Source organism: Passer montanus, unplaced genomic scaffold (assembly GCF_014805655.1).
Source record: "Passer montanus isolate IOZ18808 unplaced genomic scaffold, ASM1480565v1 scaffold80, whole genome shotgun sequence".
In the NCBI taxonomy this organism is placed as follows: Eukaryota; Metazoa; Chordata; class Aves; order Passeriformes; family Passeridae; genus Passer; species Passer montanus.
Window position 1 is genome coordinate 2965008 of NW_024373257.1, and position 253881 is coordinate 3218888.

General features: G+C 40.1%; 8 protein-coding genes and 2 long non-coding RNA genes across 28 annotated transcripts; 3 read left to right on the forward strand and 7 right to left on the reverse strand.

The window, feature by feature from the left end:
• Positions 1–6868: 6868 nt before the first annotated feature.
• Positions 6869–27825, reverse strand: CD47 (CD47 molecule). Of its 8 annotated transcripts, none has more exons than XM_039732732.1 (12): positions 27382–27817; positions 23959–24309; positions 22571–22609; positions 20317–20406; positions 18556–18657; positions 18096–18188; positions 17483–17578; positions 15940–16032; positions 14196–14227; positions 11886–11910; positions 11200–11227; positions 6869–9258 (listed from the first exon to the last, which is right to left on the reverse strand). In XM_039732732.1, the coding sequence occupies exons 1-11, from the start codon at positions 27425–27427 to the stop codon at positions 11202–11204; spliced, it is 993 nt and encodes a 330-aa protein (XP_039588666.1). In that variant the 5' UTR covers positions 27428–27817; the 3' UTR covers positions 6869–9258; positions 11200–11201. The 8 variants fall into 8 exon arrangements, with proteins under 8 accessions (XP_039588666.1, XP_039588668.1, XP_039588670.1 ...); XM_039732734.1 differs by lacking the exon at positions 11886–11910 and adding an exon at positions 12369–12375; XM_039732736.1 differs by lacking the exon at positions 11886–11910.
• Positions 27826–37616: 9791 nt separating this feature from the next.
• Positions 37617–53715, forward strand: LOC120513398. Of its 4 annotated transcripts, none has more exons than XR_005630266.1 (5): positions 37617–37736; positions 45806–46081; positions 49095–49181; positions 49580–49761; positions 51893–53715. It is a non-coding gene; the product is annotated as an uncharacterized LOC120513398 (long non-coding RNA). The 4 variants fall into 4 exon arrangements; XR_005630265.1 differs by having other exon boundaries at positions 37618–37736; positions 49085–49181; XR_005630268.1 differs by lacking the exon at positions 49580–49761 and having other exon boundaries at positions 37619–37736; positions 49085–49181.
• IFT57 (intraflagellar transport 57) lies at positions 44576–57560 on the reverse strand. Of its 3 annotated transcripts, none has more exons than XM_039732811.1 (11): positions 57343–57560; positions 55905–56067; positions 54703–54821; positions 53722–53812; positions 51754–51822; positions 51128–51250; positions 49080–49151; positions 48352–48483; positions 47389–47451; positions 45549–45615; positions 44576–45015 (listed from the first exon to the last, which is right to left on the reverse strand). In XM_039732811.1, the coding sequence occupies exons 1-11, from the start codon at positions 57519–57521 to the stop codon at positions 44837–44839; spliced, it is 1257 nt and encodes a 418-aa protein (XP_039588745.1). In that variant the 5' UTR covers positions 57522–57560; the 3' UTR covers positions 44576–44836. The 3 variants fall into 3 exon arrangements, 2 of the variants coding, with proteins under 2 accessions (XP_039588745.1, XP_039588746.1); XR_005630264.1 differs by having other exon boundaries at positions 44964–45015; positions 45549–45608; XM_039732812.1 differs by lacking the exon at positions 48352–48483.
• Positions 57561–57633: 73 nt separating this feature from the next.
• On the forward strand, positions 57634–82004 carry HHLA2 (HERV-H LTR-associating 2). 4 transcript variants are annotated; one of them, XM_039732814.1, is made up of 8 exons: positions 57634–57785; positions 61546–61639; positions 62733–63053; positions 63502–63762; positions 65544–65834; positions 67843–67937; positions 68825–69094; positions 80840–82004. In XM_039732814.1, exons 2-7 carry the CDS (start codon positions 61576–61578, stop codon positions 68849–68851), a joined length of 1059 nt encoding a protein of 352 aa, XP_039588748.1. In that variant the 5' UTR covers positions 57634–57785; positions 61546–61575; the 3' UTR covers positions 68852–69094; positions 80840–82004. The 4 variants fall into 4 exon arrangements, with proteins under 4 accessions (XP_039588748.1, XP_039588747.1, XP_039588749.1 ...); XM_039732813.1 differs by lacking the exon at positions 80840–82004 and adding an exon at positions 71478–71674 and having other exon boundaries at positions 68825–71357; XM_039732815.1 differs by lacking the exon at positions 80840–82004 and adding an exon at positions 71478–71674 and having other exon boundaries at positions 57655–57775; positions 68825–71357.
• MYH15 (myosin heavy chain 15) lies at positions 72181–120182 on the reverse strand. 2 transcript variants are annotated; one of them, XM_039732809.1, is made up of 43 exons: positions 120056–120182; positions 116477–116626; positions 115314–115417; positions 114639–114782; positions 113004–113160; positions 110309–110336; positions 109361–109454; positions 108066–108083; positions 107366–107458; positions 106026–106089; positions 105835–105933; positions 103838–103941; positions 103286–103424; positions 102578–102696; positions 101352–101501; positions 100869–101039; positions 99602–99781; positions 98197–98329; positions 96339–96406; positions 94827–94914; positions 94483–94600; positions 94130–94253; positions 93307–93443; positions 92675–92930; positions 91997–92239; positions 91218–91394; positions 90556–90701; positions 89892–89982; positions 88539–88928; positions 87429–87555; positions 86195–86313; positions 85551–85747; positions 84156–84505; positions 83470–83594; positions 82021–82136; positions 79287–79479; positions 78412–78615; positions 77276–77401; positions 76709–76879; positions 76103–76207; positions 74765–74860; positions 74113–74250; positions 72181–72327 (listed from the first exon to the last, which is right to left on the reverse strand). In XM_039732809.1, the coding sequence occupies exons 2-43, from the start codon at positions 116568–116570 to the stop codon at positions 72310–72312; spliced, it is 5814 nt and encodes a 1937-aa protein (XP_039588743.1). In that variant the 5' UTR covers positions 116571–116626; positions 120056–120182; the 3' UTR covers positions 72181–72309. The 2 variants fall into 2 exon arrangements, with proteins under 2 accessions (XP_039588743.1, XP_039588744.1); XM_039732810.1 differs by lacking the exons at positions 113004–113160; positions 114639–114782; positions 115314–115417; positions 116477–116626; positions 120056–120182 and adding an exon at positions 111872–112044.
• Positions 120183–126303: 6121 nt separating this feature from the next.
• LOC120513399 lies at positions 126304–132943 on the reverse strand. Its single transcript, XR_005630269.1, has 3 exons — positions 132784–132943; positions 126785–126864; positions 126304–126426 (listed from the first exon to the last, which is right to left on the reverse strand). It is a non-coding gene; the product is annotated as an uncharacterized LOC120513399 (long non-coding RNA).
• A 7559-nt stretch (positions 132944–140502) lies between these two features.
• Positions 140503–165776, reverse strand: CIP2A (cellular inhibitor of PP2A). The gene is made up of 20 exons (XM_039732766.1): positions 165458–165776; positions 164351–164498; positions 162601–162713; positions 160464–160558; positions 159742–159838; positions 158670–158792; positions 158376–158518; positions 157578–157653; positions 156290–156517; positions 155646–155805; positions 154660–154801; positions 153763–153862; positions 152771–152889; positions 150094–150286; positions 147803–147877; positions 147610–147720; positions 146664–146860; positions 142800–142882; positions 142165–142304; positions 140503–141049 (listed from the first exon to the last, which is right to left on the reverse strand). Exons 1-20 carry the CDS (start codon positions 165620–165622, stop codon positions 140879–140881), a joined length of 2679 nt encoding a protein of 892 aa, XP_039588700.1. The 5' UTR covers positions 165623–165776; the 3' UTR covers positions 140503–140878.
• A 2425-nt stretch (positions 165777–168201) lies between these two features.
• On the reverse strand, positions 168202–177331 carry SH2D1B (SH2 domain containing 1B). The gene is made up of 4 exons (XM_039732797.1): positions 176962–177331; positions 173822–173885; positions 171894–172062; positions 168202–168702 (listed from the first exon to the last, which is right to left on the reverse strand). The coding sequence occupies exons 1-4, from the start codon at positions 177198–177200 to the stop codon at positions 168662–168664; spliced, it is 513 nt and encodes a 170-aa protein (XP_039588731.1). The 5' UTR covers positions 177201–177331; the 3' UTR covers positions 168202–168661.
• A 53474-nt stretch (positions 177332–230805) lies between these two features.
• LOC120513407 (T-cell receptor-associated transmembrane adapter 1) lies at positions 230806–243183 on the forward strand. 3 transcript variants are annotated; one of them, XM_039732841.1, is made up of 7 exons: positions 230840–230945; positions 234089–234226; positions 236237–236347; positions 237882–237918; positions 239243–239304; positions 240632–240690; positions 241780–243183. In XM_039732841.1, the coding sequence occupies exons 3-7, from the start codon at positions 236245–236247 to the stop codon at positions 242038–242040; spliced, it is 522 nt and encodes a 173-aa protein (XP_039588775.1). In that variant the 5' UTR covers positions 230840–230945; positions 234089–234226; positions 236237–236244; the 3' UTR covers positions 242041–243183. The 3 variants fall into 3 exon arrangements, with proteins under 3 accessions (XP_039588774.1, XP_039588775.1, XP_039588776.1); XM_039732842.1 differs by lacking the exon at positions 234089–234226 and adding an exon at positions 235601–235700 and having other exon boundaries at positions 230850–230945; XM_039732840.1 differs by lacking the exon at positions 234089–234226 and having other exon boundaries at positions 230806–230945.
• Positions 243184–244173: 990 nt separating this feature from the next.
• Positions 244174–252429, reverse strand: LOC120513374 (the record flags this gene model as incomplete). The annotated part of the gene is made up of 6 exons (XM_039732751.1): positions 244174–246212; positions 248276–248363; positions 248522–248585; positions 249085–250622; positions 251511–251571; positions 252331–252429. Coding segments are annotated over 6 exons (1896 nt in total), but the record flags the coding sequence as incomplete, so codon positions are not given.
• Between the last annotated feature and the right edge of the window lie 1452 nt (positions 252430–253881).

Below are 253881 nucleotides of genomic sequence, written 5' to 3' on the forward strand. Positions count from 1 at the left end.
TTTTTTTCCTTTTTTTTTTTCTTTTTTTTTTTTTTTTTTTTTGAGTTTACCTTGTTAGTTCCAGTCCTTCCTCCAAGGCCATGTTTTCCTGGACTTAGGGTCATTTTTATCCTGGGCTCCCCTGGATGCCCTGAAACAGTCACAGCTCCAAAAACCCAGCTGCAGCCTGGAGCCTCCATTGGCACATCCCTTTTTTTTTTCCTTTTCCACCATGCAACTTGTGACTTTCTCTCTCTGTGGCTCCACAATGCACTTCAGACTCAAAAGCACTAACTGGTCCCAAAATCACAACATGCCTGGGACTCTACCACTGGAAGGGAGTACAGATTCTACATTTCTAACCTACATTTCTTGTCATAGCTGTCAAACATCCTGCATTAAGAGCAGTTATGGGTTTTTTTCTTTATTTGCCTTTACACCAAAGTGCAAGTAACCCTTTGCTTCTATTGGCACAGGCTGTGTCTCTCTGAGCAGGTTCAGTTCACTCCTGTGGTGCTGACAGAGGCCAGTCTGCTATTAAATCAAACCCAAGTGAAACCTTGCATTTGTGCTGTCTTGAGGGAGTCCAGGGTGCTTGAGCTGGCTTTTCAGAGGCTGCACCTCGCAGAATCCAGCCAGCTTGGCTGAGCTGCTCTGGGTGAGGGCTGGAAGTGATGGGACAAAATCTAAACCAGGAACCTGATCCATCAGCCACCCTTCGGAGGCTCGTGATTGTGTGCAGCAGCACCCAAGGGAAGTGGTGAAAGCGCTCTCCCCAGCCCAGCTATTTTAGGCTAGGATGCAGAGAAACCTACTAATGATTAACTCTGCAGAACCAGGAGGAAGGACTCTTTTTGCCAGGTGTTCTCTTGGACTGAGAAGCCTGAATGAGCACTGCCCTTGAACCACCCACATGACGCAGTGGCACTGCCTTCAAAGCAGTTGTCTTCCCCACGCCTTCCACCGGTCTTGTTTATTTATTTTGGGTGGCTTGATCACACACAAGTGTTAAAAGAAGATTATACTTTGGTATAATCAGACAAGGGAAGCATGATCGAGTACTATAAAGGAGAGGTCCTTGGTGCTGTGGCAAAAAGCCACTTTTTACTGCATCAGGTAGGCCATTATTATACTTTGTTAAGACTCCTCTTGTGGCAGGTGTGCGGAGCTATGAATAAGGTGAAGGATGTGGAGCTCTGCTCCTGGCCACCCTCCACGCCCCTTGTGTCACTGCACAATGACAGCACTCAGCCCTCCTCTCATCTTCAGTCCTTTGCGGGCAAAACTGGGTTTTGCTTCCTTTGGGCTCACCAAAACACCTTCAGGAATCCAGACAGTAAGAGGTGGTCGCAGAGTGTCAATGTTCTTTCCAAGACATCCAGATAGCAGATGATGCAGACCTCAAGGACTTTCAAATGTCATCAGTTTCTCTTGGGCACTGAGGGAACTTTGGCACCTAGGGATGTTCGGAGTCCAATGAGGTATGACTGTCATCTATATATGTATGGCTTTATAAGTCTTTCCCTTGACAAAGCTACTTTTTCACTGGGTTTCTTTTCAGACCTGTGAGATCACCATGTTGAGGAATGTTATGCTAAAGACATGTTTACAACAGCAAATGCATGTACATTTGCTTTACTAAAAAATAAAATTTAGCACAGATTTATAGGTACCTAGCAAAGGTACCTATAAATCCAGGAAGTATCTCCCTTTAGGAACTATTCCAGCAAAAGGTTCACAGGTCTTCAAACTTGTATGACCATCCTAGGGCAACACTTTCAGAGCTTGCAGTTTGGACACTCCTCTTTTGTCCTGTGGGTTTAGCACCTCTCCAGTTCCGTGGGATTCAAGTGAAGCACAAGCCTTGCAATGGGCCCTGCCTCACGTGCACTGTCACTCCCTGGGAGGAGGGGGACACTTTCCAAATGAAGGTATTTACACTAAGAAGCAACTCAACAAAAAACCTGGTCTCACTTCTCTTCAGGATGGCTGAAACTAACCTGAGCCGAACCAGTGATGGCACACAACAGGGATTAAGTATCAAAGAAAGACAGGTTCCCCTCACCTGCCAAAGGCATCTTGCTGGAACAATGCCAGGGAAGTTAAAGGTGTTGGAGCAGCATGAAGGCAAGGGAAGGCCTTGCCCATAGTTTGGTGAACTGTAGCAACTACAGCTGCTGCTGTGACACCCCCACAACCAGCTTGGCATGGAGAAAATACTGCTGCAGCCTCTCCCTCCTCCTCCTCCTCCCTTTTGCCAGTCCCAGGTCTTCTCCACAAAGCCTTGTGAGCTTCCAGCACTTTCTCTTTGCTGCTCCCCAGCCCTCGGCCTAGAAGTTCCTGCTATGCACTGAGCTTGTTTTGTTCAGATTTCAGAGTCCCAGGCTGTAATCTGGATTAAAAGCAGGCTCAGGGCATGAACCAGTCCCTCACCAAGTGCACATGGTAAATGGGCTGTTTTCTGTGGTGGGTAAATAAACAAGGAGCGACTTGTCCCTTTCAGCACAGGGCTTTTTTCTTGTGCTGTTTTGTTTTAGCATCTTTTCCCTCCTTGCCTTTGACATGAACTGTGCTATTAATGCACACACAGAGCATGTCAGGAGCTCACACTGTCACCAATGAAATAGATGTAGCTCCTTTAGCTGGCCTTGGGGGACAGGAACCACCTTCTCCTTTGTCACCTTCCCTGTGACTGCCAGAGTCATGACATATTTTATCCCACGTTAATTGTACTTCCTCACTGATGCTGTAACCAGCTTCATTTCCTGCCAGTAAGACATTTAAAGCTGTTTATGCTTTGGTGTTCTGGTGCACCACCACTGCAAATGCCAACAGCTACATCATGGTTCAGGATATGGTGATTTTATTCAGCAATTGCCCATTACTATTTGGTTTATATCATTCCCAGACAACTGGTATGAGGAAAAAAGGACAGCATGAAGGGCAACCTAACAGAGCTAGGCTAGTATCAAGGCATCACCTTTGTTAAATAAACAGAGCTGTAAGGGTGGTAGGGTGCCACATCTAATACCCTGCTCCAAGGCTCTGCTGAGCATCCATCCCCACTCATCCTCTTTGTGGAAGCCTCCTTGGCCCCTGCTGGAGGCAGGAGAGGAGCTGCATGTCTCCATCTCCCTGCATCCTGGGAGGAGGTGCTGCCGCTGTGGGAGCAGTGCAGCAGGCAGCCAGGGTGGAACAGGAGGAAAAGGCAGCAAGGCCCCAGTGTCCCCTACCTGCTGGGATGAGGCTGTCCAGTAGCCACAGCATGAGAGGACAGGGCAGGTAAGGGGTACTGTAAAGACAAAACAATTGCCCTCCTCCCTGTAACCACCTTTTTAACCCACATTTCTTTACTTTGTCACATTAAATAACATCACAGTAGTTTTCAGCTTGCTCACTCTATCAAAAAAACCTTCTTTTCTACATACAGACCAGGTAAGGGGGGACATTTTATGTTCCTACAGTGGTACCTGTTTATCTGTGCCAGCTAAAACCTCATAAACTTCCTAGAACAGTAAGTGCCTGGCTCCATTTTCATTCTTAACTACAGCTAGAGGGATGGTTTCTTGAAAACCTGTTTTGTAATTACAGTGCAGGATACAAAGGAATCTATTTCCATGCTGGGCTCCTCTAATTACAATTTATATAATTTTATTATGACCCTTAAATTCTCAGTGTTTCTTGATGTGGGGCACATCAAAGCTCACAAGTTCTACTTAGGCTAACTCCCACACCTGCAGAGCTCTGCAGACACAAAACAGTGCCTTTACTTCATCTTAGGTGAATTTTCTTTTTCACTGAGCTGAACTAGTACAAAATGCCTTATACCTTTTTCTTCAGTGAAACTAAGCTTGGCTATGCTCAAACTTAGATGACATGAATTGCAATGAATAGATCTTAAAGGTCCATTTTCTCCTTACTGCTGTCTCACCATTATATTTTATGAAAAATCCTTTTGCCAGGATCTTTTCTTCTGAGAAGCTGGGAAGCTTCAGCTTCTCCATGTTTTGCTGCTTTGGAATGTGATTTGGAGAATTGTTTACCCAGCATGTGAAATTGTTTTTACTTGATGACCAATGACAGCCACCTGTGTCGAGGCTGTGAGCAGTCACAAGATTTTGTTATTCATTCCTTTCTATTCCTTTCTAGCCTTCTGAAGGATCTTTTATCTCTATTCTTTTAGTATAGTTTTACTACAGCATTTTAATATAATATATATCATAATATAATAAATAAGCCTTCTGAAACATGGAGTCAAGATTCTCCTCTCTTCACTTGTCCTGGGACCCTCAAACACAACCACACTGCTGTCTGAACTTCCATTTGTCCTTGGATGAACCTTCTGGTTAACAGCACAGTGCATTTCAATTGTTGGGTTGGGTTTTTTCCCTCTTTCCCATGTATCTAGTTTATTAAAGAATACTGCTTTCTTACACAGGAAAAAAAAAACAACAAAAAAACCCAAAACAAAAACAACAAAAAAAAACCCAACTGCCCAAAATACAACCAAATGTTCTTGCTCTAAAACCAATTCCTGCAGCACTTCTGAAAGACAAAAGGAAAATTAAATGAATGCAACCAAATACAAGTACCCTCAAGCCAAATTCTGAAAAATGTTGTCTCCTTTGTTTTCCCCCAAGTCGGGTAACCATTCCAAGTTTAACGCACACCCACCTACTGTGAAGCCTTAAAAGAAAGGCAGAGAGGGTGTGGGATGAGGTAGGAAAGGAGGAAGACTAATTATTAGAGGAATTTCAAAATCTTTCACTATCTGCAGGTATATAAATTGTGAATGACAGTAAAATTCAGTACTTTAATTCAAGTTGAAGGTGTGCCAGACTTTACTCTGCACAAAGCAGTTGCTGTGCCCAGGGGACATCACTGAGGTGTGGAGGTAGAGTCTGACTTCATGTGACAACTGCACATCCCCAAGGACCTGCATGTGCTCAGCTGCTTGGTCACATGCAGGCAGCAGCACTATAGAGAATCATGGAATTATTAAGGTCAGAAAATACCTCCAAGATCATCAAGGCCAACTTTTAACTGAACAACAAAACTGTATCACTGTGTGCCACATCCAATGACTCCACCACTGCCCTGGGGAGCCTGTTCCAATGCTTGACAACCCTTTCTGTGAAGAAACAGAATTAGTCCCATAACTCTGGAGGGTCCAAAAGTACCAATTTTAGCAATGTTAGGAGAAACTGTTCACACTCTGGCAAACTTGAAGTTCCTATGCTCTTTAATACTCCCACCAAACTTGTATTCATGGCAGACTCTCTCTTCCCTTCACAGCACCCACTCCCCAGCCCAATAATTTCAAAAGCCTCCTGTCTGTAGTCTTTAAAAAAAGCAAGCAAAAGAACAGAAGAAACCAAAACTTGTTTCAACACTGCAGCTTTCCTCCCCCAGAGCAGATGATCCTTGTGTCTGTGCTATTTACATTTGTGTATTAAATTTTCTTGCCAATTCATCATTTCATTGAAAAATAGTCTGGTTCTGCCCTTTCTTGTACTTCTTGAGTACTCCTTGCCCTTTTCCCGCAGCCCAGCTGCAGAGTGAAGAGTTTGGGGTGCACCTCCCCAAACCCTTTGGGGTTTGGGGTAGGCCATGCCCTACCCTGCTACGCTTCTGCCACAGGCACAGTAGGGAAGCAACACGGAAACTAGAGGAAGTTCACTTCACACTTTTTCATCCTGAAAGCTTTGCAAGAATCCTCAAAGACACAGGAAGCAAGGAGGTACTGAAGTACAAGACAGCACTGGCTGCATCTATAACAAAGGCACAGAGCACTAGAGCACAAAAGCATTATTTTCCATAGGAAAGAAATATAAATTCTTCTGCAAAGTGGAAATGAACCAGAGGCTGCCCACTTCTACTCTTAGGCAGGTAACTCGGTAGAAACTGCTGAATTACACAGCTTTGACCAAGCACTTTCAGAAGGCTTCTGGACTGGAAGTTCAGGTTTGGGCTGGTTTTCCTAGTTGAACTGACTGGAGCAGTCTGGATCACAGGTACTGGGCATCACTGATAGTACTGTGTTGAGATATTCTCCAGTCACATACATTTAGATTAGCACAATTTCCCTCACCCTGAAGCTCAAGCATGCAGTTTTCCTGAGACCAGTATTCCTGAGCTTGCAGTTCACCCTACAGTTGGGTCCCTGCACAGAAAATTCTAAAACTGTTAAAATTCTGTTTAAATAGCTCAAATTCATGGTTCATGGCTCCTTTAGAGAGGAAAGTGTGTCTAGAGAAGTCACAGAACATTTCTGTAGAGACAGTGAAGTTCAACAGCCACAGTTAAAAGTCACCTTGAACAAACAAGGGAATTGCCAATAATTTCCACTGTTCCCATCAGCTCAGCTGCACTGAAGAGGATGTGTGAGTGGAAAGCCTACCAGGCACGACTTGCAGCTCCTCTCTCCACAGTCAAATGAACATTAAAAACAACTTCAGGAAATCCAGAACTCATCCAGCAGTGCTTCAGCAGTAACACAAGGGATCCTCTTCTCATAGAAATACCACTGCAGGGCTGCAAAGACGGATGGACAGAGGTGCTGTGCTGCTGTTTCTGAAGTTACAGTGGCAGCAGCAGCACCACCTTGTTACTCCCATTTCCTCCCACAGCGCACTTGGGCGACAACACTTGAGGGGTGATGTTGGAGAGCACAACTGAAGTTATTACAAGGCAGCCTACACACTCACTTCACCATCTGGATGACCTTTGTAATGAAAAACACACCCAAAATCATCTGCAGCAGCCTATGTAACCCTGAGAACATTCCTGTAGATCCAGTAGGTAATACATAAAGACAGAGAGAAGAGCAGCTATGACTATGAATTGATGGAAGTAGCTATAGAAGTTCAATGTGCTAGCAACAAGAAAATCTCCTGCAAAAACAACTTAAAATGACTTTATTTTTAAGTATATTAGCACAATATTTACAAAATCGTTTCATGTTTCATAAATAAAAACAGTTTCTTGGGTAAAGACTATAGATTTATAGATATTTAAAATGTCTATATATTTATATATACACACATATGTACACACACAAATGAAAACATAAGAGTTATGAACAACTTTGGTTTAAATTACTGGTGGGAAAGGGCTGGCTGGGTGTACCAATGACTTTTTGAACACTCACTTTGCAATTCCCACCTACAAGAAATCCAGCCCTTAATGCAACAGGATGGTGGGTTTCTCCCATTTCTGGGACCACAACTCTGCAGCCCATAGCCAGCCACTGAGCTCCTCAGGTTTTGACAATTCCTAGGAACAGCTCGGTCTGATCCCACAGTGACACAGAGGGGTTCTGCTGCAGTTCGCTTTACAGAAATTAACATAAAGCTATTATACATAATTGTTTTTATAAGGCAGAATACCTCAAAAGAATTCCAGTTGATTTGGTTTTTTATTCCTCTGCTGCTAAGACTTTCAACTTACCAGAGGGAATCACTAGTTATAAACAGGGAGCACTGCACAGTACTAAATTAGAAAAATTTTTATTGTAACGGAGACCCATCTCCCATCTTTAGTTAGGTATCACTGAGATTATGGAAAAACCTGCACCAAAAGATTCATCTGTAAGAGCTCAAACCTTCCATGAATACTCCCACTGGCAAAGTAGGACAGTAAAAGTGAGTCATATATGATTCTCCCATATTTTATCGCATGTGTGACCCTCTTCCCTGTGTCCAGTTCCACTGATCCCAGTGAGGGCTGGCCCATAGCTTGCTTTAAATGGCTCAGTCCTGCAGCCTTGGCAAGAGGGACGATTCTGGCAGCACCTATTGTAAAATCAGACACCTCAATTTTGCTTTGTTGAATTCTTAATGCAACTCGGGAGTTCAACGTGCAGAGACTCAAATCCCTGTGACATGCACCCACAACATGGATATGAACCTTGGTTTGTAACATTCAATTCTGAGAACTGCCAAATTACTCAGGATCTTTAAAAACATGGATTTTATTATGTGACTTTGGCAACAGCTTTCCAAAACTGCCCAAGTTTTAAATTGTTAGAAGGAGAAAACCGTGTGTGCCTTTGAAATACAGTACCTTAGTACAAACAGGAAACAGTGTCAAGATTTCTACAAAGCATACACAAAGTCCAAGAGCAGCTAACTATATTGGAACAACTCTCAAAATAGCTGTAGAACTTAGCTGTAAAACATAGAATCTCATGGAATGTGCAAGTCCTAGTAAACTGATTTTTAACCACATCATCATTAGATATATACAGAAACTGAGCTCCCTCACTCCTCATCAGCTCCTCCTACTTTTTATTTTATGTATTTGTGATGTAATGGTAGCAACACAAACGTGGGCCAGAAATTATATCGCTCTTTTCCATTCAAGAAAAGAAGGTTTTAAACTGTCAAAAATATACTAAATAGGAAACTCCTATTTTTATGAAGCATCCACGACTTTCACAAATTCACTGAGTTAAGAAAGCCTGAAATTGCTTCCAATTCCACACACTGCACAACATGAACACAACAAGAACCACATTCAGCATTAAGATTACCAGCTCCTGTGCTCTGTAATTCCAGTGCTGAATTAGGCTCCAACAGCTGAGCAGTTTCTCATCAAAGGATACAGAGGAGGCACGGAGAGCCCTCTCACTGGACAAAAATATAAGCCACCAGAGCACACATGACTACTGTCCACAGAGAGGAATACTAACATCTTGTGGAATTAGAACTTAGTTAATAATTTCAGGAGAGCTGGGAGTGAACTTTGTACTTATGCAACTTTGTGTGTAACTTTGTATTTCTTTAATAAAAATTTGCTGAATGTCAGAAAATATGTATTTGTACAATCTCTACTTCCTGCTTGTATCATACACATAAACCATACTTTGTCCATGCACACAAATAAAGAAAACAATAGTCTAAATGGTATTGCAATCTCTGGGCTCAGCAGGCCCATTATCAAAGCAGTGACTAATGATAGTTTTTAAAAATAATACCACTAAGGATTACTGCAGGGAGACTCTGTACTGGGCAAATAATGCTTTTTATATTCTCACCCTCAACCATCCCGTATACACCATAACAAAACAAAATAAAGATCACATGTGGGCAAACACACATGTTCCTTGCTACAGCTGCTGTGACTATAAAATAATGTCATTTATATCAAAAGCACTTTTGCCACACATGCAAAACAACTAGAGTCCTGAATTTCTTCTCGATGAGTAGTGCATCTTCAAGGCCACGGTGTATCAACAACGGTGTACTTTTTATATACGCATCACATAACTCTGCAGTTCTGGGAATTTAAAAAGAAAGAAAAAGAAATATTGTTTGGGAAGAACAGCAATGTTTTGTGTTGCCTATACAAGTCACAACTTAGAGATTTTTTTTTTTTCCATTTCAAAACTGAAAGCACATTTAGCATTCAAATAGTGGAAAAAGATGTTACTAATATCAAGTGACGTTTCAGCCTCTCCACAAAAGAAAGGTGGACACTGTCTTGGAGCTTTCACCTGTGAATTTGAGTAAGCTGAAGTGGCTCACAGGCTCAGCTGTCTAACCCACCCTGTCCAGATATTCTAATGCCAGTTTACTTTCACATGCTATTTGGTAAGCTGGTCAGCTTCAGCATCTGATTCATCCCTGCTTCAGTCTGTGTGTGAATTTTCCAGGGAAGGTTAACATAGAAGCAGGTAAAGCTCAACAGGTTACTGCCTCCAGCATGTGAGTCAGAGCATTTGCTTTCCATCTGTAGAACCTTCTGTCACTGGTTAGCAGCCATCTTTCAGAGCAGAAAAAACAGTCTTCTACCTCTACCCTAAAATTAAATAGGTAGTTGACAATTTCTGTGCTTTTGGAAGCTCCACCTCAGTACTAGAGGGTAGGTTTACATAACCTAAATGAAACCCAAGAAAAAAAACACGCAACTTATTTAAAACTGATCTCCAAGCAAAATTTTGCCTTGTTCTTCAGCAGGATGAGGTAACTGCAGAGAACCCATCCTGATCTCCCTTCTGGTCTGCTCTGATGCAATGGACTGGCAAATATCTACTTGTTTCCTGGTCTCAACTGTGTCAAGAATAAGCAGTGGCCAGTTCTTGCCCTGCCATCCCCTCCAGCCAGTTCAGATTTACTACCTGGTATACATTTACCAATGTGTTTATGAGACACCAATGCACTTGTCCTGTGTAATGTAGAAGTGCTTGTATTCTTACTGGTTTAAAAAATAATTATATGGGATATTTGGGTGAACCAAATGTAGCAGTCATAAGTAACACAAATCAAACAGCACATGGTATTTGTAAGGAAACCTGTTTTTAAAACTCGTACACCTTTTTCCAATTAGAGCTAACTAGTACCTCATTTATTTGCTTGTTGTCAATTCATGCCTCCTAGAAATGGCATGATATAGAAGTGTTTCAAGTGAGCTAAGAGATTTGGAGTGATTCCTCCCACGTAGCAAAATGCTGTAATTGAATGCAGGAATACTAGGCTAAGGGTCTAGTCATACCTCATGACAAACTTGCTCAGTATTCAGGAAGAAACCTAAGTAACAACAGCATCAACAAGTGCTTTTTTATCCTATTCCCATGAAAAGTACAGCTACTGAATGGCAAAGACTCAATAGCACTGTTTTCATTTTCAAAACTTATCATCTAGCCTAAAATTTAAGCTCTTCAATGAGAGCAATCTCAAAAATAATAAACTGAGTGAAATCTGATTGGGATACAATCTAACAAAACCCAGAGAATTCAAGTAACACCTAAAGAAGGGGAGAGGGAGTGAAAGCTAAACCACTTTCCTGTCAATTTCCATTGGAGATCACTCATTAAATGCAGAGCGAAAGCTTAGTTATATCAACAACAATAAAACAAAACAAACAAAAAACCCCATCCCAAACTCAAAACCACCCCACACCCAAATAGAACAACCCACCACCAAGGAAACATTCCATACATCTTAAATACTACATGAGTGAAAAGGAAACATAAGCTATTTGCCTTTCCACATTTGATCAGAAATACACTATTGCACAGTTCTCTCACTGACTCATCCTCCTCACTGTCTGAATACACATTCTTCCCCTATTCTTTCTTTTCAATTAAATACAATTTGAATAAGAACAACACCTGCCCTGAAACCTGTCCTTCAAGTTTCATTGAATCAGTACTGGGTTACTCTAAACATCAAAACCCTCAAATGCTCAGTCATTAAAACAAGCATCTGTTAGACTTACCATCATTCTAACATCACTCCTTTTGCATCTTTAAAAATCAAGAAGATGGATTAGTAAAGAGTGAAAGAGAAATAAATGCTTCACAGGTTAATATTCAGGTTAGTTCCAAAATTCAGGTTAGAACTTGCCACTACTCAGCATGCCAATTAGTGAATATAACAGCAAAAAAAAAAAAAATTAAAGTAATCCCTTCTTCACTGTAAATTTCCCTCACCTTAAGTGCTATCAGTCTCTCAACACCATGAGAGTTTCCCCAACCCAAGGAAATATGCAAATAGAGTGGTAAGGATAGAGTGGCAAAGATAGGATTTGATGTACGATGTTCATTAAGTATTTCACCCAAATAAATCTTTATGAATTAACATCAATTTTCAATACAAGTCCCTCTTCTTCCCTTAAAAGCTGGACATTTTGCAAAGCAAAGAGCATGGACATAGTATCATGAGATACTAGATTTGTCCTAAAACAGTCAAACAGTGCCTCTGGCTAGCAAGCACAGTGACATAAAACAGGGAGTCTGCAGCTGCAGGCAACATTTTATTGAGAAATCAAACTCTTACTGACTCACAGAGCCACATAAGTTGCCACACTGATCTGCCATCTTAGTGTTGTGGTAGTGGGAACTAGAACCATCTTTATCCATAATTAATCCCTTAATGAGAAGATAAACCTTGAATATCACCTACCATTTAGTGGTTCTTCTACAGCTTTCTGCAAAACATTTAAAAATATATATATGTATAAAAAGCCTTCATGTTTACTTCTGGCTGGCCACAGTTAAATTACTCTAATTGACATATACAGTAAGTAGTGATTCTACAAAAACGAAGAAAGCTTAATGTTAATCAAATTAATGACTAAAGGTCTGGAAAAAAAATTTTATCAGTCAATAGCTGCATTCTCCAAGTAGTTTTCCCTTACTGTGACGTTTACCCAGATGAAATACCCCTAGGTGGCAGCGGAAGCCATGCAGATACTACTTTTAAGCTCTAAAACCTAACTGATCATTTCTGTCATTTGATCAATGGTTAGTAACAAAGCAGCAGGACTAAAAAAGAAAAGAAAATTAGTAGCCAAGCAAATCAAGTGGAATCTCCTCAGAAAGAAATACATGACAGTTGTGCATTTAGTCTGGTAGACAATCATCAGAAACAACACATGCAACCTACAGAAATGCTAAAAAAAAAAATCAGTACTTGGTTAAGATGGCAGATTTCAAAAACACACATTTTCACCCTTCGACTCAGGAAAATCTCAACAATAATTTTTTAAGTGTGCCCCAGTGTCAAAATTATGCCCTTCACCAATATTAAGTTTTCCATAATCATTAGATGACACAGAATCAAAGTGTATTCTCAAAATACTTCACACCTATTTACTGCCTCAAAGCACAGCAATATAGGCTGAAGAGCCCTTGATGGAAACAAGCAGCATGTTAAGACACTCCAGTTTCCACCAGGTCTTTCCCCAGCCCTAAGTTCACAAAAACAAATTATATCACTTGAATTCCTCTGTATCTAGCCCTCAGCTATCTGCAGCTGCAAAGAGCATATTTGCACTAGCTGAGGTTTCCAATAACCTCTAAGTTTTAAAAACTTCTTTTGATTTCATTCCTGTCCCCAATTCAGAGAGTAACATGATGTTCATTCCTGTGTTGCTGTGGCTATTTATTTCTCAATTCCTTGCTGACATGGAAGACCCCCTTGTAAGGAGAGCAGGTCATAAAGAGAACAGAGTTCCCATCAAAGCATGCTATTTTGCATGCAGGTTTCTAGTTCAAAGTTTATTTACAACCAAAACTAAATTAAGGAAAAAAACCCCATTCTCTCTTGCCCTGTTTACTTCTATTCTACAAGTAAGCACAAGGATGTTAGATAAAGGCAAGATTTCATTTTGAATGAAGCATACCTTCAATTCAATTCTCAGCTCATTTTTATAACATCTCTTAACCTCTTTTCCTTCCATTTTTTAAAACTCTGTGCACTTATATCCCTTCCATTAAAAAAGGCTAATCCTCTGAAATACTATTCCTTACAATGAAAATGGATGAACAAAAGCAAAGGAAATAAAAAAAAAACAACCTAGAAATCTCTTGTCCTAACTGCAGTCAGCTCTCACTGTTAAAAACCATCTTCCTTCAACAGCTGGGTCTCAGGCTCTAGACTAGAGACCTGAAAATGTGTCTAAAATGATGGCTGGCATCCAGGAGGTGGGATGAGTTAGTATTTGCCAAATTCCCCTGCTGCAAGGAAGTTTTACTGGTATTCTACAGCTGTGCCTCTTTCTTTACTTCTGGAAAACACCAGAAATCAGGCAGTTCACATTCACTCAAAAGCACTGTGTAAGTCTGTGAAAATTATTTTGGAAATTATTCTGCAATTCAAAACTACCAACCAAAAGCCTTCTTAAAAAAACAAGGTATTTTTCAATTTGTTCTGTGTTACCTAAAGACAGGCACATTCTTTTCAGAAGGTCTCATCAAATTATGGGGCATTATAGGAAAATCAGAAAAAAGCTCAAGGTATGCCATCTGTATAGCCAGGAACTGAACAGAATACCAAAGCGTTCTGGTGTACAAGACCAAAGACTTAAAAGGTTTTTTCCTTTCTTACAGGCCACCTGGATGTTTTACACTCACTTTAATGAAAAAGCTTTTAAATAAGGTGAGAAAAATGGCTTTTAAATATTCAGGTGGAAGAGTGCATTGTAAAAGAATGCCAAACTACCACCACTTTTCAGAGACAGCAATGGAAACTCCACTTGGGCACAACAGTCAGAGTAGCCCTATGTCAGGGTGGCAATTACACTACTACAGACACACTCAATAGGGACAATAGAGACCACCAACTCACTCAACATTAGACATCTGTTACACAGCCAGAACTGTTGCTTGCTACCAACCTGGTCTGAATTCGAACTAGTGAAGAAAGGTTCAGTATCTCACTACAATCCCCTGAGCCATCTAGTCACCCCAAATTTATTAATTTTAAGCTTACCCCCGGACGAGGATGATCTTTCATTCTGGAACCTAAAATAATTACAAAAAAAAAGTGACCAAGCAGATGAATAACTGTCACAATCAACCAAATAACAACATAGAAACATAGAATTGTTAAGTTTGGAGAAGACTTCCCAGAAGCCCAAGGAACCAGCAAGCCCAACCCAAGCACAACCACTAACCCCTGTCCCAAAGAGGTTAAACATCACTTCCAGTGATCATGATTTCATCACGTCCTAGGCAGCCTGTTTCAATCTTTGACCACCCTTTCAGAGAAAAAAATTTTCCTAATGTGTAATCTAAACCTTCCCCAGCAAAACTTGAGGCAATTTCCTCTCATCTTGTCTCTTGTTACCTTGGAAAAGGTATTGTCTACTGATAAGGCTTGCAACAGAGTTGTAACACCCAGAATTGCAGCTTCCCCTGTCCAAAGATACTTAATTCTATGATCTGGAAATCTTAGAGCCTCTAGCACTCTTCTGTTTAGGGACCAAATAATCTTATCACACACAGCATGTGAATTGCCCCACTCGTGCACTCAGCTCTAAAGGTGAATTAGGTTACTCACTATTCATTGTGCTTATTTTGGCATGCTAGAATCTACCCCAACAGTCACATTTGACTTCTTCAGCCAGCACAACCAAACCAGAAATGCAACATTTATGCAGACCATGAGCACACAGCATTGAATACTATACAAACATACGGAAGTAAACCAAAGTCAATAAAATATAAATTTATTGTTGTTATTAAAAGGCTTGATTCACATCTGCCATATTTTTGACTCATCTTCATTTGTCTTGGATATCAAATATTAGGCATTCTGCCTTAATTTCTTCTCTACTGGAAATTCTCCCTGTCTCAGGGTCTTTTTCTGGCCATGCCCACACATGGTGTGCACACATTAACCTGGGAGACTGCATGGCTCAGTGCAGACTTGTGACTGCACTCACTTCAGCAGCTTGAGTCTGGAAGTAACATATCCTCAGTTGCACAGTTCTGTGTCCACAGAAGGTGGACAACAACGAGGTGTTTGAAGAGCCTGTGCACAGCTTGAAACCAAAGCCACTCTAATCCAAGCTGTAGAGTCCATGCAATGTTATGCTGAGGTGTGCAAGCATTCCAATCACCCAGCATTGCTGCGTTTTGCTTATTTAGCACATCTTTAAATCTCTCATCTTTTTGAGATCTGATGAACAGATCAGTTTCTGAAACGATGCCTTGCTATTCTTTTATCCTGGGTTTTAAAATTAAGCAGGAGGAAAACCAGGGTTCACAAAAATGAAAGGTGTGCATTCAAATTGCTCTTCTTTTAACCTACTTCTAACTAGTGCAAATCAGTAGGCAGATTTTTGCTTCTTTAAATCCATGTTTTGATAAGCTTTTGTCACCACCATCCCACAACCCACTCTACAGAATCCTTTACACCCTTTTGCTCTCTTCATTCTAAGATCCAGCTGGCCAACTGTGTAAATTGAGAACTTAAACACCAACATCCCTCCTACAACAGAAACATTCTTACTTAAGAAACCTGGCTGTGTTCATCTTGAAACAGTTTATGATGATAAACTGTGGATTTCTTAACTCAAGATTCCCCACATACTCTATGAAACAAAGCCAACACATACCAGACAACTTTTCAGTAATTTTTAGAACTATGTAACTGTGAAATCACACCTTGTGCTCAGATAAATTATGTCTATTTGAAAGGAAAATAATGCAGAATATTAGGTGCTACTTACCCATAATAAACACGTAAGCCAGACTAAGCAAACTTGCAATAGCCATAATAGCTAAGCCAGCAATCAGAACAGACCCATGTAATGGAGGACAGGCTGGGAAAAACACAATAAAAGAACTGTGTCAACTGACACAAAAAAAAGCACAAAATCCTATCTTCAGATATAACTGCTTAGTAAAATAAATATACCTGATAAAGACAGGCATGTTTAATTTCACTTTCAAAGCTATCCCAGAACTACTCCTGCATATTTCTTTTTTGTATACATTATTTAATGATACAGAAGCATTTACTGATTTATCCTGCTTAGCTGATACATCTTCAATCCCAACTGTTTTGGCCTGTAATTGTATTCCATGACAGAATACAATACTGTTGTTATTACAATTATCTGTCAGTTTAACCCAGGACGAGCTGTTTCTTCTGACAGTTCAGGGTCACTGAGCTGAACTCCCAGAGATACAGGTAACATTACAAGGTATGTATTGGAGAAGAACACCTTGAAAAAACTAGGCACACTTTGCATTTACAAGCATTATAAAACATCCTCAAAAAAACCCTTGTATTAATGCTTTACCAGAAATCTCTCATCAGTTTATTTTACTATTACAACTTACAGAACTTACAAATACTTCTGTAAATACTAAACAATAAGCATAAAATTCAAATCACAACTCCACTGAAAGGGCTGTCATTTCACCCAGGTTAGACAAATCTTTAGAAACCACTTCAAGGAGAAATAGGTCTTAAATCCCCCAACAAATCAATGACTAAAATGAAGAGTATCTGTACAAAACAATAAAACAGGAACATAAAGTGCCTACAAGGAACACAAATATGCATTCTCCTACTAAATACACTGCCAAGGACAACTAGTCCTAAATTGACCCTTTTCTCTGCTGCGGGGTTCTCTGGTGGCACAGGGGAAGGCAGGGAGGGAACAAAGGGAGGCCAGGGGCAGGGACAAGGGATATCACTGTGTGTGGTGGTTAGCTGCAGTTCCTTCACCATAGTGAAGTGACAGTTTTTCAGTGATGAAACAGTGTCAGCCACAACCACACTTACAACAGCCCTAGAACAAATCCAAGTTTACTGTTTCTACATTTATCTTTGTAATGTGTTTTAATGGTATTCATTGAAATATTAACGGACTCAGTTTAGCAAGGCATTTCTGATTTAATCACTTAACATGCAAAAATTATTATTGTTTAATTTCTAAATACCCTAGGCCTCAGTAAGAATAGCCTAAAGGAAGTATTACATACATCAGTTTCATGACTGCATTCTGTGAGCATCTGCTTAAAAAAAAAAATTTGCATGTTAGTGTTGCATGTTTTAATTTTGCATGTTAGTGTTGATTTTGGGTGACTATTATTGTTATTCACCAGATAAAAATATTAGCACAGTAGTCCTAAACTGCATTTACAGAAGTACTAGCTAACATTCCATGCAGTGTAAGCCATTTTCACAGTTTTAGTGTTAGAAATCAACAAACATCAGGTGTAGACAAAAGGCACACTTTCACAGAAGACTTAACTGCTTACCTGGAACACACAGTGCAAAACCAACCACAGCAATTATAAACCCAAGAAGTTTCAAACCTATCAGAGCCAATGTTGCCTGCAGTAGACTGTCAAAAACTGGAGAAAAAAGAAACAAAATTTAAAAATTTAACTACAGAGATGTAAAATACAGATAATTGCATAAAGCTAGACATCAGATTCTCCTAAATTCTAAGCTCAGCCAACCAGTGTGGTAAGAAACCTACAAGTCACTGCAAGTCAAGGCTCCTGTATGTACACACAAACATACAATTATATATATAAAAATAACATTACAAACAAACCACAATTAGAAAAAAATGGAAACCATTCTCAGAGCTAATTATTCAACCTGCTCCCTAAACCCAGGAAGGGTGAGCAGAAATCACTCAGATGTGCTACGCAAAATCTCACTGTTTAAGCAGGTAACTCCTACTTCTGTGAAGCAACTCAGCCCAACAAACACAGGCTAAACATTTTGTTTCAAGATACTATAAATGTGATGAACCCAGGATGCTATTGTAGCATCTATTTATAAAAATTAGAATATTTTGTGGATTATGGGAGTAGCTCAGTTTGCTTCAATCCATGTGTTAGTGAGTAAAGAAATACTCACCAATTCCAAACATGACGTACTGAAGAGGTACCAAAATCACAGCAGGGATTACAATTAGGCCAAGACCAGCCTGATTCTGTACAGTATATCCATCTGCAAACATTTATGTGGGAATCAGTAAAACCAAAACTGTTAACTGGATTAACACATAAAGCAACAAACATAAATCATTGGCATCACCGAATTTCCCACTGAAGGAACCAGAATTCACTCTCTAGTCCTTAATATTCACCCAAGGCAGTAGGATAGAAAATATACATAAATTTTGAGTCAGTATCTTCCTATGATCACTTGAGGGCCTGACAACTCCAATGCTGTTTCTGCTGTAGTCCGTATATTCTTTTTATTTCAAAATTAGTAGATGACAATTAATAGGTGGTACTAATCTTCATACTATAGAATTGAAGATATTCTTTTCTGCTCTTATTCCCTTAAATTGAGAGCAATTTTAATCACTTACCTTGGATAAAAAGAGCTGCACCTACACCAGCTACAACTGCAAAGATGACAAGTGCTACAATAATGCACACTTTCTTCTGAGATTCAATTTCATATTTTAATCCTTAAAGAGACAGAGAGGAAAACAATCAGACACACAGATTCTCGCACTGAAATACACAGATTTATGACTTGGACTGTTCCTAAATAAAGAAACTCAAACTCCTAAAATTTAAAACTATATCCACTCCCAAGATTTAATTTGTTTCTATTGATTGCTATGGTTAATATGGCTTACTCAGAAAAATGACACCTGGCATCAGGGTTTCAGTCAAATTCTTACTTCCTCCTTTCATGCAATTCAGCTGATATGTTATCAGAGTAACTCTGGAACATGGTACAGGTTAATTCAAATGTTATAGTAAATTTCTTACTCAGGTGAGTGTCAAGACAGGGATTTAGAAATTCCAGCTTTCATTCTCTTCTTTATGACACACTGTGAGCTCAGACACATCACATCACCTCTGTCCCCAAAGGAACTTAAATCCTAAAAGCCAATTCTGTAAACTAAAGTCCCAAAAACCCACGTCAAACAAACCAATACAACACCCGCCAACACACAAAACCAAGAAAACAAACATTTCCAAATAGTACACAGAAAAATCGTGCCAAATTTAACAACCTATTTAAAGGCATAAAGTATCATTGGTGGATTCCCAGGTTATCTAAAAGAGTAAAATATAAAGGGAAAAAATGCACCAACACAAAAAAATCCCAACAAACAATAAGTACACCCATATTTATTAAGTTCGGGATAGGACACCTCATTTCCCCAGAGAGGCCAAGACCTTTCAGTGAATTGCCCAGATGCAAAAACATCCAAGCACACTAAAATTACTGCTATAAAATGACAGTGCTCTCCATGAAATAATTTTCCTAAAAAAACTGGAAGTTCTGCTATGAATGCAGGGCAATAACAAGTCCTGAACATATCAGAGGTTCCTATACCATTATAAAATATGAAAAGTGGGAATATAGCAATACAGAGATAAAATAATTTTTAAAAGTATGTATTAGTTTTCAACCTTGGACCATGGATGGACCTTTGAAGAGTCACATAACTTCCAGAGATTCATGAAAAAGTAATAAAGGAAGTTATACATAGATGGCTGAATATGCATGTGATTATTACAAATCACTCTGAGTGCATTTACTTTCCATTTCTTATGGACTTGACTCTTAGCTGAAATGTTTCTCTTTTTTATGTTTATGTTTCAGAAGTCTACAAATTGAAAAAGGCTGAAAAACCTCAAAGACTGAGATAATAAATTGCACCATTTAAAAGACCAGGACATAAAGCACACTCTGCATTGCACAGATGTTGGACAACAATGTATAAAGAACATCTAAGGATGTCTGTCAGTGGTGAATTGATGCACCGCCTCCAAAAAAATGTAACGAATGCACAGACATCAGTGTTAACTTGTAACTAAACCACTGCTAAAAGACTAATGAAAAGATTTACATTAAGAAGATACATCCTTCTATCATATTGATTTTATGGACATATAATGAAACATTTTTGAATTATTCAATAATGTCATGGTGAATCAACTGTGAAGAGAAGCTTCACACATACCACACCTCTCTGTATTATCTGGAATGATTTCCACACATCTTTTAGATCTGAGTACCACTTTTAATTTTACATGGATGCCTTTATGCATGGAAGTGATTTCAGGACAAATCAGCAACTGCAAAGAATTAAAGAGTAAATACTTACCAATAACACTTAACTGAGCTGCACATAAAATAACAAGTAAGCACATCAATGATATGATGACAGCCCTTTCCACGAGAAGGAACCATGATCCTAGGGAATAAACAAAGAAAAACAGTAGGAAGAGAATAAAAACAGAGGCTGTTTGCTTTGTATTTATCATTCCTCTTAGACTGTGCTGTAGATTGCCCAATATTATATGTAATTCAGCATTAAGAATTGCAATAGGCTAAGAAACCTATGTCCTCTGCCTTTATATTTTTCTGTGTGACAACCTACTTTTTCAGTACATTCAGCCATCCCAGTATTTTCCAAACTGGAATTATTAACTTCCACTGGAGCAGAGAATATGCTGGTGCTAATTTTTGGCACTACAAGCCACTGAACTTGTGGAACTACAAAAATCTCTGTAAATCAGAAAAACAAAATTTAGGCTAAGCAGAGAAGATATGAAAGGTCCAATCTGATGCCTTCTCAGCCATTCTATTCTACTTTCAATGGCAGTAACTCCGGAAGAAATCCAGATGTGTGATAACGAATACAGGAGCTAGCCTAAGTGAGAAGGAAACAATTTTAAGTTCTCCCAACATCAGCCATCTAGACTTTTTTCCCCTGCATTTTGGATGCCGTAGGCTGTTCAGTCAGTCATGCTCCAAGACCCTGTGAGCCACCTTCCAACATAAAATTCTGAAAATATCTCCACTGAGCTAGAAAATGCAGTTAATTCTTGCATCTCTGCTCATATATTCATTTAGGCTCACTCAGTGGAATCCAAAGTCTCCATTTCTTACATTACACTTTCCACCACTCCTCTGCCTGCACATTTGCTTCCAAAGAAATTTCTAATCTATTAATATGCATTTGTTGCATTTTTCTGGAGCAACAGATACAACTTTTATGTATGGAGAAACATGTAATTAGGCAGCAATACCTCACAATTTTAAATGCCAATTAAATACCCTGAGGGCAGCTTCTAAGTTCACAAATTTCCCTCTTTCCCTCCCCTCCTCCCACGAGAGGTCAAAGAAGTAGATATAGTGCATACAACAGAAACACAAGGCAAACATTAAGCTAAAGGCAAGCAAATGGAGAAATTGCTTCTAACTCACCAAAACAAGGTTGATTCATTGAATTGTTTAAAGCAAGGCTTTTTGCTTCATTTACAATATTGAAAAAGCAACTAATATTGAACAGTAACTTGTAATGCACAGTGGCCACTCCCTAGACAAAATAAATTCCAGTGATGTTGTTTGATGCAGCTGAGAATAATTGAAGAAAGTAACTGCAAGCAGACTCTGAGAGCCACTTCACTTCCTCTGCAGCATTTCCAGCTGACGCTATCCAGTGCAAAGAGAAAGCAACCAAGAAGCCTGGTATCTGCTGGGGCTTCAGCATGCAACACAGAGCCATGTGTGGTCTGGTCCTGGAGTCTGAAAGAACTTCCTGTACAGAAGAGCTTGCAATACTGCAGACACATGCAACATGCAAGGAAGAGGAACTGCTGAAAGCATTTTCCTGGAAATATACTTCCCTTACTCTGGTGCTTCATAGTAATCAGCTGAACTCCTGGCATAAAGTAGTGTTTTGAGAGCCAATATAGGGCAGTCAGCTCCAAGCTAAGAAGAGAGACTTCCAGACTGAGGGAAAGAAGAGTGAAGAGAAAGGAAACAGGAAAAAGGCAAGGAAGAAAAGAAGAAACAAGAAGGACAATGAAAGAAGAGAAGAGAAAAAGCAGCAAGAAAAGAGATGGAGAGAGGAAAAAGATAAGGAAACAGAAAAACTTGACAGTCACTCTCCTGATCAGGAAAGTGTGTCTGTTCACAAAGATGAAGGCACTTGCACAGAAATCTTGCTCACACTCTTACCCACTGCCTAGGTGAATCCAGGAATTCTTTAAGAGAGATGGAGGATAGCTGGCTCTTGTATGACTATCTTGTTAAAGAATCAATTGGAGCATGCTAGTAGTGACAGCATGAATTCATTGCTCAGAAATGACCCAGTGAAGACTGGTACAAGATTTCCATTATCCACTAATCCTTTTCAAAACTCACTCACTAAACTTTCTTTGATTAGCTTATTGTCTCAAGAGTTTCTCTAGAACACTGAGGAGGAGCAAGCAACAGAAAGTCGTGCAGAAGAACTGAGAGAGAGAGAGCAAGCGACTGTGTTTTTCTTTACCCTCCAATCTAAGTTTTACATTTTCTGGCATATACTCTCAAACCTAAGGCAACCTCAAAACTATGAGTTTTTCACTAACCACATTTTTCCTCTGGTGTTTCGTCGCCGCAACTGACAACTAGAAAATGAAATTAGAAAAATTATATCAGTTTCCTGCTCTGTTGTCTTTATACCAATTTCATAATTATATAAACACAGAAAACAAAACTTGCAAATGGGACTTGATTCTCCAACATTCTCAAGCCTTGCTTCCTCCTCTGGAGAGTAACCCTGAATTGCATGAACAGTCAAAACAGCCTGAGTAAGCTGTAAGAGAAGGAAGGAAACAAACTGTATATATCTCTTCCTTGTTTTTGCAGTGTTCTAAGAAAAGAATGATATTCTAGCATCTTCCCTTTCAGTGGCTGTGCGCTTCTCAATTTCAGGATCGTGTCTGCTATGCAGGGTATATGGTAAACTCAACAACTAGACCCAGCTAAGAATTACATAAATGCCCACAGCAGGACACAAGCAACATATGTTTGAGCTTCACAAATATTTTATTGTGAAATGCAAAAACTAATAGCAAAACCAAAAAAATTCTGGAGTCCATGGGTAAGGCTCTGTGTGCTACATATATGCAACACATTCAGTGCTTCTGTGCAGCTCTCCAGAGGCAAGTCTCCTGTGCAAAAGACATAAACAGGGCACACCTACGTCCAGTGAAACTGTCACATCTGCATAGCACTGGAGAGATAACACAGGTACAGCAGAACCCATTATCCAACAGCTGAGGCGCTGGAGAACGTGGGCAGGGCCCGACAGGATAAAGTAAAATAGCTCTCTAGATGAGAAATTCATTTAGTGAATCTCATTCATTTTAACATCACTTTAAACACCATCTTTGGAACATGACATTTAATGCTAGAAAACCACAACAAGCTGCCAACTAGCAGTAGCATTTTCAACCTCGCTAGAAAACTGCCTACTTTCAGACTGAGTTTCAGAGCTCTTAAAACAGAATTTCTGTTAGTTCTACCTGTAGTTTTCCAGCAGAGTTAAAGGTTGCAAGAAGCAATTCTTCCAAGAAAAGATCTCTGCAGACAGTGTGATGGATGTATTCATTTCAGTATTATGCAGATGATCAGAAATATGTCACACAATAACATGAGACTGCTGAATCTATCAGCATCTACATAATCAAAAAGATGTGGGAAAGCATAGATTTTTCCTATATGGGACCTAAATCATGCTCAGACATTATTACAGAATGAAAAAATGTGTTCAGATCTTTCCCATGGAAGCACTCTCCTCTAACTTAAACCTAAAAAAGCCATATCAGCTTGCAAGTTAAAAGGCCTCAGTGCTGCATGCTTTGTATTTCACTTTAAAGGAACACATTGCCATGTTCATTATTTTTCTCTTTCCCTTAACATTTTGCTTGCTTTCCTGTTCCAATAGGTTCTGAAACAATAGCAGGAAACTCACCTGAGCTGTTTTTAAGTTCCATTTTTATTTCTCCTTCTCTGTTTGATTCTGTTACTTTACAGCTGTAATTTCCAACAGTTGCTTGTGCACTCTCCAGCACCAGTGAGGCCACACCCGTGATTAATTCCGGTTGGGATAAAAATTTTGCAGATGAAAATGATGGATCAATATTAAATTTCTTGTTTCCTCCATGGTAAGAAAAAAATGTAATTCCTTCCTTTTTCCAGGTAACAAACATGGTATTTTCATTGTTCTGCTTTAGATTAGTCACATAACAAGGTAAAACTACAGTTTCATTACAGTCATTTTTTTCTACAATACTTGCTCCAGAAAGTGACAACTGGGCAGAACCTATAAAGAAAAATGAAAATTGACACATTCAGAATTATTTCTTAATACTCAAAAACAAAGAAGAAATAATTACAACAAGTGAATTGGGAAAACAAAACAAACTCTCCCATGAAACCACAAAAAGAGAATCATGCTTTAAGGGATCAAGAGAAGATGGAAAAAAAGGCATTATTATAATTCTACTTACTACACAATTCTACACAAACGCAAGCCATTCTCACATTAATTTTATATATAGATACCATAACCTATCATACATTTTTAAAAAAATTTTGACTGCCATTTATTTACTTGGACGTTTCTGTTTCACAAGGGGAAATACTGACTGGTTTCTGCAAAGCATACAGATGACATGAACTGTTCTACTGATGTTCAGTTTTTTGCTGCTGATCACACAAGTATCTATAAACTGAGCTCCAGGCATCAGCTCCACCCAAGCTTCACTGACAGCTCATTAAGGACACAAGGAAGAAAGTCTCACTTCTGAGAAAAGGCAGGCAGGGCAGCTTAGTCAAGAAAGCTTTGTCACTTGTTCCCTCTTATCTCTGAAGGTGGAGCCAAATGCCCATAGGTTTAGATAATTTCTTCCAAATTCTCTCTTTTCCTTTCCAGTGAAGAAAGTGCACACACAATACCATATATTTAATAAGATTACTACTTAGTATTTGACTGCATACACAACAGAATGGAAAATGGAGAATTTGTAAAAATCACCAACCTGTACTACGAATCACCATGACTAATGCCTCTAACAATCACATTCAATGCAGGTAAGGAAAAATAAACACCTCAAAGGACAATTGTATCCACTGCTGGGTTTTCCCATCTCCCTCCCACACGGCACCTCAGCTCTAAAACAGTAGCACTGACTGGCCACTGTTTCAAGAAAGACTTCACCCCAATGACAAGATTTCATCAGAAATGAAGATTCATTCATTGGTTCTTAAGAACATCAAAAATTGTAACAGCAGTATATAAATTACATCAGGAACCAGAAAAAAATAGGTTGATTAAACTAGCTTGGCTGTAAGCCATGAAGGTTTGAATATTTTATTTTCTCTATTTGTTGGTATGAAGTCATAACAAAGTTTAATAGCTTTCTTCATAGTAACTGCTCCTCAAAGTCCCAGAACCATTAATAATTCAAAATGCTTTACTACATCCACCTGATAAAACTAAATATGGGAAAGGATATGAAATCCCCTAATACTGTAAGCACTGATACAAACTGGAATAGCTCCAGGGACTTCAGGGGAACTACTTATACTCACATGTGTAAAACCAGCTCAGAATGATGATATGTATTTAATGACTAAACTTAATTAGGGCAAGAGGAGAAAGAAAAAAAAAAGGAAAGGGGAAAAAAATAGTTATGTCACTATTTGCAGTAGCTCTTTAGAGCTTTTTTTCCCTCAACTCAAGAGTCTCAGATCACATTTAAAAAAAAACACTCCTGTTTTAAGTATCGCTTTAATATTCTAACAATATTTCCTGGATTACTACTGAATATCAAAAGCTTAAAATAAAGGGGCTCTGTATATATTATGCATGACAGCACTTCACAATGAAGGAAGTATTCTCTGGTTTACTCATTGTGTTGCATTTAACCAATAAAAGCAACAAAAGCAGAACAAAGGGAAACCATACACAAACCTCAACCTATGCCCTAATAAAAATCAAACATACACAATTAAAACCTTCAATGGTTCTTTGTGAAATAAATGTCACACCTGTTTCACACTAAATAATGGTAACAACTGTTGGAATTTTTCTTCTTTTTCAGAGCCAGCACATTTGGAGGAGGTTGTGTGGCTGCTCTCCCACTAAAGGGAGCCCCACGGCTTCCTGCAGATGGTACTTCCACTACCAACTTCCCAACAATTCTGGTGCCAAGACGAAGCCAAGAGAACCCTCTCCCACCAGTTACCAAATCGTGCAGGCAATGGATTACTGGGTGGGCTCTTCGCCTCCAACTTTCTTACGGATTATCATCTTAGAGGTGTCACATGAAGGTGGCAATTTTAGAGCCTCACACTACGCAGCGCGGGGGCTTCTGAAGAACTTGCAGTTGCGAAGCTGCCACAGAAAGGTTCTGCACATGCAGAGCAAACTCAGAACTGCCACACACGGTTGGCAAAACTGGTTAAGTGCGGTCACTGCACCTGATGGTGGGAGCCGGCCCTTCTCACCTCCTCATGGAAACCACGCTGGGGCACTTGACATTTAAGCCAGTCCACTGCTAACACCGGAACACAGACCGGGATTTCGACGTGAGGTTTAAACGCGCAAGCTTCGATCTGTTGCTCACTGACAGCACAACACTACAGCACCTGCACCTCGGTGACATTTTTTTAGCCCTGTCCCCCCACCGAGTTTCTTCTCAAGGCAGAGAAATAAGAATTTAAGACTGTGCAATGTCAGCTGCACTTCGATGGCGCACAAATCATTAAAGATCAAGAAACGCCGCCAACCCCGGACCCCGTGCAGCGGGGGAGCAGCGTGACAGTGTCGGGAAAGCACACGGGGCTGAGCTGCCCTAATGCACAGGGAGGAGAGGAGCAAGCTCCGGGCACACTCCTGCTCCTCTCCTCCGCAACTTCTGCGGGAAGCAGCCCACCGCCGGCCCCGGGGACAACGCGGGGAGCGGCGGGGGCTGGAAAACAGCGTGCGCTGTGTGCGTGTGCCCCCGCTCCTTCCCAAAGGATGGCGATCCACCACTGCGGACCCGCGGTCCCACACGCGCCGGCAGCCAGCAGGAAGAGCCGGGAATTCCGGGCAGGAGCGCCGCGAGTCGCCCCGCCGAGCGGCGGGAGGACGGGCGGCGGCCGCTCCGCCCCGCTGGCCCCAGGACCGGCCGCCGTCCGCCGCCACCCGACCTTCCCCTTCCCGCGGCTCGCGGGGCGGCTCAGCCCTTCCTTCGCACCCGCCTCACACCCCGGGCTCCCCGCCGGAGACACCGCGCGCGCGACTCGCGCCGGGACGCGCCTCGGGGCGATCGCTGCGGCCGCAGCCAGATCAGCCGGGGCGAAGAGGGGAGAGAAAGGCGGGAGTGCGGGCGCGGCGGGCACTCACCTGCGCGCAGGGCGCCGAGCAGCACGGAGGCGGCCAGCAGCCACATGGCGGAGCGGCAGCGGCGGCGGCGCGGCCCGGCGCAGCGGCTCGTCGAGCGGCGCCGCAGGGGGCGGGCGGCGGAGGGAGGGCTGAGGGGGGGGGCGCCGCAGCCGCTGATTGGCTGCTGGCGCGGGGGTGAGCGCGCGGGGCGGGCTCGCCCTCACGGCCGGCCCCGCTCCCCCCCCGCTCCCCCCAGCCCGGTTACTCCGCAGCAACCCGCGGGAGCTGGGCTGTGATAAGGCTTGTTTGGGGTGATGTTTCGTGTCTTTTAAAAGCGATTAGCAGGACGTGTATCCCACGCCCGGCTGAGCTCCGGGGGCCGCGGTGCTGTGGGTCGCGTTTCCCCGCACGCACAGCGTGGCGTTCGGGGCCGCGTAAAATGGCTGCCGGGGGAAGATGCCGGATCCAATAAAAGGGGAAGCGTTGACGGGGAGACTCCTCCACCGCTTTGTTGATTACGAAACATCTTTTATTTTTTGAAGGGCAGAACCCCCGTTGGAGTGGGCGGGGGCGGACGGAGGGAGCGCTTTCGTTTCCCCCGTCCCTTCCCCTCAGTCAGCTGACAGCGGGGGCCGAGGGCATCCTCCGTGTCGCTAAAAGCCTGTGTGGCAGACCAGCTTTCCCTGGGGTACGGTCGCTCCTGGCTGCAGTTGAAAGTTCACTATGCGCTAAGTGCAGGTGAAACACAGAGTGTTCAAAAACACTGAAGAACTTGGAAGTGAGCAGTTGTTGCACTCAATTTAAAAGCGAGGATAAATGCTCCTTTTTCATATGTTTGCAGTAATGCATACATTTGACAATTTCAGCAATGAGTTTTTGGGTTTTTTTCCAGGAGCAGCTCTTCTTAGAATTTTTAATGTAGAGTTACATTAACATTTTGAATCTATGCATATTTTGTTCTCAAACATGTGTTGGTGAGGCATTAAAAAAAGGACTGTTAAATATATTTGGGGAACACAACTTCATGTATGTTTATAGATATGTTTATGTTTACAATGTTGTTACAAGTTCCAAAGTTCAACCGAGGATGAAAGCCAGGGCAGAATCAAAAATTCTGTGAGAAACTGAATTTCCATAGGTTTTATGGCTCACGCAGATTTACTGCATTTATGGGGTTTTGCAGCATTTATATTGGCTTTATATTGGGTGGGTCTACCCCACAAACACCCCCCCTGCTTCCTGAGTCTCCATTCTCTTAAATTCTCCCCCGGCAAATTAATGGGTACCGATGCCTTGGCTGCCACGTTTGTTTCCTCCAGATATTCATAAAGCGTTCTGGATGTTCCTCCAGACATCCTCTGGCATTCAAGTTTAGTAAAAAGCCTTGAGCTGTGGGAGCCATCTGAATCGAGAAGTGATGGAGGGGGCTGGCGCAGAGCTGCTGATCCTGCTCCTGCCAGACTGACTCAGTTGATGTTCTCTGGAGGCCAGAAGAGACAAGCTGGAGCAGGGGACAGCAGGGAAGACATGTCTGCGTCAGCTGTAGCTCATATCTGTGTCTGTGCCCTGCGTGCCAGCACATTGATGGCCACGGGCACTGGCGTCCCCTTGGTGGGGAGCTGCGCAGCATTTTCTGTAAGAAAACCAGGGATGCTCTCCTGCTGCAAAGGGAGGGCTACAGCTGCAGCACGCACTTGTCCCTGTTGCTAAGGTAACACATATCACACCCACACTGGCTTAGAAGCAAAACAGCGCGCATGGGAAATTTCGGCGGGCCAGAGCCTCGCGTGGGAGAGCGCTGCTCTCTCAGGTGCTGCTGCCTCCGGTACTACTGAGCCGAGTCTCACAAATCCCTCCAAGATAACTCTTTGCATGTTGTGTTGGAGGTTGCTGTGCCATCCAGCTAGGTGTGCACCTGAAATACTTTGTCTTGTAATGCTCTGCCTTCTGCTGCCGAGAAATGTCTGCAATGCCTCTGCTTGCTGATAGTTTTGGGCAGCAGGACTGTGCAGAGCAAGGCAATTCAGATGCCCACTGAAACAAAGGTTGGGCAGCTCTGCTTTCTGTTCTGAACCAGGAATACAGAGCTGTAATACAAGAGCTGCATGCTTTTAACCACTTTCTAACATCACTCTTGTTTTGCCCAGCAGCACATGGTGTAGAAGCTCACAGAGAAACACATCTCAGCAGCTGTGAAAAGCACAGTTGCTGTTGCAATGCTGTGTTAAAGTCCAAGTGCTCCAAAAGTGAGAGGTCATATATTTTAAAAACTGTCTGAGTCTCTCATTTCAAGGCACACTTCTGCACAGAGCAACCCCTGCTGTAATACAAGAGCTGCATGCTTTTAACCACTTTCTAACATCACTCTTGTTTTGCCCAGCAGCACATGGTGTAGAAGCTCACAGAGAAACACATCTCAGCAGCTGTGAAAAGCACAGTTGCTGTTGCAATGCTGTGTTAAAGTCCAAGTGCTCCAAAAGTGAGAGGTCATATATTTTAAAAACTGTCTGAGTCTCTCATTTCAAGGCACACTTCTGGTCTTTAAATTGGACAACTTATTTTATTACCACTACTAGGCACGGATCTGCCATTTTATACTGTTTTACAGCTCTTTGGAATGCCATTGATCGATCACTGGGGTCAGCAAGCTGTGACAGGCACGAGTCACATACAAAAGCCAATGTACAGGAGGCAGTGGCTGCTGTGGCTGGCAGGAAACTGCTGAAGAGTGACATAAAAGCCTGAGTGCCTAAAGCAAAGGGTGTCAGTAGCTGTGATTTGTCAAACCGACTGTGAGGGCTGTCTCCCTTGGCAAGAAATGCAGTGGCCAGGCCTCCGTCTGTGTTCCCGGACTCAGTCACCATAGGTACCCTACCCTAACACAGAAACCACCCACACCCAGGGCTCACAAGGCAGCAACGTGATGGATAATACCTTGTTCTCCCTCAGGCTCCACAAAGGATTCACAGAGCAGCCTTTTATTCCTTTCGCTTCTGATCTGGAAACCTAAGCGTGCCGAGGTTAAATGAACTGACTAAGGTTGCATAATTAGCCAGTGGCAGAGCTGAGAATAGACACCATCTCCATTTTTTCAGGCCTAACATCTAACTCTCAGGCTCTTCTTTGGGGCATAGGCAGGCTAGCAAAACTGTATATCACAGCTGTATAGAATATGACATTTTTAGAACAGGCTCAACCCTTAGCTTACTATGGTTTTGAAAAACAAAACAAAACAAAACCAAACCCAACAAAAACACAGGAAAAAAAATTCTCTTTTTACAAGTGCTCTTGCCTGGATAAGAAGGTAAAAATGGAATTCAAGTGACATTTATAAATATTAATGGACTTGTAAGCACTAGCACATTAAATAAGTTCCCAAGGGCCAAACCCTGAATTAACTTTGAGTAATACTTGCGAAAATAAAGCAATGCTGTGAAGAAATGTTAACTTTCACACATGTTTGGTAGGGCTAAAATGCAGTCATTTGTCCTCCATTTAAAAACAAAACTGTTTTAAGGAAACAGTGCTTCTTTCATGCTCCCAACCCTCCCCTTCTTCGCTTACTCTCTTCCTACTCTTGTTCTGTATTTGAATGCATTTTTTGCAATTTCCTTGCTGTAGCTGCTGGGATTCATCAGGCAACTTAGTGACATTAGTGGGGATGTGGGAGACAAGAAATGCTGTTCACTCTTGCTCAACAGAAAGCACTTTGGGAAAGGTTCAGCTAACAGCAAGATAAGGGGCGGTGAAACTCCAGCCTGTGAAACTCTCCTGCCATGAGGGCTTTTGAAAGCAGATTTGTGTTCCAGGTCACTGAACCCCCACTGCAGGCTGCAGCTGAGACAGCCGGGTGGACAACCTGGGGGTTACCTGTCGCTGCCCTCCACTTACATAAGACCTGGAGAACTGGATCAGGTTACTGACAAGCCAAGAGGAATTACATGTCATGGTAGCTAGGCATTGAAGATGGTGATCTGCTTTCATCTTAGGCATTTTGCTCCTTCCAAGAACGTCCTGTAATGGTGAAGCAGTATGTATCATTCCAGGGAAAGGTTCAGCTAAGTTACTTGGTTCTCAAGGTTTCTAGAAACTTCGCATTTCACACCAGATTCACTCAGAGAGAGGGTTAATTCTTCTAAAATATTTAAGGAGAAATGTTCATAGCTTTGAAGTTGTTTAAAGACGTGACTTCTCATGCAGTGCAAGTCAGAGTCCCTTTTGATGTCAGAGAGAATTAGGTTCTACCTGTCCTCAAACATCTGGCTCAGTCGCCTAAATGCATTTACAAAGCTGGCCTTAGCAGCTTTCATTAGTGGCTGGCAGTCTCTGAGCACAGAGAACACACTCTCCTCCACACTATGAGTCTTTGTTAGCAGTGCACCCATTATGTTCAATTAGTCGCAGCATGGAGCATATGCTGACCATGCCTTGCACTTTGCCTGTCTGTCCTGCCTGGGGGCACCTACCAGCCCAGCCCAGCCACCACCCAGGTTCTGCAAGTACAGGCCCAGGGCACTGCAGTGCCACTGCCTGCATCAATACAATGAGATCCTGCATCACAGCCAGCAGAAAGAAAGGCTGTGCCTGCTCCTGCTCTGCACCGCAGATTTCACAGTGATGTCCCCTGTGAAATCACACCCATGGACAAGAACAGTATGTTTTGTGAGATGTCTGCAGAGACACCCACTGACTTTCCAGTGCTGCAGACAGGCTGGCTGGCTGCATTCATCCAGGATGGGCTGAAGGTCAGCTGAGGCCTCCCAGACTTCCTTGACATGGCACACTCTCAGTGTGGTCTTGTGCTTTCTCCTCTCCCTCCTCCTCCTCCTTAGCCCCAACCCAGTCTGCTGCTGTCTTTCACAAAATCCATAGAAATATAATTATCATGGAGATGTCTGCCTCTGGCAGTTTTTTCCTTTGGAAATAATTATAATTGACTCTGGCAGTTAAAAACTTATCGGTGGAGACAGATGACAGACAGTACAATCACATAAGCTTCCCTCTGAGAAAATCAAGCTAAAACCCATTTATCATCCTGGATGGAAACAAAGGTCTTCCTTTGAAGAGCCAGGCTGTGAAAACACAAAGAGAAGACTGTTATGCCCATGGATTAAATCTGTGGTAGGTAATCAAGCACAAGCAGTCCATTTGCAGCATGATGATACTGTAGTAATAATAACATCACTGCTTTCATCTGAGGAATACCTAGACAGGGACATATCATCCCCCTCAGATGCAGTAACTGAGGTCCCAAGAGGATAATTAAGCCATAAGGACCTGAAGAGTGACTGCATCACAAACATAGAAAAATGTAAGCATATTCACATAGTGTCTATAAGGACTGTTTGCATGGGGATCCACTGCTGGACATGGATCACTTATTCCTGGAGTAAGTCATTAACTACCCTCTTCCAGAAAACAGAAAAGTTTTGATTCCCAGGTATATCTCCAAAGCACAATCTCCTGGAACCACCTTTCCTGTGGCAGCTCACATGCCATCCCCAGGAGGAGTCCATGCCATCTTCACTAACCTTAGAGGAGCCCAGGCAAGGACTGTGTAGCTCTTAGAATCACAGAATGGTTTGGGTTGGAAGGGACCTTAAAGATCATCTAGTTCCAATTCCTAACACACCCCTGCCACATGCAGAGACAGCTTCCACTAGACCATGTTGCTCAAAATCCCATCCAACCTGACCTTCAACACTTCCAGAAATGGCACATCCACAGCTTCTCTCGGCAGCCTGTTCCAGTGTCTCACCACCCTCACAGCTAATAATTTCTTCCTAACATCTAATGTAAATTCCTCTTTCAGTTTAAAGCTATTCCTCCCTGTCCTGTCACTACTTGCCCTTGTCAATAGTCCCTCTCCTGCTCTCTTGCAGGTCCCTTTAGGTACCGGGAGGCTGCTCTAACAGCTCCCTGGAGCCTTCTTTTCTCTAGGCTGGACAACCCCAACACTCTCAGCCTTGTCTTCCCTCTATCTTGGTTCAGCAGCTCTCAGTCTCCAACTGGGCAGGATAATCCACTGTAAGGTGGCTACCTTACACAGTCTTATTTTTTCAGTAGTCATTTTTTGCAAATGATTTTAACATCTGGCATCTGTTTGGCCTGAATGGTTTCTAATGGCATGCAGGTTGGCATTCATTGATTTTATTCTTAATGCATCCTAATTCGGGTTAGGTGCAATTGCGGAGGCAAATGGGAGGGCTTCTTTCAGTGATAATTTAAAACAGCTAAAGAATTAATAAGAATTCCTGAGATGTTTTTAAGCAAATGAAATCTGGGTGAGGAGAATGGTTGTCTTGTGGAAGCTGCTGACTACCCAGTACATATGAACAGATGATAGCCTCAAATTCCATGAGACATGCTTGGATCTAATGGCATTTGCAGGCACACAAAGAAAAATATTGTTAGCATGCAACCAGTTGTTGTATGGGAGAGGGATGAGAACGGAATAGAGAGGAGGGAGGATGGGAGAGGTAAAGATAGAGAAATACCAGAAACAGAACTGTACAAAATGTTTTCTCTAGGTTTAGTTCTCAGGATTACAGACAGTCCACCAATAAATTCACTAATTGACATACCTCACGTGCAGCCACATTAATGTCACAACTATGTCACTTGGCCAAGTGTTTGATTTCACAGACAAACTCTTCCACCTTTGGATGAAATTGTGGATGGTTTCTACTTTTTTTTTAGTAGTCTTCTTGTCTTCCAACAGCTTTGCTTTGCTAATTTCCCCTTCTAGCTAAAAAAAGAAATTAGACTGGTGTCTTTTGGCAGCTGTGAAATGGTTGTATATTGTGTATGTTATCTTGATAAGCTTGCATGAAATGGAATTAGTTTTCTTTTGATGGATACATTCCTTTCAGCACAATGTCCCCACAAGATTAGCAAGTGTTTAATTTTTTTAGAGACTTTTTATGAGCATGTAATGTCATATATGCTACTTCTATAAAAGCATTATGAGTAGCATATGAAGCTGTTTGAACAGCTGAGACCGTCTGAAGAATGTTTCCCCAGTCACTGTGCAACCTGATGTGTGATGATGTGTAGTTAGCCACAAAGCTCCAGTCGATGGCAAGAACTCTGTGAGATGTGGGCCAAATTCAGGTGCTGTAGAATATATGAACTGGCTGTGCTGGGTCTGCCCTAAAAGCAGTTTGGCCTCATGGTCTGTAATGACAGTGCCCTGATGTGGGTGCCTGGGGACAAGGGCAAACATGCAAAAGTCCTTACTTTCTTGGGTCCTGAACGTCCAGTTTATTTTAGCTCAGACTCCCTGAGCTCCTGTTTTCTGCATGTATTAGACCCCAAAATGGAGAGAGAGAGGAGATGCAACTTGCATTGAAGACAACAGATACTAAATTGAAAAGCATTGTGGATGAATGTGATTGCTCTGACTTCTTGTAGAGTTATATGGCTGAGCCTCAGCCTACCCTGTGCTTCAGTGCAATGCTGTTATTAAGAATAAAATCAATGAATGACAAAGGAGGTGTTCCAAGACAACAGGGAAAAGGCCAAAATGAATATAGAAGGGTAATAATATTACACATGATCTTTATTATTATAATAGTGTGATATAAAGTTGCTGGCATTATTATTATAACAGTATGAGATAAAGTGGCTAGCATTCTGCCATTCTTTTCCCCAATATCTAATTTAGCCATGAAGTTCTTTCAAAATTATATTCATGAGAGTCCAGAGATAAGTGACCAGCAAGGAATCTATTCTGTCTTGAAAGTAAAAGCTTTTGCGAGGCGGAGGTAGGATCCTCCTTGACAAAACCTCTCAAGAATAAATTCAAATGTAAGAAAAATTAATTACTGGAAAAAATAGCAGAGTATTTTAGTTCTAGTTGTTATGTACCATTTGCCTGCCTGTGTGGTGAAACTTTTCTGTACTGGTAGGATCCAATAATGGCTAAGGGAGTGTCACAGCCTGGCATTGCAGGTGGCAGCTAGATCACCAGTGCAAGCTGGTTGTGAAGCTGTTTGTGCATTGCCAGCAGAAAATTCCCCAATGCCTTCCTTGCCTCTGTTTCCCATTCTTTGTCTTCTCCAGGGCTGCTGAGCTGACTACATAGGGTGGGTGGGCAGAGAGGGCTCATACCAGATTAGTTTTCAGCCTGATCTAGGAGCTGTTCAAGCTCATCACACTGTGCATTGGCAACTCATGCAGAGAAGTGATAGAAAGGTGCAGATGAGGAAACAAAATGAGCAGCTGAACACACCCACAGCAGCTTCTCATTAGCTCAGCATATCCCAGCAGGAAAGCTGGAGTCCCAGGGCCATGTTTGCTTTTCCCCACTCTAGCTGTCCAGCAGAATGCTCCTGGACTTCATCCCAACATCTGCCTGAGCGGCTCTAAAGAGCTGGGGCTGCCAAGGCTTTCAGAGCCAGTGCAGGCAGACCCCAAGGCACTGCCATCTCCACCCTGGTGATCCCTGTGGGGCCAAGAGTTTTCCCAGGCAGACTGGCCCAGGCCCAGGGCACACAGGCATATGGTTGGTCTGTGGCTCTGGGGCAGGATGCCAGGGACAGGCAGTGCTCCAGCTGAACCCTAGCTGGAACTCTGCTACTGGTTTGTACAGTATTTTGGCCTCCTCATGTGGACATTTTTCCACCTGAATTTAGTTACCCATGAGTATTTTCAACTAACTTGTCAACACAAGTCTTCAGTTTGGAGTAGGGACAAAGAAGAAACAAGAATGAAATTAATTTTCTGAGTTACAAGAAGCAACTTTAAATTTAGCTTATGACTCTCCTCAAAGAGCAGGTCTACAACAGATGCTTTTTTCAACTAAGTTTTGTTTAACTATAACTCTCTTTAAACCTGCCTGAAGTGATAATTGTGGGTTCTCCCTTTGATACTAAATTTGAACTTGCAAACAAGAATAAAAAGGGAAGTGTTCTAGCAGGAACTCCACTGGAGGTACCACTGGTCAACTGAAAAAAAATCTGTAAAACAGCTTTAGTTTTGTTTGAAATTTCCCTATTACTTGTGAAAATTATACCAAACATGCAACATTAAATAATTAAATCCTGTTTATCTACCAATTAGCAGGAGTTCAATGCAGCTCATCTCATAAAGAAAAAAAAAAAAAAAAAAAAAAAAAAAAAAGCAAGAGGGAAAACAGTGCCCTGGAAGGGGTTACTTAAACAAATTTCCTCCTCTTCTCCTCAAGGCTGTAACCAAACAATGCTTGTAGCTGTTACGGGTAGGGTCTTGCTTGTACTACTGCAAGACTTTACACAGCATTTAACTGTTTCATTGTGGCTGCAGCAATAATGCAGTATTTCCCTGCAGAACGGTGGGAACTGCTCCAGCTATTCAGAGGCCAGAACTGGAAGAGCTGCTAACAAAGGAGGTTTATGTGGAAACCAGCACTATTCCCGCACACTCAGCTCACTGGTTTCTGTCTTCCTCCTCCCCCCGCTTCCTCTTCTTCCGTTTAGAATTTCCTTTGCTTGTGTATCTGTTTCTGAAGTGACTTAGACTCTTGTCCTAACATAACCTTTTCACTCCCCCATTTTTTCTCCTCTCCTTATTTCATTTCTTCTTGTGGCTTTTGGACACCAAAGGTAGCTGACTGTGGTAAACAGGTTTGTTTGTTTGTTTATTTGTTGTGTTTGTGTATGTGCGCAGGCTGGTGGGAATGTCCTGTGACTTGTGTTAACTTACGTTAAGGCTGTAGAGAACTTCCATTCCTTATCAGTCTTACCCTCAATACTTCTTTTTTACCTCCTTGAATGAGCTGTACCTTTTTCTTATTGTGTGCTTTTCTCTCACTTTTCACTCTCATAGCAAATATGCTCATTCCAGTGCTATCTTCTTCCTTGCTGGCTTTTTTCTGCAAATCAGAAATCCCTTCTGCCCTTCTGCGTGACAGAGACATGCTCCTCCAACTACTGATGACTCTTCCCATGTTGCAGCCTCACCATTTCCTTTTTGGGGTTGTTTTTCTGCATGAGCATGTCCAACTGTTTCTTTGTGTTTCTTTTGTCTTCCAATTTGGCAATCCATGGGAATGGTCACTTCTACCATGTCCTTAACTCTGCCTTTCTTCCCTCTGCATGCTGGTAGTGTTGCAGATACCTGTAGAATCTCGTTCCATTTTCAGCTCTTTCCAAGGCAGAGGGTGTACTGTCTGCAAGTCAGGCTGGCCACTGAAAGCAAGCCCCTTCTTTTCCTGAAACAACTTTCTGTAGAAGTCCAGAGTCACTTCCTTCTGATAAAGTGATATGTATGTCTGGGAATATGATTTCTGAGTAAAAACAAGGTGTGGCTCAGTGATATAACTGCCCTGGCTGGTCACGTGCTAGGAACCATGAGCAGCAGGAAAGCTTAGACACTCTTGTTTCCTGCATGTCCTGGTAAGTATAATGCAAAACAGTCACTCAAAATAGCAATTGTCACTTGAAAAATATGACTCATTTTGACGCTTTTGGATGTTTAACTGTATACCATTTGTAGGGCTCTAATGACTCAGTGTAAAGATTTGCCTGAACAGCTTGTGAAAGGCAGGTCAGTGCTAGAATTAGTCTTGAGTCCACAGCAGCTCTTCTAGGGAGGTAGCCCTCTGTGAAAGGGGCCCCTGAGCACTGACAGCTGTATTCCAACACAGGGTGAAAAGCACCAAGAAGAGACTTTCAGTACTAACCTGACCAGCCACTGAAAACAGATGCCTTTTTGTCTGGCTTTTGTTTTGAAATGGCCAATAAGAACAGATCACCACTGGCACCATTGTCTGTAATAAATGTGTCTTCACATGCCGTAGAAGACTGTGGTGCGTTGTAAACAATCACAGCACTGAGTAAAGCATAATTGATCACACAAGTGCCACAAAGGATACATTTGCCAAAGCATGGTTTAAAGATTGGGATCTGTATAATAGAGCTGGCACACTTAAGACGCAGTGCAAAGGAGCTATCAGCATTTTCTGGGATGAAATATAGGGTGGATTGTCATGAAAAGACTTAACAACCCTTTACTGTTATTGCATTTTCTGCATCACAGTAAAGCTTTATCTGCTGTTGGTCAGAAGGACCTTCACACTGATAAACTGGTATTTTGTATTCTAAGTCTCTGAAAAATAAATGACATGCTTCATCTCAAATGCAGACTTAGTTACAGTTGAGCACTGAAAGATCTTGCTGTATGCCACGGGTCTTGCTCATTGCTATATTCTTCAAGGTTTATGTTGGGGTCACTCTGCTACAATCAGGAACACCAAATTCAGGTGTTTAGAGAGACAGTATGTTGGCACAGCATAAAAATCTGGGTGCTGCAGGAAATATTACAGCTTTCTAGAAGATACATTGTCTGGCCATATCTTTTTCCACTTCTTCTTTTCTTCCACCACTGAACAGAAAAACTTTTTCTCACAAATGAAAGCTTTGCTCCTCCTAGCCAAACCTTATGCTGGTAAAGGTCAAGTTAAACTGCTTTGAAACTCTGGGTATCAATACAACTCTTTCTGGTGCAGATAAAAAGGAAGTTTTTTTCCAGACACAGATGGTTTTGAAAAGTGCAACATAAAAATGTCTGTCCACCAGACAGAGATAAATAATCCAGCCTAAATTCTGAGGCTTCAGGCATAAAGGTATAATATATAAAAGAGAGAGGTGGTGAAGATCTGAAAAAACACAGGTGAGGTAGGAAAGCCCATCCTTACTCAGAATGTTTAGCATGACCCCCAAAATTAGTCAAGAGATCAATCCAAGAAGAATACTTGTATTTGTGAGCAGGTTCTATGTTTTACTTTCTGCTGTTTGTTTGATTCATTCTAGGCACAAAAGTTACCACTTGGCTTCTTTATCACTTCCTCCTCCCCCTGATTAAAGCAATCTCTGGGACACAGAGTTCTGGTTAGCTGCTTTTAGCAGGAGGGTAAAGGGACAAGCCCCATGGTGTTCACCTTCCCTCTGTATGTAGCTGTAGTAGCAAATTCAGTCTGTCCAGCCTTCTGCAGTCTCCTCCAGGAGACAAGCACCCTAAAGGCTGCGGTTTCTCTGACAGGAAGTGGGACCAGCTTCCTGCTTCTTATCGCCTGACACGCACACTGGATCAGTGTCAGCTGTGGCTGCTCACAGGTGGCACTCTACAGACACACCAAGTCAGCTCCACCCAGCTTAGCAGATGCTCAGATGGACTGACCACATCTGTTATGTTCAGGTCGGGTTGTCAAACTTCCAATTATTTGGAGAGAAACGTCCAAAACTTCCAATTATTTGGAGAGGAGTACACTGTGCACTTCAGAGATGAAGACTGACTAGTAGCAACAAATGGAATAAAACTAAGCAAAGGCATGTTATGTACACTTAAGCCAAGATAGTATGGAAGAGCTTTTTAAAGGAAGCTCTTTCATTCGATCCACATGAATTTGTTACCTGTTTATCAATCCTGTTCACAACCGAGAGAAAACCGAATTGGCTTTCAGTTGTTTTTCTTCTCTAACACAGTTACCTGTATTCCTTTTTTCAATAAGAGTTCTCACAAACCCAAACATATTAACAGGTATGTCCATATTCAAACAGAAGTCAACAGACTGGACTACTTATAGAAAAAACCCTCCAAACCTGCCATGCTTGACATACGTAGAGTATAATCATCTGTCCCAGGAAAAGTCTTCTCAGAACAGTATTTTTTTTACTTTGTTGTCAATATTATATAGCTGAAGATGATGAAAATCTTCAAGAATGTTTTACTTGAGTTTATAGGCACTCTACAGAAGGCTGTGGTGAAATGGCTGCTGGACAAATTACTACAAAATTAATGAATTACACTTTTAAGATCACAATTTTCATTGTTTTTACTGTTGTTAGACCACATTTGATAAACTCAGCAGAAGTTCTTCCTGCCATCTACCAGGAACTTGAGCACCTCCTGTAACAAAGGAAATTATGTTCAACAGATGCTGTCAAACCTTTTGAAACCTTCTGCACCATTTTTTGGCACTAGTTTCCAGGAAAATTTCACAAACAACCTGTCCCTTTTGGTCTGATTACTGGCTTATATTCTTTCCCAAATTGATTCTTTGAAGGGAGGCAAAATGCTCATGGACAAGCCATGCTGAAGAAGGATAGGGAGAGCGCTCTAAAACCTTACGAGAGCTCTCCAGCCAAGATACTACAAGAAACTTCTGCCCTAGAACTAGAGGAGGGATGGGAAACTTTTTGTCCAGGGGATGCCTACACTTCACGGTTTAATTCTTTGTGTTACTATTGAATAACACTAATATAATTTGAAGTATTGTCATCCTTTGAAAACCACAGAAACAGGAAAATATTTTTCAATTAACAATTGCAATTAGTGCATTATCAAGAGGAATATTATTAGAAATAATTATTCTGTTCTTCTGACCTTAAAATATTCACCTTTGTTGATTTTTACAACAGGATACATGTGTGTATCTCAGCTACTTCTGGGATGGAGTACTGAAATACAGCCAATCCTAACTACTAAGACCAGGAATGAAAAAGTACAGAGTAAAACTAGGCAGTTAGTGAAAGACTAGCATTATTGAAATCATTACTTACTCTCAACCCTGCTCATTCCAGTGTTGCGTGGGAATAATTGTGAAATGGTAGGGCTGTTACTAGGAGGCTGAAAGACAGACATTTCCAGCAACAACAAGCCCTGGAGCAATAGCTAAGTATTAGCTAATACATGAGAAAGCCCTGGTAATGGCATTTGCTCAATGAAAAAATACATCAAAATGAGGAAATGGCAGATGAAAATAACCTCTGCTATCTCCAAGCCTTCTGTGGAAAGTCCCTGCACTATTCATGCAGAAAAGCCGGTGTTCATATCCCTCTGTGTACTTTAACCTCATGGGCACTGATTAGCATTTCATGCCTTTGCCAGGTATCACCCAACCATTTCCTAAAACACGAATCCATCCATAAGCAAAGGGAGAGCAGTGAGGCTGCAGGAAGTAGGGCAGGGTTTTCACAGGCATGTTGTTCTGCTGCTGGTGCCAGCCCCAGGAGAGGTCAGCACAGCGTGTGCACAGGCCTGTGCGCATGCACACGCAGCTGCCTTGTGGGGTTACACTGCAGCATTGACATCCCCACATGGGCACGCAGCCAGCGTGGCAGCACAGCATCAACCAACTCCTTTTTCTAATTAACATTTGTCAAACTTGGAGAGAAGCCCAGGATGCAAAATTTGGATGCAAAATTCAAAGAGCACAGAAGCTGGAACTGTTCACAGACAGGCTCTTCATTTATGCTTAGTTTTTTTTATAGGTCATGTACAGATGACTTACTTGCTCTTACTGTAACTTACAATTGGCAATACTAACAATTTTTTTTATGTCACAGTGAACAGTAGAGCTGTACTCCAAAAAAAGTGGCAAAGTTTAAAGTAGGTGGACATAAAGGTTTTCCCTTTAAAGAAAAAATTTTCCCTGAAGTTCCCCCTTTGGGTGGGTGAAAAGGGGAAGGCCTTTAATGCCATCAGCAGACAGGAGTGAGAATATTTTGACCAGATCTGGGAGTTGTTTATAACAGTGGTTTCTCAAACTCGTGAAATCATCCAGCTTCCTGCACAGCACTCAGAAATGCAAGTTCAAATGATTAATATGACTCAGTGCTGAAACAATGAATTATCGGAATATGATTGAAAGCCACTTTTAAACTCTTGTGATTTCAGTGTTAAGTCACCAACTCTAGAAGGTTCTCTGTGAGAGAAATGGATTAAAAGGTTAAAAAATGTCCCTTTTTATCCTGTGCTTTTTATCAGCACAGCAATTCATGCTATCTGCTGACATAAGAAGAGAATGGGGAGTGGGGTATTATATTTATTAAAGTAAAAAGGTGATGCATGTAATCACTCTCAGGTATCCTAAATGGCCTATAAACAGCACCTCTAATAGAGTACCTAGCACTAAGACTATTTCTAGTTCCCAGCCTAGACAAAAGACAGGTAAATAACATATTGGATCATGTTATGAGGTCCAGAGGTATTTCAGTGGTCCGCTCATACCAGGGCCACATACAAGACAGAACTATTGCAGCCTTCATGGCAAGGACAAACCCCATGGCTTCTCTAAACAAAGTGAGCAAATGAAGCTTCTTCATTCTCTCTCTGCACGATTTCTGGGTCTGTCTACAGCCAGCTTCTACTCAGCTTCTAGGTAAAATCTGAAAATGCCTCCATACTGATGTTCCAGAGAACTGAAAATTTTAAGAGACTTTGGAAGAGGACAGCTGTACACAAAAGTTAACTCTTGTAAATAGTCAAGTCCTTTCCTAAATCCTCTCCCAGTTGAGGAGAGACTCTTTTTATAGAACAGCTTTATGTGCACCCTACTAACTTACGGAAATCTTTGTTTTATTGGTCTTCCATTCTGACACTGCATTAGATAATGAGCAATGCAGGGCGTAATGTGAAACAAGTGATTCAATTTTAATGTGGCTTCTGCTTCCTGCACTGATTCAGCCATGGACTAATTACACAGATCTTTGCTTCTCTAGAAGGGCCTTTCAGGCTGCTTGTGACAGGCCTCACTGCTCTTAAGGAAGATGATGTGGCCACACGCCAGATCAGTAAGGCTGCTTTCAAAGTAGGGTCAAGTGCTTTAACTGTCTCAAGGGACAAATGCCACTCTTTGCCAGATGACAATTAAAGGCCATGTATCACTGATACCAGTGATAACAGAATTGTTCAACTTAAATGACAGCAGTTTCAGACAGTATGATAAAATAATGTAGATCAATTCCAGATAATTAGCACGCTATTTTAGAATTACTTTGGCACAAAGGAGGCTTTTCTTTTGGAGATTTTTGTCACATTAGAGGATTTTTTGCCATGCTTGTCTTAACAGATTCACTTCTAATAGAATAAGAGGCTCAGTTCATAAGGAAAGGTTTTTTTTAGTTAATTATGTTTGCTGTATTAGCATGAAGGAGGAGTTTTTTTGAGGAAAGCGTTTACATAAACAACATTTATACAACACAACATTGCAATCCAAAAGCATCAGTGAGCTGCTTTGCAGGCAATGCAGAAAGGAGTTGCTCCACCTTAAGCTGAAGTAAAGCCACTGTTAAAGTAAATATGCAGTAGCAACAGCACCTAACAAAGGGAACATGAATAATAACTTTTCTAATTTCAGCTGAATGTGGGAGGATATAGGTAGGCAGCAAAAGGAGCTGGAAACCAATTTCCAGTGTGATTCATAGAGATTTTCAGCAGTGGCTTGCACAGGTAAATTGTAATAGTTGACATTTACAGATATCTTTTTGCTTATTTAAATCCAATAGGTTTAGAGCTTTTTCTTTTTTGGCAAATGAAATACTGAAGCACAACAAACTTATATGGGCTCATAGCACTGACTGTGTCAAGTCTCTTGACTTTCAGACTCAGAACTGTTTCATTGATTCTGCAAAATACTGCTCACATTTAAGTGAGAGAAATTATTTGTCAGATGAAATTAATAGCCTGCAGAAGTTCAGCAAGGATTTTAATGCCACTGCAATTGTACTGATATTGTTTATGGCTCATGAACAACCAGAACCAAAAGGATGTACCAGTACATTAATAAGGTTATTTCTTTGCTCCATACTCCTTCATTACCACTAACATCTAGAATCACTCTCTACCTACACATTTACTAAGACAAAGCAAGCTCTCTGTTGCCATTACATTCCCAACCCCTTCCTCCTACATTTTTCTTCTTGTTCTGTATTACTCAACTAGATTTGGCAACATTTTTCCTTCACAGAAATCAAAGGTGGGTGTTCTGACACAAGAACAGAAAACAAGAATAATCCAAATCTGGTCCACAGAGCTCTTCTAAATACTATAAATGAAAGCAACATTTGACCCAATGATAATATAAAGTGATTCTGAAAATGTGATGGCACATGGGAAAAAAATCAGAAAGCCAGGAGTAATTTCCGAACAAGACTATTCACCTTCTTTGGTCTTATATAGATTTTGATATTGATGCTGATGTTAGAGGAGTCTTGCAGCTGATATCAGTTATGACCTAGCTTGTTAGAAAGGGTAATGCTGTATTATTTCAGTAGCATTAATTAAACACTTTCTCTAAATGTACGTAAGTGGCAATGACAGACATTTTACCTTCCTTTCAAGTCCTTTACAAGCAATTTCCTTTCAGCACTGCAGAGTATCAAGATTAAAGGCTGTCAGCATCATTCTACAGACATTCACACTACATAACATTCTCCAAAGAAACAGAGACATCTTCACTAACAAGAATTTATTAGTTTATTTGGAAGAGATATGCAGTAAATCTTTACAGCACAAAACTAAACATGGCTCCCTCTTGAGTTTAAAGTGTGCATATTACTTCTTTAAAAAGTCCATCTTTTAACAAGTGTCTTGTTCAAAAGGAAGAGGAAAAAAAATCATCCTTCTACCGCAAAATAAACAAAACCTCTGAACTCACAAAAAAGCAAACAGTAGAAAACTGCATTTTGGGCAATCAAGTCAGGTCCAACCAATTTTAATAGGCACCTACTGTGGTTTCTGGAATCACTGTTGCATGCATATCTCTAGTCATATTGGATTTCTCTTTCAGCTTTGACTGGAGCAATGTGTGTTCCATCACACCAATCTGTATGTCCATCTGAATGGTTTCTTGCCTCAATTTTGTTAAGGCCTGTTTAATCTTCACTAGAGGAGCTGTCCAAAAAAAGATAAACAGTACAACTCTGTCAGCCACGTAACACAAAAGCATTGTTTGCTGTAATTTACTCCTTAAAATGGAAGAGTTGAAAGAACAAAAGGGTGTTGTACTCTAAAGACATGATTGTACTGATACATCATTTCTAATATGCAGAACACTTTAAAGACAGAAACAGGCAATGACAATTTTGCTGTCTTCTTGACATCTAAGAGCTTCATAAAAATGTGCATCAACATTAAGACAGCTTTTTCAATGATGCGTTTTGCTCAGCTGAAAGCCTTATCCCCATAGCTGACTTGAGGTTTGGTAGAGAACTGAAGACATCTTCAGCAGGGTGTGAGAATCTTACCTGTGAAAAGCTGTTAAAATGTTTTGTGCCTTATATTTTGTTTCTAACCCCTCTCTTGCCATGAATATGATGCTGCTGCATCATCTTGCTCCTTGTAATTGCTCTTATTCTTATTTTAATGAAGTACATATCATGAAATTGTCACCAAGGGTGTGTTGTCTGAAGCAAAAGTGTACTTACCACCATCAGTCATACTGCTTCCTTTCTCTTCTGTTTCCTGCTTTACTTTCTCTAATGTTTCTGTAATCTTAAGAGAGTTTTTCCTTAATTAAACCAGATTAATATAGAATTTTTTAAAAAGTCTCTGCTGAATAACTGCTTTTATTAAAAAAAAAATAACTAATCCATTTTACTTGTTATATAGAGGAATGATTTTTCAAACATTCAGAAATTTCTAATTTAACTAATTTAACTAATTTAATGTTGTTACATTACAGAAAAAATTACAGAAAAAGGGTAACAATGTGACCAAACACCATGGTGTTACTGAAAATCTGTGCATCCCCAATAAAAACCAACAATGTAAGTGTTTCAGTGTGACACTGGATGGAAGAACAAAGGAACCAATATCTCTACAGATCACAATTAATCAAATAACCATGCACACTGTTCTTCTGGAAGCATCAGGATTGTGGCATGTTACACTGGAAACCTAAGAAACAGCACTGCAGCATAAGAAGGTGCAGCAGTCCAGCCTGCTGGCACTGGCACAGGTATGTAAAATCCACATTTGAAGAACAAAAGTGCATTTCAGCACTGTCCAGGAACTAGTTTGCCTTTGCAGACAATGAAAAAAGCAAATACATGATTCTAAAGTATAGCCAAGATAATAATTCAGTATTCTTGTTGATAATGTGAAAATAGCCCTTCATTAAGGCTTCAATAAGCCTTTTCAGCAACAAAAAGGAATCACTGCTGCATTGTTACTGCATGCATGCAGTGGTACTGGTATTGCAGGTGGGCTGAGGTCTTGATTGCACACCTGAAAACAGATCAGTACTAACAGCTAATGTGTCTGCTTTACCTCAGACATGCACCACTGCACCAATGTAGTTTTGAAGGATGCCAGCTAGTAACATATTCACCATTACTTATCAGTCAATCAGCTCCCAAAGTCCACACTGTAAATCTGAAGTCATCACAAAATACTTTTTCAAACTTACTTCCTTGAGAGCGAACTAGAAAGCAACTCTAATTCTGCAGAATTCATACACTCAGAAATCTCTGCTGGAAAACTGACATTAAACTGCTGTATCACCTACTGCAGCTGCACTTAGTATCACTGTAGGTCCCTTCCAACTCAACTGTTCTGTCTGTTCTAAAACATCTCAAACTTGTTGTACAATTTCTAACACATTCTTGTTGTATGACCTACTTTATGCAACTGTTCCTGAGACTTCATTGTCTAATAAGTAAAGCTGGTTTCTAAAACCCAAACAGAGCCATTAAAAAATTTGTGAATTGGATAAAGAGTTGAAGTATTTGGATATCAGGTGGTAATTCTAAACAAAATGTCATGCAACACTGAACATGGTGAGGCAGTTAGGAGACAGATGTTTATTTAAATTTGTCAGAGCACTGATATAAAGGAAAAGAGAAAATCCACAACAAAAAAAAACAGATTTAGGTAATAAGATAATGTATGGAAAAAATTACTATTTAGTCAAATATTGCTTTTAAGTGCCTGGAAGATAAAAATTTCAAACTGTTAATTTTAACTAAAAATAGGAGTTAAGCTTTTCTTCTTCCAAAGAATTGATGGGCATGATTTATTAATCCCCATAATTCTAGGACACAGGTTATAAAATACAGAACATATAGCTTCATTTACAAACTGAGCTCACATTTCAGGAATTAAAAAACAATGGCAGACTGGATTTAAAACTTAGGGACTGGACTAGATCAACTCCCCCAAAGAATAATCTTAACATGAGAACAATCAGAGAGAACTGGTTTCATTAAACTGCAACAACTAAATGCCAACTCTCTGAAGACTGTTTTAAAGTAAGATGTGTTTTACCTCAGAAAGCACTCTGATCCTTTCAGTTACTCCTCCACTTCCCTCCTGGTACTTCTCTTTAGCCTGGAAAAAAACAAGTCTTGGCTGTAATGACAGAGTTGAAGAGATGCAGATAGTTCAGAGAAAACTTCAATACTTGCTCTCATATGTTTCAATTCCAGAAACTCTCCCACAAAGCCCCAGTGAGGTTTACAAATGAGGACAGGCTTGAAACATCAGCCCTTGCAATGACTATAATTCAAAAATGTAAAGCAGTAAATAGTCCAAATACACACTTGATAAGAACTATGCTTTCTAATCATTTACATGAGAAAATAAACATGAAGAAAATATGCCATAATGCAGAAAGGATTGAATACTGAAATCCAGAATAATACTTCATCAACAGAAAATTACTATCTTGAAGATACCTAAACAACAAGGCAAACAGAAGGTGCAGAGGTCAAATTCTGTCAGCATTACTGTCAGCATGGCCACAACCAGGAGGGCTTGCCAAAAGGCAGATTGTAATGCTTCCTAAATAGGGGATCAAAAAGCTTCTCAGACAGCACTCTATTAACATAAAAACTAAATGAAGCAAAGTAATCAGAGTGCTTTGTTTGCGTTAGCACCAGTACTCAAATCTAAGGGATGAATGTTGGACTGAGACTGTAGTTATTCCACTCCTGACAGATGTGTGAACTTCACAGGGAAAGCAGAACCAGCAATTTACTAGCTGCTTAAGACTGGCAACAGCTATACATAATACTCAGGCAAAACCATGTATTTTCCCCTGCAGAACAGTTGAATAAAAATTGCTAGTTTAGCTTAGGAAGAATATAATTTGACAGCCAATCAAGATTTCCCCTGCTTTATATCCAACAGCAGAATTCATAGACAGCTCACTCCATGTCGTCTTTGCCTCTACCCTCACTTAACAGCAAGTTAATACTGGGGAAGGCAACAACAAAAGATCAGCAATACCTCACTCAGCAAGGCTTGTGCTGAACGGTATTCTTGAACCAAGTGCTCCAACTGGTTGTTGATGTACTTTTCCCTGCTATTGATCTTTTCCAGTGTTCTGCTGATTTCATTATGGAGTTTATCAAGGTATCCCTAGAAAATCACATTCTGTGGGTTAACAGTATACAGACAGTATGCAAAGAGTATCAAAATGATGCTGTAGTTAAGAAAGGCTATGGGAGCCTACAGACAGAGAGAAAAATAGTACAGAAATACTGTGTTTAGCCAAGAAAAGCTATTCCTAATGTGTTCTGGTTTGCCCACCTCCAAAACACATATTTCAGCCTTTACTGCTTCATCACTCTCCCCTCTTCAATTAATTACAAGTGTCAGTCAATGTCAGTAAGTTACTCTAGCAACAGTATTTGAGAGTATTTGGGGGATTTAACAGCACCTTCAGATTGTATTATTCTATTTTGTCCTCTAGTCAGGATGCACTTACAGTAATGCATTCATTACCGGACCCTGATAGCCCTGTTAATCCTCACACAGACAACTCCTTCCCAGAAGGTATTTTGTCACCAGCACTGTCCTTAACGATCATTGCCATATAATTCCCTTTTTAATTTTACAGCAATAGCACAAATAAAATGAAGGAAAAAAAAGATCAATTTAGTTCTTAATGCATATCAAATAAAAAATAAAAATGCTGACAGATTAGTAAAATATTCTGTACATACAAGACATACCCTAGTTTCTTTCAGAGAAGAATCAATTCCATCCTTATGCTGATGTATTTGATCTACATGAATCCTCCAATCCTAAAAAAGGCATCACAAATTAAAACACAGGTAAGTACGATTTTTATCCTTCTCTGCTTACAAAACAACGGCATGTATGCAAAGCAGGTCAGTTCTCTTTTGTACTATTGCCATGTATCATCCTGACACTGCCATGTTCATAGCCAGGGGCACTGGCTCAATGTGACATAATTTATAAATCTCCCAAATGTCACATGTGACACTCTGATCCATAAACAAACACTCACATCCTCACTGACACCATAGTAGCTATGCTTTTTAGAGTCTGATCTTCATGGAGCTATTTCTGCTAGAAACCACTGTGGGCACAAATACTAAAAATATTGATTTTAGCTGCACTAGTTCAGCTTATTCTTAGACAAAATGACTGCTTTTGATGCCCAACACCTACCAATTCTGGCCTATCTGTTCTTTCCTTTCTATTTCAGTCATTACTGTTACCAGGAAAAGAATGGAAAGAAGAAGAGGCAGAAATACCAAAACTTAGTTTTGGTAACAGGATACATTTAGAAAGGGGAAAATTATTTCCAGCTTCAAGATCATAGGAAGCACACATGGACTCCAGGGTGGGGGCTGAGAAAAGGTGCTGTGAATTGGCCCTGCACACCAGGTAATGAGTTACTAGAGAAAATGTGCTTACGTTGTTTCACATGTGCAGGAGACTCATGATCTCTTGTTGGTCTGGTGATAATTGCTCACAATTTGCCAAATTTTGGAGTTTAAATAAAAACAACAGGTACACAAACCACCCCCACTTCTGTCCAGGACTTTACAATAAGTTCTAGTTTCTAGTGCCATTGATTAAACCATTAATACTCTCCTGGTACTAGGTTTACATGCACAGCTTAGGAAACAGAATATGTTTTCTGGCACAATGGAAAAAGGCCAAACATTTCTCTCCAGTTATTTCTGAAAGAAGCTAGAAGAAGAAAAATCCTCTTTTTATGTTCATTTGGACATATTCCTTCATGCAAAGAGATGGTGCATTAAGCGGGAAGCTAGTAAACCTCAGATCCTACAGTGGCTTTAATTTTTCATCCATGTCTTTATTAAGTTTTAATTCCTCACTGTGAGACTCAAGCATCATGTTCTCTGCAACAGATGGGCTTGCTGAGGATCACAGTAGAGTGGTTCAAGCCAGGCAATTCCTCACACAGAAAAATACAGTATGGTGCAAGACAGGCAAGCAGCTCAGCAGACAGTTGAAGGTTTCCCCTATTTTTGGCAAGGTTTCATTGTATTCATGTATATGTATTGTATTGCTGTATGAGTGCTGCAGATTGCTCCAACACTCCAACTACCTGGGTCACTGCAAATGAACAATTTCAATACTGCACTGATCTGTGTGTGTTACACAAGCTCCTGGGAAGAATGCTTATGGCAATGCCAGGAGTTCTAACACATGATTAATTTCACCCTGAGACAGTTACCAGGATATGGTGAGCAAAAGCAGTTGAAAAAATGATCACTTCTTCTCACTAAACATTAGGAGAGTTCAGGATGACTAGACCAGGGTAGAGACCTACTTGATTGTCATGTAAAGTTCACCATGAGAAATTCCATACTATCAGCCTTCCATGTGGTTAAAAAATGGAAGAGTTGAAAGGTAAGATCATCAGCTATCCTCCAAGAAGAAGTTTTAATAGTTGTTAAACTGAGGATATAATTTTTAGAAGTGTGAATACATTGGAAGTGTCAGAGGACTGAAAAAAATCCCCACTGAATAAATATATAGAAATAAGGTGCCTTGTAAACAGCAGAAAAAAAATATGTAATATTGAAAAAACACGACTGAAAATTATTGCTTCTAGGGTCAAAGCAAGTGACAGAGGTTCAGAGAAGGTAGCACTGGAGAGCCCATCACTCACAGGTCTTTGCATGACGGATGACAACAACTGCAAATGGAAAGTTAACAGCATTGACTGAAATCACATTTTAATCACTATATGTACACAAGCAAATCCATTCTTCCATACCTTATTGTCAGTCCTGACTGTGACTTTCAACTGTGGAAGCACACGTTCCACTTCCAGATTCCACTCTGCTGCATCTGTTGTGGACTGTAAAATCTCTTCTTGCTTTGCAGTGTCATTCATGTTCTGTGTAAAAATCCCAAAGTTTATACACAAAATATTACTGTTATGCAATGAAATCACTATAATGGCTTGCAGTGTTAATATTAGAAAAATATTTATATCCAGAATGATCTAGACAACAGATTAAACAGATTTCTTTAATGGCTTTCTTTGAGTTCATAAAGATTCTCATTATACTTAAAACTGAAGACAATTAAATTAAATTAAGAAATTATAATACATCTCAGAAATGGAGTATGTATGGGGGATTAAATTTGTTTCTCTAGAAGTCTCTGCAAAAACTTTCTTGCAAATGTTCCCAGCAGCCCTTCAGTGATATCAGTTTAGAAACTGGCTACACATTGTTCTTTCAAAATAATATTAATATATAACATCTGATTCATTTCAGATGTTTGTTTTTTTCAAGTAAAGACTATACAAGGATTTTAAGATTTAAATCCAACAGACACAAATTGCTGCTACAGATGTAAAAATCTCTGATGAGAGGACTAATGGGTAAAACTTACTGATCTGTACGTTTGTGCCTTTAAAACATTCAGGTCAATATAATTTTCTTCATTGTCTGACTCTTCTTCCTTAAGAGAAGTTTCAAAGCAAGACTTCAGTAACTATTGCACAATCTTTCTCTAAAATTTTATTTTGCAGGAGAACAAACCAAGAAGTATTAAGGTCCACATTTCTGAACAAAACAAGACATGGAGAATTTATGATATGGAGCTTATGAAGAGACATAGTACCTGGGACAAGCTGGAAGACCAAAGCTACCCCATATTTCCTTCAGAGCTCAAGAGTATTACAAAAATAAACCAACTAACCAACAAAACCCAAACCCTAAAGCCTCTGACATCAAATGGCCCATTATCATAGTTGTATGTTAATTGTATTTTTTATGTATTTCTTAAAGCTCTACCTTAAAAATAAAGCTCCATCAAAACAAAAACCAAACCACAACGAGACCTCAACACAGCTTTCAAGATATTGTTTGCACAATGTATTTGAAGTTACAGAATGATGCCACATCTTAAGTGTGCAGAGTAACACAACTGAAACTGAGGCAATTGCTTTTTTCTTGCCCATGAGACCACACACCATGTTCATGTACTCTATGAATCTGTTATAGTCTCAAAATCCCCTTCTTCTGTGAGTATGATCACCTGAGAGCTCATCACCCATAAGTAACGATGCTTTTTGTGTGCATTAACCTTCATTTCTCTATACTGTATTTCATCTGCCATTTTATCACCCAGACACTTCACCCTTATACACCTTGTCCCCCTCTTGACTCTTTTCCACCAAAGTGAAATTTTATCATCCACCTCCTTTCTACACAAATCACAAAAGCTGCAATAACACAGGTCTTAGGGTAAAATCCTTCAAGACTCACTGAAAACCTGACAGCTTATTTCTCTTTCCTCTACTTTACCCCGTTTTTAACTAACAGGGACCACTATTTTCTTCTGGCATGTCTGACCCCGAGTCCCCTGAATACTTGCGAGAAATTAAGACTATATGAAGACTATCTTTTGCTAATGGTCAATACATATTTGCGCAGCATTTGGAAGAACACACCACCAGAACAAGAAGACTGGTTATCAGAAGTGAGAAGCCAGACTGTGCAGATGTCCTTGCACACCCAGCCTCACTGCCTACTGCTGGCCACCTAATACAGGCTATCCCTGCTAGGCTTGTCTCTGTCAGCCTCATCATTTTTATTCAGAAGACTCAAAACGAAAGAACAATCAGTGAACCGCATCATTAAGATTTAATTGCTGAAAATACTGCTAAATTCAATTATGGATACAGCTAATATCAATATACTGGCAGCAACAATGGACTGGGAAAAAAATTACATTGGCATGTAATTAATCCCTGTAGAACTACTAGGGGCTCTAAAAAGTGAGTATCCTTCTGGTATAAACTGCCTGGTAATGCAATACCTAGTAAAGGAATAACACCTCAGTGTTTTATTAACACACATACATTCCAAAGAGTTAAAAGAACACATTAGTTATGAAAATCATGGCCTAGGACAATACCTGAGAACAAACCCAGAGATTCTTTGAAGGATTTAAACTGTGCTTTAGTTAACTGTTTCATCCCCACTTCCCAATTTAAGAAGCTTAGACCTTAACAAGATAGAGAAAAGAGCAGACAGCTGTTTTCCTATTTTAACCCTTTAGTTTAACATCGAGAGTAGATTTATCAGTAGAAAAGAAACAATTCTGAATTTCTGTGTTTTTAATGCATAGTTAGATTCCACTGCACATAAGAACATACACTCTGTCTTGAAGAGTTAATCTTATCTGAAAAGCAACAAAAAACCCTAGAGAGAATCTGACAATGCAGGAATAGAGCTGCAGGAAAAAAACTTAAACAGCTAATTGAAAAGGCTTCTTAAACAAAGCCAAACAAAATGAACAGTGAATAAATATTTCCTCATAGTTGACCAATACTAATATACCAAATAAACCTACTGCAACATCCTCTTCCCATTTACTAAGTGTTAATTCTGCATCATCTTCTGTTATTTCTTCTTCTTCTGGCTCTTCTGCTGGGTATGCTGGCCTGAAATTAATTCAAAGAAGAGCAGAGCTTTTAAACACAATAAATTGTAAATACCTCTGCAAACAAAGCATTTCATGAGAAAAATGGATGATATAGAACACACCTAGACAGTGATTAATTTTCACAACTGAAATAAATATATACTCTGCCTTGAAAGTCTTGTTCATCTTGGACTGTCTTAAAAGTAAAGGCAGGACAGTACATTTGCACTACAAAGTCATCTAGGAAGTAAATTTTGGGGTTTTTCTCTATTGGTCTAAGCTCTTAAAATTCAAGTGCAAGTCACCATAGGCTTATTTGCAGCCTGCAGTGGAATTTGTGTACTAAAGAGAAGTAATAGTAAAATATTTCCTAGGTAGAAATTATTTTCCTATGTCCATTTCAAAACCCACTGGAAGAAAATAATAAAATAAAGAACACTTTTAAAGACATTTTCATATACTTGAGATTATCTGTCGTGTAATTTGTCCTAAGATTTCCTTCAGATTAAATAAAATTACTCTAGTCTACTTGTAACATGATCATATTGGGCACAACCCAAGAAATGATTGACAGAACCTAAAAGGGCATTACATGTTTCAACTTAAATATCAGATTAACAAGGAGTTATGTGTAGGGAAATAACAACACCCAAAAAAAGTCATCAGTTAAATCTTAATTAGCAAAGTCTATAACGGTTCAAACTCAGCCTTGCTGACAACAGGCCAGTTGTGTGAAATTGCATTAGGAATTAATTGGTCACCCTGCTTCAAGCCTAGTTAACTTTTCCATCTCATGAAATGTCAAGTAAAATGTTTTTAGTCATTCCTCTGTTTTATCTTACCACTACAACTTACATCTGTCTGCTGGAAATCAAAGCATAAGGGAGGATGCTTAGAAGTGTACTGTACCTTTTCCAGCTAAACCCAGTGTGTTTCAAGGCTTCTTCAGCTAAACAATCAAGAACATAGCACACCTGCTCACCGCAGCCTGTCTTTAATTTTGAGGGAGGAAAATCCACAGGCCTTCCCTAAAATAAAGAGACAGGCTGTTTACTAATGGCCTAACAACCCAAATTTCCTCAAAGGAAGGTAAGTTTTGTACACTAAAACCAAAGTGTCCCTTGTATATGAGATTTTATTAATGACAATTTACATTCTTCTCTGATGCAGCTCCAGTGAGGCAAGAGAAGGAAAAGCAAACAAAGCCAAGGAACAGAGGCAGTGTAGAAATCTTTAAGCATATGGTAAGAGCATACTCCCAGGTAGCAGAAGAGGCAGAAGCCACAAGGGATCTGGATGGTCAAGCACACAAGTGACAAGGCAAAGTAAGAACAGCTACAGAGAAACTCAAGTATTGAGACTTAACTACCAACTTTTCAACAGTGTCCTGTCTGCTCTAGATTTGACTTCTAAAATATTTCAATTTATTGCTGTCATGCAGAATAAACATAGTGGTTTGATACAGTTTAATTCCTTCAGAAAACAGTGTCCTTAACATCATTCATAGCTCCACCAGAGTATAATCTTCCTTAAGATCATACTTCTTGTCAGTTGTTATAGTCTCCTGACCTTTGGAGTTTGGCTTTTAATCTTTCTTTTTCTTTTTTTTTTTAATTAAAAAAATCTCAGTAGTTCCTGGCAGTTTGTGCAACCTTTTACTCCTTAAAAGAAAAAAAAAAAGAAGAAAACACAAACACTATTCTAAACCACTTCCTACACTACAAATTAAATCACTGACTTTGGTCAGAGCAGGATCACAGACCGTGTAAACCTTCCAGATGAAATCTCTGAAAATCATGCTACTATAAATGAGCAGCATATGTGGCACTACAAAAGGTAAGCCCAGTTTAAGCCATTTTACAGACTGCAGAACAAAACTAACTGGAATCATTTATAAGACCATTTTTGTAGTGCTAAAAAAACAGCAAGTAGGTACAGCCTATGTAAACTTCCAATTAACTAAGTAACATAGTACAAACTTACAGCTAGGAAAAGTCTGTCCCGTCCTTGGGACCAGACCCAGCAGGAGGACAGGGTGTGACTGCTGTTATTTCTGAGGGGAATGCAGGCGTTTGCAACACGCTCGGCAAGGGAGCCCGTGTGACACTCACAAAGGCCCGCAGCTCCGAGAGAACGTTGGAGATCACGGCGTTGGGGTCATCGCACTCCTGCGGCTGCTCGAAGGGACGTCCCGCTCTGCCGATCAGCCACGCGGCGAGCGTGCAGAACATGAAGAACTGCTCACCCGGATTGGTGGGCAGCGCAAAGTAGTGCCTGGTTGAAAAGGGGGCAAATGGTACGCACTGTGAGCTTCTGGAGCTCTTATAGGTGAGCACAGGCTACAGAGCGGTTTCTTTACCCAGCAACCCATCTGAACAAAAATCAGGATGCCTAGTTTCACACATAACCACAGCAGAGTAAGTTTTCTACACCCAGCTTGCTTATTTCCACCTTGAGTAAGTTATTAGTCAACACCAGACTTGGCTGCCAAGTTCCCCAAATCACCTGTCCTTCACACTTTCCTCAAGAAATGCAGGAGGATGGTATTCCTGCGTCTGCAAATTCAGCTCAGATCAGGAGCATGTTTTGAACTCATCCTTCCACCTGTCCTTACCTACTGTTCTTTGGAGAGCAATGAAAACTGGATCTGAGTTGGATCACACCAAATTCAAATATGTAGTCCTAACAAGAACTCAGTCCACAAAACCAGACCACTCCCCCAAACTATAAATTACATGCACACTGGACACTGGGAACTCCTGGAAATGCTTCCCTTTACCAACACAGCTACTCACTAAGATACACAAAGGTCTGCCGTCCTGCTCCAAACATTCCAATGGTTCAACAGCAGGCTAGAACTGATTTACAGACATTTTGCTCATACTTGAGCCTCCTTCTCAGAAAGGGGGTAACTTGGACCCCCTTACCAAACTGTTGCTTATAAGAAGCTTAATTCTGTGACACCCTGCAGTCACAGAGCCTGGCTGAAAGTGATGGATGGGTTTGAAAGTTATTTGGGCATTTGGATATTGGGGGCTCTGTTTCCCAGGCTTCCTGTCTCCAGCATAATTTAAAAGGCATAAAAAAAACATTACAAATGAAACAAGTATGTACTGAATACAAAACCCCAGCCTTACCAAAAACGAGTCCAAGACCCTCTTTGTAAAGGTAAAAAATATACACACGCCATAAACAGCTATCCCGAATTCAAGATATTTAGAGTTACTTTGAACATCTTGGAATTTAGACAGAGCTATTTTCTGCGGAAGAGGCAGAATTTAGGCAGAATTACTTTCTGCACAGGTACCCGGGCATGCAGCTACCCAGTACTTGCTGGGGGCAGGGAAGGTCAAGGGACCATTTACTTATCGCATCTCAGCCTTTCGCGGGGCCTCGCGTTCTGAAAGCTTCCAGCTTACACGGGAAGCTTTGCTACTGGATGGTTTTCCCAGGCATCCGGCCGCGCAGGCCCTTCCCTAGGCTAGGACAGCCCGGAGGGATTCCCTCCGGCCGCCCTCGGGCCGCGGAGGAGGCGCGGGTCACAAGCACCTGGACAGAGGCCGCATGTTGTGGCGCCGCAGCGCCTCCTCTTCGTAGCTCAGCAGTTTCAGCTTGTCCAGCAGGTCCTCCATGAGCACGAACATGTGGAAAGCCGCGCCGGGGCCGCGCTCCGCCGGCGCCTCCTCGCCGCGCTCGCCGCGCCGGCCCGGAGCGCCCTCCTCCGCCATCTTGACCCGTTACCACAGCGACGGAGGCGGGCGGGCCCCAGCGCCGCCGAGCGCTCGGGGCGGTGCCCACGAGGCCGCAGAGCCAACCCGCGCCGAGCGGAGTTTTCACCTTTCAGCGCGTGAGGGGAGCCGCTCAACTTCCAAGTTTTCCTCCGTTCCCGAAGACGGACGTCGGAGCGCCTCGCTGGCGGCAGGTGCGGAGCGGGCGGCGGCGGTAGGCTCACGGGCTGAGGTGCGGCGCTCTGCAGCCGGAGGTGCGGAAAAGTGAGTGCGGGCAGCCAGGAGCTGTGGCACTAGCCGCGGGTGCCGGCTGGACGTGCCCTGGAGCGGGGTGGGGAAGGCAGCGGGTGGGAAAGCTCAGGTGGGAAAGCTCGGGAATGCGCTTGGCGCTGGTGAAGCGCCTCGAGTGCTGTGTCCAGCTCAGGACACCTCACTGCCGGGCAGACTTGGAGGTGCTGGAGCGTGCCCAGAGAAGGGAGACGGAGCTGGTGAAGGGTGTGAAGGGCAGTTCCCATGAGGAGCCGCTCAGGTAAGACCATACCAGTCTTTACAACTTCCTTTAAGGAAGTTGTAGCCAGGTGGGGATCGGCCTGTTCTCCCACTTAACTAGTAACAGGACAAGAGGTACTAGTCCTGTACCCTCAAGGTGTGTCAGGGCACGTTTAGATTGGATATTGGGAGGAATTTCCCCACTGAAGGGGTTTTCAAGCATTGCAATGAGCTGCCCAGGTACGTCACCATCCCTGAAAATGTTCAAGAAACGACGGGACGTCTCAATGCCATGATCTAGTTGAGAAGTTCATCAGTCAGAGGTTGGACTCGATGGTCTCAGAGGTCTTTTCCAACTGAAATGTCTCTGTGAATACAAGATACACCTCACCTGTCTACTCCCAGCACCAGGCAGAGCTTTTGAGGGGACACACCCCTTCTTGCCAATTCTTCCTTCATTTTGGTTGGGTTTTTTTGTAAGCCCTCTTCCCGAAAATACTTCAGTCGTTTCGTTCTGCTGGGAACCAGATGGCACAGACAAGTCTTGAATTGTCCAGAGAGATTAAGTCACTGTTAAAATATTTTCCAAAAATAAACCAGATGGCACAGACAAGTCTTGAATTGTTCAGAGAGATTAAGTCACTGTTAAAATATTTCTCGAAAATAATTACCTAACCCTGCAGGCAACCCTAGGCCTGTTGTTTCAGGTGCCCAGCTTTTTGAGAAGAGTGTCATGAGTACTTTTACTTCACGTTCTTTCTCTCCTGAGCCCTCAGGGCTGTGACCTCTGTCCCGGTGCCAGATTCCTGCACTCTGCCCCTTTAGAGAATTGTGGCAGTCGCGTTAGGAGTGGCATCGTGACTGCTGTAAGCCTCCTACTGCTCACTCATTTCCTCTCACAGCTTGCAGGAACTTTGGGTTTGCCAGGCAAAAGAAAGGGTTAAAATTTTTTTCTTTGTCACTAACTTGTGTGTTAGCTTACTACTGAGCCATGTGGGTGGATCAGAGTGCAGCTGGAGAGAAGCAAACATCAACAGCAAGAGAGACTGTGGAAAATTTTCTTCCATTTATCAACAAGTATGAAGTATGGAGTTAACATTTAAGTTGTAAGGGTCTCATTGTGGGGAGGCAGAGAATGGTTTCTCTGTTTTACTGTGGGAAATCCTCTGAAGACTCAGTGAGGGAATGCTAGAAAGCTGGTAGCCTTGTGGCAGGAGATTTTAGCAGTATGTGGTTGACGTGTCTTTTTGAGAATTTTACATGTTTGTTTTTCTTGTTTGCTTGTTGGTAAAAATTAAAATCTTACGGTATTTCCCAGTCCTGGTAAGTGTGTGCACGTTTGAAATGTGTTGTTGCCAAGTTGCATTGAAAAGAAATAAATCAGAATCCTTTGTACTAAGAAATAAATAAAATTTGTTTGAAAGGAGGATATTTCAATATGTGTATCTGCTCTCAAAGAGGTCACAAAGTGCACTGAGCAGCAACCACTCCCGAGGGCTGTTTACTGCAGGAGTGCTCTGGTCAGATTTCAGCTTGACTGCAGAGCTCAAAAAGGAGGAAATATTTGGATACTTTGGTCACTGATAAACAGAAGAAAGAGAAAGCATGTGTTCTTTTCCTGTAGTGGCCAAGGAAATGCATCATTCCCCCTACCATTATTTGAGCCGTTCAGTGTCTTTGGAGATGCCTTTTAGCACCTTGCCTTGCTTCTCAGAAACCCTGTCTGAGCTGCTTTCCAGTTGAACCTGTGGTGATTCTGTGTGAAATAATTCTCCTGAAAACTAGACCATCAGTAACCAACGTGACTACAGTGAACTTAATTCTACTTGTGCACCTTATTTCATATGGATGTTTCACTACAAAGCCTTAGGGCATGACTTCTTGGTAGTGCCACTGTGACAAACAGGTGGTGTTTGTTTGTTGCATGTTTGTTCAGTACTTTGCAGTGTGGATCTAATTATCAGCATACACACACCTTATTCCTGTAAGACCCCAGAACTTGCTGAAAAGACTGGCCAGAATCTACACTCCTCAGATTTTTCTACAGACCAGCATACATTTTTCTCTAATGGGAAGACCCAAAGCTATGGTTTGTGCTGAACATGAAAATTTTCAGTTACGTAGTTGTAGCTGTTGTATTTTGGAGCAGGGTTATGGGGCACAGCTAGAAGGTGGGAGGCAGTGTGCACTGTCCATGCAGCCCCCAAAGCATCAGAGAGGTACCACTGGAACCATGTTACTCTCAGAGCAGCACTGCCAGTGAAAGGTGACATGTCATTAAACATGGCAGATCCCTCACTAAGGGAAATATAGCACTGATTACAGTTTCTGAAATTCAAACATCAAGCACAGTATATTTTGTTGATCAAGTTGGAAGTGATAGGTAAATAAGCAAAAAATCCAATAAAACATTATGTGCCCCACTTGCCAATGAAAGAGGTAAAGAAGGTAGATACTGGCAATTGTTGCTTACACGGAACAAAATTATTTATCAAATGTTTATTTTACCATTACATCTAGTTCTGTGTCAGATTTAATGTTTTGATGCCTCTGTTCTTTTTTTGTTTTGTTCAGGTTTTTTCTCCCAAAAGAATAGTGAGAATACATAAAACAAGCATGCTGCCTTTTCAAAAGAAATAATACTCAAAAATCTTTGGGATTTAAGATTCATGTCCACCACAAACACAGTCTCAGACACCAGTCAAAATTATTCATCATACTAAAAGGTCTGGCTAGCAAGCCTGGCTAAGCCAGTTAGAAATGGTACCTATAGCTGCCTTTTGGGGAGACAAAAAGGACTAGGGAAAAGCCATTAAAGTTTTTTCAAGTTACTTGAGTCATGAGGTAATTTCTCCACTGGGGTATGCTGTATTTTAGGATAAGACTGCACCACTCAGGTAATAGTTACAGTAAGGTTATTCTTTTTCTGTTATGCATGAGAAGTTCCAGTTCATTGCTGTCTGACAAAACAAAAGATACAATGAGTCTCCTCCTCCTTTGCATTCCTACCCTAGATTTCCATGCACACATTTTTGAAAGTATAAAAAGTGTGAAAAATTCTCTGTATCTGCAGTATTTGCAAATGCAATTAAATTTCCCACCCCAGAAAGTCAAATGTTGCAGTAATCAGAAAAATATTTTAAAAAGTAAAGAAAATCAGGCTTGACAAGGGACATCTTACATACTTTTGTAAATTTTACTTGACCAGTTTTCTTTGGGGTCCTGTTCAGGAATGAAGAAGATTAATATTCCCTAGCCCTGCAACAACACTGATAGTAAACACTTTCTATTTATTGAAAATAAAGCATAAATCTGCAAGGGGCTACAAGGTAATGAGTGGGCTCCACTATTATGTAATGCGTAGGATCACATAATGAATGACTTTAATGTCAAAAATCTGGACCAAGTCTGTGGCAAACAAAACGTATGATACAAAGGCCTGTAGTTCTTAGCAAGCTGTAGAAAGGAAATTATATATGGACATGTATTTTATTTGCATTTAAATAGGTTTTCTGCCCTGCTTTTATTTTGCCAGTTTGACCTGAATCTACAAACTAATGAAGAAATGAAAGGACAGAACATATCAGCTGTCACGATCTGTTTACTTTACATCAGTGCTACACTTTGGGGTAGGTTGGGGCTGAAAAATAATGGAGAAGCCCCTTATTTTTAATTTTTATTAAGATGAGTTTGTGAATTCAAACACTGCTTATTAATGATCAAAATCAATTTTGGGTAATGTAAAACACTTCTGAAGCCAAAGACTGCTTGTCAGCTTGCTGCATGGATGGCTGTGGCCAATGAGCCCCCAGACTTGTTACCTGCCAATATTTCTGTCCCACTGGCTCAGCAGGCAGTGCTTTTCAGTTCAGACAGAAGATTATTTGCATCAAATTGGCTGACTTTGCGTTGAGAAGACCAAGGAAAAGTCATTTGGATTGTTCTGCCAGATGAGCTAGAGACAGCATCAGAATGTCTGAGAAGGCAGCTGCCCCTGGGCACTCACTATCAGCCTAACAGGTTGTCTGACCTTGGCCAAGAAGTCAACATGATGATGCTAAGTCAATGCAGTCAGTTTTTTTAAAGATTAATTTAAAATTGTTCTTGCATGCTAGCAAGGCCCAACTTAAATGTTGACAGAAATTAGATGTTACCACTTCTGTCAATTTGTGGAATGCACACCTCAATTATCTCAAAGGGCTGAGACAGAGCTTCCTCATCCTGTCTGTGGTGGCAAAGCTGTTTCAAGAAGTTCTGTCCTTCCCACCAGTTGCAGAGCCATGTCTTCTTTCCCTGTGATGGTGCAACTGTTTGGCACTGTGTGGTGGTGGTTGGTAACATGGGGCATTGCAAATGTTTGAACACGTAGGAAGCTGCAGCTCAAAAGGCTTTTGAAGTCTTAGGTGGACAATACGTGATTCACGGTGTGGAAGCACATTTGAAGCTCAGGTGGTAAGGTGGCAGTGTGCTGATTTGAGTATGTCGGTGCTTACTTGGAATTCCTATGTTAACTGATTAGAAGTTCAAAGAGCAGAGCTCTGTGTTACAATCCTGATTAAACTGAATGGACACCCTTGCTGTCCCAAGAGACTCATGTGACAGAAAAGTCATGAAAGAGATGTTGGCACACCTGCAAGAGCATGTTTTTGTCAGGGATAAAGAGGTGAAGAAATACACTTGTAGACTGGATTAAACTTACTCATTTGTACTTATGGGCTTTAGGTTTTACGGAACAGGAAGAAGTAACAGGGCTGTTTTCTGAGGATTGCATCCTCCCTTGTCGTTTCCCACCTGGGCAAGATGAAGTAATTCACTGGAGCAAAGAGAACAGAAATGTGCACAGTTACTACCAGCAGAAGGATCATCTGGAAGAGCAAGATCCACATTACAGACTCAGAACACACCTTTTCCATGAGAACATTCCTAGTGGAAATGCCTCCTTGAAAATTAGTAACCTGACCATGACTGATGAGGGCTCATACACCTGCTACGTGGGAACAGCACAATATCGAACGGAAGTGGAAGTGCAGCTACGTGTAAAAGGTCAGTAAGGCATCAAAAACCCTTGGATCACACCACCACAAATGGAATGGCACCAATAGATTTCCTTGTTTCTCCCATGGAACTAAAATCCTCCAACCCAGCAGAGCACCTTTTGGGCCTGATGGTGTTATTCAGCAGGTTTTTTTTTCTCTGGTGAAATATTGCAACAAGGATTTGAAAATTTTAGTGCAGCACTTGTTTTCATGATCTACTGCACCCTGATTTCTAAGGGCTAATTATGTGGTACACATAATGTGGCTTCTCAGAACAGTACAAATCTTGGCCTTGTAAGTAGCTGTGGTTTCTTCTGAAATCAAACACAGATGAAGTTTTGTTCTTGGCTATATTCATTCTCCCCAATGGTATTTCAAAAGAGTAATCACTTCAAGTTAAAAACCATTTTGTAAGTGGGAGGATTTATTTTTTTAAATTATTTTTTCATCTACAGCTCCTTCTTCTTACGCACTGGAATACCAAAATACAAACACAGAAAGGAGACTGAAGTGCTATGCTTTTCTCACTTATCCAGCACCAGCTATATCTTGGGTACAGGGCAATATATCCATCCAAGAGACAGATCGGGAGCAAACTAGGAATGGAGCTCTCTATTCTCTTAGAAGTGACAAGGACATTATGAATGTGACAGATACTTACTACTGTCATATTCGTTTGGATCATGAAGTGTGGGCCGCTGAATGGAAGATGCAAGGTAGGAATGAAATCTCTTTCACCATTGTTACTGAATTTCACAGCTGGCTTCAGAGTCAAACGAAATACAGTCTTTCTGCAATGGGGCAACATGGATGTGGGACAGTAGAAAAGGATATACCTTTCTCTTTGAAATGCATTTGTTAGGATTACAAGTTGCTTCCAAGAAGTAGGAATGAGAGGGGCTAGCTCACCCTTCTGTAAGTTACCTTTATTCTTAACATCTTTTCTGTATCAGTTTCACATTTTAAGAGGTGCCTAATAAACAAACTTTACCCTCTATCAATAAAAAAATTCTGCCCATTGGACAAAATACATGGAAACCTTAGAGAATATGTGGGTTCTGTGAGGGAGGTGAAAGTTTGCCTGCTGCTGTAGCTGCATAGGATCTGTTTGATCCTTTCATTGTACTTCTCCCCACATGCATCCTTAAGTACCAGTGTGAGTGCTGGGGTGTGTGGGAATGGAGAGCAGCAAACAGTTTGCATTTTAGTGAACAGCAACTAATTTTTTTTAGTTAAGGAAAAGCAGGACTATGAAATTTCAACTCTGCTTTGTCTTCCTCCTAAATTTCATTGGAAATTCAGTTCGAGTAGATAAATGGGGGTTTTCAACCTCTCCCTTAGGAAATACTTTTAATTGAAGGAAGACCAATGCAGTTCTTTTGTGCGATGTGCATGGATGCTTCCATCATCCTGATTACTCCCTAAAGTGTATCCAGACACTCTCAGTTCCTAACCTACTGCATAAGATCCAGAATAAGAGCGCAGTTTTTAATTTACATGGAATAGTTTACAATATGGAAGGTTTCAAGCATGCCATCATAGTAGCTACCAAGTGCACTGTGTCTCTTTGTTATCTATGCCTGGTCCACAAGAGAAAAAGGTACATTCCTTTACAGATGTAGTTGCATTTCCCTGCATCCATCTAACCCCTCAGCAGAATATTTTGAAAACAAACTGCTCTCCTTTTTTTCTCTAATAGTAGTGTGGGGTACAATTCTGGGGTTTTTTGTCTTCATGATTTTTCAGCCCTACACCTTTGTTCATTAAACCCCCACACACAGAAATCAAGTGTAGTTATACCATGTCAAAATAATCTATTATGTTCCTCTCTAGCTGACTGCCAGCCACCACTCCTGTCAAATCCCTGCTGTCAAATCCATAGTTGTGCTATGATGTTAATTTCTCTTATATTAGTATATTTATATATTAGTTGCTAATTCCATTTACCTGCCTTCTCCTTCCTTTAAAGGGTTTTTTAAAGCTATTTATTAGTTGTTAAATGTTCAACATGGAAAGTAAAGTTCACCATAACTGAAAGTTATTTCTAACTACATACCGTCTTTATATTCTTTTAGTTAAATTATGTTGTGTTTTATCTTTTTGCTTCAGATGTGCAGTTATCTGATCAGTTCCATTTTCACTCTGCTCCCAGCATGAAGAATTTCCTGCTGTTTTACACAGTAACCTAGACTAGACTGACTCACTTCTATTAATGAGCCCCTCAATTAGAGGAAAAATAGTCAAATTTTTTAAAAAAGGATATTCATAAATATTGCCAATGCCAATTAGATTTTTAGTGTAAGATACGTGTGTTTTTTAAATCTTCAGATGCTTCTAGAAACATACTGTGATATTAGAATGCAATATCAAAGTAGTGAAATATGTTTTTGTATTTGTTCATGGTAGTATCAAACCTTAAAAAAAAAATCACAAAATGTCAAAATAACCTTCACAGTATTTTCCAAAAAAAGTGCAGAGAGCTCTTTATGTGTTTCAGACCACCTGACTACGACGGAAGGAGAGAGCACCATAATTCCTTGTGAACACGGCCATGACCCTGCAAGCACTGATGGTTTCAGCGTTGTCTGGACATTACACAGAAATGGAGTGACCTCAGACCTGGCCTCCTTCAATGGCACATCTCTCTCCTACCAGCCTCAAGTCCAGGTTAACGAAAATGACTTTTCACTGAGGCTGGATCATCTTACTGCAGACGACAGTGGAGAATATCTGTGTAATATTTCAACACCTCTCTACACAAAACTTGCTGTGACAACTTTGCACGTCAGTAAGTTGCCACTCTTTCCAATTCAGAGGATGAGGACCAGTTAGGACAATGCACAGCCAAAGAGTCAGTCAGAAATCTCAAAAATAATCATTACATAAAAAGAATCAATACTATGAGAATGAGTTAAAAACTAGTCATGGAAACAGCTCTAGAGTTCAGAATATACCCCTTGAGGGGGGACATGGGCTCTACTGGCAGATGCTTTTCTCTGTGAATGTCTTCAGCCTTCATTACATGAATTGGGTGAGGATGCAGTGGGACAGCAGTGATGGCTGTTTTCCAGCTCTCAGTACACTGATGCAACATGCACTTACTTTAGTGTCATTTGGTGTGATTAGTGCAGTTGGGTGGAAGAGAGACATATTTTATTTTTGTTTGCTCAGGGGAAAAAAAGAGTTACCAAATGTGTTTATTTAAAGACTAGAAGTTTGGTGGTTTTTTTTCAGTCAGCAGCTTATTGTGGCAATGGTTACGAAAACAGCCTTCAGTTGCCACCAACTGCTCTCTTAGCTGAGGACACAGCAGGGCTCTCAGAATTCTGTCCTAAATGCTCTGCTGACAGCAAACATAGCTTTAAATGTAGCAGAGAGATAATGGGAAGCCCAAAGCTTGTGGTATAAGTTTCGCTGCAGAAGAAAGCTTGTTTAGAACACAGTTGTTATTTCCAAAGCTTTAATTTTACGCAGCAGGCCTTTTTTAGACCTGGGGATATATAAGTTTAAATACATGTCTGTGTTTTTATGAGCTATAGTAAATTCCCAGCTGTGAAATCTTACTTGCAGTTATTTCGTTGTCAGTAGCACATACAACAGTAGTGCACAGACATTTCACACAATTACATACAATCACTGAAAAGATTGAGAACTAATAGAGGGCAGCTCTTCTAAACAAAGAAGAGAACTTAAAGCGAGCCTGTAAGACATGAAAAATAGAGACAACATAACAGAAAAAGGGGTAGAATAAGTAACAATAACTACAGATGAGCAGCTTTGTGGCTTTCAGCACAGCCTGAAAGCAGATAAGTGGCTGGAGACAGCAGGGAATGGGCTATCCACGATGCATAGCAGCCATAGCACAGCAGCCATAGGACAGCAGCTGCTGAGCCATCAGGAGGGTTTCCAAGGGCCACTGGAAGAAAGCTTTTGAGGAGAAAAAAGAGATTTACAGTCATCTCTCTGGCTTAAGGAAGGGTTGCAGCTTAAAGCTCTTCTAAAGGTATTTACAAGATGTAAACATAGGTCTGCGTGTGGTTACAAAGTCAAGCTAAAGGCAATGACTAGATTAAATGCTCTGTTTTAGCAGCTCTTATTTTTAGCTGTTTTCCAGACATCCATAGGAAGTTTCCAGAGAAATGTAAAATTTTTCAAATTCTTTGGACAAGACACAGCAGGGGAAAGACAACCTGAGGTAGAAGAGCCATACAGTTCTTCTGACAGTTTGGTGCTGTGCAGAGGTTTCTCCTAGGCTTTAATCTCCTGTGGAATCCATGGTTATCACTCATCTCACCTGGATTGCGTGGTTACACTATGAAGCTGTGCAATGTTTCAGATTAAAGTTGCAAAGATTTTGCAGCGGGAGTCGTGAAATTTATGATCCAGGCTGGATAACATTTACAGAACTGCTCTACTGTAAATCAGTAGTGCTGATGGCACTGAGCACCATACCTGGAGACAGTGCCCACCAGCACACTGGGCAGTTGATTGGTTTTAAATGGGACTTGTATTAAGAAGTTGTCAAATCCTGTCCCATGACCACACATGGAATTTGCTATCAACACAACTAAATATAATAATCTGCTTTCAGCTATTCACACGTCAGTAAAGTATCACTTCAAAGTCTTACAGTATGAGTCAAGTAACTTGAACATTGTTGTCCGTGTCTCAGTTTTCTTTCAATGTTTCTTTCTCCCTAAATCATACCTTTTAGATTATAAATAAGAAAAAAAATCATAGCTTTGATATATTCATTGAACAATAAGCACTTGTTTTTTGTACTTGTATTTTTAAAGAAAATTCAGGTAACACTGGGAAAAGTGTTGTGTTGGCAGTACTTGTTGCAGTGGCAATAGCAGTGGCAATAGCAGCGGTACTTTGCTATCTCAAGGTATGTACAATCATTAGAGTACTTATTTTTTAAGTTGATACCAAGCCCCTCAAGATTTGAATAAGGGTTTTAGCCAAACTTTGGAACTTCAAAAAAATTGGTAATCAGTAGCTGTAGCTAGACAGTTGTGATTAAACAACTGTGTTGTTAGCATGGTTTGCTAGGCTGATCTTCTGTTTTAAAGAAAAACAGAAAGGAAGGCAATCCCAAGGTGAACAGACTGTCTGGACAAGGGGCACCAGCAGTAAAGTCAAAAGAACTGAACAGTAAGTGGGGAAAGGTAATTCTGGCAGTGGGAGATTGAAACCCACTGACCACCTCCTCAAAATGGACCCCCAAGTCAAATTGAAGGGAAGTACCTAAATCCAGGCCTTGAATGTTTGAAGATTTTGTCACAGTCTGTATTTAGTAAGCTTCAGGAGACATTTTATGGGTACCATGAGGTACAGCAAAAATACATGAGAAAGAAAACTCTGAAATATTATGCCTCAGTCTTTTTTCATTTTTTTCTCTACACAGAGATTCACTTGCATGCTGCTTATTAAACAGTTGTAACATGCTTTAGACATGATAATATACTTTTAGATGCAGTTGTCTAAACAATTTAAGCAAGATTAAGTTATCTTGGGACATGTTGGGCTGTCAAACATATCATAATCAGAGGAAGTGGAGCAGTTGATAGGTTAATTCAGCTCTGGTTACATTGATGGAGGACTAGATGGAAAAACCATTAATGTTTCTGTACTGTTGTGTGGATGTTTATTTTACTCAGATAAATCTAAAATGGAAAATGCTGACTTATCTTTATGTTGAGTCTGTCTTGTTCTTGTTCTCCCACTAGGGGATTAATTTTACACATCAGTAATTCTTATTTGTATTTTGTCTAGAAAAAAAGGAAGAGAGGAGTCATATGAACACCTTGACATACAGGAAGAAAACAGCTCTCTGCACACAGACACTACTGACACTGGTGATGAACAAAGAGTTCCTCCACCTCCCCCTTTGAGTTACAGTAAGAGCCACATGGAAATGTGATTTTCTGAGCAACACTAATGGACAAATGGGGAGGAAGAAAAGTCAATGGACACTTGTATGTGAAAAGTCATGGAGCAGGGCATCTCACCCCCCACATGAGCTTATCTGTTGCATTTTAACTGGTGAGTTAACTCTAACCATGCGGGTTACCCAGGCCAGTCCTGACGAGGTGTCCGCAAATCCGAACGGGTTTCCCCGGACGCTGCGTCCAGCTCCCACAGCCAACCTTCTGCCTGTGCCCAAATGTAGTAATAATGTGTCCTCACCAATGAGAGACAGGAGTGCTCGCTGTATGACAGCTCACCAGAGTTTATTGGAGGAGAATCCAAGGGTACAGACGTCGTGGAGAGGGGCAGGAAGGATCAGGTGATGAAAGGAGGAGGTGGGAAAGAAGTAGGGTGACAACTGCTGGTGAGGGAATCAGGCACACTGAACTAGGAGCTGATCACACTGCACCTGACAGGCAAAACCCCCAGCCCCGTCAGTGGAGGTGGATACAACGTATATAAAGTGGGGAGGAATAGGAGGGGTCAGGGTACAATTCAGCCAATGGGAAGGTAGGACAGGGGAGGAGTTGGGATGGTGTACTGTAGAGCACACCAATAAGAAGCAGGAAGGGAGTGACAAGAACTGGGGAGACCAATAACAAAGCTGAGGATACAGAACTTTCTAGAAAGTGGGGATGACTGACACATGATCATTTGCTTGTGGGAGTGAGGGATCATGGGAAAGTGAGCCACTCTCTCACCATGAGTTACACGTAGGAATCTTCCCATGGCATCCCAGGAGTGCTGTCCCCAGCACCGACTCCCCCAAAACCAGACAGAGCTGCCTTGTAGTAAGTTATTTGGCACCATGGGATTACCATCTGTAAAGACAAACTGGAATTCTGACTGACAGAACCTGCCTTTACAAACTATATAAGCTACATCAAACTTTGACAAATCAGAAATCTTCTGCACATTTTCCTGGAAACGTGGAATTTCTCCTCAGAGCAGGGTTGCCTGTTTTGCGGTTATTCCTCTGGAGGCTATTTTTTTTGCTAGTTTTAATATAGGTATGTTGATATCATGCACTGTTTTGTGTAATCTACTGGTAGTTCTTTTGTTTTATACTATGTCAGAATTAACTCAGGTTAAGACCTTTCATGTGTTACCTCCTGTCTGTTCAATAAATAACTCATTTTCTAAATAGACCTGATCTGCCATCCTTAGAACCTGCGGGCCAGAGTGATTTATTAAATTTAAGCTGTTGCCAAAAATCTGAGGCTAAGGCAAGGCTTGTGTGAAGCTCCCATTTGTCCTGTGACAAGTCAACATGCAAAATTTGATTTCCTAAAGGGACAAAGAAGTTTCCAGAGAAGAAGAAATCCCTAAATTTTGAGGGTTTTTTGGGTTTGTTTTTTTTTCAGAGTGAGGGGAAGAGAGCTTACTGGTTTTCATTTAATTTAGTATTTTATTTTATAGACCATGTCTGCTGTCGACAGTGGAAGTCCAAGCCCCACAGAGTGCGCTGGGCTGGCAGTGGTGGGGGAGCAGAGAAGTGTCCAAGTGGGAGCAGCTGTGGGGAACAAAACAGTGGCAGACTGAGGTGTGAGAAGCTGAATGCTGCCAAACACAGCCTAGCACAGCGGTCTGGAAAATGGGCCATGGTCCAGCTTTTGGGGGTTTATCCATCATTGTTCTCCATTGTCTTGGGCTTAGGGATAGGAAATGTTAGCAGTGGGAGCCTCCCCCACCTGCTTTTGTCCTGGGGGCCACATGGTGTGTGGAAATGGTTGCCACCTTGTCTTAGTCTGGAAAAACACATGGAGCAGGCAGCACTGGAATGGCTTCCATTTTGTCCTTGTCCCAGGGGACCACATGGACATGACCTATGGGGAGTGTCTGCCATCTTGTCTTTGTCCCAGTAGCCACATAGAACTAAGTTGAAGTGGTGAACATGTTTGTGTGGGTAAAGCATCTCTTCTTGTATACTTTTGTTATTTACATTGTTGCTCTTTGCTTTCAGTAAATTATCTCAACCCCCAGTCCCTGCTTTTGTCTCTCTCTTACCAGAAAGGGGTGGGGGGAAGGGGAGTGGCTTATTTGGAGTTTCATTTTCTGGCTGGTGTTAAACCACCAGAGACCAGCTCCCTGTTTAAAGGCAAGAAAGATTGAAGATAATTCTTTATTTCTGAGCCACAGGGAGGGTCCCTTGACACCATCTCCTGTGCCTGTCCTGCAGCTGGTAAAGAGAAGTCCCTTAACTGGTGGTAGTGGAAGCTTATAAATATTGACTGTTCATATGGAACTCTTTACTTTCTCTTCTCCAAAACTCAGGGTCTTACAGGCAGGACAAATGGAAGCGGGGTTTTTCCAGCTTTAAGGGCTGTCCCTTCCACAGGTTTAATCTGTGCTGTGACTGTTCATATGGAACTCTTTCTCTTCTCCAAAACTCAGGGTCTTACAGGCAGGACAAATGGAAGCGGGGTTTTTCCAGCTTTAAGGGCTGTCCCTTCCACAGGTTTAATCTGTGCTGCTGTCCTGGTCCTAACTGGAACAGGGATTTTTTTGCAATAGCCATGAGGGGATATGACCAGAACCCCACTTCATTGGGTGTGGGAGTGGGGAGAGGGACTGTGTGTGGTAAAAGGAGTTCCTTCAAGGAGGGGTCCATGGTGAGCATTTCTGCATGTGCATCGCCTTCTCTTTTGTATAGTTTTTTTTAAATTATTATAATTGCTGTTACTATTAATTTTTTTTTTCTTATCTCATTGCTGTTTCCAGGAAATTGTTCTTAGCCCATGATTTCTTACATTTTGTGCTTTCAACTCTTAATTATTATCATTGCTGTTACTATTAATTTTCTGATCTCATTGCTGTTTCCAGGAAATTGTTCTTAGCCCGTGATTTTTCACATTTTGTGCTTTCAACTCCCAACTCCATTCCAGCAGTGGGAAGGGGGAAGGAGAGGGGGGAGCAAGAGAGTGGCAGTGTGGTTTGAGAGAGTGAAGTACTGTTTATAAACCAGGACAGCTGCTTTAACAGTCTGCATATGAAATATGTGAGGGTGTGCAGCATAACTGGATTTGCCCTTAGTTTTGATTTTGTCAGAGATCTGCTAATTAGGATTTGTTCCAACATAATGAAGTTGACTGTTGGCGAGAGGTAATCTTCTATTGATCCCTAAGGCTTGGCAAAATAAAAACACAAATAAATGAATGTCATATGCTGTACAGTCTATTTGAATTTTCACTTGATGTTTATTTCTGTAAGTGCTTATTTTTTTCTACATCTGCTTTCATTTGTGCCTGATTATGTCAAGTGTTTTCTCATATTTGTCAGCTTGGACTTTTTTACTCCTCTTCATGAACCTGAAAGGCAATTGAGATAGTATGCAACTGTTAAAAAGAGACATGTCAAGAGGTTTTAATGTAAGTTCACAAGTACGTGGCAAAAGCTGCACTAATGCTTCTGTTCCCTGGTATTACCTGAAATAATCTGTATCTGAAATAGACTAGCAGCAGTCTAGCCAACATTTGCCATCTTATTCCAGCTAACAGTGCAGGTATCCTGTCCTTGTTCTAGATTATATAGATCCTTTTGATGGCAGAGAACTTCTACAACCCTTTCTTAATAGATGGCAATGCTCTGAATGACACACACCCCCCAAATTATCCAGAAAATGGGTACTGGTAGCAGTAGACAAGGTATTTCTAAAGCTACAGGATTAAAGTAGTCTCTACAGTGCCCTTCTCTCCCCAAAGGAGATGTTGTGATTTTTGGGACAGTAGTCTCCACCTGAATGTGTTTCCTGGCACCTCCTGCAGTCGCTGCCACTAGACCCTTCCTGTGGCACTGCCACCGCTGTGTGCACCACTGAGCTCGTCTTTTGGCATTGCAACACTCTGCTCCATTGCCAGAGCTGCACTTGGTGTTGGCAAACAGCATCTGACTAGCAAAAACAGGCATCCACTTTTCTGTGATTTCTGCATGTTTGAAGCAGAAAGAGGGTACCAGTAAGGTACAGGAAATAAACAGCAACCTTAACAGTATTTTAAAAAATAAATTATTCTCATGGTGTACCTATTTCAGTATTTGTGTGATGCCACGGCTTTGTGAATCTTTAAAGTAATTTCTATTGGTTTTGATTTTTTTTTGGTAGGGGTATAATAATTTAGAAAAATCTGTACAAATTTTTTATCCTTAAAAGCTTCAAATCTTTTGTGGTTCCATTACGGTACTTCTTCCATTGTACAAAAATGTGTGATAAACCAGATATTCAGGTAGTTTTAATGTCTCTTTGCCGTGGATGGTGGAGCAGCAGTAATTTATATCAGGCAAAGGTGATTTCATTAGACCAACACAAAAGCAGAAATTAAGAGTGTAAAAGGGTTTTTTTCCCTTTCTTAGATTGGGCGCTATTGACTCCATAAAACCTCTGTGATGTTAAGCATGGAAGTTTATTAAACTTGCAAATTAAATAGATTTAACAATGACCCAGCTCCTCTTTCTATCATTCCTAAAAGTAACAACCTCACTCTTTTTTGCCACAAGGCAACCATAGATAAGTTTGCTTTCAGTTCCAGACTAAGTCCTTAAGTGCCTTCTAGTTTCACCAACATTATTCTGCTACCATTCAGTTCAAGTGAAAAACACCACAAATACATTTCTAATCACTAATGACTTCCCAGCACCTAAGTGACTAATCACCAATATTTTCTTTTCATCCAGCTCTTCCAATCAATACAAGGTCATTGAAAGAGCAATGTTAAAATATCTGCTAATGTGGTAATACCCAGGCTCTACTATATACGTAGAAATCTACATCATCAGGGAGAGAAAAAGGTGGAGTCTTTTAATATCCTTTGCAGAAAGAAACCCCAAAACCCAAACCAAACCCACCAAATCACCAGTTCTGCTGCTGAGAACAGAGGTTAAACGACAACAAAAATACAGAGAATATATTTTGTCTAAGGTTCAGATTGCTGTCCTACAGGGTTACCTTAATATTAAAATAAAGGGCAGAGTGAAACAAAACAAGTGTAGAAACCCAATAATTTTTCCTAGTCTACACTACTTTCAGAGATGTAACAGATACAGAGTATCCATTATTGTGTGTTAAGTGCTCACATCTACCCCATACAGTGTGACCATACCTTTTTCATGCCAATGTCTCTTGACTTGCTCCTCAGTTTATTAACTTGAGATTCGGCTATTTCAGCCCTTTCTTCAGCATCATCCAGATCATGTTGCTGTTTTCTGTACTTTGAGAGGTACAGATTGGCTTGAGCTTCCTGTTGAGAAAAAAGAGCGCAGCTGATTTCCTCCTGTCCACATGAAACAAAGCTTTTAATTTCAAGTGGGATGGAAAGTGCTCAGCGTGAGTAGGTAACAGCTGTATGGGCACCACTTGCCTCCTGCAGAGCTAAGATTGTTGTTTTTACAGAGTTGATATTTCTAGTGGCATTTTCCATGTTAAGTGAACTGAGAGGCTCTCACCGTGTCTTCTGAGGGGCTAGGAGGGGCTGAGGGGCTGTTCTTTCCTTTCCTCCCTTTTCTTGCAAATTATACTGTAGTCTTAGGATAAAATGGAATACTTTTTCTTAAATATAATCAACACATATCTGTATATTTTACTTTATATATAATATAAAAACAGTTTTATGTGCAGGGCTTATATAGATATGAAAATAATTATTTATGGACATAAAATGTGTATTTGTACAAGAAGTTTCTAAGGATAAAACATATGGATATGTTTAGAACAATACATCTCTGAAAGGTAAAAAGGCCCAGATAGTTACTTACAGCTTCCTCTGCTTGGTGCTTGTAACTCTTCACTTTTAATTGTAGCTTGTCAATCAGATCCTGCATCCTGGCAAGATTCTTCTTATCTTCTTCTGACTGTATCAAAACACCATTAATTGGGTTGATAGAGTAAAAAGGCTTAAAGCATCTACCACAATACAATAATTATGGATGCCATACATATTGTAGAAATTAATATCTCAAAGCACAAACTAGCCATGTCCTGTGTACACATGAAAAAAATTTCTACATCATCACTGAAGATGTGTGTCCTTCCCATGTATAGATATGTAAATATAAATGTATATAAAGAAGTATGTGCACACACCTTTAGAGGTATGCAGATACACACAGGCAGAGTTCCTTGCTCGGGGGTGAGGAGCATGCTTGTCATTTAAAGCATGTCATTATATATTGAAGCAGATATGGGTGAGCCTAGAACTGTGTAATTTGCATAATTTGAAGTTTGATTTGCAGGCATTTCTGGTAAAAAAAGCCTAGTTTAAGCTGTCATGCTTCATAAGCAGAGGAATCAGCTAATTCTGCCTGCACACTGTATTCAAAGAAAACAACCTTCAGCTTCTGCATACAAAAGTCAAACAACAGGTAGGAGGCTAAATAATCTCCTAGGGCAGATGGATGGGTTTATCTTCTTAATGCTGTTCAAAGAAAAAGGATAAGTGCTCTGTGCTGCAGGCCTTTTTTGAAGGCCAAGCAGCATGAGCAGCTGTTAGCAAACCTGCAGGAGGCTCAAGACTGGACCCTGCTGCTCAATAATAGGTGTCAGAGCCCTGGGACTCAGCAATCCTACGCTGAGCAGGGCATACCCTGCCCACCTGAGTCCTTCTGGCTCCTTTTAGCAACAGCAGCACAGCTCAAAGGGAGCTGGGCTCTTTCTTCCCTTGCATTGTAAACAGTCATTGAAGCCTATTCCATATTAATACTGTGCTAAAAATGTCCAAACCCCAGCAACAGAGGCTTTCTAACATTAGTTACAGCAAATCTGGCAAGAGGATGATGATCACTGGCACAGGTTGCCCAGAGAAGCTGTGGATGCTCCATGCCTGGAAGTGTTCAGGGCCAGGTTGGATGGGGCTCTGAGCAGCCTGGTCTAGTGTAAAGTGTCCCTGCACATGGCAGGGGCATTGGAATGAGAAGATCTCCAAGGTCCCTTCCAACCCAAAGCATTCTGTGATGGAAGCCAGAGGGAGATGTTCCTCCTGTGCCTAAAGCTTCCAGCAATCAGAAAGCTCTGACTAAGGCCATCCATACTCCTTCACTATAACCCTGAGGCTGTTTATGATGTGTCTTGCCAGTTGCCTGGTGGTTTCTGCACACCTGGTAAGTCAGCTCCTTTATGCGTCTCTCAAACTTGCGGGCTCCTTTTTGGGCATCCGAATTGCGGCGGAGTTCAGTCTCAAGTTCATTCTCCAGCTCACGAACCTGCAAAAAAGGAAAAACCCTTGCCATTATGCTACAAAAATGTAAAGCAGTACGTAGTTTGGTTCACAGTTCAAGAAATGCTAGGTATCTCCATAGAGTTAAATTTCAGGAAGAGATTGAAATGTCACCTTTCCACTCTGTTTTTTCATAAAAGTATTCCAGCTGCACCATCATGCAGACATGTGATGGTGCAGACGTGCAAAGGCCAAAAAAGTCTAACCAAAGCAAGCATTGGGAGACGCTTTTGCTGGTTTTAGGTGCTGGGGCTTTTAATTCTTTATTAATTAAGGGCTTTGTTTATCTGCTGGTCAGCAGCTCATAGATGGATAATGAAGGGGGAGCATGCCTCCAAGAACTGCTCACCTGCATTTTGTGAAACAGAGGAAAGTGTCCATACTACCCCTTCTGCCTCTGTGAACTTCTCAGGCAGCACTAGGCTACTGGTCTGGTGCCAATTCTATAAGCAGAAGGCTGTGGTCTGAAGTTGGATCACAAACTTACCCTGGATTCCAGTTTTTGGATCTGCTTCTTGCCACCTTTCAGAGCTATTTGTTCTGCTTCATCCAGTCGCTTCTGGAGGTCTTTAATGGTTTGCTCCATGTTCTTCTTCATTCTCTCTAAATGAGCACTAGTATCCTGCTCCTTTTTGAGCTCCTCAGCCATCATTGCTGCCTGAAAAACAACCACATTTTACAGGAAATCCCGTATGCTGTTGGGTTATGATTTAGAATAAATGGTGGAAGATCAGTCCTAAACTATCCCTTATTTGGATATTCGCTGTAGGCAAAGCTCCACAGAATACCTTCTGTGTGCATATCTTGCCTGGAGAGAGAAACTGGAAGGACAGAAAAACCTTGGAGGCCTTTTTCCCCCCTCTCTGTTGTAATGCTTTTATTTAAGATTCCACTTCTCCCTTTTTCTTGTTTTATTTATCCCTGTGCTCTATCCCTATGAACCACTGGGGTTCTTGTTTACTTGCCTGCAAGTAAGCCTGTGACCTTCACTATACTACAGTGTCCTTAGATGCTGTGGTATGAAAAGAAGTAAGCAAGGAACCAGACTACTTACATCTGTGATTGCTTTCTTGGCTTTTTCCTCTGCATTCCGGCACTCCTGGAGAGATTCTTCCACTTCATTCTGCATCTGGGAAATGTCACCCTCCAGCTTCTTCTTTTGATTGATCAGGCTTGTGTTCTTTTATTAAGTTTTCCCCAAATGAATAGTGGAAAAGGAAGAAAAGTGATTATTAGAGACAATTCCTCTACATACCATAGCACACCAAGGCTTCCTGATTTTTGCCACTTCTGAATTACTCAGAGCAATATTTGGGAATGGAGACCCAGGTATGTGGTAAGGGCTGCCTTGACTAGCATAGGTAGTTTCAAACTGATGAAATATTAAAAATATTCTCAAAGCTGTAAATATTAAGATTTTGATTTAGATAAAAAAATAAGCAATAGGCTGAAATAAAAGAATTAATAAGGCTGTTTATTTTGGTAAATTAATGATCCTTAATCAGCCACTGAGGTGAATAAAACAATGTCATCAATGGGCTGGAGAAAATACTGCAAAACATTGCCAGCCTCTAGCACATTTTCATTTCTTTGTCACTATCATTTGGTGAAGAGAAGCTTTGGGTTGTAGTAAAAATGCTGTTAAGTCAGGACATGCCCCTCCATGGCACCCTAGAAATGGCAGTGTCCACCTGGACAACACCCAAAGGCTGATCTCACTGGAGACCTACAGGCACAGAGGGCACTTTGGTGCAGGTGGGTTCCTGTGGTTTCCTGCCCTGCATCATCTTCCTGTCATGAGAGCCCAGCCCTGGGGTTACACTGCTGAGTAACATCACAAAAGCAGCATTGTTCTCCAGAGAAACACCTCACTGTCCAGGACATGGCTCAACTAAAGTAGGAAATTTGTTTTACTGCAGGGAAGAATGAAAGAAATCAAATTTACTCTTTTTATTTTCCATCAGTGTTTTTTCTGGAAGCTGTTTAAAGTAGTTGGATGAATCATCTGTTCCAGCTAACTTGGGAGTCAGGTGGCACCTCCCCAGAGTGATTTAACTCTTCTGCCGCATTTTTCCTCTGGAGGGATGCCAGGATGTGTCTGACTTGTGGTGGCCATGGACAAACAGTGTCAGTGATCAACAGAGAAGGCTCAGGTTAACCAGTGAGGGAGAGGGCACAGAAAAAGCCAACCTGACTGTGAAGCAGGTTCACACGTTCAGTGGCTTCCAGCAGTTCGTGCTCTGCCAGCTTCCTTGCCCGTTCAGTCTGGTCCAGCAAAGCCCTCAGCTCATCCAGCTCTGACTGGAGAAGATTGTTTCTCCTGTCGGAGACTGCCAGCTGCTCCTTCAGATCTTCGTTCACATGTCCTGAGTCATCCAGCTGCACCTGAAGCTCCTAAAATAAAGCAACACAACCCCATTTCAAGCCTCTGTCAGAGGCACAGAGAAACAAATTGCAGCAGCTACCTGGGATCAACCTCAAGAATTTCAGTGCTTTTCAAATTTATTATATTTTTATTTCACTTCCAAACTGTAAGCTGAATAGCTTTTATGGTATATGATGCAACAGAGAAAAAAAAAATCTGTGTTCTCCAATCTACAAGAGCTGGTGGTTCTGGAAAAGGAGACAACAGAAGAGGTGCCTTGGCAAGAAACACTTTTTTTGGGTTTTTTTTAGGCTATTACAAATGTTGACACAAACCACAAAGCTGAATATACACACAGTCCCTGTACTCCAAACAACCCACTTGGTCTCTGCTTCTTTTAAAAGCCTTGCAAGCTCACAAGAAAATCACAGGTTTTCAGTTCCTCATGCTGTAGCTTTCTGCCCCTTCAAGAGGCTGCAGCCAGCAAGGTTTTTATGACTGGATCTTTTCTAGCTTGTATGCATGTCTGAGAAGAAATCCACATTTCAGTATTCTCTTATGTCAGACATGATCACCAAGGCTTTCCCTTTACATTGTTGGGAGTAGCTTCTCTCTTAATTACCATCACCACTGCTGGTTTGGTCTGTGCTAAGGCAACCCAGCCCCTGAGTACTGCTGCGTGCTTGGGGGGCACCAGTACCTTTATTTGTGTCTGCAAGACTCGTGCTGACTTGGTTGCTTCTGCAGCGTGCCTGTTAGCGTGGCTGAGCTGGATTTCCATCTCATTGAGGTCCCCTTCCATCTTCTTCTTAAGCCGGATGGCCTCGTTTCTGCTGCGGGCTTCAGAATCCAGGGTGGACTGCAGTGAGTCTATGGCACGTTGCTGGTTTCTCCTGAGAAGGACATGAAGGGTGAATGGAATGATTTTCCTCTCTGCTCAGGGACACAGAAGTACTTGCAGCAGTGCTTCATTTTCTGAAGTGTCTCCCCTCCAGAAATAGTGTATTTCTAACTAGTGGCATAGGTAGCACTCACACATAGAATGCATAGTTTGCAGTGCCTCACTGCTGTCTAACTGGCTGGTGTGCTTCACACCCTCAGCTAACTCCTGATCTGTAAGTCACCTCTAACACCCTTCCTCTGGGCTTCCTTTGTCAGTACTAGTGCAAGGAGTGCTCTCAGAGCTCTTGTAAACATAAGCAAGTATGGATTTGAATCTGACAGGAAGCACTTCCAGCCCAACAGTCACTTCATAAAATATTTACTGAATAATTTCCTGGAATGATTTACATCTCAGCCTTTTGCTGAAGGCATTAGTGAAGGGGATCAAACAAACTGAAGGTAGGTGGCTACGTTCTAAGCTCTAGGTGCTCTTTATAGTAAGCTACAATTTATTGTGTCTTAAAATAGATGTTGAAAAAACTTTTCTTGTGCTAATTATAAGGGGAATGATTAATTCATACAAATCTGTGTTATGGACATCTAAATTTAGAAGTCATTAAACCCACCCAGTTGACAGCCTGGTCCCCCTGGGAAAGGCAGCTTAATGTCAATTTAAAGACAAAGCAGATACAAACAGCCTAATTTTATTGATTCTGTAACAGAAATCCTACAACGAAAGTTTTGCTTTCTTACAACCAAAAAGTTACTCAAAGCACAGAATATAACACACACTGAAACATTGATTTCACTGCTGGCCAAGTTCTGCTGAAAGTGTAGGAGTTCTGGGAAATCACCAAGTCAACAAGAGAAAACTTGAGGGCTTTATTGCTTCAGCAAGATATTGAACTGTGCCCAAGACTCCCAGAAATCAGCACAATGTCTGCTGAACACTTATTGTGAAGCTGAAGCAAAATGCACTGATTAGCACAGCTTGTCCTGAGATCTCTGCAATCCAGATATCTGCAGGACACCAGAAGGTGAAAAGGACAAAATATTCTTGGTTTTGAAGCAATTAACATGTCAATCCCTCTAGATATGCTGGCCAGCATGAGCCTTGGACTTCCCCTTCCCTATCCTTTAGCCTATCAATAACCAATAACATGATTCTTGAATTAATGACATTACAACACTGACTAATTCAAGGCTGAAGTTTGCTGAATAACTGCACAGACACATAGGCTAGCATGGCCTCCTCTTAAGGGTATAACTCTTTAGACTTGCTTTTCTGCTGGGTGGGAGGAGAGAGACAAAAGACACCATCCTCCTCTCACTTAATTGCTTTTTATTTTTTCCTATTTATCCATGTCCTAGGTTACAATTTGAAGATATATTCCATTCCCATCCTCAAGAGCTGCGGAAACCAGGAAGGGCGTTGGTTTTTCCTTATCTCCTGTTAATGGGCCCATCAATGTCTTGCCTCATGACTCAGTGATTACTCCCTGCAGTAGCTATTTCTGTTTAATGGACCCACCACATGACTCAGAGAATGATATCAGCCCATTGTGAGATGCTCTGTCCAGGGGGGAGGAGCTAGGCATCCCCACCTGGATATAATCTGGGGTTTTTAGGACAGAGAGTCAGTCTTTCCATTCAATTTCCAGGGGCACATCTGTTTTTCCAGTGGATTTTTCAGAGGAAGACTACACCCTTTCTACAGGATCACTGCTCCAACAGAACCACATTTGCCACTCCAGGAGGCCTGCAGCCACCAATCCAACTGGATTGTTATCAGCACCCTGACCAACAGGGTGTCAGGTTGTATTCTGACTTTGTCAGTGATTTTTCTTTTGCATCATTGCATGTATTTTGGTTTTCTTTCCCCTTTTCCTAATAAATTGTATTTCTGACTTGGAGATTCTCACTAGTTTTGCTTTCAAACCAGAACAATCCATCTTACCAGCAAGTTCCTCTCCTCTTCCATTCACACTTTCTGCACATCTGCAATTCTCACTGCTTATCCAAATGGTGTACACATAACAAGAATCTCCTCACATCCTCCCACACTCAGTGTAGCTTTAATTGCATAAATTAACTAAATGCCCTCGGATGACATGGGTTTGAGCACCACTGAGGCAAGTACTGCTGATTTTTGCCTGGGGGTCCCTTTCTGAGGCAGCCATCCCACACAGGATTAGGAGATGGCAGCTCTCTAGACCTCTTTATCTCCATACTGTCAACATACGGAGTTAGCGGCCCTGGTCTGCTGTGAATTGATTATGCCAGCCAGCTTTTTTACAACTGCAGTGTGTTATGCATGATGGGTTTAATGGTACACTGTCAGAGACTGATCTGACAGGAATATTTGAACTGAGCAAAGGAAATGTGGCAGGGCTAGCCTTTGGCAGATAGAGCTGTCTTGGTTGCTGGTACAGACATTATCTGCCTGTGCTGGCATAACTACCTGTGGTGCATTTAACTGGCTTGGGTTCTGAGAATAGTCCCAGTCTTTTCAGACTTTTCCCTTAAGAAACATGCTGCTTCCTGCACAGTACCTTATATTTTCCATTTCTTCCTCCTTTTCTGTCAGTTTCCTTTCAAACTCAGCTTTAACCTGAGAAAGTTCAAGCTGAAAACGAAGGGTCTTACTTTCTTCATGTTCCAAAGCTCCCTGAAATAGAAAACACCAAGAGCTTGCAAACCAGGAATTGATTTCCCATGCCCCCCCAAACTACAAACAGCTGCACAAACATGATCCCTTCACACTTCTCTTCCTGTTTCCTCCTCCTCTCTCTAGGCAAGGGCAAAACAACACATTTATTTGCCTTTTAATGCAACCTGACAGCTGGAAAACCGAGCAGCAAGCTCCTCAGAGGACAAATTGTCAAACAGTCCACAGTCCTCACAAAAAAGCACCCAAACAACACCCTAACACCTCCAGCCTGGCCTGCATAGTTTTGGCATCAACAGATGTTCCCTGCTCCACACCTCTGTACAGACACCCTCTGGAAATTCACAGGCTTGTAAGGGACAGGGATAAGCTAAAACAAGATTGCTGTTGGGAGAGTGAAGGCATCCACACATTCATCCCCTCCCACTCACAAAAATCCCTCCAAATCACAAAGTGATGGAAACTTCCCAATTACATAATCTTATTAGGCAAGATGACTTCAAGGAAAGAAATAACAGAGATCAGCTCTGTATGACAAAATGCAAAAACTCTGTTTGTTCTTTCCAATTAACATGAAGACAAGTCTGTGAAACAGGAGTGATTTGTTCCTGTCTTTATTCCCACATTTCTCTCATGTATAGAAGTGAAGAACTAAGCAGTAGTTAACAGCCCATAAAGAAATAACAAGGCCTCTGACTTTCAGGTCTCACATAAGCCAGGCTCAGTGTCATTCTGTCTCCCTGCTGCTCTCACTGAACAGGAACTAAAGCACAGAACTGAGCATCATATTTTGGGAGGTGTTCTCTGAAGGGTAGAACTGCACAAGCTTAGCTAGTCTTCCATCAAAAGAATGAGGAAACAGAATGAGGATTGTGAAAACAAAGCTGTACAAAATCCCTGCTGATCTCCTGCCAACATGCAGCAGGTCAGTCAAATACACACATCATGACCAGGAGCCACAACATATTAGTGGGAAAGGCACGTGGAAATTCTTTGTCACCAACAGTGATTGCCAGAGACTCAAATTCACAAGAATGGGAGGAAATCTGCATGAACCCATTTCTTTCACATTCAGCGTAAAATACATCATCAGTTTTGTTAGTTTCTAACACCACTGAGATTTAGAAATCCATTCCACACAGGCCAGGAAAGTAAAATGTGCCCCTTAGATCCCTCAAGAACTGATATATTCTTCCCAGCAAGGGAAGCTTTTTGACAGCGCTATGGAAGCTATGGAAGGAAGACATGCTCTGGGAAAGCAGGGCAGATGAAAATGATGGAAAATCCTGATAAAGACACCCTCTTCCTTTTCCCTTGAGCTTTCTTTCCTTACCTCTGCTTCTTCCAGAGCCAGCTGAACTTCTGACTTCTCTTGCTCAACCTGCTTCTTGATTTTTTCTATTTCATGGAGGCTCTTGTTTCCTTCACTAATCTGATTGGTCAGATCAGAAATCTCCTCTGAAACAAAAGAGGATGGATGGATTTAGCAAACAGAGAGTTTGGAACATCCTGCAGTTCATGGTGTGTGAATAGAGGACCTATGCCTCAAACTGCTGCCTCAAGGGCTCCTCTGTACAAGAGCCCTGCCTTATTTTTACTTACAGCAAGATTTTTTTTACCTGAACAACTTGAAGGCACAGCTTTTCTTGTGATTGCTTTTAGAAGTGGCTATAGTGATTTAGTTTTTATCTGTGATCTGTAGGTTAGGAACACCATGCTCTGCTCTTTAGGCTTCATCCACTGCACCTCTATCATCTTTCTTCTTCCTCCCTTGAGACTGCCTCCTCTGCCAGTGAGTTTCATTGACAGGGGGCAAAGGGAAGCGTTCTGTGCTCTGGCCATACCAGTCTCCATGTGCAAAACATTTACTGGCAGCATCAGTGTCTCAAATGGCATCGGAAAGGTCATCTCAGAATGAGATAAACATCCTTACACACAGCTGCTGCAGGGCACCTGCATCCCTCCAGCCATCTACTGATGTAGCTCTTGCACTGGCTGCAGGACCTGAATGAAGCCTACCTTGGAGGTTCTTGTTTTCCCTTTTCAAAGTCTCCAGGTGGTCCAGTGTCTCCTCATAGGCATTCTTCAGCTTGAAGAGCTCAGTGCTAAGGCCACGGGCCTCCTTCTGGGAAGCCTCCAGCTCTGCCTGTGACTCCTCGTACTTCTGCTTCCAGTCACTGATGATCTTGTCAAAACCACGCTGCTTCTTGTCCAGGGAGGCAGCTGCTGAGTTGGCCTTCTCCAGGTCAATCATCATGTCTTCCAGCTCATTCTGCAGCCTGTGCTTTGTCTTTTCCAGAGAGGAGCACTTGGCATTGGCTGCCTCAATTGCTTCCTCAGCTTCTTGCAGGCGAGCAGCAAGCTTCTTCCTACCAGGTGGGAAGACACAGTGAAATGACCAAGTGTCACTGCGGCCGTGTTATCCAGAAAAACTGACACCAAAGCAATAACTCAGTAAATCAGTTCTGAAAGCGAAAACACGGAGGGAGTGAGGATGAGGATGGGGCAAGGGGAAGAGGAACAGAGAGGGAAGTTGAGCCTCTAGAGAAAAGGGGCTATGATAGGAAAAAAACAGCTTAAATTGCGAATACTGGTATGTGGCAAAACATTTTGTTGTGTGTCTGTGAAAATTTGAAATTGAACTTCTGAACTCTCAGGCACCAGCTAGCTACTTACTAGCTGTAACCAGTATGGGCTGGTTGTACATTTTTTATAAGACCTGCTCTAAATGACAGTGTCATTTTTCTCCAATTAAGAGATATAAGACAACCACCAGTTAGGAGGCTGGTCATGGCCTGGGATTTTTCTCATAGACAATTTAGATTGGGAAAACAGGGAGTCCTGGCAAGAGCAGGTGCTGGGGAAAAAAAAAAAAAAGGATAGCCTAGAAAGAGGATTGTGGAGATACTACATTAAGAAAATATGCTGCAAGTATGGTAAGACCCTGCAGATTGGAGATGTGCAGAGGCAGAATTTGGAGATGTTCAGAGACCTTGCCCAGCAACCTGAGCCTGGTAACTGGGAGCAGCTGTACAGTGTGAACCAACATGACTTTCTGCCCTACTTTCCCAGGGCTGCCGTCATCTCCCAGTGGGAAGGGAAAGTCAATACTAAGGAACCATAGTCCTGGCCCGGGGCAAAGAGAGTGTGATGTAACTAAATAGGACTATCTTATTTTGTTGGCTCTCAAATAAACCCCTGTATCCATAGCCACTGCTCCAGAGACAAGCACTCATCAGAAACACTGACCTGCCCAAGCAATAAGAAGAACAGAAGGACAGCCCTAAATTACAGCATTGAGTCAGAGGGACTTTCCAACCAGGAAATTTTCCAACCCTATTTTCTTAGCACACAATAAGACTCGGTGAGCACAGTTCTGCCAGTCAAGAGCATGCTGAAACCCACATAACTCACTTGGCATCTTCCAGCTCCTCAGTTCTCTGAATGGCATCAGTCTCATACTTTGTTCTCCACTGTGCCACTTCTGCATTTCCCTTGGAGAGAGCCCGCTGCAGCTCTGCCTTGGCTTCCTGCTCCTCCTCATACTGCTCCCTCAAGAGATCACAGTCATGCCTGGCTGCTTGCAGGGCATGAGCCAGAGCATTCTTGGACTGCAGGGATAGAAAGTCCACAACATTGCAAGGTTACCTATAGCAAAACCAAAACAAACAGCCCCTAGAAATTCAAATAAGGCTTAAGCTTCTTTTTTCCTTTTTGCCTCTGTCTTTGACAGTCGAGGTCAAGTGAGGCGAAAATTGTTTGAAGACATCCCTAACTGGTGAATGAGGAAGAAGCTATCAAGACTGAGGATAATTTAACAACTTTGGAAAAACAACCCAAACTTTTAAGATGTAAGATCGGAGATTTTGGATAAGTTTTATTTAGCATTTATGTATGCCAATGATTTTCCCAAACTCTTCTCTTGTTACTTGCCTCAGTCAGGGTCAATTAGTAGGAATCATTGTCACACCTACGTCTCATTTCAGCTTTTATCTAAGCTACATATGAACACTTTTTGCCATTCCATTTCAAGGAATGGGACACAGATAAAGCATTACCTTGGTTTCCTCTTCTAGCTGTCTCTTAAGTTCTTCAATCTGTTGTGTAAAGGATGTTTTTCCCCGGGACAGCTGACTTATCAGTGACTCCTTCTCTTCGAGTTGTCTAGTAAACTCACCTGCCACAAGATTTGACAAATAAACAAACAAACAAAAAAAGAGCAAGATGTTGAAATGACAAAGTTGTGGTCAAAAATCGTATTTCCACCTGTCCAATTCTACTGAGGAAAAGAATTCATAGTTATTATGATTGACCTGTTGATTGTGATTGACCTGTTTGCTTCTTCCAAAATTGTATCCATCAGATACTTCACCAGGATAGTTTTTCTTAGATTTTATTCTTCCCCCTTTTTGGGTGGGTTTACTGACTTGAGTTTTCTTGTTTGGTCAGTTGGGGTTTATTGTAATGTCAATAGCTTGATTCATTAATTTTACTTCAGTTTGTGGATCAGACTAGACTGATGTTTCTGTTTACTTTCATGGGCGGTTGCAGCTGGTTTTATTTTTTTTCACTATTTTATATTGCTTTTCCACAGACTTCTTTTCAGAGGGCTGCAAAGCACACTTAGAACCTCATAAAGACCAGTATACAGAACACATTAACACACAAGGAAAACTTCATTGGGTACAAGAACTGTGTCACTGCAGGGCGAAAACCACAATCTCACTGGAGATACAGAAGTTACAACTAACAGTGAATGAAAAATATGTCTTTGAAAATACACAGAACAATGGTATCTGATGAGAATGCAGAAATTAAATAATACTGCTCTGGCCAGAAAGGTAGCAAGAAGTTAGAGGATATGTGAACATCATCTAGGGTGCAATGCTCAAGGTCAGGTTGAGAAGGATGGGATTCACACAGGCCCAACTACTTTTTCCCTCCAGTATTTCTAGATGCACATATCCTTGTTCCTGAAATAATAGGTAGCCTGGCACATCCTGGGTTCCTAGCTGGCACATGCATTTTGGCTCATGAGACGGTATCACTCTATGCTGATAAATGTGGGCATAGGCTTGTTTTAAAAGCCAGTCCAAGGCAAGGTGTCCCCACCGAGGTTATAAGAATACTAAGGACAGAAATGTCAAAAGACACAAAGCTGCTCCACTCAGCAATCTCAACCCTGCCACTTTCAGAGAAGATGCCATTGCAGAACACATCTCACCTATGCAGTGGAGAGGTGCCCTGATAAATTCCTGGGAAACACTCTATCTGGGCAGAACATGCACATACCATTCTCGCTCTGGAGTTTAGTCTTTTGAGTAGTAAGGTCATTCATGAGACGAGTCATTTCTTCCAGTTTTGTTTTTGTCTCGTTCAGATGGTCTTCATATGTGCGACAAAGCTTCTCTGCATTGGCCTAATGGGAATCAGGAGAAAAGACAAAGAAAGTTGTAGCCTCCAGACAACCATTTGGAAGGTCTAGCCTTCAAAATGTATCATTTTTTCTGTGTGTTTGTCTTTCAGAAGAATGGCAGACAGCAAAGACACAAATATCACAGTGGCAGAGCAGGGAGGAGCAGCCCCATGTCTACGATCCCAGGACATGGGACTCCCTATCAGATCACCTTCCCCGTTTGTTTTCCCTGGGCTGTGTTCTGGATGTAAGCAACAGTGTAAAAAGGCTCTGCAAGAACTTCAGCAGCAGTCACATGCCTATGAAGTTCAGGCATATCCACTTCATAATTGCTAGATGGGAAAATCACCTCCAATGAAAATTGCTCTACTGATTCTGCTTTAATTGCCATTTATCATAAATTGGGTTTGATGACAGCTTTCTAACTCTGAAAATACTGACATTTCTTTTCCTCACTTGCACTGAAAGAAATCTATTTCGAGTGCTCTGAAAGCTACTGAGATTATCTACTCAGGAAATAAAATCCACAATTCTGCTGTAGGAAGTGAAAATACATTTTGTGTGATCATACAAGCCTTTGCTTTGCATTCTGTGCTAACATGGATCAAAACTGTGAACCAAGAGCAGGATCTGAAAGGACTCTGCTTAGGGTGAGAGATGTCCTGATTTGGATGGCATCACTCCAGTTGTCACCAGCCTGGAGGACCCTAGACCCTAATTCTCTTGGCATTGGTTTTTGTGCCCTGAGATACATGGATAAACAATATGCCTGGGACTGAGGATGCACTGTGTATTTCAGACAGGCCACCTTAATTCCTGTCCCATCTCTAGGCAAGAAAGGTTGTACCAGTAGCTAGGTGAGGGAGACATGATGCAAGACACCACCTTCTAAAGCACTTCAGTCATAGCAGGTGTCCTGGGAAACCTTCAGACCAGCCTTAGCTACCCATGACTTTGGGGGCTTTGGGAAGCCTCAGGACCCTTACTTTCCCCTTGACCATCTGCTCCATGTTGGATGACAGATCATCCACTTCCATCTTCAGCTCGCTTTTCTCCTTCTCCAGTTTCTGCTTGACCCTCTGCAGGTTGTCCAGCTGCTCCCCCATCTCGGCCACACTGTCCGCGTGCTTCTTCCTCAGCGCGGCGGCCGTGGCCTCGTAGTGCAGCGTGGCCTCCTCCAGGTCCCGCCGCAGCTTCAAGAACTCTGCCTCGCGCTTCTTGTTCATCTCCAGCTGGGCAGCTGTGGCTCCCCCAGCCTCCTCAAGCCGCTCGCTCAGTTCCTCCAGCTCTCGGGCCAAATCTGATCTCTGCTTTTCCACCTTGGCTCGAGCAGCTCTTTCTGCTTCCAGCTCCTCTTCTAGTTCTTCTATACGAGCCTGCCAGAGAACCATGAACACTTTTGGGTCAGTGCTATTCCCATCAGAAGACCATGAGGCAACTTACAAACTGTCAAATCCTCTGCCAGCCCACATTTTACCTCACTGCAGAAGCTCAGCAGTTAATGGACTTGCCCATTTGTGCCAGTAAATCAGATCCTGAGCTACAGTAATGATGGTGAGTCACATCTTGCTTGCAGTAGATTGTGCTGCAAATTCTAATTCAAGACATACAGTTCCACTGCATTGACCTTATGTTCACAGGTTTGACATTCAGCTGAAATACATGTGAGGAGTCACATGCTAGTAGGAGTAACAGCAACAAATTCTCATTTTAGGACTTCCATGACTGGAGTAATTTCTCCCTAGGAGTGTTAAGACAGGGTTTCAATACAGCAGTGTGTAGAACTGCCTGGATAATGACTATTTGTTTGAAGCAGTCTTTTTTCTTATAAGATTGTTTTCACCAATCTCCACTTTACATCCAAGTTATACAAATATTCTTTATTAATAAAAAAGTTGGAGCTGTTATTTTTGGATCCAGACATTGTGTTTGGACTGTGCTGAATTTCCTTGGCCTTTTAATGTCTGTAGAAAATTTTCTGTGTGTTTTAATATTTTTTCTAAATTTCGAATCCATGCTTATCACTGCTGAACTCCTCTCCAGTAACTACCCTTGCCTCCATGGTTTGGAACAAAATTACTTAAAACAAAACACCAGAGCCTTTTTGCCTTGCCTGAAACCACTGACCATTCTGTGGTCATCTGTCCTGCTACTGGGAGGAAACATTATAGAGCAACCATCCTGAGGGAAAAAAGGAACCTCTCTGGGAAGTTATGGAGATGTACCACTTTGTGTCTCAAAGAGGAGCTGCAGCTAGCCATGAAAAGTTTCTGCAAGGTCTTTCAGTGAGGCACAAAGAGAAACTCATCCTAAGATATATGATAAAAAAGCAAGCTGACCTGAAGCTCCTTGATCTTCTTCTGCAGCTGCATCACTATAGCTTGTTCATCTTCTATCTTGGAATTCAGCTGGCTCATTTCGAATTCTTTCCTGGCACAGAAAGGAAAATCCTACTGTGACAATTTGCCTTGAAGCGTCAAGTTAGGATTTTTAAATTTTTAAAGAGTTGTTCAATAAAACTTCTAACGTATCTAAAAATGAAAACAATTCTCATGTATTGCGATTTGCATGGAAACACATTTTTCTCTGAGCAGCAGTTTCCAAGCCAAGCCTCTGCATGCATTTGTGCTATTATATTACTGGTTCATACAAAAGCAACGCTATTTTCAGACTCAATGGAAAAACATATTTAACAGTCAGGTCTCCTAGCAATACTACCACAGTTAGGATGAACAACTTTATAGAATTTCTTCAGCTTTCTCCTCTAAGCAATGAAAAACATTAGTAAGTTTCTAGATTGCTTTTATTTAATGTAGGAAGTTTAATGAATTCTAATGTTTCAGGTGTCGCATACACAAGTTATTTTGCCTCCCTCCTTGGCTACACATTTTCATAATGGAATTTTCTTTCAGCCACCATCAGAACAGGACGACACACCTGAAGGCTCTTAAATGACACCGTAACTGTGCTGCTTTATTTGGTACAACACAATCAACTTCTTACTTTTTCAGCTTTTCTTCCATCTGCAGTTTATCATTTTCCAAGTCCATGACACTCTCTTGGGTCAGCTTCAAATCCCCTTCCAGTTTGCGTTTTGCCCTTTCTAGATCCATCCTCACTTTCTTCTCTTGTTCCAGTGATCCCTCGAGCTTTAAGAGCAAAGTCACTTAATAAATATATTGAACACAGATCGTTTACAACAGTCAGAATGTAGGCTGTGCCCAGTTCTAGTGAGCTAGTGCTGAGTTCTAGTGAGCTATGAAGCCGAAGCACTTAAGCACAAGCACCGGAATTTACAGGATTTGTTTTCTAGCAGCCAGAGGGCATATGGGGCTAAAGAAATAGAACAAAAGGGTTAGCCTATGCTTTACATTTGTGCAAGTATTACAGTTCTCTGAGAGGCAAAATTCTGTTTGACTTCATGTTACACTGCAAGTGCAAATGGGGAGGATTTTCCCTTGTTATTGCAATCCTTTGAAAGGCTGAACACTGATCAATTTTTGTGGTGTTCCTGTAATTATACCTTTAACAGACAGTACAAGGAGTACATTTCTAAAAGGAGAGGAATATATTTCAAAGTTTTGCAATCTTTCAGGCTCATGAAAGGTCCACTGTAAGTGGTGGTCAAACAAGCCTCCTGAAACATAAAAGAAGAGACAGCTTACATCATCCACTTGCTGTTCCAGTTTCACTTTAGCTTTGCTCAGTGTGTTGACCTTGTCCTCTTCTGCTTGTAGGTCATCTAGAACTTGCTGATGAGATTCCTGCAAGGCCTTTTTCTCCTTGGTAAGTTTGCTGATATTCTCATCAAGTGTTGCCATTTCTTCTGTCAGATTTTTGACCTGGGTGAGAAAGGAAGATGTGTTTGTAAGATTTTGAAGGAAGGGATTAAATGTCTATAAGGTCTGAATTTGTAAGCAGGAAAACAAGAGAAAGAAAGGGGTCTCTCCCCTCTCAGCAGCTCATGGCTTTTTGAATTAAATTGTCATCAAGGGAGTTAATGTCTGCCAGTTTTTGGTGTCGGGGTAGTACATTATTTCAAACATACTAAATTCTCTTCAGAGTCACTCTTGTTGATGGACTCCAGCTTCTGAATTTCTCTGGGGGGAGTAGGAGATGAGCTTTTTGCATTTATGGGCTTTAAGGAGGAGATCTGGAGGAGTTCATAATTACAGCAGAAGGTTGTTTACTTAAAAATGCCATAAATAGATATAATTCTTTATCTGAAGTGCAGTAGGACTCACTTAAAAAAAAAAAAAAAAAAGGAAACTTAGGCTCAGAGGTAAAAATTTTCACCTCATAAAGTCAACTTACTGTATGTACTGACCCTTCAGTGTAGCCTGTGTAACAAACAGTGTAAAACCATCAGAAGACCCGTAGCACTTCTTGCAAAGGTAATCCATGCCCAGCCTCTATTGAATACATGGTGAAGTTCTGAATGTACCTTGTTTTCTGTAGCATGTTTCTCTTTCTCTACTTTTGCAAGTGTTATTTCGAGATCATCAATATCCTTCTTGAGCTCAGAACACTCATCTTCCAGTTTTCTCTTCTTAGAAGTCAGCTCAGAATTCATCTCTTCCTCGTCCTCAACTCTCTCTGTCAGTTCTTTGACTTTGGCTTCCAGCTGAATCTTGGATTTAATCAACAAGTCACAACGTTCCTCTGCATCTGCCAGAGTGTCTTGCTCCTGGTGTGGCACAAGGAAGAAGACAGCAATGAATGACCTTTTTTTCTCCCTTACTTGTCCCCTAGACTTAACTGGTCAGGGAGCCTGATACAAAGCAACAAAGTGGTACAAGAAAAATTTTCTACTCTTGATTTCAGAAGACAAGTAATTTATAGAGCAGGATGAGATAGTGGTGAGCATGACTATCTCACATACGAGACGACTTGCATGTGTTACTGCTGTAGACATTGCCTTGAACAGAATCTGTTAAGATTTGCATTGTTAGCCCACTTGGTTATGTGCTAAAACATAAGAACTTCTATCCCCTCTGAAATTTGGAAAGGCTCTGACAATATCAACAGCTTATTTTTATTAAATTCCACTAACACTCTAGTCTGTAAACCTTTGAGTTTCAAAGAACGTCTAATAAGTATATAAATCTATATGTCTACTCACAGCTTGGAGCTGGAGAAGCAAATCATTTTTTTCCTGAACTAAAGAGACTTGCTTTTCCTCAAGTTCCTTTCTCCGGGCTTCAGATTTTTCCAGGGCCTCCTTCAGTTTCAAGAATTCTTCTTTCATATTGGCCATCTCCTTTTCAGTTTCTGCAGTCTTCAGGAGAGGCTTGATCTTAAAGAAAAGCTTCATCCAAGGCCAGTTCTTGACAGCCATAAAAGCGCGGATGTTCCACTGAATTACAAGAAGGGCGTCCCTGGTTTAAGGGAAAACAAATAAACTTCCTAAATCTTAACCTGAATTGAAAAAGTGAGGGGTTTTGTTTTCATTCTCAGTCAGTTTCATAGTTTTTTTCTGAGCAACATTAGGAACCTTTACTAATTTCCGAGAGATACAAGAAACTTCCTCCAGATCTCTTTATTTTCAGAGACACAAAAAATTTCCAAATCTCATTTTCACCAAAGCTGCAGGCAATTAATATACAGTTGCTATTATTTTTATCACACATACACTTAAAGCTTTTAATTTAGGGTTATCTATAGCCTTAGGGACTGTAATTAATGGCTCTATTTAACTTATAATTAAATGGTAATTGCTATTATCTGCTAAGATTTAAGGGGGTGCCTTCATACCTGCGCTCCACTATCTTCTGAAACTCAATCCGCATCAATCTGCCGCGTGCTCTTGCCTGGATCATCGTTAAGATTTTCGCAAGTCTCTCATCCCTCATTTCTTCTAGATGGCCCAAGAGACCAGCCTTGAAGAATACCTGGTGTATGCACAGATGTCAGTTCACCACAAAGAAGGATTTCTATTAGAGCTACAGTTCAGCTACCTTGCTGAAATGATTCACCCTGTATTCTTATTGTCACATTATAACCTAGGTGAGTATAGAGGGCCAAATACTAGTTGCCTAAGGGACTTCACTGTACAGTTCCAGAGTTGTTTTAAAACTGGGTTTTATCTCCCCAGTTTTGAATAGGCCAAACTACTTTATCGCCACAATACCGTTCAGCTGTGGCAGGGTTTCAAGGAGGTCAGCTGAACGACAACTCCTGACTCCCAGAAATCCCTGCTAATGGGATCATGGGAGAATTCCACATGGCCTCATTTCAAAAGATGCAGCTGATCTTGTGGTCCATCTATGTTTGTATGTACTTATATTATACTAGATAAGCTATTGTTTTACTGGGGGGCATGGAACATCAGCTGGTGCTGTGTCTGCTTGTAGGGTTGCTCTAATAAAAGCTCTGTGGGAACCTGAGCCAGAGAGTTGAATTTCCTCTAGCACAGTTTAGAACTTACTATCACTTTGCTGCTATTTTGCTGGTTTCTTCTATTATTAAATCTCCATTAAACACCACCACCAGAAATTGCAGTGTACTATTCTGAAAATTAAATACCAGATCTATCACTTTTCTCTTTACATAAGCAATTATAGTCTTTTCCAGTTACCTTGGTGTGCCCAAAACGATATTGGGTATGGTCAACATCTAAAGATGCCATCAGTTTTTCAGCAGCTTTTCTGCTATCCACAAACTTATCCTCTGGGATTGCTCCTGGATTCAGGATGCGGTACCTGTTAATAAAAAATGAAAAATGTGTAAAATTGGCTTAGATTACGCTTTCGGGTTTTTTTCCCCTCTTCCCTCAAAAACTTAAAAAGCCCAAACCAAAACACCCAGGGTAATCTCCTGCTTAGTATCTACACAGACACAAGGAAGAGCAGAATTCTGCCATCCATGTCAGACAAACTGAATGGAAGGTAAACTTGAATGGAACAGGAGACGATCATAGCTCTGCATTACCTTTGTTTGAAGTCAGCATAAAGCACCCTGTTTGGGAAACCCTTCCGGCAAATGCGGATGCCTTCCAAGACACCATTACAGCGGAGCTGATGCAAAACAAGGAATGCATCCATTTCACCTGCAGGGAGAAAACAAGGCTAAATTAAAAGGAGTTTCTCCACAGGGCTTCATCTTCATTTCCCCAAGGAAACTGGAAAATATGAGTGTCATCTCCTGAGAGAGCAACATGATTAGATAAGGTAAAAAGCAGACAGTATTTAAGTACAATATGGTGACTCAGAAGTAAGTAATAAAATGACAGAGTGAAATATTCTAAAATTTTAAGACTATTGTCTTTTTCATACCTGGAGTTTTTGATTCATTTGGGATAATGCATCGTACAAAGTGAGGGGCTGTAGATTTTAGGTTAGTCATCAGCTTATTTAAATTTTCCTAGAACAGACACATTAAAAACATGATTAGCTTTAGCGGTTTAGTGGAATTCCAATCACTATTTCTTTGATTTGTTGGTTGTTAATTTAAGAAGATCATTTTTCTAAAAATTCTCTGACAAAATTATAAGCTTACCAAAATTATTAGAGAGAAATATGTTCAAATAAACCAAAGTATGATTTAACATTATTATAGGATTCCACAACAGTTTTAGCAAAGCAGATATGTGTTTTACTTACAACCCCAGAATTTCAAAACCCCAGATGAACAGCAAGCAAGACTCAGCATCATTTGGTGGAGCATTTTGGTAAAGCCAACTGCATCTTTGCCTAGCCACTTCCCCACTCAGTGGGAAGAGCTCACATTTTCCATTTATGTTCCTCATAAAGGCTGGGTTTTGTCTCCTGGCCAAACATTTTCCCTCTATCGGTCTTAATCAGACATGTCCCAGGCAGACAGCAAGCTAGCTCAGAAGAAGCCAACCATTCAGTGATCACCAGGCTCTGGGGAAAGTGTTTTGTCCAGTAAGTAGAAAATGGAGACCATGGGAGGTGGAATGAAATGCCATCAGCACAACTGTGCAAACTGCAGATTCCTCATGTGCCAGTCAGGACAACAAACAGTCTGAGCTGGATACTAACAGCTTGTGTACTGGAAAGTGGGCTTCTATTTGTGGCTTATTAATTATTGTCTGAGTGCCCCTTCAGCTGCCTTTATACCTCTTCAGCTGGTAAGACACAGGTCTTTGTTTCCTGTGATTTCCCTTCATGGGGAGTATCTCAAAAAAAAATAAAATTGCATGTTTAGTGGGTAACTACATCTTTCCCATCCTGAGGTTTACCTTACAGCTTCCTCAATGTTACCTATAGAAATGGTAGTAATGGTAAAAAATTGTAAAGAGACCCATTTTCCCCTCAGCCATGATTCATAATGACAGCTTCCACCAGGAGCACATGGCAGTCCCAGAAGAAGAGAATAACTGAGGAAAGAAAAGGCTTCATGCCACTTCATTCAACAGCTTTTGTTTTCCATGTCTGCTCTAACCCTAGGATCCAATTACAAGCAGTAATCAGATACGGACTAGCAAATTACTTGTAATCAGTTCCTATTCCAGAGACAAGCATGAAGCTGTAAGCAACAAAATAAGTGATATAGGTTGTTGGCTCCATTTTGTGAAACTTTCTCAAACACAGTAAAAAGAACAATGTCCTGACTGCTCCAAGATGACAAAATGGAGTGAAATGGAGCAGCCCCTGGCATGCAGTTTTAATAGCAGTGTATTTCTTTCGCCAAGGTCATTAACCCTGTCCACAAGTCAAATTTCAATCTTGGATTCCAATTTTTTCCTATCCATTACAGCCCTTAGCATTCTTCTTCAAAACATTGTCTTAACTCAAACCACCAGCTGTGGAGAGGTAGCAAACCTTATGCAATGAGGACACTGTTTGGAACGAAGCACCTTTCTTGCGTTTCTTTTCTCCACCCTGGTCACCTAAGGAGGAAAAAAGAAGCATAAACCAATCCATATTTCAGTAAGGGGTGCAGGCAGAGTGTGGAAAACAGACCATTTTAACAGTGCTGCTCTATTTGACTAAAAGGCTCTGATTGCTCAAATTTTAAACACGACATTTCTGAAAATCATGCGTGATACATCACACATTTGCAGCTCTCTGTCCATAGTTAGGAATTTTGTCAAAGACCACAGTAAACTTCCTGGATTGCATTTGCATTTCGTATCTATGCTGCATCATTTCTTATGCAGAAAAGCCCATAAATATGAATATGGCGGAAAAATCTTTTAACAAAAGTAATTTGTAGTTCATCAAAGACTCCATAGGGTGAGATGATGTAGAAAAAGGAAAAACTTAAAGAAAAATAATGCTTACAGAAAATTTGTACTGCACATTGTACTGTATAGAAACCTCTGCTATGCAGACAGTGAACTTGTGCAAGTAAGATTTGTCTAGAATAGAGAGAGATAAATATTTATAATTTTAGATATAGTAACTTTGCATCCCCTGAATTTTGCTTAAAACTTTGGAGTCAAAATCACTCAGATCCTCCCAAGGAATGTTAGTTTCTGACAAGACCTTTACAAAGTTTCACAGGTTCATGACAGGACTGAAAAATGTACAGCAGCTGCTGCAGCTTTCTTAAGCAGTGGGCCATTAGATCATTCCCAGATCTGTCATGGTGTCACCTCAACATAAAAGGAGAAGTGAAGAGTGAAATGTGCTTGATGCAGTTATCCACAGCCTTTTTCCCTTCAGAAGGTGATACTGTTGAGAGTGGAAAAAGGCTAATCTGGACAGGCTGTTCCTTTCTCCTGACACCAAAGAAAATCAAGGTAGTATTCAGACAGACAGGAATATCCACAGGCAAATAGACAGTTAGTAACTTGCAAGGATTTGCTTATGGCAGGATGTTTGTTATTTACATTCAGCTTCATCTCATTCATTACAAAGTCTTCAGCCTGCTTGCCTCCTAGGAAAGTGTCATGTGATAAACGACAAGAGCATCTCTTGAAATGAGGTTTCTGATAAACAGGCTGTAAGTGATTGCAACTTCAGGGCATAAGAACTACATCTTTGTAATGAATACCAGTTATTTACTTAAGATCAATTTTCTGAATGTTCGCTACTTGTCATCTCACAAATAAAAGACTTTTATGTAAAGGATAGAGATTAAATATATCCTCAGATATACATTATTACATTGTACATTAGTACAATGTACGTTGTCAAACAAAAGAAAAACAGCAGCTAGCAGAAAGGAAGACATATTGGCAAAGCCTTCTACTATGGCCAATGTGGGGTGGTGTTCTGGTACTTCCAGTGTGTACTTGCCACTAATCCAATAAAATATTCCGAAACTCCCTCTCAAACTTGGTATTTCTTATTTATTTCAGGGGGGCAAGCAAGGAGTACTACAGCATGAGAAACAAGAGCTATTCTTTTTCGTTGGCATTTATGTACACAATCTTTTTTGCAACACTTGGCTGCATATCTGAACACTTGCATACTCAAATTCCCACTGGATTATTCACAGCACAGCTTTCCTTGCTCAGAGGTACTATATATTCAGCCTAGCTGAGTTAATTGTCTCCTTCTCAAAGCAGTAATGGCAAACTCCTACAGCTGCTGTGCACATCAAAATAATTAGTCACTACCCCATATAGCATTGAGGCAATTGCAGTTGAGAGAATTGCTTAGTTTCTGAAAGTCATTCCCAAGCACACATTGCAAAAGCCAAAGGAAGCCCATGTGAGCTGGTTCTGCTTACCACTGTCAGCACCAATGTAGCTTTCAAACAAGCTTGCCAGGAGCTTGTTGGAGGATTTCTGGAAAATGCCTACTACGGTTTCATTAAGCGGGTCCTTGTTCTTCTCAAGCCACCCAATGATGTTGTAGGGAACCTACAGCAAGGCATTGAAAACAAACCAGAGGTTGCCAATGTTCCCCTTCAGAGCAGCCAGCAGGTCTTTGCAGTTTGGCCTGAAGCTAATAACTTTGTTGTGAAGAGCTGTGCTCAAAGCAGTACCAGCTGTCCTGATTTTCCTCATTTCCCCTCTAGTTCTCTGCTTGCTAATTCCCAAACCTCTCTTCCTAATAATTAGCATGTGAATCCCACACACCTCTTCCAAACTATCTGGTCCCTACATCTTCTCATGGACTCCATGTGGTTATCTGTGGAGATACCATGTGGCATTGGTGTCCCAGGAACACTATTAAAAAGTGCTGAAGTATAAATCACACAAGTAATAATTTAACTTCAAAATAGCATGCTATACTGGAATAATTAGGGTTTTCTAATAGAATCTTAATGATTACAAACTAACTCCAGGACTTTGCCACAGCTCTGTTTAGTGGGAAGATATGTTCCATTATCAGTACCACAAGGGAATAGAAATTCTAATTTTCTTTGCTGAATGCATTAGCAATCGCAGATAAGTACCAAGATCAGCATTATTTCTCTTAATAATTACAAAATTAGCTTAATGCTCAATTATAATTTGAAATTAACAGCATCAGGTAAATTCCTGCTCTGCTATGCAGGCTTCTTATCAATTATAGTTTGATTAAAAAATTCCTGTGACCCTCTCAAATTCTTTCTGCCTATCTGGTCTGAAAACAGAACTTCAAAACTGGACAAGTTTTGGCTCGGATATCACAGTACTGGATTATGTTCTCATTCACCTCATCACCAGTGAAACTGTATACTGAAAGCTAACCAGTATACATCAAAGCTAACCACACTTCCTTTTGCTATTTTGACACAATGGTTCTAAAATAAGTAAAAAGTGATTTAAAAATTTTTTTTACAACCATCCCTTAAGTTAAAGAAGAAAGTAGTTCATTTTTCCAGGAAACTGAGGTGAAAAGTTAGATGCTGCTGCTATTTAATTACTAGTCTTACTCAGACTGGAGGAAAAGTGATAAAGGCAAAGCAAGGCATACTTTCAGCAAAAGTACTGTTAGCCCTCCTCAGTTTATTTCATTCTATTTGTGCATCTAAGGAGCAGATATCCTGGAGTCTGGTGGCATCTTACTCTGCTGCAACACTTGTACTTCTCATCTTTCCTTTCTTCCCCTCTTCACCCTTCCCACCCTCCCGTGTTGTGTGCTACAGCCAAACCCCACCTAGAAGACTTCTGACACAAAATCTGCCTGCCAGCAGAGGAACTTACTGCTCCAGCATAATGAAGGAGTTCAAAGTGAGCTTCGTATTTCCTTTTCTTATCAGGCCTGGGCTTCTGTAGATTGGGTGACTTGCCAAGATGGTTGTCATAAAGTTTGGATTTGAATGTCATATCTGTAGCTTTTGGGAACATGCACTCCTCTTCAAGGATAGACAGGATTCCCAGTGGCTGTGGATTTAAAAGATCTTTGTTGAGAAAAGTTTAGGCTACCTTCTTTCAGTGGCTATGCAGCCTGTAAGTTTTATTTGATGGAATGTTAAGCCTGCAAAATTTCTTCTTAACCTGAGGAGGAAGATTTTGTTATTCTGTTAAAGCAGTAACCACCCCACTGACTATTCAGTATGTCACCTTTGACTGTTCAGTATGTCACTTCTGCCTTAGGAGGCTTTATGACAGCTTCCAGAGAGAGTTATACTTATCTTTCCAGGCAGCTGGACCAACTAGCATTTTATCATTCATGTCTCAGAAGAGATGAATGAACCTTGTAGCACTGGGCAGATTGGTTTTGAGGGATTAGGATCATGCACACATATCCTGTCCTTGGACAAGAAAGTGATCAAATAGAAGACCACTTAATAATCAGACTTTCTACTTCTGCTGTTACAAATTCCCTGCTAATGCAAGATGCAAAATTTCATGTTTCCTCACAGATCAGCAGGGTTAGATGCTATGCCATAAAACACGACAGAAAGAGATACAAAGACAAGTTATAGAGCAGACGACAGCTCTCCCCACCAGGACCACATTATACTCCCAAAAAAGGAAAAAGGAAAGGCATATCCCATGCTGGGGAAGTGGTGAGAGGTTTCTTTTCTTTTCAGGATAGAAAGAGCACAAAGGACTTAGCACGTTAGCATGTAATGTGAGAAAGTGGAGCCTCACAGGAGATGCACTGGGCACAAGACTGAAACATTGCATTTGCCCTGAAAAGCTGACAAGTTTCATATGTGGTACAGACTGAATGGAGGAGCAGCAGGGACAGAGAAAGAGAAAAGTACAAACCAGGATAGCTGATACAGCCATACAAATTACCAGTTACAACTTGTTGGCTGCTATTGGCTCTTTAAGGCAGAATTCCAAAGGTAAAGCTGGGTGGCCACAAATACTGATTTTCCTTTGATTCTGTATTTCAGGTAGAAAGGCAAGAAACCTGTCATGCTGTTTTTCCTACTCTGTTCACTGGGCTATGAGGACACATCCAAGGGAACATCAGCAATCAAACCAGTTCAGTGAATACTCCTTGGCATGCACATACCTTCTCGATTAGGTCAATGCAGGCCTGCAGGTCCATGCCAAAGTCAATGAATACCCACTCAATGCCTTCCTTCTTATACTCTTCTTGCTCCAGGACAAACATATGATGATTGAAAAACTGTTGCAGTTTCTCATTCGTGTAATTGATGCACAGCTGCTCAAAGCTGTTAAACTGCAGAAAGAGAGAAAAATGAGCATTTGCATTGCAGTTAACTTGGTGGAACAGCAAGAAGGAAACTGTTTACAGCCCAAAGCATATGAGATGTTGTTTCCAGGAGCTATTGGCATGTCCAGCCAAGTGGTTTTTATATCTTAATGAAAAAACAAACAAACAAACAACCATGTAAAATCATACACATTATTTGCCTTATAGCTTTCTCAGCACTTTGCCTTCTGTTCATTTAGAAAGAGAAACACCCAACCATGAGCTATCTCTTGGCATCTTTTATGTCCTTCCAACCAGTCCTCACACATTAATACTCACATCAAAGATTTCAAACCCAGCAATATCCAGGACTCCAATGAAGAACTGCCTTGGCAGCTTGGTGTCCAAGGTCTTGTTGATACGGACCACCAGCCACTTGAACATTCGATCGTACACTGCCTTAGATAAGGCCCCAACAGCATACAGAACCTAAAATACATGTTTTAGAACACTGCAGTGTGAAACAAAATTCACTGGGGAACACAAAGGTTTTGGTACAATAGACTATTTCAATGTCTGTTTACAGTTCAAATGAAATTTTCCAATGCTTTGTATAATCACCAAGGTATAGTTAATACAACACAGTTTCTCCTATTATCTCTGCTGAATTTCCTTAAAATCACTGCTAAATATATGGATGTACTTCACAAGCATGTATGATAAAGTGCTTGTGAAGTACATCTTGGGAAACAGCTGGACAGCAAGCTCCAAATGTTTTAATCCATTATATTTCTGTGGAAGTAAGGTAACAGAAACTCACAGGTCAGAAGCCAGCTATGATGTCCAGAGCTACTGACAGAGAAAGGTGGAGGTTTATGCTCATGTTGTTGATTGACATTTGTTTCTAATTTTTGAGGGATGCTATGGCATGAGCAGGCAATAGGAAAAGTCTGTCTAAAGTATCTTCTTTAGCCTGTGCATATCTGCATCATCAGGATACAGATGTAGTGGTTTTCTACTTTCTGAGCCTGTACCACAGGCTATCTTCAAACAGCAACTTTTATTGTAACCAAAATGCTGCAGCATCTTCTACAATATTGCTGCAGCATAGCAACCCAAGGACTCCTTTTCCCTTAAATTAGGAGATAACTTTAAGTGGATATGCCTTTAGCTGATTGAGGTCACACAGAGATTAAAAATTACATGAATAATGAATGAGCAATGAGTGAATAAATAATCCATGGCTCAAATCTTCTAGGTAACTATTCTCATCCAGAATTAGCTATCAATCCCCATGTGGTTTTACTGCACCTGGTTTCCTGGAGTGCTGCTAACACATCAGAAAAACAATTCTATCAAAAGTTGTGCTGGACAGTATTCCTTTGTCACTCTCTTCCCCGGTTTCCCTCAATTTCACCATGTATTTCCCCAAGTTTGGGCATATAAAATGAGAAGGTACTAGAAACTCATGTTGATATTTCTAGCCGCTGTCAGTTTCTCTGAGACGTTACAGGCAAATACTGTAACAGGACATGTATCCAAATATCATGAAATCATCTCCTTACCTGTTCAACACTTTGACCTTTGGTCACATACTCATTGCCAACTTTCACTCTAGGGTGCAACAAACCCTTAATCAAGTCAGAGGAGTTGATTCCCATCAGGTAGGCAGCTTTGTCAGCACCTGGTCAGAAGAAATAAGGTTTCAATGGGTTTTAAACTTCTACATGGAAATGTGCCCAGGCTAAAAAAAAAAACATATTAAGTACATTCACTTCAAAAGACAAATTGGATAAAGGCCTGATTTGTTAGGTATGCCTGTACTCTCCCTTATGGTAGGTCATCTGACTACTTTATAGCCCAGTTGCTGCAAGAATCTCGCTAAAGATGCTCTTCAGGTTTAGGGAAAAGAACATATCTCCACAGAGGTTATAGACAGTTTCAGTCTAAGAGAAAATAAAGAAGCAGGACCTGTAATTATGAAAGAGAAAGTTAAGGCAGCAGGATTTCACAACCATTTTCAAATGGTCTCAAACATTTAATTTGATCCTGTTAGTCTGGCTGTGTTCATCTCCTGCTGAGTAGGGTTATCCACCACTGACTAAGCCTGTTACAAGTACAGCACTCTTGGCTGATCAGGAGTGCTACAAATGTGCAAGAACAAAGCAAACAGTGTGCAAGAACAAAGCAAATAGGCAGCTGCTTCCTCAGCACGGTGCCTGGTACATGCCAGACTTTTGAAGCTGAGGAGTGATTTCAGGTGTTATTCTTACTTTCAGTGCCATCAGCCTCTGCCTGCTCTTCTCGGGGTCTTTGCTTGAATTTCATATTCCCAAAGTGCATGATGGCACCTGTGAGCTTGTAGGAACCAGCCTTCTCATCGGGCACAAATCCCAAGATGTCCATGGCTTGCTATGAAAAGGAAACACAGACGTTGTCACTTCCCTGCTCAAAAGCAGTGGTGGTTGCAGCCCCACAATATACCTTTGCATGGCAGATATTGCTATCTTGCCAAGGGGTGTTATGACCCAAAGCAGCCACTGAAACACCCTGAAGACCCAGCAGTGGCAGGGGACCCATGGGAGAGCTCTCTTCATCTAGCATTTTATATATAAAAAAATATAAAAGGTGGACATTACATGGAGCAAGGCCAGATTTGAAAGTGTAACACTTTACCAGACCTTGTGCTTCACAGTCTGAATGCAGTTAAGACCCAATCCTGCTTTTGCTTTAGTCCAACAGTTTCAGGGACAGAAGTCAGGCTCCTCCCAGTAGTTTTCCTCCCTTGATCTAGGAAACCAAAAGTCATATCCATACAGACTTACATCTGTTGCCAACAGTTCTTCTCCATCATCCAAGTTGTCCACTGTAACCACACCTTGAGAGCAGAAGTGGTAGTCATATGGGTTGGTGGAGATCAGGAGCATGTCTGTAAAAGAATTGTCAAGGTCAAAACTGCCATCCATTCAGGTTATCCTCAGAAATGGAGATGGAAAAAACAACTGCAATCTCCATTTGTCTCTGCACTACTGCATTGTTTTGTAGTTTTTGTTTTAATAACTGCAGTGCAGAAACCAGCTGTCCTATTCTACTATGTCAGTTTGAAGATGTAGAGAAAGTGAATAAAAAGAATATGGAAATACTGCATATTAGCATCTACTGTGCATACACATCTATTGAGCATGTCTTGCAACATATTGAGTCCATAATTTCCTGTATAGTCCTACTTTCTGCCTCACATGTTTTTAGGGGTAAAATATCCTATTTAAATAGAGAGGAGAAAAAGATTTTAGTATGATCCAAGACAGGGAGTATGGGCATGGCTCTCCGTTTTTATAGCAGACGCAGAGAAGGGTGACTTCCAGCACCCTTTGCAGAAGACACTTGGCTTTTGATAAACAAAAGACAGAATATGGCTTTCTCCATTGTCATTCCTTCATATCAAAACCCAAAAATGCAGAGTTGTTGTCTATAAAGCTAGCTGCCTCTAAAAGTACAGGCAGTGCCCTGCTTCCTTAAATCAACTGAAAATTTCACGTGCATTCCCCAGACCGAGATTTGGTCTAGATTTCAATCTTTTTTATGCAGGCACACATCTCTACATATCTAAATATGTGGCTATCAATAAATATATATAATATATCATAAATAAATGGCTATCAATATACGTTTATATGAAATTTTAATTTTATCCTCTATAAGCTTCTCTTACTTTGCTATGTAGTCACTTTGATATAATTATTTTATCTATAGTTATGTTCATCTATAGTTGTTGATATTGATACTTATCCATATTTAGATATGGATGTGTTCATACACAAACATATACATTTCTTGTCTACAAAACACAAGCCCCTGCTGGTTTCAGCCTCTTCAAGAGCCTGCAGACATGTTCCTGCTGGCCAGAAAGGTGTGTGCTGTTGTGGAGCACACAGAGAGTTCATGAGAAACACAGCATTTTCCCAGCACAGGGATTCTCATAGGAATCTCAGTGCAAAGCTTCCTTCAAACCTTTCCCATAATTGCCATTAATTAGGCCACGCAAAGCTTAGAGTGTTAGGGATTTGACCATGCACTGTCAGGATAGTAAGACTTCAAAAGAGATTATGATTGCTATGGCTTAGTGGGGGTGTAGAAGAACAATGAAGTGACTCTCCAACATATTTTACAAAATGTGTTCCTTCAGAGCACAAATTTAAGTCAGCAAACCATGTCACTTAAATAACTAGTGAAGGTTTTATTTGAAGCATCTCAGCCCATCTCTGCCATTCTCCAGTGGGTCTGTGGGACCACGCTGAGCCAGGGGAAGCTTGAAAGGGGTAATCGCCACATTATCAGCAGCAGGCAGTTTTGAACATTCTCTCCTGCTACACAACATGCTAGAATGTCAGTTTTGTCACTTGGGGCAGAAAGAGGAAACTAGATTTTCTTTGTGGACCTATAAGCAAATCTTCTCATATGTGAAAATCTGGATAATTAAAGTTTTAGCACCACAAATGCTTTGCAGGCATAGTATTTTCCAGATGTTTTGAGACCTTGGATTACACAAATTCAGTGTGACATTTTTTGCCTTTATATTGCTATGTTTTAAAAGTCCTGCCTGAGTCTTATTCCCATTAGATTAATCTGTAATATAAGAGAAATGGTCTGTGCTGCTGCTGCTGGAACAACATGCCTAAAAGACTGTATGTGACAGTGGAAGTTCAGTTTCATCAAGAGGAAGCATAAGGGCCTTCCTGCACATGGGTTTGCCTCCTAACCCCTTATCCACTGTCTATTCAGTTTTAGGCTCTTAAAAGCTGTGGATCCACATAATGCTTACCTAGTAACTCTGGTTTCTTTCCTGACAGGATCTGGTAGAAGATGTGATAGTCTCTTTCACCAGGTTGCTGGAAAATCACTCGAGATTTCTCCAGTAAATCTAGTCACACAAAGGAAAATTCAGTGAGAAAGGATCTTGCAGCTTTCAGATGAGCAATTGTATTTTTTAAAAGGAGAGAGTTTGCTGCTTACAAATCTCAATATCAGCAGATGACAGCTTGCCTGTAGTTCCAAAATGGATTCGGATAAATTTACCCTAATTCACACAGAAGAATATTCTAATTAGTACATATAGTATACACAGAGGGAAAGAAAGAATGCAGTTTGAAGGCAATCATTTGGCCCAAAGAATCAATTTATGCAAACTTCTTGGCTTTGCATAGGCATATTTTCAACGAAAAATAGCAAACAATGATATTACTGTCTTCCAAGCCTAAATCTGTACATAGAGCTATGTAATCTGCTTGTGGAGAAAGGATAACAGTGTACTTATCTGCCAGGCTAAGATATGGCAAAGCACACGGCTTCCAGTTGCATGATGCAGGTTTACTGTAATGCAGGACTCAGAGCATTAAGCCTGAGCTTAAGACACATAGGCTCCTTTTTTAGCTTCTCCCAATTTGCAGTCCTAACTTACATTACTAACTACTTATGTCAGAAAAGTGCTGTGATTTTACACAGCTTTGTCCATTAAATTTACATATCCATCTCTCCCAATTCATAAAAAATTAGTAGTTTTCATTTAGTTTCTCATATTCAAACACACAAAAATAATTAATTTCCCTTCCAGCTGACAAGCTCCTTATACAACTGTGTATCTTTGCAGATGCTCACAAGCTCTGGTGCTCTCCACCCCTTCCAATTTAATTTTTAACAGGATTTGTTAGGGAAGCATGTGCTCTAAACTCAGGCTTGTCGACCTCATGCCATTCCTTTTGGACCTCTCAGACCTCACCTTGTCAACCAAATGTGGCAGAGGCAGAGTTCCCAAGAGGATTGCTCTCCTGCCAACCTAATGGAGAGGAGGAGAGCCCCAAGGTGATGGCAGCACGGAGGGACAAGCAGGGACAGCTTGCTGAGCCAAAAAGGGAAACCGAATGGCTCAAGGGTAGGAGTACTGCTGCAGGGCTTGGCACAGGGGAGGGAGGGAGCAGGGGCTGTGCTGTGTTTCTGACACTTAGTGGCAAAGTACAGCTACTATAGGAAGGGGGAAAGACAGGCTAGTGGAAAAAGGGGTAGGAAAATAATGCAGAGGCAGTTCTGAGGAAGATCTACCACAGCTGTTCAAAGAGCTTCCTAAAACTGGGTTTCGCTTTTCTTCTGTTCATTTTAAACAATTCAAACAGTTTGAAAAATTATTCCAGCTTGATCTTTCTTTATTTCTCTTCAGGTTTTTGTTAGATCCTACTATGTTATTTTTCTGCTCTGGAAATCCAATAATTTTAATGGGCAAAATGCAATCTATGAAGGGATTATGACATAGGTGTTATTAGCTGGTCACTGTTGAATATTGGATTATGCTGCAGACTTACGAAACGTGAGGAATTGTCATTTCTCAGGGTTTTGGCATTTCCAAAAGCTTCTAGGGCTGGGTTTGCTTGAATGATTTGATCCTCCAAGGTTCCCTAGAAATCAAGGTTGAAATACTATTGAGAAACTTACAGGCCACAGGCTCAGCTGTCAGCTCTAGCTCAGCCAGGCATTCACGTACAGAGCTGAGGTCTGTAGCAAAGTGATTTATTTAGCTTCACCCCAGGGGCGACAGTGTGTGAATGGCAACACATCGAGACCATCAGTCAATTATGAGCGATTTAAAAGGCCTCAAACATTCTGCTGCTCCCCACTGTTTGGCTTTGTAGATTTATATCTTGTGCCATCTGCATGCGAAAGAAATCACCCAGTGTTCTTCGGAGCATGTGGGGACACCGAGGAATGAGGAACGTGTGTAGGAAATGGGCTACTGAAGACAGTGAGAAGCACTAGAGTGCATTCGATTTAAAAGCACTCGGAGCTTGTAACATTTGGGATTCTTGGAGATGAGAAAAGCTTTAACAGTTGCTCGCACAGATTTCAGTTTGGGAAGTGGATGACTTTTCCTGCCCAGGCTCCTGGGATCATTCACTACTCACCCGGGAACCACACAAAGTGAAATGCTGAGGCTCATGGCACATCTGACAGAGCCCAACACCAATTCTGCAAGGCAAAAATAAAACAGCAAAGCTGATGACTTACCCCAGTTTTTGTAGCTGGCTGTTGACAAAATAGGAACACAATGGAGAGAAAAAAGAGAGAGAATGTGAATACAAACACATATAACGATAGAAAATATTACAACTAGCAAGGTTAGCTGTCTCGTGGGCACCAACACATCAGCAGTGCTTTTTGAAGCCTTCAGAAAGCATGTGTGGCTATTACTTTGCATTCACCATACATCACAATGGTGCAACAACAGATATGGCAGCTGGAAGATGTTTCATGTAGTTTATCAGGTCAGGTTGCATTTTCATCACCCTTTTTTACCCCAACATCATCCGAAAGTTCAAGTGGGGCACAATCTTATTGCCTAGAACTTGTCTGCATTTACGCTCTTTTATTATTGCTACCTAGCAGCAGTCTCTTTTCTCTGTTCATTTAGTTGGTATTTTGGTCTATCACATCTCCAGACATCTCCAGAGCAAAACCAGGTAGATTTCTGCAGTGGAAGTTCAAACAGTAAGCTTGGGGTGGGAGCACCATTGTTGCATGAGCACAGCAGGTTTTAGACACCATGATGAGCACCAGCCTCATTGCATGCAGGAAACTGGCTCTGGACAACTCAACCATTTCTTAAGAAAGCCTTTCAGGCCTCAGGAGAATGTATATTAGAGTTTGATGACATGAGTTCTGTGCACAGACTTGAAGTGTGGCTGAAATTTTTGCCTTATAAATACAGTTCACAGGAATCAGTTAATTCATCACAAAAGAGCACTGAACCCTTCAAGTGCAATGAAGCTCATAGCAAATAAGCTCATAGCAACACAATACAAAAAGCAGTGTGAATACAGTATTCATTATAATCTTAGAGAGCACTTATAAGCACTTATCCAAACAGAAATACAGAAAAGCTGATTGAAAAAACATATTTTGTCAAAGCAATCCTTTTTTTGTGGACCAAAAAGCTTTCAACAGAACAGATATTCTGATGAGAAGTTATAATTCTAATCTTGTTGAAGACTATTTTCCATTTGAAAAAAAAAATCTTATTCTGTACAGTCTCCCCATCTTTTGACCAGTTTTAACGGAATCAGAAGGATATTTAGCACACATCAAAACTGAAACTCCTGAGGAAAAAAAAAAAAAAGTGGCATCAACAAGCATCTGTCCAGAACCAGGGGTGGTGTTTCTGCTCCATCTGGAGCGTGGCAAGTTCATGTGTGCCTTTCTCCCTTCAGAACAGCTCTCAGTACTTCAGACTTGTAAGGTTAGTCGTACACAAGAAAGAGGGGAACCTTGGGAGTCTGAAATGAGTCAGCCAGCAGCAGACTTACATTCTTTTTACCAGTTTCACCCAGGGCTGCCACTGTGGCAAAGTACTGGATGACTCGTTTTGTGTTCACAGTCTTGCCAGCACCAGATTCTCCACTAGAGGAAAGGGGAAGAAAACAAAACCATTGCTCAAACAGCTGAAACTCATCCTTTTAAATCCTGTCCAGTCAGCTCCTCCCATCAAGGCTGTCCTCAGATTCACTGACTCTGCAGCCTGCTGCTCAGCCATTTCTGTGGAAGTACCTCAAATTGACTGAACGAAGAGGTGCAGTCCTATGACAGCAGCAACTCGTTCTTCATACAGCTGAGCTCAGGTCCTGTACAAACCCACCCTACACTGAGCTTCTTTTAGGGACAGGAAGTCCAATTACAAATATCCAGACTAATTTTCTGGGGTACACATACCTACAGTTAATGAGCTAGAAAAATCAGAGGAAAGCTGCAGTTATTTGCCAGTATTACCCAAGAGCACTTGTAACTTTGTAGAGACGCCCAAGTCTCCATCCTTTCATGCTTGCCAGTAGACATCACTCCTGCTCTTTTGTACCTTGGTCATCTCTCCCTCTTTAGATGTATCTACACAAGACTCTGAAACATAACTTTCAGCAAGAGTAACCACACTGAACAGAAGGAATCCTCTGCATGCAAAGACAGCGGCCACAGAAAGGCTAATCCTGCAAGGAGCAGTTTTAATTGCCTGCTGAGTTGTTTTCATGCCTACATGCAATGTTCACCAGATGGGGATCAGAAATGGGCCAGACTCCATCAAACCTTTAGCTACTCCTTTCTCATGGAGGCCAATCTCACCATCAGATGGCCAAATTGACACTTACTTGGTTTCAGGCAATTTAGCTGAGATTTTAAGAGTCAAATCGTATTTTATCAGGATTTTTTCCTTCAAAGGTTTTCACAACAACAAAGTCTCCAATCAGTCAAAAAGAAGAACTTACGTGATCAGCATAGACTGATTCTCCCGATCTGTAAGGGAAAAAACAAAGAAAAAAGAAAGGGAAACTTAGTACGGTGTACAAATCACTTATTATAATTGCAAATGGGTATCAGAATCAGTCATGCAAGGACAGGAGAGAATCACACGAAGCAAAGACAGAAAGATAAAAACTGGTATCATTTAGAATGATTTCCAGAAGTGCAGATTCCAGCCCTGCCCTGAATCCTTCTCTTGTGTTTTGCTCAAATTGGTATTAAATACCTGTCAGTCATACACATTCATCTGTGTCTGGGATACTATAATAAAGAAAGTAATTTCCTGTTCTGAAAACATTTATTCTCTCACTCCTGAGTGTGTCTCTGCTCATGTCTGACCTTTCTGTTCCTGCAATACTAGACCAACCCAAGTAATTTTGCTCTTTTTTTCACAGACTGTTCCTTTAAATGCTTGTGTATTCCTCTTCAGCTGGCCACGCTACTGGAACTAAGCAGCCTATTATGCAAGCCTAATTGTCTGATCAGAAACAAGCATTTATCAGAACACTCTGCAACCCTAATATATTATTAATCAAGTTCAGAAAACACTAAATCATGGCAGCTTCCCAAGTCATTAAGCCTAAATTCCTCTTTTATTTTTACAATTCCAGTCGTCATGGCAGGCTACATATTGAGGAGCCTTATTTGATAAAAGAGCATCTCTGCAGCCAGACACACATTCCCTCTAGCCGGTGCTTTTTGTCCCCTCACAAAAAGGCTCTTTTTCATTTTTTTACAAAGCAAGTGTCAGCATCATGTGTTCTGGTCAAGTCTCTTTTGGATTTATCCTGCCGCCTCGCAGGCCCTGGTGTGAGCACATCGCTGCTGCCCTCTGCTGATAAACTCCTTTTTTCCCCAGGAACGCCAGGGTCAGGGCGAGGAAATTTCCCAGGGAAATCTGGAGTTTGCTGCCCGGAGGCGCAGGTCAGGGCCGGTGTGACAGGCCCAGTGTGACAGGGCCGGCGTGACAGGGCCGGCGTGACAGAGCCGGCGTGACAGGGCCGGCGTGACAGGGCAGGTGTGACAGGGCCGGCGTGACAGGGCTGGTGTGACAGGGCTGGTGTGACAGGCCCAGTGTGACAGGCCCAGTGTGACAGGGCCGGTGTGACAGGCCCGGCGTGACAGGGCCGGCATGACAGCCGCAGGGCTGGCCTTCACCAGCCTGTGAACGCACACATCTCACCAGCGTCGTGACACGGAGTGCAGACTGACTGGAGGTCTGGTTTTGGGTTTAGGACAGCACTAACAGACCTTTGGGAGCTGGCCCTGTTTCTGGATTCACTCAGCTGAGGCAGCTGAATTTGTGCACCTGACAGATGGTTAGCAGAAGTGCCACAGGAACAGGCAGGGCAGTTTAGAAATGAAACAAGTGTACGGATACACACGTGTCTATAAAATCATCGCAGATTGCCAAGCCCCTGTTGCTTGTGGACTATATTCAGGTTTGTTCCGTGCTGCAGAAGCTCTCACCCACAGCACAGTCACACCAGCCCGACGGACGAGGTGAAAGCTGGCGTGGAGGCACTTACTGCGCAGCATGTCGTGGTACGCGTTGTCAGCGATGGAGAAGATGTGGGGAGGAGCCTCCGAGCGCCGCTTGCCCTTGTACGCAGCAACTACCTCCGATTTGTAGACAGGCAACCACTTGTAGGGGTTTATGGTCACACAGAATAAACCGGAGTATGTCTAGAGAGTAACACAAAGCCAGAGTGAAAAGATTCGCTCAAGCAATAAGGCAAAAAGTCTTGGTTAACCAAGCAGGATGTGGCATTGCCAGCTGCTGATTTAGGCTTGAATTCTGAATTGAGTTTCAGACTTTCTAAATTTCGGAAGTTACTGATCTGCCGAGTGACTTCCTAATTGCAATTCATACCAAAACTACAGATATTGAACAGTTTTCAAAAGGGGAAAAGGGGTTTTGAGGTGTCAACCGGAAATGAAAACATCCCCTTTAGTAAAACAAAGGAGCAGGAAATAGACTTGCTTCTGATTTTGTCCCTTGCAGCTCCATGGGAGTTGTTTCCTCTTGGAAACAGACATGAAATGGAAAGTTACAGCTTCCCTGTTTGAACTCCATTTTTAGGAGGAGAAACAACCTCCCATTATTAATAGTATGCAATAACCTCTAGACAATTTCTGGTGGGTGTTCAAAGAGAAAAACCACATTATAGTGTTGTACCCCAAAGCTGTGGAACATTTTTCAGCTTTTGGAGATGCCATGTGGGTAAAAATCTCACAGGGCCGGTGTGACAGGGCCGGCGTGACAGCCGCAGGGCTGGCCTTCACCAGCCTGTGAACGCACACATCTCACCAGCGTCGTGACACGGAGTGCAGACTGACTGGAGTCTGGTTTTGGGTTTAGGACAGCACTAACAGACCTTTGGGAGCTGGCCCTGTTTCTGGATTCACTCAGCTGAGGCAGCTGAATTTGTGCACCTGATAGATGGTTAGCAGAAGTGCCACAGGAACAAGAAGGCCAGTTTAGACATGAAACAAGTGAAGTGTACGGATACACACGTGTCTATAAAATCATCGCAGATTGCCAAGCCCCTGTTGCTTGTGGACTATATTCAGGTTTGTTCCGTGCTGCAGAAGCTCTCACCCACAGCACAGTCACACCAGCCCGACGGACGAGGTGAAAGCTGGCGTGGAGGCACTTACTGCGCAGCATGTCGTGGTACGCGTTGTCAGCGATGGAGAAGATGTGGGGAGGAGCCTCCGAGCGCCGCTTGCCCTTGTACGCAGCAACTACCTCCGATTTGTAGACAGGCAACCACTTGTAGGGGTTTATGGTCACACAGAATAAACCGGAGTATGTCTAGAGAGTAACACAAAGCCAGAGTGAAAAGATTCGCTCAAGCAATAAGGCAAAAAGTCTTGGTTAACCAAGCAGGATGTGGCGTTGCCAGCTGCTGATTTAGGCTTGAATTCTGAATTGAGTTTCAGACTTTCTAAATTTCGGAAGTTACTGATCTGCCGAGTGACTTCCTAATTGCAATTCATACCAAAACTACAGATATTGAACAGTTTTCAAAAGGGGGAAAGGGGTTTTGAGGTGTCAACCTGAAATGAAAACATCCCCTTCAGTAAAACAAAGGAGCAGGAAATAGACTTGCTTCTGATTTTGTCCCTTGCAGCTCCATGGGAGTTGTTTCCTCTTGGAAACAGACATGAAATGGAAAGTTACAGCTTCCCTGTTTGAACTCCGTTTTTAGGAGGAGAAACAACCTCCCATTATTAATAGTATGCAATAACCTCTAGACAATTTCTGGTGGGTGTTCAAAGAGAAAAACCACATTATAGTGTTGTACCCCAAAGCTGTGGAACATTTTTCAGCTTTTGGAGATGCCATGTGGGTAAAAATCTCTTTATAGTTGCTCTTTCGATGATATACATCAGTTCTCTGGGGCCTGGTCACCCTGAGGAAGAATGAGCTTTGAGTTGTAACCCCAGGCAATTGGTGTCAGCTGGTAACTTTTCAAGTACTTAGCCCAGCTTGGAGCAATATCTTCAAAGAAACCCAGTTATCATATAGGAACAATCACCATATGCATATAGATTATTGAATTCAATTAAGTTCTAGAAGTTTCAGGTGAAATCCAGGTCCCTTCCCCTAAAAATAGCATTAGGACATGCTCCTGAAGGGCCTTGGCATGAATCCTCTGTCCTGTTTTCTAGAAAGAAAAGGAATCCACCCCTACCAGTAAACAGATTAAGGCAAGATGCCAGTTTAATTTTCTACCTATACTGATCTGCAAACAAAGCTATGCTTTAGGCCCTACATGTTCATACAGGGGTTATTAGAGAAACACAGAAAATGTTTGACAATCAGAATTTAAATGGGTAATGTTGGATTTGTTCTTCTGATGAATACCAAAAAAACAGAGCAAGAGTCAGCTGGAAAAATCAATGGATTCCTTTGACTGATTTAAAACACAATTGAATGCAGCTAACTGGGAACAAAAGAAATCCCCATGGCTGGTGTTGACATGGATTAATATTAGAAGATGAAAAATAAACTGGGTCTCCCCAGCATCTTGACTTTTAAGCAAAATATCCCCACTACCCCTTTCCTAGGCAAGCAAGCAAAACTAAGGAGCCAGACACCACCTTACTAATTCAGTTTTGTGTTTGTATTCAGCCAGCTCCAAGTAGCATCTTTCTTGAGGTGAAGAGCAAGACCCTTACTTTTGTGACTTATCCCTGTTGTAAAATGACCATGAACACAACATGTTCACACACGATGTCAGCACTTGAAATGCAGGTGGCTAAATCCACCCCTGCAGTGGCCCTTACATAGATCATCCAGTTGCTGTAGCGCTTCCTCAGGTTGTACAGCACAGACGCCTCGTTCAGGTGGGTCAGCATAGACATGTCCTCAATCATGTCAAATTTGGGAGGGTTCATGGTCTGCACGTCATCTTCTTTTATAGTCATCGTCTGCAAAGACAAACAAATACAGCAACACTGGAAGACACTGGGATTCTCTGTTGCTTCATACACCTTATGGAAGAAAACACATTTTTCCGCTAGCAGAGGGAAGTTCTTAAGGTCAATCTCTGCCTATGCCTTCTGATACCATGTGTTTCCACAGGTATCAGAAGACTGCAGGAAGGCTAAGATGACAAAAGTAAGAAGCACGATGCTATGGCTGTGAAAGAAGACATGAAATTTGGCTAGAGCCTGGGTTTTTAGCTCTGGGCACCAAACCAGAACTGGCTGGTTGCAAACCTCCAGTCACAGCCCTCCCCCAGCTGCGCGGTGGCTGATGCTCACCCACCCATGGCTGCATTGCTGGTTTTCCCTTGGTGGTTTTTCATGTGTTATCCTATCCTGAGCTGGCATCAGTTACTGAGGCTTCCCATTCACAGCCCATTTCATTAAACTGGCAACCGAACTGAAACAAGGACAATTCTGTAGCTTGCAGTTCTGGCCTTGTTAGTCATAGATCAGACAAAACCAGTTTTGTACCCTTCCATCCGTTGTCTGCACGGTCACTTTGCCATCACTGGATTCTGTAATTTCAGCTTCAACGTAAGCTTTCTTTTCATCAGGAACCCAACATTTCTTCTTCCCTGTGAAATCAAGAAGACTGAGGGTTCACAGCCTTGCATCAACCATGCCTAGCTAAGTGAGATTGCTGGATTACTTTTTCTGCAAAAGCAACACAAAACTTCTGGGATTGCAACAGATTGGCAGTGCTGGGAAGCTGTGTGATGAAGCAGAAGGCATAGGGCTCCCAAATGTTGTCTTCCTTTGAAACTACTGCTCGGCTTCCTCTAGATCCTTCTAGCACAAGGTGTCAAAATATTTCACAAATGCTGGCTAAGCCTCAGCCTCCATGGGAAATCCATAATCATTATCACCAGTGTGCAGATGGAGGAACTGAGATTCAAGCCCTAATTAAGGCATTTGCTAAAAAGTCACACAGAGACTTTCAAACTGCTCAAGGAATGCAACCCACATTATTCAACTGCCATCTCTCAGATTTATATCAGATTTTATTCCTTCACATTCTTCTGAGTATTGTGCTGAAAAACAGCAATGTTAATAACTCGCATTTAGTTATGTATGTGCCTTTTAGAGTTTGGAGCAGCTGCACAAGATTTTAGGTCTTTAGTTACAGCAACTGCTGTGAATAGTGAAAGGCTGCAGTTGTTGATGCATTCACACTTACTACTAAACCTCAGGGCTCATAGAAACCCATTTAATGAAAAAGAAATTATGGGAAACTAAAAGCTAACATCACATTATTATACAAGCTGCAAAGCAAATAAGATATCTAGTCAGGCCACAGAAACATCAATGTCTGTTGTTTTTCTCTAAAGCTGACAGAGAAGTTATTCCCCTTTTAGCAGGGCAATACCAGCACACCTTGCTTCTAAATCTAAATAAAACTCTTACTTGCCATAGATTATTTTTAATTTTAACTGTCTGGGAGTTTTTAATAGCTTTGCAGAATAAAGGAACCCGAACTTGGTTGAACCAGCTACCTCCAACAGCAGCAGCACAGCAGTGACAGCGGAGGCTTTGCATCCTGCTTGGCTTGCATTTTTTTGCCTCCATTCATATGTAACCCTTACCCCTCTGAACCAGCCCCTGGCAGCACAAAGGGCTGTGAGTCTGCAACTCACCGTCGAAGGCCACAGTCTGAGCCTTCATCAGCTCCTTCTCACTCTTTCGGAGGTAGGGAGCAGCCTCCCCAAACTCTGACATATCGACCATCATCTTGGCAAGGGTTCAAGGGTGGCACAGCTCAGAGAGGAAAAAGAAAGTCACCCAGTCTACCAAAGAAAGAGGGGGAAAAAGCAAAACAATTGTCTATTTTGTGAACAATGTCAAGCAATATAAAAAGCTCAGCATAACATGGCAGGTGGCTGATCAAAGGGTTGATTAATGTTAAACACAAATGCCTAACACAGATTTGGGACTAGACTGAACTTTTAGTTAAACCCTTCCTTGCCTCAGTTTATTAAAAGTCAGACAGGTCTTGAAGGGTTTCTAAACCTCATTGGTCACAGTTATCTCCACAGGAAGATTTTGTCTCTTTTTTTTTTTTGTGGCAAATATGGTGCTTAAGAGCAGGAGGGACCACTTGAAGATGTGATTTTGAAAACCACTTAGCAGGGGCCTCTTCTGGCCCCTTTCAAAATCGCCTGGCGCGAAGATATGCCCTCCCACAGGTCTCCCTGGGGCTGTGCCACTCAGCCGATTAAAGCACCATCTCAGGCAGGGGTTTTCTGGGAAACAAAAGGAGCAAGACTTCACTGCTGCAAAGCTGCAGGGATGTATGCCCACACTCTCACTGCAGAAAGCCAGCACTGGAGCTGGAAACAGCTCTGCTCTCTGCACTTCTCCGAATCAGGAATTAGCAATAAAATAAAATAAAATATAAAATAAAATAAAATAAAATAAAATAAAATAAAATAAAATAAAATAAAATAAAATAAAATAAAATAAAATAAAATAAAATAAAATAAAATAAAATAAAATAAAATAAAATAAAATAAAATAAAATAAAATAAAATAAAACAGCTCTGCTCTCTGCACTTCTCCGATTCAGGAATTAGCAATAAAGTAAAATAAAATAAAATAAAATAAAATAAAATAAAATAAAATAAAATAAAATAAAATAAAATAAAATAAAAACAGGACTAACACATTCTGGGAGAATAAAATAAAATAAACTCAGGCAGGGGTTTTCTGGGAAACAAAAGGAGCAAGACTTCACTGCTGCAAAGCTGCAGGGATGTATGCCCACACTCTCACTGCAGAAAGCCAGCACTGGAGCTGAAAACAGCTCTGCTCTCTGCACTTCTCCGATTCAGGAATTAGCAATAAAGTAAAATAAAATAAAATAAAATAAAATAAAATAAAATAAAATAAAATAAAATAAAATAAAATAAAATAAAATAAAATAAAATAAAATAAAATAAAAACAGGACTAACACATTCTGGGAGGCCCTGTGATGGTGCTGCTCCCTCTGATTTCACCAGGCTGGGGATCCCCCTGCAGCCGGGCATGGCTGAGGGCAAGTGTATCTGCAGAATTGGTGCAAGAGCTTCATATGTTTTCATATTGCTTTGAGTTTATCAGTCCAGCTTAATACCCACACTTGTTTTCCCAAATGACAAGGGCACAGTGTTTAGGAGTCTGTTTTTGTGAAAGAGAGGGCAGGGGACATGGGTCTCAGTGAGACTACTTTGCTGCGTTTGTACAGCCAAGTAATTAACTTGTTTTGTACTCTCTAAAATCCTCAAACAGATATAATGGGGGAGGGGATGTTTATTTTTGGGATTTTTTTTACAGACATAGACATAAATACTTACACACAACATAAACTACTCAGCATGTTTCTCAGCCCTTGTCTAAAAGAAGTTCCACTGCTACAAGGTGTACACACACAACTTTAGAATTTTAGGGTTTTTTTGTTTGTTTGTTTGGGGTTTTTTTGAGTCAGGACACCATTTGACTAATATTTAAAGCTGCATAAGTGGCCCTCAGGTTAATCTCTTCCCTTTCTATTTACTGTGCAATATCCAGGCCAGCTGGATAAATTTTCAAGACCCCTATCAAGGCAGACACTGTAGTCTTTCAAAATTTAATTCGATTTATTTCTAACAAAATCCTGGTAGAGATAAAAACTCCTCGTCAACCAAGGCAGCTTTTTTGTCAACATGTTCCTCCTAGGGAACATAAAGCCCGAAGACAGCAGAGTTGCCAAAGCGTTACATCCAGCCCTCTCTCGCTGCTGCAGTAAAAGCTTGATACCTTCTGTCTTGTTGCTGTAGAGCAAAAATTCTCTTTCTCAGAACTAGTCTTATTTTTTTCTAGATTTTAAAGTAATTTTTTTTAACCTTAATATTTTTAAAGATTAAGCACATACATAAGCACAACTACCGCCAATTATTTTAACGTCATCTGAACTGGCTAAAATTCCCAGCTGGAGACACTGCTCAATGGCAGAGCCTCTCTCTCTCTCTCTAAGTGTGTTTCATCTCTAGTGGAGCAATGAAATCACATCAGTTCAGACATTTAAACAGAACAGCATTAGAGCACATAAGTGTAATTTCACATTAAACGTGCAAATGCCAGAGGGGCCCCTCCAGTGTTAATCTCTAGGACCCAAGGCAGGTTCCCACAAGTCCTAGAATACATTAAAGTGCTCTGAATCACTTTTGTGCAACCTGGCTCCATTTGCAGGCCTCCTAGGGACAGTTCCTCAGCTATCACCTCCTTATCTCTTCCTTTTTCCCCCCTCATGTCCAGGGTGGACCACTGCAGCGAGTGTGTTATGGTGTAAAGCAGCATTCTGGCAGCTGGGAGAGAATCCTTTTCCTTCAGCAGCCTGGGTGTTTGGAGCTACGGCAGAGGCTGGAGCTCAGGCCGTGCACACCTTGGGGTGCAGAGAACTCAGTGAGGCAAATTCATCAGCAGATACAAGAAGTGGAAAATTTTGTTTTGTTATGGATGCAAGATTATTTTTAAAATGCAGAATAGTCGGGAAAGACAATGCTAAAGCTTAAGGTCTTCCCTCTCAACCTCTTGTAGCCAACAACAGAAAGAGCCAGCCCTTGCATATCAGCTGTGGGAGATCCTTGAAAATGTCTGCTCCCTGTGGAAAGCCTATACTGTTACATAAAGTGAAGAGGCATGTCCAGGACCAACAATTTGATGGCGCCTCCAGGATTGGTAAAAAGGGACTTTGTCTGTCTTTACTGGGGCTGTTGAAAGTGACTGTAGCACTGAGGGCAGTCAGGGATAATGTGGTGGCACTGCCTGGCCTGGAAAGGAAGCCCAGTAATGCTCCAAGGGTTGTATCTCAGGCTGGATTAAAGAATTGGACCAACAAGCTACTTAAAATTTCAAATTGCAAATAAGCCATCATCTCTCGCAGATGATAGAGAAGGCAAAAAAGATGACTTGCAGGCACTGGCTAATCATTTCACTCAGATGCATAATTACAGGGGACCTGACACTTCCTTAAGCGGTTATTCCAGCTGGTTAAATGAATGCACTGATGTTAGAGAAGAAACACGTATTTGCTATTCTACCATTCTAGCAGCATCCTACAGTGACTATCACAGGCTAGATATTTACTGATACTACTGCTAAAACTTTAATCCACGTGAAAACCTTAATCATATCAAACCCACGGTACAGTGTTAGAGCACAGCACCCACACTTAAAAGTGAGAGAGGTTGGTACTCACCCTGGCGAGCACACAGAAAGTGTCACTGCTCTACCTGGTCCAGGCTTTATATGCCCCTATCTCAAGGTCACTTCTGATAACTCTTTAAAGGCATCAGCAGTTTTCCCCCATGCCCATATTTGTCCACTGGATCCCAGCTGAGGAGACAATGCCCAGGGAGGGGACACATGTGGTTGTGCCCTGATGAAGGGGGGCAAGAATGTCACAGGGGAATGGCACTCTCAGTCCTGGCCACCCCTCACCACACTTTCATTCTTGCTCCATGACTTCATGGAAGAAGCCTTTCCTGCTTCTGTGTTTTCACTAGGGCAAGTATTGCTTTTCCAAGTGCTTCAGAACTTAATTACCATGGGCTTGTGTGTGTAAATTAAGACTATTCAGACATGACTCCTCTGGAATATAAAAATCAAAGCTTTTTGCACCAGGAATAAGTGATTATTAAGGGAATTTGGTTACATAAGCCAAATTCCCTTCAAGCAGCGAGGCTAGGAAGTGGGTTCTCACATCCCAGCCAAGGACTTTAAAACCCCTTTTTGAGCCCCAGGAGTTTTAAAGCCAAGACTATAGGCTCAGGTTTGGAATAGACAGGTGTTCCCCAGTTTATGAACAAGGCAAGACAGGGAAGAAATCTAAGAATATATTGATTCTGCATGGAATCATAGATAAAGAGCAAAGTATGCATCAATTTAGGACTCATGAATAAGTTTCCTGGAGCTCTTTGCTCCAGGAAACTAATTCATGAGTCTCAATTTAGGCAATGTCTGGCCTTTTTATTGTAAACTCATTTTTCCTTTGAAACAAGCACCGTGAGTAATGCAGGTCTCATTTCATTTCAACCCATAAATAACAAAACAACTGACACTGCTAGACTGATTTGCTTTTACCAGCATAGGTAGATAGATATATAGGTTTCCTTTGGTTCTAGCATAAGCTGAATATAAAAGCAGAAAGGAAAATAAATACTGCGGATAATGCTTGTTGGCCACAAGGGAAGACAATATATTTGTACTCTACAAAACTCAATTCCAAGGAAGTAAGGAGGGAGCTTATCCACAGCTTCATTAAATTCCTAGATACCCACAGGAACAAGTGACTTGGTTTGTGACCAGGCAAGAAGGAAAATGTCTGCATAGTGAGTCTGCTATTTTTAAAGCTGTTATGCTGACGACTGGACAGGGACAGGTTGTACAGACAAAGTTGGTTTGTAAGAAACAGGAATTTCTGGAAGTGATAGGCTCAGAGACAGGAGACTGAGTGGCAGCTTGAGGATTTGAGCACTTTGGTAACTTGGTATTTTTAGCATTTAGGGAATGCAACCCAGAGACAGAGAATCACTACTGCTGTGCTAGAGACATGCTCACCTCCAGACAGACTGGAGAAAAGAGTGCTCTGCTAGGGAGCAGACACAGGGATAAGAGCTAGGGATGAAGCTTTCCATCCTGGTCTGTATTCGTCTGTGAAAGGAATCTGCACTCCAGCTGAACACAAGCAACTTGTGTCACGTTCTAGAGTTTGACTGGCTGTCACACTCACACCAGAATTGCTGCCTAGCCTCCTGCTTTAGAGGTGTTTGGTGCCCTGCAGCACAGATGTGTGTCGGGGTTGGATCTAAATCACCATCTTTTTGCTTTATATCTGTCAAAAAAGAATAGAGAGGTGGTGATTTTGGCTGCTTGAGTTTACACAACTACTTGCTGAGTAGTTGTGTAAACTCAAGCAGGTGCTCCTGATCACATAATTGGAAACAAGGTAAATCACAAGCATCACCAAGCTTTGGACATTGTTAATGTGCTGAGAAGAGAATATGATTATTTCAAGCCATGAGGATACAAAATGCTGATACTCTCTCCCTCTTGCTCCTCTCTCACGTAGCCAGGAGCTTTACTTCTAAACACAATATTCTCATTTACCACCTACATTGCTTAGAAGAAGCCATCTTCTTACAAATACACTGTTATCACTTACATCTTTTCTGTTCTTCAAATAGTCAGCTTTCATCAGTCCTGCATGAACACTACAATCTTGCTCCCACGCCTCCCTTTTCTTTTTTGGGGTTGCAAACAACTGTTTCCATAGCTAATTCTAAAGCAATTTCAATGCTTGTGTTGCATAGAAAGGGACACAGATAACTGGTTCAAACATAATCAATTTATTTTCTTTGCTAGCGTGATATGAATGGATGCTGCACATTAATCCTGCCTTTGTGGAGTTTATTTGCTTTCTCTTAATATGAAACAGAAATTGCAGCATGTTTTCCCTAGATAAAATTTGTAACAGGGACAACCAAAGACATTTGTCTTTTGCAGGGGCTACTTTTAGAAAGGTTAATGCTGGTCACTGTTTCTAGGGAAACAAGGGTCTTTGATAAGGAGCTCTTGTGACTAAACTATTTTTAATAACATTACATATTGGAAAGGAATGCAATAACATTTATCAGCTCTAGACAGAAGATAACGTCAATATCTTCTGGTCTAATATACAAAAGTTGACATACTGGATCTGTAAAAAGCTCAGTTATGAACCCTCTCTATTTTTGTAGACAAAAAGATCAACCAGCCAGCTGGGTTTTGTCAAAAGCTGGTCTTTAGACTACTCTTAATAAAATGTTTACTGTAATAACCTGGCACTCATGAAAAGCAAGATCAATGACTGAGAAGGACACCAGTTTAAGAGACAGATGCTTGGAGAAAACATCTTTGCAGTCAGGATCCCTGGGTTGCTCTATTAAAAAAAAAGCAGAAAGATCATCACTCTACAAGATGCATCTAAAAAGAATGAGAACCTATTGTTTACCTCAAGGGCTTTTTTTGGTCACTGGTCCCTCCTGTTGTTGCAGCCTCTATTTAAAAAAACAAATGGAAAAGAACCAAAATTACTTAGTTGGATGACAAAGTTCATCCATCTGGGAATAGTTTCAAGAGAAGAAAGATGCTAACATCTTATCCCAGAGCAAAGCCAGACCCACTCTGAACAAGTGATTTATTTTGTCTTGTGAAGAATTATGTTTTAATTCCTCAAGCCATTGATTGCCCAAAGCGAAACTGGAGGGGGAGAGAAACTTAGATTTAAAAATAGCTGCACTCTGCTACATCTCTTAAGGATGAGAAAATTGGCACTGAACAGTACATTGAAAGTATATTTATGACAGCTAGATTCCCATTATTAGACCGGAGATTTTCAGGTCTCTGCCAGCCTTTGTGCTCCCCCTGCTGCAGTGCCTGTGCTTGGCCATGGACACATGTACCTGCAGCCTGAAGAAGAATCAGGAACATCTCTTCACCTTCCTTTCAGCATCATAATTTTAAATATTTCCCCTCAATTAATTCTTTGCTGACAGCTACTGTGTGCTGTGACAGTAGAACAGAAATTTAAATCTCTCTATGGAAAGCATCTGCTTTCATACAAACATGCCTGGTGAAATAATTCCTCAGCCACCAAAAATGTTTTAAGTGGCTTTTAAGCCACTGTAATCCGTGATCTATTGCTATCAACATGTAAACCCCTGACACCTCTTCCTGTTTTGAGCAGCATGGGGTCAGCAGGGACTTCAGAGCATTAACCCTCCAAACCACAGGAGCACAGCCGATCTTCCCAGTTTGGCAGCACCCGTCCCCCAGCCTCTCATCCCATTCCAAGCGCAGTGCTCCGGGCTGCAGCGGCACTCTCCCCTCCTGGTCCTGCCCGGGACAATAAACATTGCAGAGCTGTCACTGCTGCCTCTCCCCTGCTGACATTCAATCATTACGGTATCTTAAGGACGTTTGAATAGGTCAGGTTTTTAATGGGAGAGCTTGGCTGCTGGGAGTGAGACTGACAGCCTTTTGAGAGCAGATTAACAGCGCTGATAAATCAATCTCAGACTGACTCACAGCCATAAGAAAAATAAGAAGATGAAAAGGGAGCCTAGTGAAATAAATGGTCTCAGTTCTTCTCTGGAGATGTACTGGGGGAGGGAAAGAAGGCTTTTGTCGTGTGCCTCGTCACTCTTCTTTCTCCAAATTTGACCACATCCCCCACTCTACCAATGCCCTCTGTTGGAAGTTTTCTGTCTCCAGTGATCTTGCCTGCCCATCTCACCCTGCTCATCAGGTCAGAGATTAATGGCATGTTTTGAGAACTGCAGTGCCTCCTTTTCCCAACTATCACATAGCCTAATTGCCATTAGTGAGTTTTGGGTTTCCCTCCCCCACCTCACCTCAAATTACTCTGCATTATCCATAACCACTGGGGGAAGGCAGGGGGTTAAAAGCATGTAGGCACTTCAGGTTAATCTTTTGAGTATTCATTAACGAAGCATTTGTTTGCATAGCACGTCATTGGAATTACCGTAGTCCCACCACCAATTCCATTACACCTTTCTAAAGCTAATAGCAGAAGTATTTTAGTCTTGATCAATGCAAGGCAAAAAAAGAAATCTTCTAAGCGTCTCTCTGGGGGTTGTATTGCGCAATCGGACTTCAAAGACATGGCACTTCATTAGCCTACTTCAGCCTCTGACTGTGATGCACTCTGTCTGCTCAAGCAGCCTGAAAACCACATTTCCATTTCAATAGGCAGCGCTGTCCTAAAATACTCCTAGGTCTTCAGACACAACATATCCTAGCTCCTGGTGCCAAACTCCCGCAAGACAACTTAGCTTTTTTTGCCTGTTTTATATTTCAGCTCCAAGGACTCAGAGGCTGCCCTTCAGGTATGGGTAGGGGTGGGTACGGTCCTTGCTGATTGCCTGGTTTTGCTGCTGTGGAAGCTTATTTTTCAGAGGAGCTAAGGGGGAAAGAAGTAAAATATTCATGCACAGGAGGTTTTGTGATTTTTCAGTTTTTCACTGCTGTAACTCTATGAGTCATAACTCGACTCTCAGTCAAGGATTGTTTGCTATCTTTTGTTTACCTTATGCCAACTGCAAGCTACACTAAAACACACAGAGACAGTTTAATGATGAAACAATTGTCATGGGGATACTTTATTAACTTTGCAAGTGCTGACGGAATAAACCCAATGTGATTGGCATGATGCTAATTTAGCAGGAAAACACTGCAGGAAGGAGAGACTGTGAGTTTCTCAGCATTTACATTCTGTAAACAACAACAAAACATTACTTCTTTCCAAATACAGATACACTGGGCTGGTCACCTCTGCTGAAAATTCAATCAGCAAAGCTTCTTGAAATATTAAAGCCAGTTTTAAAAGAAAATCTATTTCCAGGAGTATTACCTTCTGCCTGAAAAAGCACAAGTCTGTTCTTCTCACATGGCCTAATGATTTGACACTTTTTTGTCAGTTGAATTTAAATACCTCCAAAAATGGACATGACATCCTTCTCTCCAACAGCAATATTCTGGAGTGACTGGCTGGTGTGTGCATGTAAGTGTATATATAGGAGAGACACATATATATTTACACATCTGTGTGTATATCTGGACATATCTATACATATATATATATAGACTTATAAATGTGAAAACAAGTTTATTTTCTAAACCTCTCCCCTCCCAGCTGTGATGTTCCACACTTAGGGCTCAGTACCAGATAAAACAGCCTTTTACCTGGACATTTGACCTTGCCAGTGCTGCTGTACCACAGCCGAGCCTGGCAGACTCCCCTGCTGTGCTCCCACGGTGCTGGAGCTGAAATCCTGCTCCCAGCAAACCCCCCCTGAAGATTGTTGGGCTCAGCCTCTCTTCTGCACAGGGCACTCCCATTCTGTGTGACGAGCACATCCCCAGAGTAATTTCTGGAGAGGCACAGTGGGGCGAGATGGGACAGGGGGGAGCTGTTCGGGGAGGGTAGAGCCAGGAGTTACAGGAGAGAGGGATGGTGAGAAAAGGCTGTGCTGGACCACCCAGAGAAACCTACAGATGCCACTGGAGAAAGGTTGCACTACCTAGCCAGACCAAAACACATGGAGACACCATCATTGAGACCAGCCAGGCATTGCCTTTGAAGAGGATAACCAATTTTATCACAATAGTGATAAAAAGCACAACAGCAGCTGAGATCTCCAGTGAGGCTACAAGCACAACTCTTCAGAGTCACACTGGATCCCCAGCAGCAGCCAATTCTGTTGTAGCAGAATTGACTCGAGTTGATTTTAAATATATTTTTCTTTATAGTTTTTTTTTTTTTTCCTTTTGTAACTGAAATATGCACTTTGTCTTTACAGGAAAAAATAGTGAAGGAGATGGAACAAAAAAAAAAAAATCAGATCATATACTTGAGGCTTCTCTTTTGTAACTGAAATATGCACAGGACAAAATAATGAAGGAGATGGAACAAAAAAAAAAATCAGATCATATACTTGAGGCTTCTTGCACAAAACCAAAGTATCTGCTACGAATGTAGGTATATGCATTTCAGTCTCACCCAATGATCTAGAAAAGAAAAGGGAAAGAAAATATTAACATATGCTGTAAAAATGCTGCACAGGAATGGAACACATGCCCTGCCTCACTGGCCCCCTTTGAAGCTTCACTTTAAATACCAGTAGCTCAGCAGCACGGAAGCACTAAAGAACTCATTTGACAAGATCACCAGCCCAGCTGAGTAATTCATTTTCATCAAAACTCACTCATCAGAAAACCTTGGATTGGATCTACGCAGCATGTCCCACAGCAGCTTCTCACCAGCAGGTTCATCTATTCAAATCCCTTCACCAACAGAGCATTTGGGAACAATCTTGGTTGAAAATCTGTTTACCACTCTGTGGGTGTACACTGTTATTCATCTCACCTTTTCAGATGCCCTTCTGCAGGTCTGGTGGCTGTGCCTTGCATCTGCTAGAGAAGAGAGTGAGATCCTAACAATAATTCCTGCAACAAGGGCAACAAAATAACATTTTTGTTTATATGGCTATAGAAAAATGTATATAATGTTTTAAAAATCAATCTGATGTTTTTCTGAGGATCCAAACTTACAGCAGGAGGCTAACTAAAAAATTTAACATAGAACTTTGAGAAAAATATAGGCTATTTTTGGGTGTGAAAATGTGCAATATTAAAAAAAAAAAAAAAGAAAAAAAAGAGAAAAGGAAGCTGTGGTTTTTGAGTTGGATCATTCTGCCTCTTGCCTGTCAAGCAATACAGTCCTGGTAGATTCTAGTTCTTCTTGTACTGTAGTTGATGGACAGGGATTTTCCAGAGCAGAAAAATGTCCCCTGTTGTCATCACCCAAATGTGCACCAGAACCACAGAGATCTAAAGTCCAGGTGATTTCCATTGGATTGCCAGCATGGCCTGGAGGCCTACCTTTATCCATTACTGACACACCTTCATACTTCAAGATATTCAAGACATCATCATCAGAAGAAAATCAGATTAAATAAATGTTGTGATGCAGAAATTGCTGTCACCTTTCTAGGAAAGGGAAACTGAGGCAAAGGTAGGGGCTTCATCCATATAAATAATGAAGTATTCAATTCCCACTGCTTTCTCTGTGTGGAGTTACAAGCAGATTACCCACAAAGAAGGACTAGGCTTCTTTGTGTGTTCATGGTCATGCTGTTGGACCAGGAGAAGAGTGCAGGCAACAGGGCTGTAAGAATTTGACAGTGCCCTCAGAGCAAGTCCCACCCTTCTCCATGGGCAGACAGGCTTCTCAGCACATGGGTCATCCTTGTCACACTTACTTGGTTTTAAAAGCAGGGATTTTACCTGTGTAAAAATGAATGGCAAGTTGTTTCTTACCCAAGCAGTTTATTCTGAATGAAGAATGAGAGGAGCAGATTTTAGGTGCTGCACGTGTAAGGAGCAATGCACTAATTGGCACTGTTGTTCACAAAAGAATAGGTAGATACATTCAAAGGCAATAGCAATGCCTTTTATACTTGCAGTTACACTGAAGGAAGATTTGGCTCACTCTTCACTGGACACACAGACTTGGGTTTTAGCTATTTGCAACAAGTGGAAAACTATCCTGAATACACCTGAACTGCTTACAGTTTTCTAGTACCATACAGGATGTCTGTACCTTGTCAAATAAAAAGCATGCCCATTAAAGTATGACACCAGTGAGCTGAATTTATTTCAACAGGATAACTAATCAGAAAGCAGATGTACAGATCCATTCCCCAGAAATAATAAACCAAATGACATTTACGTAGTAGGCACCATTCCGTCCCATACTCATGCAATGAAGACTGGTCTTACTGATTTTTCATAGCATATCCATGAAGTTCAAAGTTCAAACCCAAATATTTTTCTAACCAGAAAGGACACAGTCTTTCAGGCTACTGACTCAAGATGTGTTTTAATGACAGTTTAAAAAAAAGTATGAGGCTTATGGGAGGAGGTCCAAAAGGACAAATGAAACAGAACCTTCCACACTGTCCCTATTCCCAATACCACAGCCTGTTTGTTAGCAGTAACAATGTGTGGCATGTCACATGTGGCTCTGCTGAAATGAACTCCACAGCTCTGACCCTGAATCACTGATAAAGTCATGACATGGAAAAAAGGGTGGCCTGAGTGCCTTCACAACAGCCAAGCTCTGGGACTCAGCAACGCCTGCCATAATCCTGTTGTCTCCTGTAAGTGTCTCCTACCAATGTTATCAGAGCCAGAAGTGCAGAGGTATTAGCAATAGAAAGGCATTTTGGCCCTGTGCTCCCTCACTGGATGGGGTTCCTGTCTGTGTCCCACTGTCCAGTCCAGCAGCAAGGAGCTGAGCACAGGGAGCACGTGTGTGTGGGGGCACGGGGGGCCAGCCACTGCGGCTGCTTGGAGTGGGGGCATTCCAAGGAAATCCAAACCAGTCATTCAGCCATACCTGAGCAAATTCAGAGCATTTGGTTTCCCTTAGTGTCACCTCCTTTCCCTCCCTGCCCTCACCTAAGGACAAGATGGTCTAGGAGGTGACGTGTGATCTCCCTTCACACCTTTCTCTTCTTGGGCTTGCGGAAAGGGGAAAGGCTGAAGGAGAACACCAACAGACCTCATTGCTTGAGGCTCCACCTTTACAAACCAAGACAACCAGATAGGGGCAAAAAAGAATAGCTAGCAGAGATTTGTTTCAATCTTATTCCTCCTTTATTCATTATTGTCTTCAAAGATATCCCCTTCCTCCCCCCAAAAAAACCCTCAATGAAACAAGTGTGGACACTTCACCTTGGTTGCTGCTGCAACCTGACAAAAGATATTAAGCACTGACATAATTGACAAGAATCAGCACTTGCCATGTTTATCAGAGTTTCTTTGGTAATCTCAAATATCAAGAAAAAAAGGAATTCAGTACTTGCTAAGAGAATATCTTCCTAGCCATAAAGGATTGGAGTCCTTAAATAAAAGCTGAAAAATCTGTGTGAACTGATGATAAGAACAGATCATTAATATTAAAAATACATATAGAGAGAGGATATATACCATCCTCCCACACCAATGGTATTTCTGATCAGCCAGTCTAAGTAAATCCAGCCCAGCATTTATGTTCTCAGCTTGAAGTAAAATATTAAGGACAGAATAACAGTTAGGAATATGACAAATATGTTGCCTCCAATAGCCTCCAACCAAGCATCACTAATCCAGGAAATTAAGAGATGATTAACTGAATTGAAATAAGAAACATGGCAGCTACAGTCTTCAAAAAGTCTTCGTGTTGTGGCACAGTGAGGACAGATTGTGACTAAGGGATCTGTTTGTATTCCTACGAACCTTTTTAGAGCTGATTCCACCTTTCTGGATTTATTGAATGAGTAATCACTAGCATTCCTTCATTTTATCTGGCTTTTTTCCCTCCCCTCCAGGAAGTTCCTATTTCAAAATGTCTGTGTGGAGACTGAAGGAGAGGCACCAGCTGGGGTTCCTTCTGGAGGAGCAGAGTGCTATTTTAAGGGCAGAGCCACTGGAGAAGCATAAGACAGCCAGCAGCCACCAAACTCTAAAGAGGCTGGCGCCTGGTTTGCCTGACTGAAACCTTGCACAAAGCAGCCCATTCCACACAGATTTGGCTTTTAATATGGATTAGGGCATTTTTTTCACTAAAGGGAGAACATATACAAAGAAATGCTGGAGGGATCCTACCAGCACCAAATGTTCTCTGGGGTTCTCCCTCGTTCCCAGCAGCAGACAAGGTCTCAGTGGCATGGGGGACATTTCAAGCAGAAACATGCAAGCCATTCAACCATTAAGCCATTTAACTTTTCAAGACTAAAGCTAAGTGACACAGCTAATTCACCAGTGAAAGTCTGTGTGTTCTCTGTCTCTCCCATAAGAGTGACATCCCAGCCACTGCAGAAGAATGGTGGTAAATTGCATTATTTCCAGTTTCATGGTGGAACTAGTTAAAATTTTTTAGGCTATACTCTAGATGTAACATTAAATACAGCCACTGCTAATAACTTAGCTTAATTATTAGCTGATTAATATACATGCAGGCAGAAGATTTCAATTATTTTTAATTATATGGAAAGTTCCAAGTGTCTTTTTTTATTCCATTAAGATAATTCAAAACTCTGTAAAACCTGCAAGCGCTTAATTCTTTAAATGACAGTTTTTAATTAATTTGAACTCAGGCTAATTAAAATATTTGTAGATTGCAACAACCTAATTCATTTTTAAAAGGCAAGCTTTTACATCTGCAGCAAATATGCTCTATTTTCCATTGGGATTAAAGATCCAGCCCCTGTTTGAAGTGCAAAACCCTCTTCAGCCTTAACAGTGGAATTACAAGTGACAGCAGGTAATAGAAGTGCTCCATCGGCTTGGGCTGTGTGCTACAAATCACCTCCTGAGCGTTCCCAAGTCCACTGCTCCCACTTGCATGAAAATCTGGGCACTGGAGAAAGGAACAAGAGTTTCAGCAAGCCTTTGGTGGTAACAGCCTTGGCTTAACCCCTCACATATCAAATACCTCTTTGTGTAGCACTGGGTATAGGGAAAAACCAATGGCTGCCTCCGACATCCACCCTGCAACAAAATTTGCTAGGTACCCCACAGAAACTCTAGCTCCAGTGGGTATCTTCAAAAAGGAAAGGCAAAGGACTTTAAATTTGTAAGCCACAAAAATAAGGCTGTGGTTGTACTACAGATGTCTCACCACCCACAACTACTTTTGTCTTCTCTGGTGATTTCTAATGTCATTTGACAAAGGGGAAGTGGCTCCAACGACAGCCCAACAAATCAGTAGCTGGCTGCAGGCTGGACTATGAAGCCAACACAGTGAGGAGTTGTTCCTATCATATTCTGTATCCCAGAGCCCAGGCTTGCTAGCACCTCCATAATTTCCAAGCCAGAATCATGATTTGCTATTTCCACCCCAGGAACAGAGGAGAGACCCCATTGCTGGAAAGTTGTAGGATGTGATTGGACCAGGTCCTGTACAATCCCACCTGAGCTCCCTTTCCCATGAAAGGATGGACCAGAGGATCTTCCCAGGTCCCTTCCTACCTGGGCTGTTCTATGATCACCAGGGGTACAGAAAAGAAGCAATTTTTCTGTAGAACAAAACAAAGGCTTAAGGAGGACAAAAGACCTGATCCCATGGTGCATAGATTTTGCTGCTTTCAGTCTGTGCTGCTTTAAAGGCATGAAAGTCACCAAGTCCTTGACTGGCATGAGCCAAGTTGATTTTCATCACAACACCTTCACACAGCTGCTGGCTATGAGCTTCCCTCATATACAAATATAGCTAATATATACAGTGATTGTTGGCTTGATGCCTTCATTTAGAGTGAGCAATGCATATAGCCATAGTAACCAGCTCCTGCCACCGAGTCTTCCTCTTCTGAAGGCAATCCATTTATGCGTGGCTCTGTGAAGAGGAGTTCACATTTCTCCTGTCTGGAAGAGAAGGAGTACTGGCTCTGCAGTTCTGCCACACACTGCAGACATGACAAGGAGTGACCTTGGCTATTGTTCTGTAAGTAGATTTCCAACATGTCACATGCATCTGTTACACACTTATCAACCCACTTGAGTCTCTATAAACCAGCCAATATTCTCTTTCCTAGGCAGGGTAATTAAAAATGCATCATCACTGTGCAGTAATATCCCCAAACAAATTTCTTAGTCAAGGTATTAATAGTTTTAAGATGTTGGAAAAAACATTTTCAATGAGTTCATGGAGTTTCATAGCAAAATAGGCTTGTAGCTAACATTCACATTAGCATTTCTCCTGCCTAAAGGATATTGAATCTGAGGACATTTAGCTTTTAATGCTCTAAAGATATGAGCATGCCAGAGCATTTAACACAAGATAACAAAATCCAATTTCACTTGTCTCGATCAGCCTTTGTAAGTGTTGCTACTCAAGTGCTGAACTCAAGTCCCAGATCTGATCTAAGCTTTATCCCTTTCTAAACGGGTAAAAATAAACACATCCTTTCTGGCCGTTTATGGACACAAAAACATTGCAAAGAAGGAAGAACACTTGTACTCTAAAGAACTAAGCCAAGCAGCAAATATTACCTCAAAAGGGCATGCAGCAAGTATTACTTTAGTTGTTGAGCTCTCTGTGGTAAATAGTGTTCATATATAAACTAAAAAATTCATATGGCAGTTTAGACTACAGACCTGTAAAAAAATCTCACTTCCTTCCCCAGAAAGCCCTAAAGAGGTTACAGAGACCTCTGCATAGAAGAATATATGCAGAGACCAAGAAAAAGCCTAAAGCTATTGTGATATTTTTAATTGCTACACAGTACTTTACTGAATGAAAGGGAAGCTGGCCATATGCAATCAACTATTTTAGACAGCAGTAAAACAGGTTTGACCTAAATGTCTGAGCCCAGAACTTACCAAAGCCCAGCTGGCATCAGTAGCTCATGGAATCCCTGAGCTGTGAAGCATGAGTGTAACTATCCAACAAAAAATTGCCAGTTTCTACCAGTGCTAGGAATGATCATCATTTAATATTTCAGTCCACCAGAGTTCTCATCCAAGCACTGTCCTTGTTAGATTTTCCTGGGACTGATGATGTTTAATGACATTGGGAGAAACCCAGGAAAATATTATCACAGAACAACAGACAGAGACTAATGCCAGACTTCAGCTACCCGATCCAAAATTGTTATCACACTTCCATGAATGGAAAATAGTTCCCAAAGATTAGGACCATTCCTTCTATCACTCCTTTAGTTACTTTCAACCTTAAGTTCTGAGAAGTGGAAGAACTCTGGGGAGGTGATGGTGTAGGGGACACTCTAGTTTGTGTAAGACAAGCCCCATGCTTCTTAGGTTGTAGGGCAACCTCCACTCTTACATCCATCTATCCATGGCTGTAGTGTAATAGCTTTAAAATTACATGCATCACACATAGTGGTAAAATTCTTACAGATTTAAACACTAAGACTTTACTTTTAAACCCTTTCCCTCTTAGACTTATTTACATAAAACCTCAGCTTTATCTCAACAGGATAATAAGGAAAGATAGAGGGGTTTTAACAAGTATTACCTTCCAACAAACAGCAAAGCCATCACCTGGAGAGCTGCAGCTCAGGACTTGCATTTGCTTGGGCTTAGCCAAAAGGCTTTTCACCCTCTAGCAATGGTCACTCGCAATCCTCCCTTGTAAGCAGAGTTGGTAAGCTAATAAAATCCTGACTGTAGCTTAGGTCTAGCTTCTATCTTTTCTTCTCACCAACTTATGAATAAAGATGACAGAATCATCAGGCCTTGAGTAGTTAGATATATAATAAACAAGGTTTGGGAGCAGGAGGGAAAGAGGGAAGGAAAAAAGTCATTTGAGTACTCCAGGCTTCAGAAATAGAATGCAAATTGGAGGCTGTGTGACCTCGCACCAGCACCTGTGTGCATAAACACTCTGTTTCCAGTGCTGTGATTAGATGCTATTTTTCCCCTGGGGGCTCTGCCTCATTCTGCATATGAGATAGGTCTTCGTGGGGAGGAAGGCAGAGTCAGGTGGTGAAGGAGACTGCTGTCTGCTTGTCCCTTTCCACTCTGTTGCAGAAGCTGCCTTCTGTATGACTCAGAAGTGGGAAAAGAAAGATGATTTTTAAGATTCAAGTAATTGCTTGCTGCATTAGTATGCCAGGAGGCTTCACTACAAAGTTCCTGTGTGATGGCAAGCAAGCCATTTACACCAACTTTCAGACAGACAACTACCATAACTGGTTGTCTGAGCTATGTGGCTAGAGGTTGAAACCCCTAATTTGCATGGAAATGCTGAGAGGAAAGCCACCAGAACCAGCCTCTGGAGCGATGGAAAGCACACTTGTACATGCAGGTGTGAAGTGCTATGGAGTAACAAATGGAGGTTTTCAGCTTTTCACACAAGGAGCCCCAAAACAGCAGTTTACCCCAATTCATCTTGGTACCATGAAGGCAATTATATGTGGACACTGCAACAGTAAGCACCTCACAGAAATGAGTGACTGAGAAAGGCTGCACATTACAGATTCTATCTTGGGGTTTTATAGCTGCAGGCAGGCATATCTTTGCACATACACAACCACAGAATATGCTGAGCTGGAAGGGACCCTCAAGGATCACTGGGTCCAACTTCTGACCCTGCACAGGACATCCCAGGAGTCTCACCTTGTGCCTGACAGCATTGTCCAAAGATTCTTGAGCTCTCTCAGGCTGGTGCTGCAACCACTGCCCTGGGGAGCCTGTTCAAGTGCCCAGCCACCCTCTGGGGGAAGAACCTTTTTCTAATATCCAACCTAAACCTCCCTGACACTCTCATGCCATTCCTGTGGGAGTGTTTGAGCACCATCTAAGCAGCAGCAGCCTTTGAGCAGCTACATGGTGTCGCCCTGTTCTGCTGACGCAGGGAGAGGCAGGAGAAGCCTCTGTCATGGCACTCCAGAGCAGAGCAGCCTGTTAACCTCTCTGGGAGAAAAGAGAGGGTGGGAGGGTGGAGAACAGAGAACAGCAGGGAGGGTGGCACATATCAGCCAGCCCAGAGACTGTGCAATCTCAGCACACCTTGCCTAAGAATACAGAGCGATTTGGCCAAGACGCTAACCAGAAAGGATGCTGTTTCCCAGAATATTTATACACACTCCTCCCCCAAAAATAACTTTTGCCTTGGATAGTGAAAGGCATGAGGGCATGTGCTTGGTCTTTGCAGAACATAACTAAAGCAATACCACAGTGCCTCAAAGCATATTCTGAGTTTTTTGGTGTTGAAGAAAAACACTCAACTAATACTGAAATGAACACAAGAACTCTGCAATTTCCCACTGCCTTAGAAAGCCACAACAAAACTCACATTGTTTTACCTCATCATGAATATACACAAGAAAATGAAATGCTTCTTTCAAAAGTAGATTCACTTCCAATTACTAGATACATGACAAAAATACACCAAATATACTTTCCTCACCTTTAGTATCAAAGGATAAAAAGAGGAACAATTAAGGCACTCACCATGACACATGAGCAAGCAGAGATGGTGCCTACACTCCAATCAAGATTAAACAAAATATATTGCAACTGATCACCACTGGATTTTTTCTCCTATTAATATCAGGCTCATCAGTAGCCTCTGGCTCTTTAAATTACAATAGCCTTATATTTCCTTATAAGACATCCTGGCTAAACTGTAAAGCATAGGTGAAATTAAATATTTGAGTATCAATATAAGCAAAAAATACATGCAGATAGATTATTCTGAAGTAAAACTGAGTCAAAACAAGAGCTGTTTGCTTACAAAACTAGTTTTTAATAACTTAATACATGGTAAAAAACCTAAGCCAGATTGTTGTTAGCTCGGTTACTGTAAAGAAACATTTAACCAGTACAGTATTTGTTCTCTCATTTAAAGGCTTAGCTATATATTGGTAAATCAAGGGCTGGCCATCCCTGCTATGAGGTCAGTAGGAGGTGCTTGTTCTGAATGCAGAGATAACCTTTTCAAACACCCACAAGATCCTCTGGAATTTAATCAGTGCCTATTCAGTGAAAACTCACAGCCTGGACTAGAGTCTCTGTAACATGAGCCAACCACTTTCAAAGAAAACTGCAGTCAACTATGATACAGGCAAAGAAATCTGTGAGTTTTTTCACTCTTGTCTTAGGATTTGGTGACACAATCTCCCCTTTCTGTGTACTCTCTTCTTTACTTATCCCAGAGTACAAGAAATGCTGGAAATGTCTCAGAAAAACAAACAAAACTGTGCTGTCTCCCTAGGTTTGCCATGTTGCAAGAAGGAATGTGTAAGCCACCTCCATCACATTTCTCAAACACTGATCATTTTTGATGCAGAACTTTAGAAGGAAAAGATGTTTTAATGCCCTGCAAGCAACCAGTGCTTTCAAAGTCCATCTAAGCAACAAGAGTACAATGGCTGCTCCCAGGTAACATGCTGTCCTTGGCTTGTCACTTCTTTATTTAAGGAGAACGCCTGGAGCTTTGTATCACACATGTACAGTATGCTGTGTCAGGACTGAGATTGGGTACTGGCTGAAAAGACACTTCACATCCAAATACATTCTAGATCCTCTGGACTTTCTTCCCTCCTGCCTCCATACACCAAATAAAGTGTTTCACTACCTGCTTTCCTCAAGGTCATGCAAATGCTCAGCCTTTGTCCCAGCAGCTTTGGATTCAGTTTTACAATGATGCTCAGTTGATACAAAGAGGTTGAATATTTCCTATTGCCATTAAGACTCCTTGTCTGGCCTGTGGTCCCTTTTGTCTCTGCAGTCCATTTTCCAAGCTAGGCCAGAGCCTGCACTGCCACACTTCAGTTCTGTGGGAGGTGAACCCAGAGACCCTTCCTCACAGCCAGGTGCCTTACCCTCAACACCTTTTTTGTTTGTCTCTTATGTATTGAAAATACATAAGGATACCTAAATGAGAAAGTTGTACACCAATAGTTTTGTTATATTCCTTTCCCTTTTAGGGATTTCTCCACAAACCTTCTGCTCAGAAGGGAAGATACTGGTAGGGGAATGCAGCATGCAATGATGCCCTTACACATTTCTCCTGGGACAGTGGGGCAAACACCACAAAAGTTTCAATAAATAATAATATATAATATAAATAATAAATAATAAACAAACAAACAAAAAAAACCCCCAAAGGTTTAATAGTTAAGCACCAAGAGTTTGCATATTTCCATTTCCAAACACATCCTCTGTAACCAAGCCAAATCTATTGTTGGCAAAGTGGCTGCAATGTTTGCTCGACACCCAACACAGCCCAGAAATAACGGGTCAGGAAGATTGACTATCACATAAGAGATCCCATAACTTACTTCCCATTTTTACACAAAAAACTAATGGCCATAAAAAATCCCAACTAAACCGAACTCCACCTTCTGCACTTGAACTGCAAGCTCAATTAAAAAGTCATATGGTCAAAGTCATGCAGGCATAAGAGGAAACACAGAGAGGTTTAGCTATAATGCTGAGCATGAAACACATACATGGACCCAGCTGGCTCTTAGTAACTGCCCTGTACAGGAATCATTCACAACAAGACAAAATCTTCCAGCTAACCAGCAGCTCTGCAGCCAAGAGCATCAAGCAATCTCAGGTCAAAGGGCAACATGTCAGAATGGACACGAGGTTGTTCCTTAGGAAAGGTTTAATGTACTGCACCCATGAGAACCTCAGGCACAGCAGATTCAAACAGAGGCTGGGCATAAAAAGGAGACTCACATTACCTTATTACATCTGCTCTGACATGGATGCCCTCTTGGATACAGTTGAGCAGAACCCAGACTGCCATTTAGGAGGTGGGGAAGCACCGGGCCCTTGTCAGGCATGGTCTGGGGCTCCCAGGATATTTACATCAACAGCTATACAGCTTTCAGTGTGGTATCACTCAGCCTATTTACCCCTCATTTCTCTGTACTCCTAGGAGAGGATCCAATTTAGATTGGACTGGGGTAGAGAGAAAAGGATGTGTCACTGGGGACATAAAGCTAGCAGACTGTTCCCAATTTCAGCGCTCTGCAGCAGGGAAATTGGTGAGGGAGATGGAAAGGAAGCATGCTTCAGTGAACAAATCTGAAGATTTGTTACCAGATGGGAATGCATGGAGGAGTTCATTTATATATAAACCAACTTTGCAAGGTTGAAAGCATTTTTGGAGAAATAAGTACTGGCCTAAAAATACCTCATCTTTGGCTGCTAACAATAAACTCTAAGAAAAAGGAGCAGAGAACCTCTTCTTACATCTTCACAAGAATGTTGAACCAAACCTGTAAAGTTGGGTGTCATAATTTCAGTGGAGTCTGTCCCACTTTTGGCCTCCACTTATTCCAAAAAAGTGCACTGCTAGATAATTCTAGACATGTCAGGACATGTTTGAATCAGGAAAACTGTAAACATAAAAGAGAGCTGGCATAAATCCTGACCAGCAGCTATCACTTTCAGCACTGCTGAATCTGTAGCATAAGCGATTTCTAGATTTCTTTATTCAGAATTTTGTTTTGCTTACACCATCACTAAATAAATCCTACTGGTCACCATTAATACTAAGTACTTCCTGAAAAATCTGTCCAAGATCCCAGCAGCTGTTCATTAGATTGTTTTCAACAGGCCTTCTTACCAGCCCTTACATGTAGGATCACTTTCTACTTCCTCCAGCAAGACCATGCTTTCAGTTTGTAAAGCTCTGAATTCCTACTGTTTCTGCAGGATATTAACTTAATCCTGAAGCGAAGAAAATTCCAGCTGAAGTTTCACAAGGTTGGGAGGAAAAGGATTTTTGCTTACATGAAATTGCATGTGCCAGCACAATACCCCAGCACAGATATTCTGGCCACACTACTACCACTACTACTAAAATCTCTCCCTTGTTTATAGTAGAGATAAGTATGGGGTGAGGAAGGTTTTTTGTCTATATGAAATTGCATGTACCAGCACAATACCCCAGCACAGATATTTTGGCCACCACTACTAATAAAAATCTCTCCCTTGTTTATAGTAGAGATAAGTATGGGGTGAGAAGGACAATGAAAACTGGGAATTGGTTCAGGTAAAACTTCGCATTTCATCTTCCATGTAGGGTGAGGATGATCAATTTGACTTAATTCAAAAGTAAGAGTACCATTCCACAGACTGTTTTATCCCAGGGGTGGAAAAGACTCTACTAATAGATCCAATCAGCACACAAGGAAAGCTTCCTAATTTCAATAGAAGAGATTTCACCAGGGAAAAGAAAATGGTAGGCACTGTCAGTTGGAATCAGTGGTGAAAGAGAGGTGAAGAGATGGAGAATAAAGGGAAAATGAAAGCCTAAAATAAACCACCAGAAGTGAAATAGCAAAAGATCAAAGGATGCAGAGTCTAGACTAAAGAGGAGAGCCAAAATGAAGACAACACACAACAGGTGATGAATTGGAGAGCATCAACTCCAAACCCTTTATTGTGTCATTATTCCCAGTAAGTACACCAAAAGTGAAATAGACAGCACAGAAAACACATAGTACAAAAAAATAAATACATGTTTAAGGGTATTTTTAGGCATTAATGAAATAACATACAAAGCCATATAGAACTACATTTAAATGGAAAACTTTCTCCAGATTATGCAGAATAAAAGGCAGCTACTTTCAGATAAGAAGTACTGGAGTCCTCTATATTGAGATGTGAGGGTACTCAGAACTAAGACAGCACAAAAGTCTCTGCTTGTAGAACATGCAATTGACAACCTGACACGACTCAGATAATTAAAAATCGACTATTGCAGAGTTATTTTTGGTGCCAGCTACTCCCTGCACTAAATGAGAGAGCCTGTGGGGAAAGGGAAAAAAAGTCTGACAGCACAGTGGATAAGGCACATAACATTAATATGAAAACAGCACTGGGAACTTTATTACAGAACTGTTTTGATTACAGAACGGGTAATATCTTGATGCCTAAAAGCAAAACCCCTTACACAGGTATTTCTTTGCATGAATTAAGTACAAAAATCTCCAGTTTTTTTTTACCGTAAAGAGTAACATATTATCTTTTTAAAATTAAATTTTAAACAGACGTCAATTTATCTGGTTGTTCCATTAGCCATTATTCATTACCATTTGGAAAAAAACTGCCACAAAAGAACACAGAAATGCTGTCAAAATATCTTGATGTGTTCATGCATTTATTTTCTATGCAACCCTGAGTTCAGCTACACTTGGCTTAGACTAGCATATTGAAACAGTACATTTTTCTGGTGGGGAAAAATAAAATCAATATTTATACACTCTGGATTCTGTCACATAAATGCTAAAGATTAATTTACCATTTTCTGCAGACAAGTATCTTATTGCCACCTTACTCTGGTGAGCAGTTTGATGTCTTCTCCCTCCCATTCCACCATTTGACAAAGTCAAACTGGCATTTATAGATTTAGTGATTAACATGCTTGGCATTTCCTACTAGATTTTGCAGAAAAGGAGGAAAAAACCCCAAACAACAAAACCCCTCCCAACATTTATTTACCCCTTCCCCATGACCAAGACATTTAAAGAGAAAGCACCCATGTCTGCAAATTGACTTTGACATTAAAAGTTTTTAACCCATCACACTGACAGTTTCTTTCCTAACTGAGATTTGTTTACTTGAGCACTTTCTGGTAGAAAAGCAGGAAAAAACCCCAAACAACAAAACCCCTCCCAACATTTATTTACTCCTTCCCCATGACCAAGACATTTAAAAAGAAAGCACCCATGTCTGCAAATTTACTTTGACACTAAAAGTTTTTAACCCATCACACTGACAGTTTCTTTCCTAACTGAGTTTGCAAAACTCCAACAAAACCCCTTAATTCATTAGCTCTGATAACATTTTGTTTCGTTGCTGACCTTTCTAAGCAATAACTGCATTATGTAAAAAGGCAACCAAACTGCATGTGCTGTATACAAAGCTGGCAGACAGCCCTATAATTTAGCTCACTTAACAGAATACATAAAGCACAGGAAAGAGAGCCCTACAGACTGAGGTTCACTATTTCTGCACTTTGCTTGCCATCACTTAGTTTGTGAATTGCTGCAATCACGCTGGCGTGTATGTCCAATTTTTCCTTCTGCAGATTTATGAGCGTTTCTTTTTCTGCCAAGCATTCTTCTAACTGGGATTTCTGAACTTCCAGAGAAGATGCCTGCAGGTACAAACAAAATGTTATAGTTTCCTCTATTACCAACTGAAAAACACATAATACAGTGAGAGCTGAGTGAACTTAAGCACACATTTAAAAAGCAGCTTTAAAATGACAAGATTGTTTCAGAAATCTCCCTCAGCTGTACAGTTGGTGCACATGAGTGATTACAGCTACTGCCACACTGCAAAAGCACCAGCCCCTTTGTTATCATTGTGCTACCATCTACATTTCATTTCAAGCACCACAACAGTTAATATTTACTGAGAACAAAAGAAGTATTTGTTATATACTGGATAACATTGCCTGAAGAGATTAAGCTTTTGCTTCCAGGAAATGGAAATACAGTAAAAGTTGGTGTCAGACTACACACTTTGCATTTGCTGATCAGTTTGCATGTAAAATGAATCTCTGCTTTGTGATTTTAGAGGGAGTCTTACTTGCAGTCAAGGATATGTAGGCTGCACTGAAGCTTGGAGATTAGTTTTGTGGTTTTTTTTTTGTTGTTTTTTTTTTTTTTTTTTTTTTTTTTTTTTTTTTTTTTTTTTTTTTTTTTTTTTTTTTTTTTTTTTTTTTGTTTTTTTTTTTTTTTTTTGTTGTTGTTGTTGTTGTTAACTTTATCCTGTTGACTTGGTACAGCTAAAGTGATCTCTCTTTTGAAAAAATACACCTTTTCTTGGAGATAAATATTTTTTTGGTTAGAATTTCAATGCTAGAAAGGACCCCAGGTGCATTTTGCTGCATACATATGTACCATAATTCAATGTGAGAAAGGGAGGGAAAGCAAGCTGACTGACATTTTCAGTAGTCAAAACTACTGGAGACAAATTTGTTACATTTTGTTATTTAACATTATGCCACTGGTTTGGTGAGTTTTCTCCCTTCCCAACATTATGTACTCACACACTATGCCACACAGAGTCTCATTAGAACTTGATCTTAACTTAAAACTCAAGAGGTACACAATTAAAGTTGAGACAATTTGTTCTTGTCCACTACTCCATCAGCTACTTGGTCTTTAGGTACTTAACCACCACAGTACTGATATACCAACTCTATCAATTAAACAGATACCTAAAACTCCAATCTCAGAAATGCCGGCACAAGTAATTCCTTACCTTGATACTCAGTTCTTCCCTTGCTTGTTGTGTTTCACTTAATTCCTTTCTAAGAGTATCGATAGTTTGTTCCATATCTGCTTTTTCTTTCTGTTGAGTTTTTATTTTTTCTTCCAGAAAATTTATATTCTGTTGCAAGGCTTAAGAAAATGAACACATTAAAAGACCAGATACCAAACTTAGAAAACAGATACTGCATTGGCCTGGGAAACAAGGGGCTTTTTTTATTATTTTTTTTTTAGACTCAACATGGCTGCTAATTGTATTAATGAGTAGTGCCACCTACTGCTAAATTTTAGTGGTTGCTTCCAGTCATTTGCAGGGAGTTAAATTAAGCTCTTCTAATTTGCATTTCATACAGAGTAAGTTCTAATGGACATGTTGCAAGAAGATCCTGAAGGGACACAATATGCAGAGATTCAGTCAAGTCTGGGAAATCAACTTCATGCATGCTTTCTAAAAGATTAAAAGGTGTATTTGTTTCATTCAACTATTAAATTATGTATCTCTGCCCAACTTTTAAGGTTTACAAGTTGCTCATTAAGATATAGCAGCTTATCTAGAGCCTATAATAACAACATCTAGTTAATACAGTTAGTTCTCTAGCTTCAGTGACCTTTAGGTAGGTGACTTACTTGCTATTGTGCCATCTCTCTCCTGCAGCTGTTGCTGTAATTCATTTCTGTGATGTTCACTTTCTACTAACTGTGCAGCATTCCTAAAGGTGCAGAGAAATAAATTTTAATTATTAAAATGAGGTATGATACCATTTCCCTGTCCTAAGAAACTAAAATGAATTTTGTATTATTTCCTATTCCTGTCAAGAGCTTCAAATCATCAAACCTCTGAATGTGCATGGTGTAAGCAGAAATAGATCTTATTTCCTTCCTGCCACCATGACCTAATCACTGCCCTTCTCTGATCATGGTAGGATCTACTGAAAAGGCTGATACCTGGAGTACAAAGACCAGAAACTAGTGCCTTTGATCACAGCCACAAATAATTCAAAATGCTGTGGCAGAACCAAAATTGGCATTCAATGCAAGTAAAAATTCCCTGCCATTAGTGATTAAGGATGCTGGGGTTTTAGCTCTTACTATGCTCCTGAAGAGACAATACAACTAGTAAAACCTGTTTCAGGTATTATCCCTGTATCTATACACAAAAAATACCATTCTGAACATCTCCTGGATTGTCATACAACACTCAAAAGTGACCACACCATAAGACAGTGCCAAAGCTTTTCTACAGGCCTGCTTCAGGTCTCACTAGTTTGGGTAATCCTCAGTTTCCACACTCATTTAATACAGAGGCACTGGCATCTACCAGCAGTACAGCTCTAACATGAGCACTTGACACACTCTGAAGCTAATCTACTTTTTCCATTACCAGCCAGACTAATTTCTAAGGCATATTCTACTTGCCAAGCCTAGATGGCATCCGCTGTCACTTTTGTTTACTTCTTTATCCATTTCCTATCTACCAGTTTCTAAGCTGCAGCCTCTAGCAAGAAGGAGGGATGTATATTTCCAGTGTCTCCATTTCAGTAGCAGTTCAAGAGTATCTATATAATAAACTGCTCCTCCAGACTGGCATTAACAAGGGTCAGCTTTCATCAGAATGTCTCCCCAATTACCCTGAGCTGCATATTGCACCATTCTATGTAAGCAGCCAAATTTGTTCAGTAGCAAACTGATGTATCAGTATGAAAATTTTCCATCTGAATCAGAACTCAGTGATTTGGACTGCTCTGATTACTGACAAGGCAAGAGCCTGGAAGGGTGAAGTGAACTTTCCAAGTAAAACCATTTTATTTCTCAATTTAATACAATGCATGCCTATGAATATATTTTAAAGACATCTTCTGAAAATTATGTTTTCAATAAAATCTGTCAAAGTAGAGCCTATATTCCCTTAGTTACATTGGTGAAAGGTACACCAGACCTCTATTTTAAGCCATCAAAAATGAAAAATTACAATTATTCTTGAAGAAGACATAGGTAATGCTAGTTTTATAGTTGAAAAAGATGTTTTATACCACAGGCAGAATACTACCCATCATGACTTCTAATATAACTTTCAAATGTGTTCATTTAGTAGGGTTGGTTGTTATGGGGTTTTTTTTCCAACTTGACACCATTAAGAGAAAACATGCAGGCTAAAAGAAAATACAAGGAAATTTTTGCATGACAAAAGCATTTAGGAATTCAATGACAACCAAAATGACACCTCCACACTCTCCCAAGTGCACCTAAGAATTGGGTCATCATCTTTCCCTTCCTACTATTGCTGAAGTCTGTTGATATTCCCTCACCAATTGCTCCAACCAATTAAGAAGTAAATAAAATAAACCAAAATCAATAGTACAGATTCTCATTAAAAAAATAAATATATAAACCAACCCTGAAGCATTTTTGGCTAACTTCACTTCTTCAATATTAGTTAAAGCACAGTTGAAAAACTGAGACTAAAGTGCTATTAAGTTTTACTGTTTCACTTGCTTTAAAAAGACTGAACTGATCTGTCATTCTGCTGCTTGAGTGATTCATTTAGTTTCATCATTGCTTCCACTTGTTTATTTAGTGAATTGCATGTAATCTGTAGATCTTTATATTGTCTTTCAGTTGTTTCATGCCTACAAATGAAATGTAAGTATGAAATAATGTTGGTTTTGAAGAGAGCTTTTACTTTAATACTTTGCCAAATAATATTTGATATGATCTGTGCAATCATCCCACTCAAGTGACAAGCAAGGTGTTTTTTGGAAGGGGAGGTGTTCAGCTGAGAGCTTTTTGGTGACAACTGGCTGTTAGTGTGTTAGATGTTTTGGGTTTATTCTTTTTAAATCAACATACTTAGAATCATACAAGCATTTAGTTTGGAAAAGACCCTTTAGATCATTGAGTCAAACCATTAATTCAGCACTGCCAAGTCCACCACTAAACTATGTCCCTAAATGCTCCATCTACACATCTTTTAGATACCCCAGGGATGGTGACTCGGCCACTAACCTTGTTCCAATGCTTGACTCAGAAGAAAACAGACAGACAAACAAACCAGCCAAGCTTCAGAGGATCCCTTACATATCCTGAAGTATTAATGATCAGGAAGCAACTTCCTTCCAGCAAAAACTTTTAGGAATTAACAAAACTATAAATACCTTTAGAAATTTGCAAAGAGCTAATCTATAACAGTTTGTGTATGTCAGCCATCTTTTAAGGGACCTTTTAAGCTAATCTATGATCTTGTCTTGTGATACTAAACACTGAATATACTGAAGACAATGCGGTGTGTAATTAATACAGGCTTATGAGGCAGATTTCATGCTCTAAGCAAACATTATCCTACCTTCCTACCCAAAGGCAAATTCTATCCCCTGGTGTCAGTTAAATGATTGTTTTCAAGAAACAGCATATTTGAAGTATGAAGGCTGTTTTAAAAAGTAAGTTTTTGCTTTAGAAACACATTGTAAGGATTAGAAACTTTTGTTCCTAGCCTGCAGAATTTAAAACTGTTAGATACTAGAGAGAGGCTGATTTATTTCCAGTGAATTAGACAATACATGTTCACAAAGTGTAAGACTGCCTACAATTCAAGCAAAAATGGAGGCACTTCCACAGTGAAGACACTTATTCAAGAAATCTAGTAATGGAAAAAAGTTTTATACATTTTCCTCCCTCAATGACTCCTTTATTGGCAGCAACATGCTTTCAAAATTGTATACTAATGCTTGCTCCTGTTATTAAGCAAGAAACTTGATCTCAGTGTCATCAGTTTCTTTGCCTTGCTGACACCTAGTGTCAGCTCGTGAGTTGAGAAGTCAAAGCTCTCTTAAGCCTTTATTCCTCCAAAGCACATTCAAATTTCTAATATTTTCTATCTTTATGTACTATGCGTGTCTCACATATTCTTTTTAGCTTAAGATCCAAATGAAAAAATACTAATAAATAATTCAGGACACACAATGTGTCTCCTTCCTCCATACCTCACTTTTACCTAATTTAAGTCAAATTTGGTAGAGACTTGACCAACAATGTCAAGTCCTACATTACGCAAACACACTGATGTTGGCTGTTTCTCCAGAGCTCTTGCAAGCATGTCATCAAGACAGCATGTAAGATCAAAGAGAGACACTGAGAGCATGGTATAATGTGAACAGAAACTAAGTATTGTTAGTTCTGTGTCCTAGAGAACAATGCTCTCTTTTTACACAAAGCTTGTGCTGTTGCATGAACTGGACCTTCAGCACCTACAATTCAGTTCTCATTCCACTGAAAGCTGAATGTTAATACATTAATAAATTAAAGTATGTTAAATGTAACATAATTTGAGAAACTGAAAGACCTTATTGACAAGCATACAGAAGAAAAAAGAATGAACTTTTCATTTAAAAACATGACACACCATGTAATGTTGCTCTTCTAATGTGCCTAGCACATTAAAGGACATCAGAATTCTTTTCATATGAAATACTTGTTTAGAGATCCTACATGTCTTACCTCTGAAGGAGATCAAGAGTGGATTTTTTTAGTATTTCATGTTCTTCAGCAACTGCCTGCAATTTCCTGTTGTGCTGAAAGAGCTGTTCAATATCAGTCTGTGCTCTTTCAGATTCTACCTGTTGAGCCTTCAGCAAATCGTTAAGCTCTTCATTTTTTCGTTCTGCATCCTTCAGCATTGCAGCAAGAGTTCTTGCCTTTGAGTGGAAAGACACCCCCAAATAAAAAGAAAAAAAAAGCCATGTACATTAAAAGGAATTCTGTTTCTCAGGTTGTATTAGGCATGTTTGAGGCCATAAATCTAACGCCAAAATGTCACTATCTACATTAAGAGAATAAATTCTCTCACCTAATATTAACTACAAATTAATTGGTTCACTAAATTGCTTTAGCTCCATTTATAGACAATGTGAGGGAAGAGGGAAGAACAAAGTATAAGATGATACATTTTAGCTGTGGATTTAGTAACCAGTAGCACAATCTTTGATATAACCTTTAAAGAATAGAAATTATTCTCACCTTTCAATGTGCAGCCCAAATACAGACCCCACAAAAGCAAGCTTTATTTGAAAGTTCATCTCTGACCGGTGAATCAAATGGCACAAACAGGAAACAGTCCTTTATATACCAGCAAATTTGATAGAGAATTCTAGTAAATGGGTTTGTTACTTTTTAATATTGCTGAATTATCACTAATGCTTAACAAATTATAAGGAGCAGAGTAGGTTGGTTTTGTTGACTTCCTGTAAGGGAAAGGACATTAAAGAAAGCTGTGCCAAAGAACAGTCCATAGGAAAACAGGATGTTCATGGTGAACTTGCAATTAGGACTTGCCCTAACATGCAAGCACAGCCTACAGATAAGCAGTATAGTTTTCACATGTGATCACAGTTAAAGCCACCCAGATAACCATTACTCACTTCCACCTTGAAGCTTCTCTACTTACCTCAGACTCAGCCTGGGCTCTCTGACACCGGTATTGAGCCATCATCCTCTCAGCCTGAGCCAGAGCTACTGCCTTTACTTCCAGTAGATCCTGCAGCCTCGTTTCTTTAGACTGTATACAGGGAGAACATTTCTCATTAACATTTTCTGAAAGTACCAGCTGCAGCATCCCATGCACATTAGGCCGTACTCACCGCTAACGCTAACAGCTTCTGCTCGTAGACATCCATTACATCAGATATCCTCACATCAGCCAAGGGCTCCTTCATCTGTGGAAACGTTTTCTAATCACCAATACTGGAAATTTCAATGTACTTACACAGGTAATGTGTCACTAAAGAGCTCAGTAGTTTTGTGAACTCCCCCTGCCACTAAACTTTTTTCGTATCTGAGGCTATCTACTCAAAGATATCCACCTCACCCTTGAGAAAAGTTTGTGAGCAGTTGAACTGGTTAGACTTAATAGGATTCATCTGCAGAAGACTATCAGTCCAGCACTATAAAAAGGTAAAATCACCATTCTAAAATTATTCCCCTTGGTCCAATCTTCACTGGAGAATTAGCAGGCCCCTCATAGGACACCTAAAATAATCTGCCCTAAGATTAATAGCACAAAATGCATATGGTTAAACTCCTTGTTTATACTCTGTTGCTTTCTCAACATACATATTAGGAGAAGAGGCTCAGGAAAGTTTTTCTAAGATACTGGAAAGGATACTATTGAGGACCTACAGAACCTACTGTGTTAACCCAGTGACTTACTAGAGGACATGCACCATGTATGGCACAACAAGACCTAAGTGTTTATTAAAGTCTGTGCCTGAGTCAAGTGAAAATGCTACTTAGTGATTTCAGGGTATTTTCTCTTAGGCGGTGCTGCTACAACACCAGTTCTGAGCAGCTGTTCACAGATGCTGATACACAACCAAGTGCAAACTATACCAGGTGTTCATACATTGAACATCTACAGAAAAGCCTGCACCATCCTGAACCACTGTGTAAGAATGTTTTTTGCAAATTAACAGGAGACCCCGTGTAGCTCCAGCTCTCAGCTCATTTTTCTGTCCCTAAAGTATGAAACAAGTAGTTTATTTTCCTACTTGCAAACTTAAAATATCTAAAACACATAGAAATTACTCCAAGAAAAGCTCTAAGAATGAAACTCCCTTCATTCTCTCTGAACAGTGATACTATGAAAAGTGTTTTCTCAATTATGTTTTTACAAGCATTTGGGCTTCACACAATACACAAACAGAGCTCAAGTACTGGATATTTTAAGTGAATGTGTATTTTGTTTTTGAATTACTAATTAGAAGGTCTAAGAAAAGAATCACTCAACAATTCATCAACAACTTTCTCTCCTAAAAAAAAAATTGAAGCACATTTTCAATCTGTCACATTACTGTGAAGCTGCTGCATTAGTGCTGTGCAGGCACCTGTGCTTGCTTTGATTTACATTAATATAAACACAGCAATGCACCCACAGACTGTCATGCAGTCCTGAAAAGAACCATCAATGGGAGCATCCAGTGGCAGAGTACAAAGTAAGCCAAGGAAGACTCACCTGACTTTTTTCACTGAAATTCTGGCATCTCTCTAAGATGGTAGCTCTCTGCTAGCTAACTGGTATCTCTCTGAATTTCACTTTTATCAGTTACAACAAAGAGATAAGAGTTGCAAAGCTAAGGCTGGAGGCAATACCACTCATACAGATATCAAGCTGTTACCAAGACGCCTTCTATTCCTTTTCCCAGTTTGCATACTGTTCTTTTAAGCCAAAAGAAAATAGAATCAACAATCCATCTCTCAGTCTAAAGCAGCTACAAAGCAGCTAACTTGCTTTGAACAAAAAAGAGAAAGAGGAGATATATTCAGTGTCTGCCAGGATGGCCCAGAAAGCAGCACATGGTATGTGGTTCCTAGTTGGGTGTTTCATTTACAATGCAAGTTACTGCAGTAGGAAGTAAAAACTGTCTTCTGAAATAATAACAGCACCTTTCCAAGAAGGCCACAAAAGCTGAACTGCAAAAGCTAGTCAGCTACAGCCAAAAAAGGAGAATGTCAGTATGCATGTTTAGGCACACAAGAGATGCACTGTGCTTCTAAAGTAGCACAGTGTCTTTACTCTATTACAGGCTATTTCTTAGGAAGCAGAGGGAGGAGGTTCCTTGTATGTGTCCCTGCAAGTCTAAGCAGTTGGACTGTACGTGGCTCCTGCCTCTGCATCTGACAGCTGAGATGACTGTGAGCAAACCCACTGGAGAGAGCCCTCAGGAAGGAGCTCTATACCTTCAGGTGTAGCTCAACATAGCATCTCTGAATTCTGCTCAGGAGCTCAGTAAAACCAGCACATTCCAAACAGACAGGAATCTAAACAAAACTTAACTGTTCCACACATGGTAGTCTGACACTTGGATTTTAATTTCTATCCCTTCCAGTAAAAAAAGCGTCCAATGTTTCACAAGGGTATATAAATTTTACTAACCTCTAGTCCAGAATGAAGTTTTTGTATTAATTCCTCAATATTTGAAGCTTTGGAGTCATTACTTGAAGGATAGGATGAAGAACACCTCACTGAAGTAGTGGTGGTCACAGGTGCCTGCATTTGGATTCTCTTTGCTCTGTGCTGCATTTCTTGTTGTCTGTAGGCATTATTTGCTACAATGCTTTCACCCAGCCTGTATAAACATGAGGCTATCAATGACACAAATAGCATTGCAAGGACTGAAGATGAGATTTCATAACCAAATGTACAGTCACATTTTTATTAGCACACCTTATGAAGATGTGTGTTGGGCATGTGCTCAAAGTGCCCAGAGATACAGAAAAAGGGGAAAAAAATGTATCATGGCTAACCTTTCAAGACAAATACAGAATCTTATCAGAAAGGGCATAGTGCTCAGCTCTTTTTGAGCAATGGATCATATCTCTTATGAACCTGAGAAACAGGTTATTTCACCTGTTATTATTCAAATTAACTAGGCCACTGTTTGTATCAAAGAAGATGGAGAAAGCATTAGTAAGAATTTCTACTGGGCATAAAAATAAGATTGAATCAAGAAAAGGCAGAGTGCAACCAATAAACATCAGTTTTTCCTTGTCTGCAATTCTATTTTACAATACTGTATCATGTACAACACATTTGATTTTGTAAGTTTTAACCAAAATTTAAGTATGCAGATAAAAATGCAATCTGTTTAAATTTGTATAGGGAAGAGAACTCAAAAGCGTAGAAAAAAGTAATTTCAGCACCTATATTCAAGTGTCAGTATGTAATTTGTGGCTGGTATTTTCAAAGCAGGTACCAATAACATGTTTCAAACAAGAATGATAGATCAAGAGCCGATTTTAGAGGCACCAGTATAAATTTTTTGCTCTTGATAAATTCCTTAATTACTAAGCTATCCCAACCACTTCACTGAAGTGCTGTCTCAATTGCTTCCTAAGCGAGCATAGCTTATTTTTAGCTTGCATTTATAGACATGTTATTTGGCTGTTCCATTGTACAATTCCAGACATATTTGATTTTACAGATCCTTCATTCTTTCAGCCAGACTATTCATTACTGGCTACTATAAAAATACTTCTTATACCCACAAACCCACATAATTATGGAATAATTAAGATTGCAAGAGACCCATCTACACACCACCTACTTCAACTCTCCTGCTCTTAAGCAGGTTGCGCAGGACTGTGCCTGGTAATTTTAACTCTCTCAAAGGATAAAGACGCCACAACTTCTTTGGGCAACATTTTCCAGTTTGACCTCACCTTACAGTAAATGGGTTTCTTTTCTGATATTTAAAGAAATCTAAAAGGTTTTTCCTTATATTTCAGTTTGTGCCTACATCTATCCTGTCAGTGGATACCACTGAGAAGCCTGGCTCTGTCTCTTTTGTTCCTTTCTTTTAAACATTTCAACATACTGATAAGAACCCTGCAAGTCTTCCCAAAAGTAAATGCTCTTGCAGTCTCACCTTGTGCAGTCCCACATGCTCATCCCTCAAACTCTTCACAAGACTCACTCTAGGATGTCCATATCTCTCTGGCACTGGAAAGCCCAGGCCTGGACACAACACTACAGGTGTGGTCTCTCCACCGCTGAGCAGAGGGTGGAATGACCACCTCCTTTGCCCTGTCATCAGGACTTTCAAGTGCAGTTCAGGGTGCTACTGATCATCTTTGCCATTCTTGAAGACAGAAGTTACATTTGTTTTCTTCTAGTCTTCAGGAACCTGTCCCAATAAGCACTAATTTTCCAAGGCACTCTGGAGTCGCCTTGGAATGACAACAGGCAACTCCCAAAGCACTCAAGGGCACATCCTGTCAGGTCTTCTGGACTTCTGTACACCCAGTTAGTTTAGATGTTCAGTAACCTGACCCTGTGCCACCCAGACTACGTATTGCCTCCTCTAGGCTTTCCCATTGCTCTCAGGGACACTGCTCTGCCTTTGGGAATTCAGTATGTCCATTTTTCCCTTGTCCTTTGTCAACAGGTCTCCTGCTCCACTAAGCAGAAAGGCATACATTTTCATGTCTGGCTTTTGCTGCTGATGTAATGGTCTTTCTTGCTCCCTTGACATCTGTAAGGTTCAGCTCCAGGTTGTGATAGAATTTAAAATTTTATATTTTTTATATTTATATAAAAATTTTTTTTTTTGTAATTTATTACATCTACCGAAATAAGGACTCCATCAGAGTTTCTCAATACTTTTTCCGTTGTTTAAACCACCTTAAATACTATTTGAACTTCCATCTGCCTGTGTCTTACCCTAATATTTCTTGGAAGATACTGCAAAAGGGTGAGCAAAGCTTTAGGAACTCAAGAATGACACACCTGACAAAGTTCATTAGAGAGAAATCTGACAGTCAGATGCACCCGAAGTTCCAAGCACAGACTTCAGACAAATGAGCACAGGGACAGGAGTCAATTGCTCCTCTGTTCTCTAGGATCTGACATAAAATGAACACCATCAACACTGCGATGACTTCCTCTGGCCTCCAGGATCACTGCGGTCTCATAAGTGCACATAAAGCAGAAACAAGACAATTTTTCTAAAGTTTCTGTGTCTGATGAGCTGAAAATACTAGTCCAAAAAACATGAATATCACTAACCCCATAAAAATGTCAAATCTAACCAGAGTATCACAAAAATACTTACGCTACAGTAGGAAAATCTGGTAAGGGTGCAACCTCAAACAATATTTTAAGCCCCACTTGGACCCGCTCTCCATGGTCTGATGTTAAAGCAAATGTCAAAGGCGTAATCAAGCGCTGATCCTAAAAATAAATTAGTTTGGTCAAAACAAGACACAGCAGACAACAACAACAAAAAGCCCCACAAAACACAAACTACCAAAACATTACAAGGCCCATGAGCACAGAAATGCTTTATTCAAAACCTAAGTTACCTTCTTAGAGTTTGCCCTTCTAAGTTTCTGAGCCTGAAGTCCACAGAAGACATGTGATTTAAAAAGCAGTCTATACTTCTGAGTATTTGAAATCACGTTTTACATTAAATGCAACCCAAGAGGTAAAGAGGCTAGTTAACTCCTGCAAGTTTTCAAATGCTTGATACCCAACATAAAAGGTCACTAGCAGAAGTTATAAAGATTAATTGTGGACTGTAAAACTCATTGTTACCCATTCAATTACACAATTCCCATTCTAGAATGAAAAATCTCCAAAACAGCAAGAAGCGTTTGACTCTCTGGACTGCTTTTCCATCTATAAAGTAACTTATTAAGGCATCATCTGACCAGAAACTGTTTTGGCCATGCAAAGCTCCAAATTAGATGTACATATTTAATAGTAACCAACCCCAAAAATGATTATATTGTTGTGGTAATTGTTTTCTAGTTTGCTACCTTTAAACTGCAGTCATAATGCAGTCTTAAAAAGATCATTCTTACCAGGCAGCTAAAATATTATTTCATATGCATTACCAAAGCAAATGACTACAGTAAAAGCAAACTACTGTTATTTTAGAAGAATAGTGAAACAACCTTTAGGAATTGTGCATAAGGGACTGCACTTTCCTAGAAGCTTTACCACTTCAGAAATAACCATGAAAAACATTTATAACTAAAACTACTGTAGTGCAGTGACACCTTATTTCACAGATACATTTCATAAAACACTTTAAAATCATACCTGTAACGTTTTGTAGAAGCTGACCTTCATACCAGGTACATCCTGCTGCAATCTGCTCATAAGATCAAGTGTTTTCAAAATAATATCAGTAGCAAGTTTGCTTTTAAACATCCAAGTAGAAAAGCAAATTGGGTGAAAAGAAAAAAAGGTGAGATATGTCAAATCAGCACTGACAAATCCAGTCAATTAAAAAAAAACCTAATAAATACCTTCACAAAGAAACTAAATATATCTAGCAAGGCAGTGATGCTAGAACCAAAGAGATCATACTGAGTTGCCTGAACGTGTGCCTGAGCTTCTCCAGCATGTCAAGGATGGCAACAATGAAGACCAAAAACACCAATTGCAGTTGAAAGCGAGGAGGGTTTAATTATAGGTTCAATTAAATTTCACCAGGTTTTGGCCAGTGAAACTGGCTATAAGTTACAGCTATAGCTAAGCTGTAAGTTATAGCTAACTTATAGCTATATTTTAGCTACAGCTAGCTTTTAGCTATAATGACAATGCGCTGAGAGAAACGTGCATTTAATTTTCAGTGCAACAACTGCCCCCCCACAGTGATGTGTGATATTTTGGAACCCTGATTGCATAAAATCAAAATGAGAAATCACATACCATGAGTAGTTCTAGTGAGTTTTAACTTGGATCAGTCTGAACTACTGCATGAGGTTTAAGGTCATTATTCCACATAAGTGGATCTCCAGCTTATGCCAAAAACATTATCTGAATAAACTGACCAGCAAGACTACTTTTTATTCCACAAAATACCAAGTTTAATTTAATACCAATATTGATTTAAATGGTACTTTCAACCACCATATTCCTTCCATTGCAACAATATCACAACTCTCACACCAGTCATGCTTAATTAGACTTTAGATAAGTATGTGTGCTCACCACATTTTAGAGTCCACAAATTTTGTTCCAAAGCCAGTATCAATCCCACAATAAGGAAACTGATGTTCTATCAGACATGTGCATTGGCTGGCAGTCAGCACCTTCGAGACATGCATTTTCAGTGTGTCATCTCTGCAGAGCAGTAGGCAGAGTTAAGAATAAATTCAATATACCTATGCCTAGGTATTGGCACCAAAAGGCAACATTTTATAATAATAAGGCTAGGGCACAAAAGCTACGGCATAAAAGCACAAGAGCCTCTAAAAATGCATGTAATACCCAACAACACAAAGCACTTAAATCATGCCTAACAAATCAAATAAGCTTCACTTTTCACTTATTGGAAACAGACAGTGAAGGCAAACCTTAATAAAATGGAATGCATAAAGAAGCATAGTCAACAAAAGGCAGGGACCAGGCAGTCCCTAATACAAGACCCAGTCACCTAGAAATGAGCCAGCAGACACTTCTCCACAGAACTCAGCTTAAATGCAGGATTACATCCTGCAGTCATGTCCCCCTTATTAAACTTACTGTGGGCACTAAGGACTCAGTGAGGACTATAAAACTGTGTCATTCCATGTTATTTCTCCTTGTTTCTCTTATCTAAATTTGTATCATATTTGGCTGGGAGCTGTACTTGTCTTAGCTAGGCAACAATACTACATGGATCAAGAAGATGGCTGCCCAAATTCCCCCCACAGTTTCAAAGAAAACACTCATCTTTGGTTTTGATCTGTAAAGTGCATCTCTTCTGTTGAATAGCCACAACATTTCATCCTGCACCACTATATTACAAAATAATTTCACAGCAATTAGAAAACTACTTTAGATCTTGCAAGATGACACTCCTAAGTAAAATTAGGGCAGTTATTGTCATTAGAAGCTATTAAAGTGACCCAAAGTGAACATGCCTTTAATATCTTAGAGCAGGTCATGGTGGTGGAATAATAAATCAGTTGCCAAAAAGCACATTAAAAGGATATTTGTGAGGACATTAATAGCCTTGACCATTCTTTCACACTTTTTCTTCACTAATAGCTCATCCACAATCTGTTCTGGCATCTGAAGATGATCAAGAAGAACAGGCAGCAAAAGATCCATAAAGTGTTCAGCTGATTTACCATTCTTGTTGTTAATAACATCCTGTAGTAAGGACATTTTATGTCAGTATTGAAAAGTACAGCACAAGGAAGTCAAGCTTACTACACCCCTTCCTGCACCAGTCTGTGTTCCTGCTGTCCCAGCCTCATGCTATTTCAGGTTTAAGATGGCTGAGCAGTATCATACTGGAGGAGGAAGTTTACAGGGAACAGAAACAGCAGGAGCTTCCTCATTCCTTTAAGCCCTAGAAAGGAACTCTGATAGTGTTCTACCTATATCATGACTTCAAAAACTGCCTTGTCTTCCACTTATAACACAGACATATTTCTAAAATACTCCATGTCTTTAAAAGAATGGTTGTTTTATGAAGTATGTTTATTCCAACATAACTGTTTTATAATGAACCTTATTATAGGTATTTTGTATATGCCATTTTTCAAGTCAAACTATAACAGTTGATTTAAAATAATTTAAAAATAAGAGCTATTAAGAAGCTCTTTAAATTCAGTTATCAGTCTTTTTTTACCTCAAAAATCTCTTTGAGTAATTGCAATGCTAGCCCTGAACAGTCTTCAGAGCCTTCCAATGGTTGGTTTGACAAGTGCACCAATGCAACAGATGGTTCAAAACTCTTTGAGCAAGTCACAAGTCTGGTGTTTGCAGAGACTGGCAAGCCAGCTGGTTCCAGTATCGCCTGGCGCAGGGTGTGACGCAGTTCTAGCACAGAGCAGAAGGCAAGCAGCAGCTCTAAGATCTGTGTGAAGTGAAGAGTTCAAGTGCTTTTAAATCAAGAACTTACACAGAAACTGCAACTCTGTAACACAAGTCTAAAGAGATACCCAAGTTCAATGCAACTCCTTTTAGCACCTGAAAGTTTTCTGAGGAATAATTTTCTTTCTTTAAAGCCAAGTCAGCAGCAGAAACAGTTAGTTGGATTGGTGAAGGCTTGTGACAGTATTCAGTGTATTGTATTCTTTTATTCTGACATGACTGCTGGCTAGCAATACAGTAAAAGTATAAACATGTATTCACTCAGCATGAAGAAAGCCATCAAAGAGAAAACATTCTAAGACAGGAATGGATGCACATCCATTCTCTGAGCATGCACATAGAGAAAACCACCCTGGAAAGCTCCATGTCAACATGCCTCTCCAAACCACATAAACAACAGCAAAACCACACAGAAATAGTATCATCTATTATTAACTGGGATGTGTAACACATTCATAGAAACTCCAGATCTGTTTCACAGATATATTTAGCCCGAACATTTTCACATTTCATATTTTAGCCTTCAGTGACAGCCAGTGTTTCATTTACATAAGGTGGTAGTGACACAAAGCTGAACGTAACAGTTTGCTGCTTAAACAGAAGTGGCATCTCTTTGTTCAGCTAAGGTAAGAACACTTATTCTTACACATTTGAGATTAGCATCAGGGTTCCCTGATCATCAGCTGAAGTCTGAGTAGTATTAATTCAAGGTTTAGAGAGCAAAGTGGGATACACTTCATTCCTGGTAGATGCCAAAATTTCTTAATAGCCAAAGCACAAAAGGTGTTTATATTGGCTTTTTGCCTTTCATTTGTTGCCACAAAGCAGACACACAATCTGGTAAAACATTACAAATTCAACCTGACAGCCTTTTGAATAACTAGAAAATATAAACTTGTTGAATTCTCTAGGTCATTTAAGAGTCCTGAAGACAGTGTATTTAGTGACCAACCCTTGTACACAAGGAACCTATTTATAATAACAGAAGAGAAATTAGATTAGGAATGTAGCCTCTTAGCTTTTAAGTGAAAAAGTATAAATACCTTAGATGATGAATCAGGATCCCTTCCATGAAGGAGATCTAATACTTGACCAAGACAAGTGGTGAGGTGCTTGTATCTACAGCATGCATAGAGAAGAAAAAAATTATAAAACAGAAATTTCAGCACATTTAGAGATTTACACCAAGTGATGAAAGTGCCCTATTCTCCTTCTTACCCCCAAACACTTCAAGTGCAGTGATGGTTTTGATAATTTAATTTCTATTTGAAACAGCACAAGCATTGAAAATATTTAAAGTTATTTATCACTAAGAATTAAAGTAAATTCCTTAAAATAAGTTATGATTTTTCAGCTATGTTTACTGCTTGCTTGAGATTGAAAATCAGCACCTAAATTCTGGTAGTGGAATTTGCAGAACTACTAGTCAAGCTCTCCACAGAACCACTCTAACCACCCCCACCCCCAATAAAATTATTAATTCATACAACTTCAACCATATTATTCTGCTTGAAGATTATATAACACTGTAAAAGGCAGGATAGCTACTCATCTTGTTGTCTGATAACCAACACTGTCCAGACAAAACATTACAGAACAGGGTATTCAATATTCCTTCAGTGACAATGAAAAAAAACAGGCTTTAAGTCACAATTCTGTGTCAAACTAATAACCCAGCAACCCTTTAGGTTCAGATATAGCAATTATAATCAACTAGCAACATTCAAAAATCATCTTGGGATTTTTTTTTCCCCTAGTGTTTGGTTTAGAATTCAAATAGCATACAGCAAAGAAACTGATCTAGAGATTAGGAAAAATACTTTTAGGAAATGGAGCCATACCTGGTAAGATAATCTGCAACTTTGGGGTTCTTCATAAGATCCATGAGTAAATCAACAGAATATTTTCTTGTTAGAGTATCTCCATTTACAACAATATTGAATATTAACTGAAATGTCTGATGGATATTTCGAGCGTGAAAGAGCTGAAACAAAGACAAAAGTTATGCATAGGTACATACTTTGCTGGGTGTCTTGCTTATTAAAACTAGCTGGAATTAGGATTTTATTAGGCCAGTGTGACAATTGGCTTTATCTACAACTTAAGAATAGAAATAACTTCAAAGACACACTTACTTTTTCTCCTACTTCTTCATTTAGGGTAAGGCTTGATAACACCGAGAGTGCAAACACAACCATAGTCAAACTGCTGTGGGCCAAGAAACTTATTAAGGTGCGATAGAAACTCTTCACATTACTCTACAGCAAAAAGGAGAACAAAGATATTACAAGCCCACCAAACCCACCAAATTTACTTACTTATACATAAGCTATACAAATAATGAATAATACAAAAGATATTTGGTATGGCAACAGTTCTCTAGGAAAGCTATTTCATTGTTCTGCTGCACAATACTGGCATTGATGTTAATGTTCTCTTTTCAACCTATATAAGGAAAAATGAGAAAAAACACCCCAAAACAACAGAGAACCAACCAAGGAAGAAATTCCATCATTAAAGAAAGATGAGAAAGTCATTTTGCTAAAGCCCGTAAGAGAAAATGATCACTGAAAATTGACTCCTATCCCTTCTCTGATTAATGATCAGATCTCACAATAGTTTCTCCATTTTTTTGTCCCTGCCTCTCTTCCAAGGTAAACAGAACAACATTTGCTTCTATGTAGATTAATTTCTCTTTCTGAATTAAAAAATAAAATGTTTGCACTGATTTATGAAGACACAGGAACCAAGCAGTTCAGATATGTATATGTATTTGAGGGTTCAAGGACTCTGACATGAAGATCAGTGCTATTTTATTGATTTATCTTTTGAAAGGCTAATCTCCTTTTTGCTTACCAAAATTCCACCTATAATTTTTATGTTTTAATGACATTTAGTTTTTTCTATGGAAGAATGATTAGATTTTAAATTCACTTTTTAGCTGCAGAGAACAGTTGCAAAAACCAAACACATAACACAAGCCAGGGCAACAACATAGCAATGAATCAAGGGAAAGAGGATACGCAACTTCCTGTTCCATTGGTTATTTTCTCCAGCATGGGAGAAACAACTGCCCTTCGGCAGAACAAGCAGGTCAGGGTTATCACTGCTGAAAGTGTTAAAGAAGTACTAAGGTAATTACCTAGTAGAGTTAATTAACTCTTACCCTTAAGCTGGAGAATCATGACACAAAAGCAAAGCTCTTACCGAAGATTTTATTTGACTTTGAATAGACAAGTTGTGACGACAGAGGTTTGCCAGGAGTCCTAAACACGGTATTGTTAACTCATCTTCAGTGGATTGACTTAAAAGAAAAGCCCAAAAGATGTTTTCATTGAAGCATCCTGAATTTAATTACAAGAAATTGTAGGGTTGGGGCTGGGAGAGCTGGGTGGTTGGGGGACTTCTATTTGGTTTTGTGTCTTGGCAAGAGCTTGTTTTTTAATGAGACACCATTTCACCATGCAAAGCAAAATTCAGACTGTAATCCATGCAGTGGGGGCAGCTTTTAACTGAGTACATCTGAAAAACCCCCAAAGTATCAGAGATCACTGCTATCAGAGGTTGTTTATTACATATAAGTTTCATTTGATTTCTTACAAGACCGCTTGAATCAAATTTTTATTAATCTAACAGGTCTGCTCCTAGTGATAAGCATGAATTTCCTCCTGATTTTTCTCTTTGTTAGCTCCCTGCTCCCAGAGGTGTGGAGGTGGGCTGAGGCTAATTAATATTCCATCACTCAAAGTCCCATAATTGCTGCATCTGACAATCTGCAACAAGTACATGGTTTTCAAAGGAAAGTCTGTTAACTTCAGAGTACAGCTCACTCTGGAGACCAGATTAGTACAGTACTCTTATGGCCTTCAGAAAGTTTAGAAACTTAGCTTGCTGTTTCCCATAAGAAAAGACACTGAGTACACACTTACACATGATGCATTAGAAACAAAATTAATCCATCGATGTTGGCACCAGCACAAAAGATGGGAACGTTGTAGGTTAGTCTCTGCAGCAACTGAATACCCTGAGGAAACAGAAAGCTGTTCACATGCTGGTCCTACACCATCTCAGGAGGAATGTTACAAAAGATCAAACTGAAAGGACAAATATCAAGACACCACAACTGAATTAATTTTCAGACTCTAACACTGATATAGCAGTTACACAAGCTGCTGCAAGCACATTGTAATGTCCTAACATACTGATGTAATTAGTAAAAGCCTAAAAAGATTATTAAGATTTTATTTTGACAGGTGAGTTACCTTTTCAGCCCATTTGATGCCTTAAGTTTTATCTTTCATATTTTTCAGATTCTGTACTGCCTTGGTGTGTAACTCAGCTTTATACTAAGTGTTAGGAAGTTCTCTTCACAGGATAGATAGACAATTCTTTTCCAGCTTGGGAACCAAGGACAACTGTTAGTTACCAGTTTCAAGCCCAAAGTGCATAAACAACAGTGAACTGAAGAGAGCATATGTGGAGGATGGGACTTCATTAACCTGAAGCTCTCATTGGACAATTAACCCCAATATGTAAATGAACCAAAACTTATAAAAGTGTGAAACCTTGTGACCATTTTGGGTCCATATTGGGTGTAGCCCTGGCCAGGCTCTTGTACTGCCCAAGGTGTATCCTTTTAAAGCCTTTTAATAAATACCTTCTTTATTTTTTAGCTCTGTCTAGTCTCTGTTCCAGGTCAGCCTCTCAAGGCATCACATTCAATTCTCCACCTCTGCCTCACCAGCAAGTTCTCCATTCTGTCAGTTAAACAGGCTTTGTCCTACTGAAAGGTCTAGAAGTTTCATCAAAATAAAAAAAGCACTTTGCAAACTTGTATAGAAAGGATGCCTACAGAAAAACAGGTTTGCCCTAAAGACTGCCAACAGGTCTAAGGGTAGCAAAGTCCTTCATACAGCACTCAGCACACTTCACATAACTGAAGTCAATACACTCAAACATGACAACAATCACAGCAGAGGTTAGCAGTTAAAACTAAACCTCACCATTTAGATATCGAAGAGTTTCAAGGTCTTAAGATTGGATCTATCTGGTGACTACAAAATCTCTCCTATTGACTGGCGAGTCACTTGGATCCCTAGGATCCATTGTGATACTCCTAACGCTTTGAGAAATACACAAACCACAGGAAAAGAGATCTCTACTGGATGCCTGACTTATTTTCCACACAAGAGCCACAGGACTACTAGCAAATAAATGAATTTTCTGCTTTTCAGAGAAAAGTGACAACAGGCAACCAGCAAGTACTTGCTGAAAGCTTAGAGGAAAACCTGTGCATATTTGAAAAAAAATAAAGAACCTTTAAGGACAGGTTAAAATAGGCGAGTTCAAACTGATAGTCAGACATTCATCTAAGCTTTGATTAGTACAGTGCCTGGCATTCACTGGTAATAAAGAAACCTTTAAGGATAGGTTAAAATTGGTGAGTTCAAACTGATAGTCAGACAGACATTCACTGTAAGCTTTGATTAGTACAGTGCCTGGCATTCACTGGCAGATAGCACTGACCAGAAAAAAAGAGGCCACACTCTGCAAACCTCCCATAAAAAGAAGCTATGCTCTGCAAACCTCCCATAAAAACAGGCAGCCATAGTTTTCCTTTCACTCCTTCACATTTACCTGTCAAAGTACTGATTAGACAAAATGATCTCCAGGCTTGTGTTATTAAATGGCTTGTGTCACGAGAAACAGCCAAATACCTCAACTGGAAATCAATCTTCTGAGCTCTCAAGCAATGACTTCTTGAAATAATTTTTCAAAAGCAGCATTTTTTTTGGTTGGTTGTTATTTTTGCTTCGTGGGATTTTTAGGGGCTCTTTGGTTAGAGCAGGTGAGAAGCACAGTATGATTAAAGAGAGTACAAAGAACTCTATAAAATTGTTAAATTTCTGTCATACCCACCTCATACAGCAAATAAAGTACACAGCTAAGACCAACTTCCCTTGACACATTATTTCCAATACAGCTTTTGAAGTGTTATTGTATGCATACATCATAATGTTCATTATGCAACAGTAGCCAAACATTATCAAGCATTTGTTCCTTTACCTGTAATAAGACTGGATCACTCAGATTAGTAGAACTTCGATGAACCACTCCTGCCAGCACACTTGTGAGATTGTAGGTGTCCTGGAGAGCTTCTCTAGTCTCTGTGTCTAAAGCTGAAATTTAGGAGTTATTAGCAAAAGAAACTGTTGTATTAGCTACCAGTTGAAGCAGAAGCCAAAGTCTCTGAGCAGTTCTTCACCTATGTTTTAAAGGTAACTACAAACAAATGACAGCTCCTGCTTTCTTGCCTCTCTACCTCACTTTTGGACTTACAGTTAATTATAACACTAATCCATTTCCCTAAGATGGTTGGACACTAAAAGAATAGTCTACCTCCTCCCTACCAAATTTCAGTTCTGAGATCTTGAAACCTGCACTTCAAAGACTTAGATCTTAATGAGCTCAGTTTCTTGCCTCATGCTATGGTGGAAGGGTAGACTCAAACTGATAACCTGATAGGGTTATCTAGCATTAGTTAAACAAGTAAATAGAAGCCAGTTCTGCTTAGGCAATCCTCAAAGAGTTGTAGCAAAACTAATAGAGCAATAGATCATTTGGAAGAGGACTTAATTCTTAAAATTTTCCAGAGCCCTATAACAAATATAATTTTACAGTAATTGTTCCAAAAAAATAAAAGGAAGCTCAGAGAGGTTTATACTCCATGAATCAGAGAAGATAAACAAGGGAGCATCATAAAGGACTCAAATCATGAATAACTACTCATATATGATAAGAAACTAAGCAGTGATGGGATATTTTTTCCCTGTATATGTAGGTTGTGCTCTGAGCACAGCACTCCCTGGACAATGAAGTCCCATTTCCATGAAATAGAGGGAAAAAAAAAAAACAGAAAAGGCATCTCAATACACAAGCAAAAGGCAGTAGAACTCTTTTGCAATTGGGAAACTTGATGCACATAGGTTGGGCTATTGGAGAGCCCACACTGCCAGCAAACACTCCAGTGGGAGAGGTAAACTGAGGTCATGACAGTTGAGGATTGTCGCAGACAGGTAAAAGATGTTATAAAAGAAAGGTCTTATAAAATACGGTTTAGGCCCTGCTACACTAGCTAAAGCTAGCAGTAGCTTCCAAGTTCCCATGTGAAGAAATTATAAGGATGAGAATTTGTTTGCATAACAACCCATTCTTAGAGAGAAAAATCAGTGGAACCTGCATAAACAATAGATCTGTGCCATGAGAATCCACCAAAGAAATATGTAAACACCTGTAGATGGAAAGAGTCTCACACAAGCACTTCCTAACCAATGAATTAAAGAGCAAGAAAACTACTAGCCAGTCGGAGTTGAACATGAGGTCTGTGAAAACTGTGTAAAAATAGCTATGAGAATAAAGAATTGGCTTCTTCTGCATGAGGAAACAGAGTCCTGACTGATTGTTATTACAACAGAGGATATGACACCACTTATCCTTGTCCTTGCATGTCCTAGCCAGGTTCCTCACTTTTCCAGCTCCAAAAATAAAGAACAAGAGAATAATTTCTCACCCTTCCCAGTGGATAAATTCTGACAAGCATGATCATACATGATCATTGTCATTCACAGGGATCTCCTTCTCACTGCAAAACTTCTTAACAGGTAGCTTAGCTAAGCACTCCATTACAATGAAAAATACTTTATTTTTCACACCTCATGCTTCTTTCAAGACATTAATTACCCACAACACAGAATCAGCATCTCTCTTATCTTCCCTTGCCCAGACAAAAGATAAAAAGTTCAGATGCAAACCTTACCTAGCTGTGATAGCAAACTAACCACAGACAAGACCAGAGAAGGGTTTATATTAGTGTCCTCCAGGAGCTCTACAAGGCAACTGAGACATTCACTTGGTAGAATCTGGTTTGAAGCAAAAAAACGGGTAAGCTTCAGTCCAGAGATAACCTGGAGATGAAAGGAGAAAAACAACCTTACTTACTCAACTGCAACAATGTAATTGACACAGAAGATGAAGAACAGAGTTGCATGAAATAGATTTTGTCCTACTTGACAAACTGAGAATGTGTCATTCTACTGGGATATTTATGTTCACATCTGCTGGGGGGGAAAAAAAATGGCAGAAATAGAAAAAAATCTGTTTTTCATTCCTTTATACTTGGAAAGTGCCAAGTTTATTTATTTTGAAAGAATAACCACGTGGCAATCAGCCTGCCTTCCAAAGGTCTGGACAGGGACCCAAAGGTGGCACTCCGCGGGGAGGATCTGCAGCAGCAGTCAGTGCTGTTTTGGGAGGACTCTGTGACTGGGATGAAAAACTGGAACCTGAACTAGGGGAAACCTATATAAGAAGAGGCCAAAAATTATATACCTTTACACCAAAACAGGTAGACACAATTTATATTTTGCATATGGGAGACCCATAATGTTGGTTTTGTGTATTCCCTCTGTATCTCTTCACAAGGGATATAGGGAAGAAAGCAAAGTGAGATACTAACTCTCACATAAACGTTCTAGCAATTAAAATAAATCTGTATTTGAAAAGGTAACTTGGAGATTAATTCAAAGGCCACCACATAAGTTGTACACAAAGTTGCACCTGAAGATCAGAGAAACGAACTGGTCCACCTCCTTAGTGAGAACACGTTTAAATAAATACGTGTTGCACGGAACTGGAAAACTCCAGACGCAAAACCATTTCGTCATTCACACGCTATTTTTTTAAGCGGGGAAACAATTCATGCGAGCCAGAATTCAGGGGATAAAAAAAAAAAATTAACCCACACTATCTACTTGCCCTGGGTGCATATAGACTCACAACGCGCTTCTGCAAACGCACAAACACACCACAAAACTTTATAATAACAGACACCACAGCCACAGCAACACCCGGGCGCCGCTCCCACCTCCAGGCTGCGCTGCAGGAGCGCGGCACTGTGCGCAGTCCTGGCGGCGCGGTACTCCGTGGCTGCGAGGAGCAGAGCCTTCATGCAGCTCGGGGGGTCCATGGCGGCGCGGCCCCTCAGCCGCTCCTCTCGGCCCTCACTCGCATTTCCCGCCGCCGCCGCCATCGTGACGCAGCGACCACTGAGCGCCCGCGGCCGCCGCGCGGCAGCACGGGAGGCGACGCCGCCGCCGCCATCTTGCTTCAGGGAGGCAGGGGCGGGCAGCAGCCACGGCTTGGGGCGGGTGGCCCCGAGGGGAGGAGCCGCGGGGTCGGGGGGATGCGGGAGCTCGGATCGGCGACGGAAGCTTTAGGGCTCACGTGCCGCCGGGGCGATCCAAAGGGATGCTTTTCCTAAGCGCAACACACTTTCCATGTGTGTGTTCGCGGGGAGCTGAGTCTTCCAGCCGCCCAGCCTCTGGAGGGCTGCCTCCGGTTGGAGCTGCAGTCGCTTCCCACCTGGCGCCCGCAGCCCTGCCTCGCCTTCTTGCTGCCTTTCTGGTCCCTATTACCCTTTCCTCTCCTAATCGGGAGGGCTTACGCCCGGCCAGAAGCCAGCCTCCCTTCCCGCCCATGGCTCCCTGGCCTTTCTCACGGGAGGGAGAAGTTTTAGCAGTGCCCTGGCGATGGCGGGGATCGAACCTGCGGCCCCGCGACCCGGCCGCTAGTCCGCCTCACACAGCGGCCCCCGCGGGCCGGTGAGGGCGCAGCGCCCGCTCCCGCTGCCTGCGCTGCTGCAGGAATCCTTTCCTCGTACCCCTTGCAGCTGGAGCGCCCCGGGACGTCGGGATCGTGCCCTTCTTGGACCATATTCTTCCTTACACCATGTGCTCGAAGGTCGAGGGTACAAGAGATTCCGCGCCCCCACTGCTCAACCGCCCTACATGGACAAACACCCCCTCACCCAGCCACCTTTCAGATGTCGGCAGGTGGATGCTGCTGTGTGAAGCTTTTGAATATATTTTTTTCAACTCGTGCACAGATTGTTTTCTGCCGTATTAGGCCTGCAAATATGTGTAGGAACGTCTATATCGGCCTCTGTGTTTTCCTATGCTGTTTATAGGACAAACATTGCCATAAAGGACAGGCGAGCAATGAGGATGTAATGTAAATGTCATTGTGTCTCTTTCCTCTTTTAAGTCCTTGGTCTTTCCTGTGTCCCCTTTTCACATGACTGCTGCAAGGGAACGCTGGGGAAGTGACTGGAGTCACCCTCAGTCCTGGATTCTGCACCAGGAGCTACAGCCACCACGACCTGTGGTGCAAGTCTGACTCCAAAACATGCTGTCAAGTGCCACCTGAGAGTCACCACGGCCAGGCCCTTGTCCTCTGCTGAGCCATCAGTCACTCAGTTGGCACCATAAGGCACAGGCTGGGATTCCTTGTCACTCAGCCTTTTCTCAAGGCTGAACATCAGTGTGACTGAGTAAGCACCTGGGGGACTGTTGAGACTGTCATTTCAGAAAAACTAGTGTTGTGCTTTGTTGAGGACCGTGCTGCTGGAGGTGGGGTAGCTCAGCACAGCAGTTCCTCGTACCTGTGATAACCAGCTATCAGACAGGCTGCTGCATTCTCCAAGTGAAGAAACACATCAGTTATGTGCTGGTGTGTTTGTGCTAGGGCTGGGGTGTTTGTGTCTCATAGTTCTGTTTTTTATGGATGACTACTTTCTTTTCAATTAATGAAGTTTTGGACATATATTTTAGTTTTTCTTGGCATTTCTGGGGTTAGTTAATAGTCTTTTTTTTTTTTTTTATTTTTTTCATGCTACAAATATGTCTATTTTATGCTACATGTGCTGGGGTGTTTGTGCAAGGGCTGGGGTGTTTGTGTCCCATAGTTCTGTTTTTTATGGATGACTATTTTCAATTAATGAAGTTTTGGACATATATTTTAGTTTTTCTTGGCATTTCTGGGGTTAGTTAATAGTCTTTTTTTTTTTTAAATCTCTTTCATGCTACAAATATGTCTATTTCATGCTACAAATGCTCCAGTTGAGCTTGGAGCCAAAAACTCTGCAGCACTGTTAAATTCATAATGAAGTCCAAAGCACTGAACAGTCTAAAATTCCTTTGACAAATAATGGTGTGAAAGAAACATAATAGAAAAAAAAAATCTAACTAGTACTACCCATTAAAATACATAAATAATTTGTGAAGGGTCTTTAACATACAACCAATGTAAATGTCTTCCTCACAATCTCAAATGGCGAGCAAATCTGTAGTAGTGACTGGAAGACTCAGGACATACATTCCAGGTTTGGCTGTGGCTGCTAGTTGCAGGCCACCTTCAGAGCTAAAGTATTTATTAAATATTTAAAATTGGGATTAATATTAAAGCAAATTCTTGCATTAAAAACAAACAACAAAAGACATATACGTAATACAGAACTAATGGCAGTAGAAAATGAAATTGAGTATTTCCATATGTACAGAACCTATTCAGAAAAGGATGTGTTCACGCTGACATGTATGTACAACTTGTAGTCCTCTTGTAATCTGCCAGAACCATTCCTCAACATTAAAAGTATTTCAAACCATTTTCCTCTGGTTTTTTTTGTTTGTTTGTTTGTTTTTTTGGTTTTTTGGTTTTTTTTGGGCATGGATTTAACACAGCATTTTTGTTTTAATTTGCATTATTCAAGCTACAGACTACTAGTATTCCTTGTCATGGCTGAAATACTATTCACTCCTCCAGCCTCATTTGTAACATGAATCATGTGCAAAATAACAGAGTTTGGTGGTGTTAAAGCATCTTAAAATGCTAATAGTTTTGTCATATATGGTTTTTATCAACACCTATCAGTTCTGCCATAAATTACTGCTTTATGCCTATTCATTTAATGTATTTATATTGCTGTGTTCCAGCAGAATGTTCACTCTAGCAGTCAACATCTTGGACAATTTGCTGGCTAAAAACCAGCAGAAGACACATACCTTCCCCTATACTTATGTGTGTGTCTGCAACAAAAAGTACTTCTTTTATTGCTGAGCAAACATGCATAATAGCTTCTACTGGATCTTCTGGTTGAAGATGCAGCTACTCTGACAGTCTGCAAAAGGAGGAGGTAATTCCAGATCTGGAGCAGAGGACACCCAGCTGAGGCCCTGGAATGCTGTGGCACATCCTGGAATGGCAGCTTCTGAAACCATCAGGCGCAGGTCCTTCAGGGTAAGACATCAACGTAATCGTCGCTGTCATCAACTTCTGTGAAGTAATCAATACAAACAAAAAAAGATATCATTGCAAAGTGCTCTTTTGAAAGGCTGTGGGAAGCAGCACGTCCTGTGGCAGGGCAGGTATCAGAAACTCAGTTTGGTTTCTCAGTGTGCTATTGCAGCGTCAATGTTTAGGCCCCCTGTGCTATGGACTGGATTCTCCAGGAAAAGGCAAAGCCTGCATTGCCTTTTCTGAGCCAGCAAATACTGTTGTAAACAGTTGTATTCACATGATACCCCCTCCTTCCTGAGGAACAGTCAAATGTCAGAAATCATCCATTCTTGGTAAATTGAATTAGTAGCTGAGATACCTGTGACTCTCATAATGCATTCCTTGTTCTGTAAATAAATACCTAAGAGAAAAGTTCTCATCCCAACTAAAGGAAGAGAGCCTGAAAAATCCTGTTCTCTCTTACACTTTGTAAGATTTGTTACGGTTTTTCAGAAGCCAGGGAAAAGGCAGAAATTCAATGCTTGGAACTCAAAGTTCCATTATGGAAACCTATTGCTGTTCAAGCAGCTGCCCTCAGGAAAGCTGTTCTTAGGCTAGAAAACCAAGCTCAAATATCTCCAACCACCAGGATCGTGACCTCAGCCCCTTGAGGTCTTCCACTGGTTGCATTGGAGCGCTCAGTCCCGTGTGTGCAGCAAAGCCAGCTGCTGGTAGCATGTGAGGGACATGCTTTAGGGAGCACTGCTGTGCTTTGGGCAGTGCCTGTGTTTTGGAGAGTGTGGCATTTACGTAAGCCCCTGCTGTGGGCCTGCAGCCTGAAAGGGAAGTTTGGAATGCTGTATAAGTGAAATTTAAATAAAAATTTAATAAAAACAATTCCAAAGTAGCTTGATTATTTCTAAAACACCTCCATTTTTACGGAAGACTACCTATATTTTGACATTGCTATAAAAGGGCTTGTTTTCCTCCCTGTGATTCCAGATGAGGACACTGTTCATCTTCTAGAAAAAAATTACTATTGCAGGACCAAAAATAAAATATGTATGATGTCTGATTCTTCCTAGAAGCATATCCATGCTACTGCAACATTTTCCGTCTCCCTGCAACAGCAATGATAAGAAACCATAACAATATTTTTAGAGTAAACGTGGCATTTTTGCTGTGTGATACAGGTGACAAGGTAAAGTTGATGACATGGGAAATGTGTCTTTGTGGCTTCCCCTCAGCAAGGTTGCTGGGGCTCAGGCCCCAAAATTGCAGCAGTGTACGCAGAGCTGGGGGAGCTTGGCCAGAGCGGTTGCACTGCTCTTGTGTGTGAAACCCCAGTGACTTCAGCACAGAGAGGCTGTCAGAGACTAAAATAGTTCATGCCTCAAACTTTGGTATGAAGTTCTGCTCATTGTAACAAAAACTGTATAAAAAAGCTACAACCAAAGAAGCCTCCCTGTAGTTGCCTAACCAGAACTTTGGACTGAAAGTCAAACTACTGAGATTATATAAAGGAATACCCATTCTTCAATCACCTGAAACAAGTAAGGAAGGAAAAGAGTGTGAGCCAAACCCAGCAGCCGTACTGAGAATCATCTCTGCCTCGCGTCAAGGTGGGGGAGCCTGTAGCCCTCAGACCCCTTTACTGGGAGGAGGTTTGCACAGATTTCTCCCCCAGCCAGTGTGGGGGGAGGAAGTTTTGGCATGTTGTAACTTCTGCATGTTGTAACCTCTGCCCATCCTCCCTTACACAACCTGGCTATGCAACCCCTAACCTTGGGAAAGCCACATCCATGGGCATTCACCTGACAGGCTGCTGAAGGAGTGCCTTAATCCATCAGAGATTCCCTGAAGTGTCCCCCAGAGCTGTTCCTGAAGCCTTGCATCACAGGACTGCACGTGATACAAAAATCCCAGAGTCTGTTGTAAGACACAATGGCAAACTCCCCTCGGCCCCAGGAAGGTGCCTGGGTTTTCCTACCTAGCCACCAGATCCTGTGCATTCTGGGGAGACCTTCACCACCAAGATGACCAGCTGAGAGGATGAAAGAAACATTGTAGGGATTCATGGAGTGGTGATATTTTCTGTCACTCCTGTCCCCCCCACCTCTTTCTCCTTTCTCTTCTTTTTACACTCCTTTTTCTCACTCTTCCTCTCATATTTACTATAAAATAAAATTCATACTATTGTCACTGGCATGTGGTCTCATTTGCACCTTAATTTGGGCAGAGGCATTTCTAATAACTTTAGTAACTGGATCCTAACACTGCCCCACACCACCGTGCTGAGCTGCTGTTGGGCATGAGATGCAAATGACAGGGCAGGGTGGAGACTTCAAAGTTCTGTTTCCTTTATGATACTGTACTTAACAAAAGGATTTCTCTTACGTGTGTCCTGGCTGGGACTCTCGGCGCACTCTGCCAGAGGTCATGGAACAGCCTCAGGGTTACTTTGCAGCCCATGACCTGATGGATGCTGCAGCTCAGTGTTGTACAGAAGGAACGTGAAGAATGGTGTGAGGGATACTAGCAGGTTATCAACAGTGCCTGCAGTCATGCTTCTCAAAACAAGGATGTAAGGATGACATGGGGCTATACAACACAGGTTAAAGGTTTATGAGAACCTCTGTCTTTATTGTATCTATTTGCATAATTCTGTCAGGCAGAAGCATCATATCCTCATCCTAGACCTGGGACTTGTGAGCATACATTAGCAGAAGAGGAGCAATGAGAGGCTGAATTCTGGTTCCAAAGCTGTGACCCTAAGCACAAGGCTATATGCTTCATGTTTGAATACAAATCACAAGCTGGCTTGCTTGCCTGCCCATCTTAGAACTAACTGAGTACAGTTCTGATACAAAAATATCTTAGAACCTGGACAATGAAGGTAAAGGCCAGCCTCAACCCCCAAGTGCAAGGGCCTGGTACCTTGGCAGAAGCACATTAGGTAAAACTGGTTCTCAGTCTTTTCCAGCCTAGAAGCATCAACATCCATGAACGAGAGAGCTGGAGGGAGCTTTTTTTCATCATTGTGTTCTCTAGTGATTTTAATTTGCTCATTTGTAGTGGGTGAAGGTAAGTAACCTGTGAGCTGAAAATAACCATTTCAGTGAACATCAGAGAGAAGGGAGGATGTAAAACTTCTGTCCATGCAAAACAAAGTTTAGCAAGTATTCACCACAAACCTATCAATGCTGTCATCTTTAAAAAACCCACAAAGGCAGGGCTAAGTTTCTCACCATCATAAACATTGTCCATTTCTGACTTGGACCTCTGGCTTCTTTGCAAGGCCTTCGGTTTCTTCACTGGGTAGCGGAGGTTTATTATCAGTCCTTGATTTGGCTTTTCAAAAGCGTATATTAAGTCCTTTAATGTTTTGAAGGTCCTCTCTGGAACACCTTCAGAAGTCTGTAAGGAAAGGATAACAAAATGTGTTTGCAAGTTCCCTTCAGAGGGAGTCCCCTAAATGAAAATGATGATAAGTTGCTTCTTATTTACCAAGGAGCTGTTTTGTAAACAGGTTTGGTGACAGAATATTGCACTGTCCTTAAAACACTAGGGACACTTGTTTGGAGCCATGGTTATGGCATTAAAAGTAACCTCCCTCACTATCTTTTTTTTTTTTTTATTTAAAAAAGAACATCAGTTAAATCATTGGTATAGATGTGTGCTGCAGCAATCCACTACAGTGTAGCGTTGAAGAGTGACAGCATTACACACTGCACTCTGGTCTGAGAGCAAAAGTTTAGGGATAACATATTTAGTTTTCACTTAAAATGCTGCTTTTAAATAACTAGGTGACAAACAGAACTCAAATTTTTACAAAATATCAGCATTGGGAAGCAAAGGTTGTGTGCAAAAAACTGTTCTTTAAGTGTGGATTCATATGACAGGACTGAACAGCTCCTGCAGCTCAGCCCTGCAGAGATCTATGCACGGACTTTACAGTGCTGTGATTTCAGGGCAGTGGCAGACAGTGAGCAGCTTACTAGTAGTCATTAAAAGAGAATGGGGCTTTGGTTTAACTAACAAAGAAACATGTATTTATTTTCTTTGGTTTTTCTGCATCCTTCATCCTTCATCCTTCATCTTCTGTTCAGCCCCGGATGGACTGGGTGCCAATGCCTGTGTGTACTGGGTCTGGCTGGGATTTAACTTCCTTCATAGCAGCCTACATAGTGCTGTGCTCTGAATTTGTGACTGAAACAGTGCTGTTAACACAGCCACATTTTGGCTGTTGCTGAACAGTGCTCGTGCAGTGTCACCATGATATTTTCTGAAAAATCCCTTCGCCAGGATTTCTTTTCCTGGGAAGCTGAGAGGCCTCAGAGAGGAATGAAAACAATAATTATCTGATTGCTGCTCCTGTGTTTTGCTGCTTTGGAATGTGGTCTGGAGATCGTTTACCAACAGGCGTGTGTTTGATTGGTTCCATGTGAATTGTTTTAACTTAATGACCAGTCACCATCAGCTGTGTCGGACTCTGAGGAGTCAGTCACGAGTTTTTATTATAAATTCTTGTTAAGCCTTCTGTCTGTATCCTTTCTCTATAGTTTAGTATAGTATTCTTTTAATATAATATATATCATAATATAATAAATCAGCCTTCTGAGAACATGGAGTCAGATTCACTCATCTCTCACCTCATCCTGGGGACCCCTCACAAAGACCACAGTGCAGCACTAAAGATGTCTTTCTTGCACTTGGCTCCCCTGGGGAGTAGGCTGGGGGTGTGCAAGATGCTGGCTGTCCCATCTCACCCCATGTGACACGGTACTCAGCAATAAAAGTGTAGGGAAAGAGAGTACGTTTGTGGTTATGTCTGTGCTGAGGCCTCACTATCCAGGAGGTCACTAAATATCTGCCTCCTGATGGGAAGGAGTTGCTAAATTCTTCTTTGCTTTGCTTGTGTGCATGACTTTTTTTTACCTTTTTTACCTACACTGTATTTTATCCGGTCCAGGAGTTTCCTCACTTTTGCTCTTTGTGTTCTCTTCCCCCAACCCTGTCCTACTAACCCTATGGATTTTTAAAAATCTATGATCATAGACTAAAATGATAATGGATTAAAATTACCATTGATCATAGTTTAAGATATTTTAATTTATGATTTTTAAAAAAATCTATGATTTAATGCAATCTTTAGGATGCAATGTGAGTTACTCACCTGTATTCTAAAATACCCTTGGTGTTCTCTGAAGATACGGTAAGTGTAGATGAGGTCCTCAAAGCTGTGAAAAAACATTGTATACATCACACATCACATTAACAAAGTGGATATATCTGCAAACAGTATTAAGTGCAGTAAAAGTGCAGTAAAATTGAATGAGGCAGAGACAGGAAAGCAAAAGACGAGATCCTGGAGATTACAAAATGAGTGAAGGTTTAATGCCTTGAAATACAAGATTACTTTAACCAGGAGTTTCAAAGAACATATGAACTAAGCCTAACACAGGCCTTTAACAAGCATAATTTCATTCCACAGACATCACCTCTTCTCATCTCTCTCTTATCTTCCTCACTGCTCTAACCTGCATTTTGCATTTCTGTTACAAGAAGGCTGTTGAATTCTTGGAGGCAGAAAATGGCCTCCAGTCACCAGCACCCAGAAAATGACTGTATGGCTCCTACTTCTGAGAATAATGTTCTTCCTTTGCATTTCCCAAGGTTTTGCATTTAGTCATTGTTATTTTTGATAATAAGCAGCTGTTTGAACACTGAGGCTAGTGATGTCTTTGGATATATTTTGTCAACAGAAATAAAAGCTTTATCAGATACCCCAGTAGCAGCGATTCAGGAGGTGGACTGGAGATCGTGACTGTGATAAAAAAAGGTAGCAGAGTTGAAGAAAATATACATCACAAATAAGTGAGGAAGTTGAGGAGAGGGGGGAGCAGCAGTTGAAAACAAGTTTTTTTAACTTGTGTGCCTCTTCATCAGGAGGACTTCAGCTGTGGCTATGTGAAGTGAACTGTCATGAGAAGGAGAATCTTGGCGCAGAAAGCTGGCTCAGGACACTTGCACAGAAGTGAAGGGTTACTGAAAATAAGCTACTTTGTTCTGCAAAAAAAGTTACTATGAACTAAAATCAGAATAAAGCTTTCAGTTATAACAGGTTTAATTTAATTCAAAAAGTGGTATCACAGGGATGCATATTTTGGTTTTTGTCCTCTTGACATACCTGTGGAAATATACATGTTCCTTGCTGAAAAGTACTTTTACAAATGTGAGTGCTTACAGAGACAGAGAAGTGTGAAAAAGAAATACCAGGAACTGATAATTTTTTAAACTTGTTCTTTACTGATCAAGTAAATATTAAAACGTTTCTGCCTAGATATTATTTAGGTACTGTAATTCTTAGTAAATTAACATGAAACTACCATTACAATGGAAACTTCTGTCTCCTCATTAACTACTAAATGCTTACCAAGAGCTAGTAAAGGGTACAAATAAACAAATGTTTGGTCTGGAAGAAAAGCAATGTGAGAGGGAAAATGGCTTGTTGAACAGTAAGGAGAACAGTAGCAAAACCAGTAGGTCTGAATTGAAGTGCTGTCAGCCACCTGGGATAATTCTAGATGAGACCGTGCACCTTGCCTGATTAAAGGAGAGATGCATTTGAACTGGTCACACCATTCTGCCTCCCAGGTCCTCCATGGGAATGCACTGGCCCCCATATCCCAGTAGAAAAGGATAAGAAAGTTTGTTTGCTGTAGTGAGGGGATCGGTGTCTCTGCCCACAGATCAGTTAATTTGAGAAGGGTTTATCAGTTTGCATATAAACCATGTTAGGTGCTAAACAAGGTGTTGAAATGCTAATTCATAAGCTGCCTTTCAGCATCACTAAGAGTTTCAGTGTTGGTTGCCCACAGTTTCAGGGCAGTTTGCCTAGTGAACCACTGCCAGGCAGCCCAGTTTCTGGGGCAGCTCTCAGCCAGTGCACTAATACCACCCCATGTGCTATCTGAACACAAGCCTTGCTCTGACCTGTGCAAGCCACCATCTGTGTACTACTGCTGCCACTCTTGCAGTTTAACTATGGCATTTGTTCATGTCAGGATTATAGGCAAATCCACTAAACACTTCAGTTTTTATCAGCTTTTAACACTAAAACCCAGAGAGGCAAACTGGAAGTCATGATGTGACAGGCCAAAGTATGTCTGCAAGACATCACAAGGCAAATGTGCTTTGCTCTTAAAAAAAATAAAAAGACAAAAGAAAAACAACTGTGTTGGCGTGGCACAAAGCCTAACCCAGGTTCTAACTAACATTGTCATTCTTCCTCTGTGTCATGTTCCCCATCTGTCCCTTCTGACAAGGTGTGCATGTGCCTTCCACCTTCCTGCCCTTCCCTCAGCCCCTGCATTGCCTCATTCCACACCATACTGAAAGCAAGTTCCTGTAGCTCCCTTGCCGAGGGCTCTGTTTGTCCCCAACTTGCTATTTCTCTTCTACTCATTCTGTTATTTTGCAATCTCCTTTCTTCTACCTGCCAACCCAGTAGTACTCCATTTTTTCTCTCTCTTTTTCTCCCCTCTCCCTTGATTTATTTCATAAAAAATTAATTTTTAGTGATTGATAAAAACATCTTATATTTGTTCATTAATTAGACGTGTTAAAAGGTTTATGATGTCACACTCAAACCTATCTGCAACAAGAGTGCAAAACCTCATAGGTTCAAACAAAGACCTAGATTCTAGTTTTTAAACTTTGAATGCATTATGAACAGATCAATTATATATGAAAAGAGTAAAAAGGGAAATAAAAGTACTATTCCCTACAGAAAAAGAAAATAATAAAATTTTTATTGTAGTAATTAAAGCTTTGGACTAGAAGTAGCAGTTTTCTATGCCCATCTTTTCTGAGGATTTGTCATATAAATTCAAACAGAACTTTGTAATTTCAGCCTCAGCGCATGTTCATATATCAGGTAAAATTCCTTTGAAACACAAAGCTGAGTTTTTATCAGATAGAAAGTCTACAAAGAGAAGGAAGTGTTTTGTAACACGCCATGAGACTTTTCAGTGTCTCAACACTACTCAAATGCTTTTTACTCATCATTACAGAGGCAATTACTCTGAGTAAGGATCTTGGAATCTTTTGGCAGGCTGAGGTATTTTCTCTGGGCTCCCCTTATTGTCTGCAGAGAGAGACCAGCCAGCATCACCAGACTATAGTTCATTTAGAATACATAGACACACTCCTGGAGTCTGTTAATATCAGGGAAGAACTATTAATGTTAGAGAAGATGATTTGTCTTTAGATCCAACTGAAAGCTTATAAAAAAAACAGTATTAGGGTACTTACAAAACACAGAGACACAAGGCTCCTTCCACACTCTCACTCTCCCGTATTAAGTAGCTGCCATTCTTTTTCTTCTTGCTCAGCAGCTCTTCACAGGTTTTTCTTGTTATCTTTCCATGAAAAAATGGGAATTCCATGGGCCAAAGTAAACAAGGTAGCTTGCCTTTCAAAGCAATTCTAGAGCAAGTCAAAAGCCTGGCATGAGAAGAAACCTTGTTCCAAAGGCAGCTTCCCGTGGACATCTGAAGTTGGAGGTGCCAAGGACACACAGGACTTCATCTGTGTTGTTTACTGAACTGTCCCCCAGTGAGGTGGATTAATTCTGCAGCTTGACAGCTCATGAGCTCCGTGGAGGCAGGAAAGTGTTGGTCTACACTGGTCACAGTCCACATCAAAAAGGAAGGCACTTTTGTCACATTATACCAGCAGACTTTTGGGTTACGTATCACACCTCTAAGCTATGAAATCACTAAGTTGATACTGTGTTATAGTTACATTTTTAAGTTAACTTTTATGTTTAAAGTGTCTCAAAGCCCAGCAAATAGGGTCCTGTGCTTCAGGAATAAGTCAGGACTATGTAGGGGAGGATAAAGTTATGTAAAAGCACTCTTTTCTTTTTTCAGGTGATTTTAAGAAGAGAAAATAAGGATTTGTGATATTTTAATCAGCATCAGTCATGAAGGCATAGGATGTGCCAGAAAAAAAAAAAGGCAATTCTCTGTTCATGCAGAGGTTTAAACAAATTTCATCAAAATAAGCTGTATAATGACACAAGGTATTTAATGGAGGAGCAGTGTGAGATGCAGGGACGGCTGTCATCTTGATCACAGGGAAAAAAACCAATGAAAAAACCAAGATAAATACTGATAGAACACTGTAAGCAAAAGCAACCATGTTTTACATGCAGCTGTTACAGTCGTGTTTTTTCTCTGACAACTTTGTACAGACAAAAATCTTACATTAAAATTTGTGTGTTTAACTGCAAGTTGATCATGTATCACACTAAGACTGTTTCCAGATGGTGTCTCAGGTAGTTCAGGAATAAAGTACCTCTAAAAAGGTACTGTTTTGTCTCAAAGAAATGTAGGAACTTAAGGAAGAAAGATATCCCAAGAGAGAAACCAAGAAATGGCATGTCCAAGGTGATGCTGTCGCTGAGGTCTATCATGCAGTGACCACAAGTTACTGATAAAACAAGTCCTGATCACCAAGGAACTTATTTATGTAGTTAGATCCTCCAGTTTCAGCTGTCTGCAGAGTCTTATTTTATAAGAATAAGTCTTATTTTATCTTCCAATGGGATGGGGATAGTGATATTGGGAGGGAAATATCCTGGTCTTGTAAGCATCCTTAAGAACAAACATCCTTATGTGACAAAGATTCTCCTTCTTATCAAATGCCCTTGTATTTTCCTCAGGTCAAAACTGTTTGTGGCCTTTTTTCTTGACATTGTATAAATAAACATTTTCCATGAGGTATTGTGAGGTGAATGGTGTTTCCAGAAGCCCAGCCCTGCAAATGAAGAGCAGCAACTGCTCAGCACTGTCCTGCTTCAGGCAAGTTTTCTGCTTGTATTGAAAGGAAGGTAGATAGGAAACAACTGCAAATTCCTCTTTCAAGAAGGTAAGAAATCAATGTTCTTCACAATTTTCTCTGAAGGTCTCATTACCTAGGTGCAGAAATATAAGACAGTTTCAGTAGATCTTGCAGATCTGAATGTAGAATTTACTTAAAGTGAAATAGCAACCACACGCTACCTGCTGTTGGTTTAGGGAAGTGTTTGTCTGATATTAAAGAAAAATCTTAAGAAGGAGAAAGTGCTTGAAGAAAAATGGGGATGAGGTCTCCTTCCAGCAGCAGTCACCACCCACTGGTCCAATCACATTCTTCCTCAGTTGTCTCCACAGCTCTCTGAGAGCATTCAGGAATTAACATTGTCCTTTTACCTCATCTCATCTGTCTGTAATATTCAAATGGACCTGAGAATAGGATAGAATGCTTGATTTAAAAGCAGAAATCCTAGAAATATACTAGAGAAAGATGTCTGCGAGGGGGAAAGGAGAGAGGCTGTAAATATGATATGGTCAGTCAATAAATATCTGTGACTAAATATATATCACTAAAATATTGGTGTGGGTGTGTGTGTGTGTTTGAGGGCTAACCCAGAGCAAAACCACACAGCTTCTGGCAAATATACAACAGGACTTGCAGATCTTAGCATGGGATACCTGTTGATGGATGCTGTGTTAACAGCTGGCAGGTGGGGGATTTCCTTGTCAGTCACCACAGCTGCACCATGAGCCTCACCACAACTTGTACAACACAGCACTGAATCTTTACAGTGCATGTAGGGGGTCACATAACAATATATTTCCATGGGCCTAATGTAGCCTAATGAAAACTCTGAGCCAATATTTCCTAACATAAACATTTCCAGCTTAACAAATCTCACAAGTATTTTTGGCTTACACAAACCTGCAAACCCAGGCTGCCTCCTCAGCCAAATCTGGAAAGTGGTAATAAATATGATCTGATGATCTCAAGTTTGATTAAATGTATGATGAGAGACTTGGGGAGCTGAAATGGCAGTGATGACCCAAGGCAGTGTGGCTTGGGTGGTTGAGGCAGTTGCACCAGGCTGAGCCTCTGGGAATCTTAGCTACACCAAACAAAGCAGTAGCTCTTGTTAATCTGTGCTTACAATCATTTTAGTCCATTCCGAAATAAAATTGGGTTGCTTTTTATTTCTCATCCACTTAAGGAGATGTCACAGTTCCTAGGATAGACCTCCTGCAGCGACTATCCTTTCAGATGGCAGAGAACAGGGGAAAAACAAGGTCCTTTTTCCTGAGAGACTGTCTCTTGGCCTGCTTCAACCATACCATGGGAAAAAAACAGAGTTTCACTTCCTAAAAATCCTCTGTATGTCAAAACAATCACATCCTTCAATCAATCCTACACTTTCTGAAGTTAATGCAATCACTTCTGAAGGAAGTCTTTTTCCATAAGCCAGCTTTTCTTGCAATTGTTCTTTTTACTTTTCTCTGGCACCACTTTGGCTACTACTTCTATAAAATTTGATGCCTATAAATAAGCAAGTCTTTTGATTAGAAGAGCAGGATAGTTAGCCACTCTTCCCTTCACAAATAGGTGCTAGAGAAACAAGACTGCAACATTTTGGCAGCAGTGCCAAGCCCTTGTTGATGGTATAGCTCGTTGGTTTTCTGCCATTCGGCTGCCTGGACTAATTTTCTTTTTTTTTTTTTTCACCTGTTATTGTAAAACTTAGCAAGTCTATTTCATAGTGACACCTCATGTTAACAAGCACAGTTGGAGCTCTTGTTCTGCAATGTCTCCTGGCTGCAGCTCTAGCACAGCAAAGCTCCTTCTGTAGAAGAGGAAATCTGGGCAGAAGCTAGGCTGCGTGACAACACTGAGGGTCAGACTTTCAGCGAATCATCAGGCACAGTGTGGGATATCCAGGCTAAATAAAAGCTGTGGTCAAAACCAAAACCAGTGTGCTTGAACTGTTGTGATGAAAGCAAGGAGCTGAATGTCATTTCTTATCTGGCCAGAAAGAAAAAACCAGCCACAACATAAAAAAAACCAGAAAGTAAGTTGAGTTCTAGCTAAATCTCCTGAAATATGAGTTCTTGTTGAGTTGTGTCTCTGGGCAGTCCCAGTCCTGTGGCTCACTCTACCAACAGAACCAATAATGTTTTTGCAAGAAGAACTGTTACAGCAAAAAATTACATTTAATTTCAATTTACAGCTTTAGCATGATAGATACACCAGGCTGTACTTTTGCAATTTACTGTGCCTGGACACAAAGGGATTTTTTTTGGTAGTATCTGTTGATAGCAAGATTTACTTGACACTGAAAGAAAAATCATTATGATGTAAATTCAAGAAGAAAATTGAACTAGTGTGTCTGTTACTTAGAGATTGCTGCTACAGCTGTCTGTGGAGCCCCAAGGCATCAGAGCTTTCCCATTAGCTTTCTAATAAAATATAAACCTAGGAGGAAAAGCCTGTGTTATAACTCTCTTAACATACTGCCTGTTTTTTAAAATACAAGTAAAGAGAAAATGGTAGCTCAGAATGAAAGTGGTAGTTCAAAATGAACTGAGAATGGTAGTTCAAACTTGTCTGTGCTGAAATTTGAGTTAAAAAGTCACAGAGCCAAACAATTAGGAAAGGTTTATAAGACACATGAATATGTGTAAGTTGTGGGTTTTGGTCTTAAAATGATCTAGAATTTTACTTAAATGTTTACTTACAGGATAGAGTCATAAAACAATAATTTCCTTCTGGCTGGCAACCACATTGTAAGGGTTCAGAGTGATCCATATTCAATTACTCCCTGAGCTTATAATAGCCGCAATGTTTGTATTTAAGTGTTATGATCTGCCTCTGAGGCAGGGTAACTGAATCTCTTGTTAATAGATCCCTTGGACTGAATTAGAATTAGAGTGAAACAATACTGAATGTCCAGTTTATATATGAGGCATACTTATTTCAAAACAATTTAATTGCAGCAGAAAGAAGGAATGTAGCCATTTTAGTTATTTTCTACAAAAATATAAAAATATATCCTGAAAATTCAGCTTGCAAGACATCATTCATTGGTCTCAAATATTACATATATCAATTAATGAAATGCAGTAAGAAGTTAGCTCATGTCATGCCCCCAAAGTACTGCCTTCCTGTTAAGAAATGTGCAAATAGAGCTGAAGGAAGTGACAAACCTCACTTACACTTAATCACATTTCTGTACTTCCGCTACATACTCCATCACATATAACTGCACTTTAAAAGTTTAAGCTTTTGTCTTAATATTTGACAAGACTTGGTCCAAGGTGTTTATCTGTCCTTCACATCTAGAGTCATATTAACAGTATCATCATTTTAACCTTGTGAATTTTCTGTTACTAGTAGCTCTTTTTGCCATTACTAATATTTTCCTAGTCACTAACTTATAGTGTCCTGTCAGAATGCTGTGTACATGACAATTACAGCTTGCCACATTGGAACAGTGCCATCTTTGCATAATATTGAAAACAACACTTATTCCCCCCCAGCATAGAAATTAGGCACTGAATAATGTAAAGAAAAGCAGGATGACAACATACAAACTTAAGAGGGCTCTTGCATCATTTTCTAAACCACTCTTCCTTCACATAATCCTCTTCCTTTACTGATGGTCTGGGCAGCACTACAGAAAGGTGATCAGAGAACCAGGCTCTCAAAGAATGTGCATGCTCAAATGATGCTCCCAGCTCTCAAGAGTTTACAGGACAAGTTCACACAAGGCTTGGATTCATATCTTGGGCAAGGCAGACATGAATACCCATACAAAAGCTTATGCTTGAAAGTATCAACTTTCTAAAGCTAAAGGCTAAAACACAAACGGGAGTTTAAGTCACAGACATAAAAAAATGGGGTCAAAAGAATAGGCCAGGAGAACTGATTGAAGCCAAATTTATGGAGCATGTCAAAAGCAAAGAAAGCACTTAGGCTGCTCATCTGGTTTAAGCCAAAAGCCAATATCCCACTTCCAAAAATGGTTACTAGGGGATATGTAGAAAAAGAAACAGTAAGATACACTTTTTTTTTTGTACAAAGGTGAGTACAGTTCTTGTACATAAGAGGATAAATACTGTGAAAGGACAGCTAGGATAAGAACCTTATCTATAAAATCAGTAGGAAAAAACATGTCCTGCTAGATAGAAGCTGCAAAGTTCAAATGAAGTCTGAATATGGGAACCTACAGATGCCCCAGCAAAGTTGACGTTCAGCTTTGTGTCCCTTTAGTTGTGCCCTGTGGTAGAAAACATAATGGCATAATGGTTTTAGGGAAAACTGGCTTGGTAGCCGTAGATTCCAAGAGGATGCATCAATTAAATTAAAGGGTTATGTTAGCCAGTGGTCTCAATAATGGTTTTAGGGAAAACTGGCTAAGTTTTCCCTAAAATGCTTTCCCTAAAATTTCCCTTGGATGCTAAGATGCATCCAAGAGGATGCATCAATTAAATTAAAGGGTTATGTTAGCCAGTGGTCTCAGTCAAAATCTTCTGTGATTCCTCAAAGGAAAACCAGAAACAAGCAAGGGGAATCCCTCAAGGAGAGTGAAAATCACAACAGAGCAGATCATAGGATAGAAGGGAGGGAGGCAGACAAAAGGGGCACAGAATAAGCAGCAGGCAATAGGAAGCATAAGTGAGATCCTGTAAGGAGTCCTTAAAGTCAGGGTCACTAAAACCACGAGAAGAGTGGCAGGTATCTCAAGGCCAGTTACACTCATCCAGCAGGTCAGTGGCTGAGGTCAGCCACGAGGGAAGGGAAAAAGGGAAAGGCAGAGGCAAGGCAACAAAGGAGGGAAAGGAAGGGAACTAGGAAAAAAAAGAAGATTAATGAATGAAACAGAACCTGATTTTCCTAAAAAACAATCAAAAAATCAGGCTGATGAGAATAATAAAAAGGGGAAAATATCTAAAGACCATTTGACTTACTTTTGTTTAAAGACATATCAGGAAGCACTGATCATACAAGTGATTCATTAGGGCAGTATGAAGTACAGGTACCATGACTTTCATGTGAACATAGCCCATGAACTGCACTCCAGGGTGGTTTTCCCACACTGCTTTAGCTTCTCTGATCAAATTAATTTTGATCTTCTCCAGCACAGTTGTATATGAGCAGATGAACTTTTCTCTTTTTCAAGGACAGTTTATAAAAGTGACCTGAGTAGAGACCATGTGAGAATTCCATTTTCTGTGGATTTCAGAGCCTAAGAGCTTCAATTTTACAGCTTACTATTTGCCTGCAAAGTCACCTGCCTCTCTCCCTGAGAAACATCTTCCCTAACCCTTAGATTTCATTATTTTGCAAATAATTAGATGAAAATGTAGGAAATTAGATTATAGTTTAGCATTTCAGCCCAAACCAGTGCTTGTAGACCCCCAAACTAGTTAGACAACCTTTGTTCTTTTGGACACAAATTACTAGAGGCCAACATTTATCAAGGCCTTTGTGCTTTTACAGCATGCCTTAGATTAGAAGTGCTGAGCCAGGCAGGAACACGTTTTCTCTCACTTGATTAACAGGTCCTTAGCTGGTCTCCTGCTAGATTTCATTATTTTGCAAATAATTAGATGAAAATTTAGGAAATTAGATTATAGTTTAGCATTTCAGCCCAAACCAGTGCTTGTAGACCCCCAAACTAGTTAGACAACCTTTGTTCTTTTGGACACAAATTACTAGAGGCCAACATTTATCAAGGCCTTTGTGCTTTTACAGCATGCCTTAGATTAGAAGTGCTGAGCCAGGCAGGAACACGTTTTCTCTCACTTGATTAACAGGGGAAAAAGAAAGGACTTGAACTACTGCAGCACAGCTATAACAGACTCTCTTGCTGATGGAGTTCTCAGTTCTGCTCCATTTCGACTCCCTTTCACAGAAAAAGCTTCCCACTGCTACTGTTGCTACTATCAAATTCATATTCAAATCCAAATGCTCCATCTCACAGCATGAAAGCTGAGTGCAATGCTTCTCTGGCTGACTTGGTGCCTCTGTAAATAATTCCATTGCACTGGTTAAAATAATCATGAAGGAGGAAGCAGAAATGAAAATTAACGGCACGAACACTTCAATTTTTCTTTGGAACTCTGGGAGTTTATCAACAAAGCTTACTTAATTCCTGTAGAGGAGAGAGTGGTAAGATTTTGTGCTTACATAAAGACTGTTATAATCTAGCTGTATGGATATGCTCCATTAAAAAGGAGGAAAATACCTTACTATGCAATCATTTGTGGTTCAGCTCATCTCTGCAACCTGACACACTGGCAGTGTAAGTGTGGTAAGCTCTTGCTGTTCTGTTTGTTGAATCTGTTTGGTCCTACTTGCAGCTCAACACCTGACTTCAGTGATCTAGAGAATATGAATACTGTTTGGATATGAATTACAAGGACCTTATTACTCACCTGTGAAGAAAAGACTTGTTATGAGACACCACTTAAAAAAAATTAAATTTTCTGCAACTGTAATTAGGACCAAAAGAGAGAAACTGCAGTACAGAAACCCTTTGCATACAAACTTCAAGGGCCCTGAATGCAGCCTCTAGGGATGACTGGCAGGGCTGCAGGGTGTCCCGGGTGTTCCCAAGGGACAGTGACCTGACCCAGGAGCTGCTTCCAGTCAAGGTGCACCAGGAAACTGGCAACTCAGGGATGACTGCCTGGTCCCAGCCCTGAGTGCCAGCCTTGTCCCTAGCCCCATGGAAAAAGCCCTGTACATGACTGCAAAACTGTGCAAGTGGAACATCTCGATTTACAGCAAGACTAGATTTTATCCACAAGTTTCCTTGCAAAATTGGAGATTATTAGTCTCATACTAAAAGGTGATTTTTAACAGCAGACCTTTCAACAGACTATCAAGTAGATCTGTTTTCTTGCACACCCTCTGAGAGCCCTATTAGGTCCTTCCACTCTGCAGCCTGTGCTCTTTACTACATGCTGGGCTTTTTGTTTTAGTGAGGAGTTTTTTCAGCAGCTTTACTGCTGAAAAATATGGAAGGCCTGTCATGCTGGTTTGATCCATTAAACTGTCTTCTCAAACTGAGAGCTGCTCTGTAGGTTTCCTTAACAACTTTCATAAAATAACATCTCACTCAGCTTGTTACAGACAAATATGCAATGGTTACATCTAATACTGGGCTAACGGCAGGTGGGGTAGACTTTGGCTTTAGAAAGGTACTCAGTTGTTAAATTTTAGATCCCCAAAACAAGTGAGAAATTTCTTTCATAGTGAGTGAGAAAACGGATTTCTGGATTATGTTACAGAATTTGTCCAGTTACTTGTTTTAAACTGCAATTAAATTATGTATAGAAACTGAGAAGGAACCAACAAGGTAACTGATATAAATCAACAGAGAGATCTCACCTCTGTATTAGCATATTATATTTGGGCAATACACATCTCTCTATATCTATCTAAAGAGAGGCAGAGAGGGTTTTTATCACAATTCTTAGAGTAACTCCATGAAGTGATAGGACCCATAATTGAGACCAGACTCAAGAGGCTTTTGTGGGGCTCCCTTGTATCGATATTTTTGGTTGGAACACATCATTCCCCCCCTTTTTACATTTCACATAGCTGAGTTAAGAGAGAGAAAAGAAAAGGAGGGTCCATTTTGTCATCTCAGGAAAGAATAAGGCTGATGTGTACATGGTCACCCTGTGTCCAGTGGTGATTGGTAACTCCCAGTACACTGCATTCCTTTTGCATTGACTTTTCTCCCTGGATTGAGGGCTACAGCAGGATGCTGAGGCCAGCCTCAAATTTTGGTATGTCCCATTTTCATTAATCAATTCCAACCTTGTATAATATTTGTCACTTCAAAAACAAATGCTCTTATATGTTAAAGAACAGGTACAGAAGAGAGCAAGGCAGGGATTTACACACCCACTTCACCATGGGCTGCCCTGGTTTCTTCAGAGACAGCACTGTGGTGGTGCAGGAGGAGCAGGCCACACAGCAACTGCAGGAGCAAAAAGCAGTGCTAGGGCTTCCTTTGGCTCTAACATCCTTGGTGCCCCAACATGGTCACTCTACCAGCTGTCTCAGGGAGGGCTGAGACTTACCCTGCCTAATGGCCACTGGATGCTGATATGCACAACGTCTCTTCCTGCAGGAGCTAATCCTGGGTTGGCTGTGATAGTCATCAAGCTTCTAGCACCATTCTACCTTTATTTCTCAAAGAGAAAAAACCCTTTCATGTGATAAAAACAAAATAGTGAGATGAGGGTATGATAGCTAAACATCCTTATGTGCCCATTCCTGAAGCAACAAAAAGCAGTGTCTCTCTCCCTCTGCCAGGGGAAGTGTAATTCTTCAACAAGATGTACTTTTGAGAAAAATGGGGGTCCAACAGTGATTTTTCCTTAACCCACACTGTATATTATTATTATCAGTTACCCAAACGTCATTTTCACTCTACTTAAAAGGGAAAAATTAAGATTTTAAGTTTGCATGGTATGCAAAGAAGTCATGTATTCAAGCATCTGTAGCAGGACACTCTCTCTGGGCTAGGGTACAGCAGCTCAAACTTTGCCTCATTTACAAGTTGGCAGTGATGGACTGAGCGAAAAGGATTTTTGATGTTGAAGAATGCTTGCCAAACAATCTCAATTTAGACTCATAATCAGCAAGTGCCAGATAGATGCTTCCTGGCTGAGGCTGGCACCAGTACGGGTGTGCAGGCACTGAGAGAGGTGTGAGAACCAGAAGTGTCAAGTAGGAGAAACCCAAGAGCTGATACTATCTCTTTCAGCAATAAAGCACATTTTGCTGAGCAGGTGTATTGGGTCTGGCTGAGCTGGAGTTCCTTTTCCCTTCGAAGTTCTCACAGTGCTGTGCTTTGCATGGGTAGCTGGAAAGGTGTTGATAACACCACCAGTGTTTTGGGTGCTGCTGAGCAGCGCTAGCACAGCATCAGCACTGCCTCTCCACATAACTCCACCCCCATCAAGGGGCTGGGGGTGGGCAAGATCCTGGGAGGAGACACACTAGGAGAGGTGACCCAAATTAACCAAAGGGATATTCCACACCACAGGGTGTCAGCTCAGATATAAGAGCTAAGGAAGGGAGGAGGAATGGGGAGAGCAACTTCTGCTCTTTACAATGTTTGCCTTCTGGACCAACCACTCCACCTGCTGAAGCCCTGGTTCTTGGGAAATGGCTGAACATCCTGCGGATGGGAAGCAGAAAATAAACTTTTTTTTTTCTCTTTGCTTATGCACTCCCTTACTTTCACTTTTGCTCTATTAAACGGCCTTATCTCAATCTATGAGTTGTTTTCCATCTTATTCTCCCTCCCCTGTCCATCTGGGAGGGGAATGGTGGAGTGCCTTGAAGACCAGCAAAAGTCAGCCCACCACAGCGGGCACAACACATAATTGTATATGATTGACAGTCAAACATTTTATATTATAAAAGACCAGTCCAGCTTTTTCACGGGGGGGATTTCTAGCATACCTCCCTAGGTATGAAGATCCTTCTCTTACATGGCAATGCCCCTCAAGGATACCCCTCAAGGCTGGGTGAAAGTGATTGCTCATGGCCATTGGTATGGTGAGTAACATCAATATATATTTGATAAGCTAGCTCTGATATTATTGATTTAATAAGAAGTACACTATATTTTTAGTTTTATTGCGTAGTAAATAATTCTGATTAAAGCCTTTTGTCTTTTTGACCTTTTGTTCTTTTCCATTTTCACTTTTTTAATTTTTACCTTCTTACCTAATCATTAACAATTTTTTTAAAAATCGTTCATTTTATTAATATTGAATATCTGGTTTGCCATCCTAAATCCTGCAGAACAAACTCAGACAGAGGTTCTATTTCACCTACACAATTCTTTAGGTGTAAACTAATGACCAAGTCTGAGGGCAGGACTGGATCCAGCTGCACCTCAACTCCTCTCTGAGAAGCAGTTTAGAAAGCTTGATGATACATCCTGCACCTTGTGACTCAGCAAGAGATGCTCTCTGATAAACTTTTCCCGAAGTTCCCATTCGGTTGTGCAACAACATCCTGTGTAAATGCTGTGGGTTGCTGTTGTCCCAGCTCTAAAATGGATTTATAGACACCGAGAAGGGTGGAATGGGGGATTGCCAGTTCTGGGGAATTGCTGGGCTTTCCACATAACCTGCAGAGCCTCCAGGCCTCCAAATTTTCCTCTCCCTTCTTCTTCAACGCACCAAAAATATGAAGTATAAGCACAAATTACAGTGCCTCTGTGGGCCCTGGATTTCCAAATCCCCATAAGTGGGGATTAAATGAAATGTTTGCATCTTCTCCCCAGAGACAGGAGACATAACTGAACTGATTCTGGACACCTGACTGAATTATACAAACTATGGCCATGAACCATGTCACCCAGCTCCCAAAACTGGCTCTTTCCTCTTGGGCCATCTGGATCCCAAATTGTCTGACACAGATGTTGGAGACTGTTTACAGGGGCAGATTGCAATTCCTGCTTCAGGTCTCAGGAAAACTCAGAGTGGCTGCTTGTCATTAGAAGACATTAATTAAATCTCTTTGGTTTAATTAAAATCAAATCAGAATGTGTTACTTTTCTCATTTGCCAATCACAGATTGTTTACCTTGGTCTTTGTGGTAACTGGCTTTTGCCAAGTGTTTTTTCCCCCACACATTATGGAGCAGAGAGAGGTAATGCTCTTCAGACACTCTGCCTGCCTTGTTTCCTGTAGGCATGAGGGTTGTGAACATGGAGCACACAGGCTTTCCAACACAGCCCTAACCAGAAAGGTTGGAAGTGCACAATACTTCCTCTAGGAGCCTTGCCTCACACCCCAATAAACAGAGCAAGGGAAAGCATGTGCCACTTGCATTCACTCTGGCATTCCCTCAGATTATTTCATGAGTGCCTAGCGCCTTCTGGTGTATAACACCACACCTGCACTTCAGCAAAAATACTTCAGGGGCCCGGGTTGGTTGTCAGGTTAGTTTTGCTTAAGCCTGCCTACACCAGGCCCCAGTCTTTGCATTTTCATGTTTAAGATTGGATTTAAAAAAAAAACAAAACAAAAACCATGAAGACAAGAGGTAGGCTCGTGATCAAAACTGGCTATTAATAACCACAACGCAAGCTATTGTTTCAGTGAAAAGCAGTGTTCTCAAGGCATAATCTATTAAACTTAAGTATGACAACAAAGCCTTCTCTGTTCCTCTAGCATCAGTTCTGACAGCTGTCTGCAGTCCCTAGATGGCACTGTGACTCTTTATAATGATTAAAATGACCAACCCTTGTAAAATAGTGCATTGCCAATTGAGTAAGAAGTCACAGCTGCCAAGTGACTATCTTCCATCTTTTATATATGAGACATGTAATAATAGCTGGGTTTATAGTGCCTATTTACTTCTTCAGTCACAGCACAAGCTTGTGCTTCACAAAATACCTCCCTCAGTGTGTTCACAGTTAATACCACACATACAGCCAGTTGGTGCTGTTTTACTCATGTGTTCTTTCTTAAGTAATCTGAATTATCCAATTAGAGATTCCCTTCCCTACTATGCAGAACCTGTACTCTGGATGTAGCAGTACCTATAGCTTGTTATGTCAGGTTGTTATGTCTGATTAGAAGCACATAACTGAAGGCTTAATCAGGTGTTCACAATTGCAGGGTATCAGTGTGATCAATCAGTGCTAGTGAATTTACTGCTAGCCATCATGTTATTAAAGGCATGGAGAAATATATTATCCAAAGTCTAAATCAATAGAGATAATATTTTGTCCTGCTTCCAGACTGGAAATGAATATAATTTAGAAGTTTTCTAGTATAAATCAACTTTCCAATCTATGTTACTACTCAGAATAGCCACTTGTAGAAACTCAAGTGTAGGTGGTGCGGGACAAACAAACCAAAAGCAGGTTCAAGATCACAGGGATTTTTTGTATTATCAGAGACTGGCATTTAGTCACCTGCTGAATCATAATGATAAAAGCCTCTAACATTATTTCCTTAATGGAAAGCAGCATGATGGCTGTCATGATGAAAGATCAGTCTTAGCATTTTGTATGACCATTCTTTGTATTTGGGCTGCAGTTGGATATTGTCTCTAAGAGTGCTACAGAATTAGGATGAGAGAAGAAGAGTTTTCACAAAGAAGCTTAATCTGTTCCAACCCACTGAGAAGTCCAGTGCATTGTATAATCCTTTCTTATTTGTAAGAAATACTTTAAAGTAGTGGTATATGTTATCATTACGTGATACACTATATTTCAAAAGGAGATAAAAATAAATGTTATAATGAAGGCATAACAGTTGGAATAAAGTTATCAAGTGAAAATGAGGAATTCTTTGTGATCACATACCAAAGAGGCCTAAGCTGTTTCACCCTCACCTCTGGGATGCAAATGTATAAATCTTTCCTAAATTCAAGTCAAAAGTTTCAGATTTGTACAAAGATGATTTCACTGCTGTAAACACAAGGAAAAGCCTAAGCCAAGGCCACAGGGGCTAAGACAGTCAATTGTTTCAGTTTCTGCCCTACAGAGTGGATGCAGGCGGTATTCAGACTAGGTGTTAGTGATTCCTTAGCACAGCCATCATCGAGGACGGCAAGAGGACTGGGAGAAATAATGATCACCACTGAATTCCATCAAGTCATAGACAAATCTCTGAAAATTTCTTTATAATGTCCATCAGGGATCAGAGAACATTATGGTGTAAGGATGTTACACACAAATATTACCAATAAATAATGCTGGCTCATAATTTTGTGTCTCAGATCTCAGTGGGAAAATGAGACACAACTGTAAGATATAATTAGTAAATTCTTGAATAGATGAAGTGAGGAAACTTTAAACTTTTTAGCTTTAAGCTGGTTTTCAAGTGCTACATTTAATTTTTCTAATATACCCGATGTTCCTCCAAGATTATTTGCTTCTTTTGAACAATTTTCATAGCAACAAGGAACTTTACCAGAACAGCCAAGCAGTGCCCTGTGCTCAGAAGTGGGCTTGAACATTCCCTGAAGCAAACTTGTGTTACCTGGTGCCAGTGCAAGGTGTGAGAGGAGCAATGGCCATTTGGGGTCCTGTTCTGCAGGATGAAATTGATTGGGTTCCATTTACTCCTGGGGTAGTGTGTACATCTGGCAGGCTTGGACTGTGACCCCAAACAGCCCAGAGAGAAATGTTTTACATCAACAAGAGCATTTTGTTGTTGTTGTGTAAATATGCTGCAGGGTGGAAATAACAACTACAACTCATTGAGTTCTGAAGATCACAAAGCCTCTCCAACAGCTAGGCACCATGTGCCCTTCAGCTGTCATAAAGCTTATGGAAATGGATAGACCAAGGTAGGCACAGAATTACAGCAATAAATCCGTTTATGCCTCCTTCTTGCCTCAGTGTCAATGAGACTGTGTTCTGACCTATGTTTAGCTAGAAATTTGAAATCAATGAGAACTTAATCTGAAGTAATCTGGTTTCTGTTTTGCAAAAGGAATACTGTATTTTTACTGTCCACATCCAGAGAAGAACCAAAGTGAAAGCAGTTTTAGTTAGTGGAACAGCTTTTGCATTTTTTGGTCCTATCTTCCATTCCCCACATCTTCATTCAAACACAAGAATAAAGCAACTGATGGTGCACCTTACAGTAAATATGGCCCTTTAATAATTCTGCATCTCATTTGTCAATTTATACTGTGCTCCTTGGAAATCTGAAGATCTATTGATTTTATTCATACCAGGAAGCTAAAACAGATGACTTGCCAGTAAAGTCTACCTGCTTCTGGTTCTCAAGTGCCATTTACTTACAGTTTTAATGCCATTTTAACATGGTGTCCTGATTCCAGAACACCAACTCACATCTATCTTCTTGCTACATTTCAGAAAACAAAACCCAAGCTTGTTCTATACCAAGATGAGAAGTATATTTAACTAGAGAACATAAGTAACATTCAAAGACAATTCACAAATCTGACTTCCAAATCAGTAGAAGACATAAAAGGTCATTATGAAAAATAAAAGTTGTTTTGAGGAAGATTTGACGGGGGGGAAGCCTTATTCTTATGCTTTTGTGCCGTGAAGTTCCACTTTTGATTGCAACCCACTTGTTTAAGGGGGTACAGATTTTGATTCAGAACTTATTATTTAAAAGGTTCAGATTTATGATTCTTTCATGATTTTGACTGAAAAAAAACCCAACATAAACTCTTGTTTCAGCTCAAATATTTGAAAATTTTTTTTTCAAGGTTTGGGATTTGAATATTTCAGAACTTTGTTCTGAGAAGCAATAATGATTTAACAATTGCCCTGCTTCGCAGTAAAATATATTAACTTTTAGCCAATTCTCCTACTGTAAATTCAATTTTTTAAACACCCTGATTTGCACTGTAGTTTTCATCTTTCTTTGCATCTGACTCATCACACACCATAAGCACAGAGACAAGGAGATAGTTAAATACCTTTTTGAGAAGCTTCTCTGATATCTGCCCATTGTTATAAATCACTAGTTGCACTTTGACTGTTTTGGAAAAGTTTCATAGGCTTTCCTCCTGCAAAATGAGACTGGGCACTTACACAGAGAGCAGCCTTTGTGTACCAGTTGGGATCATTTGGATAGGGGTACAGTAATCCCTCCTAGCTGACAGCAGAGCATTGGCAATGTTTGCCCTAACCATCTGATTGAGCACTCCTGTGCTCCTGAACATGAGGCCTGAATATTTTCCTCCTTTTCTGATTGTTCAGTTTCAAGTAATTTAGAATTGTTACAATGGAATATTTATTATTAATTCAACTGTTAATTTATTTCCCTAAAGGAAAAATCTGCATTTTATTCTAGTTTGTCAGGACACTCTTCATAGGCTCAGGCTGTGCAAAACTTCTAGAATCAAGGCACTTAGTACAAGCTTTCAGCATTTTAACTCTGAATCTCCCTGGGGCTTCCCTTGGCTTTTACTTGAATCTCATTTTTCCTTTCTTTGCTTATGATATGAAGGGATTTTAGTTAAGTGCATGTAGTTACTGCCAGTCAACAGTTTCTCTCGTAGTTCCAGCCTATTTGCTGTGCCCCAAGAATCTCAGCAATTATTCTGGGTTCTTTTCTGTCCATGTGTCTCCTTGTTTATCTGTAAGAGGTCCTGTAGAAGTACAAATCTTGAGGAATGTTATTGAATCACCAATGCCTTTTGCCGCACCTCCTTAAGTTTCCTTGTAATTCAACTACTTCTGACACATTTTGTGTCTTGTGCTTTGTTTTACATCAATCTTTTTAAATCTCTATTGCAGGTGTTCACAGAAAAAACAGAGCTCACCTTTGATTGTTTACTTTCTTAATATAGATTTTCCATTTATTCATTTGAGAGTAAACACAACAAAACACCCAAGCCATTAGTGTAGTGATGTTTTTCACATGACAGAGTTAAAGGGGATGAGAATGTGCTTGTGTAAGTCCAGCCTTTTGAAACTGGAGCTATGCTCTCCAGTATCACTTTAAATTTTTGTGTTAGCATCTTTTTTTAGTAGCTGGTTGCCAATAGCTGTCTTAGTGCTGTCTGGCCTTTTGTTCCTTAAAGGTGTTGCTGCATAGTGAGCAAAGTTGAATTTGGTGTCAGTTCCTTTGTGCTTTGGTATTTCAGTCATGGACCTCGGTCTGCTGAAGGCCACCTCCAGATGACACGGGCTGACCCAGAATTCAGTGTGGCTCTTGCTTCCTGCACTGAAAATTCATGCTCCCAGCTGGCCACAAGACCCCTGCCTGCTTTCTGGTGGAGGCCAGCAGTAGAAGGAGCAGTAATCACACCTCTGGTGTAGCTCCCAGGTAGGATATGATTACTTTGCACTCTGATAGAGAAGCATAAAGTCATAAATATGTATAAAGGATGTTTATAAGTTCCTGACCTTTACTTAAAGGCTTCAGAGATTTGCAAAAATACAAGAGAATCCTGTTTGGTCAAATACTATATCCTATTCTTAAAGAGGGAACAGTCAGAAAAAGTTTTCTCTGATTCTGTACTGCTGTGAGAAATACTGCTGAAGTAGCACCAGACACTGCTTTGCTTTCTGGGCTGTTATTTCAGATCATTTAGAGAAAAAATCAGCTTTGGTTGTATTAATAAATAGAGGAAAGATCTTGTGATTGCCAAATTTGGCAATCTGTAATTTAGGCATAAGATCTCTACTGATACAGACGTCCAGTCATAATGTTAGTCACTGCTAAATGGAGAAGGAAATTAAATTTTCCTTTTATTCCACTGCAAGTCAGGAGGTGATCTGTTGTATTAAAATAACGGTGCAAACTTGCGTCAATAAAGGGACTTAAGCCCTAAAACATTTCTTCTCAGTAATTTTCTGCCGTTACAAGGTAATTATTATTTTACATTTAACAACTTTCATAATTTTAAGCCTATTGTAGACAGCTACAATTGAGTGCCGCCTTTGTACTAGTTGATCCCATACATTTTCTATTACTTAATTATAAATCTTTATTTCTGAATAATATTTACTGTGGAGTCAAAGTGTAGAAACTGTAGAATAGTATTGTTTCCAACTGCAGTAAGGATGAAAACCAATGGCTCTGTTTAAATGGACTATTCAGATTGCAGCATATTCTGGGTTATTATATTCTGTGTTATACAGGGTGTTCAGGGGGAAAACCACATATTTTTTTGTGCAGAGACAGATTCTGTCTCAGGTTTCAAATCAAGCTCTGTTTTGTATGAAGAATCTCTTTTGAGCAATCACAGTATTTCCTTAGAGAAGTGAAAAATTCTGCATCAAACTGAGGATGCTGGCTAGAAAGGCTAAAATGCTATTCTTAAACCATTTTGAGCAAATTATTTAGTGCTTATTTTGCTTTGTAGGCACAGGATTTAACAGCACATGACTGAAAATAAGGAGCTGAAATTATGAATCTTTCTGATTTCTCAAGCTAAGCACAATTGCCCATTTTAAAGTGACTTCTTTCTATGGCTCATAATGCCTTTGAACTCTGTACCCCTACCCAGAATTTTAGATATGTTCTTTGTACTTAGACTACCTACCATACATAACCTTGCTTGTGTAACCAAGGTCAAAATAATTCCATCTGTCAGTCTTGAATTCCATAAACAATACCACCCTTGTGCTCTGAGGCAAAGACAAAGCTTTCAGGCAGTGTTGCTGGTTAATGAATTCAGCCCCTAGGTGTGTTACACAAGGGTCATCTTGCCATACACCATTCAGGCAAAACAGTGATTGGAGAACAGGCACAGCTTCTTCGTGGAAATTTCTGACAAGCTTGGAGCACAAAGCCAGTGCTTTTCAAAAGATTTCCTCTTTATGTCAGTGTTTTAGCATGACACTTTCCTAACAGTTTTGTTCTGCCAGCTTCAAAAATGTATTCCCTATTGGTGTCCTAACCTTTCCCCAGTTGCCCAGAATGACTTCATAGGCTGACCATGATTATGTGCTCTAGATCAGTAAAGAAGAATTGGGGATTTCTGGTCCAATATGCACCATTTGCTCTTTATGTAGCCTGTCAGGCTGCCCGCTGCAGACAAAGACTGACTCCAGAAAGAAGTTATAGTTCAGATAGAGCAAAACAGACACATATGGCAGAAAACCTTTTCTACAATCACACAATAGTTAAAGGTTTTCAAGACCTTTACACAACTTACCCTTGCTTTTTAATAGAACATGTTCAATTATAGTACAAAAAAAAAAAAAAACCAAAAAAAAACAAACCAAAAAAACCCAACCAACCCAAAAAACCAGACTGATGCTGGGGAATGTGCTAAGAGAAGGCAAGCTGTTACATGTCCAAGCATGGCTTGGAATGGTCCCCTATTTTTGCTTTTGGAATGGAAGTGCCAAACCATCATCTTTCTGGCACCATTCAGGATCAGACCTGTTTTGCTTGCACTTCATGTCTATGTATTTGCTGAAGGAAGAGCTCAGTGACAGAGACATTGGGCAGCCCTTTGGATCAGAAAAGAGTTCCCTAACAGTTTAACTCTGCATTGCACTATGTCATTCTCCTTAAGCACACAGATCCTGCTCAAGCAGTTTATGTATCAGACTAATAGCTTGAGCTTGATTTGGCATAGCAAGTCCAATAGTAAATGTCCTCAATAAAGGACATTTTTGTCCTTTACTGACCATTTGGACTATGTATTCCCTGTTTTGGGACTCACTGTAATGGGACAACCATTACAATCATGTCCAACACTCAGAGGATTAAGCCTTCAAAGAGTCTGTCATAAAGCTAAGTTAGCTAAGTTAGAGTTTGGTTACAGAAGTAAAACATTCCTCAAGACTTAGAATGAAAACTTTTTACAACTCAGACATTAAAGCTTCTTTTCCAAGGAGGCACAAGAGGTCCAAAAGAGACAACACACAACACTAATGAAATTGGAGCTTATATCTCTTACCTTCGGTAAGCGTGTAATTTTTGTTACCAGACCCCTGTAAATTCGAGCCTTTCAATTTTCAGAAGGAACTGCTTCCAATAAATAATTCCCCTTTGGCCTATGCAGTGTTCTTACTGCAGCCATGCTGACGGTCCCATTGCAAGGGTCTTGCTTACAGACAGCCCTTCTGGATTGCTAAAACCTGGAAGCAAATGGAGGAAGCTCTGTTGGCTGAGCCCTTGAATCAAAAAAAACCCTGCAAGCAAAGAATCAGAGCATGGCCTTCGGTTACATGCTAGACCATGCTACGTGAGTTGTGATCAAGTCAGAGAGCTTCACAAACAACTAAAACCATGACCATTATAATACTCAGATGTTTCCTTACCCCAAGAAACATCAACTGCAGCTCACTGAAGTTTATCACCCCAGTGCAAACATTTTAAAAATACAGATTTTGATCAGTAATTTTCATTGCCTGCAGCTCTAACATTCAACATCAGAATAAATTGTAACTCTTGAGAGATGGATTTGCTGATGCAGCTGGCTCATTCTATGTCTAAATGAAACATGATCTCCCTAAGGCTAAAGGTTGTTCTAAATTATTTACCTAAAGATTGATGGTATCCAAGGGTTTATTTCATTAATTCATTACTTATTTTGTTAAATTTCCCCATCTCTGCCATCTCTTACCAGCCTCTCTAAGAATGGTTTAGCTTTATATTGCCTCTGTGGTTAGCACTTTATTTTTCCACTGAGAATCCCTGCATAAGCAACTGAAAATTTTGTGTACTTTCTGCATAACCAACAGATTCATAGAAAAAAAAAGCTAAGTTACACTTTGTGTTTATTTGGGAGGTGCCACTTTTCTAACTTGGCAGCCACATTAAACAATATTTTCACAATCTATTTTTGATTGTTGTACTTTTTGTAACTAAAACTCATTGGAAGAACTTACATGTCCAGTGTGAAGGTATGGGACGGAAATACTTGTTACAAATACTTTTTTTTTTCCCCTGTTGGCACTGTCTGAACTTTTATTTGATTGTTATTATGTTGATTCTAATAAAAAATTAGTATAATTAGTGCTTTTTATGTATTGCTAATGGACAGGGGCAAACTTAACTCGCATTCTTGTCTTACGCATATTTGGGTGTTTTCTTCAGTGAAAGAGCAGATTTTCAGGATTCTTATACCACAAATTTGTTTACTTATTAGTGGTAGGCTGATTGAATTACCCTGTTCAATGTGTTATATTTAAACTTTGAGAACAATAGACAGACTGAAAATATTTGATTTTTCATGGAATCTATAACATAAAAATAATACTAGAGCGAAACAACATTTAAAAAACCAAAACCAAACTAAAAAAACCAAACCCAAACCTGACACAATAGTTGATTAAAAATATTTACCTTATGTTTTGTCTGAAAACTCTTTCCCCCTCCAGTTTTTTAAGGAAGAGAATGATTCTAGAATGAAGGAAAGATTTTGCTACGAGTTGCATGCAAGTCAAGAATAAAAGATCTAGAAGTAGACTTTTCTGAATTAAAAAAAAAAAGACAAAATGAGTTCTTTAACAGAAGTTCACTGATTAGTAGTGACATGCCAACAGAAGAAATCCAGCAAGATGTAAGTGGGGTGAAGTGGTGGTAGGGACATCTTAATTTGGGTAAGTGTGCTCCAGCTCTCAAGAAACTGGTCCAAATCTGATCATACATATACATTTATTTAGAATAATTGCCTGTGTTCTCAACACTAGCTGTATTTCTGTGTGTAGAAGTATTTCCTTTGAAATTTTTCTTATCAGAATTCAAGACTGAGAATTTAACTACTTAGTTGCATTGCACTGTTCTGTACATTAACACTCCCTTGTCTGTTAAATAAATATTTATAGCCTTGGAGGAAGGCTTATAACTAACCATGGTTGTATGTAACTACTTATTTCGATGGTTTCTGAAGAGTAAAGCAGTGCTTGATAGTGACACATCAGTGTATTTCTCTGGCAAATTCTGTTACTTTATTTGCAGTAAACAGGTTCGTGACAGCTGAGAATTGCTCTGAATGTAATCCAGTTGAGTGCTCAAATGCATCCTTACCTTTAACTACACAAATATCCCTGCTGAGTTCAATAGATGCATATAAGACAAAATATATGCTACTCAGTGCTTTGGTGAATCATGACCAGAATGCACAAAACCTGCAGGATTGCATCACACAGGGCTTATTTTCATTGTCCTTGATACTCACACTGATATTTACGGGGATATCACTTTTAATGCTAGTACAGGCTGGAAAACATAACAGCTTGGTCTATAAAAGTAAAGAATTTAAAATTTCAGAGTGTATACTGTGTGTTTGACACTAGGAGTCATACCTAGATGTTGTAGGTTAAGAAGGAAGTGAGTTCTTTGGGAGGTTGTGGTCAAACCAATCAGTGCTTGGATTTGAATATTGGCACCTGGTTTGGCCGCTGAAGGTATGGATGCCTCTGAGAACACAGGGGTTAAAAGCAGAGAAATCCCAGGAGAACTCTCTTGGTTCAGGTCCGTGAAGGAGCTCAGAGCTCCCCTGCCCAGGCAGGGCTGGCTGGGGGAGGGAAGCCATGCGGCCGGGTGAGGGAGGCCGGAGCCTCGGGCAGAGGAGGGGGTGAAGGCTTGGCAAGATGGAAGGGTGGAGGAGCCCTGAGAAGCATCGGGCCCCCCTCCTACCTCCCCTGGGGGAGAGAGAGAGAGAGAGCCAGTGCCTGTGCTGCCTTGGAATTTGATATCATGGGCTGGCAGCAGGGCTGGACAGAAGGAGAAGCGTGGGATGCTGCGTGAGAAGGTGCCCGGCTGCTGTGGGAGTTCTGGGCAGACAGAGGCAAAGATTTTAACCCCTTTTTAGAATAATGGAAACCTTACAAATACTGATTCTCCTGAATCAGAATGAGGAGAGAGGGATGAAGCAGGAGGAAATGAGCAAGTGTGATGAAAGTTGATGCACATGAGAAATGTCAGAAGAGGTGAGAAGAATCTTAATTGAGAAGAGATAATAGAGTGGCTTTGTGCTGGACTCTTTTCTTGTATGGCCATGGTCAGACCCATATCTTTCCTATAACACAAAGATTGCATTTAGGAGGAAGCAATGCCTTGAAACCAAAAAAAAGTACAGTGAAGCAGTAGAGTGAACAGAAACAGCAGAAGAAAGTGTAGAATAGCCTCTGTCTTCAGTGAAGAGAGAAATCTCTCTTCATGAGGCTCCTCGGCCCCAGGGGGTAAATTTGGGGGACACTGGTGTCCTGAAGTTGAGAAACTCCTGCTTTTAGAACTGAGTGGAGCATCCTTAAACAGAAAACCCTAAAAGCAGTTCTGGTCCATGTGCAGTGGTGAGAGCACTGGACATGGAGGGAAGAAGTCATGAAGGCAGATGTTCTCTGAATGGTGCCATGAGTGACATGGAAACACAAGAAATTTCAATTGTGTTTCTGAGAGAAGCCTGTGGTGCAAGGGGGGGACTCCTCTCTCTCTGATAGACTTGAGAGTTGATTATTTGAGGGGTGATGATAGACTGGAAGTTAATTATCTGAGAGATGCTAATGGGGTAGAAATCTACGATGTCATTTCATCCTGTGGAGAAAATGAACGAGAGGAAGAGGAATGTATTTGGAGGGTTTTCATTCTTAATTCTGTGTCTGTTCCTTTTTAGATGTTATTGTTAATAAAGTTTGTTTCCCTTATTCCTAAGTTAGAGCCTGCTTTGCTCTGTTCCTGATCACATCTCACAAAAGCCACTAGAGAAAGTGTATTTTCATGGGGGCACTGGCATTGTGCCAGCCTCAAACCATGACACTAGACAAAGTGGGATTTTACAGTTTAGAGAAAGAATCACAAACAGAAAATTACTTTTAAATGCAGAAGGATATTCTTCTTTCCAATTAGAACATGTTTTGTTCTTCTTTTGGTGATTTTTATAGAACCAGCATAGTTAGAGAACCTTTTTACTTGACCAAAAAAACCAAAAAAACCCCCACCATTTATTTGATAAGAACCTCTATTATAGGTCTTACACAGTTATAGAACTTTGACAGAAAAAAATTTCACTATTGAGTTAAAAATATAGACTCTCTTTTCTGCTGGTACTCACAACTTTAAACCCATGAAGAATACCATAGTGGATAGGAACCTGCTAAAGTAGTGACAAAAATAGCCAGTGACTCAAACTGAAAAGGATTTTAGGCTTTTGTCACATGAAAAACACATAGGGCTAAAAGCAAACCTTGACATGGCTATGCTCATGCATCCCCTTTTCCATAGCTGGAACAAGCACATTCCCCACAAACACCCTATCTCTGGCTCCAAAAGATTCTATAAATACCAAGTCAATCCCTATGGCTACATACTAGGATGGGTCTTAATCTGAAGTACTTTTTATAGCTCTACTTAGAAGACAAAAACATAATTACAGCTACTTCACTGATGTGAAATGTTTTCACACGTGCAATGATTTGTAGATCCATTTCTGTTGGCACAAGTGGGAGCCAGGATATACTTTTGTATTCAATTGTAAGATAGTAACAGCTTCAGAAATTCTGCAAAATTAAAGGAGAGATTTGTTAGGTTCAGGCTGTCCTTTAATTTTCCAATACCTTTTTCATCCTTTACATGCTCTGAGGGCCTCTGCTGCTTACACATTACCTTTCCTTTTCTCTTCTGGGCTTTTGCAGGAGTGCAATAGAGAAATTTCTCTGTTGGGGCAGGTAGGAAGAGGCTGAGCAAGATTTAGGCAGGAATGACTAGAGATGAAATTAGAGGAGGGATAAATCACACTCCTCTGCAACTTTCACAGAGCTACTCCAAACCCTTCAAACAACCCAGTTACCTGTATTTTAGAACTTCCTTTCAGCTACAGGTAGCATAACTAAAAAATCTAAAATCATCTCCCATTTTATCATGTATTCAGAGATTCTGCTGTATGAGGTACAGCAGGGTGGAACTTTGGTGTTTGTTAGCAGCTGGAGTGAGCAGAGAACTATTCTGCATTTCACTTTCGATCTCTAAAACATCGAGGCCAGCTCTTCTCTGTATCATAAGAACATCATGCCTATAGATGCACTTTCACACCCAGATACTGCAATGAAAACAGATCAAAGAGAGATCTTGTTACGTGTAAAGCTGTAGTATTGGCGGGGGGGGGGCGGGGACCCTGCTTCCTTCTGCAAGCTCTCCTTTTTACTCAATCTGAATAGCAGCTGCTGGCATGTCCCTGAACCGTCTCCATCAACGTGGAACACTGAGGCTCCTCCTGAGCAGCTCAGCTGCCTGCTGCAGGCAGGCAGTGCTCTAAGTCCATACCAGATTGCTCCTTCGTCTCCTTGATTTGGTGAAACATGGGATGCATTAGTCCTCATCTATGTCTCACTTGCTCCTACCTCCTCCGCCCCCTCAAATTGTCTTTCTACTTAATATGCATACGAAATTACAGTTAATTGATTTCATCTGAATTTGAAATAATCTCTTAAAGCTTTAACTTTGCTTTCTTAAAATCTTTCATTTTCAACTACACCTTTTATGACTCAAATCTGAGTATGAGACTGGGTTTTTTTCTTTTGTAATCGGAAAGACTGGTATATCTAGTCTTCATCTTTGTAAAAACAGTTGCAAAAATGATACATTTATATTCTGAGAATGAGGCACATTTGAACTTCCAGAATTCCTGCGCACCTGTATTCGTCCCAATTATGCAAAAAGCTGATGTTCTGAACCAGACATTCAGTTTTGTAATAGAAATCTCTAATTTGCAACACTTCCATAGTTTCATGTGCCAAAACAAGACTTCTTGTTGTCTTTGGAGTCCATTTAATCAGCTTGGCTTCTAGTCTGTCTGCTTCTGAAGTTGAGCATAAGAGTGCCTCTTTTAGGTCACAGCTTGTGGTTCTGCTTAGTGAACTTCCAGCTATTTCAAAAAGCCTTAATGACTGGTGAGAATTTTGATAATTTTCATAAATATTCTATAGACTGTTGAACTGCTACCCCTTCCTATCTGCTATTTCCTCTAGTTCAGGTGAGCATTGTTATTCCATGTAGGACTAATGCAGTGCAATGGAGGAATCCAAACAGAAATAATCAAAGTAAATGGTTTACTTATTACCAGTGGGATGCAGATTCCTTCTCACCATCTGGGAAAATAAATAATGGCTTTTTTTTTTTTCTCCAGGATGTTTGTAAGAGAAAATGTGCAGTTTTATGGGTCACAGAATATCTTAATCAGCCCTTGAAGCATCAAATATTGGCTGCCTTCAGACACAGCACTTCAGTAATTAAAACTTAGTTTATTGGTTCAAAAGGAGAAGCAACTTGCAATTATACAGTACAAGCAACTTGTACTGTATAATTGCATAGTGCATCCCTGTTGCTGTGATAGGCCATACTTTTTCTGGGAAGCCATTTTAGAGCTGAAGCAAATAAAAGTAATTTACCTCTATTTGAATTCTTTGTCTCAAATATTTTTAAAATTACATTCACACTGAGGTTTTTTGTTGTTGGTGGTTATGGTTTTTTTCCTAACACCAAGAATAAAATACATTCTGATTTAATCATGAGAGTGCAGGAGCTGGGTGGGATTCTTGGTCTAGATTTGGAGCTCCTATACTTCAAGCCATTCAGCAAGGAGATTTCTGTAAGCTCCAAGTACTCACCAATGGTATTGTTTCTAGGCCATCAACTGAGTTCTATCATCACATCTAAAATTAAAGTTACAAACTGTTTTCCAAATGTCATGTGTGTGAGCATCTAATTTATGCTGAATGCTTGACTCTATTTCACTAGCTTGTTTTTCAGAAAAAGAAACAGAAGCAGAACCTTCTGCAACACTCCTCATTCATCCACAAAGTAATTTGCAGACATCCCTAATAAAGGAGCATGGAAATGAAAACAAATTAATTGCAAAATAATTGAAAAGTCATTAAAGTGATCTTCACAGCCTTATAAATGAAAGGTAATTATTAAATGGAAGTATGACATATGTAATTAAATATAAAATGATAAAAGTTTATGTTATTCTATGGTGCTTTCAGACTAATTACTATGCCAAATTTGGGAGAATTGTACTGGTTAAAAAGGGAAAAGGAAATAAATAATGTTTTCCTCACAGAAAATATACCTTGACTGAAAAAGCAAGAGTTTACTCTAAAACCTCAGTTTTCATGAGTTGGCTGAAGTGCTCCATCTTTTCTCTACCTGCTTCTGCTTCCATGCCTCTTGCACAAGAATGTGGTGATTGTTCTGGCTATGAGCATTAAAGGAGAAAATTTAATTTTTCCTGTTCTGCAGAAGTATTAATATGTTCTTTGGTGTGTTCTACAGAGCTGCTTCCCATTTAGGTCCTAACCTAAAAAACCACTTTTCACTCATTGTAGTGATTATTACACATAAATTTGAAAAAAGAATTATTTACATCCTTTTCCTTACTTGTGTGTCCTCTCAAGATCCATGAATTAGTCACCTCTCACACAGTTCTCTAGGATCTCAGCTTTTGGTGAAGAAATCTCTAGCTTTTTCTTTTTCTTATTTTCTTTTCTTTTTTTTTTCCCCTAAAATACAGGCAGAAAAAGGTACGGTTTTCTTAGTTTTCTTGAATCAATAAACTAATGTGGGTAGGGCTGTTTCTGGCCATAACAATTTCTCTAGCTTTTTCTTTTTCTTTTTCTTCTTTTCTTTTCTTTTTTTTTTTTTTCCTAAAATACAGGCAGAAAAAGGTACGGTTTTCTTAGTTTTCTTGAATCAATAAACTAATGTGGGTAGGGCTGTTTCTGGCCATAACAATTGAAGAGGTGAATCTGAATTTAACATTTTCAGAAATGCTCCAGAGCCTTAGGATCACAAAGGTGTGTTGACTGCTGTGGGTATTTTGCTGCTGTAAAGTATTTCACAGTTCATGTAGCACAAGCGCTGCCTGGTACTTACAAGTATCCTTTGCAGCTCCACATAAAACTAAGCGCAGCCTTAACTTGCTTTGACATATTTTACTTTGAAATCTCTAAGACCTTGAATAGCTTGGAAAATTGTAATATTTCTCTCACCCTCTGAAGAAGCCAAGAACCAGTCAAAGGACTTTCCCACAAAGATGCTCTGGCTTGGAATTAGTTTTCTCCATTGCTTTGACACTTGCTAAAATTTGAGCAGGGTTTCATATTTTCATTATCTCAGTGTAACATGCATGAATCCCTCTCAGGTGAGAGCACAAACAAAGCAGATACCTGCTGATGTGCCCCCAGTGGCCAGTGCTCGTGGAAGTGCTCCAAATGAGTCCTGCAGCACCTGGCTCCAAAGAAAGGCAGATCACACAAACCTTCTTCAGTGGATGGTGGATAGAACAGGACTGTGGGTATCCAGCTCTGGTGCCTAAACAAAGCTAGACCATTTTTGGATGTGAGAGCTTTAGTTTATGAAGGTCCATCTAAAAAACTCTTTTTACAGACTAAATTGCATGAATTACAAAATGAACAGGATTTTCCCCTTGACCTGCACACAAACCAGTGATGTTAAACCAGTTATTGTAGGACAACAGTTGAGATCTCCCCACTCCAAGGCTGTGTAGTTGACAACTATTACAATATTAACAGTGCTGCTTCCACAATCTTAACAAGGGTTTTAGGCTTAGAATAGAGGCTGTTTTTAAGTGCAGTAATGCTAATAAGTGATTACACCAGGATATAAATTATATTTAAGCTACCAGGAAGACCTAGGAATAATTTTGAAACATTAACTGAAGAACTGGAGAAGGAGCAGATCAACACATACAAATCTTTTAAGGTTGATTTCCCTGCACAGCCTGCATTAAACATGGCACATCAGCACTACTTGCTTTTATATTCAAGTCTCCATCTGATGCTGCATTTGAAGTCTGCTGGAACAGGCAGCTCCTAAACAACATCCAGATGAAACTAACCTTGTATTCTGAGCACACACAGGCTGAAACTGAAGACATCATCTCTGAACATGATGGGGAAAACAAGTTTGAAGACAATCTTCTGAGAGGAAACATTGGTGAGTGAAGACTCTCCAGCAAAGAAAAGAGAAAAACCCCCACAATGATCTGGCATGCAGTGAAAGAATGTTAAATTCACAATGACCTTAAAGCCTCAAATCTACAACAGCAGTCATGGACACTGAAAGACTATGTGTATCCACAGGTTGAGACCCATTGAGAGACCAAATGAGACCACGAATAATTCCCAAGTTTCCTTACAGCCCTATACAACATTCCTGTTTTGGCATGGAGGCGTGCTCTAGTCCTGGATTTGGATCAAGTAAGAGACCTGTGGCTACTAGAAATCCTGGTAGTAGCAAGGTGGTGGGCAAATTATATATTTCACATATCAGTTCACTCAAATTGACTTCTTGTTTATCAGTTTCTAAAGTTTACATCTTGGAATGAAATCCTGTATTCATTGCCACACCTATGCCAAGCAGTCAGCAAAGAGTGATGACATATGTATGGATTTTGGTTTAGAGCTTGCCAAGGTGTCAGTTTCTGCCAATGTCTTCCCTTTTTACTAATATTCAATTTTAACAAAGTGATCTGAAGCAAAAAGGATTTCTAAATAAAATGTCTATACATATGCTGTTAGACACATTTATTTTTTTAAATCATTCCTGTCACAGGTGTGTATTTTCACCTCTTTTCTAATCTGTGGATCTGGTTATAACAATGAAATCTTTTCACCTGTCCTTCCCTTTCCTCCCTATTTCCTGAATTTGGGCTCTGCTTGTAGCTGGGACTGATATTTTGACCTAATTTTAAGAAAGTGTGCAAAAGGTTACCAGGACTGGATCTCAATCTTAAAGCTGTGACAGTGACACTTTCTGTTTAGGAGTAAAAGACATCACAAGCTTCTTCTGGGACATCAGATGCAGTTTATTGTCTGCATTACAGTTGTGGCAACTTGTGCATCTGGCATGGTCACAGCCATGGGTAGTCATGGTAATTGTTTTGCTTTAAAGTCATATATGTCCTAAGTGGGGTGGAAAAAACTCAACCACCTCATCCAAAGCCTTAATTCACCTTAAAAAGGGACTCTATTAAGAAATTTTTGATACAGTTTATTCATACTGCCACAATGGAATAAGGATGTAGGAGGTCTACAGTTACATCTAACTTCTCAAAAATCAAACTTCACAAAGTAACTCAATTTTGGAAAATCTGTATTGGTAGAGATGTGATTTACAAGTGTAGGTTCACTGGCTTGGGGTTAGATACCTGGCAAGCTTTCTACAGTTTGCATCTGAAAGGAACATTGTATGGGATGAGCTCAACACTTTCCTTTGTTAGGGAGTGAGTACCCTCCTCTGCTGGAGACAGGAACACCACCAGAGAAAGCACAGGGACTAAAACCTAAACTGTATTTCTGCATTAACATTGTCTTCTTGAGTGCAAGTCATTCCTCTCTTCCCTGCCTTAGTTTCCTCCGTGGAGAGAGACGCAGAAGTGACAGTTATGTAAATACTCTGCACTTCATGAATGGAGAGGCATCAGATTAAAAAACCAAAACCCTAGCAATTACCAGAGCATTCTGCTGCAATAGGGGCACCAGGTAACAGCAGCACTTCACCACCTCCTCATTCCTGACTAGTGAATTACAGGACACATAGAAAAGCAGAGGTAAGCACTCAGATGGTCATATTCCTTGAGAACATTTTCAAATTGCAGAGCTCTCATAAATACTTCTCTTCATTTAGCTAAGAAAGAAATATCATCAAGCTACTGAAAGAAACAATTAATAAAAAAATTAATGCAAGATGATACCCAGATCAAAAAGTCTCCAGTGAAATTAATATCTCCCCAAGTCTTAACTAGACACACTTGAGTGACAGCCATTATGCACAAGACTAGGAGCTGAATAGTCTCATATTCTTGTCACGTTCCCAATGCTTTTTATCCATCTTACGGGTTTTTCCCTCATACTTTCAAGCACTTTAAAATCATTTATTTGGCATATTTTATTGTGCCAGCTGCTTATTCCTGGTGTTATCTAATAGGATTAGGGGGATGCAGAAGGTGGGGATGTGCTGGCCCTGTAATACTTTGGGAGATTAAATGTTTTCTTTGTAACGTTTTAAAGTCTTATTTCATTTTGCACCAATTTAAAATGGAATTATTTTTCCCCCTCCTTCCCCACCTCCTCCTATGTTTGAAGAGTGGTGTGTCACCTTGAAAAACAGCATGTGGGATCAAGATGAGAGAGGTGGGAGAGAAAAGCTTTCAGATCTGTAGTCCTGTGAGAATCAAAACTGTAAATCTGAAAAGCACAGGATTAACTATAATCTGATATTTCAGGAGAGAAGTAATGAAACTGCATGCTCTTCTACATTCTTGTTAAAAGTAGTTTTCTCCTTAGAAAGAGAGTGGCATAAAATATCAGGTAAGATTTATCATTGCATCTCAGAAGCAATTCAAAAGGTACATTTGCTAGAATTCTGCAGTTTATATAGAAACTTCCCTTTTTCTATAAATGTTTTCTAGCAAGTGGAGTGGTGAGATATTAAGAAACCCCACTGCCCAGTAGTTAATTAGAAGTATACAGCACAGGAGCCCACAGATATGTCTCCACAGCCTCCTATAGAAATTAAGATACATTACCTAAAAATTCTGTTACAGCATTGCTGATGTTCCTGTGATTTTGATCTGCACATAGGGAAAGTTAATGTTCAAAACCAGCAGCTAGTAATATGTCAAAGCTGCTAAAATGAGCTGAATTTTGCAAGTAGACAGGTAAGAACCCTGCCTTGTATCTATTTACTTCTTCCACAGCAGACTGGTCAATTTACTATAGGTAGGAAGATGTTCAGCATAATTCTAAATTACAAATTTCCATCCATCCTCCTCCACTAATCTTCATGAGCATTTGGCTTGAAGGAGTCATTATCCCAAATTCCAATTCCAAATTCGTCTTGCTCAACCTCTCTATTATGCCCTGTTATTAACATCTTTTATTAACATTATTAACATCTCTTGAAGCATTCAAGGTTCTTTTGTAACCTGTACCAAACCTAGCTACAGACATTGATGATAAATGAAGAACCAGGTTCTATGTGAAACATTATTACACAATACATCAGTTTTATGCCAGAGTTACTGATGTTTTCATGGTCTCTCTATTCAGAGAAATGGTCCTGTACTCACAGGGGCTTCATAATTTGAATAGCAAGCATCTTTTAGATTGACAAAATAATTTATAAAACCTGAATCGTGACTCAAGGCTACTTATGTAAATCAGTTTTTCTTGAAGTGAGAGTTGCTGTTGCTTTCTGTTGATGAGTGTGGTCTGCAAGTTCTCTGGAGAAACTCCTAATCCTTACCAGTATCCTGAAAATAACATTATGCTAATGAAGTCCATTTTTCACTTGTAATCCTATTCAATTAAATTTGAGCAATGGCTATTTGCATATGAACATATGTAACTTGATTTCCTGAGCAATTATTTTCGCATGCCGTAATCAGTGTAAGATCCCACAAATTCCAAGGCACAACACCTGCAACAGCTGCTCTGAGTCATGACAAAATGCATGTTTTCTACTTTGTCCCAACATAATCTGAAAAATAAAAGTTGAGATAAGAGTCTTCAACAAAGTATTTCTGAACCCTCTTGAGAAACCTGAGTTTAGCTGGTAGAGCATTTGTTAAGCTGAAGAAAATAAATCAAATATAACTAACTGCCGATTTTTTTTCTCCCCTCTAAAATATGTTTTTAAATACCTCTTAAATGTATCACCCAGGTGTAAATCAAGGAAAATTTGATTTAATGCACAGAGGTGACCAATTCCCAGCAGTGCCAGATTTTATTAACGATCTCAAACTCATCATTGCTCTAATTCTTCCTACAGGTTCCTTCTTTTTTTTCTGCATTTGTCACATTTCCTGTCCTGTTACTTTGCCAAAATCCTGATAAACTGAACAAAGAGACACCCCAGCAATGCTATTGCAGGACATCATGCTGTGTTCTCACTTGCTGGCCTTGTTACCCAAATGCAAAGCAAGTACACCATATAATTAAAGTTTGGTCTTGAAACTTCAGTGTGACAAAGCTGCTCTGAAGTGTTTCTTTAAGCTGAAAACAGGGAAACTGGAAGAAAGTCCCAGCAGTTTATCATTGTAAATCACACAACCCTAAGCTGGTAACAATACATTGCCTCAAGTTTCTCTGTGGTTCAAGTTTCTTCTGTTATTCTAGTGTTCTACTATGATGTGAAACAGTATTTCAAGACAGTGTTAGGAAAATGGTTGGAAAGTTCTAAGTCCATCTCAAATCCTAAAATATCAAAGTAGGAATGTATTCTATTGACTGATGATGCTGGAAATAAGGAAACTGATTCCCTTTTGGTGTGAGGCTAAGCAGAATGGTTCTGAATCACCCTTTCCTTCCTGCCACTGAAGCAGTGAGAATCTTACCCAACTGCCTGTTTCAGTCTCTGGTTTATTCATTGGAGGCAGGAACTTTCCATATTTTAAGATTTTACTGTGTTAGCATGAAATACTCTGTTTTGATCTCCTTTTATATCCAAAAGGAAGAAAATGAGCTTCCAAAAGGCTTAGTTTATAAGAAGATATTATCTAAGAAAAGCAGCTGTAAGATTTAAATAAGTTCAAGTGGCCATTTAGAGATCTGCAAAACATTCAGTCTTTTCATATTATTTAACTACTGTAGGACTCATTCAAACAGCCATGAGAGACTAGAAAATGTATTTCTAAATTAATGAGAAAGTTATTAGGAAAATATCTAGTAGGTTGATGGAGATAACCTACCTACACTCCCTTCATTTTCATGTTTCATGCTGAGCTAATTAGCACTTTCTAATGCAACACTATTTCACAGCATTTGCATTCTAAGTGCTGGAGAGGGAACGACGACTCAGATGAACAGGTATTGAAACTTTAGGAAATGATTAAACATGAGGGGAATAAGAGGTACCATTTATAGGCAAGGTAGCTATGCTGCTGAAGAAGACAAAGGTAAGTAAAAGGTACTTCAGCTTAGTGCTTTCCTAAAAGAAGATCACTGGGAAATAGATTAATAGATGCCTAGATCTCCATAAGGCCCAAACCTTTATTTAATATCAGGCCAGAAGACAAAGAACTTACTGTTATCACTTCATTTTTAGTGTCTGACGCTTTGCAATGATAGATAAATAAAGTCCCTCCTCTAGGATCATTTCTGCCCTCAAAGAAAGGAGCCTACTGGGCAGAAAAGCAATAAATTGTAACAATGACAAGATCTTACATACATATTATAGTAATTATGTCTGTCAACTGCTGAATTATTCTGGGGGCCTGACAGTGAGAACATACACACATATACATGTAAGCATATATGCAAAGGAACATTAGTCCAGAACACTAAGTGCAAAGTAGTTACATGGATAGTTTGTGTAATATTTAGAATATATAAAAGATTTGTCCTTTATTCCTATTTTCATGTTTTTGTAGTAATGTTTGGCAGGCAATGTAATACTGATAGTTACTTAAGTATACATGTAGTTTTTGAGACAGCATTAGTCTTTCTGGCATCCCAGGAACTTTAACATCCTTGCCTAAAATATATACATAATGACTTAATTACAAGAAAATCTAACTCAAGTCTTTTAATATTTACATTTACCAATGCAACTATAAAGTAATGCATGAAATACCTGCAGATCGCTTTAACATCCTTGCCTAAAATATATAGATATACTCAAGTCTTTTAATATGTACATTTACCAATGCAACTATAAAGTAATGCATGAAATACCTGCAGATCTCCTTCATGTTCTTTCCAGCTTCAAAGGAAATAATCTGCCAGATGATATTTACAGCCACCAATAGATTCTTTATTATATATGGATATGAAAATTGGAAGACTGAGTCCCAAGAGTGAAAGATGAATGACCCTGAACTAAAAAAAAATATTATTGTCTCCTCCTATTCTTCCTGTAGCTTGCCAGGAAAGTTAAAGACACAGTACATTTTACTTTGAAAAACTTATTGGCTTAGCACAGGATGCAAGTAGCATAAGCCTTGCTTGTTTTTTTTCTTGAGAGCTTTAAAATTTAATTTGATATAGCAACTTGCAAGCCAGTCTCAGAGCCAACAGAGTATTTCAGTTGCCTGGAATAAAAGCAAATCCCAAGTCTTATGAATGTAAAGGGACTAACTTTATTTCAAAAGTTATATCCTTAAAAGTTTTTTGTACAGTTCATGGGCTTTGTTCTTTGCTCTGAATGAAAAATAAATTGTCTTTCCCTGTAAATGCTTTAATACAAATTATCTTAACAAGCCACCAATAATTCTTCTTTCCAGTCAAAATAATGAAATCCTAAGATGAGCACCTCAAGCAAATATTGTTTGCATGCTGTACTGACCACCCAGTTGATCCAGTGGGCACTTCTCACAACAGTATATTTTTTAGACTTACCATTCTTGTTAAGTACTACTTGGCTGCTGGCTTTCAGTATGCCTTCATTCATTAACACTGTAGATTAGATGCTGGGTTTTTTCATTGGACTAAAAACAATATTTACTTAACTCTATGAAAGTATCAGTGCTCTTAGAGACAGCTGAAAACCCAAGAGAGTTGCTCAGTGATCGTGGACCAACCTCAAACTTGCTCCCAGACTGTGTGGTACTTGGTTACCAGCTGTGGTTAAACCATGACACCACTGGTATGCAGGAATTACCGAACACCACAAATCACCTCTTTTCCTTCCCCCTTCTGCTAAGATAATGTGTTTGCTCTGGCTTTCACCAGAAATGGCTAGCAGCTCCTGTAATTTCTGTTAGTTTTATATCAGCCAGTATTTGTAAAAGCAGTCAAGAATTTGCATATTTATCTGACCTTGGTGGAGTTCTGCCACAGACTTTACTCCACACAACGGTTTTTCAAGCAGGTTTGCTCTTGGATGTCCTCAGCCACTTGACCAGGAGCCATGACGGCCTCCACATAGTGCACAGCATCTGGCAGGAAAACAGCTGACAGACCAAGAGACAATTCCTATGGATCTCTTTAATTTCTGTCCACACAAGGTACCGTGTATGAAGATTTGAAGTTAACAGGTAAAACAACCTTGTGTTGCTGGCATGAACAAACTGCTGGAAATAAACTCTGCTCTGCTGGAAAGAAAGAACAGCATTTCACTACACTCTGTTTTGTATGTGTAAAACACTGGTGGTAGATGCCCCATCCCTCTAAGTGCCCAGTCAGGTGGGACGAGGCTCTGAGCAATCTGATCTAGTTGAAAATGTCCCTGATTACTGCAAGGGGGTTGGATTAGGTGACCTTTAAACCCAATTCCTTCCAACCCAAATGTCTCCATAATTCTACAATTTAGGACAAGAAAATTTTCAAAAAACCCAAGTGCCACAAAAGTGTAAATAAATATGATGAAAATATTAATGTTGCTTTTCAGTCCAAGGAAAGTTCCACAAAACATTTTACTCCATAGGACACAAAAACTTTGAAATAAAATTATTTTGCACCAAAATTGAAAATATAGGCAAGAATATTGAAATGGGATTTTTCCATTTTGGAGACAGATGATCATCAAAACCAAATATTTTTCACAGTCCTTTTCAATATATGGCATTCTCCAATTTGCAGTAGTTTTGCCAGAAGTGAGAAAAAAAAAAATCCCAAACCTGTCTGGCTTGTAAGCTAATTTCTGTTTTAAAGTAGGTTTCTAAGCTACTTGTGTGTTGAAGTAGCTTCCAAAAACTAGATGTTCAAAATAGTAAGGATTTGTTCATACTGAGTAGTAATCCAGGTTTTCAATTATTCTTTGGAACAGCCTTGCATGAAGAGGGACAAAAGAAAACACAAGAGGAAATTGGTTATGTTACCTACTTATATTCCCAGTTACAAGGCAGCTATTTCTTGCAAAGCAAAAAGGGAGCAGAGCAGATAAACCAGCCATTTCCTTCTGTCAGAGAATTTCCAAATTTTGTCACTACTTGAGGAAAGGATTTGTGCAAACCCTAGGATTTACCTGAGTTTGTAGTATTCATGGGATTTGTATTCATCCCCCATCCCATTTGTATGTATCTGTGGGCTTCAGACAAACTCTAGCAGCAAGCCCAAGGATTCTCCAAATGCAGCAGCATTTCAGGTTCACTTAGCAGTAAAAGCAAGTTTGCTCCTTGTGCTCCCTCTTACAGCAGCACAGTAATGAGGCAAGTGCTAGAGCCAAAAAGAGCAGAGCTGGACCGTAGCTACAAAGAACACACAGAACTATTTTAAGAATATTTAAGTCCTGTGGTACCAGTACTGACCAAAAGATTTCATAATATCTGAGTTCTTCTAAATAAATACCACCTGCCCTGAATTCAATATTTAGTATTTCAGGGGATCACATTCCACCATTCCTGAATTCAGAATAGCTCACTGCAGGGTAAAATTGTTTGCTCTGCTATACCCTCCTCTAGCCATTTGGGGTATCCTGTCACCAGACCTTCTAGAGCCTGGTTCACTCCTAAACAAGCCAGTTTACTCCTACTTCTAAACAAGCCAGTTTACTCCTTCATTACAAACATTGAAAATAAAAGTGTGGGTGGAGGATGAAGCAGGACTCGCATGTTCTCAGAATCCCAGTAGTGAAGGACTTGTGAATTAGATCAATTTTTTAGCCTAGAATTGCCATTATAACCCTTCTCTGTGTAGTTGTTGCTGGTATTTGCTCCAGCAGTTAGTTTATGAATCCACCAAGCAACATCCTACATCTTTTGTGTGGCTGCTGCTAAATGAGTTTGACGTGAATTTGCTGGGAGCTCTTGCAGTTGTTTTTTTCCTGACCTTCATAAGGGAGCTGATTTCTCACTATTTTCCTTGACCTAAATTATTCAGGAATTAAAAGGAGAAACACCAAGGTCCAGGACACTGGCTGAGAGATATTAATATGGAGCCTGGAACCCTGCTACCAAGACCCTCCCCAGGAAATTAATTTTCCAGGACGCTACATCTTCAGCCACACACTGCTTTCACTATCAAAAGGACAGCTCATCTACTACTACAAGAAGTCTGCACAGTATAGTAATCTAGCCTTTAATTTGTGCATGAAAATTAAATATAGGATTTAGCTTCACTTATTTTTTATGCAGCTGAAAAAGGGGATAGGAGTAGGGGACAGAATTAAGATTTAAAGAGGTTTTAGTGAATTTTATTGGATTGAATTGCAAAGGTTCAAACGGGCTTATCAGCCAGTCATGCAAGCGACATGAGGAAAGGATAATTCACTGTGCAGCAGTGCTGCTAACAAGGACTGCATATCATGAAAGGTCAATGACCTTTTTTATACCTTTGGCATTCATCTTCTAAACCACTGTCTAATTCCTCTAACTTGCTGTTTGTGTTTCCAAGACACTTCTTGCCCATAGAGAGTCCCAGAGCTTTTCTCTGGGAGCTGAATGCTACACAGACATAAAGGCATTTTTCATTAGGGGGCCCTCAGGCTTGTTGAGATTTATTAGCATGCAGAGGTGGGCAGCATCTTGAGCAGGGGAGAGGCAACAGACACCAGCTGACTGAAGTCCTCAGCAAGTCACTTCATATCTCATAGGTACTAACCACCTACCCTACATGCTTGCTGCAGTAAGGGATGGTAATGTTCCAGCCCCTGAAGTAAGGGATGGAAATGTGCCAGCCCCTGAAGATCTGGATTCAACCTATTTAAAGCATCAACAGAAAATTTTCCCTTTCTTCCTCCACTCACCTTCCTTTCCTTACAAATTCACCACAGTTCTCGCTCCATACATCTCTTCACGTCTCATTTCAACAATGACAAAAAAGCTCTCTTGCGTTTTGCTTTAGTCTTCTTTTTTTATAAACGTATACCCTTTCATCCAGATGTCTTCAGTTCTATTATTTGTTTGGCTATATCTCTTTTGTTGCCCTAATTACTGCTCCTTGACACATAATTTTCCACTTCCCTTACATATATGCATTATTTTTGTTCCATAGCTTTCTGTCTCTTCAGTCTTTGTTCCATTTAGTGTTCTCATTTTCCTCTGTTGATCCACTCGAAGTAATAAAAGTTGTTTTGATAATAAACTGAGAAGAACATGTTACACTGTGGTGACACATTAGTCTGACTAGTCTTAGCTACAATACACTTTATCCTCTGAAGCAGTCCAGGGTTTCAAAGTTTTGACCCCAAAGGGAACAAAAAAAATCAACCATTTAAAATGAATTTATGAAAACTACGTACTCTATATCCTAAATTTTTAAGGGAAGAAACTTATGGTGACCTGGTTCAGAATCAGGAGATTCAAGAAGGTATTCAAGAAATACTTGCTCAAGCAATTACAAAATGAAACATCAAAACAATTGTAATGAAAATTTTAGATCTCATTTAAGGTGACATTTTGGAGGAAAACTCATACAGTGAATGTTACCACCTCCAGTTGTGAGCTTTCTAGATGAGCTACACAAACAGAAAAGGTGCATATTGCCATTTTTATAGTCATTGGATAAATATAAATTGGCTAATGTCGAGTTTGACACCACAAGAGAATGGCTTTATCTTGGGTACACACATCTGTGAAGGTCATTAGTGCTAGACATGAGATGCCAACGGCACCATGGACTCACCTCTGGCAGAGCCCTGCTGTGTCCCCTGCAGCACGATGCTTCCAAGCATGCCCTGGGCTGGGCTCAGCGGGGCTGTGCCACTTCAGGCCCCTGTGGGAAGGCCAAACTGTCCCCACAGGGCATGCACAAGGCAAAAGTCAGGGCTGTGCCCCCGCTGTGGCTCAGGAACAGGTGGCAGTGTTGAATGCTGGGTGGGTTATATGGGCTAAGTAGGTAGCAGTGCTGATGTATGCCCCAGGCAGGCGCTGGGGACCTGCCCCCATGCTGCCAGTGATCAGCTATTAGATCAGTTATTAATCCAGATGCAGGATTTCATCTCTGACTTGCCTCCCTGGGCACCCACTGTTCCCCCTCCTATCTTTGTGCCTGAATAGTGCAGCGAGTCTTCCACAAACTTAATGTGTTCATGTGCAGCTGGGAATTCCTTGAGATAGGGCTCTTTTCATCTAGACATTTTTGGCTCTAGATACAAAGGAAAATACCCATCCAAGAATTAGAATTACTTCCAAACAAATAAGCAACATCAAAACCAAGACAACACATAAGGTCTCACTATCCTACTTGTTCCCCAGACTTCCCAGGAGTAGATTACAACAAAAGAAAAGTAATTCCCAGAAAAAGTTCAAGTTTTAAGACAAAATTTTAAGTTTTGCGAGCCATTGGAATGGAACAAATGACAAATACACAGCTAGAACCCTTTTGCATTTCTGTTTAGCCTTACTTTGTTTAAGGGTTAAAATCTTACAGATAAAAATCTTTCCTTGCAGTTTAAGACCAAATCTTTGAATTTTACAGAAGTGTCATGAAATAGATTATTTCATACTTCTGTTCCTGAAACATCATCTTTGCTGCAATATCTGCCTGAGCTTCAAACCTGAAGAAAGAGATACAAAGTAAAAAAGCCTGCCAAAAATGTGCCTTTTCTTTTTTTTTAATTTTTTTTTTACCTACACACATTTTTTAGGATAATGAAACTGTTTAAAAAATGGAACTATATCATTAGTTTTTCCTAGTCAATGTGCAAAGATACAATAGCTGCACTACTCATTGTAAAACAAAATATAGATCACAAAATCTTCTATGTAACCTGTAGATCAGTTTCTGGTCCTAAGTATATTTTGGTATGAAATGTTAAGTTCTTCTAGTCGTGGAAACTGTCACCAATTGTCCATTTGATTTTCTTAACTAGACAAATCAGTTACTAACACCAAATTATTTAGTGCAGAAAAAAGAAGGAACAAAGTCTTCTTTCAGTTCACTTCCTGACTGCAATGAAGTCTTACAATAACATAACAAATTGGCCTAAATTAAGCATAGAGCAAAAGATGCTTTTTTCCTGGCAGATTTTGCCAGATAACTGTGACAAACTTAGAAACTTTAGACTGGTGTATCTCCACACTTCCCCACTCTTGTATGAAAAACAGAGGGTATGATGATAGTCAAAACCAGGTGTAAATAAGTAATATATAAGGATAGGGGCTGTTCCACAGTAAGTCATTCAGTATTTTTAAACATAATTCCCTTCACAATGAAATAAAAAGGGCCCGTGCTTTCTTCAGCTTGATGCATTTTCATGCTAGATGAATGTATTTAGGCCCTAGTCCCTCGCTGATGCATGACTGCTGGGCAGGGTACATGAGAGGAGTCTCCTTTTCCCCTGTGCCCTGATCCCAAAGATTTTGCTGTCCTTCTGCAGCTGTCACCTCTGTACTTTGTTGTTTTGTACTACACGTAGGTACGAGGCCAAGGAGGCTTTTGGAGAGGACAGTGGAGATTATTGGCACTCACAAAATTGCCATCAAAATACCGGGATATTGTCCTTGTCCAAACATTTAGAACCTGGTGTGCCACAAACTGCAATTTCTGCTGCCTATCTGTAGGGAAGCTCTGCTCGGGTGTCCTGTGCTCCCTCTCCCGGCTTGCCTTAGGCACTACTGTTTGCAAACGAGCATTAGCTGGCATTTTCTTGTTCCGAAAGAGACCACCAAATGCTCTCTGTGACAATGAAAGAAATAATTTACTATGACACATCTCAAGCCTGTATTCAAAGTGTCACATTTAAATATGTGTAAGGTGCCAGAAGTATCATTTGGTATAAGCCTATGATGTATAAAAGTCTTACATATTTCTTTTTGCTTGTTAGTTTATATCTCAGAGCAAGATAAGGCAGCAGTGATCCAAGTCTTACATTCCTCTGACATTAGGAAGAGGGTGTTCAGAAGATTTGAGTGGTTCAGTGGCTTCCTTGTCCCTTTCCCTCCTAGGAAACGAGATGCTACTATGGTTCCAGACATGTTTTTTTATTCAGTTCAGAGCTAATGGACATAAGCAGGTAAAAAGATCCTTGCTCTGTAATCATCTGCACTAAACTAAACACACCAAATTGTTCAGCTTCTGGAAAACAAGGTAAGAAGAAAATCCCTCTACTAAATCAGCTGATTCATGAATGGAAAAAAAAAATAAATTAAAACCAACTCCAAGCTGGTAGCTTGGAAGATCTGAAGATCACTTGTGTGGTTTTTTCACCAAACAGAATAGCCAGTTCTAAGATTCCATCTCCCTTATTAATATTCTGACTTTATTCAATCTGTTCATATTGACTAGATTTTTACAAAACTTAGAAATGCAGAATGCTCAGAATCTTCAAATTTCTAACTACAACAGTTTCTGGATCTATAATTTTAGAACTTGCTGGCTGATGGCTGGGAAGGGGTGGCCCAAGACATGAGCTGTACCCTAGACTCCAGTGAATAAGCTGTGTACTCGCAAATATACTGTTCCAGTAGGAAAAGATGCTGCAATTTCTATGAGACGGAGGTAGACAGGGGAGAAAAAGCAAAGACAGAGCAAAAATTAGTTAAGTGCTAATACAAAGCGTCACAAATGATAGCTTCACTTTGAAATTGTATATCATCATATATAAACATATTTTTCTATTAGTGACCTCTGGAACATCTCAGCACTAAGTGGTGCTGGTGTACAACAAAAGAGAGCCTTGTGCTTCTGTAAAATAGGAAGCAAGGCTGTGCTCCCTCTTCATACATCATCAGGCAGTAACAGGACAGAAAGATTACAACATCTGAGACACAGGTATCTGTGCAGGTCTAATTGTTCCTGATAGAGCTCCCTTAAGGCAAACTTAAATAAACTAACTTGAGATTCTGAATGATGCGACTTCATGCCCAATCTAACCCTGAAAAAGAGGCCCTGATGACGGAGCACTAGTCAGTGATGAGGAAACAAGATTAAATATAGAGTTAGTCCTCCCTAGCTGAGAGGGGCAAGTCAGGCTGACTGAGATCCAGAGGAACAAAAAGTGCCTTTTCATTTTAAGATTGTTTCTCAGGTGAACACAGCACGGGTCTGCCTAGGAGCTGACAGCAACAGGACCTTCAGGATCCACTCCCATGCACAACAAACCATGACGGTGTCAAGTGCACACAGGTTATAGAATGTTCCAAACATGGAGCACATAAAGCTGTCGTGTGAGGTTGCCACAAACCATTCAGCTCTCAGTTACAAAGCTGAGGGGGGCTGGCACTGGAAAGGGACCACTCTGGCAGTTGGCACTGGAAGAGACGATCTGTGGCAGCTCAGGATGCTTTTCTAAGCTGATACTGAAAGCAACTGCCATGACAATAAGGTTTAGGCAGGCGGCTGGTATATTTGGCATGCATATCTGTGAATATCAAGGGTGCTAACGAGGCCCTTTCTTTGCCGGGATTGCTGAGGGTCAGAACAGACCATGTACAAACACACCCTCTTCTCTATCAGCACCAGTAGGAAGGGAAGTCAGTAGTGAAAATATCTTGCTAGTGACAATCAAAATCCAGATTAAAGTCTGCATTCAGAAAGCCACCAACAACTTGTCTAAGGAGAAGAAAAAGAAAAAAAAAAGGCTTTGTATACAACTGGTTCATTTTCTTCTGCATCAGAAGATGGTGCTCTTCATATTCTCTCAGAGGTTACTTATAAGCACAGTGCTTTTATACCCGGGGCTGAAATCTCTTAAGTGCTTTTTCCAAACACCCTTCTTCATTTCCTTAAACTGCCAGATCTTCTTCCCTCTAAGGTGGCTGGACAAAATCATATTAGTGCTCAATGGGTTCAGTCAGGAACTTCAAAATTATCTGTCATGGTAAATAACCAAAGGAGGCAGATAACATGTGGGATTTCTGTGCCTTTCTGGAAGGGTACCACTCGATAAATACTAATGTGATCCTTCTTTTGTAAGTGCTTCTGAAGGTGTCTCACCATGCTTCTGTCCATGGCTGTCCTGAGCAGCAGAGTGACACCACCTCTCACAAGTGCTTGTGGGTGCACAGTGTTTACAGCCAGCATATAAATTTAACACATTGGAGGTGCATGAAAACCACCCTGCACACCTCTGCAACACCACTTACTCCTATTAGGCTTCTCAGGATCCTAAACATTGCAAACAGTCACATTCAGATAAAATTTCCAAGTGCAGAATGAGGGAGGACACATCCTAAGAAAGCAGCACAAACACTATCCCATTTTCTGATACCCGAAATAGAGACATGCATGATCTATCCAGCAGCAAAATCAGCTGTCCTCATCCCCACAGGCAGGCACAAATGCCCTTTCCATACTCTGGAAATGGAGCATCTGGGCATTTGTTCCACTGTATTCACTGTAACTCAGGCAGGTGATGGAATATCATGTGGGCTGTAAATAGGCTCAGAGACATGACGAAAGAGAATCAATTTCAGGAATAATAGGAAGAAAATAATTACAAATATACATGCACATAAATCAAGGAAGATGGCACACTTGCATGAAAGTGCTATAAATGATGTATTCTGAAAAAGAACTCTGTTGCTTCTTAGTTGCGTTTAAAGTCTATAGACTTCTATAAACAGCATTCTCTCTTCATGGCTTCCTTCTGAGTCTGGCTCTAGAAATTGCTCTAAAGACAATGTGTTGTATGAAATGATGTAATTTTTTTAAGTTTTGGAAAATGCAGCTAGTCCACAACAACAGTGGTAAGACCACAAACCACAAAAAGTGGCACTGACACCACTGAGGTAGCAATACCCTGCAGTACTTGTCCATGAGTTTCCCCACCAGAAGGGAAACAAACCAATAAACAACATGAGCCAAAATTTCATCCCCACCCAAAAAAAAATTCAAATCTCGGGGGGACATCTGTAAACTGTACTGCTGCCTTAATTCCATAGTACATCTGGTCAGGAGGTGTTACTCCTCAAATGCCTGAGATTGAGTCTTTAAATCTCTGGCACTGAAGGTGACCCACAGCATTTAACTCCTCTTCAGCTGCTCCCTTTTTAAACCCAGAATTTAAACCCAGAAATACCCCTGGGATTTTTTTGTTTGTGTTTTTTTTTTTTTTAATTATTATTATTTTGTTTGTTTGTTCATTGTTACTCTTTTGCTCCTGGGATTTTTTTGTTTGTGGGGGGTTTTTTTGTTTGTTTGTTTGTTTGTTTGTTCATTGTTACTCTTTTGCCTTTGTTTAGGGCCTGCTCTGTGTCCTTGGCAGGAGACAGTGTTTCCTTAGAGTAGGTGAGGGGAAAAAGGATGTAGTGGCAATATTCAACACACCCAAAGACTTTTTTCACATAAATGGGTAAGGTTGATATCTCCATTACCTATTGCCCCTGACCTGGCACAGCCCTTATGTAAGGGCTCAGTTTTGCTCCTGCAGCCTCCCAAAGATTTCCAGAAGGGTGATGTCCAGGAGCTCCACCATCATCTGAGGCTCAGTGCCTCTGGCTACTTTAATCAACTGTGGCTCACATCATGGGGCCTTTGTTATCCTTTATTGAAATCATTAGAGTTCTGCTCTGTGTTTTCCACCCGCATATCTTTCTTTATTTTTTACCTCTTCCTCATCTTGAATCTTGCCTTTCTTTTCCCTGCGGTATTGCCCAGATGTCCTTTCCAGTAAGGCTCATGATCCAGTCCAACCTTTGATGTTACAGTCATTGTTAAACTCAAGTATCCACAATCTGAGGAATCTCCTGAGAGCAAAGGAATTCAGCTTCAAAATGTGCTGCTGAAAAGCATGCACAGAGACTTTGCAACTTGCTGTCTCAGTCTGTATTTTCATGATTTCTTTCTGTGCTAGAATATTTGCCTTGAGAAAGTGCTGAATATGGCATGAAGATAAATACAGCTTTGGCACTCAGTGCGCTCTGCTTTTTCATTTGTTATTCTAATAAAGCAACACAAACCCCAGTATTTTTCTTCTTAACAGAAGCTATGTACCTGATAGGCAAAAAAATCCCTTTCTGTATCTTAAACACCTCTCTCAGAAATGCCACCCTGCTGTGGTAAACTGAATTATGTATCTTGACCTGATGTTTATTAAACATATAATTTGGTTTGTTTTTGCTCCATGTTCTGTGCTCTCTAGATAAGACACACTTTGAACAGAGAAGGGAAGAGGAAATGGTAACAAAAGAGTATGAGAATTTACTGGCACCGGGAAGATTCTAGCTCCTGCTGAGGGCATGGGACAGGTTCTAAAATGTAGAAAGATGAGTACAGAGCTGAGAACAAAGCTGACCTGAAAGAAAGGAGCTTGACAAGCTCTCCAAATTAACACAGATGTCTGCTGGTAATATCTGATGCTCTGTCTGCTCAGCTTATCATCATAACAAAGTTTTTGCACAGAACAGATGGATATATTTACCATTTTTAAATCCTCTAATTAAATCTTAGTTAGGGTTAAGCTAGCAGAAAAGTCATTATGCTTGCCAGAAATCACAGGCATTGGATATAAATCAACACAGGTATTGATTCCCCTCCAGGATAACAAACATCTTCATCTGAGCTGGAGCAAGGCAGCTGCCAATTAATTGGCAGCCTCGGTGTGCTGCTGAGGGAAGGGAAGGTTATGGCCAAAATACAAAATAACCCTGAAGTGAGGTAGGATCCCTGAGACCACTCAAGAAACTAGTTGGCTCTAAGAAATTCCAGTTTCATAGGCGACACCTCACAACCTGGTCAGCATTCTCTAAGTTTAAAACATTTGCTCACGCTCCCCTCTACCTTCTATTAGGAGATATCAGCAAGAAGCTGCTAAAGACTCATGCATGCAGCCAAGCCTCTGTTCTTTTTCCTATTATGGTTGTCAGGTCTCTCATCTGAGGTGAGACATCCTCAGACAACCCAATTGTCTACCATCACATGCTTCACTGTCATCAGAGCTTTCCTTTGGGAATCAGTGTAGGATAGACACTCCAGCTCTGCTCTACAGCTAGGGAAGCAAGTCATGTCAGGAAAGACAGTGCTCAAAATGTACCTCTCCCACAGCAAGCTGTTCAGCCCAGGGGGAGTCCTTCACCTATCCAGGATCAGGATGCTCAAAACAGAGAAAACTTAGTGAGGTCTCAGAGCTTTTTCCTCCCAATTGAAAAAAAGAGAAGCTATCAACAGTTTCTTTAAAATAACCTCCTTAGCCTCCAGTTATGGAGAAAGAAACTCTGGGTTTTGATGTCAAAATCGCATGCTTGTTCAACAGTTTTATCAGTACAAACTTTTGATGTATACTGGAAGTTAACAATGGTTAAAAGAAAACCCGTCATGTACATATGGAGAAGATTCCAGCTTTTCTTTGCATGCCAGTTTTGCTATTGGTACTGAGCTGAGCATAACGCCAGGAAAACTAGTGCAAAGCACATCAGAACCTGTCATCTCTGTGTGATCCAGTGACCCTCTGTGAACTGTCTGTCCCATGATGTAAAGTCATGATGTGCATGGTTTCAAACACAGAACAAAAGCATTCAGTAGGAGAAAGCCACAAACCAGAATAGCCAGCCTTTACCACTTTTTTTTTTCTCCCCAAGTAGCTGAAAAACTCAGCCTGTGACTGTTCAGCTATAATGGATAACTGTTTTCAAAACTGACAGAAAATAATTTACACTCTTCTTTCAATTTTAGTATGGTGCTCTAACTCCTAAAAAATGTTTCACTTCAAGTAAAGGGCAGAACAATGTTTGAAACCAATGTTTTATCCAGGATGCTTGTCACAGCAAAGATGAACAGTTTTAAGCATGCATTTATTTATGTACTGAGAAGAAAATAAAGCTCAGTGCACAAAGATCAAACACTAACACTATTCTCTTGCTTGCTTCCCTTTGCTTTCAAGCTTCAGGCATGCTGGTACTTTTTTTGTTCCCTCACTGTGGTGTGGGTACAGCATTTTATCCAACTCTCTTTTCCTCTCTATCCCCCTATAGTACTTAAAACAATGCTAACTCTTTATTAGGGAGGTGTAGGAAAGGGTGGAAAATGTCTTGATCTACCTGCCTCCTCTGCTTGAAGGGATTGCCATCAAGTTCCTGAGATCCAGTGAGAAGAACCTTCCTTTTCAGCAGCTGCAGAGCGTGACCTAAGGAGTATTCTATGAACTACATAGCTATGACACACTTTCTGATAAATGACAGCCTGTTTTCAAGATGGGAAAGCCATCTGTTTCTGTAGTGCTAACATAGAGGGACAGCACTCCTGGCTGCTTTGAAGTCATTCAACTCCCATCTCAGCCATTGTGTCTTTGCTCCCCCTGGCCATACCTGACATGAACTACTGAACTTACACACACGTGTACATCAATGGTGATGTAGAAGGATGTACATCTTATTTTATGCATCAGTTATCTCAGCATCTGAACAGAAATCTCTAAATAGCAACCAAACCACACAAGTGGCTATCACCTTTAAATGTTAAGTAATTTTGTTCTTTAGATTATAAAAAGAGAAAATCCACTCATGCAAATATTTCATCACCCTGGATAGTGCTACAAATAAAGAACTGACTAAGCAACTCAGCAAGAATTTGTTGGCACCAATAATAGCACACAGAACAACTCTTTCCTAGTCATCCACTATGGAAGTGGGAGCTGCACACACACAATAAAGGCAGAAAATACTCCTGAGGAGCACATTTCATAAAAGAGAAAAACACCTTTCTTAACCAAACTCAGAGTCATGAAGGACAGAACATGAATAAAAAGAACTTTAGTAGCCTAGATTATAAACAAAAGAAAAATTGAAGTCACAGGATTATTTTGCTAGTTCAAGGTAGCCACAACAGATCTTGTTTAGAGCCTATCAGTGTTTTGGCAATGCCAGACTTCTGAAAGAATATGGTCTTGTTAACCAGGAAGCTTAGTGAAATGAGCCATGACATTTCTCTTGGGAAAGTTCTCTTGGAAAAATTTGTCACAGAATCATGGAATGGTTTGGTTTGATTTGGAAGGAACATTAAAGATCATCTAGTTCCAAACCAACGTCCTCGCTTTGCAGCTGTAGCATTTGTGCATGACAGAGTAAGGTCACCCACAATACCTAAAGGGGTCCATGACTGCATTTTTCATCTCTCACACAGAGACAGAAGTTCTGCCTATTCCCTGCCTCCTTCACATAGACACTTTAGTCCAAGTCTCATGCTCAAAGAAAACTCCTGGAACAGTACCTACTTTGGCCTCTGAGAAACACCAAAATGCACACGCCAATGTAGGACAGTCACTTCATAGGCTTTCAACATTTTGTGGGACGACCATTTTCCATGCACCTGTGTTCTTATTTTCAGTAAATGCTAACAAGACTCTGACAGTTTAAACTACAAGAGAAGCAGTGCACGCTTTGCTGTGCCCAAATGTGCTGCTCAACAGGAAGTAGTAAGAAAACAATGTTCTAACAGACATGAATGTGGCAAGATGAGCACTTTGATCTGCTTACCAGAATTTCTTTAAATAGAGATACAACTACAACACTTCTAAGCTGAAAGGTTCAGTAGTTAGGTGATTCACTTCAAATTCATTACTCCAATGCATCACTGACCACTTTTTAGGGCTTAGCTTACCTTCACAGTTTTTATTTCAAATCTTTCTCTCAACCTACATACACATTAATTAGATCTAAGCAGTCATTAAGCTGCACTGCAGAGATACCTTAGTTTACTGGCAAATATCTGCAATCACAGGTTGAGGCAGGCTCATACATTTTTTCATTTCCTTGTCACTGTTTCTGACTTGTCAGACGTGCATAACCTGCACTTTACTTACACTTTAGTGGTTTTTCTACTGCCCCCTGGCAACTGTATCATGAGGGCAATAGTGTCCCTCTGGATAAAATTCAGGAAGTATTTCAGAGGAGATTTCAGAGAAATCTAGTTCAAATGCTTTTACCTGCAATGTCATGGCAAAGTGAGGTGAGAGCATTCACATACACACCAGAGTCTGACTTCCAACAAGAGCCCTCAACAAGACAGCCTAGACTCGGTCTCCATCAGGTTTTAAAGAGCTCAGAATTTTTCTTGTGCCCAGAAGGACAGGCCAACACGAACCATGCTGTGATATTACAGGCTCCAAAAAGTGGTGGAAGAGACAGTATTCAAATGCAGAGATGGCATCCTGAGTTACAAGAACTCACTACCTGCAATACCAGTCACTCAGTAGAGCACAGAAGTTGTTTTGCGTAAAGTAAGGACTATTTTCATTCAGAATTATGGTTGGGAAGACTTCACTCAAGGTAGAGCAAGTTTAACACACTGAAACACATAGGACAAGCTTCTGACATTCCTTAGCCATGATGAGAGAGTCCACTATGAAGGCTAAGCCGGTTAAGGACACACTGCAGAGCAGGAGTCAGCTTCATCACCTCAGCAATGAGGGCACGTGAGGAGTCAGTTTCTCAGCTCAGGCCATAGCAAGGGACTTAGACTGTTCAGGGTGATTCTCCACAAGGCTTCAGGCCACATGTACAGTTTGAGTTTTCTACACTGGATCCAGTACAGCCACATGGACATGCTTGTGGTAGTCCCAAGGAACTTTTAAAAGAACTAGCTCAGTATTTTAGAGCTGCTATCACAAATTCTTCTTGCACTTTGGTCAAAGTTGATAGAGTTGTAAGCTTGCTACCAAGCGCAGTGGAGTCTGCTGGCTTCAGGAGGATGTCTCACATGAGAAATAGTTGCAGGGTCAGCCCTTTGGCTGCCCAAGGGAAAGTATCTGCCCACACTCTTGTATAAGTGTGTCAAGAGGGAACTAAAAAAACTTCTAAATCCAGGTGAATGGATGATAGCACTTTAATAGGAAGTTCATTCTTCTTGTGGCTATTGAAAGAAAAATCACTAGAGATTACAGCTCTCTCAGGATACAGTGTCTATCTGAACAGAAAATAAAATCTAGTGAAGTCAAGGGAAAAGCCACACTTTATCTCTGCAGGCTTTGAATGAAGTGGCATCTGTTCTATTTTCTCTCTGCTAAGTACACAGGGACTGCTCTGCTATCTCAAAACGTGAAACACAGAAAACCCCACCCAAAGCTGCACAAGTATGTAGTGTAAGATTTCAATGGAAATTTTTCAGTGCAGCGTTATCAAGATAAGACATTTTCTCTTTATAGTCCTTGATAATAAGGTTTTGTAGCATTCAGAAAAAAAACACCCAGTGGTTTCCCCACAGGAAATGCATGATACTGCTTTTAATAGGAGCCACAATTTCAGGGGTAGTTAATGAGATAGCATTCTGCTTAATGCTGGTTTTAAGTAAAACAGTGATTAAAGACAGGCTTGTGTGCAATGCAAAAGGACCCTAATTAGTTTTTTTTCATTTTATCATTAAGTACAAAATTCACTGTGAGAGATAGAAGAGCTCTCTGCAGCATTTGAAGCGCACTTGAAAGGCCTGACTCTTTCTTGCAGCTGTTTTAAACCAAACTCTCTCCTGTAGCACTGTTGCTCATTTGTGCTCACAGCACCAGAAGCACCAGGTCTGCACCTGACATCGAAGTAGAGACACATGCTCAGCTTAAAAGAACATTTCTATTTCTCCAATATATTTGTGAGACTAGAACCAGAGCAGACTGCACTTCAGCATAAACCCAATTAAAAACATTTCTGCTGCAGTCACTTTGCCCAGAAAATTCTGAAATTTTATTATTAAAAATAGATTTCCATTTCAAACAGAAATATAACTTACATCTTGCAGGAATACTTATTCTTTTCAAGACTGCTACTACAAAGAGTGTCTCTTACATTCTTTGCAAGGGGATTTCCACTATAACACTTAGCATAGAAAATTTTACAATTTTTCAAAGAAAGGTTGCAATTTGAGTAGTAATAGATAAAGTAGGCATTTGAGGCCTGATGGTGTTGTCAGTTACGCAACTTATTTCACCTTCAGGAAGCCAGAATAAACATGCATTCTGCAGTTTTAGAAAAGCACAACTTGCTGGCAACTTGCATACATGACAAAATGTACTTATGTACTGTTTGTTTGACTCCATTTCAGCACACTCATTCCTTCATGTACATCTGCACACATCAATATTTAATCGTGCTCGTTTTAGGTTCTCCAAGAACTTCAGTAGCAAGAGCTATTCCCAGCCAAGGCAGATGTCCACTTGAGACAGACTCTTCTCGAGATACCAGCATCATATGTTTGCCAAAGATCACATAAGGAATTAAGCAGGCAGAGACACTTTCCCAGAATATGCACGCAGGAATTTATAGCTTGGGGACTTAAAACAGAGGAGGAAATGCCATTGTATGCAATAGATGGGGATGAAGTTGCATTGCCTTATGTCCTCTCTTTCTAAATATAGTCATGATTTGTCCTTGTCTCTATTGTCCTGAATAACAGCACTTTAAGCAGACTATTGGCTCTCTTAAGTTTTTTTAACATAGCACTGATACAAAGGAAAGGGAAAAAAAAAAGAAACCTCATATTCCCAATGGATTTTACTGCCTGAAGCGAATATTTTTTTTGCTATCTAACAGAGCCTTCTGTCTCTTGCAAGTTGCCCAAAATAGCATACCAAGTTCACATTTATTCCAATAGACTTTTCTTTTGCAGCCATTCAAAGCTGATACAGCACAGCAATGATTTGCTCTTGGAGAGCAGATTTATTAACACACCAGCAGGACTACAGACTCAGAAATCCCCTGCTACATTCTCAGTGTTCACCTTTCCATTATGCTCCTAATTATCTCCAAAGGAGTTTATTTCTTGTAAGCTTCTTGTTCAGGCTGATAAGCATTTTATTTGGAATCCTCTGCAGATCTCAGATTTACTCCATGTGCTCCTAGCTGAGAAATGAAGCAACTTTGTTTTCACAATGTGCATCTTCCACCCTCTCCAATTCCTCTCTCAGTTCAGTATCCTTTGATAAGAATTGCCACCATTTTGAGTATTTTCAGATTAATTCCTCCTGCTCTATTCACTTAATTATGATAATGCTCTGAATAGTTAGGAGTCTATAGCACCCTTAGAATCGAATGGGCTATATTATTATAATCAAGACTAATCAGTTCCTTCATGTTCAAATAAGATGCTAATCCAGTAAATTATTTCTTAAGCATTGATCCAAGGCACTTAATACAAAAATAATAATCCAAAGTAATAGCAACCCAAGTAAACACAGATTGCAGAGGACATTTTCTCACATTAGAGAAAGAGCAGAACTTTACATTGCTCCTTAGATTACACTGAGGGCTATTTCAGTTTATGTAGTCCAAAAAGACAAACATAGTCATGTGATTCACATTCTTTTCATAAGAACCCCCTCCTACTTCTACATCATACATAGGAAATAAAACCATTTGCTCTAAAGAAAAACCTCCTAACCCAAACTATACCTAAAATATCAGAAGCTAGCAGAAGTTTTCTTTGACAATGCTCAGTGTGCAAGCTTCCTCTGGAAGAAGCTACTCTGCTTCTGAGAATAAAATGGCTTTTCTACCTAAACACAGACACGTTTCATTAAATTCTAAAGACAAATACACACAGTAAGCCACGTACTGGTTTATCCTTTCTTTCTACAACTGTAGTGGACTGTGGCCTCAGATTCATAAACTCAAAATAATGGAAGAATTATGTTATTCTAACTTGACTTTCAAGAGATGGAGTGTTATAATTCCTTCATCATGCCTCTGAATCCTGTTGTTGCTAAACTGTAAGCTCTCAGCAATGATTTTCTGCTTTGGTTTAGAAACTTCAAGAGAGCAAGAGTCACATAACACTCCTAGGTAAAATAGGTCTGTAATTTATTTTAAGAAGCATCTAAATACTTTTGTTGAATTCAACATAACATTAAACTCAAGAAGACTTAGAGTGTGACTGTGAATATGAATATTACAAAAGCAGGTTTGTATCACATCAATGAAACTAATAGTCCTGTACATGTTCTTCTGAGGCAAGACAGGTGAACAATAAATACAAGCATACACATAAATACTTTAATTCTCTTTTGGAGGCAAGCACTGAAGGAGAATGTGTGTTTGCTTGTAAAAGCTGAACCTCATTTCCTGTCTGCAAGAAAGAAGGTGAAAAAAAAAGACTGGAGGGATTTGAGATTAACAACAACTCTAAAGAGAGGTTCATGCTGCCAGGTTCAAAACAAGAATATCCATCTTCTGCCAACATAACTTGATTTCCTGCTGGGTAAAGGAGAGGGGAGTATTCCTAGAAGCAACAGAACCAGGTAAGCCTTATATTTTAAACTTGTAAGCATTGGAGCAGTAGAGCCACGCTATGGTAGATTCACAGTCTTCTAAAAGGTGGCTTAGGGTGCTAAGCCTTCATTAATTAAGGCATTTGTTTTATTCTGAAAATACTGTGCTGTGGGCCTTCTTATTTTACAATGTGCTGTTTCCCTTCTGAAATATGAAGTTGACATTTTACAAAGCAACTAGTTGTGCACTAATTAATTGCAGTTTAAGGAATCTTTTTCAGAGAATTAATCCTGCATTAAATGCTCACACAGGTGGAAGCAATTTTAATGCTAATTTAACATTCATCAGTCTCTTAATGAGTTTCTTTTTCTAAGGGCCATTAGTACAAAATATTATTTATATCGATATTTAATTGGAAGGGGGGAGGAAAGACAGTTTTATTTAATCTTTAACAAATTTGTAGAAAAAAACTAGAGGAAAGAAAGGGAAGAAACCATTTTGTGCTCCAGATTGTCACCATAAATCTGGTAGCAATAAATCTGCCTCAGTGGATAACATGTTGATACCACACATGGCATGTCCAGCTAGATGGTATCTATGTTCCTCACCTCATGGTCCTTTTCAGTACAAAAACCTGGTAGAGGTATTCTATCTCCCTGTTATCCCTTGTGATGGGTTATCTAAAGAAAATATATTAGAGCAAGGGGGAACAAAACATAGTACTTCTGCTACCTATTCTTTTGTTGTAATAAAATATCCAACATGAATTGTTAAATCTGGCTCCACTCCCTACAGGATTATATACACTCCTTTGAGTTGCAATAAAAGGAATAGCAGAAATTCACCCAGGAAAGATTAGAATATTTTGGAGGATTTTGTTTTTTTGGTTGGGTTTTTTTTAGCTTCTTTTCCCTCACAGCACTCCAGTGACAATATAATGAACCTTGTAAAGTGAAAATCTAAGAACAAATAACCAAAACTCTATTTATTCCCATGTTTCTCTTGGTGGAGAAAGTTGTCAGTAGACTTTTAAAGAGAAAAAGCACAAATAACTACGTATTTAGAAGGTCTTTTGTTTGTCTATATTTGTGGTGTGAATTTAGTACATTCAGTTTATAGCACTGAAAAATATACTAAGAGGTTGTGAGTGACCCATCCCTGAAGTTAGAAAAGTAAAAACATTATCCAAATGAAGTAACTTACCTAAGACAGACGTTCTACTTGGATGCTACTCCAAGTTTAACCTGGTTTTCAAAGATAAATGGAAGAACAGCAGCATAAGAATGCGTCATTAATACTAGAGAGAGTCTGATATTAGTTAATCAAAATACTGTCATCTTTATAATTATTAAATATAATATTTCTCCACTCATGCATCCCAAAGTCTTCTAACAATATAACAAGAGTTGTTGTCCCTCTCATGAAACCTTGGGTATGTAACGAAATTCTTCCCTTCAAAGAGTAGCGCATTACCTTCAGAAGACTTCAATATTATTTCTTGTAACAAACTACTACCACCCTTAAGTCCTATCACAGATAGACAGTCACAGAAAACCCCAATGGAATTTGAGCTCATCATTTTAGAATCATAGTGTCCTATTCCCAAGCAGCCTAATTATTCCATATTACGTTTTTCAAAAGATACAACATTCTTTTTTTTCAAATATTCAGTTTGACGCTTGAATGAGAATGCCCCTGAATACAGAATCACAGGCTCTTTGGACTAATTATATGTTATGTTAAAAAAAAATAAATTATAGTTTTGCTCAATTTGAGAATAGATGACTTGCATGAGAATTAAAATTAGAGAACAGAACAAAAGACAGCATTTCAAAATGGAATATAATTAGTCCAATAGACTTGTTGTTTATTTCTCTCTCACCATCTACAGTCTCCCTATCTTATTTTTGTCTTTAGCACAACCCGTTAACTGTGAAAGGTTGCATCTGCTATTGCACATTTAGGGAGAGCAGTGTAGTTGTCCGTGGAGACAAATTTTTCTTCATGCAGTCAGCTTTCCTTCTAATGCTGCTGTTGTCAAAGTAGTTAATATTGAAATAATGAAGTTATAAATGTAAGCAGCATATCAGAAACACCTATAAGAACAAGAAGACGTAGGAAACATCTGGGAGTTGCATATCTGTAAAGCTAGGATATAAAATTGGATTTTCTCATATTTTAAATCTGGGTAGCTTGAAACTAATGTTAGAATGACGTGGATCTCACAGAAGAGCACCAGTACGTCTCCAATCATGGTGTTTACTATGGTTTTACAGGCTAAGTAAAAACTGCTGTTGTTTCTCCCATATAAGTAGTGTTGTCTGACAAACAAATAGCTAGTATTATAAAAACAAACAAAAAAAATATAATGAAGTCACACATATATTTGTATACATTCTACTAAAACACAAGCAGATTTTTACGTCAGTGTTATAGAAAATAAATTTAAAAATAAGTTAAATAGTTTTCATCCAGAAAGAAATTTAAATGTTCTTTTCTTAATCTACCCACACCCATGAAATTTCCTAAATCATGCTTAAAAACTGTAGATTGTAAAATTTAAAACATTGGTACATTTTATGAGAAATCTAAGTTTCATATATTTTTTTTTCCTAGAATGTTTTTTAAATTCTTGAGAAGTAGGATGGCTCAAATACTAGAGAATTTAAACTTGAAAACTAAAACCAAAAGAATTTTATCTGACCTTTACAATTTTCCAGATAATAACTTCAATTTAAATCAAAAACTGAAACATGAAAATAATACTTGTCAACAAAAGTGGGCCAAAATAGTCAAATTGAAACTAAGAGTTTTCCTTCTACTCTGGAAACACCAGGCAAAAATTGGATTCCCGAATCAGAGAGATAAATGGCAACATTCTATAAGAAGAAAAAGGAGCAATGTTAGATCATAAGTGTACTTTCAGCACCTGCTCACTCTTTTTGCTCTAATGAATCTCAGTGTTATGGCTTGTGGAATGGGCTGCCCAGGGAGCTGGGGGAGTCACTGTCCCTGAGGTGTTTCAGGAAAGAACGGTGGTGGCACCGAGTGTCATTGTGCAGCTGGCAAGGTGTTGTTCACTTACAGGCTGGACTCGATGATCTCAGAGAACTTTTCCAATGTGATTGATGCTGTGATTCTATCACAGTTACATGTGCTTCCCTTCTTGTAGGGCACAACACTGCTTCTGCTTCCTGGGAAAAGTGTGTGTAGGAAAAGAAATATGAAATGAACATGAGAGAATGGAAATCAATCACATCAGAAAAAAAAAAAAAGACAGGAGAAGAATGAGAGGATTCTGATTATTTAGGTACAACACTGAAACTTGAAATTTCTTGTCCTGGACAGACTTGTAGTTTTGGACGGGTTGCACGGGATGCAATATTGAGTGACTAATTGCACAGTAACCAGGTTCCAAAGACTGATGATTCTTGATGCACCCTGATAACATCTTCTCAGTGTAGGATCTCCCATTCTTTTAATTCCTTCCCTGAAAAATTGGAATGATGTATAGCTGCTCCATGGGGATATTGTCTCTCCTCATAAATGTCTGTATCTCACTGCATAGAAGTGCCTTTCAACACGAAAAGGAGTATTGCAGTGATAAAGAACTCTCAAACACATTTGGAAGAACTCAAGTAGTAGAAAGGGAGGGAAACAGGATGTTTAGTTTAAAAAGAAGAATAAATGGCCACTAAAAGTACCATGTGCAAAAAAAGTTAAAAGTCTGTCAGAAGATTACAGCTTATTTGCTTTGTTTTGTTAATTTTAAAAGAGTGTTCTGATCAGGAAAGAAACCTGCATCCCAGAAGCCCAGGTGATTTGTGATTTTTTTACTACCAGGGCTTATCTTATCTAGTTTTGTCATTATAAGAACACCTGGGGGGTTGGAGCACAACAAAACAAAAAGAGCTTTGGCAACACCAGCACAATGAGGGGGCAAAACCTGTAAGAAGGTTTTGAGCTGGAGCCTGATCAGTCAAGGAACAAAGCTCTGTTTTCTCAGCAGGAGCAAATGCATTGCCATCCTCCTCTGGCCAGCAACATGGAAAAGTGCATTCCTGTACTCCTTTAACTTGGCTTTAAGTGCATTAAGAATCAGTATCGTCCAATCCAACTCCTTGACTGCTCTGCTCCAGCTACACATTTCTTTTTACGCACTATTAGAGGTCATTAGTTTTGGGCACCAGGCTTTATTTCAAACACTCTAAATCTCAGAGAACATGAAATATGCTTCTATCCAACTCCTTGACTGCTCTGCTCCACCTACATGTTTCTTTTTACGCACTATTTAGAGGTCATTAGTTTTGGGCACCAGGCTTTATTTCAAACACTCTAAATCTCAGAGAACATGAAATATGCTTCTAGGAAAGTTAAGAATAAAGCTGCAAGCTCCTCTCACTCATTTATTTGGCTCAGTGTTTCCTCTGTCACGGAAGGCTTTCCCAGGCCATTCGTAGCGATGCTGATAATTTTGGCCACTAGACAGCCACAAATAGGCTATTTTATTCAGCATGGTTTGTGAAGGAAATTTGTATAAGCTAGGCTAATTAAAGAAGTCATTAAATGAAAAATCAGATTTTATGCAGGGGGGTTCTTTCCTATTGCAAGGAGTGGCAAGTTTAGAGCAAAAGAAGACTTTGTTCAGATAAGTGGACCCACCTTTTACCAAGTGATTTTACAGGAGCTGTTTGAACTTTTCCCTGGGACTTCACTGGCTACCAGCTGATGCTTATCCTTTATCATCACATTCTCTGGTTTCATAGGCAAGAAAATAAGAACAAGTAAGTGGTTTTAATAGCTGGAAGACAATGCAAGAAAACATAACCAAATTTTTACTTTTTTTTTTTTTCCAGGGATTGTTAAAACATTACAGTCTTAGCTTATTCTGAGACACATCCAGCAAATTTGTTTTGAGTAAATTCAGAACTACTTTCATGAACTCTAGAATTTAGCTGAGAATTTACTTAATTTACTGCAAATACTAACTTAAAGACAACTTCAAAAATAATTTCAAAGCTATCCAGTAAAATTACCTTTTTCTTTATTAATTTCTGATTTTTACTGCATCTGACAGGCAAACCAATAGCTTAATCTTTGGCTGAATTCCTATGAAACAGTATTTCTCCTAACAGTTTATTAAAGTTGCTTTCTTAATATCTAGCATTTGGTTTTGATATTAATTATTTAGCTTGTATAGCAATACCTGTCAGAGAGTAAACAGCAAAATAGCAGCTTCAATTACAGAAAGCAAAAACCAGCCAAGCACGAAGAACACAGTAGTATTGTTAGACAACACAAATAGTAAATTTTTTTTCAGTTACAGGAATGGACTGCCATTTTTCTGTCTGGGGAGTTTTGGCCTTCCTGAGTTTGGCTCTGCTTATTTCAGTGACACTGAATATTGTACACTGTATGAAAAAGAAGCAATGTAAGTAATATCCCTTTGTAAGGAATGGAATTTCAATGTTTAAAGCCATCCCTGCTCAGAGCTATCAAGTCGACAAATTGATTCTTCTGAATGTTAAAGTTATATTTTGGCAAGAATGATTTTACTAGAGAGGATTTATCTTTTGAAAAATTTTAGGACACTCAGGTATCATTACAGAATGATTGCTAACTGCCCAATCCACTGCTAAAAACAGCTACCCAAATCCATTCTCTGAAGACAAATCAGCAAAACAAGAAGAATTTAGTTCTGATTAAATTTTTATTTTTAAAGTGTATTTTTAATACCTGCAATTTCCTTTCCTAGGAAGGATACTTTTCCTATAACTGATTATTTATATTTCCATTTAAAAAATATTTTAAGTTGATAGAAAATACATTTGAGAAAATTTTCTCCTCCCCAAATTCCTGAATGCTCATTTTAATTTCAGATTTCATACAGATTTTATGCCTTATCAGTGTATTTTGGAAAAAAACATTCTAATTGCTTTTCATAAGCAATTGCATTGCTTAAACCAGTGTGTCTCTCATATGGCTGCAGTCATACTCTGGTTTTTTGGTTAAAATTAACTTCTACTTTTTGACAGATTGTGCCAGTGCAACCTGTTTTATGCATGTGATTCCATGGTTAGGAAGTTGTACAATCCTCACCATTCCCTTTACACAGGGAAAACTGCCCGTGCTGTAAACATAGGGGTGGGCAGGCAAACACTGCTGACTTCAACAAGGCTAAATACACCTGTGTATATAATCTACATAAACAGAAGGCCCATGCTTATAAACTGAGCTCACTAAGTATTAGGAAGTCAGATATTCACAGGATATGAAGAGAGTTGCTGGAATCTTTTGGGATGAGTGGCAGTTGAGCCTTTTGGTTTTTGTTTTAGGGCTAGGAGGCAGATATCTCTGAGGAAGAATCACAATCATTCACAAAACCAACCTGACCGAGATTTAGGTCAGAGTGGCTGGTGCCACATTAATCATTGAGTTGGAGCTTACTGTGGTAAATTCTGGAGTCCTGGAGCAGAGTTTAGGAAGTCAGGCATTCCTGAATTAGTCATCAAGCTCTAGCATGAAATCTCTTTGTAGCCATTGCCTCTCTGCTTCAGTTCCTTCATCTGTGTGGATCACAGGATCTCTTTTTCAGCCATACCAGAACTAGTGAAATAAATAAACCCATCACTTTGTAATATTAACACGATTCACCTCCCCAGAAAAAATCTGAGAGAAAAAAAATGAGGGACAAGAAGAATGTGGAAGAAATAAAGAATGAACCATGTGTTATGTTTTTTGAGTACTGTAAACTAATGTAGACTTTGTAGGCACAGCACAGGGCCATAACACAAACATTTCTTGTATTTGACAAAATATTTGAGAAAAGTAGAGGGACAAATGAAGATCCTGACAGCCAGAGCTTTCAACTGTATTCTCTAAAACAAAACCAAAACCATGCCTGTTGAGACTGAAGTGTTCTAAAATAACGTTTCATTTTATCTTAATTTTTTTTTTAAATCCAGCTAAAATACTTAAAGACTATGAAGAGAACGATCCAAGGTAAGTTGTATAAAAAAGATTTTTCTGGCAAGGGTAAAATATGCAATAAATAATGACAGATGGCTTCAGAGGGATGGCATAGAGGAAAATTCAACATCTCATGCAGTCTGCCTGGAAATGTTGGTAGTGGGGAAAAAAAATTCAAAAAACCTAGGGAAAAAATATTCATGTGTGAGATACATCCTCCAGTCATTTTATCAAGAATTAAATAATTGCATGCTAATACTATAATTTTATCTGAAAGTGCAAGATATTGAGTTAAACCACCATTACCTATCACTTAAAGTCAGTAATTCCATAATAATTTAATTCTCAGCTCTCACAAAGCAGTGACTAATTATAGTCTGATAGTTAATACTTGTGGAGTGATAATTTACATGTATTTACATTTCATAACCATCTTTTACACATAGCATCCAAAAGCAATAAAAATGTGTGTTTACAGCTGTAGGATATCTCATGATCCGTTACATAAATCTGTTTCAAGTCTCTCTCTCTTATGCCACACAGAAAAAAAACCCAAACCAAGCCCAAACTTTAGAAAACAGAGATGGATAGAGTCTCATCTCAACCCAAATATAAAAGGCCCTTCAAACAAAAATACAAAAGCCTGCACCTCCTACTCAAAACCAATTCTCAATTACAAATTTTCTTGAAATTGGCAAGTCTATATTTGTCTATTACTGCCTGCTCAGATGAAAAATACCACTGAGTGTGGAGTTAGAGCACAACTTCACCCCCTTGATGAGATGCAATATAGGGGTGCAGTAGAAAGGTTACACAGTGCTTCCCACTAACAACTCCCATTTTACAAGTCCACTTAAAAACATTTTAAACTAACACCAGGTAATGAAACACAACGTACAATTAAAAATGCAAAGCTGAACTTGGCTTTGGTCTTCTCTGTTTGTGTTGACAGAAGTATTTTAGTTGAATCAAGACAGGACCTGTTAAGAACATTGTCCCAAAAGACACATATGGTGCGTTAGTTTGTATTGCAGAGTGGTATCAGAGAACATGAATTGGGTTCCTTTCAGTGATCATTAATATTTCTTACCCTACCTCAAACTGTAGCTTGATAGTCTTGAGATTAGCTTTGTGCTTAATGAAGTTACAGGAAAGGAGAGTTCAGTTCTGGGCTAGGTAAAAATCTTTCCTGAGAATACCCATACTGCCATTTCTGCCCTCTTGTATATATTTGATTTTGTTTATAAGATAACAAACAATCTGCATATGTGCATGAAACATTTACTAAAATATAGTATTGGGGTGCTAAATGAAGCATATTCTGTGAATTAAAAGTATTTTTTCATTCCCCTGGTAGCTATGATGGCTATCACTCAGAAGATTATCCAGTTTACGGCAATCTCAATCAAGATATTTTAGGTAAGCTTTATTTTAGGAACCTGTGTCTATTCAGTGGCTATAAAAATGTATGATTAAAAAATGACTGGCTGACATATTTTGCATTTCTCAAACGGCAAACTTTAGAATCTACATATTTTCAGCTATTGATATAATTGAAATTATTAAAAGATAGTTGGGATAGAAATACAAACCTTCATACAGCACTACTATTTATAAGAACAGACCTCATACTGAATTTGATTTTTTACAGTCCTTATGTTCCTGTTCAGCCAAGTATCTCAAAACAAAGAGCTTGTCTAAATGTAAAGCTACACTAAATGAAACAGCAGCTTGATCCACACCTATTAAAGCTATCTAAACCACATATTACTCATGGTCCAGGGTCAGTGCTCCCACAGAAGCAGGCAGAAACAAACACATAAGAGCTCTCTGCTGTGGCTATCCACATATCACCAGCGACACTAACAAATGTGCTGAAGCCCAGCAGCTGAATGGTGGGCAGAGAGCTTGGCTGTGCTTTACTGTGCTCAAGTTAACAATCCTTGGCAGAGACACCACCTTAAAGGCTGTAACGTCATGTAATGCAGTGAGAGCTGGATGTACAGAGGGTTTCAAAGCCCTTATAGAGTTAAAGAAGTATTTAAGTAACGAGAACAATTTTTTCTGCAAGCCTTAATTGGAGTTAAGCAAAACTAAAGCACTTGAACTGCAAGTGGGGGGAAAAAAAAGCCCGAAAAAAACCCAACTTTTTCATACACAGTTTGCATAAATTGAATCAAGTCAATGCTCAAATGCAGCGACATTGTAAAAGTCTGAAAACTGTAAGGAAGTAATCTGTTTTACTGGCAGCTAAAATGAGATATAACATGAAAAATAACTGGAACCAAATTTACAGAAAACTGAACTAGATTCAGGAACAGAATTTAATCACCAGCTGCTGCAACTCACAACCTCTTTCTTAGTCAAAGAAAAGGCTGGCTGTGCTGAAAAATTCATCAGTATGTGGCTACCTCTTAATTGCAAGAAATCTTCCCACCACTCTAAAATGACACCCATATAAGTAAATAATGAGAAATCTCTCCTTCATATGAACACAAAATAATTTTCATTTTCACAGTATGTGTCTGAATTTCTTAGCTATTTATCTCTCTATAATTAGAGGGAAAGAACTATGTGTGATTTTAAAACAAACATCCTACCAAAGCAAACTGGGGGGAGTTGAGAGCATTAATTTAATTCAATGTTAGTTAGAGCATTCTCTAACAGAGAGAATCTGTTGGTCTGATCATTTAAAGCTCAGTAGCATGTCTTAATAAAAATATTTTTCTACTTTAATAAATTACAGAAGAATGTTGTTACGAGCAGATGAAGTCCCAGCCTCAAAGAACAGTTAACCAGCTACAGGTATCTTTAATTTTAGTTATAGATTTATGAATTAGAGTAACATGGTCTGTTTCAGAGTTCCTTTATTTATCCTATAAGAGAATATAACAAAAATCTTCACAGTCTCACAAAAGTTACCATGCATTAGTGTCTCAGTTCATCAAAGTATTTCAGTACAAACTTGACCCTCCAATCTGAGTCCTTAATAAGGAAACATAATTGTAGACGGTTCAGATCCATGCAATACAGCATAATAAAGCTCAGCCACAGGCATGCAGATCACATGGAATTAAATTTGCATCCATGGCTATGGCTAATGTAAAAAATTAATTTTATTTGGTTTAGTTATCAGCCAAGTGAAAATACAAGAGCTTGACTGGCTCTCTCCTGTCCAGTGCAAAATCTATATGCCTTAACCAGGGAAAGATTGTTTTGTTCATTTGTACTTTGTTGAGATACCTGTATGCCTAAAAGCATGAAAGCTTCAAATGAAATTTGCCTGTAATTGAAGCATTCCTAGCATCAATTTCCTGAGCTGATTGCCACATATTTCATAGGGATGGATTTTCAGAGTATTTCCAGCAGCTAAAGAACAACCTTTTAAATCTAGACATTCCAGTGTCAATAGTCATTGATGGTCTGGCTTGAAAAGCACATGCAGGGGAAAGACACAAAAAGCATACATTTTGCACTGGAAATGAGATCATATATATAGACAAGAATCATCCATCTTTGGATTTAACAAAGCCTGTTAATAACTGGATTCCAACTAAAAGATTTAAAAAGTGAGAAGAAAACCAGATCAAATAATGTCTTGCATCCCATAGAACCTGGACTTATTACATGAGCTTCCCTCTCTCCCACAGAGAATCTTTCCAATGATACCTTGATGAATTTTTCTATATTGCCACTCTCAGTCATTTACTATTAGCTTATATTGATCTGTTTTCCATTCTCCCACAGTTTAATAATTTGTACTTTTAATGAGTTGTTTTACAGCTAGTTTAGGCAAATTTCAGGCAGGACTATGATAAGACCATATAGTTGAAGACTTAGATATGAATTTAAAGCAAGGATAACTACTGAACATTGAAGTGAATTTTCTTTCAGGTGGAGTCTGCCAGTCAGATGTGTTATGCCTCACTTGATCACAGTGTCAAAGGAAAATGCAAAAAAACAAGGAGAAAGAAAGATCCTTCATTAGAAGAAGATGAAGGAGAAAGATCATCTAATGCCATGGTGGCTTCCAAAGTTAGCATTTACCTCAATAGTGAGCAGCTGGCTGCCGAAAACACGGCAAAAGTAGAAGCCATTCATGATGACCCCATCAGATTAAAGGGCTTGATTCATAATACAAAGGGGGAGAACTGAATATGTAATGAACTAAATACGTAACCATAAAGTAAGATTTGCTTTTCCATTTTCTCTGATCAATGATTGATCAGAGAAAATATTCCAGAAAGCTGACATACTAAACCTTGGTATGAAATGGGTAACTTAAGTGTTAACATTTACAGACTAAGCAAGACATAGGTCCAGACTGCCACTCAGATGGATCTGCCTTTCTGAAGACAATTTGAAAGAGTTGCAGAAGCTGGTAGCTCAGCATTCACATGGTAGTGATTCCAGTAAGAATTGATCCTGTTTTAAACAATCATCAGCTTTCAAGCAGTCCTAAAAGATCCCCTTGTTGTCTATACAGCTCTAGCAGAGTACTATTCCATATTAACTTCAATACTTTTGAAATGAGATTGTGTTTCATACTTGCACACTTGGTGATTAGTTTTACCAAGAACTGATCTGCTGTTCCACACTGTGAACTTTCTGACTGTGACTGGTCTGTGGCAATGACTGGAGAATAATTTAACAGCTGATTTAAAGTAGTAATTGTACATTTCACAAGACTCAGCAGTATCTCTGTGTATCTTTAGTTTCCTGTAACAGTACTAGAATACATCTCAAATCTCAACTCCTCTACTAGTGTAATATTGAATATAGCTGTATTCAAGGGTCCACAAAAATTATCACACCATCTGTAACAATAAATCTAGAAAGTATTTCTTCCAATACCCCATGTTATGTTTGCATTCCTATTGGGTTTTCCATAGCCATCCTTAAATATTTTACAAAAACAGAAAGAGATTTTTATTTTCCCAAACCCTTCACTTACTCTTTACACATTTATTTTAAGACTAAACCCTTTAAATGTAAGTTTTATAGAGTGGGTAGCTATTTTTATATTCTGGGAGTCATTAGGTAGTTGCAGCAGGAAACAAGTTGATGTAATGTGTCTGCCTCTAGGTGTCAGACACTCTGTCTTCCCAAAAAACCAGGGCATTTGAGTCTTTAAAATCCAAAGAGCAGTGCCAAGGAACTTGAAACTCTGAAGCATAGAGCCCTAAAACTGGTTCTGAAAGAGACAGACCTGGAAACAAAAGGTCCATAGTACAGAGCCAACATCTTCTAAGGGTAGAAATGGATGGACACATCAAGCGATAAGATAAATTTATGGGGGGAAAAAAAACCCAACAAAAAAACCTAAACAATGGTTAAATTCAACTTGTCATTTCAATCTGGTAACTAATTTAACGGAAATGACATACCCATTTCTCTCATTGAGTGTACATGTAACATTAAGTTCACTTAATGGGATTTAAGTACATTTAGTTTCCTCTATATTCTCGATTTTCATTGTTTTATCCAGCTATATGTTTATGCTAATTTTCATCAGCTGCATTCCCCTGCAACATAGTTTGTTCAAAGAGCATTTTTGTAAATATTCTCCATATATACCTATACATACTTCCTTTCCACATTTAATCACTGCCTCCAGTAATTATTGATTGTGGCTCTCAGGATGATCTTTAATAGCCTATCAACTATTTCCAAGGCATTTGTAATGCTGCCACATTCAAATTCAGCTTTATTCTTTTGGCTCTTTACCCTCCATCTGCTTAAATAAGCAATCAAACAACCTAATTTTTTTTAAAACAAGTTTTGAGGTAGTCTTCAAATGACTACTGAATCCTTACACAAAAAAGCATGTTCAATATTGTGCCATCTTCAAGACATTAGAGAAAGACCTACATAAACTATCATATACTAGTTAAATTCTTTACATATAAAGCAAGTTTCAACTAATTACAACACAAGAAGAGGTGTTAGGTTTTAGGTTTACACTGTCTCAGTAACCCCATCTGTTTTTCCACTGTTCCTTAAAAAAATTTTTATAGCAAAGAGAAGCACTGTAAAGCTTTTTTTTATTAATGGTAAGCTTTGCATTCAAGTACCAGTTCAATAGAACAGTAAAGTAAACAAGAGGAAATATGGTGGGAAAAGCAATATTGTTTGGAAGGGTAGAAGATTGGAACTCAAAACACAAGAGATCAGGTAGCACCACTGACATCTTCATAAGTTGAGGCAGATGTATTTCACCAGTGACTTAGCATTTGATAATCACTGCAGATGTACCTGGCTAAACATACCTGGTCTAGCAGTTGTTCTTAAAAAAATTTTTATAGCAAAGAGAAGCACTGTAAAGTTTTTTTTTATTAATGGTAAACTTAGCATTCAAGTACCAGTTCAATGGAACAGTAAAGAATAAGTAAACAAGAGGAAATATGGTGGGAAAAGCAATATTGTTTGGAAGGGTAGAAGATTGGAACTCAAAACACAAGAGATCAGGTAGCACCACTGACATCTTCATAAGTTGAGGCAGATGTATTTCACCAGTGACTTAGCATTTGATAATCACTGCAGATGTACCTGGCTAAACATACCTGGTCTAGCAGTTGTTAGAATCATTAGGAGAAACAACAGACTTGCTTGTATCAAGGGTCTGCTGGCTCACATGGTGTAGGAGGATCAACTCTAAAAATAGAAACTCTTTCTCCCTTTTTTGCTACTGCTAGCACCCAAAACATGGCATTGGTATGATCTTACCTCCCAACACTTAAAGGTTTTCCAAGAATGACCTCTTTAAATAATTACAAAGGAATCTTCATGAAGACAATTTTGCTATGTTGAATAAACCAACTTATCTTCCTTACCTGTCTGAGCTGCACTGAAGTTGCTGTGTAGACGTCTTACCTAGAGTCAGAACAGGTCCAAAACACAATTCCAGCTGACTTCTAAATTACTTTAGAACTGAAAACAATGAATTATGCAATCTCTCAATACTAGCGTATCAAGAAATACTGCGAAATAATTACCTCAACAAATCCAAGAGGAAGATAGTTCATAAAATATACTCCCTACAGTGCATCTGTGTCTGGAAAAGGAAGAAAAAAGAGCCCCAAGAGATTTCTAAAAGACAGTATTTTTCTGCTGTCATGGAAAGACACGTAATATCCAAATGATGAAGAATGGAAAGTGTGTGCAGAAGTTCATATTGCAGAGAAAATCTCACTAGAGGTGGCTTCTTGTCCTATTCAAGAACAATACTTAAGATAACAAGATTTTGGTTTTAAGAGCTAAAATAAAACCCTCCTGTGTGTCTGGAAATAAAGTAAAGCCAAAGAAAAACAATTTCTTCCTTTTCTGAAGGAAAAGGGGCAACAAGGGGCACTGCTGATAAAACAGCAAGTACCTTATCTAACACCACTAACACAATCCCCTTGCCAAGAAAGGACACAGCAGTGAAAACCTGTGGGACCCTCATACCTCATTCTCATGGATTTGCTCATGCAGGTATACAAACTCCTCCTGAGAGTTCACATAAGTGAAATAAAATGTTGAAGGCAGGTATTTGTTCAGAATAGTTTTTTATTTAGAACATATACTGTGTCAGGTACAACTTTGTCAAAACAGAGAATGCAATTATCAAACCTACTAAACAGTATAAAATTTTATTGAACAATCAACTGTGGAAAATTTTAACATTAACATTGCATAGAAAACTTAAGTCATAGCATATAGTAGTGATTTTTGGATCTGTACTGATGCATCCAAAAACCATGTATAGGCAGCAATTTAAGTAAATGAGCTTGTTCCTTATTATTAACACAGTAAGAATCAAAGTTTATTATACCAACTTTGGTGATCTACTTAGAAAATGTTAACATTAACATAGCAATGAATTTGGATCTGTACTGAGAAACTCAAACATAAATGAGCAGCAATTTAGGTAAATGAGCTTGTTCCTTATTATTAATACAATAAGAACCAAAGCTTATCAGCAAATAAAAAGAATACAGATCACATTCTGTTATTACAAATACTGTCAAATATAAAAATCCAACTTAGCCATAAATTGAATAAGAATTGAATATTTTATATTTTCCCTGTTAAAAGGGAAAAACCCCTTCCCAAAGATTTGAACTACAAGGAAGTATAAACCAGAACTAGTTGTGTATTGCTAACATATAATTATACATACTTGATTCTTGGAAGAAGAAACAACACTGAATAAAACCCAACCTATATAAAACTTTTTAAACTGTAACAGTGCATTAATGCTTCTTGGTGAGCTTTAACCAGAGAGTCATCCAAGGGATTCCTACAATTGGTCTTTCCTATCAGTGTAGCTTAGTTTTCTGTATACCCTAAGGAAAAAAAAAAACAAAACCTGTTTAGATGATGAAGCAAATTACACAAAAATACTGTATTTGCTGAAACTCCAGTGAACAGGATGAAAATGAAACAAATTGTCAAAGCAAGATATCTGGACATCTTGAAGGTGAACAGCAGCAGTGCTCCTTGTCTGCTTTCCTATGTGCTTTCAGATGGAGAGGAAGCTATTCATGCTACGTCATTTTGATGCCTCAGTAGTGCTACTAGATCAACCTAAGTTATGTATATCTATTAAACTTTGAGATGCAATCTTGGAATGTATTCACAACTAGTTAAAAAGTATAGACACAAGCAAGAACACCTTGCATATTACTTAAGAAATTGCTTAAATTTTCTCTCCTGTTTTGAACTAATTTGGTTTACATCTGACAATTCAGAATAGCAGTAAAACTGTAGGACAGTGCTCACACAGAGCTGTTATGAATATTACTTATGAATACTTATGTTATTAGTTATGAACATTTCCTTTTCAGAAATCTCTTTCATAATCATCTTCTAGATAAAGGCAATCTGGTTCCAGATAGAAATACATTATTCCTTTTCTTTTCACAACCATTCATTACAAAATAGAGCATTTTTCCACATGGCTTAAGCATTAAACATCTGAGCGATCTGAAGCCATTAAAAAACTTCACTGCTGGGAACCATAGAAAGCTAAAAATATCACACCACAGGCCTCAGGAAGCTTTCCAGCTAACAGTCCATTTTGGCTACAAATCAGCAAACATATCTTTGTGTAATTAAAGAAGAAAGAAATAGATTTTATTCCAGATGACTTGGAGAAAACTCTGAAACCTTAATTTCTCTACTTATAGGCATTAAAGAAGGGAAAACCCATTTCCTTTAAAACAATAACTAATCTTACAGGAATGGCTGTTCTGTATGGGGAAACAGGATAATGTAGTGAGGAAGAACAAAAGGAAATTCAAGAAGTGAGAAGAACTTTGGCCAGTTAAGTGGGCATACTCAACATCACAAAAACATCCTTGCATAGCATCAGCTTGTCTCCAATCTTTCATTATACAAGAAATAATCAAAATATAATCTTGATCAATATTGTATGTATTTATAATACAAGCCTCTAAATTTCAATTCCATCTTTGCTTAAACTGAAACTTTTTTCTTTACATCATTAAACTTCTTTTCTGGTTAAATTCTCCATACAAGTAGTTTAAAAAATGCTTTCAGCCTTCCTTTGAACCTCTAATTCAAACATTGTCAGTTAATATCAGTTGATATCAGCCATATGATGATCTCAAGCATAGTGAAAATACTTCTTGACTGAGCTTGGGAAGCAGCATAATGTCTGGTGACAAATTATACGTATGGCAAAAATCTGTGTCAAAAATGTTTTGGTAAATAAAAACCGATATTTTTTTAGAGAGCTTTTAATTATTTAAAAATGCTTAGAATATTAACTGTTTGTAATTAAAAATTGAAGAGACCTGAAGCTTGATAATCCTTTAAAATTTGCATATTTTCTATGAAAACCAAACATTTTAGGCCAGTATTCAGGGAACTGAAAAGTGTCCTGCTTCCAGAGATCTAAATACATTGCCAGTGGTGTTAATAGCATGAGGAGAGGATCTCTGATATGTTCCAAACAGAGCCAGCATGCAGATAATGATTCCCAACTGCTCAGAGGCCAACTTTTTCAAGTCCTGTTAAATAACAATATGCTGCACTCCTCTTTGAGAGGACTTGTCAGCTTAAACACAGAGCTACAATAAAAACAACTCCATAGCATATCTAAAATAATAAATGCCTCTGTAATGAACACCAGATAAGGATTACATTAGGTATTCAGTCAGGTCATCTTACGGTCTTGTGCTCAGCAGCTCTCCTTGCTGGAGTCTGGCTAATTTTGACCACAGACCCTTGCCTCTCAGTGTTCAAGTCTGCAGGTGTGATTAGCTTGGGCTCTCCCACACTCATTTTCATTCTACAAGTATGCATGTCACCTCCATATCTTTAATACAGCGTAGAGGAGTAAGAATTCATTTTGAAATCTCTTTAAAAAAAGGGCTATTATTACCTTGGGTGACAATTGCTCACATTTCTCAGACAGCTGCAATTCTCCATTGCCCCAGGCCAACCAGAGCGTGCATCTGCAGTCCCAGATTCTGGTGATTAGAAACAGTGGATGAAAAAGGCAAAAACAATGCTGAGTAGCATGAACATTACAGAATGTTGTTTAAGTATTAGCCTATTGAAAGTACTTCAATGGGCAAATTTCCTTAAGAAAATACTCTTGCGCGAATTAATAGTGTCTGAAACTAACCTTGCCGGGAAGTGCCAGGAATACCAAGAAAACTTTGATCTAAAGAATCATGAGATGCAGAACGCTGGAAATAAAGCAGCAACATATAACATTCATTAAAAAATATACAATTTCACAGTTTGCCTCAGAAGAAGTGACCGTGAACTTGGAAATAGGTGTCTGATTTAAATCAACAAGTTTAATGATTCCTGTGAAACCCTATCAAGATTAATTTGTTTGTTTCACCTTGTCAGTCTATAAAATTAATGTCATTATTTCAGAAGGACAACACCATAACTGAGTTACTATTTGAGATAATTTTTTCCAGCAACATTGTCTATTAAAATGGAGTAAAACCTTTCATTTAGAACCATTTCAAATTTATTAAATATAGAGAGCGTTATCACATGGATCCAGAAGACCTGACATCCCCAAGCCCCCAGAGCTGTAAAACATCCCTACTGACCAAAAAGCACCAGAAGTATGCTATCCCTAGTTAAAACAGCTTGCAGCTCTAATGCATTCTTAAGCCCTTCTCCAAATATCTACAGGTGCAATTTTTTTCCCCCAAGGTCCTTAAATACCTGACAATGACAGTGGTGATCAGCAAAAAAGCTGGGGTTGCTACAGTTGAATGTGCCACCTGTCTGAAGATTATCCTCTTTACTGTGGGAAATCTCCTGACTTTTGCTTGCGGAAAAACAGTGTCCTGGTATAAATTTCAGTCGCTTTACTGGTGAACAAGGAAGAGGGTATTGAAAATTTCCTGCTCTTTTAACACTGGAAATTGCAGAATATCTTTGGACAGGAGAATTAACAAGAGCATTTACAGTTTCAGGCATCTGTATTTCTTCATATTTCCTGAAATTTGAAGCTGTCTGAAGCTCAGGAGATTTTGGAACAAGCTTCCCACACAGTTTCTCAAATTCTACATCAAACTGTTTAAGGGACCTCTCAGAAACACTTAGATTACTCTTCACTAATGGTCCTTTCTCTTCAAGGTTCTGTGAGTTTAACAGAGGTCTTGTCAATGACAAAGGCTTTAGGTATTCTCCAGAAATCACTCTGTAGTAGAGTTGGTCAAATGCAGCATCTATTTCTTTGTCTGTCTTTGAAGAACTCTGCTTCCAGGAGGAAAATGATTCTTTGTGCTGGAAAGAAGTTATTTTTTGAGGATATACGAACACATTTGATGATCTTGCAGGAGAACAATTTGTGGTAGGTATAGAATTGTTTCTATTGCCATGGGAACTGCAAGCAGATGAATACAACTCTGAGGTACCAACATAGAAGTCAGTTTTCTGAGTCTTCCTCTCTTTTACAAGATGAAACGCTCTTGAATCTGAACTAGCAGTAGACGCTATAAAACTGGGTTCTGAGAAATGTTTGTAAGTAAATGTTTCACCTTCTGTGTATTCTGAATTCTTTGGTGAGGCAGTAGTCTGTAATTTATTTTCAACTAGAAATGTCTCTCCTATTCTATTCATAACATCAGGAACAGCATAATGTTTGCAGACTTCTTGGCTTTTTCCAGATGCCAAAGGTTGTTCTGAACTTGAGTCAGAGTAGTGCATTATTTTGATTTCATTTGTATCAGCACATGCATAAGGCACCAGACCAGATGATTTACTAATGGGGCAGCTGTCACAACAGAATTCTCTGCTGTCATTCCCATAAGTCAGATTTTGGTTGTCTTCACTTCTACAGCTACACATCTTGTGAAATCCTTTCTTCTTTAGTTCACATTTACAGGGTCTGAACTGTCTCATTTTGTCTACAGTGATTCTGAGCCTTGGTCTTCTAGAATGCCGTCTCTTGGACCATAAGTGTCCAAACAAGTACTTTAACACTCTTCTCTGAGAATGCTTTGCCATGAGCTTTGTAAATATCTCTACCATTGCTGGATACAAGCTTGAAAGAGTTGGACTGCTCAAAGAGCATTCCTCATCTCCAAGGATACTACCACATGAAGTCATGCTCAGTTCTGGACAAGGTCGATGCCTGGGTGAGGCTATGGTATTTGATGAAATGGGAAAAGCAGAATGTTGTAACTGTGGATATTTGGATGAAGAACATTCATTTGAAAACTCTAGCTTCTTTCTGCAAACAGAAGCTTGATTACCTATTAAAAAAAAAACAAACACAAAACCAAACCAAAAACTACAATGAGTCAAAAAACAAAACAGAAGACAGAAAAAATCCAAACCTATAAAGGCACTTCCAATGATACACTGTATAACTTAAAACCAACTGCATAGGATTCAGATAGCCTTACTGATTGTTAAAAAAAAAAAATACAGTTCCTAACCATAGGGAATTCACATATTAGACAGGAAAGAAATTAAACGTATTGGAAAAAACACAACATTCGAAGTACCATAAAATGCAGATACTCTTTGCAGGGGTAGACTTTGACATTTTGTGACTCGTGATCAGAACTAACAGCCTTATCCAAAAGGTTTTGTAACTTATTTTCTGTGTTCCTTGAAAGCTTTGTACTTGGCTAGTACAAGTGCAGCTTTCGCTTTCATAAATTATTATTAAAATAATGCTTTCTGTAGTTGTTAAGCCTAAAATATTTTCACTAAAACTCTTAGGCTTCCACCAAGCCTGGAAAGGTTCTGAGCAAAGTTTATGTGCAAAGTACCACTCTGACTACAAGTTGCCAGCAAAGCCACTGTATTACATTTTTGAGTTTAAAATAAACAGAACTAAAACCCACTGCTTTCACTGAGCTACATGCTGCTGAATTTGGTAACTATGCATATTTATTCCCGAGGCTCCATAAGAAAAGCAGGATTTATGTACACAAGTTATTTCCTTTGTTTTCCAAATATATTTTACCAAAAGAAAAATCATATCAAATTGTCCTTGGAAATGCAGCCTATTAAAAATTTCAGCAAGATAAATAAAGCCCTTGTTCAAAATGCATATTCCGCCTAATGAATTACAATAAAACCATATAGTTAAACAAATATATTTGACCAACAGACAAAAGTCTTAATTTTACCAAGCAGTTCTCGCCCTGGCAATGTTGAATGACGACTTTTTGACGAACTTGGAGTTATTATCTGAAAAACAAAGAAAGTAAAAAACAATCTAATGTTCTGAGTTTTTTGCGTGTTCAAGATATCATCAAAACCTTACGTGTGACTCCCTTGCATCTTGCTGTTCTGGGTCAGGTACAGTTATGGTCTTGAAGGGCTCAGCCAAGTTCAGACAAAGCGGAAAACATCTAGTCTGAGACTTGAGTAGCAAGTTTCAGGAGTTACTAGTTAGTCCTGGAAAGCTATTCATGATTTTTTTCAACTTCTACATTATATGTCATGTATTAATTCCTACCCCAAATATAAGAATTTATCCATGGAGATATATATATATATCTACACACAAACACTTCTGAATAATCTCGACATCTCTGACAGCTCCAGAGGAAAAGAGAAGCTGTATCCTGACACTTCACCTCTGATCTTCCTCACCCCCCAAATGAAAGCAAAGCTAATTCTTTCTTTTGTCCTCTACGAAGGTCAGATTTAGACTTTTAGGAAAATTGACAGCTCAAAGATCAAACTGCACACCAGGGATCGAAGAAATAAATATAAAAGTAAAAAAAAAGGGAATATAAAATTATAAAACATTTGCTCTGTTTCTTACATATCATAGTGGTCAAAGTGCCAACATCTACGCAGACATCCAGCAGAAGAAGAATGGGAGAGCCACAGAAAAGTTGTGTTAAAATTCATTTAACTGCTACCCAGTTAAAGAGCTTTTGTTTTAGTCCAACTAGCTAGTAACTTAGAACAGGAGAAATAACAGGAGAAATATCTTACCGTTATCCATTTGGGAATATTTCTCTCATCACCTTGTAATATCACATCCACTGGAACTCTTTTTTTCGTTAGGATTTGTCCATCATCTCCATTCAGATTCTTGGAGGAAAATAAAATTATTTAAACACATAGAAATTATTGGCACAAGCAACGCCAAACTGATTATTCGCATTTACTGCAAATTAATATTTTTCAGATCAGGATATGAAACCCACATAAAACTGATTCTTAATGAACACATTTTAGGCAAAAATTCCCCCCAAAAACACCCCTCCCCCCAAATCCCAAGAAAGAACTACAATTGAAGATATATAAAAAGGAATAATTAACAAGAATACTCAGGGAAGTGCGCACACTGTCTTAATGATCCTCTGACAAAAACCAATAAAGAAACCACACAAATAAAGAAAAGAGAAAAAAAGAAAAGTGCTTACAAAGCACTAATAATTACAGCTGCAAATCTCTACTTATTCTACTGAAGATGCAGATGATATCAAGTCTTCTGCTGACTGCATCAACTCATCAGGCATTTGAGAAATATCCAAATAGTTAATTTCTACTGAATCATTACATTCCATTAGACAACCAAAACTGGAGATCGCTGGAACTCACAGAGGTTTCTACCAATGCTCACCTGTCCCTTCTTTGTAGACTATTTGTAAGAGGAGGAGGAGGAGGAGAAGTAGATAACAGAAAGTGGCTTTCAAGGCCAAAAGACAAATTCAGTAACACCTTTGCACCTCAAAGGCAGAACAGAGAGGAAAAAAGAAAGCTTATACCTTTCTCTCTGAAAAGTATGACCTTTATTACAGAAAGCTATTTCACAGGAGGTGCATCCAAAACACTATTATTCCCTCAGTTATAACTTATTTATCCCTTTCTCCAAATTAATTCCGTCTTCTCTGACAGGATCCTGCTAGATACAAGTAACTGTTAGATATACTCTGCCATGCTACTTCCTGAGAAAGCAAGAGGGTAATCCGAATAACTTTCCCTATTGAGGACAGCCTAACCCTTGCAGGCCCAGGAGAGAGCTATTCCACTTGACTTCTACCTGCTGTAGACAAGTTTTGCACACTTGCAACACAAAACCAGGGTACAATACCTGGAAGAAACTCCGCCTTCCCTGAGATGTTGTGAAGTACTCTGTAGGAATACTACAGGTGGAAAAGGCCTGCCAAAGCTAAACTTTTAGCTAGAACAGCTAAAGAGAGATTTCTTTCCTCAAGTTCATATGCTCTACTGGTAAGCTTTTATATATCAAAAAACCACCAAAAGCCACCCAAGGAAAAAAACCCAGAAAAAACACACCCAAACTACCAAAAGCCAAGAACACCACACATCCCAAGCACCACAGCGCACCCCATTTTTCATGTGAGGAATCCAATCCCAGATCCCAAAGAATATAATTTCTACATCTTACAGGATTTGGAGAGCGCTGGAACTCACAGAGGCTTCTACCAATCCTCACTAGACCCTTCTTCATAGACCATTCGTAAGAGGAGGAGGAGAAATGGATAATCATTTTATTGTATGCTGCTATGAAAACAC

Excerpts from the sequence above, each read along its gene's own strand:
- HHLA2 (XM_039732814.1), top strand. The coding sequence starts at position 61,576 with ATGAAAGGACAGAACATATCAGCTGTCACGATCTGTTTACTTTACATC. Across the intron at positions 63,054-63,501 it reads AGTGCAGCTACGTGTAAAAG|CTCCTTCTTCTTACGCACTG; the intron begins GTCAGTAAGGCA and ends TTTCATCTACAG. Across the intron at positions 65,835-67,842 it reads TGTGACAACTTTGCACGTCA|AAAATTCAGGTAACACTGGG; the intron begins GTAAGTTGCCAC and ends GTATTTTTAAAG.
- SH2D1B (XM_039732797.1), bottom strand. The coding sequence starts at position 177,200 with ATGTCCACGGGAAGCTGCCTTTGGAACAAGGTTTCTTCTCATGCCAGG. Across the intron at positions 173,886-176,961 it reads GCCTTGTGTCTCTGTGTTTT|CTTTGAGGACCTCATCTACA; the intron begins GTAAGTACCCTA and ends GTTTTTTCACAG. Across the intron at positions 172,063-173,821 it reads AAGGGTATTTTAGAATACAG|ACTTCTGAAGGTGTTCCAGA; the intron begins GTGAGTAACTCA and ends CTTTCCTTACAG.
- CD47 (XM_039732729.1), bottom strand. The coding sequence starts at position 27,427 with ATGTGGCTGCTGGCCGCCTCCGTGCTGCTCGGCGCCCTGCGCGCAG. Across the intron at positions 18,658-20,316 it reads AGCTCAGTTAAGTGTTATTG|GATTAAAATATGAAATTGAA; the intron begins GTAAGTATTTAC and ends TGTCTCTTTAAG. Across the intron at positions 14,228-15,939 it reads GGCTTACGTGTTTATTATGG|GTTCCAGAATGAAAGATCAT; the intron begins GTAAGTAGCACC and ends TAATTATTTTAG.
- MYH15 (XM_039732809.1), bottom strand. The coding sequence starts at position 116,570 with ATGATGGTCGATATGTCAGAGTTTGGGGAGGCTGCTCCCTACCTCCGA. Across the intron at positions 101,040-101,351 it reads CTGGGTTTGAAATCTTTGAT|TTTAACAGCTTTGAGCAGCT; the intron begins GTGAGTATTAAT and ends CTCTTTCTGCAG. Across the intron at positions 99,782-100,868 it reads GCATTGACCTAATCGAGAAG|CCACTGGGAATCCTGTCTAT; the intron begins GTATGTGCATGC and ends TTAAATCCACAG.
- CIP2A (XM_039732766.1), bottom strand. The coding sequence starts at position 165,622 with ATGGCGGCGGCGGCGGGAAATGCGAGTGAGGGCCGAGAGGAGCGGCTG. Across the intron at positions 162,714-164,350 it reads TAGTTTGCTATCACAGCTAG|CTTTAGACACAGAGACTAGA; the intron begins GTAAGGTTTGCA and ends CCTAAATTTCAG. Across the intron at positions 142,305-142,799 it reads GAGAGATGGCACAATAGCAA|CCTTGCAACAGAATATAAAT; the intron begins GTAAGTCACCTA and ends CATTTTCTTAAG.
- IFT57 (XM_039732811.1), bottom strand. The coding sequence starts at position 57,521 with ATGGCGGAGGAGGGCGCTCCGGGCCGGCGCGGCGAGCGCGGCGAGGAG. Across the intron at positions 56,068-57,342 it reads AACATGCGGCCTCTGTCCAG|GCACTACTTTGCGCTGCCCA; the intron begins GTGCTTGTGACC and ends CTTTTCAACCAG. Across the intron at positions 51,823-53,721 it reads AATGGGAAGAGGATGTTGCA|GAAGAAGAGTCAGACAATGA; the intron begins GTAGGTTTATTT and ends ACTTCTCTTAAG.
- LOC120513407 (XM_039732840.1), top strand. The coding sequence starts at position 236,245 with ATGGACTGCCATTTTTCTGTCTGGGGAGTTTTGGCCTTCCTGAGTTTG. Across the intron at positions 239,305-240,631 it reads TCTCAATCAAGATATTTTAG|AAGAATGTTGTTACGAGCAG; the intron begins GTAAGCTTTATT and ends AATAAATTACAG. Across the intron at positions 240,691-241,779 it reads GAACAGTTAACCAGCTACAG|GTGGAGTCTGCCAGTCAGAT; the intron begins GTATCTTTAATT and ends ATTTTCTTTCAG.